Here is a 288,358-nt window from a genome sequence, read left to right as displayed (position 1 = left end):
GAATAGTAGTTTGAGTGCAACGCTAGCGGACGTCACGTGTTACAATGTCTGTTAAGCATTGCGTGAATTTACGCGTTGCTTGCAATTCATGTCAGACGCTATATGCGCTCTTGAATCACAATTCTGCGCTTATCCCACGTACAAATCTGAGATCAGGATACAATTGTAGTTTGAGTGGAACGCTAGCGCACGTCACGTTTTACAATCTCTGTTAGGCGTTGTGTGAATACACCTGTTGCGATTTGTGTTATGCGCTATGTGCGCGCTTGAATCACAAATCTGCGCTTCTCCACGTGCTAATCAGAGATCGGAACAGAATAGTAGTTTGAGTGCAACGCTAGCGGACGTCACGTGTTACAATGTCTGTTAAGCATTGCGTGAATTTACGCGTTGCTTGCAATTCATGTCAGACGCTATATGCGCTCTTGAATCACAATTCTGCGCTTATCCCACGTACAAATCTGAGATCAGGATACAATTGTAGTTTGAGTGGAACGCTAGCGCACGTCACGTTTTACAATCTCTGTTAGGCGTTGTGTGAATACACCTGTTGCGATTTGTGTTATGCGCTATGTGCGCGCTTGAATCACAAATCTGCGCTTCTCCACGTGCTAATCAGAGATCGGAACAGAATAGTTTTTTGAGTGCAACGCTAGCGGACGTCACGTGTTACAATGTCTGTTAAGCATTGCGTGAATTTACGCGTTGCTTGCTATTCATGTCAGACGCTATATGCGCTTTTGAATCACAATTCTGCGCTTATCCCACGTACAAATCTGAGATCAGGATACAATTGTAGTTTGAGTGGAACGCTAGCGCACGTCACGTTTTACAATCTCTGTTAGGCGTTGTGTGAATACACCTGTTGCGATTTGTGTTATGCGCTATGTGCGCGCTTGAATCACAAATCTGCGCTTCTCCACGTGCTAATCAGAGATCGGAACAGAATAGTTTTTTGAGTGCAACGCTAGCGGACGTCACGTGTTACAATGTCTGTTAAGCATTGCGTGAATTTACGCGTTGCTTGCAATTCATGTCAGACGCTATATGCGCTCTTGAATCACAATTCTGCGCTTATCCCACGTACAAATCTGAGATCAGGATACAATTGTAGTTTGAGTGGAACGCTAGCGCACGTCACGTTTTACAATCTCTGTTAGGCGTTGTGTGAATACACCTGTTGCGATTTGTGTTATGCGCTATGTGCGCGCTTGAATCACAAATCTGCGCTTCTCCACGTGCTAATCAGAGATCGGAACAGAATAGTAGTTTGAGTGCAACGCTTGCGGACGTCACGTGTTACAATGTCTGTTAAGCATTGCGTGAATTTACGCGTTGCTTGCAATTCATGTCAGACGCTATATGCGCTCTTGAATCACAATTCTGCGCTTATCCCACGTACAAATCTGAGATCAGGATACAATTGTAGTTTGAGTGGAATGCTAGCGCACGTCACGTTTTACAATCTCTGTTAGGCGTTGTGTGAATACACCTGTTGCGATTTGTGTTATGCGCTATGTGCGCGCTTGAATCACAAATCTGCGCTTCTCCACGTGCTAATCAGAGATCGGAACAGAATAGTAGTTTGAGTGCAACGCTTGCGGACGTCACGTGTTACAATGTCTGTTAAGCATTGCGTGAATTTACGCGTTGCTTGCAATTCATGTCAGACGCTATATGCGCTCTTGAATCACAATTCTGCGCTTATCCCACGTACAAATCTGAGATCAGGATACAATTGTAGTTTGAGTGGAATGCTAGCGCACGTCACGTTTTACAATCTCTGTTAGGCGTTGTGTGAATACACCTGTTGCGATTTGTGTTATGCGCTATGTGCGCGCTTGAATCACAAATCTGCGCTTCTCCACGTGCTAATCAGAGATCGGAACAGAATAGTAGTTTGAGTGCAACGCTTGCGGACGTCACGTGTTACAATGTCTGTTAAGCATTGCGTGAATTTACGCGTTGCTTGCAATTCATGTCAGACGCTATATGCGCTCTTGAATCACAATTCTGCGCTTATCCCACGTACAAATCTGAGATCAGGATACAATTGTAGTTTGAGTGGAATGCTAGCGCACGTCACGTTTTACAATCTCTGTTAGGCGTTGTGTGAATACACCTGTTGCGATTTGTGTTATGCGCTATGTGCGCGCTTGAATCACAAATCTGCGCTTCTCCACGTGCTAATCAGAGATCGGAACAGAATAGTAGTTTGAGTGCAACGCTAGCGGACGTCACGTGTTACAATGTCTGTTAAGCATTGTGTGAATTTACGCGTTGCTTGCAATTCATGTCAGACGCTATATGCGCTCTTGAATCACAATTCTGCGCTTATCCCACGTACAAATCTGAGATCAGGATACAATTGTAGTTTGAGTGGAATGCTAGCGCACGTCACGTTTCACAATCTCTGTTAGGCGTTGTGTGAATACACCTGTTGCGATTTGTGTTATGCGCTATGTGCGCGCTTGAATCACAAATCTGCGCTTCTCCACGTGCTAATCAGAGATCGGAACAGAATAGTAGTTTGAGTGCAACGCTTGCGGACGTCACGTGTTACAATGTCTGTTAAGCATTGCGTGAATTTACGCGTTGCTTGCAATTCATGTCAGACGCTATATGCGCTCTTGAATCACAATTCTGCGCTTATCCCACGTACAAATCTGAGATCAGGATACAATTGTAGTTTGAGTGGAACGCTAGCGCACGTCACGTTTTACAATCTCTGTTAGGCGTTGTGTGAATACACCTGTTGCGATTTGTGTTATGCGCTATGTGCGCGCTTGAATCACAAATCTGCGCTTCTCCACGTGCTAATCAGAGATCGGAACAGAATAGTAGTTTGAGTGCAACGCTAGCGGACGTCACGTGTTACAATGTCTGTTAAGCATTGCGCGAATTTACGCGTTGCTTGCAATTCATGTCAGACGCTATATGCGCTCTTGAATCACAATTCTGCGCTTATCCCACGTACAAATCTGAGATCAGGATACAATTGTAGTTTGAGTGGAACGCTAGCGCACGTCACGTTTTACAATCTCTGTTAGGCGTTGTGTGAATACACCTGTTGCGATTTGTGTTATGCGCTATGTGCGCGCTTGAATCACAAATCTGCGCTTCTCCACGTGCTAATCAGAGATCGGAACAGAATAGTTTTTTGAGTGCAACGCTAGCGGACGTCACCTGTTACAATGTCTGTTAAGCATTGCGTGAATTTACGCGTTGCTTGCAATTCATGTCAGACGCTATATGCGCTCTTGAATCACAATTCTGCGCTTATCCCACGTACAAATCTGAGATCAGGATACAATTGTAGTTTGAGTGGAATGCTAGCGCACGTCACGTTTTACAATCTCTGTTAGGCGTTGTGTGAATACACCTGTTGCGATTTGTGTTATGCGCTATGTGCGCGCTTGAATCACAAATCTGCGCTTCTCCACGTGCTAATCAGAGATCGGAACAGAATAGTAGTTTGAGTGCAACGCTTGCGGACGTCACGTGTTACAATGTCTGTTAAGCATTGCGTGAATTTACGCGTTGCTTGCAATTCATGTCAGACGCTATATGCGCTCTTGAATCACAATTCTGCGCTTATCCCACGTACAAATCTGAGATCAGGATACAATTGTAGTTTGAGTGGAATGCTAGCGCACGTCACGTTTTACAATCTCTGTTAGGCGTTGTGTGAATACACCTGTTGCGATTTGTGTTATGCGCTATGTGCGCGCTTGAATCACAAATCTGCGCTTCTCCACGTGCTAATCAGAGATCGGAACAGAATAGTAGTTTGAGTGCAACGCTAGCGGACGTCACGTGTTACAATGTCTGTTAAGCATTGTGTGAATTTACGCGTTGCTTGCAATTCATGTCAGACGCTATATGCGCTCTTGAATCACAATTCTGCGCTTATCCCACGTACAAATCTGAGATCAGGATACAATTGTAGTTTGAGTGGAATGCTAGCGCACGTCACGTTTCACAATCTCTGTTAGGCGTTGTGTGAATACACCTGTTGCGATTTGTGTTATGCGCTATGTGCGCGCTTGAATCACAAATCTGCGCTTCTCCACGTGCTAATCAGAGATCGGAACAGAATAGTAGTTTGAGTGCAACGCTTGCGGACGTCACGTGTTACAATGTCTGTTAAGCATTGCGTGAATTTACGCGTTGCTTGCAATTCATGTCAGACGCTATATGCGCTCTTGAATCACAATTCTGCGCTTATCCCACGTACAAATCTGAGATCAGGATACAATTGTAGTTTGAGTGGAACGCTAGCGCACGTCACGTTTTACAATCTCTGTTAGGCGTTGTGTGAATACACCTGTTGCGATTTGTGTTATGCGCTATGTGCGCGCTTGAATCACAAATCTGCGCTTCTCCACGTGCTAATCAGAGATCGGAACAGAATAGTAGTTTGAGTGCAACGCTAGCGGACGTCACGTGTTACAATGTCTGTTAAGCATTGCGTGAATTTACGCGTTGCTTGCAATTCATGTCAGACGCTATATGCGCTCTTGAATCACAATTCTGCGCTTATCCCACGTACAAATCTGAGATCAGGATACAATTGTAGTTTGAGTGGAACGCTAGCGCACGTCACGTTTTACAATCTCTGTTAGGCGTTGTGTGAATACACCTGTTGCGATTTGTGTTATGCGCTATGTGCGCGCTTGAATCACAAAGCTGCGCTTCTCCACGTGCTAATCAGAGATCGGAACAGAATAGTAGTTTGAGTGCAACGCTAGCGGACGTCACGTGTTACAATGTCTGTTAAGCATTGCGTGAATTTACGCGTTGCTTGCAATTCATGTCAGACGCTATATGCGCTCTTGAATCACAATTCTGCGCTTATCCCACGTACAAATCTGAGATCAGGATACAATTGTAGTTTGAGTGGAACGCTAGCGCACGTCACGTTTTACAATCTCTGTTAGGCGTTGTGTGAATACACCTGTTGCGATTTGTGTTATGCGCTATGTGCGCGCTTGAATCACAAATCTGCGCTTCTCCACGTGCTAATCAGAGATCGGAACAGAATAGTAGTTTGAGTGCAACGCTAGCGGACGTCACGTGTTACAATGTCTGTTAAGCATTGCGTGAATTTACGCGTTGCTTGCAATTCATGTCAGACGCTATATGCGCTCTTGAATCACAATTCTGCGCTTATCCCACGTACAAATCTGAGATCAGGATACAATTGTAGTTTGAGTGGAACGCTAGCGCACGTCACGTTTTACAATCTCTGTTAGGCGTTGTGTGAATACACCTGTTGCGATTTGTGTTATGCGCTATGTGCGCGCTTGAATCACAAATCTGCGCTTCTCCACGTGCTAATCAGAGATCGGAACAGAATAGTAGTTTGAGTGCAACGCTAGCGGACGTCACGTGTTACAATGTCTGTTAAGCATTGCGTGAATTTACGCGTTGCTTGCAATTCATGTCAGACGCTATATGCGCTCTTGAATCACAATTCTGCGCTTATCCCACGTACAAATCTGAGATCAGGATACAATTGTAGTTTGAGTGGAACGCTAGCGCACGTCACGTTTTACAATCTCTGTTAGGCGTTGTGTGAATACACCTGTTGCGATTTGTGTTATGCGCTATGTGCGCGCTTGAATTACAAATCTGCGCTTCTCCACGTGCTAATCAGAGATCGGAACAGAATAGTAGTTTGAGTGCAACGCTAGCGGACGTCACGTGTTACAATGTCTGTTAAGCATTGTGTGAATTCACGCGTTGCTTGCAATTCATGTCAGACCCTATATGCGCTCTTGAATCACAATTCTGCGCTTATCCCACGTACAAATCTGAGATCAGGATACAATTGTAGTTTGAGTGGAACGCTAGCGCACGTCACGTTTTACAATCTCTGTTAGGCATTTTGTGAATACACCTGTTGCGATTTGTGTTATGCGCTATGTGCGCGCTTGAGTCACAAATCTGCGCTTCTCCACGTGCTAATCAGAGATCGAAACACAATTGTAGTTTGAGTGCAACGCTAGCGGACGTCACGTGTTACAATGTCTGTTAAGCATTGCGTGAATTTACGCGTTGCTTGCAATTCATGTCAGACGCTATATGCGCTTTTGAATCACAATTCTGCGCTTATCCCACGTACAAATCTGAGATCAGGATACAATTGTAGTTTGAGTGGAACGCTAGCGCACGTCACGTTTTACAATCTCTGTTAGGCGTTGTGTGAATACACCTGTTGCGATTTGTGTTATGCGCTATGTGCGCGCTTGAATCACAAATCTGCGCTTCTCCACGTGCTAATCAGAGATCGGAACAGAATAGTAGTTTGAGTGCAACGCTAGCGGACGTCACGTGTTACAATGTCTGTTAAGCATTGTGTGAATTCACGCGTTGCTTGCAATTCATGTCAGACGCTATATGCGCTCTTGAATCACAATTCTGCGCTTATCCCACGTACAAATCTGAGATCAGGATACAATTGTAGTTTGAGTGGAACGCTAGCGCACGTCACGTTTTACAATCTCTGTTAGGCGTTGTGTGAATACACCTGTTGCGATTTGTGTTATGCGCTATGTGCGCGCTTGAATCACAAATCTGCGCTTCTCCACGTGCTAATCAGAGATCGGAACAGAATAGTAGTTTGAGTGCAACGCTAGCGGACGTCACGTGTTACAATGTCTGTTAAGCATTGCGTGAATTTACGCCTTGCTTGCAATTCATGTCAGACGCTATATGCGCTCTTGAATCACAATTCTGCGCTTATCCCACGTACAAATCTGAGATCAGGATACAATTGTAGTTTGAGTGGAACGCTAGCGCACGTCACGTTTTACAATCTCTGTTAGGCGTTGTGTGAATACACCTGTTGCGATTTGTGTTATGCGCTATGTGCGCGCTTGAATCACAAATCTGCGCTTCTCCACGGGCTAATCAGAGATCGGAACAGAATAGTAGTTTGAGTGCAACGCTAGCGGACGTCACGTGTTACAATGTCTGTTAAGCATTGCGTGAATTTACGCGTTGCTTGCAATTCATGTCAGACGCTATATGCGATCTTGAATCACAATTCTGCGCTTATCCCACGTACAAATCTGAGATCAGGATACAATTGTAGTTTGAGTGGAACGCTAGCGCACGTCACGTTTTACAATCTCTGTTAGGCGTTGTGTGAATACACCTGTTGCGATTTGTGTTATGCGCTATGTGCGCGCTTGAATCACAAATCTGCGCTTCTCCACGTGCTAATCAGAGATCGGAACAGAATAGTTTTTTGAGTGCAACGCTAGCGGACGTCACGTGTTACAATGCCTGTTAAGCATTGCGTGAATTTACGCGTTGCTTGCTATTCATGTCAGACGCTATATGCGCTCTTGAATCACAATTCTGCGCTTATCCCACGTACAAATCTGAGATCAGGATACAATTGTAGTTTGAGTGGAACGCTAGCGCACGTCACGTTTTACAATCTCTGTTAGGCGTTGTGTGAATACACCTGTTGCGATTTGTGTTATGCGCTATGTGCGCGCTTGAATCACAAATCTGCGCTTCTCCACGTGCTAATCAGAGATCGGAACAGAATAGTTTTTTGAGTGCAACGCTAGCGGACGTCACGTGTTACAATGTCTGTTAAGCATTGCGTGAATTTACGCGTTGCTTGCAATTCATGTCAGACGCTATATGCGCTCTTGAATCACAATTCTGCGCTTATCCCACGTACAAATCTGAGATCAGGATACAATTGTAGTTTGAGTGGAACGCTAGCGCACGTCACGTTTTACAATCTCTGTTAGGCGTTGTGTGAATACACCTGTTGCGATTTGTGTTATGCGCTATGTGCGCGCTTGAATCACAAATCTGCGCTTCTCCACGTGCTAATCAGAGATCGGAACAGAATAGTTTTTTGAGTACAACGCTAGAGGACGTCACGTGTTACAATGTCTGTTAAGCATTGCGTGAATTTACGCGTTGCTTGCAATTCATGTCAGACGCTATATGCGCTCTTGAATCACAATTCTGCGCTTATCCCACGTACAAATCTGAGATCAGGATACAATTGTAGTTTGAGTGGAACGCTAGCGCACGTCACGTTTTACAATCCTGTTAGGCGTTGTGTGAATACACCTGTTGCGATTTGTGTTATGCGCTATGTGCGCGCTTGAATCACAAATCTGCGCTTCTCCACGTGCTAATCAGAGATCGGAACAGAATAGTTTTTTGAGTGCAACGCTAGCGGACGTCACGTGTTACAATGTCTGTTAAGCATTGCGTGAATTTACGCGTTGCTTGCAATTCATGTCAGACGCTATATGCGCTGTTGAATCACAATTTTGCGCTTATCCCACGTACAAATCTGAGATCAGGATACAATTGTAGTTTGAGTGGAACGCTAGCGCACGTCACGTTTTACAATCTCTGTTAGGCGTTGTGTGAATACACCTGTTGCGATTTGTGTTATGCGCTATGTGCGCGCTTGAATCACAAATCTGCGCTTCTCCACGTGCTAATCAGAGATCGGAACAGAATAGTAGTTTGAGTGCAACGCTAGCGGACGTCACGTGTTACAATGTCTGTTAAGCATTGTGTGAATTCACGCGTTGCTTGCAATTCATGTCAGACGCTATATGCGCTCTTGAATCACAATTCTGCGCTTATCCCACGTACAAATCTGAGATCAGGATACAATTGTAGTTTGAGTGGAACGCTAGCGCACGTCACGTTTTACAATCTCTGTTAGGCGTTGTGTGAATACACCTGTTGCGATTTGTGTTATGCGCTATGTGCGCGCTTGAATCACAAATCTGCGCTTCTCCACGTGCTAATCAGAGATCGGAACAGAATAGTTTTTTGAGTGCAAGGCTAGCGGACGTCACGTGTTACAATGTCTGTTAAGCATTGCGTGAATTTACGCGTTGCTTGCAATTCATGTCAGACGCTATATGCGCTCTTGAATCACAATTCTGCGCTTATCCCACGTACAAATCTGAGATCAGGATACAATTGTAGTTTGAGTGGAACGCTAGCGCACGTCACGTTTTACAATCTCTGTTAGGCGTTGTGTGAATACACCTGTTGCGATTTGTGTTATGCGCTATGTGCGCGCTTGAATCACAAATCTGCGCTTCTCCACGTGCTAATCAGAGATCGGAACAGAATAGTAGTTTGAGTGCAACGCTAGCGGACGTCACGTGTTACAATGTCTGTTAAGCATTGCGTGAATTTACGCCTTGCTTGCAATTCATGTCAGACGCTATATGCGCTCTTGAATCACAATTCTGCGCTTATCCCACGTACAAATCTGAGATCAGGATACAATTGTAGTTTGAGTGGAACGCTAGCGCACGTCACGTTTTACAATCTCTGTTAGGCGTTGTGTGAATACACCTGTTGCGATTTGTGTTATGCGCTATGTGCGCGCTTGAATCACAAATCTGCGCTTCTCCACGTGCTAATCAGAGATCGGAACAGAATAGTAGTTTGAGTGCAACGCTAGCGGACGTCACGTGTTACAATGTCTGTTAAGCATTGCGTGAATTTACGCGTTGCTTGCAATTCATGTCAGACGCTATATGCGATCTTGAATCACAATTCTGCGCTTATCCCACGTACAAATCTGAGATCAGGATACAATTGTAGTTTGAGTGGAACGCTAGCGCACGTCACGTTTTACAATCTCTGTTAGGCGTTGTGTGAATACACCTGTTGCGATTTGTGTTATGCGCTATGTGCGCGCTTGAATCACAAATCTGCGCTTCTCCACGTGCTAATCAGAGATCGGAACAGAATAGTTTTTTGAGTGCAACGCTAGCGGACGTCACGTGTTACAATGCCTGTTAAGCATTGCGTGAATTTACGCGTTGCTTGCTATTCATGTCAGACGCTATATGCGCTCTTGAATCACAATTCTGCGCTTATCCCACGTACAAATCTGAGATCAGGATACAATTGTAGTTTGAGTGGAACGCTAGCGCACGTCACGTTTTACAATCTCTGTTAGGCGTTGTGTGAATACACCTGTTGCGATTTGTGTTATGCGCTATGTGCGCGCTTGAATCACAAATCTGCGCTTCTCCACGTGCTAATCAGAGATCGGAACAGAATAGTTTTTTGAGTGCAACGCTAGCGGACGTCACGTGTTACAATGTCTGTTAAGCATTGCGTGAATTTACGCGTTGCTTGCAATTCATGTCAGACGCTATATGCGCTCTTGAATCACAATTCTGCGCTTATCCCACGTACAAATCTGAGATCAGGATACAATTGTAGTTTGAGTGGAACGCTAGCGCACGTCACGTTTTACAATCTCTGTTAGGCGTTGTGTGAATACACCTGTTGCGATTTGTGTTATGCGCTATGTGCGCGCTTGAATCACAAATCTGCGCTTCTCCACGTGCTAATCAGAGATCGGAACAGAATAGTTTTTTGAGTACAACGCTAGAGGACGTCACGTGTTACAATGTCTGTTAAGCATTGCGTGAATTTACGCGTTGCTTGCAATTCATGTCAGACGCTATATGCGCTCTTGAATCACAATTCTGCGCTTATCCCACGTACAAATCTGAGATCAGGATACAATTGTAGTTTGAGTGGAACGCTAGCGCACGTCACGTTTTACAATCCTGTTAGGCGTTGTGTGAATACACCTGTTGCGATTTGTGTTATGCGCTATGTGCGCGCTTGAATCACAAATCTGCGCTTCTCCACGTGCTAATCAGAGATCGGAACAGAATAGTTTTTTGAGTGCAACGCTAGCGGACGTCACGTGTTACAATGTCTGTTAAGCATTGCGTGAATTTACGCGTTGCTTGCAATTCATGTCAGACGCTATATGCGCTGTTGAATCACAATTTTGCGCTTATCCCACGTACAAATCTGAGATCAGGATACAATTGTAGTTTGAGTGGAACGCTAGCGCACGTCACGTTTTACAATCTCTGTTAGGCGTTGTGTGAATACACCTGTTGCGATTTGTGTTATGCGCTATGTGCGCGCTTGAATCACAAATCTGCGCTTCTCCACGTGCTAATCAGAGATCGGAACAGAATAGTAGTTTGAGTGCAACGCTAGCGGACGTCACGTGTTACAATGTCTGTTAAGCATTGTGTGAATTCACGCGTTGCTTGCAATTCATGTCAGACGCTATATGCGCTCTTGAATCACAATTCTGCGCTTATCCCACGTACAAATCTGAGATCAGGATACAATTGTAGTTTGAGTGGAACGCTAGCGCACGTCACGTTTTACAATCTCTGTTAGGCGTTGTGTGAATACACCTGTTGCGATTTGTGTTATGCGCTATGTGCGCGCTTGAATCACAAATCTGCGCTTCTCCACGTGCTAATCAGAGATCGGAACAGAATAGTTTTTTGAGTGCAAGGCTAGCGGACGTCACGTGTTACAATGTCTGTTAAGCATTGCGTGAATTTACGCGTTGCTTGCAATTCATGTCAGACGCTATATGCGCTCTTGAATCACAATTCTGCGCTTATCCCACGTACAAATCTGAGATCAGGATACAATTGTAGTTTGAGTGGAACGCTAGCGCACGTCACGTTTTACAATCTCTGTTAGGCGTTGTGTGAATACACCTGTTGCGATTTGTGTTATGCGCTATGTGCGCGCTTGAATCACAAATCTGTGCTAATCAGAGATCGGAACAGAATGGTAGTTTGAGTGCAACGCTACCGGACGTCACGTGTTACAATGTCTGTTAAGCATTGCGTGAATTTACGCGTTGCTTGCAATTCATGTCAGACGCTATATGCGCTCTTGAATCACAATTCTGCGCTTATCCCACGTACAAATCTGAGATCAGGATACAATTGTAGTTTGAGTGGAACGCTAGCGCACGTCACGTTTTACAATCTCTGTTAGGCGTTGTGTGAATACACCTGTTGCGATTTGTGTTATGCGCTATGTGCGCGCTTGAATCACAAATCTGCGCTTCTCCACGTGCTAATCAGAGATCGGAACAGAATAGTAGTTTGAGTGCAACGCTAGCGCACGTCACGTGTTACAATGTCTGTTAAGCATTGTGTGAATTCACGCGTTGCTTGCAATTCATGTCAGACGCTATATGCGCTCTTGAATCACAATTCTGCGCTTATCCCACGTACAAATCTGAGATCAGGATACAATTGTAGTTTGAGTGGAACGCTAGCGCACGTCACGTTTCACAATCTCTGTTAGGCGTTGTGTGAATACACCTGTTGCGATTTGTGTTATGCGCTATGTGCGCGCTTGAATCACAAATCTGCGCTTCTCCACGTGCTAATCAGAGATCGAAACACAATTGTAGTTTGAGTGCAACGCTAGCGGACGTCACGTGTTACAATGTCTGTTAAGCATTGTGTGAATTTACGCGTTCCTTGTAATTCATGTCAGGCGCTATATGCGCTCTTGAATCACAATTCTGCGCTTATCCCACGTACAAATCTGAGATCAGGATACAATTGTAGTTTGAGTGGAACGCTAGCGCACGTCACGTTTTACAATCTCTGTTAGGCGTTGTGTGAATACACCTGTTGCGATTTGTGTTATGCCCTATTGCGCGCTTGAATAACAAATCTGCGCTTCTCCACGTGCTAATCAGAGATCGAAACACAATTGTAGTTTGAGTGCAACGCTAGCGGACGTCACGTGTTACAATGTCTGTTAAGCATTGTGTGAATTTACGCGTTGCTTGCAATTCATGTCAGGCGCTATATGCGCTCTTGAATCACAATTCTGCGCTTATCCCACGTACAAATCTGAGATCAGGATACAATTGTAGTTTGAGTGGAATGCTAGCGCACGTCACGTTTTACAATCTCTGTTAGGCGTTGTGTGAATACACCTGTTGCGATTTCTGTTATGCGCTATGTGCGCGCTTGAATCACAAATCTGCGCTTCTCCACGTGCTAATCAGAGATCGGAACAGAATAGTAGTTTGAGTGCAACGCTAGCGGACGTCACGTGTTACAATGTCTGTAAAGCATTGTGTGAATTCTCGCGTTGCTTGCAATTCATGTCAGACGCTATATGCGCTCTTGAATCACAATTCTGCGCTTATCCCACGTACAAATCTGAGATCAGGATACAATTGTAGTTTGAGTGGAACGCTAGCGCACGTCACGTTTTACAATCTCTGTTAGGCGTTGTGTGAATACACCTGTTGCGATTTGTGTTATGCGCTATGTGCGCGCTTGAATCACAAATCTGCGCTTCTCCACGTGCTAATCAGAGATCGGAACAGAATAGTAGTTTGAGTGCAACGCTAGCGGACGTCACGTGTTACAATGTCTGTTAAGCATTGTGTGAATTCACGCGTTGCTTGCAATTCATGTCAGACGCTATATGCGCTCTTGAATCACAATTCTGCGCTTATCCCACGTACAAATCTGAGATCAGGATACAATTGTAGTTTGAGTGGAACGCTAGCGCACATCACGTTTTACAATCTCTGTTAGGCGTTGTGTGAATACACCTGTTGCGATTTGTGTTATGCGCTATGTGCGCGCTTGAATCACAAATCTGCGCTTCTCCACGTGCTAATCAGAGATGGGAACAGAATAGTTTTTTGAGTGCAACGCTAGCGGACGTCACGTGTTACAATGTCTGTTAAGCATTGCGTGAATTTACGCGTTGCTTGCAATTCATGTCAGACGCTATATGCGCTCTTGAATCACAATTCTGCGCTTATCCCACGTACAAATCTGAGATCAGGATACAATTGTAGTTTGAGTGGAACGCTAGCGCACGTCACGTTTTACAATCTCTGTTAGGCGTTGTGTGAATACACCTGTTGCGATTTGTGTTATGCCCTATGTGCGCGCTTGAATAACAAATCTGCGCTTCTCCACGTGCTAATCAGAGATCGAAACACAATTGTAGTTTGAGTGCAACGCTAGCGGACGTCACGTGTTACAATGTCTGTTAAGCATTGTGTGAATTTACGCGTTGCTTGCAATTCATGTCAGGCGCTATATGCGCTCTTGAATCACAATTCTGCGCTTACCCCACGTACAAATCTGAGATCAGGATACAATTGTAGTTTGAGTCGAATGCTAGCGCACGTCACGTTTTACAATCTCTGTTAGGCGTTGTGTGAATACACCTGTTGCGATTTGTGTTATGCGCTATGTGCGCGCTTGAATCACAAATCTGCGCTTCTCCACGTGCTAATCAGAGATCGGAACAGAATAGTAGTATGAGTGCAACGCTAGCGGACGTCACGTGTTACAATGTCTGTAAAGCATTGTGTGAATTCTCGCGTTGCTTGCAATTCATGTCAGACGCTATATGCGCTCTTGAATCACAATTCTGCGCTTATCCCACGTACAAATCTGAGATCAGGATACAATTGTAGTTTGAGTGGAACGCTAGCGCACGTCACGTTTTACAATCTCTGTTAGGCGTTGTGTGAATACACCTGTTGCGATTTGTGTTATGCGCTATGTGCGCGCTTGAATCACAAATCTGCGCTTCTCCACGTGCTAATCAGAGATCGGAACAGAATAGTAGTTTGAGTGCAACGCTAGCGCACGTCACGTGTTACAATGTCTGTTAAGCATTGTGTGAATTCACGCGTTGCTTGCAATTCATGTCAGGCGCTATATGCGCTCTTGAATCACAATTCTGCGCTTATCCCACGTACAAATCTGAGATCAGGATACAATTGTAGTTTGAGTGGAACGCTAGCGCACGTCACGTTTCACAATCTCTGTTAGGCGTTGTGTGAATACACCTGTTGCGATTTGTGTTATGCGCTATGTGCGCGCTTGAATCACAAATCTGCGCTTCTCCACGTGCTAATCAGAGATCGAAACACAATTGTAGTTTGAGTGCAACGCTAGCGGACGTCACGTGTTACAATGTCTGTTAAGCATTGTGTGAATTTACGCGTTCCTTGTAATTCATGTCAGGCGCTATATGCGCTCTTGAATCACAATTCTGCGCTTATCCCACGTACAAATCTGAGATCAGGATACAATTGTAGTTTGAGTGGAACGCTAGCGCACGTCACGTTTTACAATCTCTGTTAGGCGTTGTGTGAATACACCTGTTGCGATTTGTGTTATGCCCTATGTGCGCGCTTGAATAACAAATCTGCGCTTCTCCACGTGCTAATCAGAGATCGAAACACAATTGTAGTTTGAGTGCAACGCTAGCGGACGTCACGTGTTACAATGTCTGTTAAGCATTGTGTGAATTTACGCGTTGCTTGCAATTCATGTCAGGCGCTATATGCGCTCTTGAATCACAATTCTGCGCTTATCCCACGTACAAATCTGAGATCAGGATACAATTGTAGTTTGAGTGGAATGCTAGCGCACGTCACGTTTTACAATCTCTGTTAGGCGTTGTGTGAATACACCTGTTGCGATTTGTGTTATGCGCTATGTGCGCGCTTGAATCACAAATCTGCGCTTCTCCACGTGCTAATCAGAGATCGGAACAGAATAGTAGTTTGAGTGCAACGCTAGCGGACGTCACGTGTTACAATGTCTGTAAAACATTGTGTGAATTCTCGCGTTGCTTGCAATTCATGTCAGACGCTATATGCGCTCTTGAATCACAATTCTGCGCTTATCCCACGTACAAATCTGAGATCAGGATACAATTGTAGTTTGAGTGGAACGCTAGCGCACGTCACGTTTTACAATCTCTGTTAGGCGTTGTGTGAATACACCTGTTGCGATTTGTGTTATGCGCTATGTGCGCGCTTGAATCACAAATCTGCGCTTCTCCACGTGCTAATCAGAGATCGGAACAGAATAGTTTTTTGAGTGCAACGCTAGCGGACGTCACGTGTTACAATGTCTGTTAAGCATTGTGTGAATTTACGCGTTGCTTGCAATTCATGTCAGGCGCTATATGCGCTCTTGAATCACAATTCTGCGCTTATCCCACGTACAAATCTGAGATCAGGATACAATTGTAGTTTGAGTGGAATGCTAGCGCACGTCACGTTTTACAATCTCTGTTAGGCGTTGTGTGAATACACCTGTTGCGATTTGTGTTATGCGCTATGTGCGCGCTTGAATCACAAATCTGCGCTTCTCCACGTGCTAATCAGAGATCGGAACAGAATAGTAGTTTGAGTGCAACGCTAGCGGACGTCACGTGTTACAATGTCTGTAAAGCATTGTGTGAATTCTCGCGTTGCTTGCAATTCATGTCAGACGCTATATGCGCTCTTGAATCACAATTCTGCGCTTATCCCACGTACAAATCTGAGATCAGGATACAATTGTAGTTTGAGCGGAACGCTAGCGCACGTCACGTTTTACAATCTCTGTTAGGCGTTGTGTGAATACACCTGTTGCGATTTGTGTTATGCGCTATGTGCGCGCTTGAATCACAAATCTGCGCTTCTCCACGTGCTAATCAGAGATCGGAACAGAATAGTAGTTTGAGTGCAACGCTAGCGGACGTCACGTGTTACAATGTCTGTTAAGCATTGTGTGAATTCACGCGTTGCTTGCAATTCATGTCAGACGCTATATGCGCTCTTGAATCACAATTCTGCGCTTATCCCACGTACAAATCTGAGATCAGGATACAATTGTAGTTTGAGTGGAACGCTAGCGCACATCACGTTTTACAATCTCTGTTAGGCGTTGTGTGAATACACCTGTTGCGATTTGTGTTATGCGCTATGTGCGCGCTTGAATCACAAATCTGCGCTTCTCCACGTGCTAATCAGAGATCGAAACACAATTGTAGTTTGAGTGCAACGCTAGCGGACGTCACGTGTTACAATGTCTGTTAAGCATTGTGTGAATTTACGCGTTGCTTGCAATTCATGTCAGGCGCTATATGCGCTCTTGAATCACAATTCTGCGCTTATCCCACGTACAAATCTGAGATCAGGATACAATTGTAGTTTGAGTGGAATGCTAGCGCACGTCACGTTTTACAATCTCTGTTAGGCGTTGTGTGAATACACCTGTTGCGATTTGTGTTATGCGCTATGTGCGCGCTTGAATCACAAATCTGCGCTTCTCCACGTGCTAATCAGAGATCGGAACAGAATAGTAGTTTGAGTGCAACGCTAGCGGACGTCACGTGTTACAATGTCTGTAAAACATTGTGTGAATTCTCGCGTTGCTTGCAATTCATGTCAGACGCTATATGCGCTCTTGAATCACAATTCTGCGCTTATCCCACGTACAAATCTGAGATCAGGATACAATTGTAGTTTGAGTGGAACGCTAGCGCACGTCACGTTTTACAATCTCTGTTAGGCGTTGTGTGAATACACCTGTTGCGATTTGTGTTATGCGCTATGTGCGCGCTTGAATCACAAATCTGCGCTTCTCCACGTGCTAATCAGAGATCGGAACAGAATAGTTTTTTGAGTGCCACGCTAGCGGACGTCACGTGTTACAATGTCTGTTAAGCATTGTGTGAATTTACGCGTTGCTTGCAATTCATGTCAGGCGCTATATGCGCTCTTGAATCACAATTCTGCGCTTATCCCACGTACAAATCTGAGATCAGGATACAATTGTAGTTTGAGTGGAATGCTAGCGCACGTCACGTTTTACAATCTCTGTTAGGCGTTGTGTGAATACACCTGTTGCGATTTGTGTTATGCGCTATGTGCGCGCTTGAATCACAAATCTGCGCTTCTCCACGTGCTAATCAGAGATCGGAACAGAATAGTAGTTTGAGTGCAACGCTAGCGGACGTCACGTGTTACAATGTCTGTAAAGCATTGTGTGAATTCTCGCGTTGCTTGCAATTCATGTCAGACGCTATATGCGCTCTTGAATCACAATTCTGCGCTTATCCCACGTACAAATCTGAGATCAGGATACAATTGTAGTTTGAGTGGAACGCTAGCGCACGTCACGTTTTACAATCTCTGTTAGGCGTTGTGTGAATACACCTGTTGCGATTTGTGTTATGCGCTATGTGCGCGCTTGAATCACAAATCTGCGCTTCTCCACGTGCTAATCAGAGATCGGAACAGAATAGTAGTTTGAGTGCAACGCTAGCGGACGTCACGTGTTACAATGTCTGTTAAGCATTGTGTGAATTCACGCGTTGCTTGCAATTCATGTCAGACGCTATATGCGCTCTTGAATCACAATTCTGCGCTTATCCCACGTACAAATCTGAGATCAGGATACAATTGTACTTTGAGTGGAACGCTAGCGCACATCACGGTTTACAATCTCTGTTAGGCGTTGTGTGAATACACCTGTTGCGATTTGTGTTATGCGCTATGTGCGCGCTTGAATCACAAATCTGCGCTTCTCCACGTGCTAATCAGAGATGGGAACAGAATAGTTTTTTGAGTGCAACGCTAGCGGACGTCACGTGTTACAATGTCTGTTAAGCATTGCGTGAATTTACGCGTTGCTTGCAATTCATGTCAGACGCTATATGCGCTCTTGAATCACAATTCTGCGCTTATCCCACGTACAAATCTGAGATCAGGATACAATTGTAGTTTGAGTGGAACGCTAGCGCACGTCACGTTTTACAATCTCTGTTAGGCGTTGTGTGAATACACCTGTTGCGATTTGTGTTATGCCCTATGTGCGCGCTTGAATAACAAATCTGCGCTTCTCCACGTGCTAATCAGAGATCGAAACACAATTGTAGTTTGAGTGCAACGCTAGCGGACGTCACGTGTTACAATGTCTGTTAAGCATTGTGTGAATTTACGCGTTGCTTGCAATTCATGTCAGGCGCTATATTCGCTCTTGAATCACAATTCTGCGCTTATCCCACGTACAAATCTGAGATCAGGATACAATTGTAGTTTGAGTCGAATGCTAGCGCACGTCACGTTTTACAATCTCTGTTAGGCGTTGTGTGAATACACCTGTTGCGATTTGTGTTATGCGCTATGTGCGCGCTTGAATCACAAATCTGCGCTTCTCCACGTGCTAATCAGAGATCGGAACAGAATAGTAGTTTGAGTGCAACGCTAGCGGACGTCACATGTTACAATGTCTGTAAAGCATTGTGTGAATTCTCGCGTTGCTTGCAATTCATGTCAGACGCTATATGCGCTCTTGAATCACAATTCTGCGCTTATCCCACGTACAAATCTGAGATCAGGATACAATTGTAGTTTGAGTGGAACGCTAGCGCACGTCACGTTTTACAATCTCTGTTAGGCGTTGTGTGAATACACCTGTTGCGATTTGTGTTATGCGCTATGTGCGCGCTTGAATCACAAATCTGCGCTTCTCCACGTGCTAATCAGAGATCGGAACAGAATAGTTTTTTGAGTGCGACGCTAGCGGACGTCACGTGTTACAATGTCTGTTAAGCATTGCGTGAATTTACGCGTTGCTTGCAATTCATGTCAGACGCTATATGCGCTCTTGAATCACAATTCTGCGCTTATCCTACGTACAAATCTGAGATCAGGATACAATTGTAGTTTGAGTGGAACGCTAGCGCACGTCACGTTTTACAATCTCTGTTAGGCGTTGTGTGAATACACCTGTTGCGATTTGTGTTATGCCCTATGTGCGCGCTTGAATCACAAATCTGCGCTTCTCCACGTGCTAATCAGAGATCGAAACACAATTGTAGTTTGAGTGCAACGCTAGCAGACGTCACGTGTTACAATGTCTGTTAAGCATTGTGTGAATTTACGCGTTGCTTGCAATTCATGTCAGGCGCTATATGCGCTCTTGAATCACAATTCTGCGCTTATCCCACGTACAAATCTGAGATCAGGATACAATTGTAGTTTGAGTGGAATGCTAGCGCACGTCACGTTTTACAATCTCTGTTAGGCGTTGTGTGAATACACCTGTTGCGATTTGTGTTATGCGCTATGTGCGCGCTTGAATCACAAATCTGCGCTTCTCCACGTGCTAATCAGATATCGGAACAGAATAGTAGTTTGAGTGCAACGCTAGCGGACGTCACGTGTTACAATGTCTGTAAAGCATTGTGTGAATTCTCGCGTTGCTTGCAATTCATGTCAGACGCTATATGCGCTCTTGAATCACAATTCTGCGCTTATCCCACGTACAAATCTGAGATCAGGATACAATTGTAGTTTGAGTGGAACGCTAGCGCACGTCACGTTTTACAATCTCTGTTAGGCGTTGTGTGAATACACCTGTTGCGATTTGTGTTATGCGCTATGTGCGCGCTTGAATCACAAATCTGCGCTTCTCCACGTGCTAATCAGAGATCGGAACAGAATAGTAGTTTGAGTGCAACGCTAGCGGACGTCACGTGTTACAATGTCTGTTAAGCATTGTGTGAATTCACGCGTTGCTTGCAATTCATGTCAGACGCTATATGCGCTCTTGAATCACAATTCTGCGCTTATCCCACGTACAAATCTGAGATCAGGATACAATTGTAGTTTGAGTGGAACGCTAGCGCACATCACGTTTTACAATCTCTGTTAGGCGTTGTGTGAATACACCTGTTGCGATTTGTGTTATGCGCTATGTGCGCGCTTGAATCACAAATCTGCGCTTCTCCACGTGCTAATCAGAGATGGGAACAGAATAGTTTTTTTAGTGCAACGCTAGCGGACGTCACGTGTTACAATGTCTGTTAAGCATTGCGTGAATTTACGCGTTGCTTGCAATTCATGTCAGACGCTATATGCGCTCTTGAATCACAATTCTGCGCTTATCCCACGTACAAATCTGAGATCAGGATACAATTGTAGTTTGAGTGGAACGCTAGTGCACGTCACGTTTTACAATCTCTGTTAGGCGTTGTGTGAATACACCTGTTGCGATTTGTGTTATGCGCTATGTGCGCGCTTGAATCACAAATCTGCGCTTCTCCACGTGCTAATCAGAGATCGGAACAGAATAGTTTTTTGAGTGCAACGCTAGCGGACGTCACGTGTTACAATGTCTGTTAAGCATTGCGTGAATTTACGCGTTGCTTGCAATTCATGTCAGACGCTATATGCGCTCTTGAATCACAATTCTGCGCTTATCCCACGTACAAATCTGAGATCAGGATACAATTGTAGTTTGAGTGGAACGCTAGCGCACGTCGCGTTTTACAATCTCTGTTAGGCGTTGTGTGAATACACCTGTTGCGATTTGTGTTATGCGCTATGTGCGCGCTTGAATCACAAATCTGCGCTTCTCCACGTGCTAATCAGAGATCGGAACAGAATAGTAGTTTGAGTGCAACGCTAGCGGACGTCACATGTTACAATGTCTGTTAAGCATTGCGTGAATTTACGCGTTGCTTGCAATTCATGTCAGACGCTATATGCGCTCTTGAATCACAATTCTGCGCTTATCCCACGTACAAATCTGAGATCAGGATACAATTGTAGTTTGAGTGGAACGCTAGCGCACGTCACGTTTTACAATCTCTGTTAGGCGTTGTGTGAATACACCTGTTGCGATTTGTGTTATGCGCTAAGTGCGCGCTTGAATCACAAATCTGCGCTTCTCCACGTGCTAATCAGAGATCGGAACAGAATAGTAGTCTGAGTGCAACGCTAGCGGACGTCACGTGTTACAATGTCTGTTAAGCATTGCGTGAATTTACGCGTTGCTTGCAATTCATGTCAGACGCTATATGCGCTCTTGAATCACAATTCTGCGCTTATCCCACGTACAAATCTGAGATCAGGATACAATTGTAGTTTGAGATGGAACGCTAGCGCACGTCACGTTTTACAATCTCTGTTAGGCGTTGTGTGAATACACCTGTTGCGATTTGTGTTATGCGCTATGTGCGCGCTTGAATCACAAATCTGCGCTTCTCCACGTGCTAATCAGAGATCGGAACAGAATAGTTTTTTGAGTGCAACGCTAGCGGACGTCACGTGTTACAATGTCTGTTAAGCATTGCGTGAATTTACGCGTTGCTTGCAATTCATGTCAGACGCTATATGCGCTCTTGAATCACAATTCTGCGCTTATCCCACGTACAAATCTGAGATCAGGATACAATTGTAGTTGGAGTGGAACGCTAGCGCACGTCACGTTTTACAATCTCTGTTAGGCGTTGTGTGAATACACCTGTTGCGATTTGTGTTATGCGCTATGTGCGCGCTTGAATCACAAATCTGCGCTTCTCCACGTGCTAATCAGAGATCGGAACAGAATAGTTTTTTGAGTGCAACGCTAGCGGACGTCACGTGTTACAATGTCTGTTAAGCATTGCGTGAATTTACGCGTTGCTTGCAATTCATGTCAGACGCTATATGCGCTCTTGAATCACAATTCTGCGCTTATCCCACGTACAAATCTGAGATCAGGATACAATTGTAGTTTGAGATGGAACGCTAGCGCACGTCACGTTTTACAATCTCTGTTAGGCGTTGTGTGAATACACCTGTTGCGATTTGTGTTATGCGCTATGTGCGCGCTTGAATCACAAATCTGCGCTTCTCCACGTGCTAATCAGAGATCGGAACAGAATAGTAGTTCGAGTGCAACGCTAGCGGACGTCACGTGTTACAATGTCTGTAAAGCATTGTGTGAATTCTCGCGTTGCTTGCAATTCATGTCAGACGCTATAAGCGCTCTTGAATCACAATTCTGCGCTTATCCCACGTACAAATCTGAGATCAGGATACAATTGTAGTTTGAGTGGAACGCTAGCGCACGTCACGTTTTACAATCTCTGTTAGGCGTTGTGTGAATGCACCTGTTGCGATTTGTGTTATGCGCTATGTGCGCGCTTGAATCACAAATCTGCGCTTCTCCACGTGCTAATCAGAGATCGGAACAGAATAGTAGTTTGAGTGCAACGCTAGCGGACGTCACGTGTTACAATGTCTGTTAAGCATTGCGTGAATTTACGCGTTGCTTGCAATTCATGTCAGACGCTATATGCGCTCTTGAATCACAATTCTGCGCTTATCCCACGTACAAATCTGAGATCAGGATACAATTGTAGTTTGAGTGGAACGCTAGCGTACGTCACGTTTTACAATCTCTGTTAGGCGTTGTGTGAATACACCTGTTGCGATTTGTGTTATGCGCTATGTGCGCGCTTGAATCACAAATCTGCGCTTCTCCACGTGCTAATCAGATATCGGAACAGAATAGTAGTTTGAGTGCAACGCTAGCGGACGTCACGTGTTACAATGTCTGTTAAGCATTGCGTGAATTTACGCGTTGCTTGCAATTCATGTCAGACGCTATATGCGCTCTTGAATCACAATTCTGCGCTTATCCCACGTACAAATCTGAGATCAGGATATAATTGTAGTTTGAGTGGAACGCTAGCGCACGTCACGTTTTACAATCTCTGTTAGGCGTTGTGTGAATACACCTGTTGCGATTTGTGTTATGCGCTATGTGCGCGCTTGAATCACAAATCTGCGCTTCTCCACGTGCTAATCAGAGATCGGAACAGAATAGTAGTCTGAGTGCAACGCTAGCGGACGTCACGTGTTACAATGTCTGTTAAGCATTGCGTGAATTTACGCGTTGCTTGCAATTCATGTCAGACGCTATATGCGCTCTTGAATCACAATTCTGCGCTTATCCCACGTACAAATCTGAGATCAGGATACAATTGTAGCTTGAGATGGAACGCTAGCGCACGTCACGTTTTACAATCTCTGTTAGGCGTTGTGTGAATACACCTGTTGCGATTTGTGTTATGCGCTATGTGCGCGCTTGAATCACAAATCTGCGCTTCTCCACGTGCTAATCAGAGATCGGAACAGAATAGTTTTTTGAGTGCAACGCTAGCGGACGTCACGTGTTACAATGTCTGTTAAGCATTGCGTGAATTTACGCGTTGCTTGCAATTCATGTCAGACGCTATATGCGCTCTTGAATCACAATTCTGCGCTTATCCCACGTACAAATCTGAGATCAGGATACAATTGTAGTTGGAGTGGAACGCTAGCGCACGTCACGTTTTACAATCTCTGTTAGGCGTTGTGTGAATACACCTGTTGCGATTTGTGTTATGCGCTATGTGCGCGCTTGAATCACAAATCTGCGCTTCTCCACGTGCTAATCAGAGATCGGAACAGAATAGTTTTTTGAGTGCAACGCTAGCGGACGTCACGTGTTACAATGTCTGTTAAGCATTGCGTGAATTTACGCGTTGCTTGCAATTCATGTCAGACGCTATATGCGCTCTTGAATCACAATTCTGCGCTTATCCCACGTACAAATCTGAGATCAGGATACAATTGTAGTTGGAGTGGAACGCTAGCGCACGTCACGTTTTACAATCTCTGTTAGGCGTTGTGTGAATACACCTGTTGCGATTTGTGTTATGCGCTATGTGCGCGCTTGAATCACAAATCTGCGCTTCTCCACGTGCTAATCAGAGATCGGAACAGAATAGTTTTTTGAGTGCAACGCTAGCGGACGTCACGTGTTACAATGTCTGTTAAGCATTGTGTGAATTCACGCGTTGCTTGCAATTCATGTCAGACGCTATATGCGCTCTTGAATCACAATTCTGCGCTTATCCCACGTACAAATCTGAGATCAGGATACAATTGTAGTTGGAGTGGAACGCTAGCGCACGTCACGTTTTACAATCTCTGTTAGGCGTTGTGTGAATACACCTGTTGCGATTTGTGTTATGCGCTATGTGCGCGCTTGAATCACAAATCTGCGCTTCTCCACGTGCTAATCAGAGATCGGAACAGAATAGTAGTTTGAGTGCAACGCTAGCGGACGTCACGTGTTACAATGTCTGTTAAGCATTGCGTGAATTTACGCGTTGCTTGCAATTCATGTCAGACGCTATATGCGCTCTTGAATCACAATTCTGCGCTTATCCCACGTACAAATCTGAGATCAGGATACAATTGTAGTTTGAATGGAACGCTAGCGCACGTCACGTTTTACAATCTCTGTTAGGCGTTGTGTGAATACACGTGTTGCGATTTGTGTTATGCGCTATGTGCGCGCTTGAATCACAAATCTGCGCTTCTCCACGTGCTAATCAGAGATCGGAACAGAATAGTTTTTTGAGTGCAACGCTAGCGGACGTCACGCGTTACAATGTCTGTTAAGCATTGCGTGAATTTACGCGTTGCTTGCAATTCATGTCAGACGCTATATGCGCTCTTGAATCACAATTCTGCGCTTATCCCACGTACAAATCTGAGATCAGGATACAATTGTAGTTTGAGTGGAACGCTAGCGCACGTCACGTTTTACAATCTCTGTTAGGCGTTGTGTGAATACACCTGTTGCGATTTGTGTTATGCGCTATGTGCGCGCTTGAATCACAAATCTGCGCTTCTCCACGTGCTAATCAGAGATCGGAACAGAATAGTTTTTTGAGTACAACGCTAGCGGACGTCACGTGTTACAATGTCTGTTAAGCATTGCGTGAATTTACGCGTTGCTTGCAATTCATGTCAGACGCTATATGCGCTCTTGAATCACAATTCTGCGCTTATCCCACGTACAAATCTGAGATCAGGATACAATTGTAGTTTGAGTGGAACGCTAGCGCACGTCACGTTTTACAATCTCTGTTAGGCGTTGTGTGAATACACCTGTTGCGATTTGTGTTATGCGCTATGTGCGCGCTTGAATCACAAATCTGCGCTTCTCCACGTGCTAATCAGAGATCGAAACACAATTGTAGTTTGAGTGCAACGCTAGCGGACGTCACGTGTTACAATGTCTGTTAAGCATTGTGTGAATTTACGCGTTGCTTGCAATTCATGTCAGGCGCTATATGCGCTCTTGAATCACAATTCTGCGCTTATCCCACGTACAAATCTGAGATCAGGATACAATTGTAGTTTGAGTGGAACGCTAGCGCACGTCACGTTTTACAATCTCTGTTAGGCGTTGTGTGAATACACCTGTTGCGATTTGTGTTATGCGCTATGTGCGCGCTTGAATCACAAATCTGCGCTTCTCCACGTGCTAATCAGAGATCGGAACAGAATACTAGTTTGAGTGCAACGCTAGCGGACGTCACGTGTTACAATGTCTGTTAAGCATTGTGTGAATTCACGCGTTGCTTGCAATTCATGTCAGACGCTATATGCGCTCTTGAATCACAATTCTGCGCTTATCCCACGTACAAATCTGAGATCAGGATACAATTGTAGTTTGAGTGGAACGCTAGCGCACGTCACGTTTTACAATCTCTGTTAGGCGTTGTGTGAATACACCTGTTGCGATTTGTGTTATGCGCTATGTGCGCGCTTGAATCACAAATCTGCGCTTCTCCACGTGCTAATCAGAGATCGGAACAGAATAGTTTTTTGAGTGCAACGCTAGCGGACGTCACGTGTTACAATGTCTGTTAAGCATTGCGTGAATTTACGCGTTGCTTGCAATTCATGTCAGACGCTATATGCGCTCTTGAATCACAATTCTGCGCTTATCCCACGTACAAATCTGAGATCAGGATACAATTGTAGTTTGAGTGGAACGCTAGCGCACGTCACGTTTTACAATCTCTGTTAGGCGTTGTGTGAATACACCTGTTGCGATTTGTGTTATGCGCTATGTGCGCGCTTGAATCACAAATCTGCGCTTCTCCACGTGCTAATCAGAGATCGGAACAGAATAGTTTTTTGAGTACAACGCTAGCGGACGTCACGTGTTACAATGTCTGTTAAGCATTGCGTGAATTTACGCGTTGCTTGCAATTCATGTCAGACGCTATATGCGCTCTTGAATCACAATTATGCGCTTATCCCACGTACAAATCTGAGATCAGGATACAATTGTAGTTTGAGTGGAACGCTAGCGCACGTCTCGTTTTACAATCTCTGTTAGGCGTTGTGTGAATACACCTGTGGCGATTTGTGTTATGCGCTATGTGCGCGCTTGAATCACAAATCTGCGCTTCTCCACGTGCTAATCAGAGATCGGAACAGAATAGTAGTTTGAGTGCAACGCTAGCGGACGTCACGTGTTACAATGTCTGTTAAGCATTGCGTGAATTTACGCGTTGCTTGCAATTCATGTCAGACGCTATATGCGCTCTTGAATCACAATTCTGCGCTTATCCCACGTACAAATCTGAGATCAGGATACAATTGTAGTTTGAGTGGAACACTAGCGCACGTCACGTTTTACAATCTCTGTTAGGCGTTGTGTGAATACACCTGTTGCGATTTGTGTTATCCGCTATGTGCGCGCTTGAATCACAAATCTGCGCTTCTCCACGTGCTAATCAGAGATCGGAACAGAATAGTTTTTTGAGTGCAACGCTAGCGGACGTCACGTGTTACAATGTCTGTTAAGCATTGCGTGAATTTATGCGTTGCTTGCAATTCATGTCAGACGCTATATGCGCTCTTGAATCACAATTCTGCGCTTATCCCACGTACAAATCTGAGACCAGGATACAATTGTAGTTTGAGTGGAACGCTAGCGCACGTCACGTTTTACAATCTCTGTTAGGCGTTGTGTGAATACACCTGTTGCGATTTGTGTTACGCGCTATGTGCGCGCTTGAATCACAAATCTGCGCTTCTCCACGTGCTAATCAGAGATCGGAACAGAATAGTAGTTTGAGTGCAACGCTAGCGGACGTCACGTGTTACAATGTCTGTTAAGCATTGTGTGAATTCACGCGTTGCTTGCAATTCATGTCAGACGCTATATGCGCTCTTGAATCACAATTCTGCGCTTATCCCACGTACAAATCTGAGATCAGGATACAATTGTAGTTTGAGTGGAACGCTAGCGCACGTCACGTTTTACAATCTCTGTTAGGCGTTGTGTGAATACACCTGTTGCGATTTGTGTTATGCGCTATGTGCGCGCTTGAATCACAAATCTGCGCTTCTCCACGTGCTAATCAGAGATCGGAACAGAATAGTAGTTTGAGTGCAACGCTAGCGGACGTCACGTGTTACAATGTCTGTTAAGCATTGCGTGAATTTATGCGTTGCTTGCAATTCATGTCAGACGCTATATGCGCTCTTGAATCACAATTCTGCGCTTATCCCACGTACAAATCTGAGATCAGGATACAATTGTAGTTTGAGTGGAACGCTAGCGCACGTCACGTTTTACAATCTCTGTTAGGCGTTGTGTGAATACACCTGTTGCGATTTGTGTTATGCGCTATGTGCGCGCTTGAATCACAAATCTGCGCTTCTCCACGTGCTAATCAGAGATCGGAACAGAATAGTAGTTTGAGTGCAACGCTAGCGGACGTCACGTGTTACAATGTCTGTTAAGCATTGTGTGAATTCACGCGTTGCTTGCAATTCATGTCAGACGCTATATGCGCTCTTGAATCACAATTCTGCGGTTATCCCACGTACAAATCTGAGATCAGGATACAATTGTAGTTTGAGTGCAACGCTAGCGCACGTCACGTTTTACAATCTCTGTTAGGGGTTGTGTGAATACACCTGTTGCGATTTGTGTTATGCGCTATGTGCGCGCTTGAATCACAAATCTGCGCTTCTCCACGTGCTAATCAGAGATCGGAACAGAATAGTTTTTTGAGTACAACGCTAGCGGACGTCACGTGTTACAATGTCTGTTAAGCATTGCGTGAATTTACGCGTTGCTTGCAATTCATGTCAGACGCTATATGCGCTCTTGAATCACAATTATGCGCTTATCCCACGTACAAATCTGAGATCAGGATACAATTGTAGTTTGAGTGGAACGCTAGCGCACGTCACGTTTTACAATCTCTGTTAGGCGTTGTGTGAATACACCTGTTGCGATTTGTGTTACGCGCTATGTGCGCGCTTGAATCACAAATCTGCGCTTCTCCACGTGCTAATCAGAGATCGGAACAGAATAGTTTTTTGAGTACAACGCTAGCGGACGTCACGTGTTACAATGTCTGTTAAGCATTGCGTGAATTTACGCGTTGCTTGCAATTCATGTCAGACGCTATATGCGCTCTTGAATCACAATTATGCGCTTATCCCACGTACAAATCTGAGATCAGGATACAATTGTAGTTTGAGTGGAACGCTAGCGCACGTCACGTTTTACAATCTCTGTTAGGCGTTGTGTGAATACACCTGTTGCGATTTGTGTTATGCGCTATGTGCGCGCTTGAATCACAAATCTGCGCTTCTCCACGTGCTAATCAGAGATCGGAACAGAATAGTAGTTTGAGTGCAACGCTAGCGGACGTCACGTGTTACAATGTCTGTTAAGCATTGCGTGAATTTATGCGTTGCTTGCAATTCATGTCAGACGCTATATGCGCTCTTGAATCACAATTCTGCGCTTATCCCACGTACAAATCTGAGATCAGGATACAATTGTAGTTTGAGTGGAACGCTAGCGCACGTCACGTTTTACAATCTCTGTTAGGCGTTGTGTGAATACACCTGTTGCGATTTGTGTTATGCGCTATGTGCGCGCTTGAATCACAAATCTGCGCTTCTCCACGTGCTAATCAGAGATCGGAACAGAATAGTAGTTTGAGTGCAACGCTAGCGGACGTCACGTGTTACAATGTCTGTTAAGCATTGTGTGAATTCACGCGTTGCTTGCAATTCATGTCAGACGCTATATGCGCTCTTGAATCACAATTCTGCGGCTATCCCACGTACAAATCTGAGATCAGGATACAATTGTAGTTTGAGTGCAACGCTAGCGCACGTCACGTTTTACAATCTCTGTTAGGGGTTGTGTGAATACACCTGTTGCGATTTGTGTTATGCGCTATGTGCGCGCTTGAATCACAAATCTGCGCTTCTCCACGTGCTAATCAGAGATCGGAACAGAATAGTTTTTTGAGTACAACGCTAGCGGACGTCACGTGTTACAATGTCTGTTAAGCATTGCGTGAATTTACGCGTTGCTTGCAATTCATGTCAGACGCTATATGCGCTCTTGAATCACAATTATGCGCTTATCCCACGTACAAATCTGAGATCAGGATACAATTGTAGTTTGAGTGGAACGCTAGCGCACGTCACGTTTTACAATCTCTGTTAGGCGTTGTGTGAATACACCTGTTGCGATTTGTGTTACGCGCTATGTGCGCGCTTGAATCACAAATCTGCGCTTCTCCACGTGCTAATCAGAGATCGGAACAGAATAGTAGTTTGAGTGCAACGCTAGCGGACGTCACGTGTTACAATGTCTGTTAAGCATTGCGTGAATTCACGCGTTGCTTGCAATTCATGTCAGACGCTATATGCGCTCTTGAATCACAATTCTGCGCTTATCCCACGTACAAATCTGAGATCAGGATACAATTGTAGTTTGAGTGGAACGCTAGCGCACGTCACGTTTTACAATCTCTGTTAGGCGTTGTGTGAATACACCTGTTGCGATTTGTGTTATGCGCTATGTGCGCGCTTGAATCACAAATCTGCGCTTCTCCACGTGCTAATCAGAGATCGGAACAGAATAATAGTTTGAGTGCAACGCTAGCGGACGTCACGTGTTACAATGTCTGTTAAGCATTGTGTGAATTCACGCGTTGCTTGCAATTCATGTCAGACGCTATATGCGCTCTTGAATCACAATTCTGCGGTTATCCCACGTACAAATCTGAGATCAGGATACAATTGTAGTTTGAGTGGAACGCTAGCGCACGTCACGTTTTACAATCTCTGTTAGGGGTTGTGTGAATACACCTGTTGCGATTTGTGTTATGCGCTATGTGCGCGCTTGAATCACAAATCTGCGCTTCTCCACGTGCTAATCAGAGATCGGAACAGAATAGTTTTTTGAGTACAACGCTAGCGGACGTCACGTGTTACAATGTCTGTTAAGCATTGCGTGAATTTACGCGTTGCTTGCAATTCATGTCAGACGCTATATGCGCTCTTGAATCACAATTATGCGCTTATCCCACGTACAAATCTGAGATCAGGATACAATTGTAGTTTGAGTGGAACGCTAGCGCACGTCACGTTTTACAATCTCTGTTAGGCGTTGTGTGAATACACCTGTTTCGATTTGTGTTATGCGCTATGTGCGCGCTTGAATCACAAATCTGCGCTTCTCCACGTGCTAATCAGAGATCGGAACAGAATAGTTTTTTGACTGCAACGCTAGCGGACGTCACGTGTTACAATGTCTGTTAAGCATTGCGTGAATTTACGCGTTGCTTGCAATTCATGTCAGACGCTATATGCGCTCTTGAATCACAATTCTGCGCTTATCCCACGTACAAATCTGAGATCAGGATACAATTGTAGTTTGAGTGGAACGCTAGCGCACGTCTCGTTTTACAATCTCTGTTAGGCGTTGTGTGAATACACCTGTGGCGATTTGTGTTATGCGCTATGTGCGCGCTTGAATCAGAAATCTGCGCTTCGCCACGTGCTAATCAGAGATCGGAACAGAATAGTAGTTTGAGTGCAACGCTAGCGGACGTCACGTGTTACAATGTCTGTTAAGCATTGCGTGAATTTACGCGTTGCTTGCAATTCATGTCAGACGCTATATGCGCTCTTGAATCACAATTCTGCGCTTATCCCACGTACAAATCTGAGATCAGGATACAATTGTAGTTTGAGTGGAACGCTAGCGCACGTCACGTTTTACAATCTCTGTTAGGGGTTGTGTGAATACACCTGTTGCGATTTGTGTTATGCGCTATGTGCGCGCTTGAATCACAAATCTGCGCTTCTCCACGTGCTAATCAGAGATCGGAACAGAATAGTTTTTTGAGTACAACGCTAGCGGACGTCACGTGTTACAATGTCTGTTAAGCATTGCGTGAATTTACGCGTTGCTTGCAATTCATGTCAGACGCTATATGCGCTCTTGAATCACAATTATGCGCTTATCCCACGTACAAATCTGAGATCAGGATACAATTGTAGTTTGAGTGGAACGCTAGCGCACGTCACGTTTTACAATCTCTGTTAGGGGTTGTGTGAATACACCTGTTGCGATTTGTGTTATGCGCTATGTGCGCGCTTGAATCACAAATCTGCGCTTCTCCACGTGCTAATCAGAGATCGGAACAGAATAGTTTTTTTGAGTACAACGCTAGCGGACGTCACGTGTTACAATGTCTGTTAAGCATTGCGTGAATTTACGCGTTGCTTGCAATTCATGTCAGACGCTATATGCGCTCTTGAATCACAATTATGCGCTTATCCCACGTACAAATCTGAGATCAGGATACAATTGTAGTTTGAGTGGAACGCTAGCGCACGTCACGTTTTACAATCTCTGTTAGGCGTTGTGTGAATACACCTGTTTCGATTTGTGTTATGCGCTATGTGCGCGCTTGAATCACAAATCTGCGCTTCTCCACGTGCTAATCAGAGATCGGAACAGAATAGTTTTTTGAGTACAACGCTAGCGGACGTCACGTGTTACAATGTCTGTTAAGCATTGCGTGAATTTACGCGTTGCTTGCAATTCATGTCAGACGCTATATGCGCTCTTGAATCACAATTCTGCGCTTATCCCACGTACAAATCTGAGATCAGGATACAATTGTAGTTTGAGTGGAACGCTAGCGCACGTCTCGTTTTACAATCTCTGTTAGGCGTTGTGTGAATACACCTGTGGCGATTTGTGTTATGCGCTATGTGCGCGCTTGAATCACAAATCTGCGCTTCTCCACGTGCTAATCAGAGATCGGAACAGAATAGTAGTTTGAGTGCAACGCTAGCGGACGTCACGTGTTACAATGTCTGTTAAGCATTGCGTGAATTTACGCGTTGCTTGCAATTCATGTCAGACGCTATATGCGCTCTTGAATCACAATTCTGCGCTTATCCCACGTACAAATCTGAGATCAGGATACAATTGTAGTTTGAGTGGAACGCTAGCGCACGTCACGTTTTACAATCTCTGTTAGGCGTTGTGTGAATACACCTGTTGCGATTTGTGTTATGCGCTATGTGCGCGCTTGAATCACAAATCTGCGCTTCTCCACGTGCTAATCAGAGATCGAAACACAATTGTAGTTTGAGTGCAACGCTAGCGGACGTCACGTGTTACAATGTCTGTAAAGCATTGTGTGAATTCTCGCGTTGCTTGCAATTCATGTCAGACGCTATATGCGCTCTTGAATCACAATTCTGCGCTTATCCCACGTACAAATCTGAGATCAGGATACAATTGTAGTTTGAGTGGAACGCTAGCGCACGTCACGTTTTACAATCTCTGTTAGGCGTTGTGTGAATACACCTGTTGCGATTTGTGTTATGCGCTATGTGCGCGCTTGAATCACAAATCTGCGCTTCTCCACGTGCTAATCAGAGATCGAAACACAATTGTAGTTTGAGTGCAACGCTAGCGGACGTCACGTGTTACAAAGTCTGTAAAGCGTTGTGTGAATTCTCGCGTTGCTTGCAATTCATGTCAGACGCTATATGCGCTCTTGAATCACAATTCTGCGCTTATCCCACGTACAAATCTGAGATCAGGATACAATTGTAGTTTGAGTGGAACGCTAGCGCACGTCACGTTTTACAATCTCTGTTAGGCGTTGTGTGAATACACCTGTTGCGATTTGTGTTATGCGCTATGTGCGCGCTTGAATCACAAATCTGCGCTTCTCCACGTGCTAATCAGAGATCGGAACAGAATAGTAGTTTGAGTGCAACGCTAGCGGACGTCACGTGTTACAATGTCTGTTAACATTGTGTGAATTCACGCGTTGCTTGCAATTCATGTCAGACGCTATATGCGCTCTTGAATCACAATTCTGCGCTTATCCCACGTACAAATCTGAGATCAGGATACAATTGTAGTTTGAGTGGAACGCTAGCGCACGTCACGTTTTACAATCTCTGTTAGGCGTTGTGTGAATACACCTGTTGCGATTTGTGTTATGCGCTATGTGCGCGCTTGAATCACAAATCTGCGCTTCTCCACGTGCTAATCAGAGATCGGAACAGAATAGTTTTTTGAGTACAACGCTAGCGGACGTCACGTGTTACAATGTCTGTTAAGCATTGCGTGAATTTACGCGTTGCTTGCAATTCATGTCAGACGCTATATGCGCTCTTGAATCACAATTATGCGCTTATCCCACGTACAAATCTGAGATCAGGATACAATTGTAGTTTGAGTGGAACGCTAGCGCACGTCACGTTTTACAATCTCTGTTAGGCGTTGTGTGAATACACCTGTTTCGATTTGTGTTATGCGCTATGTGCGCGCTTGAATCACAAATCTGCGCTTCTCCACGTGCTAATCAGAGATCGGAACAGAATAGTTTTTTGAGTGCAACGCTAGCGGACGTCACGTGTTACAATGTCTGTTAAGCATTGCGTGAATTTACGCGTTGCTTGCAATTCATGTCAGACGCTATATGCGCTCTTGAATCACAATTCTGCGCTTATCCCACGTACAAATCTGAGATCAGGATACAATTGTAGTTTGAGTGGAACGCTAGCGCACGTCTCGTTTTACAATCTCTGTTAGGCGTTGTGTGAATACACCTGTTGCGATTTGTGTTATGCGCTATGTGCGCGCTTGAATCACAAATCTGCGCTTCTCCACGTGCTAATCAGAGATCGGAACAGAATAGTTTTTTGAGTGCAACGCTAGCGGACGTCACGTGTTACAATGTCTGTTAAGCATTGCGTGAATTTACGCGTTGCTTGCAATTCATGTCAGACGCTATATGCGCTCTTGAATCACAATTCTGCGCTTATCCCACGTACAAATCTGAGATCAGGATACAATTGTAGTTTGAGTGGAACGCTAGCGCACGTCACGTTTTACAATCTCTGTTAGGCGTTGTGTGAATACACCTGTTGCGATTTGTGTTATGCGCTATGTGCGCGCTTGAATCACAAATCTGCGCTTCTCCACGTGCTAATCAGAGATCGGAACAGAATAGTTTTTTGAGTACAACGCTAGCGGACGTCACGTGTTACAATGTCTGTTAAGCATTGCGTGAATTTACGCGTTGCTTGCAATTCATGTCAGACGCTATATGCGCTCTTGAATCACAATTATGCGCTTATCCCACGTACAAATCTGAGATCAGGATACAATTGTAGTTTGAGTGGAACGCTAGCGCACGTCTCGTTTTACAATCTCTGTTAGGCGTTGTGTGAATACACCTGTGGCGATTTGTGTTATGCGCTATGTGCGCGCTTGAATCACAAATCTGCGCTTCTCCACGTGCTAATCAGAGATCGGAACAGAATAGTAGTTTGAGTGCAACGCTAGCGGACGTCACGTGTTACAATGTCTGTTAAGCATTGCGTGAATTTACGCGTTGCTTGCAATTCATGTCAGACGCTATATGCGCTCTTGAATCACAATTCTGCGCTTATCCCACGTACAAATCTGAGATCAGGATACAATTGTAGTTTGAGTGGAACACTAGCGCACGTCACGTTTTACAATCTCTGTTAGGCGTTGTGTGAATACACCTGTTGCGATTTGTGTTATCCGCTATGTGCGCGCTTGAATCACAAATCTGCGCTTCTCCACGTGCTAATCAGAGATCGGAACAGAATAGTTTTTTGAGTGCAACGCTAGCGGACGTCACGTGTTACAATGTCTGTTAAGCATTGCGTGAATTTATGCGTTGCTTGCAATTCATGTCAGACGCTATATGCGCTCTTGAATCACAATTCTGCGCTTATCCCACGTACAAATCTGAGACCAGGATACAATTGTAGTTTGAGTGGAACGCTAGCGCACGTCACGTTTTACAATCTCTGTTAGGCGTTGTGTGAATACACCTGTTGCGATTTGTGTTACGCGCTATGTGCGCGCTTGAATCACAAATCTGCGCTTCTCCACGTGCTAATCAGAGATCGGAACAGAATAGTAGTTTGAGTGCAACGCTAGCGGACGTCACGTGTTACAATGTCTGTTAAGCATTGTGTGAATTCACGCGTTGCTTGCAATTCATGTCAGACGCTATATGCGCTCTTGAATCACAATTCTGCGCTTATCCCACGTACAAATCTGAGATCAGGATACAATTGTAGTTTGAGTGGAACGCTAGCGCACGTCACGTTTTACAATCTCTGTTAGGCGTTGTGTGAATACACCTGTTGCGATTTGTGTTATGCGCTATGTGCGCGCTTGAATCACAAATCTGCGCTTCTCCACGTGCTAATCAGAGATCGGAACAGAATAGTAGTTTGAGTGCAACGCTAGCGGACGTCACGTGTTACAATGTCTGTTAAGCATTGCGTGAATTTATGCGTTGCTTGCAATTCATGTCAGACGCTATATGCGCTCTTGAATCACAATTCTGCGCTTATCCCACGTACAAATCTGAGATCAGGATACAATTGTAGTTTGAGTGGAACGCTAGCGCACGTCACGTTTTACAATCTCTGTTAGGCGTTGTGTGAATACACCTGTTGCGATTTGTGTTATGCGCTATGTGCGCGCTTGAATCACAAATCTGCGCTTCTCCACGTGCTAATCAGAGATCGGAACAGAATAGTAGTTTGAGTGCAACGCTAGCGGACGTCACGTGTTACAATGTCTGTTAAGCATTGTGTGAATTCACGCGTTGCTTGCAATTCATGTCAGACGCTATATGCGCTCTTGAATCACAATTCTGCGGTTATCCCACGTACAAATCTGAGATCAGGATACAATTGTAGTTTGAGTGCAACGCTAGCGCACGTCACGTTTTACAATCTCTGTTAGGGGTTGTGTGAATACACCTGTTGCGATTTGTGTTATGCGCTATGTGCGCGCTTGAATCACAAATCTGCGCTTCTCCACGTGCTAATCAGAGATCGGAACAGAATAGTTTTTTGAGTACAACGCTAGCGGACGTCACGTGTTACAATGTCTGTTAAGCATTGCGTGAATTTACGCGTTGCTTGCAATTCATGTCAGACGCTATATGCGCTCTTGAATCACAATTATGCGCTTATCCCACGTACAAATCTGAGATCAGGATACAATTGTAGTTTGAGTGGAACGCTAGCGCACGTCACGTTTTACAATCTCTGTTAGGCGTTGTGTGAATACACCTGTTGCGATTTGTGTTACGCGCTATGTGCGCGCTTGAATCACAAATCTGCGCTTCTCCACGTGCTAATCAGAGATCGGAACAGAATAGTTTTTTGAGTACAACGCTAGCGGACGTCACGTGTTACAATGTCTGTTAAGCATTGCGTGAATTTACGCGTTGCTTGCAATTCATGTCAGACGCTATATGCGCTCTTGAATCACAATTATGCGCTTATCCCACGTACAAATCTGAGATCAGGATACAATTGTAGTTTGAGTGGAACGCTAGCGCACGTCACGTTTTACAATCTCTGTTAGGCGTTGTGTGAATACACCTGTTGCGATTTGTGTTATGCGCTATGTGCGCGCTTGAATCACAAATCTGCGCTTCTCCACGTGCTAATCAGAGATCGGAACAGAATAGTAGTTTGAGTGCAACGCTAGCGGACGTCACGTGTTACAATGTCTGTTAAGCATTGCGTGAATTTATGCGTTGCTTGCAATTCATGTCAGACGCTATATGCGCTCTTGAATCACAATTCTGCGCTTATCCCACGTACAAATCTGAGATCAGGATACAATTGTAGTTTGAGTGGAACGCTAGCGCACGTCACGTTTTACAATCTCTGTTAGGCGTTGTGTGAATACACCTGTTGCGATTTGTGTTATGCGCTATGTGCGCGCTTGAATCACAAATCTGCGCTTCTCCACGTGCTAATCAGAGATCGGAACAGAATAGTAGTTTGAGTGCAACGCTAGCGGACGTCACGTGTTACAATGTCTGTTAAGCATTGTGTGAATTCACGCGTTGCTTGCAATTCATGTCAGACGCTATATGCGCTCTTGAATCACAATTCTGCGGCTATCCCACGTACAAATCTGAGATCAGGATACAATTGTAGTTTGAGTGCAACGCTAGCGCACGTCACGTTTTACAATCTCTGTTAGGGGTTGTGTGAATACACCTGTTGCGATTTGTGTTATGCGCTATGTGCGCGCTTGAATCACAAATCTGCGCTTCTCCACGTGCTAATCAGAGATCGGAACAGAATAGTTTTTTGAGTACAACGCTAGCGGACGTCACGTGTTACAATGTCTGTTAAGCATTGCGTGAATTTACGCGTTGCTTGCAATTCATGTCAGACGCTATATGCGCTCTTGAATCACAATTATGCGCTTATCCCACGTACAAATCTGAGATCAGGATACAATTGTAGTTTGAGTGGAACGCTAGCGCACGTCACGTTTTACAATCTCTGTTAGGCGTTGTGTGAATACACCTGTTGCGATTTGTGTTACGCGCTATGTGCGCGCTTGAATCACAAATCTGCGCTTCTCCACGTGCTAATCAGAGATCGGAACAGAATAGTAGTTTGAGTGCAACGCTAGCGGACGTCACGTGTTACAATGTCTGTTAAGCATTGCGTGAATTCACGCGTTGCTTGCAATTCATGTCAGACGCTATATGCGCTCTTGAATCACAATTCTGCGCTTATCCCACGTACAAATCTGAGATCAGGATACAATTGTAGTTTGAGTGGAACGCTAGCGCACGTCACGTTTTACAATCTCTGTTAGGCGTTGTGTGAATACACCTGTTGCGATTTGTGTTATGCGCTATGTGCGCGCTTGAATCACAAATCTGCGCTTCTCCACGTGCTAATCAGAGATCGGAACAGAATAATAGTTTGAGTGCAACGCTAGCGGACGTCACGTGTTACAATGTCTGTTAAGCATTGTGTGAATTCACGCGTTGCTTGCAATTCATGTCAGACGCTATATGCGCTCTTGAATCACAATTCTGCGGTTATCCCACGTACAAATCTGAGATCAGGATACAATTGTAGTTTGAGTGGAACGCTAGCGCACGTCACGTTTTACAATCTCTGTTAGGGGTTGTGTGAATACACCTGTTGCGATTTGTGTTATGCGCTATGTGCGCGCTTGAATCACAAATCTGCGCTTCTCCACGTGCTAATCAGAGATCGGAACAGAATAGTTTTTTGAGTACAACGCTAGCGGACGTCACGTGTTACAATGTCTGTTAAGCATTGCGTGAATTTACGCGTTGCTTGCAATTCATGTCAGACGCTATATGCGCTCTTGAATCACAATTATGCGCTTATCCCACGTACAAATCTGAGATCAGGATACAATTGTAGTTTGAGTGGAACGCTAGCGCACGTCACGTTTTACAATCTCTGTTAGGCGTTGTGTGAATACACCTGTTTCGATTTGTGTTATGCGCTATGTGCGCGCTTGAATCACAAATCTGCGCTTCTCCACGTGCTAATCAGAGATCGGAACAGAATAGTTTTTTGACTGCAACGCTAGCGGACGTCACGTGTTACAATGTCTGTTAAGCATTGCGTGAATTTACGCGTTGCTTGCAATTCATGTCAGACGCTATATGCGCTCTTGAATCACAATTCTGCGCTTATCCCACGTACAAATCTGAGATCAGGATACAATTGTAGTTTGAGTGGAACGCTAGCGCACGTCTCGTTTTACAATCTCTGTTAGGCGTTGTGTGAATACACCTGTGGCGATTTGTGTTATGCGCTATGTGCGCGCTTGAATCAGAAATCTGCGCTTCGCCACGTGCTAATCAGAGATCGGAACAGAATAGTAGTTTGAGTGCAACGCTAGCGGACGTCACGTGTTACAATGTCTGTTAAGCATTGCGTGAATTTACGCGTTGCTTGCAATTCATGTCAGACGCTATATGCGCTCTTGAATCACAATTCTGCGCTTATCCCACGTACAAATCTGAGATCAGGATACAATTGTAGTTTGAGTGGAACGCTAGCGCACGTCACGTTTTACAATCTCTGTTAGGGGTTGTGTGAATACACCTGTTGCGATTTGTGTTATGCGCTATGTGCGCGCTTGAATCACAAATCTGCGCTTCTCCACGTGCTAATCAGAGATCGGAACAGAATAGTTTTTTGAGTACAACGCTAGCGGACGTCACGTGTTACAATGTCTGTTAAGCATTGCGTGAATTTACGCGTTGCTTGCAATTCATGTCAGACGCTATATGCGCTCTTGAATCACAATTATGCGCTTATCCCACGTACAAATCTGAGATCAGGATACAATTGTAGTTTGAGTGGAACGCTAGCGCACGTCACGTTTTACAATCTCTGTTAGGGGTTGTGTGAATACACCTGTTGCGATTTGTGTTATGCGCTATGTGCGCGCTTGAATCACAAATCTGCGCTTCTCCACGTGCTAATCAGAGATCGGAACAGAATAGTTTTTTTGAGTACAACGCTAGCGGACGTCACGTGTTACAATGTCTGTTAAGCATTGCGTGAATTTACGCGTTGCTTGCAATTCATGTCAGACGCTATATGCGCTCTTGAATCACAATTATGCGCTTATCCCACGTACAAATCTGAGATCAGGATACAATTGTAGTTTGAGTGGAACGCTAGCGCACGTCACGTTTTACAATCTCTGTTAGGCGTTGTGTGAATACACCTGTTTCGATTTGTGTTATGCGCTATGTGCGCGCTTGAATCACAAATCTGCGCTTCTCCACGTGCTAATCAGAGATCGGAACAGAATAGTTTTTTGAGTACAACGCTAGCGGACGTCACGTGTTACAATGTCTGTTAAGCATTGCGTGAATTTACGCGTTGCTTGCAATTCATGTCAGACGCTATATGCGCTCTTGAATCACAATTCTGCGCTTATCCCACGTACAAATCTGAGATCAGGATACAATTGTAGTTTGAGTGGAACGCTAGCGCACGTCTCGTTTTACAATCTCTGTTAGGCGTTGTGTGAATACACCTGTGGCGATTTGTGTTATGCGCTATGTGCGCGCTTGAATCACAAATCTGCGCTTCTCCACGTGCTAATCAGAGATCGGAACAGAATAGTAGTTTGAGTGCAACGCTAGCGGACGTCACGTGTTACAATGTCTGTTAAGCATTGCGTGAATTTACGCGTTGCTTGCAATTCATGTCAGACGCTATATGCGCTCTTGAATCACAATTCTGCGCTTATCCCACGTACAAATCTGAGATCAGGATACAATTGTAGTTTGAGTGGAACGCTAGCGCACGTCACGTTTTACAATCTCTGTTAGGCGTTGTGTGAATACACCTGTTGCGATTTGTGTTATGCGCTATGTGCGCGCTTGAATCACAAATCTGCGCTTCTCCACGTGCTAATCAGAGATCGAAACACAATTGTAGTTTGAGTGCAACGCTAGCGGACGTCACGTGTTACAATGTCTGTAAAGCATTGTGTGAATTCTCGCGTTGCTTGCAATTCATGTCAGACGCTATATGCGCTCTTGAATCACAATTCTGCGCTTATCCCACGTACAAATCTGAGATCAGGATACAATTGTAGTTTGAGTGGAACGCTAGCGCACGTCACGTTTTACAATCTCTGTTAGGCGTTGTGTGAATACACCTGTTGCGATTTGTGTTATGCGCTATGTGCGCGCTTGAATCACAAATCTGCGCTTCTCCACGTGCTAATCAGAGATCGAAACACAATTGTACTTTGAGTGCAACGCTAGCGGACGTCACGTGTTACAAAGTCTGTAAAGCGTTGTGTGAATTCTCGCGTTGCTTGCAATTCATGTCAGACGCTATATGCGCTCTTGAATCACAATTCTGCGCTTATCCCACGTACAAATCTGAGATCAGGATACAATTGTAGTTTGAGTGGAACGCTAGCGCACGTCACGTTTTACAATCTCTGTTAGGCGTTGTGTGAATACACCTGTTGCGATTTGTGTTATGCGCTATGTGCGCGCTTGAATCACAAATCTGCGCTTCTCCACGTGCTAATCAGAGATCGGAACAGAATAGTAGTTTGAGTGCAACGCTAGCGGACGTCACGTGTTACAATGTCTGTTAACATTGTGTGAATTCACGCGTTGCTTGCAATTCATGTCAGACGCTATATGCGCTCTTGAATCACAATTCTGCGCTTATCCCACGTACAAATCTGAGATCAGGATACAATTGTAGTTTGAGTGGAACGCTAGCGCACGTCACGTTTTACAATCTCTGTTAGGCGTTGTGTGAATACACCTGTTGCGATTTGTGTTATGCGCTATGTGCGCGCTTGAATCACAAATCTGCGCTTCTCCACGTGCTAATCAGAGATCGGAACAGAATAGTTTTTTGAGTACAACGCTAGCGGACGTCACGTGTTACAATGTCTGTTAAGCATTGCGTGAATTTACGCGTTGCTTGCAATTCATGTCAGACGCTATATGCGCTCTTGAATCACAATTATGCGCTTATCCCACGTACAAATCTGAGATCAGGATACAATTGTAGTTTGAGTGGAACGCTAGCGCACGTCACGTTTTACAATCTCTGTTAGGCGTTGTGTGAATACACCTGTTTCGATTTGTGTTATGCGCTATGTGCGCGCTTGAATCACAAATCTGCGCTTCTCCACGTGCTAATCAGAGATCGGAACAGAATAGTTTTTTGAGTGCAACGCTAGCGGACGTCACGTGTTACAATGTCTGTTAAGCATTGCGTGAATTTACGCGTTGCTTGCAATTCATGTCAGACGCTATATGCGCTCTTGAATCACAATTCTGCGCTTATCCCACGTACAAATCTGAGATCAGGATACAATTGTAGTTTGAGTGGAACGCTAGCGCACGTCTCGTTTTACAATCTCTGTTAGGCGTTGTGTGAATACACCTGTGGCGATTTGTGTTATGCGCTATGTGCGCGCTTGAATCACAAATCTGCGCTTCTCCACGTGCTAATCAGAGATCGGAACAGAATAGTAGTTTGAGTGCAACGCTAGCGGACGTCACGTGTTACAATGTCTGTTAAGCATTGTGTGAATTCACGCGTTGCTTGCAATTCATGTCAGACGCTATATGCGCTCTTGAATCACAATTCTGCGCTTATCCCACGTACAAATCTGAGATCAGGATACAATTGTAGTTTGAGTGGAACGCTAGCGCACGTCACGTTTTACAATCTCTGTTAGGCGTTGTGTGAATACACCTGTTGCGATTTGTGTTATGCGCTATGTGCGCGCTTGAATCACAAATCTGCGCTTCTCCACGTGCTAATCAGAGATCGAAACACAATTGTAGTTTGAGTGCAACGCTAGCGGACGTCACGTGTTACAAAGTCTGTAAAGCATTGTGTGAATTCTCGCGTTGCTTGCAATTCATGTCAGACGCTATATGCGCTCTTGAATCACAATTATGCGCTTATCCCACGTACAAATCTGAGATCAGGATACAATTGTAGTTTGAGTGGAACGCTAGCGCACGTCACGTTTTACAATCTCTGTTAGGCGTTGTGTGAATACACCTGTTTCGATTTGTGTTATGCGCTATGTGCGCGCTTGAATCACAAATCTGCGCTTCTCCACGTGCTAATCAGAGATCGGAACAGAATAGTTTTTTGAGTACAACGCTAGCGGACGTCACGTGTTACAATGTCTGTTAAGCATTGCGTGAATTTACGCGTTGCTTGCAATTCATGTCAGACGCTATATGCGCTCTTGAATCACAATTCTGCGCTTATCCCACGTACAAATCTGAGATCAGGATACAATTGTAGTTTGAGTGGAACGCTAGCGCACGTCTCGTTTTACAATCTCTGTTAGGCGTTGTGTGAATACACCTGTGGCGATTTGTGTTATGCGCTATGTGCGCGCTTGAATCACAAATCTGCGCTTCTCCACGTGCTAATCAGAGATCGGAACAGAATAGTAGTTTGAGTGCAACGCTAGCGGACGTCACGTGTTACAATGTCTGTTAAGCATTGCGTGAATTTACGCGTTGCTTGCAATTCATGTCAGACGCTATATGCGCTCTTGAATCACAATTCTGCGCTTATCCCACGTACAAATCTGAGATCAGGATACAATTGTAGTTTGAGTGGAACGCTAGCGCACGTCACGTTTTACAATCTCTGTTAGGCGTTGTGTGAATACACCTGTTGCGATTTGTGTTATGCGCTATGTGCGCGCTTGAATCACAAATCTGCGCTTCTCCACGTGCTAATCAGAGATCGAAACACAATTGTAGTTTGAGTGCAACGCTAGCGGACGTCACGTGTTACAATGTCTGTAAAGCATTGTGTGAATTCTCGCGTTGCTTGCAATTCATGTCAGACGCTATATGCGCTCTTGAATCACAATTCTGCGCTTATCCCACGTACAAATCTGAGATCAGGATACAATTGTAGTTTGAGTGGAACGCTAGCGCACGTCACGTTTTACAATCTCTGTTAGGCGTTGTGTGAATACACCTGTTGCGATTTGTGTTATGCGCTATGTGCGCGCTTGAATCACAAATCTGCGCTTCTCCACGTGCTAATCAGAGATCGGAACAGAATAGTAGTTTGAGTGCAACGCTAGCGGACGTCACGTGTTACAATGTCTGTTAAGCATTGTGTGAATTCACGCGTTGCTTGCAATTCATGTCAGACGCTATATGCGCTCTTGAATCACAATTCTGCGCTTATCCCACGTACAAATCTGAGATCAGGATACAATTGTAGTTTGAGTGGAACGCTAGCGCACGTCACGTTTTACAATCTCTGTTAGGCGTTGTGTGAATACACCTGTTTCGATTTGTGTTATGCGCTATGTGCGCGCTTGAATCACAAATCTGCGCTTCTCCACGTGCTAATCAGAGATCGGAACAGAATAGTTTTTTGAGTGCAACGCTAGCGGACGTCACGTGTTACAATGTCTGTTAAGCATTGCGTGAATTTACGCGTTGCTTGCAATTCATGTCAGACGCTATATGCGCTCTTGAATCACAATTCTGCGCTTATCCCACGTACAAATCTGAGATCAGGATACAATTGTAGTTTGAGTGGAACGCTAGCGCACGTCTCGTTTTACAATCTCTGTTAGGCGTTGTGTGAATACACCTGTGGCGATTTGTGTTATGCGCTATGTGCGCGCTTGAATCACAAATCTGCGCTTCTCCACGTGCTAATCAGAGATCGGAACAGAATAGTAGTTTGAGTGCAACGCTAGCGGACGTCACGTGTTACAATGTCTGTTAAGCATTGTGTGAATTCACGCGTTGCTTGCAATTCATGTCAGACGCTATATGCGCTCTTGAATCACAATTCTGCGCTTATCCCACGTACAAATCTGAGATCAGGATACAATTGTAGTTTGAGTGGAACGCTAACGCACGTCACGTTTTACAATCTCTGTTAGGCGTTGTGTGAATACACCTGTTGCGATTTGTGTTATGCGCTATGTGCGCGCTTGAATCACAAATCTGCGCTTCTCCACGTGCTAATCAGAGATCGAAACACAATTGTAGTTTGAGTGCAACGCTAGCGGACGTCACGTGTTACAAAGTCTGTAAAGCATTGTGTGAATTCTCGCGTTGCTTGCAATTCATGTCAGACGCTATATGCGCTCTTGAATCACAATTCTGCGCTTATCCCACGTACAAATCTGAGATCAGGATACAATTGTAGTTTGAGTGGAACGCTAGCGCACGTCACGTTTTACAATCTCTGTTAGGCGTTGTGTGAATACACCTGTTGCGATTTGTGTTATGCGCTATGTGCGCGCTTGAATCACAAATCTGCGCTTCTCCACGTGCTAATCAGAGATCGGAACAGAATAGTTTTTTTAGTACAACGCTAGCGGACGTCACGTGTTACAATGTCTGTTAAGCATTGCGTGAATTTACGCGTTGCTTGCAATTCATGTCAGACGCTATATGCGCTCTTGAATCACAATTATGCGCTTATCCCACGTACAAATCTGAGATCAGGATACAATTGTAGTTTGAGTGGAACGCTAGCGCACGTCACGTTTTACAATCTCTGTTAGGCGTTGTGTGAATACACCTGTTGCGATTTGTGTTATGCGCTATGTGCGCGCTTGAATCACAAATCTGCGCTTCTCCACGTGCTAATCAGAGATCGGAACAGAATAGTTTTTTGAGTACAACGCTAGCGGACGTCACGTGTTACAATGTCTGTTAAGCATTGCGTGAATTTACGCGTTGCTTGCAATTCATGTCAGACGCTATATGCGCTCTTGAATCACAATTATGCGCTTATCCCACGTACAAATCTGAGATCAGGATACAATTGTAGTTTGAGTGGAACGCTAGCGCACGTCACGTTTTACAATCTCTGTTAGGCGTTGTGTGAATACACCTGTTGCGATTTGTGTTATGCGCTATGTGCGCGCTTGAATCACAAATCTGCGCTTCTCCACGTGCTAATCAGAGATCGGAACAGAATAGTAGTTTGAGTGCAACGCTAGCGGACGTCACGTGTTACAATGTCTGTTAAGCATTGTGTGAATTCACGCGTTGCTTGCAATTCATGTCAGACTCTATATGCGCTCTTGAATCACAATTCTGCGCTTATCCCACGTACAAATCTGAAATCAGGATACAATTGTAGTTTGAGTGGAACGCTAGCGCACGTCACGTTTTACAATCTCTGTTAGGCGTTGTGTGAATACACCTGTTGCGATTTGTGTTATGCGCTATGTGCGCGCTTGAATCACAAATCTGCGCTTCTCCACGTGCTAATCAGAGATCGGAACAGAATAGTTTTTTTAGTACAACGCTAGCGGACGTCACGTGTTACAATGTCTGTTAAGCATTGCGTGAATTTACGCGTTGCTTGCAATTCATGTCAGACGCTATATGCGCTCTTGAATCACAATTATGCGCTTATCCCACGTACAAATCTGAGATCAGGATACAATTGTAGTTTGAGTGGAACGCTAGCGCACGTCACGTTTTACAATCTCTGTTAGGCGTTGTGTGAATACACCTGTTTCGATTTGTGTTATGCGCTATGTGCGCGCTTGAATCACAAATCTGCGCTTCTCCACGTGCTAATCAGAGATCGGAACAGAATAGTTTTTTGAGTGCAACGCTAGCGGACGTCACGTGTTACAATGTCTGTTAAGCATTGCGTGAATTTAAGCGTTGCTTGCAATTCATGTCAGACGCTATATGCGCTCTTGAATCACAATTCTGCGCTTATCCCACGTACAAATCTGAGATCAGGATACAATTGTAGTTTGAGTGGAACGCTAGCGCACGTCTCGTTTTACAATCTCTGTTAGGCGTTGTGTGAATACACCTGTGGCGATTTGTGTTATGCGCTATGTGCGCGCTTGAATCACAAATCTGCGCTTCTCCACGTGCTAATCAGAGATCGGAACAGAATAGTAGTTTGAGTGCAACGCTAGCGGACGTCACGTGTTACAATGTCTGTTAAGCATTGCGTGAATTTACGCGTTGCTTGCAATTCATGTCAGACCCTATATGCGCTCTTGAATCAATATTCTGCGCTTATCCCACGTACAAATCTGAGATCAGGATACAATTGTAGTTTGAGTGGAACACTAGCGCACGTCACGTTTTACAATCTCTGTTAGGCGTTGTGTGAATACACCTGTTGCGATTTGTGTTATCCGCTATGTGCGCGCTTGAATCACAAATCTGCGCTTCTCCACGTGCTAATCAGAGATCGGAACAGAATAGTTTTTTGAGTGCAACGCTAGCGGACGTCACGTGTTACAATGTCTGTTAAGCATTGCGTGAATTTACGCGTTGCTTGCAATTCATGTCAGACGCTATATGCGCTCTTGAATCACAATTATGCGCTTATCCCACGTACAAATCTGAGATCAGGATACAATTGTAGTTTGAGTGGAACGCTAGCGCACGTCACGTTTTACAATCTCTGTTAGGCGTTGTGTGAATACACCTGTGGCGATTTGTGTTATGCGCTATGTGCGCGCTTGAATCACAAATCTGCGCTTCTCCACGTGCTAATCAGAGATCGGAACAGAATAGTAGTTTGAGTGCAACGCTAGCGGACGTCACGTGTTACAATGTCTGTTAAGCATTGCGTGAATTTACGCGTTGCTTGCAATTCATGTCAGACCCTATATGCGCTCTTGAATCAATATTCTGCGCTTATCCCACGTACAAATCTGAGATCAGGATACAATTGTAGTTTGAGTGGAACGCTAGCGCACGTCACGTTTTACAATCTCTGTTAGGCGTTGTGTGAATACACCTGTTGCGATTTGTGTTATGCGCTATGTGCGCGCTTGAATCACAAATCTGCGCTTCTCCACGTGCTAATCAGAGATCGGAACAGAATAGTAGTTTGAGTGCAACGCTAGCGGACGTCACGTGTTACAATGTCTGTTAAGCATTGTGTGAATTCACGCGTTGCTTGCAATTCATGTCAGACGCTATATGCGCTCTTGAATCACAATTCTGCGCTTATCCCACGTACAAATCTGAGATCAGGATACAATTGTAGATTGAGTGGAACGCTAGCGCACGTCACGTTTTACAATCTCTGTTAGGCGTTGTGTGAATACACCTGTTGCGATTTGTGTTATGCGCTATGTGCGCGCTTGAATCACAAATCTGCGCTTCTCCACGTGCTAATCAGAGATCGGAACAGAATAGTTTTTTGAGTGCAACGCTAGCGGACGTCACGTGTTACAATGTCTGTTAAGCATTGCGTGAATTTATGCGTTGCTTGCAATTCATGTCAGACGCTATATGCGCTCTTGAATCACAATTATGCGCTTATCCCACGTACAAATCTGAGATCAGGATACAATTGTAGTTTGAGTGGAACGCTAGCGCACGTCTCGTTTTACAATCTCTGTTAGGCGTTGTGTGAATACACCTGTGGCGATTTGTGTTATGCGCTATGTGCGCGCTTGAATCACAAATCTGCGCTTCTCCACGTGCTAATCAGAGATCGGAACAGAATAGTAGTTTGAGTGCAACGCTAGCGGACGTCACGTGTTACAATGTCTGTTAAGCATTGCGTGAATTTACGCGTTGCTTGCAATTCATGTCAGACCCTATATGCGCTCTTGAATCAATATTCTGCGCTTATCCCACGTACAAATCTGAGATCAGGATACAATTGTAGTTTGAGTGGAACGCTAGCGCACGTCACGTTTTACAATCTCTGTTAGGCGTTGTGTGAATACACCTGTTGCGATTTGTGTTATGCGCTATGTGCGCGCTTGAATCACAAATCTGCGCTTCTCCACGTGCTAATCAGAGATCGGAACAGAATAGTAGTTTGAGTGCAACGCTAGCGGACGTCACGTGTTACAATGTCTGTTAAGCATTGTGTGAATTCACGCGTTGCTTGCAATTCATGTCAGACGCTATATGCGCTCTTGAATCACAATTCTGCGCTTATCCCACGTACAAATCTGAGATCAGGATACAATTGTAGATTGAGTGGAACGCTAGCGCACGTCACGTTTTACAATCTCTGTTAGGCGTTGTGTGAATACACCTGTTGCGATTTGTGTTATGCGCTATGTGCGCGCTTGAATCACAAATCTGCGCTTCTCCACGTGCTAATCAGAGATCGAAACACAATTGTAGTTTGAGTGCAACGCTAGCGGACGTCACGTGTTACAATGTCTGTAAAGCATTGTGTGAATTCTCGCGTTGCTTGCAATTCATGTCCGACGCTATATGCGCTCTTGAATCACAATTCTGCGCTTATCCCACGTACAAATCTGAGATCAGGATACAATTGTAGTTTGAGTGGAACGCTAGCGCACGTCACGTTTTACAATCTCTGTTAGGCGTTGTGTGAATACACCTGTTGCGATTTGTGTTATGCGCTATGTGCGCGCTTGAATCACAAATCTGCGCTTCTCCACGTGCTAATCAGAGATCGAAACACAATTGTAGTTTGAGTGCAACGCTAGCGGACGTCACGTGTTACAATGTCTGTTAAGCATTGTGTGAATTTACGCGTTGCTTGCAATTCATGTCAGACGCTATATGCGCTCTTGAATCACAATTCTGCGCTTATCCCACGTACAAATCTGAGATCAGGATACAATTGTAGTTTGAGTGGAACGCTAGCGCACGTCACGTTTTACAATCTCTGTTAGGCGTTGTGTGAATACACCTGTTGCGATTTGTGTTATGCGCTATGTGCGCGCTTGAATCACAAATCTGCGCTTCTCCACGTGCTAAACAGAGATCGGAACAGAATAGTAGTTTGAGTGCAACGCTAGCGGACGTCACGTGTTACAATGTCTGTAAAGCATTGTGTGAATTCTCGCGTAGATTGCAATTCATGTCAGACGCTATATGCGCTCTTGAATCACAATTCTGCGCTTATCCCACGTACAAATCTGAGATCAGGATACAATTGTAGTTTGAGTGGAACGCTAGCGCACGTCACGTTTTACAATCTCTGTTAGGCGTTGTGTGAATACACCTGTTGCGATTTGTGTTATGCGCTATGTGCGCGCTTGAATCACAAATCTGCGCTTCTCCACGTGCTAATCAGAGATCGGAACAGAATAGTAGTTTGAGTGCAACGCTAGCGGACGTCACGTGTTACAATGTCTGTTAAGCATTGTGTGAATTCACGCGTTGCTTGCAATTCATGTCAGATGCTATATGCGCTCTTGAATCACAATTCTGCGCTTATCCCACGTACAAATCTGAGATCAGGATACAATTGTAGTTTGAGTGGAACGCTAGCGCACGTCACGTTTTACAATCTCTGTTAGGCGTTGTGTGAATACACCTGTTGCGATTTGTGTTATGCGCTATGTGCGCGCTTGAATCACAAATCTGCGCTTCTCCACGTGCTAATCAGAGATCGAAACACAATTGTAGTTTTAGTGCAACGCTAGCGGACGTCACGTGTTACAATGTCTGTTAAGCATTGCGTGAATTTACGCGTTGCTTGCAATTCATGTCAGACGCTATATGCGCTCTTGAATCACAATTCTGCGCTTATCCCACGTACAAATCTGAGATCAGGATACAATTGTAGTTTGAGTGGAACGCTAGCGCACGTCACGTTTTACAATCTCTGTTAGGCGTTGTGTGAATACACCTGTTGCGATTTGTGTTATGCGCTATGTGCGCGCTTGAATCACAAATCTGCGCTTCTCCACGTGCTAATCAGAGATCGGAACAGAATAGTAGTTTGAGTGCAACGCTAGCGGACGTCACGTGTTACAATGTCTGTTAAGCATTGCGTGAATTTACGCGTTGCTTGCAATTCATGTCAGACGCTATATGCGCTCTTGAATCACAATTCTGCGCTTATCCCACGTACAAATCTGAGATCAGGATACAATTGTAGTTTGAGTGGAACGCTAGCGCACGTCACGTTTTACAATCTCTGTTAGGCGTTGTGTGAATACACCTGTGGCGATTTGTGTTATGCGCTATGTGCGCGCTTGAATCACAAATCTGCGCTTCTCCACGTGCTAATCAGAGATCGGAACAGAATAGTAGTTTGAGTGCAACGCTAGCGGACGTCACGTGTTACAATGTCTGTTAAGCATTGTGTGAATTCACGCGTTGCTTGCAATTCATGTCAGACGCTATATGCGCTCTTGAATCACAATTCTGCGCTTATCCCACGTACAAATCTGAGATCAGGATACAATTGTAGTTTGAGTGGAACGCTAACGCACGTCACGTTTTACAATCTCTGTTAGGCGTTGTGTGAATACACCTGTTGCGATTTGTGTTATGCGCTATGTGCGCGCTTGAATCACAAATCTGCGCTTCTCCACGTGCTAATCAGAGATCGAAACACAATTGTAGTTTGAGTGCAACGCTAGCGGACGTCACGTGTTACAAAGTCTGTAAAGCATTGTGTGAATTCTCGCGTTGCTTGCAATTCATGTCAGACGCTATATGCGCTCTTGAATCACAATTCTGCGCTTATCCCACGTACAAATCTGAGATCAGGATACAATTGTAGTTTGAGTGGAACGCTAGCGCACGTCACGTTTTACAATCTCTGTTAGGCGTTGTGTGAATACACCTGTTGCGATTTGTGTTATGCGCTATGTGCGCGCTTGAATCACAAATCTGCGCTTCTCCACGTGCTAATCAGAGATCGGAACAGAATAGTAGTTTGAGTGCAACGCTAGCGGACGTCACGTGTTACAATGTCTGTTAACATTGTGTGAATTCACGCGTTGCTTGCAATTCATGTCAGACGCTATATGCGCTCTTGAATCACAATTCTGCGCTTATCCCACGTACAAATCTGAGATCAGGATACAATTGTAGTTTGAGTGGAACGCTAGCGCACGTCACGTTTTACAATCTCTGTTAGGCGTTGTGTGAATACACCTGTTGCGATTTGTGTTATGCGCTATGTGCGCGCTTGAATCACAAATCTGCGCTTCTCCACGTGCTAATCAGAGATCGGAACAGAATAGTTTTTTGAGTACAACGCTAGCGGACGTCACGTGTTACAATGTCTGTTAAGCATTGCGTGAATTTACGCGTTGCTTGCTATTCATGTCAGACGCTATATGCGCTCTTGAATCACAATTATGCGCTTATCCCACGTACAAATCTGAGATCAGGATACAATTGTAGTTTGAGTGGAACGCTAGCGCACGTCACGTTTTACAATCTCTGTTAGGCGTTGTGTGAATACACCTGTTGCGATTTGTGTTATGCGCTATGTGCGCGCTTGAATCACAAATCTGCGCTTCTCCACGTGCTAATCAGAGATCGGAACAGAATAGTAGTTTGAGTGCAACGCTAGCGGACGTCACGTGTTACAATGTCTGTTAAGCATTGTGTGAATTCACGCGTTGCTTGCAATTCATGTCAGACGCTATATGCGCTCTTGAATCACAATTCTGCGCTTATCCCACGTACAAATCTGAGATCAGGATACAATTGTAGTTTGAGTGGAACGCTAGCGCACGTCACGTTTTACAATCTCTGTTAGGCGTTGTGTGAATACACCTGTTGCGATTTGTGTTATGCGCTATGTGCGCGCTTGAATCACAAATCTGCGCTTCTCCACGTGCTAATCAGAGATCGGAACAGAATAGTTTTTTTAGTACAACGCTAGCGGACGTCACGTGTTACAATGTCTGTTAAGCATTGCGTGAATTTACGCGTTGCTTGCAATTCATGTCAGACCCTATATGCGCTCTTGAATCACAATTATGCGCTTATCCCACGTACAAATCTGAGATCAGGATACAATTGTAGTTTGAGTGGAACGCTAGCGCACGTCACGTTTTACAATCTCTGTTAGGCGTTGTGTGAATACACCTGTTTCGATTTGTGTTATGCGCTATGTGCGCGCTTGAATCACAAATCTGCGCTTCTCCACGTGCTAATCAGAGATCGGAACAGAATAGTTTTTTGAGTGCAACGCTAGCGGACGTCACGTGTTACAATGTCTGTTAAGCATTGCGTGAATTTAAGCGTTGCTTGCAATTCATGTCAGACGCTATATGCGCTCTTGAATCACAATTCTGCGCTTATCCCACGTACAAATCTGAGATCAGGATACAATTGTAGTTTGAGTGGAACGCTAGCGCACGTCTCGTTTTACAATCTCTGTTAGGCGTTGTGTGAATACACCTGTGGCGATTTGTGTTATGCGCTATGTGCGCGCTTGAATCACAAATCTGCGCTTCTCCACGTGCTAATCAGAGATCGGAACAGAATAGTAGTTTGAGTGCAACGCTAGCGGACGTCACGTGTTACAATGTCTGTTAAGCATTGCGTGAATTTACGCGTTGCTTGCAATTCATGTCAGACCCTATATGCGCTCTTGAATCAATATTCTGCGCTTATCCCACGTACAAATCTGAGATCAGGATACAATTGTAGTTTGAGTGGAACACTAGCGCACGTCACGTTTTACAATCTCTGTTAGGCGTTGTGTGAATACACCTGTTGCGATTTGTGTTATCCGCTATGTGCGCGCTTGAATCACAAATCTGCGCTTCTCCACGTGCTAATCAGAGATCGGAACAGAATAGTTTTTTGAGTGCAACGCTAGCGGACGTCACGTGTTACAATGTCTGTTAAGCATTGCGTGAATTTATGCGTTGCTTGCAATTCATGTCAGACGCTATATGCGCTCTTGAATCACAATTCTGCGCTTATCCCACGTACAAATCTGAGATCAGGATACAATTGTAGTTTGAGTGGAACGCTAGCGCACGTCACGTTTTACAATCTCTGTTAGGCGTTGTGTGAATACACCTGTTGCGATTTGTGTTATGCGCTATGTGCGCGCTTGAATCACAAATCTGCGCTTCTCCACGTGCTAATCAGAGATCGGAACAGAATAGTAGTTTGAGTGCAACGCTAGCGGACGTCACGTGTTACAATGTCTGTTAAGCATTGTGTGAATTCACGCGTTGCTTGCAATTCATGTCAGACGCTATATGCGCTCTTGAATCACAATTCTGCGCTTATCCCACGTACAAATCTGAGATCAGGATACAATTGTAGTTTGAGTGGAACGCTAGCGCACGTCACGTTTTACAATCTCTGTTAGGCGTTGTGTGAATACACCTGTTGCGATTTGTGTTATGCGCTATGTGCGCGCTTGAATCACAAATCTGCGCTTCTCCACGTGCTAATCAGAGATCGAAACACAATTGTAGTTTGAGTGCAACGCTAGCGGACGTCACGTGTTACAATGTCTGTAAAGCATTGTGTGAATTCTCGCGTTGCTTGCAATTCATGTCCGACGCTATATGCGCTCTTGAATCACAATTCTGCGCTTATCCCACGTACAAATCTGAGATCAGGATACAATTGTAGTTTGAGTGGAACGCTAGCGCACGTCACGTTTTACAATCTCTGTTAGGCGTTGTGTGAATACACCTGTTGCGATTTGTGTTATGCGCTATGTGCGCGCTTGAATCACAAATCTGCGCTTCTCCACGTGCTAATCAGAGATCGAAACACAATTGTAGTTTGAGTGCAACGCTAGCGGACGTCACGTGTTACAATGTCTGTTAAGCATTGTGTGAATTTACGCGTTGCTTGCAATTCATGTCAGACGCTATATGCGCTCTTGAATCACAATTCTGCGCTTATCCCACGTACAAATCTGAGATCAGGATACAATTGTAGTTTGAGTGGAACGCTAGCGCACGTCACGTTTTACAATCTCTGTTAGGCGTTGTGTGAATACACCTGTTGCGATTTGTGTTATGCGCTATGTGCGCGCTTGAATCACAAATCTGCGCTTCTCCACGTGCTAAACAGAGATCGGAACAGAATAGTAGTTTGAGTGCAACGCTAGCGGACGTCACGTGTTACAATGTCTGTAAAGCATTGTGTGAATTCTCGCGTAGATTGCAATTCATGTCAGACGCTATATGCGCTCTTGAATCACAATTCTGCGCTCATCCCACGTACAAATCTGAGATCAGGATACAATTGTAGTTTGAGTGGAACGCTAGCGCACGTCACGTTTTACAATCTCTGTTAGGCGTTGTGTGAATACACCTGTTGCGATTTGTGTTATGCGCTATGTGCGCGCTTGAATCACAAATCTGCGCTTCTCCACGTGCTAATCAGAGATCGGAACAGAATAGTAGTTTGAGTGCAACGCTAGCGGACGTCACGTGTTACAATGCCTGTTAAGCATTGTGTGAATTCACGCGTTGCTTGCAATTCATGTCAGATGCTATATGCGCTCTTGAATCACAATTCTGCGCTTATCCCACGTACAAATCTGAGATCAGGATACAATTGTAGTTTGAGTGGAACGCTAGCGCACGTCACGTTTTACAATCTCTGTTAGGCGTTGTGTGAATACACCTGTTGCGATTTGTGTTATGCGCTATGTGCGCGCTTGAATCACAAATCTGCGCTTCTCCACGTGCTAATCAGAGATCGAAACACAATTGTAGTTTTAGTGCAACGCTAGCGGACGTCACGTGTTACAATGTCTGTTAAGCATTGCGTGAATTTACGCGTTGCTTGCAATTCATGTCAGACGCTATATGCGCTCTTGAATCACAATTCTGCGCTTATCCCACGTACAAATCTGAGATCAGGATACAATTGTAGTTTGAGTGGAACGCTAGCGCACGTCACGTTTTACAATCTCTGTTAGGCGTTGTGTGAATACACCTGTTGCGATTTGTGTTATGCGCTATGTGCGCGCTTGAATCACAAATCTGCGCTTCTCCACGTGCTAATCAGAGATCGGAACAGAATAGTAGTTTGAGTGCAACGCTAGCGGACGTCACGTGTTACAATGTGTGTTAAGCATTGCGTGAATTTACGCGTTGCTTGCAATTCATGTCAGACGCTATATGCGCTCTTGAATCACAATTCTGCGCTTATCCCACGTACAAATCTGAGATCAGGATACAATTGTAGTTTGAGTGGAACGCTAGCGCACGTCACGTTTTACAATCTCTGTTAGGCGTTGTGTGAATACACCTGTTGCGATTTGTGTTATGCGCTATGCGCGCGCTTGAATCACAAATCTGCGCTTCTCCACGTGCTAATCAGAGATCGGAACAGAATAGTAGTTTGAGTGCAACGCTAGCGGACGTCACGTGTTACAATGTCTGTTAAGCATTGTGTGAATTCACGCGTTGCTTGCAATTCATGTCAGACGCTATATGCGCTCTTGAATCACAATTCTGCGCTTATCCCACGTACAAATCTGAGATCAGGATACAATTGTAGTTTGAGTGGAACGCTAGCGCACGTCACGTTTTACAATCTCTGTTAGGCGTTGTGTGAATACACCTGTTGCGATTTGTGTTATGCGCTATGTGCGCGCTTGAATCACAAATCTGCGCTTCTCCACGTGCTAATCAGAGATCGGAACAGAATAGTAGTTTGAGTGCAACGCTAGCGGACGTCACGTGTTACAATGTCTGTTAAGCATTGTGTGAATTCACGCGTTGCTTGCAATTCATGTCAGACGCTATATGCGCTCTTGAATCACAATTCTGCGCTTATCCCACGTACAAATCTGAGATCAGGATACAATTGTAGTTTGAGTGGAACGCTAGCGCACGTCACGTTTTACAATCTCTGTTAGGCGTTTTGTGAATACACCTGTTGCGATTTGTGTTATGCGCTATGTGCGCGCTTGAATCACAAATCTGCGCTTCTCCACGTGCTAATCAGAGATCGGAACAGAATAGTAGTTTGAGTGCAACGCTAGCGGACGTCACGTGTTACAATGTCTGTTAAGCATTGTGTGAATTCACGCGTTGCTTGCAAATCATGTCAGACGCTATATGCGCTCTTGAATCACAATTCTGCGCTTATCCCACGTACAAATCTGAGATCAGGATACAATTGTAGTTTGAGTGGAACGCTAGCGCACGTCACGTTTTACAATCTCTGTTAGGCGTTGTGTGAATACACCTGTTGCGATTTGTGTTATGCGCTATGTGCGCGCTTGAATCACAAATCTGCGCTTCTCCACGTGCTAATCAGAGATCGGAACAGAATAGTAGTTTGAGTGCAACGCTAGCGGACGTCACGTGTTACAATGTCTGTTAAGCATTGTGTGAATTCACGCGTTGCTTGCAATTCATGTCAGACGCTATATGCGCTCTTGAATCACAATTCTGCGCTTATCCCACGTACAAATCTGAGATCAGGATACAATTGTAGTTTGAGTGGAACGCTAGCGCACGTCACGTTTTACAATCTCTGTTAGGCGTTGTGTGAATACACCTGTTGCGATTTGTGTTATGCGCTATGTGCGCGCTTGAATCACAAATCTGCGCTTCTCCACGTGCTAATCAGAGATCGGAACAGAATAGTAGTTTGAGTGCAACGCTAGCGGACGTCACGTGTTACAATGTCTGTTAAGCATTGTGTGAATTTACGCGTTGCTTGCAATTCATGTCAGACGCTATATGCGCTCTGGAATCACAATTCTGCGCTTCTCCCACGTACAAATCTGAGATCAGGATACAATTGTAGTTTGAGTGGAACGCTAGCGCACGTCACGTTTTACAATCTCTGTTAGGCGTTGTGTGAATACACCTGTTGCGATTTGTGTTATGCGCTATGTGCGCGCTTGAATCACAAATCTGCGCTTCTCCACGTGCTAATCAGAGATCGGAACACAATTGTAGTTTGAGTGCAACGCTAGCGGACGTCACGTGTTACAATGTCTGTTAAGCATTGTGTGAATTTACGCGTTGCTCGCAATTCATGTCAGACGCTATATGCGCTCTTGAATCACAATTCTGCGCTTATCCCACGTACAAATCTGAGATCAGGATACAATTGTAGTTTGAGTGGAACGCTAGCGCACGTCCCGTTTTACAATCTCTGTTAGGCGTTGTGTGAATACACCTGTTGCGATTTGTGTTATGCGCTATGTGCGCGCTTGAATCACAAATCTGCGCTTCTCCACGTGCTAATCAGAGATCGAAACACAATTGTAGTTTGAGTGCAACGCTAGCGCACGTCACATGTTACAATGTCTGTTAAGCATTGTGTGAATTTACGCGTTGCTTGCAATTCATGTCAGACGCTATATGCGCTCTTGAATCACAATTCTGTGCTTATCCCCCGTACAAATCTGAGATCAGGATACAATTGTAGTTTGAGTGGAAAGCTAGCGCACGTCACGTTTTACAATCTCTGTTAGGCGTTGTGTGAATACACCTGTTGCGATTTGTGTTATGCGCTATGTGCGCGCTTGAATCACAAATCTGCGCTTCTCCACGTGCTAATCAGAGATCGAAACAATTGTAGTTTGAGTGCAACGCTAGCGGACGTCACCTGTTACAATGTCTGTTAAGCATTGCGTGAATTTACGCGTTGCTTGCAATTCATGTCAGACGCTATATGCGCTCTTGAATCACAATTCTGCGCTTATCCCACGTACAAATCTGAGATCAGGATACAATTGTAGTTTGAGTGGAACGCTAGCGCACGTCACGTTTTACAATCTCTGTTAGGCGTTGTGTGAATACACCTGTTGCGATTTGTGTTATGCGCTATGTGCGCGCTTGAATCACAAATCTGCGCTTCTCCACGTGCTAATCAGAGATCGAAACACAATTGTAGTTTGAGTGCAACGCTAGCGGACGTCACGTGTTACAATGTCTGTTAAGCATTGTGTGAATTTACGCGTTGCTTGCAATTCATGTCAGACGCTATATGCGCTCTTGAATCACAATTCTGCGCTTATCCCACGTACAAATCTGAGATCAGGATACAATTGTAGTTTGAGTGGAACGCTAGCGCACGTGACGTTTTACAATCTCTGTTAGGCGTTGTGTGAATACACCTGTTGCGATTTGTGTTATGCGCTATGTGCGCGCTTGAATCACAAATCTGCGCTTCTCCACGTGCTAATCAGAGATCGAAACACAATTGTAGTTTGAGTGCAACGCTAGCGGACGTCACGTGTTACAATGTCTGTTAAGCATTGTGTGAATTTACGCGTTGCTTGCAATTCATGTCAGACGCTATATGCGCTCTTGAATCACAATTCTGCGCTTATCCCACGTACAAATCTGAGATCAGGATACAATTGTAGTTTGAGTGGAACGCTAGCGCACGTCACGTTTTACAATCTCTGTTAGGCGTTGTGTGAATACACCTGTTGCGATTTGTGTTATGAGCTATGTGCGCGTTTGAATCACAAATCTGCGCTTCTCCACGTGCTAATCAGAGATCGAAACACAATTGTAGTTTGAGTGCAACGCTAGCGGACGTCACCTGTTACAATGTCTGTTAAGCATTGTGTGAATTTACGCGTTGCTTGCAATTCATGTCAGACGCTATATGCGCTCTTGAATCACAATTCTGTGCTTATCCCACGTACAAATCTGAGATCAGGATTCAATTGTAGTTTCAGTGGAAAGCTAGCGCATGTCACGTTTTACAATCTCTGTTAGGCGTTGTGTGAATACACCTGTTGCGATTTGGGTTATGCGCTATGTGCGCGCTTGAATCACAAATCTGCGCTTCTCCACGTGCTAATCAGAGATCGGAACAGAATAGTAGTTTGAGTGCAATGCTAGCGGACGTCACGTGTTACAATGTCTGTTAAGCATTGCGTGAATTTACGCGTTGCTTGCAATTCATGTCAGACGCTATATGCGCTCTTGAATCACAATTCTGCGCTTATCCCACGTACAAATCTGAGATCAGGATACAATTGTAGTTTGAGTGGAACGCTAGCGCACGTCACGTTTTACAATCTCTGTTAGGCGTTGTGTGATTACACCTGTTGCGATTTGTGTTATGCGCTATGTGCGCGCTTGAATCACAAATCTGCGCTTCTCCACGTGCTAATCAGAGATCGGAACAGAATAGTAGTTTGAGTGCAACGCTAGCGGACGTCACGTGTTACAATGTCTGTTAAGCATTGCGTGAATTTACGCGTTGCTTGCAATTCATGTCAGACGCTATATGCGCTCTTGAATCACAATTCTGCGCTTATCCCACGTACAAATCTGAGATCAGGATACAATTGTAGTTTGAGTGGAACGCTAGCGCACGTCACGTTTTACAATCTCTGTTAGGCGTTGTGTGAATACACCTGTTGCGATTTGTGTTATGCGCTATGTGCGCGCTTGAATCACAAATCTGCGCTTCTCCACGTGCTAATCAGAGATCGGAACAGAATAGTAGTTTGAGTGCAACGCTAGCGGACGTCACGTGTTACAATGTCTGTTAAGCATTGCGTGAATTTACGCGTTGCTTGCAATTCATGTCAGACGCTATATGCGCTCTTGAATCACAATTCTGCGCTTATCCCACGTACAAATCTGAGATCAGGATACAATTGTAGTTTGAGTGGAACGCTAGCGCACGTGACGTTTTACAATCTCTGTTAGGCGTTGTGTGATTACACCTGTTGCGATTTGTGTTATGCGCTATGTGCGCGCTTGAATCACAAATCTGCGCTTCTCCACGTGCTAATCAGAGATCGGAACAGAATAGTAGTTTGAGTGCAACGCTAGCGGACGTCACGTGTTACAATGTCTGTTAAGCATTGCGTGAATTTACGCGTTGCTTGCAATTCATGTCAGACGCTATATGCGCTCTTGAATCACAATTCTGCGCTCATCCCACGTACAAATCTGAGATCAGGATACAATTGTAGTTTGAGTGGAACGCTAGCGCACGTCACGTTTTACAATCTCTGTTAGGCGTTGTGTGATTACACCTGTTGCGATTTGTGTTATGCGCTATGTGCGCGCTTGAATCACAAATCTGCGCTTCTCCACGTGCTAATCAGAGATCGGAACAGAATAGTAGTTTGAGTGCAACGCTAGCGGACGTCACGTGTTACAATGTCTGTTAAGCATTGCGTGAATTTACGCGTTGCTTGCAATTCATGTCAGACGCTATATGCGCTCTTGAATCACAATTCTGCGCTTATCCCACGTACAAATCTGAGATCAGGATACAATTGTAGTTTGAGTGGAACGCTAGCGCACGTCACGTTTTACAATCTCTGTTAGGCGTTGTGTGAATACACCTGTTGCGATTTGTGTTATGCGCTATGTGCGCGCTTGAATCACAAATCTGCGCTTCTCCACGTGCTAATCAGAGATCGGAACAGAATAGTAGTTTGAGTGCAACGCTAGCGGACGTCACGTGTTACAATGTCTGTTAAGCATTGCGTGAATTTACGCGTTGCTTGCAATTCATGTCAGACGCTATATGCGCTCTTGAATCACAATTCTGCGCTTATCCCACGTACAAATCTGAGATCAGGATACAATTGTAGTTTGAGTGGAACGCTAGCGCACGTGACGTTTTACAATCTCTGTTAGGCGTTGTGTGATTACACCTGTTGCGATTTGTGTTATGCGCTATGTGCGCGCTTGAATCACAAATCTGCGCTTCTCCACGTGCTAATCAGAGATCGGAACAGAATAGTAGTTTGAGTGCAACGCTAGCGGACGTCACGTGTTACAATGTCTGTTAAGCATTGCGTGAATTCACGCGTTGCTTGCAATTCATGTCAGACACTATATGCGCTCTTGAATCACAATTCTGCGCTTATCCCACGTACAAATCTGAGATCAGGATACAATTGTAGTTTGAGTGGAACGCTAGCGCACGTCACGTTTTACAATCTCTGTTAGGCGTTGTGTGATTACACCTGTTGCGATTTGTGTTATGCGCTATGTGCGCGCTTGAATCACAAATCTGCGCTTCTCCACGTGCTAATCAGAGATCGGAACAGAATAGTAGTTTGAGTGCAACGCTAGCGGACGTCACGTGTTACAATGTCTGTTAAGCATTGCGTGAATTTACGCGTTGCTTGCAATTCATGTCAGACGCTATATGCGCTCTTGAATCACAATTCTGCGCTCATCCCACGTACAAATCTGAGATCAGGATACAATTGTAGTTTGAGTGGAACGCTAGCGCACGTCACGTTTTACAATCTCTGTTAGGCGTTGTGTGATTACACCTGTTGCGATTTGTGTTATGCGCTATGTGCGCGCTTGAATCACAAATCTGCGCTTCTCCACGTGCTAATCAGAGATCGGAACAGAATAGTAGTTTGAGTGCAACGCTAGCGGACGTCACGTGTTACAATGTCTGTTAAGCATTGCGTGAATTTACGCGTTGCTTGCAATTCATGTCAGACGCTATATGCGCTCTTGAATCACAATTCTGCGCTTATCCCACGTACAAATCTGAGATCAGGATACAATTGTAGTTTGAGTGGAACGCTAGCGCACGTCACGTTTTACAATCTCTGTTAGGCGTTGTGTGAATACACCTGTTGCGATTTGTGTTATGCGCTATGTGCGCGCTTGAATCACAAATCTGCGCTTCTCCACGTGCTAATCAGAGATCGGAACAGAATAGTAGTTTGAGTGCAACGCTAGCGGACGTCACGTGTTACAATGTCTGTTAAGCATTGCGTGAATTTACGCGTTGCTTGCAATTCATGTCAGACGCTATATGCGCTCTTGAATCACAATTCTGCGCTTATCCCACGTACAAATCTGAGATCAGGATACAATTGTAGTTTGAGTGGAACGCTAGCGCACGTCACGTTTTACAATCTCTGTTAGGCGTTGTGTGAATACACCTGTTGCGATTTGTGTTATGCGCTATGTGCGCGCTTGAATCACAAATCTGCGTTTCTCCACGTGCTAATCAGAGATCGGAACAGAATAGTAGTTTGAGTGCAACGCTAGCGTACGTCACGTGTTACAATGTCTGTTAAGCATTGCGTGAATTCACGCGTTGCTTGCAATTCATGTCAGACGCTATATGCGCTCTTGAATCACAATTCTGCGCTTATCCCACGTACAAATCTGAGATCAGGATACAATTGTAGTTTGAATGGAACGCTAGCGCACGTCACGTTTTACAATCTCTGTTAGGCGTTGTGTGATTACACCTGTTGCGATTTGTGTTATGCGCTATGTGCGCGCTTGAATCACAAATCTGCGCTTCTCCACGTGCTAATCAGAGATCGGAACAGAATAGTAGTTTGAGTGCAACGCTAGCGGACGTCACGTGTTACAATGTCTGTTAAGCATTGCGTGAATTTACGCGTTGCTTGCAATTCATGTCAGACGCTATATGCGCTCTTGAATCACAATTCTGCGCTCATCCCACGTACAAATCTGAGATCAGGATACAATTGTAGTTTGAGTGGAACGCTAGCGCACGTCACGTTTTACAATCTCTGTTAGGCGTTGTGTGATTACACCTGTTGCGATTTGTGTTATGCGCTATGTGCGCGCTTGAATCACAAATCTGCGCTTCTCCACGTGCTAATCAGAGATCGGAACAGAATAGTAGTTTGAGTGCAACGCTAGCGGACGTCACGTGTTACAATGTCTGTTAAGCATTGCGTGAATTTACGCGTTGCTTGCAATTCATGTCAGACGCTATATGCGCTCTTGAATCACAATTCTGCGCTTATCCCACGTACAAATCTGAGATCAGGATACAATTGTAGTTTGAGTGGAACGCTAGCGCACGTCACGTTTTACAATCTCTGTTAGGCGTTGTGTGAATACACCTGTTGCGATTTGTGTTATGCGCTATGTGCGCGCTTGAATCACAAATCTGCGCTTCTCCACGTGCTAATCAGAGATCGGAACAGAATAGTAGTTTGAGTGCAACGCTAGCGGACGTCACGTGTTACAATGTCTGTTAAGCATTGCGTGAATTTACGCGTTGCTTGCAATTCATGTCAGACGCTATATGCGCTCTTGAATCACAATTCTGCGCTTATCCCACGTACAAATCTGAGATCAGGATACAATTGTAGTTTGAGTGGAACGCTAGCGCACGTCACGTTTTACAATCTCTGTTAGGCGTTGTGTGAATACACCTGTTGCGATTTGTGTTATGCGCTATGTGCGCGCTTGAATCACAAATCTGCGTTTCTCCACGTGCTAATCAGAGATCGGAACAGAATAGTAGTTTGAGTGCAACGCTAGCGTACGTCACCATTTACAATGTCTGTTAAGCATTGTGTGAATTCACGCGTTGCTTGCAATTCATGTCAGACGCTATATGCGCTCTTGAATCACAATTCTGCGCTTATCCCACGTACAAATCTGAGATCAGGACACAATAGTAGTTTGAGTGGAACGCTAGCGCACGTCACGTTTTACAATCTCTGTTAGGCGTTGTGTGAATACACCTGTTGCGATTTGTTTTATGCGCTATGTACGCGCTTGAATCACAAATCTGCGCTTCTCCACGTGCTAATCAGAGATCGGAACAGAATAGTAGTTTGAGTGCAACGCTAGCGGACGTACTCACGTGTTACAATGTCTGTTAAGCATTGTGTGAATTCACACGTTGCTTGCAATTCATGTCAGACGCTATATGCGCTCTTGAATCACAATTCTGCGCTTATCCCACGTACAAATCTGAGATCAGGATACAATTGTAGTTTGAGTGGAACGCTAGCGCACGTCACGTTTTACAATCTCTCTTAGGCGTTGTGTGAATACACCTGTTGCGATTTGTGTTATGCGCTATGTGCGCGCTTGAATCACAAATCTGCGCTTCTCCACGTGCTAATCAGAGATCGAAACACAATTGTAGTTTGAGTGCAACGCTAGCGGACGTCACGTGTTACAATGTCTGTTAAGCATTGTGTGAATTTACGCGTTGCTTGCAATTCATGTCAGACGCTATATGCGCTCTTGAATCACAATTCTGCGCTTATCCCACGTACAAATCTGAGATCAGTATACAATTGTAGTTTGAGTGGAACGCTAGCGCACGTCACGTTTTACAATCTCTGTTAGGCGTTGTGTGAATACACCTGTTGCGATTTGTGTTATGCGCTATGTGCGCGCTTGAATCACAAATCTGCGCTTCTCCACGTGCTAATCAGAGATCGAAACACAATTGTAGTTTGAGTGCAACGCTAGCGGACGTCACGTGTTACAATGTCTGTTAAGCATTGCGTGAATTTACGCGTTGCTTGCAATTCATGTCAGACGCTATATGCGCTCTTGAATCACAATTCTGCGCTTATCCCACGTACAAATCTGAGATCAGGATACAATTGTAGTTTGAGTGGAACGCTAGCGCACGTCACGTTTTACAATCTCTGTTAGGCGTTGTGTGAATACACCTGTCGCGATTTGTGTTATGCGCTATGTGCGCGCTTGAATCACAAATCTGCGCTTCTCCACGTGCTAATCAGAGATCGAAACACAATTGTAGTTTGAGTGCAACGCTAGCGGACGTCACCTGTTACAATGTCTGTTAAGCATTGTGTGAATTTACGCGTTGCTTGCAATTCATGTCAGACGCTATATGCGCTCTTGAATCACAATTCTGCGCTTATCCCACGTACAAACCTGAGATCAGGATACAATTGTAGTTTGAGTGGAACGCTAGCGCACGTCACGTTTTACAATCTCTGTTAGGCGTTGTGTGAATACACCTGTTGCGATTTGTGTTATGCGCTATGTGCGCGCTTGAATCACAAATCTGCGCTTCTCCACGTGCTAATCAGAGATCGAAACACAATTGTAGTTTGAGTGCAACGCTAGCGGACGTCACGTGTTACAATGTCTGTTAAGCATTGCGTGAATTTACGCGTTGCTTGCAATTCATGTCAGACGCTATATGCGCTCTTGAATCACAATTCTGCGCTTATCCCACGTACAAATCTGAGATCAGGATACAATTGTAGTTTGAGTGGAACGCTAGCGCACGTCACGTTTTACAATCTCTGTTAGGCGTTGTGTGAATACACCTGTTGCGATTTGTGTTATGCGCTATGTGCGCGCTTGAATCACAAATCTGCGCTTTTCCACGTGCTAATCAGAGATCGAAACACAATTGTAGTTTGAGTGCAACGCTAGCGGACGTCACGTGTTACAATGTCTGTTAAGCATTGCGTGAATTTACGCGTTGCTTGCAATTCATGTCAGACGCTATATGCGCTCTTGAATCACAATTCAGCGCTTATCCCACGTACAAATCTGAGATCAGGATACAATTGTAGTTTGAGTGGAACGCTAGCGCACGTCACGTTTTACAATCTCTGTTAGGCGTTGTGTGAATACACCTGTTGCGATTTGTGTTATGCGCTATGTGCGCGCTTGAATCACAAATCTGCGCTTCTCCACGTGCTAATCAGAGATCGGAACAGAATAGTAGTTTGAGTGCAACGCTAGCGGACGTCACGTGTTACAATGTCTGTTAAGCATTGTGTGAATTCACACGTTGCTTGCAATTCATGTCAGACGCTATATGCGCTCTTGAATCACAATTTGCGCTTATCCCACGTACAAATCTGAGATCAGGATACAATTGTAGTTTGAGTGGAACGCTAGCGCACGTCACGTTTTACAATCTCTGTTAGGCGTTGTGTGAATACACCTGTTGCGATTTGTGTTATGCGCTATGTGCGCGCTTGAATCACAAATCTGCGCTTCTCCAGGTGCTAATCAGAGATCGGAACAGAATGGTAGTTTGAGTGCAACGCTAGCGGACGTCACGTGTTACAATGTCTGTTAAGCATTGTGTGAATTCACGCGTTGCTTGCAATTCATGTCAGACGCTATATGCGCTCTTGAATCACAATTCTGCGCTTATCCCACGTACAAATCTGAGATCAGGATACAATTGTAGTTTGAGTGGAACGCTAGCGCACGTCACGTTTTACAATCTCTGTTAGGCGTTGTGTGAATACACCTGTTGCGATTTGTGTTATGCGCTATGTGCGCGCTTGAATCACAAATCTGCGCTTCTCCACGTGCTAATCAGAGATCGGAACAGAATAGTAGTTTGAGTGCAACGCTAGCGGACGTCACGTGTTACAATGTCTGTTAAGCATTGCGTGAATTTACGCGTTGCTTGCAATTCATGTCAGACGCTATATGCGCTCTTGAATCACAATTCTGCGCTTATCCCACGTACAAATCTGAGATCAGGATACAATTGTAGTTTGAGTGGAACGCTAGCGCACGTGACGTTTTACAATCTCTGTTAGGCGTTGTGTGATTACACCTGTTGCGATTTGTGTTATGCGCTATGTGCGCGCTTGAATCACAAATCTGCGCTTCTCCACGTGCTAATCAGAGATCGGAACAGAATAGTAGTTTGAGTGCAACGCTAGCGGACGTCACGTGTTACAATGTCTGTTAAGCATTGCGTGAATTCACGCGTTGCTTGCAATTCATGTCAGACACTATATGCGCTCTTGAATCACAATTCTGCGCTTATCCCACGTTCAAATCTGAGATCAGGATACAATTGTAGTTTGAGTGGAACGCTAGCGCACGTCACGTTTTACAATCTCTGTTAGGCGTTGTGTGATTACACCTGTTGCGATTTGTGTTATGCGCTATGTGCGCGCTTGAATCACAAATCTGCGCTTCTCCACGTGCTAATCAGAGATCGGAACAGAATAGTAGTTTGAGTGCAACGCTAGCGGACGTCACGTGTTACAATGTCTGTTAAGCATTGCGTGAATTTACGCGTTGCTTGCAATTCATGTCAGACGCTATATGCGCTCTTGAATCACAATTCTGCGCTCATCCCACGTACAAATCTGAGATCAGGATACAATTGTAGTTTGAGTGGAACGCTAGCGCACGTCACGTTTTACAATCTCTGTTAGGCGTTGTGTGATTACACCTGTTGCGATTTGTGTTATGCGCTATGTGCGCGCTTGAATCACAAATCTGCGCTTCTCCACGTGCTAATCAGAGATCGGAACAGAATAGTAGTTTGAGTGCAACGCTAGCGGACGTCACGTGTTACAATGTCTGTTAAGCATTGCGTGAATTTACGCGTTGCTTGCAATTCATGTCAGACGCTATATGCGCTCTTGAATCACAATTCTGCGCTTATCCCACGTACAAATCTGAGATCAGGATACAATTGTAGTTTGAGTGGAACGCTAGCGCACGTCACGTTTTACAATCTCTGTTAGGCGTTGTGTGAATACACCTGTTGCGATTTGTGTTATGCGCTATGTGCGCGCTTGAATCACAAATCTGCGCTTCTCCACGTGCTAATCAGAGATCGGAACAGAATAGTGTTTGAGTGCAACGCTAGCGGACGTCACGTGTTACAATGTCTGTTAAGCATTGCGTGAATTTACGCGTTGCTTGCAATTCATGTCAGACGCTATATGCGCTCTTGAATCACAATTCTGCGCTTATCCCACGTACAAATCTGAGATCAGGATACAATTGTAGTTTGAGTGGAACGCTAGCGCACGTGACGTTTTACAATCTCTGTTAGGCGTTGTGTGATTACACCTGTTGCGATTTGTGTTATGCGCTATGTGCGCGCTTGAATCACAAATCTGCGCTTCTCCACGTGCTAATCAGAGATCGGAACAGAATAGTAGTTTGAGTGCAACGCTAGCGGACGTCGCGTGTTACAATGTCTGTTAAGCATTGCGTGAATTCACGCGTTGCTTGCAATTCATGTCAGACACTATATGCGCTCTTGAATCACAATTCTGCGCTTATCCCACGTACAAATCTGAGATCAGGATACAATTGTAGTTTGAGTGGAACGCTAGCGCACGTCACGTTTTACAATCTCTGTTAGGCGTTGTGTGATTACACCTGTTGCGATTTGTGTTATGCGCTATGTGCGCGCTTGAATCACAAATCTGCGCTTCTCCACGTGCTAATCAGAGATCGGAACAGAATAGTAGTTTGAGTGCAACGCTAGCGGACGTCACGTGTTACAATGTCTGTTAAGCATTGCGTGAATTTACGCGTTGCTTGCAATTCATGTCAGACGCTATATGCGCTCTTGAATCACAATTCTGCGCTCATCCCACGTACAAATCTGAGATCAGGATACAATTGTAGTTTGAGTGGAACGCTAGCGCACGTCACGTTTTACAATCTCTGTTAGGCGTTGTGTGATTACACCTGTGGCGATTTGTGTTATGCGCTATGTGCGCGCTTGAATCACAAATCTGCGCTTCTCCACGTGCTAATCAGAGATCGGAACAGAATAGTAGTTTGAGTGCAACGCTAGCGGACGTCACGTGTTACAATGTCTGTTAAGCATTGCGTGAATTTACGCGTTGCTTGCAATTCATGTCAGACGCTATATGCGCTCTTGAATCACAATTCTGCGCTTATCCCACGTACAAATCTGAGATCAGGATACAATTGTAGTTTGAGTGGAACGCTAGCGCACGTCACGTTTTACAATCTATGTTAGGCGTTGTGTGAATACACCTGTTGCGATTTGTGTTATGCGCTATGTGCGCGCTTGAATCACAAATCTGCGCTTCTCCACGTGCTAATCAGAGATCGGAACAGAATAGTAGTTTGAGTGCAACGCTAGCGGACGTCACGTGTTACAATGTCTGTTAAGCATTGCGTGAATTTACGCGTTGCTTGCAATTCATGTCAGACGCTATATGCGCTCTTGAATCACAATTCTGCGCTTATCCCACGTACAAATCTGAGATCAGGATACAATTGTAGTTTGAGTGGAACGCTAGCGCACGTCACGTTTTACAATCTCTGTTAGGCGTTGTGTGAATACACCTGTTGCGATTTGTGTTATGCGCTATGTGCGCGCTTGAATCACAAATCTGCGTTTCTCCACGTGCTAATCAGAGATCGGAACAGAATAGTAGTTTGAGTGCAACGCTAGCGTACGTCACGTGTTACAATGTCTGTTAAGCATTGCGTGAATTCACGCGTTGCTTGCAATTCATGTCAGACGCTATATGCGCTCTTGAATCACAATTCTGCGCTTATCCCACGTACAAATCTGAGATCAGGATACAATTGTAGTTTGAGTGGAACGCTAGCGCACGTCACGTTTTACAATCTCTGTTAGGCGTTGTGTGATTACACCTGTTGCGATTTGTGTTATGCGCTATGTGCGCGCTTGAATCACAAATCTGCGCTTCTCCACGTGCTAATCAGAGATCGGAACAGAATAGTAGTTTGAGTGCAACGCTAGCGGACGTCACGTGTTACAATGTCTGTTAAGCATTGCGTGAATTTACGCGTTGCTTGCAATTCATGTCAGACGCTATATGCGCTCTTGAATCACAATTCTGCGCTCATCCCACGTACAAATCTGAGATCAGGATACAATTGTAGTTTGAGTGGAACGCTAGCGCACGTCACGTTTTACAATCTCTGTTAGGCGTTGTGTGATTACACCTGTTGCGATTTGTGTTATGCGCTATGTGCGCGCTTGAATCACAAATCTGCGCTTCTCCACGTGCTAATCAGAGATCGGAACAGAATAGTAGTTTGAGTGCAACGCTAGCGGACGTCACGTGTTACAATGTCTGTTAAGCATTGCGTGAATTTACGCGTTGCTTGCAATTCATGTCAGACGCTATATGCGCTCTTGAATCACAATTCTGCGCTTATCCCACGTACAAATCTGAGATCAGGATACAATTGTAGTTTGAGTGGAACGCTAGCGCACGTCACGTTTTACAATCTCTGTTAGGCGTTGTGTGAATACACCTGTTGCGATTTGTGTTATGCGCTATGTGCGCGCTTGAATCACAAATCTGCGCTTCTCCACGTGCTAATCAGAGATCGGAACAGAATAGTAGTTTGAGTGCAACGCTAGCGGACGTCACGTGTTACAATGTCTGTTAAGCATTGCGTGAATTTACGCGTTGCTTGCAATTCATGTCAGACGCTATATGCGCTCTTGAATCACAATTCTGCGCTTATCCCACGTACAAATCTGAGATCAGGATACAATTGTAGTTTGAGTGGAACGCTAGCGCACGTCACGTTTTACAATCTCTGTTAGGCGTTGTGTGAATACACCTGTTGCGATTTGTGTTATGCGCTATGTGCGCGCTTGAATCACAAATCTGCGTTTCTCCACGTGCTAATCAGAGATCGGAACAGAATAGTAGTTTGAGTGCAACGCTAGCGTACGTCACCATTTACAATGTCTGTTAAGCATTGTGTGAATTCACGCGTTGCTTGCAATTCATGTCAGACGCTATATGCGCTCTTGAATCACAATTCTGCGCTTATCCCACGTACAAATCTGAGATCAGGACACAATAGTAGTTTGAGTGGAACGCTAGCGCACGTCACGTTTTACAATCTCTGTTAGGCGTTGTGTGAATACACCTGTTGCGATTTGTTTTATGCGCTATGTACGCGCTTGAATCACAAATCTGCGCTTCTCCACGTGCTAATCAGAGATCGGAACAGAATAGTAGTTTGAGTGCAACGCTAGCGGACGTACTCACGTGTTACAATGTCTGTTAAGCATTGTGTGAATTCACACGTTGCTTGCAATTCATGTCAGACGCTATATGCGCTCTTGAATCACAATTCTGCGCTTATCCCACGTACAAATCTGAGATCAGGATACAATTGTAGTTTGAGTGGAACGCTAGCGCACGTCACGTTTTACAATCTCTCTTAGGCGTTGTGTGAATACACCTGTTGCGATTTGTGTTATGCGCTATGTGCGCGCTTGAATCACAAATCTGCGCTTCTCCACGTGCTAATCAGAGATCGAAACACAATTGTAGTTTGAGTGCAACGCTAGCGGACGTCACGTGTTACAATGTCTGTTAAGCATTGTGTGAATTTACGCGTTGCTTGCAATTCATGTCAGACGCTATATGCGCTCTTGAATCACAATTCTGCGCTTATCCCACGTACAAATCTGAGATCAGTATACAATTGTAGTTTGAGTGGAACGCTAGCGCACGTCACGTTTTACAATCTCTGTTAGGCGTTGTGTGAATACACCTGTTGCGATTTGTGTTATGCGCTATGTGCGCGCTTGAATCACAAATCTGCGCTTCTCCACGTGCTAATCAGAGATCGAAACACAATTGTAGTTTGAGTGCAACGCTAGCGGACGTCACGTGTTACAATGTCTGTTAAGCATTGCGTGAATTTACGCGTTGCTTGCAATTCATGTCAGACGCTATATGCGCTCTTGAATCACAATTCTGCGCTTATCCCACGTACAAATCTGAGATCAGGATACAATTGTAGTTTGAGTGGAACGCTAGCGCACGTCACGTTTTACAATCTCTGTTAGGCGTTGTGTGAATACACCTGTTGCGATTTGTGTTATGCGCTATGTGCGCGCTTGAATCACAAATCTGCGCTTCTCCACGTGCTAATCAGAGATCGAAACACAATTGTAGTTTGAGTGCAACGCTAGCGGACGTCACCTGTTACAATGTCTGTTAAGCATTGTGTGAATTTACGCGTTGCTTGCAATTCATGTCAGACGCTATATGCGCTCTTGAATCACAATTCTGCGCTTATCCCACGTACAAACCTGAGATCAGGATACAATTGTAGTTTGAGTGGAACGCTAGCGCACGTCACGTTTTACAATCTCTGTTAGGCGTTGTGTGAATACACCTGTTGCGATTTGTGTTATGCGCTATGTGCGCGCTTGAATCACAAATCTGCGCTTCTCCACGTGCTAATCAGAGATCGAAACACAATTGTAGTTTGAGTGCAACGCTAGCGGACGTCACGTGTTACAATGTCTGTTAAGCATTGCGTGAATTTACGCGTTGCTTGCAATTCATGTCAGACGCTATATGCGCTCTTGAATCACAATTCTGCGCTTATCCCACGTACAAATCTGAGATCAGGATACAATTGTAGTTTGAGTGGAACGCTAGCGCACGTCACGTTTTACAATCTCTGTTAGGCGTTGTGTGAATACACCTGTTGCGATTAGTGTTATGCGCTATGTGCGCGCTTGAATCACAAATCTGCGCTTCTCCACGTGCTAATCAGAGATCGGAGCAGAATAGTAGTTTGAGTGCAACGCTAGCGGACGTCACGTGTTACAATGTCTGTTAAGCATTGTGTGAATTCACGCGTTGCTTGCAATTCATGTCAGACGCTATATGCGCTCTTGAATCACAATTCTGCGCTTATCCCACGTACAAATCTGAGATCAGGATACAATTGTAGTTTGAGTGGAACGCTAGCGCACGTCACGTTTTACAATCTCTGTTAGGCGTTGTGTGAATACACCTGTTGCGATTTGTGTTATGCGCTATGTGCGCGCTTGAATCACAAATCTGCGCTTCTCCACGTGCTAATCAGAGATCGGAACAGAATAGTAGTTTGAGTGCAACGCTAGCGGACGTCACGTGTTACAATGTCTGTTAAGCATTGTGTGAATTCACACGTTGCTTGCAATTCATGTCAGACGCTATATGCGCTCTTGAATCACAATTCTGCGCTTATCCCACGTACAAATCTGAGATCAGGATACAATTGTAGTTTGAGTGGAACGCTAGCGCACGTCACGTTTTACAATCTCTGTTAGGCGTTGTGTGAATAAATAAATTGGTTCACAGGAAGGGAAAGGCGCAGTAACTGTCACACTTGCTCTGTGGACACCCGAACCGCGCCGTAAGGGAAGGGAGGGAGGTGGGAATGAAAGTGGACAGAGAGAAAGAGGAGCCGTAGTGGAGGGCTACGGAGTAATTTCGACCACCTGGGGATCTTTAACGTGCGCTGACATCGCACAGCACACGACGCCTCTTCGTTTCGCCTCCATCGAAACGCAGCCGCCGTGGTCGGGTTCGAACCCGGGAACTCCGGCACAGTAGTCGGGCGTCTTACCACTGCACCACCCCGGCGGGGCCGTTGTGTGAATACACCTGTTGCGATTTGTGTTATGCGCTATGTGCGCGCTTGAATCACAAATCTGCGCTTCTCCACGTGCTAATCAGAGATCGGAACAGAATAGTAGTTTGAGTGCAACGCTAGCGGACGTCACGTGTTACAATGTCTGTTAAGCATTGTGTGAATTCACACGTTGCTTGCAATTCATGTCAGACGCTATATGCGCTCTTGAATCACAATTCTGCGCTTATCCCACGTACAAATCTGAGATCAGGATACAATTGTAGTTTGAGTGGAACGCTAGCGCACGTCACGTTTTACAATCTCTGTTAGGCGTTGTGTGAATACACCTGTTGCGATTTGTGTTATGCGCTATGTGCGCGCTTGAATCACAAATCTGCGCTTCTCCACGTGCTAATCAGAGATCGAAACACAATTGTAGTTTGAGTGCAACGCTAGCGGACGTCACCTGTTACAATGTCTGTTAAGCATTGTGTGAATTTACGCGTTGCTTGCAATTCATGTCAGACGCTATATGCGCTCTTGAATCAAAATTCTGCGCTTATCCCACGTACAAATCTGAGATCAGGATACAATTGTAGTTTGAGTGGAAAGCTAGCGCACGTCACGTTTTACAATCTCTGTTAGGCGTCGTGTGAATACACCTGTTGCTATTTGTGTTATGCGCTATGTGCGCGCTTGAATCACAAATCTGCGCTTCTCCACGTGCTAATCAGAGATCGGAACAGAATAGTAGTTTGAGTGCAACGCTAGCGGACGCCACGTGTTACAATGTCTGTTAAGCATTGTGTGAATTCACACGTTGCTTGCAATTCATGTCAGACGCTGTATGCGCTCTTGAATCACAATTCTGCGCTTATCCCACGTACAAATCTGAGATCAGGATACAATTGTAGTTTGAGTGGAACGCTAGCGCACGTCACGTTTTGCAATCTCTGTTAGGCGTTGTGTGAATACACCTGTTGCGATTTGTGTTATGCGCTATGTGCGCGCTTGAATCACAAATCTGCGCTTCTCCACGTGCTAATCAGAGATCGAAACACAATTGTAGTTTTAGTGCAACGCTAGCGGACGTCACGTGTTACAATGTCTGTTAAGCATTGCGTGAATTTACGCGTTGCTTGCAATTCATGTCAGACGCTATATGCGCTCTTGAATCACAATTCTGCGCTTATCCCACGTACAAATCTGAGATCAGGATACAATTGTAGTTTGAGTGGAACGCTAGCGCACGTCACGTTTTACAATCTTTGTTAGGCGTTGTGTGAATACACCTGTTGCGATTTGTGTTATGCGCTATGTGCGCGCTTGAATCACAAATCTGCGCTTCTCCACGTGCTAATCAGAGATCGAAACACAATTGTAGTTTGAGTGCAACGCTAGCGGACGTCACGTGTTACAATGTCTGTTAAGCATTGCGTGAATTTACGCGTTGCTTGCAATTCATGTCAGACGCTATATGCGCTCTTGAATCACAATTCTGCGCTTATCCCACGTACAAATCTGAGATCAGGATACAATTGTAGTTTGAGTGGAACGCTAGCGCACGTCACGTTTTACAATCTCTGTTAGGCGTTGTGTGAATACACCTGTTGCGATTTGTGTTATGCGCTATGTGCGCGCTTGAATCACAAATCTGCGCTTCTCCACGTGCTAATCAGAGATCGAAACACAACTGTAGTTTGAGTGGTACGCTAGCGGACGTCACGTGTTACAATGTCTGTTAAGCATTGCGTGAATTTACGCGTTGCTTGCAATTCATGTGAGACGCTATATGCGCTCTTGAATCACAATTCTGCGCTTATCCCACGTACAAATCTGAGATCAGGATACAATTGTAGTTTGAGTGGAACGCTAGCGCACGTCACGTTTTACAATCTCTGTTAGGCGTTGTGTGAATACACCTGTTGCGATTTGTGTTATGCGCTATGTGCGCGCTTGAATCACAAATCTGCGCTTCTCCACGTGCTAATCAGAGATCGAAACACAATTGTAGTTTGAGTGCAACGCTAGCGGACGTCACGTGTTACAATGTCTGTTAAGCATTGCGTGAATTTACGCGTTGCTTGCAATTCATGTCAGACGCTATATGCGCTCTTGAATCACAATTCTGCGCTTATCCCACGTACAAATCTGAGATCAGGATACAATTGTAGTTTGAGTGGAACGCTAGCGCACGTCACGTTTTACAATCTCTGTTAGGCGTTGTGTGAATACACCTGTTGCGATTTGTGTTATGCGCTATGTGCGCGCTTGAATCACAAATCTGCGCTTTTCCACGTGCTAATCAGAGATCGAAACACAATTGTAGTTTGAGTGCAACGCTAGCGGACGTCACGTGTTACAATGTCTGTTAAGCATTGCGTGAATTTACGCGTTGCTTGCAATTCATGTCAGACGCTATATGCGCTCTTGAATCACAATTCTGCGCTTATCCCACGTACAAATCTGAGATCAGGATACAATTGTAGTTTGAGTGGAACGCTAGCGCACGTCACGTTTTACAATCTCTGTTAGGCGTTGTGTGAATACACCTGTTGCGATTTGTGTTATGCGCTATGTGCGCGCTTGAATCACAAATCTGCGCTTCTCCACGTGCTAATCAGAGATCGGAACAGAATAGTAGTTTGAGTGCAACGCTAGCGGACGTCACGTGTTACAATGTCTGTTAAGCATTGTGTGAATTCACACGTTGCTTGCAATTCATGTCAGACGCTATATGCGCTCTTGAATCACAATTTGCGCTTATCCCACGTACAAATCTGAGATCAGGATACAATTGTAGTTTGAGTGCAACGCTAGCGGACGTCACGTGTTACAATGTCTGTTAAGCATTGCGTGAATTTACGCGTTGCTTGCAATTCATGTGAGACGCTATATGCGCTCTTGAATCACAATTCTGCGCTTATCCCACGTACAAATCTGAGATCAGGATACAATTGTAGTTTGAGTGGAACGCTAGCGCACGTCACGTTTTACAATCTCTGTTAGGCGTTGTGTGAATACACCTGTTGCGATTTGTGTTATGCGCTATGTGCGCGCTTGAATCACAAATCTGCGCTTCTCCACGTGCTAATCAGAGATCGAAACACAATTGTAGTTTGAGTGCAACGCTAGCGGACGTCACGTGTTACAATGTCTGTTAAGCATTGCGTGAATTTACGCGTTGCTTGCAATTCATGTCAGACGCTATATGCGCTCTTGAATCACAATTCTGCGCTTATCCCACGTACAAATCTGAGATCAGGATACAATTGTAGTTTGAGTGGAACGCTAGCGCACGTCACGTTTTACAATCTCTGTTAGGCGTTGTGTGAATACACCTGTTGCGATTTGTGTTATGCGCTATGTGCGCGCTTGAATCACAAATCTGCGCTTTTCCACGTGCTAATCAGAGATCGAAACACAATTGTAGTTTGAGTGCAACGCTAGCGGACGTCACGTGTTACAATGTCTGTTAAGCATTGCGTGAATTTACGCGTTGCTTGCAATTCATGTCAGACGCTATATGCGCTCTTGAATCACAATTCTGCGCTTATCCCACGTACAAATCTGAGATCAGGATACAATTGTAGTTTGAGTGGAACGCTAGCGCACGTCACGTTTTACAATCTCTGTTAGGCGTTGTGTGAATACACCTGTTGCGATTTGTGTTATGCGCTATGTGCGCGCTTGAATCACAAATCTGCGCTTCTCCACGTGCTAATCAGAGATCGGAACAGAATAGTAGTTTGAGTGCAACGCTAGCGGACGTCACGTGTTACAATGTCTGTTAAGCATTGTGTGAATTCACACGTTGCTTGCAATTCATGTCAGACGCTATATGCGCTCTTGAATCACAATTTGCGCTTATCCCACGTACAAATCTGAGATCAGGATACAATTGTAGTTTGAGTGGAACGCTAGCGCACGTCACGTTTTACAATCTCTGTTAGGCGTTGTGTGAATACACCTGTTGCGATTTGTGTTATGCGCTATGTGCGCGCTTGAATCACAAATCTGCGCTTCTCCAGGTGCTAATCAGAGATCGGAACAGAATGGTAGTTTGAGTGCAACGCTAGCGGACGTCACGTGTTACAATGTCTGTTAAGCATTGTGTGAATTCACGCGTTGCTTGCAATTCATGTCAGACGCTATATGCGCTCTTGAATCACAATTCTGCGCTTATCCCACGTACAAATCTGAGATCAGGATACAATTGTAGTTTGAGTGGAACGCTAGCGCACGTCACGTTTTACAATCTCTGTTAGGCGTTGTGTGAATACACCTGTTGCGATTTGTGTTATGCGCTATGTGCGCGCTTGAATCACAAATCTGCGCTTCTCCACGTGCTAATCAGAGATCGGAGCAGAATAGTAGTTTGAGTGCAACGCTAGCGGACGTCACGTGTTACAATGTCTGTTAAGCATTGTGTGAATTCACGCGTTGCTTGCAATTCATGTCAGACGCTATATGCGCTCTTGAATCACAATTCTGCGCTTATCCCACGTACAAATCTGAGATCAGGATACAATTGTAGTTTGAGTGGAACGCTAGCGCACGTCACGTTTTACAATCTCTGTTAGGCGTTGTGTGAATACACCTGTTGCGATTTGTGTTATGCGCTATGTGCGCGCTTGAATCACAAATCTGCGCTTCTCCACGTGCTAATCAGAGATCGGAACAGAATAGTAGTTTGAGTGCAACGCTAGCGGACGTCACGTGTTACAATGTCTGTTAAGCATTGTGTGAATTCACACGTTGCTTGCAATTCATGTCAGACGCTATATGCGCTCTTGAATCACAATTCTGCGCTTATCCCACGTACAAATCTGAGATCAGGATACAATTGTAGTTTGAGTGGAACGCTAGCGCACGTCACGTTTTACAATCTCTGTTAGGCGTTGTGTGAATAAATAAATTGGTTCACAGGAAGGGAAAGGCGCAGTAACTGTCACACTTGCTCTGTGGACACCCGAACCGCGCCGTAAGGGAAGGGAGGGAGGTGGGAATGAAAGTGGACAGAGAGAAAGAGGAGCCGTAGTGGAGGGCTACGGAGTAATTTCGACCACCTGGGGATCTTTAACGTGCGCTGACATCGCACAGCACACGACGCCTCTTCGTTTCGCCTCCATCGAAACGCAGCCGCCGTGGTCGGGTTCGAACCCGGGAACTCCGGCACAGTAGTCGGGCGTCTTACCACTGCACCACCCCGGCGGGGCCGTTGTGTGAATACACCTGTTGCGATTTGTGTTATGCGCTATGTGCGCGCTTGAATCCCAAATCTGCGCTTCTCCACGTGCTAATCAGAGATCGGAACAGAATAGTAGTTTGAGTGCAACGCTAGCGGACGTCACGTGTTACAATGTCTGTTAAGCATTGTGTGAATTCACACGTTGCTTGCAATTCATGTCAGACGCTATATGCGCTCTTGAATCACAATTCTGCGCTTATCCCACGTACAAATCTGAGATCAGGATACAATTGTAGTTTGAGTGGAACGCTAGCGCACGTCACGTTTTACAATCTCTGTTAGGCGTTGTGTGAATACACCTGTTGCGATTTGTGTTATGCGCTATGTGCGCGCTTGAATCACAAATCTGCGCTTCTCCACGTGCTAATCAGAGATCGGAACAGAATAGTAGTTTGAGTGCAACGCTAGCGGACGTCACGTGTTACAATGTCTGTTAAGCATTGTGTGAATTCACGCGTTGCTTGCAATTCATGTCAGACGCTATATGCGCTCTTGAATCACAATTCTGCGCTTATCCTATTATAATCATTATAATCCCTTTTCGTCCAAGTGCTGTCTTCCGACAAAACTCGTCATTTCTGACAAAGGGAGTAAAACAGCTTCATGCGGGCTTAAATATCAGTGTTTAGTTCGGAAATAAATACATTTTTATAGTCGCATGATAAAATGACCTCCATTTCTTTCGGAATAGCTTTGTATCCGGCATTTGTTTTGGAAGCAACCCTAATATGTTACTTCACATAAGATTTAGTTACTGCTAAATAATTAGTGATAAAGTAATTTTCAGCCTGTAAAATTGCTTCCCAGAACATGACAGTGCCCATGCGCGGTTTATAACGATGTCTTCGCAGCGAGTAATTCGTAGCTTGCACTTTAACGTTACTGAAAATTAATAGCTGATTATTGTAAATTTTGTCAAGTGTGTAAACGTTCTCTCACATGGTGAAATTTATTGGCATTGCAAAACAAAATAATTAAACTACTAATTTACCATTATATATTAACATCACAGACATCAGAAATCCTTTATACTTTCCTCGGTTTCAGGAAATCATTTAAAGTTAGTGGCGCATGCATTAATACACTATCACATGCTATGACATTGGCCGCAAAAAGCATCTCGGCAAATTCAATCCACTCGGCGCTGTACACGTGAACAATCATCTTTCCTGTGCGGCGAGGTTTCCTGTATAGTGTCGGCGTGATCTCATTTTTGGGGAATACTTGTGCGTGGTTGTCTGGGCCAGAGTTGATGTGCACTCAGTCTAAAGCAACTCGCCATGCAGTGCGCTGCCAATGCTACATTTAACCTGCTTAATCCTCGAGTCAAGTACGATATAATGAACCAGGCTTTCTCGATTCAATCTAAAGTACTGCAGGTATCTGCGTGGGCTTGACACTAAATTCGCCGGTCTCACTCGCATGAGACACGAGCAAACTGTTTAAAAGTCGATACGAAAAACAAAGCTGTCATTAGGCAGGCCCAAGCATTAGGCGCGTGAGCGCGGTACAGGGCAAGAAACGTGCAAAGTAAATCTAGAAGACTGGTGGTTGCGTGCTTTGTTTTCCTAAAATCCGCTCTTCTTCTGCTACATTGGCGAAATCCTTGGATTTGTTTCTGCAATATTGCAGAAATACTGCAGAAGACACGTTTTCATCGCCAGCAAACCCGCCGTAAACTCGGAAGCATACCTTCGCAGCGTGCGTTTCTACGAGCGCAGCCGGCTGCCGATCCACACTACCGTAGTGACGGGGGCGCCACCTCTAGGTCGATCTCGCGGCGAATAGGTTCCACTAAAAATGTGAGCGACAAGTTAAACAAACAATAGCATTAATTAATGTAAAAAAACGTTTACACTAAATAGCATGTATCATTTTGTTCCATACTTAGCGCAAATTACATAACATCGCGAAAAACCAAAGCCATGTAACAGGCAAATTTAAAAAAAAAGTAGCAGTCGTGCTCTTCATAACTTTTTTTCAATGTACCGCTTCAACAGTCGGGCCCACGCATTGCCGTACTCTTTCCATTAACCTGGCGCCGCTCCCGGCATTTAGTCCGCCCAAAAAGTCGGGCCAAAGCCCGCTGCGAACTACTTGCCGAAATAGCTGGGGGCCACCTCCGGGCCGACCGCTTGCCGTGATTTACTAGCCAACTAAGTAGGCTGCCGACCATTTTCCAAACGTCGGCCACACGTAAATGGCCGGCCAAGGATGCTTGGAGGGATACAACAGGTATGAGGTTTTGAGGGGTATGTGGAAAGGAATTATGGTGCTCGGACTTACTTTCGGAAATTTGGTTTTGTGACTAAAGTCAGAGGTACAGTCGACATTAGAAATAAATCAGAGATCCGTTGGACGATTAGCACTAGGTGCCCACGGCAAAACTACAAATGAGGCTGTACAGAGATGTGGGTTGGGCATCTTTCGAAGTACGGGAAGCACAGAGTAAAATATTATATGCGGAACGCCTGAGGAAACTGGACACTAACAGATGGGCAGCTAAAGTATTTAAATACCTGTACTTAAAAGCGTTGACTCACAATAGAGGAAAATAACTAGGAAACTAACTAGTAAGTATGCTAGTCACAAGGACGGAGAAATAAAGAACATATAAGCAACAGGTGAAAAACACAGAAGGTAAAAATTGGATAAATTCGATGGAAAAGAAACAGAGTGTGGAATTATACCTAAAGTGGAAAATGCAGATCAGGAAGGAAGCTTTCTTTGATAACTCAAGAAGCAGTGCCCTACTTTTTGAAGCTAGATCAGGGTGCCTTAGAACACGCAGCTACAAAAAGAAATTTAACAGTGAAGATGACGCATGTCCTGTATGTGGTAACTCCAGTGAAACAATTGACCATATTATACTCGAATGTAATGGTATCCATCCGGAAGTTGATGCAGGCGCAGTCACATTCGTGAAGCTCTGGGGTTTAGAGATACCAGTGGCCGGGTGAATGTTGGTGGCTTAAAAGTAGAGAAGTGACATAATGTTGGTAATGTAGAAACAAAAATTTCATAAATTGAATGATGGTTTAGTTAACCAATCTAAATCAACAATTAAGATATAGGTAGAAAAATGAGCATGATAGCTACTGCTACCACCCCGTTTCAAAGGGGACGCTCCTATATTCCATCCATCCATCCGTCTATTTCAAGACCAATTTCATCAACACAAATTCACTTTCTTCTACTTCAGAACAAAATGGTGAACATAAAAGCTAGAAATGGGTGGCTGAAAGGAAAAATCTAAGACAATAACCTCGGAAGGTGCCATTTTATGCAAACACAAGTTTCATAACCTGTAAAGCCCCAACGAAAAAGAGATTCGTGCAAGGAGACGACGCCGCTTTCGGAGGTTGTCCCACCCAAAGACCATCTGGACTGCGGCTGAAATGAGGTAGATTGCTATGCAACGTTCCCGAAACGACATCACTTGTGTTCACATCGGCTTCCTTTGGCGTCCACTCCACAGCGCGTTCTTCCGGCTTTTTTGACTCGCGAAATGTGAACGGGACTACAGTGTTACTGCTTGAAAAATACATCATCGTTAAAAGGATCATACAAGTCATATGGGATGATTTAGTGGTCGAGCACGTTGCAGAAGCTGGCTTTGTTCATGCTATCACCTTCATAATCGATGAGAAGACGGCAGGACGCCTTTTGCAAGACACGCCCACACCACATGTATATCAACGAAAGCTGTTAAAATTGTCATTCGACAAAAATGCCACACTGCGTTCCACGGGATCTTAGACGCGAAAGATCCTATGGGCGCAAAGTTTGCCGCAACGAGAAATATGCCGCTGGACCGGTGAGTCGATGACTGCTGTGAATAGGATTATACAAGCTTACATTGGCGATGCTCGCGAGTGGTGCACTTCGGCTGACCAACTGATTGTCGCTGCCGCCATTGTGGATCCTTTTCAGAGTGCAAAAGAAATTCGAGATGCCTTCAGTCTAGACAGCACCATTCTGAACCGTCTCCAGGAAGCCGGATTAAGTGGATGTGTGGCGCCGTATTTGACGGCAATACAGAAGGCACAGCGCCTAGCATTTGCTCGCGCTCACGAGCAGCGGACTGTGGACAACTCATCTTTACAGATGAATGAACTTTCTCTTCAAGATGGGACCAGCAGCGGCGTGTTTAGCGTCCGCACAATTGCAGGTATGTCCGAATAAGATTGATTTGTGTGAAGTAAAGAACACAGCGTTCTAAAGCACAGTGAGCCATGAACAAGTAAATGTAGAGTAATGAAACTGTTTTTCTTCGCTAGTCCTCTTGCAGCAGTTAGTTCAGTTCTGTAAGCCGAAAAGTTGTTTTCTCTTTCTCTGTGGCCTGACAATCATGGTTTTCATTTGAATGCGTTTTTTCAATCGCGCATTACGTAGCTGCTGATGAACGCATGTTTCTTTCGCACATAGTTACCTGCCCGACTTCACGACGCAAGTAGTCGGCAGTAGTCGTTGTGCCGTGAACGTCTGGGGAGCTGTCAGTCCAGAAGGCATCGGCCCTCTTATAAGACTGCTATCAAAGTTTAACGCAGCCAGCTACTGAGACGACCACTATCTCATCCCGTACGCGCTGGACGGGCCATTTAATGATGGAGTATTCCACTTGCAACAAGACTATAGCCCCGTTCATACTGCGCGAGTTGTGAAAGCGTTACTTGAAGAGCGGCTGTGCAGCTATAAGAATGGACTCCAAAAGGCGCCGATATGAACATCATTGGGAACGTTTGGGGAACTTTGAAAATATGTCTCGTATCAATCACAGCACGGGTCCAGATGAATTTGGGAGGCTGTCAAGGCGGAGTGGGACAATCTCCGAGAGCAACCCGGATACATCGACCCTTTATACGAGTCCCTTCCTTTCCGTATGACCGATGTCATTAACGTGAATGGGAGCTTCACCCGTTATTAATCTTTGAATTTGCATAAAAGTGCCTTTGGAAGATTGTTTTTCTTAGTCATCTCCACCCTGTTATCCTTTTCTCTTTGTACGTTTGAAACATATAGCCGATCCAAGAAGAATAAATGGGAGTCAACCTCATTTTCTGTTGGTCGTTTTTTCCTCCAGTTTGAGGAAACAAATTTGTGCCGAGGGAAGCGATCCTAAATTAGCTCGCTCCCTACACTGCTGAGCCCCTATCTTTATAATGAAGACAACGAAGGCAAGAGATGCATGCTATTCTTTTTCCTTCGCTCTTGAGGCAAGAAAACGTTGACCACACTTGCCAAAGTGATGGACGAGTGTTTGTATTCTATAGCTCTCGCTCAAAATTGCAGAACACATCATGAGCTAGTTGGTTGTGGATCATAATAAAAAATAGCGCAATCTTCACGACAGACGCAGAACTGGAATGCGACCAGGGGAAGACGATCAGTTTTTGGACCAGCGCCTGTTTTTTTTTTTTTTTTTTTTTTCTTATCTGCGCTCGTGCACCGCCGTTTGATTGAGCACGGCCGGTCCCGAGGGAGAGCGCGCTGCAGGGCTGGTGCAAATAAAACCCCTCTTTAGGTGCAAACTGGAACCAACGTTACTAGAACCACGGCCGGTCACGAGGGAGAGCGCGCTACACCTAAAACCCCTTGATACTTTGAAAGTTACGCCAACGATTGAACTTTGCCGCCGACGCGCTACCTCATCGCCTCCTCCTCGCCCCTTGCGCGCCCCTTCGCTGAAGGCCGGCTCTCCGCCCGATTTCCTGAGCGACGATTGGTCTCCCTGCCGTTGCCCTTGGAAACCGACGCGCGTCTGGCGTTTTCCTTGTGTTTTCTTTTTCCTTCGCGCCATTTTTCTCCTAGTCTCGGCGAGCGAATATTGCGCGCTGTGCTTTTATTGCAGCGTGCAAGCTCTATGCCGTTCTGTTGCGCGTACAACTGCAGCAAGCGGCCTGAAGATGGTTATGCGGTATTCATGATACCTCAAGGCAAGCTTGACGGCTTGCGCAAGAGTCAATGGATTCACAAGATTAGTCGAAAGAAGTTTATACCTAGAAAGAACGAAGTTGTTTGCGATTTAAGGCGGCTTTCTCACTCCCCGTAATAACGCGTCACCTGACGCTGCGTTTTCTATTCCTGCTTGCTCCTCAATATCTTTGCGGCGGCAACATGTTCATTGTATAAAAATAAGGTTGTCCTCTGCAGCATGCTGAATATTCTGCGAGGCTCCAAGACTCCATCATTTCACACGCTGTCGACTTCTGTACAGTCAGAAATACGGCACTATAATCTATAATCTGCTTTTTGCTGTCAGTGATAACTGGAAAAGTACAGTCTCTCGATTGCATTTGTCGCGATTATGCTAGGATCCCTGACCTTCTTCACTAAAAGTCAAAATTGGGGCTTGTAGAGGAGCTAGTCTTTCCAGTTTGTACTTATAGTGTGCGTCGGTGACTCAGGAGCAATGAATGCTGGCCCTGAAAAACTCTTTGGCAAGTAAACCCGAGGTATTGCGGGTAATCTGTACTAGTTAGGTCGTACGGCATTTTCTTTTTTCAATTCTTGAAAGTGTCTTGCCATATGCTTCAAAGCACGCGTGGGTTAAAAAGTATGCGTTTGTTTTATCAGGGATACGGCCAATGTGCAGGGGGTGTTCACATGATCACACACGCTTCACTTTGACCATGACTACTAGGCGTTGGCAGGTTACCTCCGCTTTGAAAGCTGGAGCTCTAAAACCGCCATTTTGCGTATTCATTTACTGCGAGAAAAGTTTTCCCATCAATGTCAAATCAGCCGGAATCATTGCATCAATTTTCTATATCCACGAAACTTAAACATATAATAATGATTATAGTTATGATGTAAAATGAGGAAGCATTTTGCGAGCAACAATTCTTAGCACTGTAACATATTACTCATTTCAATTCTATGCAATATTTTTTTTTCACCTAGCCTGAGTGATTAACTCATCGCTCTATGTTCTAGCTACATTTCACTGAAGACCGGTTTGAGCCGCCAATATTACACGAACTCGAAAAAGAAAACTGAGGCCCAATGCAGTTCCATCAATTTTCTCTCACCGACCTGTCCTGAAGCAAAGGAAGCCTCCTCGACAGAGACATGAACCTCGCGCTGATAGTAATCAGTTATTTCTGTGGCTTGCTCTTTTCCCACCTCCATTTATGAGAAAACAAGAAAGTATAAAAATTAAAAGTCAATGTATAGTTGTCTCGTCAGATATTATGAGATAATAGAGATATGACTGACAACGTAAGTCAATGAAAATTGAAGTATATCAATGGGTCATGGGACGGCATCAGATTAAATAGTGATGGTTATGAATAATGATAGCTAATAATGGTGACTGTTAAGGACATTAATAGTAAATGATAATAATAGGCCCGGATAGTGAGGTGATAGTGTTCGTTCCGGTAGTGACAGTTATGATAGGTCACTTGACGGCATTAGTAGATAAAGTGATAGATAGGGTAGCGATAGTTAATGAATTGGCAGTTATATGCTTTCTCATTTCCGCAGGTTGAAGATTTATGGGCACCCTGTAATTTTTTTATTTGATTGTTGCGTTCAATGAAATTACGCTCTTTTACATAGCGCATGAGGCCACAGCATGCTTGCCCCAGAAGTTCAGTGTGTCGGCAATAGGGTCCACCACTTCTCCCAGTGTACCCTGCTGTCTTTTAACCACACGCGAAGTCAGTGAGCGGCCGCGTACTCATAAAATTATTTAATTCCTCCATCAGCATATCAAGACTGCCGTGGCAAACCTGTATCCTTGCCTCGAAGCGGCAAGGAACAGCTCGAAGTTTGGGTTTATACAAAATTAACTAATTAACGCAGATTATTGTGGATCGCTAACTAGCACAATGTCATTGCACTTGGCCTAAGCTTTCCAACGGTATACGGTTCGATGTTGCAGCTAAAATTTAGATTTTAATTGAAATTTACTAAATATCAAATGATTTGTCCAGTAATTGATCAAAATACATGTACAATTAACCAATAATCTAATCTCATGGTTGATCACGTGACATATACTATGCTTAGACAGATAACTTGACAGTAGCGAAATAGAAGTCCTGCTTCGACCTTCTCTGATCTTGAAGTTCAAAGCACCAGCCTGGATCGTTTTCCGAAGTTTTACCGCGGTGACAGATTTCACGCTCTAAAACAACAAACACAAAGTCAGAGGCAGTACTAGATTAGGTGCACAATGTAAAACACCTTATCATGTGACAAAAAGTGTCTGCTGCACAGAACTCGCCTTAAAGCTTTGTTTATCAGTATTTCCCATTCAAACAGTTCTAAGTAGAAACCAATCAATTCATGAACGTTACTTTCGGCATTCTCAATGCTTTTCTCGCATTTTTTCAAAAATTTTGTGCACTCCTGGAGCGCAGACCTGGCCCAAAATCTCGCGCTTCACTCACTGCTGCGGCCGGCAGGCGGGCGCCAAGGAGAAAAAGCGTGTCGTGCAGAGCGCTCGCCGCCGCCGCGCGAGGAGAATCGAGGAGGAGCCTTAGCTACACCTGCAATATCACGCGTGGAATCAATGCTGCCAAAATGCTCAGAATGAAAAGCCAATGCTTGATTATGCTTATTACAAAAATTTAGTCCGTACAGTTGATCAGTTAAATGACCTAAATAAAAAATGAAACATTGGAAAAAGAGGAGGGTGCGAATGTGTCAAAGGGATTGAAATGGAAAGTCAAAATTTGCCTATGCTAAATATCGTTGTATAAAATTAAAAAATAAAAACTAAACTTTGTACCACAAAACATGAAAAAACAACCATGTGCGTGAAACGCTATTCAGCCATTGTTTTAACGGAGGAGTCTCGCAGCGTAGCATCGAATGCAAACAAGTTCCGCTGAACGCGCACAGGGACTCGTCAAGTTTCAAGAGGCGGCATCCAAGTTTACTGGTGATATTATTGCCCGGCAGGCTATAAGGAAACCAATATAAAGCAAATAAAGAATAGAAAAGTCAGAAAGCATTAACCGTGAACTTTGTATCACATCCTAGTTTTTTTTCTTTTTGTATTTGTTGGAAGATATACCTGCGTTGGTAATGCACAGCTGCAAAGAAACCGACTTTTTCTCAAAATAAAGCTATTGGAATACTGTGTAAACGAAATAAACTCAAGCCAAAAGAAAAGTGTGTACAACGGAGTATACCCGAACAGTTACAAACGCAATGACACCCTTATTTCATCAGAGCTCTGTGCGCAACGACGTTCCCAAAAGTTGCAGAAAACTCGCACTCTACTTACTTTTTAGTAAAGAAACGAGCCCAATAAGTTTACTGAAATATCGTTTCTACTTCATGTTCGCTAATGATTTTAAAGCATAATTAATGAACAGTTTCCTAGCCGCTGTACTGAGTCGAGGATGGTTCAGAAGAATGAGCTGGCTCGTTTAACGCACGCGTCTTTTTTTTTTTTGACATTTGTGCTGCACACGCATGTTTAAACTATTATTCCTGTCTTTTTAAGTTTCCTGAGTAGCAGAGGACACAAATCTGTTGAATTCACTGGTGTATGTGTGCACCGAGCGCCACTTCATGAGTACGCGGTATACGCTCGAGTGCCACGCGTCGTCTGCTAGCGCTGCCCCTGGACCCCTAGAGAGGGCGCTCGTGTAGTTGTCGCTACACGAGCGCCAAAGAAAGCACGATCTGATTCAAGATAACGAGGGAAATTGTGTAAAGGGAGACAACGCAGTGAACTACATTACATCAGTTATAGCCGAGTCATTTAAGAGCGACGATAGGGCAATCTCCGCAAATCAGGAAGCAACACAAGGTAGCAGAATACAAAGCAGCTTAGAACTGACCAATCTAAACTGGAAAAAGGCAGAAAAAAATATTCCTAAAAACGCATCTACAGGCATAGATGGAATTCCGATCAAGCTGATTAATGAACTCGGTCCAAAAAGTAAGGAAACGTTGTTAAAAGCTCTGGAAACAGTCATAACGAATAAGCAAATTCCGGACAGCTGGCGGCAGAGTAAAATGAATTTGATTTATAAAGGGAAAGGAGACAAAATCCTACAGGCCGATTACCATAACATCTGTTATGTACAGGTTAGCCATGCAGGCGGTGAAATTAAAGGTGCAAGCATGGGTAGAAAGTAACAAGATACTTGGAGAACTTCAGAACGGCTTTAGAAATGGTAGGCGCTTAGATGATAGCCTGTTCGTGCTTACCCAATGCATCGAAATATCTAGAGTGGAAAATAGACCTTTGTATTTGGCCTTCCTGGACATGCGTACGACATGAATGGGGCGTACGACAACGTAAGCAGGGAACTCCTGTGGAACATATTAAAAGAAGAAGGTATCGGTTATGAGATAATAGAGTTCCTACAGGAAATATACCGGGATAACAAAGTAGAAATTACGTGGGAAGGGATAAGAAGTAAGGAGGATGTCAAAGTATGCAAAGGATTAAGACAAGGCTGTCCTCTATCACCGGTGCTGTTCATGCTTTATATGATAAACCTGGAACGGAGGATACAAGATAGTAACCTAGGTTTTAACCTGTCATATAGATTAGGTGGAAAGGCGGTAGAGCAGTGCCTCCCCGGTTTGATGTATGCAGACGATATTGTGCTGCTAGCTGAGAGTCTGGAAGAATTGCAAACTCTAGTTAAATATTGCGGAGACGAAGGGGACGCTCTAGGCTTCAGTTTCAGCGCAGTTAAGTCGGGTCTGATGATTTTTAACGGCTCAACTGATCAGGGTCTTAAAATACAAGGCCATAAAATACCTAGAGTAGCTGAATATAAATATCTGGGGGTATGGGTAAACGAAGATTTGGCATACATTGGAAAGCATGAGCAATCACTTCAGGCCAAAGGGCGAAGGAATGCCGGGATAATGAAGCATAAGGCATTGTGGGGATACAATAGGTATGAGGTTTTGAGGGGTATTTGGAAAGGAATTATGGTGCCCGGACTTACTTTTGGAAACGCGGTTTTGTGCCTAAAATCAGAGGTACATTCGACATTAGCAATAAATCAGAGATCTGTTGGACGATTAGCACTAGGTGCCCACGGCAAAACTACAAATGAGGCGGTACAGGGAGATATGGGCTGGGCATCTTTCGAAGTGCGGGAAGCTCAGAGTAAAATATTATATGAGGAACGCCTGAGGAAATTGGACAGTAACAGATGGGCAGCTGAAGTATTTAAATACCTGTACCTAAAAAGCGTTGCCTCAAAATGGAGGAAAAGAACTAGGAAACTAACCAGTAAGTATGCTAGTAACAAGGACGGAGAAATAAAGAGCATTAAGCAACAGGTGAAAAACACAGAAGGTAAAAATTGGATAAATTCGATGGAAAAGAAACAGAGTGTGGAATTATACCGAAAGTGGAAAATGCAGATCAAGAAGGAAGATTTCTTTGATAACTCAAGAGGCAGTGCCCTACTTTTTGAAGCTAGATCAGGGTGCCTTAGAACACGCAGCTAAAAAAAGAAATTTAACAATGGAGATGACGCATGTGCTGTATGTGGAAACTCCAGTGAAACAATTGCCCATATTATACTCGAATGTAATGGTATCCATCCGGAAGTTGGTGCAGGCGCAATCACTGTTCCTGAAGCTCTGGGGTTTAGAGATTACAGTGGCCGGGTGAATAAACCGGCGGTGGAAACTAGCAAAAAACGACTGGAAGATTGGTGGCTTAAAAGCAGAGAAGTGACAATGTTAGTAATGTAGGAACAAAATTTAATAAATAGAATGATGGTTTAGTTAACCATTTTAAATCAATAATTAAGATATAGGGAGAAAAATGAGCATGATAGCTACTGCTACCACCCCGTTTCAAAGGGGACGCTCCTATATTCCATCCATCCATCCATCCATCCATCCTACCTTTAAAAAAAATAGAGGAGCCTTAGCTAAACTATAGTGCCTAGAATATACTGGCTAGTGTGACGAGCGCCCGCGCTTCCCTATGGGCGAGGATGGCGCTATTTGCAATGAAAGCCAATCGTTAGCGGCAGAGGGCGCTGCTTGTCAAGAGGGTGCCACCTGAGCAGACGACGCAGTTTTCTCTCTTCAGAATACGGCAATCTGTTGGTGTTGTGCGTGCGTGTTAAACCTGCTTCTGCGCCTCTTTTGCTTTCACGAAGGTGCAGTAGTTTATTTACGGAGTAGGTGTTTGCTCATGCGAGTCGTTCCGCACTTCTACCTGTTCGGCGACGATTGCATCGGGTTTTTTTTTTCCTCGTTTTGTGCGCGCGTTCTGTGCTCGCCTGTATCCCTTCTTTTTTTTACTGTGTCGCCAGTGGTGAAGCGCGGTTCCCGATTGTTGTTTCCCCAGTGCCTCTAACTAAACTGCAGAGAAAAATGCCAAAGAGAAAGCGGTGGTGCACAGAGAAGACTTTCTTTTTTGGCAAACGGGGCTACCGCTAGAACAAGGAGCGTACGTATTACTGCGCTATCTGATGCTACGTAAGTACGCATTCTGTACAATGGGAACGAAGCATCGATAGAAATGACTGAAGGTAAACGGCAACTGCTTTTGTTGGCGAGAAACATTTTTAGAGCATGCACTTATATTCACAAGGATGCAAACCTGGGCGAGTCGGTAACGGTGCTCCATGGCAGTGTGTAGCGCAAAGAGTGTACACAGGCGCTACAGACAGCACCTGTGTTGTGTACCTTTTCTGTGTCCCTCGATTGTCATTTTGCGCTACACATATGTCATATGGATGCAGTTATATATTAGGCGCATGTTTCACCGTAAGCGCGGCATTACCAACGAGCTTCATCGCGATTAACCGGCCGCGTCTCGTGCATATTGCGTATCTGAGAAAAAAAAAAAAAAAAAAAAAAAAAACTTCGTCAGCTTCTTCATTCAAAAGATGGTGACTTCGGCAAAACCTTGTGCAATCGCAGGCCGCGATGTACCTTAATTAGCCGCTGTAAGTAAAGGTTCCTCGTTTGTGTTCTGCTGTTTTTTTTTCTTTTTATTCAAATACCTCACGGGCTCCGATTGGAGTAATATGTGAGGGGGGTTACATAACTGGGGTGCGAAACAGAAGCATGTAGAAGATGGTTATTTTAACATCGTTATTTTCAAACCGTTAACATTATACCCTCCACACCTTGTGCCCGAGACGGCACCAAAAAGGAAGGAAAGAAACATATGCGAGCAGCAACCACCTCGTAAACGCCATAAGCGGGGCGCAGGGACTGGACCCGGCGATTCGGGCTCGGAAATCAACGAGGGCTCCTGTTCTCTCGAAGCTGGCTTTCAAGACTGCAACGACTCCTCCGGCTCCAGTGAAGCGGGCATTGTGGGTGAACAGAGTGGCAGCCAGGCTACACTGCAGACACCTAACCACCACGGAGGCCGTCATTCGTTTGAGGACATTCTCATTCCGGTTACATGGATGCGGATACCTTCCGTGGATAACAGCCTAGCTTATGCTTAAGACCCAATAACTTTGAAAAGATGAAGGTTGACCTTGCATTCCAACTTTTTGGAGATGAGGTTATTAAAGGACTTTTTTTGCAATGGCGGCATGTGGAGACTATATACACTCGGGTGCAACCAACAGAAGACTTCGTCACGCTAATCAATCGCCTGATACGAGTAATGACCTCCAGGATAACCAAGCGTGCACTTAAGCCGGGTAGCCCAGACATGCGTTTCTTGGAAGACTTTTTAGGATATCTGGACAAGTGGGAAGAACATGCCAGCATTGCCTTCCACTCGCATTGTCACCTTTGATTAAACATGCTGCCTTCGTTCTATTAAACCGAATCTGTGTTTCGTGACTTGTATTCTTTGAGTTTGAATTCCTCCAAACGCGAAAGCTCTCATGTGCGTTTACCGGGTTAGCGTGTGGCTCCCGTACCGATTGAGCTTTCAAGTTCGAGCAATCTGCACAAAGCAATTCGATATTAACATTAGCATGTTAAAACGTTATATCAATCCTAAGCTCCTGAAAAAGCTCTAAAACAAAGTATTAAACGTGAGCCAAAGCAACGCGCAGCTCCCTTTCCAACTCTCAGCAGCGCGGCGCAATGTGCGCGAGAAACCGGCTCGCACCCTCTCGCACCACAGCGCCGCTATGCGGCCGCCGGCGGCTTTCATTGCTCTCCGAGCCATCTCAGCCGGCGCGCTCGACACACTAGCCAGTATATTCTAGGCACTATAGCTAAACCACGGCCGGTCTCGAGACCAGCCGCGGCTACACCTAAGGATCCTCCCTTTTTTTTAAAGGTAGCGACGACTACTCGAGCGCCCTCTTGAGGGGTCCAGGGGAAGGCGCTAGCAGACGACGCGCTGAACTCTTTCGTGCATACTTCGTACTCATGAAGCCGCGCTCGGTGCACACATAAACCGGTTAATTCAACAGATTTGTGTCCTATACTGTTTAAGAAGCTTCAAAAGACAGGAATAATAACTTAAATATGCGTGTGCAGCATAAACGCAAAAAAAAAAAAAAAAAAAAACGCGGTCGTTAAACGAGCCAGCCTATTCTACTGAACCATTCCCATCAGTACAGCGGTTAGAAAACTTCATTATTATGCTTTGAAATTAGTAGCGAACTTGAACTAGAAACGATATTTCAGTAAACGTATTGGGCTCGTTTCCTTACTAAAAAATAAGTAGACTGCGAGTTTTATGCAACTTTTGGGAACGTCGTTGCGCACAGAGCTCTAATGTAATATGGGTGTCATTGCGTTTGTAACCTTTGGGTATACACAGTTTTAAACATTTTTTTGGCTCGAGTTTATTTCGTTTACACAGTATTCCAATAGATTTATTTTGGAGAAAAAGTCAGTTTCTCTGCAGCTGTACATTACCAACGCATGTATATCTTCCAACAAGTAAAAAAAAAAAAAATCGGGTATGATGCGATACAAAGCTCACGGATAATGTTTTCTCACTTTTATATTCTTAATTTGCTTCATATTGTTTTCCTTAGCCTGCCGGGCAATATTGTCACAAGCTTGGATGCCGCCTCTTGAAACTAGACGAACCCCTGTGCGCGTTCAGCGAAACTTCGATGCAATGCCACGAAACTCCTGCGTTAAAACAATGGCTCAATAGCATTTCACACACACACGGTTGATTTTACACTTTTTATGGTACAAATCTTTGTTTTTATTTTGTTTTTTTTTTTTTACTTTTATACACCGATATTTAGCGTAGGCAAATACTGACTTTTTATTTCGATCATTTTGACACATTTGCACCCTCCTGCTTTTCCAATGTTTTATTTTTGATTTATATCAATCAACTGATCAATGCGCGGTCTAAATTTTCATAACAAGCATTATCAAGCATTGCATTTTCATTCTGAGCATTTTGACACCATTGATTCCACGCGTTGTATTGCAGTCCTGATCTGTTCGGGGAAAGTAAGTGGGCGCGACACGGCAGTGACTTTTCACTAGGCATCCACAGTACAAGTAATAGCGACATAGTCATAGCGTTCTTGATATTTTGCTCATGCAATAGCATATGCCCAAACAAAGGCCATCCCGGGCAAGCGAACTTCTTTTTAAGCAGACAGAAATCATTTCTCATAGTCGGGTGTTTTCCGTGGCCATAAAAATCTTACGCCCGATCTCATGAGGCCATAGCTTCCTTCTGTTGCTATTATCGTCACCGCGAGGAATGGAAAATGACTTTTTCGCGTCTTCCGCATGGTTCCGGCAGACGAAAGCACGGCAGCTCGGTGCTGTCGCATGTCACGCGTGTGCTTCAAAATTTAAGTTCAGAGATTAACTCTTGCGTCCGCTTAAGCACTAAGTACTGCACATACATTCCTAAAAATGTAATAGAGGCATGTGAAGTACTTTTTGCTTAACTAATCGGCCAATATCTCGCTGGCAAGCGCAGATCGCCGTGCATTTCAGCGGTGCAGCGAGCACCGCTGGACCCTTTGGGCGGAGCTTGGCGGCGAAGAGGTCACGTGCAGCCAACCGGCCTATCGGAGGGAGCGGCGGCTGGATCAAGACCTGTCGCTACCTTTAAAAAATTCAGGTGACACCAGCCCTGCAGCGCCCTCGTTGTTTGATGAGATGGCGGCTGCAGGGTCATCGACATGAGCGCGCCTGGTGCTTGCCTCACTTGCCTGGTGCAGCAACGGTCGCGTTCCGTGGTTGTGGTCGTGCGTGTGTCGCGTGACTGCTGGCGCGGTGATGAAGTTGACGGTGACGACGCTGTCGGGTGAGCTATACATGCTCGACGTGGGCGCCGAGATGGAGCTCGAGGGGCTCAAGGCGCTGTGCGAGTTCGAGTCCGGCGTGCCGGCGCGGGAGATGGTGCTCATGCACGAAGGTCGGCCCCTGCTGGACGATAAGCGCACGTTGCGAGCGCACTCCATCAAGGAAGGCGACGTCCTACTCATCCAGCACCTGGTGCCGCCGACAGCCTCGACCAGCTCGGGTGAGCCAGCTTCCCGAGTGGTCTGGCCGCCTTACAACATTAGCGTGCCGGGCACCCGAGAAGCGTGAAAGCCCCTAAAAACTACGAGCACTGTGAGAAATGTAAAAACAGCAGCGTTTATATGGTGTAGGGCTGGGGCTTGCGTCATTATTGCTGATTCATGTTTGTTTACGTCTGTCGTTGTCTCGGCGTAACTCCGTGTCAAAACAATTCTCCCGTGTACTGTAAATCGTATGACTGCAGGGACTCTCCAATAGGCCCGAAAGTGTTGAATCTGTGTCCACTTGAAAATTGTGACTCGCCGGTGTTGTTGCCACACAGGCAGTAGGGAGAGCACAACGAATGTGTCGTACGCAGACCCCTAGTCGTGAATGATGCGTTCTGTTATTCCACAGTGCCCCCACAGTCTCTGCAGTCTCAGGGCTGACAAAATATATGCTGAAAAGGAGACATGTGCAGTACATATCAACATAAAGACAAATCAAAACAAGGAAATTACAAAACACGATCAAGAAAACTGATCTCTGCCTTCCAGAGCCACACCGACGTATCGCCGGCACACCTATCCTCGCACTGTGCTGCCAAATTCGTCTCCCCACCCCTTAAAGCCCACAAATGATCCCCTGCCTTTTCACTAGAAGTGCATAGTTGTGAATGCATATGACAAAGATTTAGCCAAACTATAACACTGTGCAGCCCTTCGTAGTGGATTTGAGGAGGAAGAGCAACAGTATACATGATGTACGGCATGCCACATCCAACTCTGCACAATAAGAGTGGTCAGTAGGGTTGTTGACCACTCTTATTGTGCAGAGTTGGATGTGGCATGCCGTACATCATGTATACTGTTGCTCTTCCTCCTCAAATCCACTACGAAGGGCTGCACAGTGTTATAGTTTGGCTAAATCTTTGTCATATGCATTCACAACTATGCACTTCTAGTGAAAAGGGAAATGCTCGATTCAAGATAGGAATGTTATAAAGAGGCTTGTGGGACAGTTGTAGACTTTTTCATGTCGTTACCTTGAGTTGTGCTTTCCCTGTTCTTGCCAACAGTAATGAACCAACTTGCTTGGCAGCATACTTTTCTCAATTGGGGCAGGCAACAAGATAATGGGAGACTTGTCCATTTACTTCCATTTACTCTCTCAGAATGCGGCAGAAAGGGAGCATTGGAACTATTTGAGAGGTGCAGGTCGACTACGCTGGGGGTGGGGAAGGAAGATTTTCTTCTGCATTTCACATTGACTAAAGATAAAGCACACAGGAAGACACACTCAAGAGAAGAAGACACAGGACACGCGCTCTCATCTGATTTATTTGCAGCAATAGCAGCAAATATATGCTGAAAAGGAGACATGTGCAGTACATATCAACATAAAGACAAATCAAAACAAGGAAATTACAAAACACGATCAAGAAAACTGATCTCTGCCTTCCAGAGCCACACCGACGTATCGCCGGCACACCTATCCTCGCACTGTGCTGCCAAATTCGTCTCCCCACCCCTTAAAGCCCACAAATGATCCCCTGCCCGATCATTAATACAACGCCCGCCTATGTAGGCCTTCCCACAGGTCAACGGTGTCTCATATACGACCCCCATGCAGCAGTTGACAAACCGCTTACCATGTTTCTTCTCACAACCGCTTGGTTTTCCAACACGCGAAATGTGTGAGCACAGCTCCGCCATCTTCTTCAGAGCGGAGAACGCCACCGGCACGCCATATCTGTTCACCACTTTCTTCACGTGGTGGGCAACCTTATGCATATACGGTACCACAACAGGTTTAGCCGTATTTCTCTCCAGAGCAATCATTTTCCCAAACATGGCTCGCTTGGTTTTCTGAAGCAGGGCTTCCGTCATTGACATAATGACCGAAGAACTTGCAATGCACCATCTAGCCCATCTTCAAGTTTTGTTAAACTACATTTCACATTGTGCCAAGTGCATTTTTAGGATGTTGCCTTCCCTCCCCAGATGCCACTGAACACAAGGATTGACTGCAGACCACAAAACCTCTGTCCCGGTCTGTAAGCAAACACAGGTCGTGTTGTAAAGAAGGGGCCACTTTGGGGGGCTGGGAATTTGTTTCTTCAGGACCGGTTCTCCACAACTGATCAGGCTGAACAATGGATGGATGGATGGAATATAGGAGCGTCCCCTTTGAAACGGGGTGGTAGCAGTAGCTATCATGCTCATTTTTCTCCATATATCTTAATTATTGATTTAGAATGGTTAACTAAACCATCATTCTATTTATTAATTTTGCTCCTACATTACTAACATTATGGCACTTCTCTGCTTTTAAGCCACCAATCTTCCAGCCGTTTTTTGCTAGTTTCCACCGCCGGTTTATTCACCCGGCCACTGTTATCTCTAAACCCCAGAGCTTCAGAAACAGTGATTGCGCCTGCATCAACTTCCGGATGGATACCATTGCATTCGAGTATAATATGGTCAATTGTTTCACTGGAGTTTCCACATACAGCACATGCGTCATCTCCATTGTTAAACTTCTTTTTGTTATACTAGGCAGAGCCCTCTGTTCTGGTTTTCTTACTTCATCATACGTTGTGCTCAATGTTTTAATATTTGTGGTTTTTCTCGGGAAGGAACAGCAGTTTACGTTAGGTAGTGAAGCACTGGAAGTAGTAGGCGAATATGTCTACTTGGGACAGGTAGTAACCGCAGATCCGGACCATGAACAGGAAATAACCAGAAGAATAAGATTGGGATGGAGCGCATTTGGCAAGCACTCTCAGATTATGACTAGCAGTTTACCGGTATCGCTCAAGAGGAAAGTATGCAACAGTTGCATCTTACCTGTACTCCCCTATGGTGCTGAAACGTGGAGGCTAACCAAGAGGGTTCTACTTAAGTTGAGGACAACGCAGAGGGCTATGGAATGAAGAATGGTAGGGGTAACATTAAGAGGTAGGAAGTGTGCATAGTGGATCAGAGAAATAACTCGTTACTGACATTCTAGTGGAAATCAAGAAGAAGAAATGGGCAGGACTTGTAGTACGAAGAGAGGATAACAGATGGTCGCTTAGGGTAACAAACTGGATTCCAAGGGAAGGAAAGCGTAGCAGGAGGTGACAGAAAGTTGGGTGGGCGGATGAGGTGAGTTAGGAGGGCGGATGAGTTTGCAGGGGTCAAGTGGATGCAGCTAGCACAGAACCGGGTTAATTGGAAAAATATGGGAGAGGCTTTCACCCTGCAGTGGGTATAGTCAGGCTGCTGATGATGATATTAAGCGTGTTAGAATGAATGGGCCACTTTTCACCGCTGTTGAAAACGAGGCCCTTGGCTGCAGTCCACAGGCCCACCTTAATCTAGCGCTGTGCCACCTGCTGTGTGGTCAAATTGTGGGTGCCTATTTATCACCATCTCAGCTGTTGCCATTGGGGAATGCCTCATTGCGAACCGCATTGATCAGGATTTGCTCTCAGGTGCAACTGTGTGGTTTCACCCCTTGGATGGCATCTGCTCAACCCAATTCATACTGGGGAACAGCGCAACAAAGGCGGGACGAAACAAGCGCTGTTTTCGTCCCGCCTTTGTTGCGCTGTTCCCCAGTATGAATGTATATCATCATCATCATCAGTCGGACTATACCCACTGCAGGACGAAGGCCTCTCCCATATTCTCCAATTAACCCAGTCTTGTGCAAGCTGCATCCACTTCTGCGAACTTCTTAACCTCATCCGCCCACCTAACTTTCTGCCGTCCTCTGCTACGCTTTCCTTCCCTTGGAATTCAGTTTGTTACCCTAAGCGACCATCGGTTATCCTCTCTTCGCACTACATGTCCTGCCCATGCCCATTTCTTCTTCTTGATTTCCACTAGAATGTCAGTGACTTGAGTTATTTCTCTGATCCACTCTGCACGCTTCCTCTCTCTTAACGTTACCCCTACCACTTTTGTTCAATAGCCCTCTGCATTTTCCTCAGCTTAAGTAGAACCCTCTTGGTTAGCCTCTACGTTTCAGCCCCATAGGTGAGTACAGGTAAAATGCAACTGTTGTATACTTTCCTCTTCACCAATACCGGTAAGCTGCTGGTCATTGAATGCATACCAACTCGCCCAGATTTCAGCTTTGCTCAACCCAACATTGTGATGGCTGAATTTTTGTGTGGTGCGAAACCTAACTTGCCACAATGGCGTCAACTGAAGGTTAGCTTCACGTGTTGTCTTGAACTCTCAAACCAATGACACTAAGTGTCCAGGATGGTAAGATGTGTTTACTATGTCATCACAGGACTGACATAGTGGAGGCTTAGTATACAACATGCTGGCAATGCTGAGCATGAAATCCTAATATATCTCAAACAAAAGATAAGATAAGCCAGCGTTGCCGTGCCAACAAAGGTGCTTGTTAAGACCTAGCACTGATTCATTTTTTAATATTTGAAATACTTAGGAGCTTCCAAATTGACTTCAAAGATTGAGGTATAATAGTTATTTTCGCCAAACTGTTGCATATTACCTCAGTGAAATCCTAGTACTTAGCTTTGGCATTCTGGGTGCAATGTAGCTCTGCCACACGCTGCTTGCAACAGTCAGATTCTCCTGGTGGTCGTACGTGCTGTGCTGCAGTGAGAGTCATTTCCGCTGGCTGTTAACGCAGGCTGCATTTCAAAGACCGTCCACTATCGTCTTTCGTGTCTGGTATGTGCAGATACTTTGACCTTCACTAGAAGGTTCAGTTGAGGTCAGGCTTGTGGTCTTGCATTCTAGACTCGAAACAGGAACCCATGGGCTACTTGAGTGATATTTCGGTGGGTATGCAAAAGTCCCTTTCTTCCTCGTAGAACAATTGAGGTGCATGCCTTGAGGAAAAGTGTGTTGCTGCTACCCAGGGACAGAGGTGAGCCATGGTGGGGCGGAGGAGGAGGAGCCCGCCTTCATCCGCGACATGATTCTTAAGAGCCCTGACCAGCTGGCCCTGCTCAAGCACAACAACCCCCAGCTGGCTGACGCCCTGCTCTCGGGTGACCTTGGTGAGGAGGAGGTGCCTTTCCCTTCATGATGCTCAAATACGATCTCATTAGGTCGCCATGATCCGTGCTGTTTAGGCCCCTTTAATGCCTTGGAGCCTGAATTTTTGTGTGGTAGCACTCGTAAATGTGACAGACATGTAAGCAAGCCTGACAGGAGCTCAAGAGGAGGATTGTTGGGCAGTGTTGGTAGAGCACTACATCTGCTCTGTTCCTTTCAAGAGTAGGCTCACCTGTCTAGTTGCATTTGTCTTGGCGACGCATGAGGAAGAATGGGTTGGAATGTGTTTTGCAAGCATTTCCAGGCCCTATTCTGGAGCCTAGCAAAAATTGCTCAAGAGAAAATTAATTCTACAGCTGTACAGAGTCGGTTGCACACTGCATAAGAGAGTTGCCAGTCCAGACTGTGACTAAGACGCCTAGCGATAGTGTCAGTGGGTCCGAAGTTGGTTGGAAGCATTTGTGGCCCACCAAAATCATAGCTGTGTGATTTCCAGGTTGCAAGAATTGAATCGCTGCAAGAGCACTGCTAACTGAGCTGTGGACGCTGCTTCTGCACCACTCATGGTGCACAATGCAATGATGTCGAGGACATACTTAGTACAGCCCCGTCCACTTCTAGCTGTACCAAGGTCCCTGCTTTCAAATCGTCATTGCGCCTGACCCGGCCGCGCAATAAAGTTAAGTGGCAGGCCATGTGAAGCAGCACGTCCGGCTCCCTCTGTGCTTGCATCGTTTTGCATCAATATGCGTCTGCGTGCGACGCAATATTGCTTTGAAAGCAGCGTCCATGTTATAGCCAAAAGTGGATGACCCTGTACATGCTTTGTCGTGTGCATTACCACTGAAACCTAGTGTGCTGGTTCAGTGGTACACACGGTGCAGGTTTGTCACACGTGATCAATCGATCTAGTAACCCAGTGGCTGTCACCGGGTCTCACACACCCAGAGTTTGTACTCTGCCGGTTTTCCTGCCTACATTTTGAGGCCATCTTAAGATTGAGAGCTGGAGTAAGGTCGCGGACTTTTGTAAATTTCCACAAGAGGTGCCTTTAGCCTGTATAAGTGTTTTAACTGATCCTGAAATGTGGGTGTTTGGGGACGTAATGATGAGCTGTGATGAACGTGATATCCTAACACAGATGAGAAAGGAAATGGATCTGAAATGGGGCAGGTTGGTGCAGTTCATCCCTTGAGTTACTTAGTATTGTCGTCATGTCCTTTACCTTGTTGGTTAATCATGGGTCTAATATTGCAGTGTAGGATTTTCTCTCCCGTGGCCAAGGGAGGTGGTCAGTGAATTTTTTTTTTTTTTGTGAGGAATGTGTATCTTCCAGTTTGAGAAATAAAGTGACAGCCAAGTAACCAACCTGATTATGACAAGGTTTTATTTTTAGAATCCAGGAATAACCCGCTGTTGTAAACCTGCTTGATGTTCAACAATGCTTAGCAGCAGCAATCGAAGGAATACCTAGGGCTAGGTCTTGTGCGGATAAATTTTGGCTGTGAGGTGACTGCCACCTCAGAGCGCAGAGCAGACTTGCTTTCTTTTAGCAAAGAGAATTGTCAGACCTCTGCTGTAATGGGGTGCGTCCTTGAAGTTCAGCTCTATTTGCAGCTCAACAGCAAAGGGCTGGAGAAAATTCCATGCTGGCTGTAGAATCTTGAACCCAGGTTTCAAAAATCTTTGCAAGATTGCTGAGGCAGTCGACAAAAACATTGCAAGGACAATGCAGTGGGCCCTAGTGCCTTGAGTTAGAAAGCTGGCTAGCTGATTTACTGTTATTTGGCACTGCCAAAGTTGTAACTTGACCTGAAATGCTCTCATTTTCATTATTTTCTTTCCCCCCCCAATTTTTTGCACTCAAGGTTCCTTGTGTTAGTAGTGAGGAGAACGAGGGATCGAAGCCACTTCTCATCCGACAGCTCAGCAAGTTGCTTATTTGTCTCCTTTTGTTGATTTACTCTCTTATTTCAAGGAGCACTTTGCTGGGCTACACAGTGGGCACAAGGGGCCTAATCCTTGGCACTCTGCTGCGCTGTGAGCACAGTCCAGTGGTTTATTGGGCAGAAATGCGGAACAGGTCAACTTAAGCCACGTAAATAGCCCTATGAGGTCTATGCGGAGGTAAGAACTAAGCAAGGACCACCGACGTGAAACAGAGCCGCCAGGCCTACTCACATTGTGCCCTGAGCATCATCTTTAGTGGCCCATCTCACCTTTGGAATGTGGTTGGTACAAAATGAACAAAATGGCATTGTTACCTCGAGATGTGCAAAACAGTTATACATACCCTCTTGCATCTTGCATGGCTTTTATTTCCACATCAGTGCCTTTAAGGCGAAAGCCTTTAATAAAGGCTCGTACTCGGGACCATTACTGTCCATCCAGCCACCATCATGTCGCATCTTAACTAGTAATAGTTATGACTAATGACTAACTAGCCACTTATCAGTACTTGCTAGTGACTGACTAGTCACTAACTAGTACTGACTAATGACTAACTAGTCACTAACTAGTACGAATTAGTCACGACTAACCAGTAATTGGTAATGACAGAGATGACTGTGACATCCCAACTGATCATGACGCCACCAGACAATTCACGAAGCTGATCCCGCCGGGTGTTCGATCCAGGGGTCCGTGTGGCGCCTTTCATTTGGCGCTTCTTCGAACGCCTCACAACGCAGAATATAGAAGCAGACACAGTACAGCAGGCATCAGCGGCGTTTCAAATTGTTTTAGAGAAAAGAAAAGGCGCAGTATCTGTCAGAATTCTCCGGTGGAAAGAGGGAGTGAAAGAAGAAACAGAGAGAGAAAGGTGCCGTAGTGGAGGGCTACGGACCGCCACGATATAAAGGCTTTCGCCTCATTGCACTTGAATGGTTCGAAATGCCCCCTAGCATTTTCATACAAGATGAAAGTTATTGGCTCAAACTCACTGAGGAATATCAAATTACCATTCTAAAATTTCGCACCAAAGTATGGCTAGCTGCTAACTGCAAGCGAAAAGCTGTTGGGAGGTTGTCAGCTTTTGGAACAAGGTGAAATGTGAACGAAAAAAGCAAATTCTTCCGCTTAACGGACACCTTGTGTAAATCGCATGGCAGCAGCGAGGCTCCGCCCGAAATGGCTTGCCGGCGTGTGGCGCCTCTTTCTTCCTGAGCATTGCGCCGCTCCAACCGTTGCTCAGTTTTTGCTGACTTTGCCGGAGAGGTCCGAGACTGGCTATGAGAATGAGGAGATTGACCAGTTTTTCGAGCCGCTTGTTAAATGAAGTGACATTTTTATTGTGAATTTGTTTTTTTTCCAACCATCTGGTTCTCGACACTTTTTCAACTACTTGAGGGTCCGAAAAATTGGGCGGCGGCTGTAGAAATCAGTCAAAAGGTCTTGTTTCCAAACTGCACTCTTTTCGTACGAAAAATGATGCGCTCGCCACTCCAGTGTGGTTTGGAGACAATCGGCAGAAGAAAAAAAAAATGTAGACTCATGGATGAGGCTGTCTGGCTGACTCTGAAGACAACTGACACCCATCCCAAGATCCCGCTGGTTATTCTTTCCAGCAGTTTCATTCGGAATAATCAACTATGAAGGATAATATGTGTAATACGGGGAATAGACCCTAAAGGTGTCTATGCCAAATTCATAATTTAGCTGTTTTCCTTTGTACAGCAGTACCTCTTTGATGTTTTACAGAAAAATGGGTATATTCTGGACTAGGTGGTTTTGAAGAGTGTAACTACAAAATTAGGAACAAAGTTAATCCTGTTTCTTTAGTCGTGCACTGTTTTTTCTTTTTGGTTCAGTCTGAGAATGCGAGTTCCCAGGCTCACTCCGTTGGCCAAAAAAAGATATGTCTTGGCTTAAGTGGGTTCCTGCAAAACGAATACCTCATTAGGACTTGCCTGGGACTGCGGAGTCGGTAAAGTGTTTTCTCCAGTGAACTAGTAGATGCTACAAGTCCTGTGTGTGACACCTTACCTTGCACATCCTGCATGTGCTATTTAAATGTATGTCATTCGATGCCCCAGTGTGTTTCCCTTCCCTTGGCTGACAGTCGGGCGACCCTGGCACTTCACAGGAATCCTTTTAACATGCAAAGGGACAGAAACACAACCTGTGGCTACTACTCTTTTCATTCTTATACACAAATTGGCGCTGATATGTGTGGAGTTCCCTTGGTCTGACCATGCAGTGGGTGCCTTTTTTATTGTGGAAAACTGAACATGCTGCAACAAACTAAGCAAGCGGTGTTTTAGTTGTTGCCATAGTGGCATTAGGTGCTGCCTACCAGTCTTGGATAGTAGCTGTTCTCATTGGTGCTGTGCGTTGCAGAGCTGTTCACGCGGGTTCTCCGGGAGCAGCAGAAAGAGAAGTCTGACCGGGACCGTCAGCGCATCCGCATGATGAACGCTGACCCCTTTGATCCCGAGACACAGCGGCTCATTGCCGAAGAGATCAGGTGGGTGGTGGTGGCGGTGTAGAGAGTGCGGTGTGGACCACTGCTGTCGTGGTGGTGCAGGCAGCAGAACATTGACTCCAACATGGAGGCGGCCATGGAGTACCACCCGGAGAGCTTCGGCCAGGTGGTGATGCTGTACATCAATTGCCGCGTTAACGGCCACCCCGTCAAGGCGTTCATTGACTCGGGGGCGCAGACGACCATCATGAGCCAGGCGTGTGCCGAGCGCTGTGCCATCATGCGTCTGGTAGACCCCCGCTGGGCAGGGGTGGCCAAGGGGGTGGGCACCCAGCGCATCATCGGTCGCATTCACCTGGTGCAGATTGAGATCGAGGGCGTCTTTCTCACCTCCTCTTTCTCGGTGCTGGAGGAGCAGCCCATGGACATGCTGCTGGGACTGGACATGCTCAAGAGGCACCAGGTAATATTTTTTGGTGGGTTTCATAGTTAGCCGATTAGATTACTTAAGTTGAGGACAACGCAGAGGGCTATGGAACGAAAAATGGTAGGGATAACGTTAAGAGATAGGAAGCATGCAGAGTGGGTCAGAGAAATAACTCAAGTCACTGACATTCTAGCGGAAATCAAGAAGAAGAAATGGGCATGGGCAGGACATGTAGTGCAAAGAGAGGATAACTGATGGTCGCTTAGGGTAACAAACTGGATTCCAAGGGAAGGAAAGCGTAGCAGGGGGCGCCAGAAAGTTAGGTGGGCGGATGAGGTTAAGAAGTTCGCACTGCTAAAGTGGATGCAGCTCGCACAGAACCAGGTTATTTGGAGGAATATGGGAGAGGCCTTCACCCTGCAGTGGGTATAGACAGGCTGATGATGATGATGAGTTAGGTGATTTGTTGAATTCAATTCTCTGGCTTCCCCACCAGAGGTAGCAGATCTCACGAGTCAGCTTGACAGAGTTGCATGGTGTCCACTGAGACTGGCAACAAGTTTTCTTTCAGCATTACCTTCACAGACCAGCTGCATGAAGGTTGCAGTGCATTTGGTCATGAGTCACTTGTCACAAGTACTGCATTCTTTTCATGCATGTTTTTTTTTTTTCATAGACACATGCAGAAACAAAGAAGACAGGATAAATGCTACATCATCACCATCATCATCAGCAGCAGCAGCAGCCGCACTATACCCACTGCAGGGCAAAGGCCTCTCCCATATTCCTCCAATTAACCCGGTCCTGTGTTAGCTGCATCCACATGACCCCTGCGAACTTCTTAACTCATCCACCCACCTAACTTTCTGCCGCCTCCCGCTACGCTTACCTTCCCTTGGAATCCAACTTGTTTGAGAAAGGATAACAGCAGCTGTAAGTAACAGGTCTGTGAATGTCGCTACTCAGACGAAAAGGTAAATGAAAAACAAATTAGGCATTTCTGAGTGGAGTTGAACCTAGTTGAATAGCAAACAGCAGTTTGTCCTTGCCAGAGGTGAACCACTTCTGTTTTTATGTCATTTGCTTTGGTCTTGGCTTGGCTTTGTCTCGCTTTCTGGGCACAATGGCCTGTTTATGTCAGCAGCACTAGCTGAGCCATAGAGTTTCTTACTCTTACCTAGAGGGAAAGCTGTGTCGCCATCTATGGGAGTTTACATGGAGTTTCCTGACGACCAGTTCAGCCCACATGGGCACTTAAAGCATCATGGGCCGGAGAACTACCGAGTGCAGAACTACAACTTTTGGCCAAAACTAATGAAAATATAAACATAGTTCTACCGTAAACAATGTCCTAACATTCATATTGTGACTATAAATTGCCCTAACATTCATATTGTGACTATAAATTGCAAACACAGAGCGGAACAGGATGTCAGTGTAAAATTTATCCGATATAAGTGATGGCTTTTTCTCCAATATTTCGCACTTAATAGGCACACTTTGAGAAGAAAAAACGTTTTGGAAATATTAATGGTTTCCCAATCAATTTAGGAAGTTTGTTAGTGGCATTTCGGAAAACAGAAACCTTTTATTGGTGACGTCTGCTTTTGTGGCTTCGCTACTATGGCTTTTGCGGTCTATGTACTCACCTTGAGATGATGATGATAATGAAAAAGAGGCATCATAGTAACGCTACTCCTTGCAGCCGAGAAAAGCAAACTGCCCCGCGCCAAGTAGGACAACAGCCCATGATTCTTAGTGCGCCCATGGTGGCTGAAGTGCAGCGCCCTCAGCTTTCCCTTCAGTTAAGAGAGTAAGCAACTCTATGCGCTGAGCGTTTTCTTTGCCTTTACCAGATAGATTTGTTGCTCACACTGAAATGCAGCGTAATATTTTTCAGACTAGTTTGACATAACACCTGCAGTGATTCTTGATAGGAAGCTCCACTAGTTGGAGAGCCCAACGCGCATTCCGAGTGTGCTCGCGTGTGCAGTTGCGTTCTTTGCATTCTCACTGCAGATGTTTCTTTTAGTCATTTCATAGCTGACTGATCTGCTCTTTGTTTGCTGAAGTTATAATTAACAATTTTGGCACAGGTGTGTCTTTTGTTTTCATTGTAGCCACAGCTGAACCTGGCGATGGATGGTGCCGCATCTAATGAGTGCCAAACTTCGTCCTGTATTGCCAATTGTCTTCTACATTCAATGTCTGTTAAGGGGAACATGGCTCTTTTCCCATTTTTGACCAAATTTGATAAAATCTGGTATTCTGATTCAGTTTATTGCACTGATTTCAAATATGTAGCTATTTTTTCAACCGGCCAAATAGTTTAAGAGATAATGAGTTCATAATTTGCAGAAACAATTAAAAAATAACCGCATTATAAAAAGTTAACACGGACGCATTGCTAGATACTAGTAAGCATAACGAATACAATGTTAGGAGCACTTTTTTGATATAACAAATTTTAGCGACGTTACAGCATTTCAAAGTTTTCAATTTTGCTCTAAATCAGAAAGGAGGGCACCCACATTTGGAACAGTGAACTTTGAACTGCTATAACTTTGCTAATATTTGTTTTATCAGAAAAGTGCTCCTAACATTGTATTCGTTATGCTTTCTAGTACCTAGCAAAGTGCCCATGTGAATTTTTTATAATACGGTTATTTTTTCATTGTTTCTGCCAATTATGAACAATTAATTTCATTCATATTTTGAACTAATTGATCAATTGGAAAAATAGTTATATACTTGAAATCAGCGCAACAAACTGAATTAGAATACCAGATTTTATCAAATTTGGACAAAATTTGGGAAAAATAGTTTTAAGCCCCCCCCCCCCCCCTCCCCCCCCTTAGCACTCTAGACACCAAATTTTTTTGGCGTTTTTCTTTTTGTTAATGATGCGTAAGACATTATCGTATATAGATAACTACGCGGTTTTTGCCTTCGACCACTACGTAATTTTTAATTGAATTTTCTTTTCTCGCCAGTTTCGGTTTCAGCAGCCTCAAGTCTAGGTCAAGCGCGGCATGAATAAACAGCGATATAATTGCTTACTCTTCACCTTTTGTGATTCGTGTCCTTGAGGCAGGCTGGTTTTAGTGTTCTGGTGAATTAAAAAAACACAGTAACGATTATACCACTGTTTTATTCACCCCTCTTGTGACCTAGACTTGACTTTGACGTTACAGCCATCACTCAACTGTTCCAACTGAAACTGGTCAGAGAAGAAATTCGATTCTAATTATTCAGCGGCCGTAGGTAAATATTGCTACGGGGATGTACTTAATGTGATGGCACTGCGATGGGCTGAACTCGACGCTAAGACTTCGGTAGCCGTACAGAATCCACTCTCTCAGCGTCGTCCTCTTCCTCAACGCTTCGTCGTGCCCGCATTCCTCGATCGTCGTCTTTGTCAGTGAGCACATCACTTTGGTCCCGCGTTTCCCGGTAACACTACCCCCCTCGGCAAAAGGCAACGTCCTGGTGCGTATTAGGCGTGCGGTGTGGAAGGGGAGTAATATGGCTTGAGGCGGGCGACATATACGATTTCGGAAGTGGGTGTAGCAGTCGGTGACTTTGGGTGGAGCGGTGCAATCTCATAGGTCACGTCGGTCACTGGGCATAGTACGCGGTAAGCACCCGTGTAGTGGGGCAGAAGTTTTTGACACAACCTTGCACGACGGCACGGAAGCCAGAGCAAAACCAGAGATCCGGGAGGATAGTGCACATCGCGGTGGTGAGCGTCGTAGCGGCGTTTTTGAGCTTCTTGAGAGACGGTGAGATTGTGACGAGCAATCTGGCAAGCAGCGTCGGCTCGGGCGATGGTATCGCGGGCATATGTTGTGAGTGGGCCAGCGGCGGGAAGCAAAGTGTCGAAGGGCAGTAAGGGGTCTCTTCCAAAGAGAAGATAGAATGGAGAGTACCCAGCAGTGTCATGACGCGAAGAGTTATATGCAAAGGTGACAAATGGCAGACTAATATCCCAGTCGCGATGACTGTCGGATACGTACATTGCGAGCATGTCGGTGAGTGTGCGGTTAATACGCTCCGTAAGGCCGTTCGTCTGAGGGTGGTACGCAGTGGTGAACTTGTGCCGAACGGAGCAAGAACGAAGTATTTCCTCAACAACTCGGGAAAGGAAGCAGCGGCCACGGTCGGTAAGTAGTTGACGGGGAGCACCATGGTGAAATATGACTTCGTACAAAAGGAAGTCAGCAACGTCTGTGGCGCAGCTGGTTGGAATGGCGCGAGTGATCACATACCGCGTGGCATAATCGGTGGCCACCGCGATTCATTTGTTTCCTGACAAGGACTCGGGGAAGGGCCCTAGGAGGTCAAGGCCAACACGAGAAAATGGCTCAGTCGGGATAGCAATCGGCTGCAGGTGTCCAGGTGGTAGCACAGGGGGCTTCTTCCGGCGTTGACAGAGGTCGTAAGCGGCTACATAATGTTGGACAGAGCAGTAGAGTCCAGGCCAGAAGAAACGCCGGCGCACGCGGTCGTATGTGCGTGAGAGGCCAAGATGACCAGCTGTAGGGGCGCCATGCATTTGTTCTAGAACGGCAGAGCGTAGGTGTTGGTCGCATGTTGCGGCGGTATAGCGTATTCCCATGAAGGAAGAACAGGGCGAGGGAAGAGTCACGGCTGTGTGTGCGGAGGCGGTCGATAAGAGAACTGAGGGTTGGGTCCAAGCGCTGTTCGTCGGCTATGTGGGAAAAGTCCGATATAGAGAAGACACAGGGGTCCGACTCGTGGTCAATAGAGGAAGGGGGATCGACGGGATAACGGGACAGACAGTCTGCATCCTGGTGGAGCCGACTGGATTTGTATACAACGGAAAAGGTATACTCCTGCAAGCGCAGTGCCCAGCGGCTGAGGCGGCCAGCAGGATCCTTGAGGGAAGAGAGCCAACATAAGGCGTGGTGATCGGTAATTACGGTGAATGGTCGGCCAAACAAGTAGGGTCTGAATTTTCCAACGACCCAGACGAGAGCCAGGCACTCCCGTTCCGTAATAGAATAGTTCTGTTCCGCTGATGACAGGAGACGACTGGCGTAGGCAATCACGCAGTGTTGGCCGCGTTGTCGCTGTGCAAGAATGGCACCAATCCCATGGCCACTGGCGTCGGTGCGAAGTTCCGTCGGGGCAGACGGGTTTAAATGAGCCAACACAGGAGGATTGGTGTGAACAGCGATGAGGGTGGAGAATGCGTTAGCCTGCTCTGATCCCCATGAGAAAGGAACGCCTTTCTTCAGGAGATTGGTGAGAGGACGAGCAACAGCGGCAAAGTTTGGGATGAACCGGCGAAAATAAGAGCACAGTCCTATAAAGCTGCGGACATCACGGGGTGAACGGGGAGATGGAAAAGCACTGATAGCGCGAACTTTGTCGGGATCGGGTTGTACGCCGGTGGCATTCACCAAATGGCCAAGCACTTTAAGTTCGCGGCGACCAAAACTGCACTTCTTTGAGTTCAGTTGAAGTCCGGCACGGCGGAAAAGTGCGAAGATGGAAGAAAGGCGACGAAGATGGCTTTCGAACGAGGGCGGGAAGACAATCACGTCATCCAAGTAACATAGACAAGTCGTCCATTTGAAGCCGCAGAGTAAGGAGTCCATCATTCGTTCAAACGTAGCAGGAGCGTTGCAAAGTCCAAAAGGCATAACCTTAAATTGGTAAAGACCATCGGGTGTGACAAAAGCTGTCTTCTCGCGGTCTTGTTCGTCAACAGAAATCTGCCAGTAGCCGCTACGAAGGTCGATAGAGGAAAAGTAGCGGGCTCCATGTAAACAGTCCAAGGCATCGTCTATTCGCGGCAGCGGGTAAACATCTTTCCTTGTAATCTTGTTCAGATGTCGATAGTCGACGCAAAAGCGCCAACTGTTGTCTTTTTTTCTAACGAGCACGACAGGAGATGCGCAGGGGCTGTTCGAAGGTTCGATGATATCGTTGGCCAACATCTTGTCGACCTCCTGCTGAATGACTTGGCGCTCAGAAATAGACACACGATAAGGCCTCCGATGTACAGGTTTTGCATCGCCGGTGTCAATGCGGTGAGTCACAACTGATGTTTGGCCCAGAGAACCGGCAGCAAAGTCAAAAATGTCGGAGAAGGATAACAAAAGGTTGTGCAGGTCCTGAGCGTGTTCGGGGCTGAGGTCAGAGGCACTCATTGCGGAAATAGGGTCGGTAATTGTGGTGGAGAGTACGGGTGTTGGAAGGACGCTTGAATGTGGGCCAGGAGTGAGTGCACAAATGGTGCAGTCTGTGAGAGGGGACAAGATAGCAAGGGATATTCCTTCGGGGAGAACTTGGGGTGACAGACTGAAGGTCAGGATAGGAAGGTAGGTGCTCTTCTGTGTAACGCGTACGATGAGATGAGGAAGAACAACGTTGCGGTCAAGAAAGACCTCGGTGATGGGGCAAGCAACATAGTCACCGTCAGGCACAATATCATGAGGTGATTCATGTACAGCAATGTTTTACCCGTCATTACAGAAGATAAAACACACTCAAAAATGAAGTGTCTGTACTCCTTTAAAAAAAGAGGTCCAGTTAATCAAAGTCATAGGGCGGACAGCCATTTAGGTGAATGGTCTCTTATACCTGATTATCCGTTACATCCATGTCTCTTACAACGGGGTTCAGCTGTAGTAAAAACTCGGATAAACTGGAACTGAAGTCTCAGTCCACCTTCCATTCACCCCTTTATAATAAAGACATTTTTGATAAAAATCTGTTTAAGTAAAGTGCGTCTGTCCCTGCCGCGCCGTTCACTTCAACTATGTCTGATCAACTCGCCCAAGCGTTCACGCTTCTTGACCATATTTCTATCACCTGGTTGATCGATAGTAGAGTATCCCTTTCAAAAAACCTGCCATATCTTTTGCTTGGCTGAAGTCTAGGGTTGTCATGGTTCTGTTAGCGATTACCTTAGTTAATAGCTTATATGTAACAGATAGTAAGCTGATTGGTCTGTAATTTTTCAAGTCCTTAGCGTCCCCTTTCTTATGAATGAGGATAATATTTGCGTTTTTTCATGGTCCCGGTATCGTCGATGACTCCAGGCATTGCGTATACAGTCGAACCCGGTTATATCGAACCCGGATATATCAAATTTTGGTTATATCGAACTCACGAAATATCCCCTTGAAAATCCCATGTAAAAGTATAGGAAAGCTGCGTCATATATCGAACTCAATTTCACCGGTCTTTCGATATATCGAACTCCGCGCCACGCACTGGAAAGTGTGCCTTCCCCAAAGATGATCGCATCACCCTTGGCCGTTTGCTGCGTGACGTTTTCAAGCCACGCGCGGAAAGAATGAGAGGGGACAGTTCGGCGACAGCAGGTCTGGGCAGCGCCGCACCCATTCCCCAAAGGCGCGCGCATCTACAGTTGTCGTTTCCCACGCGCCAACACATGACGTTTGCAAGCCATGTGCGTGGGTGTGCCCATTCTTTTGCTGAGCTATCTCTCTCCTTCAGTACGCGCAATGCATGCGCCAAGCCAGCTCAGCCCGTTTTCAGACAGACGATTTCTCCAACGTGTGTTGCGAACCCTCTACGTGCGGCAGCGCGGCGGCGGACGTGGCTATGGCGCCTGCGGATGTTAAGAAGCGCCAGCTCTGTTGTTTTCTTTTTTTTTTTTTTTTTTTTTTTTGCGAGAGTCATTTTTTTCCTATCGTTGGGCTGTACGCGCGGCGTAGCGTAAGATATGGCGGCTGCGGACGTTAAAAAGCGGCAGGGACTTTTTGTTTTTTTTTTTTTTTGCGGGGATGTTTATTTTATATTTTTTTATCGTTTATCCTTGCATGATGAATCAGCGAAAGCACGCGGTCAGCTGCTGCGATCATGACGCCTGCCCCAAGCGCGGCATGATAAATCGAACCAGGCTTGTGCAATCAAGCCATCACGGGCACTCTGCCAAGTTCGCTCCCCGCCACCGCAGGAGCTATAAAAAGATAAACGCGCCCTTGACGTTATCGCTGCGCAGCATCTTGGCACGCTGCCAATGAGCTGTGGATGAGACGATTGAAACGGACTGACGCGCGCCATCGACATGCAAGCGAAAATGCTCGCGATTTCCTGCCGCCGCGGTGACACAGAAACCTTGTTTTGAGCTGCCGCGGTGGCTCGAGCGGCGAGAGGGACGCAGTTCCAACAAGTTTGAGAATTTTCGCTCTGTCGCTGCCGCTCGTCGCTTGCATGTGAGCGAGCTAGCCCTAACTCTTTTTTTTTTTTAAATTCTCGGGTGCAAAAGTGGAGGGTGGGTTCATTATGCGAGTGGGTTGATTACGCGACAAATACGGTATCGTTTTTTCGCATCCTAAGTGGCGTCGCAAGCCGATTTCGGTATATCGAACTATTTCGCGATCACCTTCGAGTTCGATATATCCGGGTTCGACTGTACAGGGTGGTCAGTTTTCCTAGCGTGATATCCCCCCTGTCCTTCAACAAATCTGCAGTTACCTGATCCTCTCCAGCTGCTTTCCCCCTTTTCATAGTTTCTAAAGCTTTCTTGACCTCGTCCTTCGTCACTGGTGGAACGCCTGACTGTTTTTCCCTACCCCCAGTCTCATTACGGTCCTGACTGCTTTGGCTACGGTAGAGATCGGTATAGAACTCCTCGGCTACTTTGACTATCTTGTCCATATTCATGATGACATTGTCTGCCTTGTCCCTTAGCGCATACATCTGATTTTTGCCTATGTCCAATTTCTTCTTCATCGCTTAAGGCATCCCCCATTCTTTACAGTGCTCAAATTTCTCCATGTTATATCGTATACACGCGTGTAATGGCCGCACTTTTTTTTTCTGAGATTGGGGTGAAAATCAGGGGGTGCAGCGATTACATGAGAAAAAAGACAGTGAAAAAAATTATTTGCGGTGTTACCTGCCTTTATTATTGTCAAAAAACTCCTCGTCCTCCTCCGCTAAACTCGTCGGGATTTCAGGCTCGTCCTGTGTCCAAAACATCACTCCTCGTTGTCGTCCTCCTCCTCCTCCGAACTCATCGGGACTTCAGGCTCGTCCTTGTCCCAGATGAGGTCATCCTTCGTACCGTCCAGCCTGTTTGATATCCCTGTCGCCTTGAAACTTTTTTCCACAGTCTCGAACGAAACCGTGGCCCACGCTTCGAGTATCCAGTGGCAAACGGCCAGAATCGATGCCCTTTTCAGTCGGCCGGTTGGAGTCTTCTGGTGGAGGGCCGTTGCCATCCACTCACTGTACGCACGGCGAAATCCACACTTAAAAGGGCGGTTTACGGAGACGTCCAGCGGCTGAAGCATGCCGGTCATGCCTCCAGGCATGACGGCCAAGTCCGTGTTAGATGCGCGGAGCTGTTGCCGCACGCTCTCTGTCAGGTGCCCCCTGAAGCTGTCTAGGACGAGTAGAGAACGCCTCGCAAGATTCGCCCCTGGTCGCTTCTCCCAAACACACTTAACCAGTCTGTCACCAGCTCATCCGTCATCTATCCTTTGTCCTGCGCACGAACAAAGATGCCGTCAGGGAATTTCTCCGCAGGTAGACGTTTCCGCTTAAAAACTACGTAAGGCGGTAGTTTTCGTCCATCCGCTGTGATGCAAAGCATGACCGTGCATCGCTGCCTTTCGCTCCCCGATGTAAGCACATGCACGCTCTTCTTCCCCTTCGCCTCGACTGTCACATTCTGGGGTGCGTCAAACCAAACCGGGGTTTGATCGACGTTACTAATCTGAGAGAGAAGGTGCTCATGTTCTCTGCGCTTGTTGATAACAAACTTGTGAACTGCAGAATCTTTTCACCATACTCCTCGGGTAGACCTTGACACATCGTTGTGCGACGGCGAATGGACAGGTTTTTTTTCGCTTCATGAAGCGCGAAATCAACCCATTGCTGGCTTTAAACACGGTAGCCGCAATCCCCTTGCTGCGTGCAATGTCTAGCGCTTTCATGCGCAACATCTCAGTCGAAACAGCAAAGCTGTTGCGCCGCATCTCCGTCACGTACTCGAGAAGTGAGTCTTCAACTTCCGGAAACATGCTCTGCTCCCCTCGGAAAGCGCGGCTCTGAACATTTGTTTTCCTGAGGGCATCTTCTTGGGAGCACCATTGCCGTACACATTTTTCGTCAACGCCGAACTTTCGTCCAGCCGCTCTTTTTCCTTCTTCTTTCGCGTAGTGAATCACTTTCAGCTTAAAGTGAGCGGTATAACTAACATACATATTTTCCCATCGAGGAAAAATAAAATCTTCAGCTCACGAGCGCAGAACAAATCAGGGCAGCAATGCGTTCCGATTGCGAGATCACACGTGATATGCTTCGGGGGATCGAGGAAATCGCTGTAAAACGGTGGAGCGAACAGACTTGGATTGGATTGGATTGGATTTGCTGGCCTCACCCTTTGTAACGGGCAGGCATCGCTGCGGCTAGGAGCGCCCCCTTTGGAACAGAGGTGGTGGCCCCTGCCCCCATGCTCGACTTTTTTTTTCCTCAAATATTTTGTTCTTAATTCTTATTGGCAATTCTACTTCTAACCTTACGCTTCATTTTGGCTTTCACTTGATTTTTGGGCCCCACCTGGCGGCAGTAACCACAAAACGTTCTGTATTTCTTGCACCGCACAGTAGACGGCACTGCCCAACTTCCTGAAACTCATGGTGCGGCTTTTACTCGGGAAATGTTTTAAAAGTTATTTCCCAATTTTCTTTCTAAAGTTCAGGGTGCGGCCATTACATGCGTGCGGCCATTACATGCGTGTATACGGTACTTCCTTATATCGGCCACTTTGCGCCTTTTGATTAGCTTTGATAGCTCTACCAGTTTATCTGGTCTGTTGGGTTGGAAGCTTTCATACTTTGGCGTTTTGTTAATCCAATCTTCATCTCCTTACACAGCTTATCGGGGTCCTCCTCTAACTATCCTACCGCCTACTTCTACAGAGCACTCAGTAGTGATATCTCTGAAATTGTTGTTCATTGCTTCTAGGCTAATGTCGACATCCTGGGTTAGAGCTAAATATCTATTCTGTAGCGGGACCCTGAACTCTTCTGCCCTCCCCCTCACTGCTAATTCGTTGATGGACTTTTTTTGTTACTAATCTGTTTCGTTCCCTCTTCAGATTTAGACTAATTCGAGACCTCACCATCCCGTGGTCACTACATCGCACCTTCCCAATTACCTCTACGTCCTGCCTAATGCTGTGGTTAGAACACATTGGAACACATTATGAAGTCAATTTCATTTTTAGTCTCCCCGTTAGGGCTTTTCCTTGTCCACTTCCAGTTCTTCCGTTTGCTGAAGAAGGTATTCATAATTCGTAATAAGTTATCGCGCTTTACAAACTCGACTAGTAACTCCCCCCTGCTGTTCCTAGCATTAGTGCCATAGTCACCCACTGCCTGATCTCCTGCCTGCTTTTTCCCTATCCTGGCATTGAAGTCACCCATTAGTACAATATACTGCGTCTTTCCTTTCTGCATTGCCGATTCTACTTCATAAAGGCTTTCAACTGCCTGGTCATCACGACTACATGTAGGTAATCATGATGGCCAAGCCTGTACAACCTTCAGTTTATATTGCTTGTTGTACTCTCTAGTTCCTCTAACAGCACTGCTAAACTAGCTTCACTTGCTAGGGTTCTAGCGTTAAACGTTGCCAGGGTCAGTTTCCAATGGCGGCCTGTCCAGCGGAGCGAGGAATTCTTAGCACCCCCTGCTGCGTCCCAGGTCTGAGCGCTGCCGTGGTCAGTTGTTTCACAGCCGCTGGTGACCGAGGGCCGGGGTTTTATAGGACTAATCATGGGTGGTTGCGGCCAATTACTGCACCAGGGTCGTCAACTCCTGTTCTGGTGAGGGAGTGCGTTGCCGGAGGTGTTCACCGGCATCAGGTCGCACCCCAAACTTGCTTATGCAATTCCATCGACATGCGGATCTTTTTTTCTTTAATCTGGTGGAGAAGTGTGTGGCACCAGGATTCGAATTATGGTCCTCTTGCATGCGGGGCAGATGTTTTACCTCTACGCCACTGCTGCTACACTTCCAACTGAGTTTTTTTTGATGAAGTTAGGCTCTTAGAACAGTTGTTTGGGAATTCAATTGGAAGTGCAGCACCTGTCCTGTCTCCTTTGTACCTGCGCCTGTGTATACACTTCTTATCTGTTGCAAATTTGTTTATACTGTCGAACATCGCTATAACAAACACAGATCCAGCCAAACCTCGATATAATGAACATGCATATAACAAATTATTCAATACATCGAGCTCTTTCGAAATATCCTAGAGCGAATGTGGCTCGGCATAAAACCGATATAACGAACTTCACGACGCCAAGCACTACCTCACTTCAATAGCAGGAGGCAGGCTTCATTGCACTACAAATGTGTTGTGCGGTGCAGCAAATGTTCAGGACTACCTCGTAGGTGCTGACAGCGCCAGAGATGCCACGTAGGCATTCAGAGTTCACAGCCAGAGAAATCGTTCGCACCTCATAATCGCTGACAGCGCCACTTCAACAGGCGGCAGCGGCGCAATCGAATGTTGCTTTCGCCCTTTTACGTTTTTGTGTTTTAGTGTTAGCAGCGGCGTGGCCGTCGTAGCGTTCTGTGGAGGCTGCGTCGGTGGTCGTGTCGAGTGTGGTGTGTGGGTGCGTAGTGCTGTGATGGCAGTGAACGTAACTAAAAGAGTAGCACTGACGTTAAAGACCAATCTCGAGATAATTCAACGTGTGGAGAACAGCTTAAAGAAGTCCATTCTTGCGGACTTATATTTGGGATCCCAAGGAGCACTTTGAGTACCATTCTGGAGAACAAGGCTGTCATCAAGGCATAAGCACAAGAGACCACAGAGACCACATCAAGAAACGTAATTTTTCAATCAATCGAATCGCCCGTCGCAGAAATGTATTAAATCGCCTGCGTGTTCGCTTGCTGCATCATCTAGCGGTGGCAACAAAAATTAGCACCAATGGCCTACGGCCTCTGACATCACCTCCGCGCAGGGATGTTGGAGGTCATGAATGGCCAAGTTCGTTGGCTCTGTCGTGCAAATTTGTCCGCAGAGTTAACATCCCTTCTTAGTATTCATTTTTGCTCTTCAACGTGGAATGAAAAGTGAAATTTCATGCTTATACCAAGCTTTTAGTTTGTAAAAATCGTGCGTTTTCGCATCTTTGTGTTGTCCATATTAGTGCACATTGTGTTTTGTTTTATTAGTAAACTTATTTACTGGAATTTGGGCTCCGTCTTTTGTAACAAATATCGAATATAATGAACAAATTTTTGTGCCCCATACTACTTCATTATAATGAGGTTCGACTGTACCACGGATCACTACCGACTGGCCTAGATCAGTGTTTTTACTGCCCTAAAGAGTGAACCACTTGTCTGATTTGTAGGTATAATAGTGAGAGACGGGCTAGATCGTGAACCGCGCAAAAAGACAAGGGACAGGGAAGAAAGTGACGGGACAAAGCGTGGAAATCACAATATAACGTAACAAACGATCATCACGTCACACTGGTGCGCAGGTGTGTACGAGACATCACACTATCTGGATACGCAAACTCTTTTACTGATAAGTTAACCGAGGTTTTACTGACACATAAGCCGGATTCTTTCTTAATACAATAGGTTAATGCAATACAAAACAGTTTTACAAGAAAAGAGCACCAGCGGGACCGCCCTTCAAGCAAATGCTGCTGTTGACCGTAATTGGCCGGGCCCATCATGACGTCAAGCTCGGGTATGCCAGGTCGGGGACGGCGGTGTTGCTGCATGTGCGTTGGTTCAGGGGACTTGAGAGCTAGATTCAAAATGTTATTGATTATTCGACCTCAAACACTTACCATAACAGTTCGAGCAACCAGCAGTTAAAAAAAAAAAGAAATGGCGCTACCATAAAAAAAAAACGCTGCCAAGTACGTCGACAGCGAAAGCAAAGTCAGCACATATGCGCGAGTCGAAAAGTACAAAAGCTGGCCCGCTTTAGCAACTGCCCTTTACACACTAAAGCTCGTCTCAGTAACAACAAAAGGAATAGGCATTGTATATGATGAAATCTTAGTCAACAGCACGTTTATACAACCTTCGAGTGTCGCCCAACGGCACAATGACAAACGCACGCTTACTGCAGCTGCTGCCCGGCCTATCTTTGCAGCCGGTTTGCGCTGTGTGCTGTTCAACACAACACCGAAAATGGTCTGGCTTTAGCCGCATCATGAAATCAGACATGTTTGCAGCGCCGGATAAAGCAAGCTTACCGGAACGGTGCTGGCAGCGAGCGTGGCGGATGGGCACTCTGGACAAGCGCACTGCCTGGTCGTCGCTAGGCCTGTATTCTTTCGCATCGGCGCCACAGCAGACAACGCTTGGAAGTTGAGCAGCGGTGTAGTAAACAGGCTACTCGTAGAACTCCCCTACTGTAAATTATTTTTTCTCGCAATGAAATGAAGATATCATTTATTATGGCGCCACCTTAGAAGATGAGCTATCGTATGCATACAAGAAGATCGGATGAGCCGCGACGACAGAGCTCTTCAATAGTACCAGTTGCGAAACTTCTCATAAGGCCCATGTATCAAAAAACGGCGGTTTTGATTGGTCAAAATTCGGGTGTTTGCAAATGGTGGCGGCACCTGCGGCCATTAAAGAAAACTGCGTCTAAATTCCAAAGTTTCTGATGACGACGGTTGCAAAAAGCTTGTATTTACCGCTCCTAGATGGCCGGACAATTCATAGACACCCGAAAAATGCGTACACGAGTCGGTCATTTTTTGAAGCGGAGTTTGGCAACTGGTATGATCCAAACGTTCTGCCGCGACGGCACCGGCGACTGCCGCTACGCAGCTGTGAAGAGAAACTTGCTGGTATCGCAATTATCCTATCAACATCTCGATACGGGTTTATTTGACGTTTATTTTACAACAGAGCAAAAGAGGCTGTTGGAGGGTGTCGAACCGCGCAGAGCGCCACTCCGCAACAGCTGCGTATCTGCTGGTTGACCTCGTGGGATCTTTAAACACACGGATCCTTCAGCACAGAACGATAGAACTAGAGAAAACAAATGGCACCAGCAGCACATTGTATCATTATCATCATCATCAGCCTGGCTATAACCACTGCAGGGCGAAGGCCTCTCCCATATTTCTCCAATTAAGGGGAGACGCGGGTCTTAAAACGGTCGAAAATGGTCAAAAAGTCGATTTTGGGAAAAACTCATTTTCGGAAGGTTTATCCTTTCGAGCATCTACAGTAAAATTATTAACGCTGAATTCGGTCGGGAAATGCGATAAAATCGGCTTTCAAAACACCACGGCAGCGACGAAATGGCCCCGAAAAGAGAGACTTTGTTCGAACTTCCCGCGCGCGCCGCCGGCGTTGCAGCCGGCCGATCGCCGCCATCTTGGGCTTGTTTTGAAGCTGGTTTCTTTGTGCGCAATTTGAGCCATCTCAAAATGGCGTCGCTCAAGCCGAGCGGCGGTTCGGGCCGGTTTCCCGAAGGCCGTTTTCGGGTCGCTGATTGGCTCGCACGCGGCGCGCGAAGCGCGCGCGCCGTTCTGCGCCTCCCATTGGCTGGTGTGACCGTCTACGTCATTTTTTTTTCTTTCTCTTGCGTTCGCCGCTGTGGCTGTCGCTTCGTGCGCGTCTGTTTTTGCGCTCGTGTTTCTCTACACGCCGTGTTTCCGCCTTGTGCCGGGAGTTTCTCTTTGCGATCGAGATGCCGGGAGACAGTCGATTGAAACCGAGCACGCAACGAGCTTTTGGAAGCCGGAAGAAACGTCCGTGGAACAAAAAACAGCAGGCAGCGGCCACCAGTGCGTCGCCGGGGCCTGCAGTGCCGGACTCGTTGGATCCGCCGGGTACATCAAGCACACTGCCCGATGACGACACCGCGGGACCAAGTTGCAGCACGAATCGTATCTCGGATCGTGGTACACTTTGTGTTGATGCTGTGTACTATTCGTCGACCGAGCAGGCGCAGCGTGTTGAGCGATCGGCGCAAGCAAAGTCCGTTCTGTCGGAAAAGTCAGCAACCCAGCGCAAGTTTGACCTTCTTGGCGTCAGTGCGGATTACCAGACAGCTGATGCCGGTACCCAGTTCGTGATTGTGGACTTGAAGGTTTTGAACAATTTTTTCGCGCAAGCGAAGTGCGGAACCTGCGGCGCAGGAAGTCTGCGTTTGAGCAAGGCAACAGATAAGAAGTACGGCCTTGCTGTAAAGCTTCTGCTTGTCTGCGAAAACTGCGATTTCGAACAGAAGCAGTTCTCTTCCCCAAGAATAAGCGAAGCAGTTCTCTTCCCCAACTGTTTGCCCGGTGGAGCTCTCGTCTCCTTGGCTCCGGTCCTCACTTTCACCTCAAAAAAAAAAACAAAACAAAACAAAAAAAACAAAAAAAAAAAAAGTCAACCCCTAACTTCTCGAAAGTAACCTCTATAATTTCATCACACTTACACATTCGACATTTTTTTTTTAAATGTTTCCTTGGATGGAATAAGACACTTTTTGTTTTGTTTTGTAGGGAAACTGATAGGGAACATCTGAGTAACATCCGTTGTCGAAGATTCTTCCCAATATTTTCTGCACTCAGTGTCAAAACTTCAAACGAGTTTTTCTCAGCTTCATGTTTTTTGGTGACATGACTAGCCTTACGGAACTTTTCATTGGGTTTTTGTGGTGCAATTTTAATAAATCTTATACCGTTGAATTCAGAAAGGTTTGAACTGTGGAGCTATGCTATTTTTATATTGCTAAGTTGAACATATCAAATTTATTGAACAATAATGTCAGCTAATTATATTTTCGAATTGTGGGGCATCTACATAATTGAATATTTTTATACTGTGATGTACATCAATGATAATATAAATAGCATAGCTCCACATGGCAGGTCTTTGGCTACAACTACATTTTAATCGGAACGAAAAAATATTGAGGGAAACTGTCCTAACGACCCGTAAGAAATTACCAAATTAGGCTTTGGTTATTTCCCAATAACATTAGAACTAATTGAGATAGAGTAAAACTAATTACATTTTTGAAAACAGGAGGAAGAAATACATATACACACCCAATTTCGTTATTATATCTCTAAAAATAAAAATTTTCATTTTAAGACCAGTGTCTCCCCTTAACCCAGTTCTGTGCAAGCTGCATCCACTTGACCCCTGCGAATCTCTTAACCTCATCCGCCCACCTAATTTTCTGCCACCCCCTGCTATGCTTTCCTTCCCTTGGAATCCAGTTTGTTACCCTAAGCGACCATCGGTTATCCTCTCTTCGCACTACATTCCCTGCCCATGCCCATTTCTTCTTCTTGATTTCCATTAGAATGTCAGTGACTTGAGTTATTTCTCTGACCAACTCTGCACGCTTCCTATCTCTTAATGTTACCCCTACCATTTTTCATTCCATAGCCCACTGCGTTGTCCTCAACTTAAGTAGAACCCTCTTGGTTAGCCTCCACGTTTCAGCCCCCATAGGTGAGTACAGGTAAGGTGCAACTGTTGTATACTTTCCGCTTGAGCAATAAGCTGCTAGTCATAATCTGCGAGTGCTTGCCAAATGCGCTCCATCCCAATCTTATTCTTCTTGTTATTTCTTTTTCATGGTCCGGTTCTGCGGTTACTACCTGTCCTAAGTAGACATTCGCCTACTACTTCCATTGCTTTGCTAACTAACATAAACTGCTGTTCCTTCACGAGGCTGTTGAACATTACCTTAGTTTTCTGCTTATTGACTTTCAAGCCTACCTTTCTACTTTTCCTATCATTCTTTGCAATTCATCCCCTGATCCTTAGATCCCCAAAGTGCGCAACGGAGTGAAGCAAGCGTGTAAAACGCGCGACCGGCATTCCGAAATTGACTTCACATCCGCCTGCATCTCAGTTTCGGCACCCCGTCCCTGCGAATCCCAGCAGCGACGAGAGTGTGACCGTGGTGCGTTTTGGACAAGCAATTTCTCTTTTTCTTATCGACAGAATTAAAAAAAAATTGACACACATGATTAACAGAACCCCTTTTTCCAACCACCGAATTTCATGCAATTTGAAAAACCATTTCATCTTCCCTTTAAATATGTCTGGAGCTCGGGACTGTGGAATTATCTTGCTTAGTTGTGGCATTTTTACAATTCCACTGTATAAGGAATGGCATTGCTTTTATATTTCTTCCATTCTTGTTTTTGCAGTCATGTCCTTTTCAAAATGTCGCTCCAGAGATGGCGCTCTTAAGGTGACATTATCGAGCAATATTGCAACAGCAGGTTCCCCAAGGTTTACTGAAAGTAAGAGCAAGTGAGAGAAATGAAGGTTACCGCTGTTTACTTTCAGAGAACCAGTGTTCCCCCAGCAGTGTAATGAAATTTGCCAGAAGTGGTAGTGATGTGCCCCGCAATCTTTGGCGATGTCGAGCAAGCAGTTGAAAAGTCCTTCAGGTAGTGTCCCCGCTTGGATTGGAACAAACTTTGAAGAGAACAATGGCTCGGCTGTGTTTACAAAATGGCAGAACTTAGTGGAGATTTTCTGCGTCCCGTGCCTATGAGCAGCAGGAAAATGTCCAGAGTTATGTAGCCCTAAATGGCTCAGTGTTTTAGTTTCTGAGAATTCCGAGGTTTGTGCAGCCCACACAAACTAGCCTGTAATGCTTAGCCACAGTTTCAAGGTTCTCTCGTCTCCAAAGTAGTCGGAATGTGCGACATGGTGTCTGCTTCAGTGCACTTCTTCGGTTTCGCTTCAGTGCACTTCTTCGGTTTCTGGCTGGGAGGAGAAAGTTGGTTTCTCCAGGAACACTTACTGGTATGTCATATTCATTTGCATAACAGTTCTGTACCAGCCATCGGCTGTAATAAGATTGCATACCGATGACGTGTGCTGGCCCGGCTTGCAGTGTTATCTATAAAAGAGCACTGCTTTCTCGAAATAAAGGCTTTTTGCGTTGCTGCAGTGGTTCATCTGTCTGCTGCTGAAAACAGAACAAATTTCCTTTGTTCTAAAATTTTATATTTATTGGCAGGGAACTTTCTTTAAGGGGGGACACGGGTCTTTGGGACCAAAAAATGACCAAAAAACCGATTTTCTGAAAATGGCATTTTTGGAATCTGTGGCTATTAATCTACAAGTTCACCAATTTTCTTCTTCCAGAAGTCAGTATTTTCAGCATAATAACGAATTGAAATCATCGCGCGGGCTGAATTTGCGCAGCAGCAGACGGTAAAACGGCACATTTTTCGTTGCGCGCAACTGCCGTTCCGCCGGACCGATCTCGGCCATGTTAGGCTCGTTTGAAAGAGCGCTTTCTGGGTTTCAATTTCCCGCCGCTAGCGCTTGTCTGCCCTCAATGGCCACTGAGAAAAATAACCACAAAGAAAAACGAAAACGCGGCATCTGATTCGCTGCTGAGCGCACGTGACTGCAACTGAGCCATCCGATTGGCTGATTCTATCGCACGTCGTCTGCTTGCGGCGGGCCAGCAGCCGTTGAAAGCGTCCGAGACGCCATTTTGTTCTGAGTCGAGACCGAGGCGAGACGATGCCCCTCAGTAAATTCCGCTCGCGCCACAAATTCGGCAAAAAGAAGAAGAGTGCGCGCGGCGACAACTTTCGGAACCGTCCTGCGGCACCCGAAAGCTCCGAGGATGTGCAGGAGCCAGCGGCAAGTCAAGAAGTCCCCGCGGCCGAAATAGGCCTAGCGAGCTCGGCGGCGCCTACGCCCAGCGGACGCGTCCGCCACGACACGACGATGCTGCAGCCTTCGGACTTGATTGAAAAGAAAAGAAAAGCCGAAGGAATGCTGCAGGAGCTGGGTTCAACCGCAGCGACGAAGAGGAAAGCGGATTTCATCGCCACTTCTGACGCCCGTCTTCTTGACGCGACCGGCGGTTGCCGTGCGGACGATACGACGTTCACTGTTGTGAGTTTGGAGTCGCTGAACGAACTGTTGTCTGCTGTGAAATGTAAAGTGTGTGGCGGGGATGTCCATATTTCAAAAGGAAATCGTGAATATGGTCTAGCCGTTAAACTCTCTCTCGCGTGCGTGATTTGCGGGGACATTTCATCGGCATGGAGTTCGCCGCGCGTGCAAGGCAGCCAGAAGATAAATCCGTTTGCCGTGAATATCCTTGCTGCACGCGCGATGCAAAGTACCGGACATAGGCAAACGGCGCTGAATGATGTGTTTGCGGCGATGAACATATCTCATCGTGGCCTGCACACGAAAACGTGGCAGGACTACGTAAAGAGTAAGCTGACGCCCGCAGCAACACGCGCAGCCGAAGGAGTGTTGAAAGACAGCGCCCGTTCTGTTCGGCAACTCTATAACGAGTTGAACCTTGACAACCCCGGGAACATTTCTGTCTCTTTCGATGGTTCATGGATGACCCGGGGTCATTCATCCCACATCGGTGTCGGCGCCGTAGTAGAACTTTTTACTGGACTGGTACTTGACTATGTAGTTTTCAGTAACTTTTGTGCTGGGTGTGAGCGTGGGCCCAAAGAAGGTGACCCGTCCTATGAGGCGTGGAAAGAAAGCCACTTGTGCCAAAAGAACACGGACAAAAAGTCCGGTGAAATGGAAGTTCAGGCCGGACTTGCTTTGTTCGAAAGGTCACTGCAGAAACATGGCCTTAGGTACACGACCATGCTCTCAGACGGCGATAGCCGCACATTTCTTGCATTGCAAGAATCAGCTGTGTACGGCTACATCGAAATCAGCAAAGAAGATTGCACAAACCATGTGCAGAAGCGGATGGGAACGGCCCTACGCAATGCAATTGCCAAGCATAAAGGTGATGCAAAAGAGAGCTTGAGTGGCAAAGGAAAGCTGACAGGCGACCTTGTCACCAAGTTGACATCGTATTACAGCTGGGCCCTGAAGTCCCATGCTGGAGATGTTGGGGCAATGCATAAGGCAGTGATGGCTACCTATCATCACGTAACCTCCAATGATACCATGTCAAATCACACCCTCTGCCCGACAGGCGCAAACTCGTGGTGCCGCCAGAATGCTGCTGCAGCCAAGGGAGAGCCTGCTCCCAAGCACAGATACAGTTTGCCACCACATGTGTGCAAAGCACTTTTGCCTATTTATGAGCGTTTGGCAGACCCAAAGCTGCTAGAGCGGTGCCAGCAGGGAAAAACCCAGAACAGTAATGAAAGCTTGCACTCCCTAATATGGTCACTCGCACCAAAGGAGCGCCATGCGTCACTGTTCTCCGTTCAAGCAGCTGTTGCGGAGGCTGTTGTCCGCTTCAATGCAGGAAACCTACAAGCATGCTCAAAAATACTGAGTGAGCTAAATATGAACCCTGGCGTCCAGAATATCAGGAGGATGGCTGAGAAGGACAGGCGCCGAACAGCCGAATCAGTACGCAAGCGTGCCTCTGCGGAAAACATGCATCGGGCACTGAAAAAGCGGCATTCTAGTCAGCCCAAGCAGTCAGATTACATGCCTGGTGCATATTAGCTGTCTGCAAGTGTAAATATGTATATATCTTTTCGAAATTTTGAATAAATTGTGCCTAGTTTGTTTTTTCCCATTTTCTCAAAACTCAAATTTTGGACACTTGGCTGGTTTAGTTCGTCGATATCTCTGCATCTAGGACAGATAGAGATGTAATTCCTTTTTCTACATAAAGCTGAAGGTGCAGTGAATGCAATGATCGAAGCAGAATTCTTTATTCAAGCTTCAAAAATTTTTTATTTTGCCAAGTTAATTGAAGCATGATAGGCACGTCTTGAAGGACAACTTTCAAAGTGCAGCAAAATTGCTAATAAGGGTAAAATGGAAAAACTGCTTTGATCATTGCACTCTCTGGTCATTGTACTGTACCGCCATGCATTAAAAATGATGTTTTATAGAGGCGTTTTTTTTTGCGCGGAAGTACTAATTAAATGAATAATTAATATTATTATCTCGGGAATTAACTGACATAGAGAAAAACAAGTTACATTTTTGAAATCAGCATAAAAATCTGAACAAGAGGGTATGATTTTATCAGGATTGGCTTTAAAATAATGAAAATAGCTCTAAGACCAGTGTCCCCCCTTAAACCGGAAAAAAGATGTATCATACATTTTTTGTGAGAATCAAAATTTCGTGTTACTTTAGTTGAAAAAGTAGCATAAACCGACTGTCATGACACCGTAAGTAATCCGATGAAGGCGCATGAACCTCCTCTCATCGGTCATACCCCGTATTTTCCGACAAGGGAATCGTTATGCACAGCAATCGGTCGATGCCATTGGATGAAGGGGGTTTCTTTAATGGGCAAAAGCTGCACTTTTCTTGAGTTATATCTGACTGAATAACATAAAAATTGCAATACAGCCTTCGGACTTCAATAATTGACAGCTGTTGAATATTTTAGACTTCATTGCAGAGCACACTCGAAGATGGATTCCTTTTCTTGCCATTCTCTGAGAGTCTGCTTTTTCTCCTTTCAAGTACTGTACTTACCCGCTGCAGTTCTGCTCTTCCCTGTAGAGCTCTTTTTTTCCGTTATCTTTCTAGTCCTTTTTCCTTCATTCTGAGTCAAAGTTCTTTCCGTATAAATGTTTTAATACCTTAGCTGCCTACCCATTATTGTCAGTTGCTTCAGGCATTCTTCATGTAAGGCCTCATTCTCACAGCCTGTTTTTCCCTCCTCCGTCAGATGGCAGCGCGACGGAGGTGAAGAGTTAATGGCGCTGGTACTCCCCGAAATCGGGCGGCCACCTCTTGCTCTATGGTTCCATCGACCGGTGGCGACAGAGGTCCGCCCCACAAAGGACGGACCAGTAATCGCGAGCTTGCTTCTCTCACATCACTCTACGTCACGGCTTGCATGTGCGAGCGAAAGCTTGCAGAGACAACAGATGCCAGTTTTGCTTCGTTTTCTAATACACCGGGTGCCGCAGCTAAACACAACCTCCGGCAAAGCTTTGCGATGTTTCAGTTTGTGTGTTAGCTTTCACTTTTGAATGGCTGTATCAAAAGCAATTTCGCAGACGAATGATTCCTTTATTGAGTTCATTATGTCCCTATAGAGTTCTTCAATTGTGTTGATTGCCCAAAATAATATATATTTGTATCCATTTGTTTTAGCGCAGTATGTGCGTTGTTTGTACTCTTACTGATGCTGAGATTAAAATGCGTTCCAATTGCCGTGAGAGGTCGCGAGACTAAATGCAGAATATAAGCTACGTCGATTTTCTTTTATCTGGGACGCTCGAGTAACACCACTCTCAAGTCGTAAACTTGGAATTTCACTCTTTTATTTAGGAGCTACACAAACTGTACCTCGTTGCAAACACTTCAGCTAGCAGTTTTCTCGCAAGCGTAAGCTGATCCAAACAAAGAACACGACAAAGTGAAACCATGTAGAGCATGGGCTCACAAGTTGAGCCCATAATATAAACACAACCAAAATAAAAAACAAGTACAGTGGTGCAAACGACGTTAGGGACAGTAAAGGTTGGGAGGGATGGAAAACCTGTTGGCTAGGGGGACGAAAAAGTCTAATTGACTGCCGTGCATGTGAAAAAAGGAAGAGCTATTGGGGAGGGAGTAAGGAAAAAAAGCAAGCACCGGTTGACCAGCGCGGCAAAAAAAAACATTTAGGGAAGGAGGTCTAAGAAAGGAAATAAAAAACAAGTACAGTGGTGCAAACGAGGTTAGGGACAGTAAAGGTTGGGAGGGATGGAGAACCTGTTGGCTAGGGGGACGAAAAAGTCTAATTGACTGCCGTGCATGTGAAAAAAGGAAGAGGTATTGGGGAGGGAGTAAGGAAAAAAAAGCAAGCACCGGTTGACCAGCGCGGCAGAAAAAAACATTTAGGGAAGGAGGTCTAAGAAAGGAAATAAAAAACAAGTACAGTGGTGCAAACGAGGTTAGGGACAGTAAAGGTTGGGAGGGATGGAGAACCTGTTGGCTAGGGGGACGAAAAAGTCTAATTGACTGCCGTGCATGTGAAAAAAGGAAGAGGTATTGGGGAGGGAGTAAGGAAAAAAAGCAAGCACCGGTTGACCAGCGCGGCAAAAAAAAACATTTAGGGAAGGAGGTCTAAGAAAGGAAATAAAAAACAAGTACAGTGGTGCAAACGAGGTTAGGGACAGTAAAGGTTGGGAGGGATGGAAAACCTGTTGGCTAGGGGGACGAAAAAGTCTAATTGACTGCCGTGCATGTGAAAAAAGGAAGAGGTATTGGGGAGGGAGTAAGGAAAAAAAGCAAGCACCGGTTGACCAGCGCGGCAAAAAAAAACATTTAGGGAAGGAGGTCTAAGAAAGGAAATAAAAAACAAGTACAGTGGTGCAAACGAGGTTAGGGACAGTAAAGGTTGGGAGGGATGGAAAACCTGTTGGCTAGGGGGACGAAAAAGTCTAATTGACTGCCGTGCATGTGAAAAAAGGAAGAGGTATTGGGGAGGGAGTAAGGAAAAAAAGCAAGCACCGGTTGACCAGCGCGGCAAAAAAAAACATTTAGGGAAGGAGGTCTAAGAAAGGAAATAAAAAACAAGTACAGTGGTGCAAACGAGGTTAGGGACAGTAAAGGTTGGGAGGGATGGAAAACCTGTTGGCTAGGGGGACGAAAAAGTCTAATTGACTGCCGTGCATGTGAAAAAAGGAAGAGGTATTGGGGAGGGAGTAAGGAAAAAAAGCAAGCACCGGTTGACCAGCGCGGCAGAAAAAAACATTTAGGGAAGGAGGTCTAAGAAAGGAAATAAAAAACAAGTACAGTGGTGCAAACGAGGTTAGGGACAGTAAAGGTTGGGAGGGATGGAAAACCTGTTGGCTAGGGGGACGAAAAAGTCTAATTGACTGCCGTGCATGTGAAAAAAGGAAGAGGTATTGGGGAGGGAGTAAGGAAAAAAAGCAAGCACCGGTTGACCAGCGCGGCAAAAAAAAACATTTAGGGAAGGAGGTCTAAGAAAGGAAATAAAAAACAAGTACAGTGGTGCAAACGAGGTTAGGGACAGTAAAGGTTGGGAGGGATGGAGAACCTGTTGGCTAGGGGGACGAAAAAGTCTAATTGACTGCCGTGCATGTGAAAAAAGGAAGAGGTATTGGGGAGGGAGTAAGGAAAAAAAAGCAAGCACCGGTTGACCAGCGCGGCAGAAAAAAACATTTAGGGAAGGAGGTCTAAGAAAGGAAATAAAAAAAAAAGCATATCAGTGGGGAAAAAAAGTGCAAGAAAAGGCTGCAACTATCCCAGCAAACAGAGAATATTTGGCCCATCCTTTTTATGAAAGCTGTGATGAAACTGCTTTTGAAGAGGAAGCGACACGTTTTGAAGCCGCATTGTTTGCACTATTCGGTGCTAGTGAAGTTCATTAGCTACCCTAATATTATGAATGGTGGTATCGACAACAACCTTTCATTTCTGGTAAACAGTGCTTCATTTCGTAAAAAAAAAATGTTCAGCGCTACATAAAAGACAGACACTGGAAGAAAACACAGAACAGGAGCTATTTATAGCACTGTTATTTGACAACAGAGTCATTTTAGGCACCCAAAAGGAGGTTATCAATGAGCAATTTTTTGCACATTCTTTAGGTGACTATTCAAGAGTGAACTACGGTTTTCTAATCGAAATTTTTCTCCCAAAACAAATATTTTGATAGCTGGCTAGTGTGTCTCGAGAACTCAACCAAGTGTCAAAGAATAAAACAGGTACTGCGTAATGACCCACGCGACTCTCAACAGCAATGAGTTAGTTTGATGTCATTTGTATGCGGCATCCGTGATAAAGGAAAAGGAGCACTAAATGCAAAACATTCAGTCACTTGCACAACAAGAGGCTAAATTGCAACTGATGCTAGTACAATATTCGTAACACACATTGGTCGCTTTCTGGCTTTTAATTGCCTGCATTCTGGAAGTGCAGGCGATACATTTTTTACAACATATTTATCAGTGTTCACTTATTTCACATATTTGCTGATGACATTGCCTTGCTAAGTAAATCAGGAGATGAACTTCAAAGAATGATTGATGACCTAGACAGGAAAAGTAGAAAGGTAGGATTGAAAATCAATATGAAAAAGACTAAGATAATGTTCAACAGCCTCAGGAAGGAACAGCAGTTTACGTTAGGTAGCGAAGCACTGGAAGTAGTAGGCGAATATGTCTACTTAGGACAGGTAGTAACCGCAGATCCGGACCATGAAAGGGAAATAACAAGAAGAATAAGATTGAGATGGAGTGCATGGCAAGCACTCGCAGATTATGACTAGCAGTTTACCGGTATAGCTCAAGAGGAAAGTATACAACAGTTGCATCTTACCTGTACTCACCTATGGGGCTGAAATGTGCAGGCTAACCAAGAGGGATCTACTTAAGTTGAGGACGATGCAGAGGGCTATGGAACGAAAATGGTAGGGGTAACGTTAAGAAATAGGAAGCGTGCAGAGTGGGTCAGAGGGATAACTCAAGTTACTGACATTCTAGTGGAAATCAAGAAGAAATGGGCATGGGCAGGACATGTAGCGCGAAGAGAGGATAACCGATGGTCGCTTAGGGTAACAAACTGGATTCCAAGGGTAGGAAAGCATAGCAGGGTTCGGCAGAAAGTTAGGTGGGTGGATGAGGTTAAGAAGTTCGCAGGGATCAAGTGGATGCAGCTAGCACAGAACTGGGTTAATTGGAGAAATATGGGAGAGACCTCCGCCCTGCTGGTCAGGCTGATGATGATGATGATGACATAATTCTTAAATTTCGCTGATGTGCGAGAAGAGTGCGAAGGTGTTGTGCCTGTTGCCTGACAGCAAGGAAAATGGACACGAAGGTCAACAACTCGGCGCCATCGCTGGCAAAGATGCAATCATTGAATGGGTGTCTCACTGCGGGAGCATCCTAATGAAAATAAACGAAGACCTACACGAAGTCGGCAGGCCAAAGAACCTGAGATTGGAGAGCAAAAGGGGACGCGTGTTGGTAACACAAAAGAGAGGGAACAGGGAAGGTAAAGAAAAGCCAAAAGAAACAGAGTTCATTATGTTCGTGGGCTTCAATTTTAGCTGGATTGAGCATTTATACTGCAGTTTAACACAGGCTTGTTATAACTATATCCATTTCTTTTGCCGCAGTATGCACGGTCTTTGTACTGCTACCAAAGCTGGGATGAAAAGGCGCGCTAGCTCCAAACCACTGCTAGAGCATATGAGACAGCATCGCTTTTTTATATATACAGTAGGACCCGGATATATCATTTGGTTATATCGAACACACGGAAGATCCCCTTGAAAATCCTATGTAAAAGTATAGGAAAACCGCGTCATATATTGAACCAATTTTACCGGTCGTTTGATATATCGAACTCCGCACCACGCACTGGAAAGTGTGCCTCCCCCAAAGACGGTCCCATCACCCTCGACCGTTTGCCGCATGTCGTTTTCAAGCCACGCGCGAAAGGAATGAGAGGGGACAATTCGGTGATGGTTGGGCGCGCATCTGCGGTTATCGTTACCCGCGCACCAGTACGTGACGTTTGCAAGCCATGTGCTTGAATGAACCGGTGGGAACGAGAGGGGGAAAATGCGATATAGCGAAGCGCAAGGGTGTGCCCATTCTTTTGCCGAGCTATCTCTCTCCTTCCTCTTTCCCGGCCTTCGTTCGCAGTAGCACGCGCTACGCATGCGCCAAGCCAGTTCAGCCCGTTTTCAGACAGAACGTCGGATGCTTTCTCCAGCGTGTCATGCGAACCCTCTGCGCGCGGCGCGGCGGCTGACATGGCTATGGCGCCTGTGGGCGTTAAGAAGCGGCAGATCTCTGTCTCTCTCTCTCTTTTTTTTTTTTTGCGAGAGTTCATTGTTATCGTTGTGCTGTACGTGCGCGGCGTAGCGTAAGGTATGGCGGCTGCGGGCATTAAAAAGCGGCAGTTTTTTTTTTTTTTTTTTGCTGGAGTGGTTTATTCTTGCATGTATGAATCAACGAAAGCAAGAGGTCAGCTGCGATCATGACACTGGCTTTTAGCATTTTTCGCTTCAAACAGCATTTAGCCATCACGCTTTCCAGTGATTTTGTGGCAGTGGACTATGCCTGCCCCAAGCGCGGCATGATAAATCGAACCAGGCTTGTGCAATCAAGCCATCACGGGCATGCAAACCCCTAGGGACCTATCAAAAGATAAACATGCTGTGGCGTTATCGCTGCGCAGCATCTTGGCGCGCTGCCAAGAAATGAGCTATGGATGAGATGACCAAAATGGAGTGGCGCTCTATAGACATGCAAGCGAAAACGCTCGCGATTTCTGCCGCGGCGACACAGAAACCTTGTTTTGAGCTGCCGCGGTGGCTCGAGCGGCGAGAGGGACACAGTTCCAACAAGTTGAAAATTTTTCGCTCTGTCGCTGAGATCGATCGCTCAATCGCTTGCATGTGAGCGAGCTGGCCTTAACGTTTTTTTTTTTTTTTTTTTTTCAAATTCTCGGGTAGTGGGCTGATTACGCGACAAATATGGTATCGTTTTTTTGCATCGTAAGTGCCGTCACAAGCCGATTTTCGTATATCGAATTATCGATATATTTATTTATTTATTATTTATTTATTGAATCCTCAAAGGCCCCATTTAAGGGGTATTACATGAGGGGTTTTATGGAGCTTATCATGAGAGGTTGTGGCCAATTACTTCACCAGGGTGGCCAATTCCTGTTCTGGTGAGGGAGTGTGTTGCCGGAGGTGTTCACCGGCATCGGGTCGCACCCCAAACCTGTTTGTGCAATTCTATCGACACGCGGATTTTTTTTTTTTTAATCCGGTGGAGAATTGCGCGGCACCGGGATTTGAACCCCGGTCTTCTTGCATGCGAGGTGGATGTTCTACCGCTACGCCACCGCTGCACTGCACCGCTGCAGGACAGGTAGTAACCGCAGATCCGTACCATGAAAAGGAAATAACAAGAATAAGATTGGGATGGAGCGCATTTGGCAAGCACTCGCAGATTATGACTAGCAGCTTACCGGTATCGCTCAAGAGGAAAGTACACAACAGTTGCATCTTACCTGTACTCACCTATGGGGCTGAAAGGCTAACCAAGAGAATTCTACTTAAGTTGAGGACAATCCAGAAGGCTATAGAACGAAAAATGGTAGGGGTAACATTAAGAGATAGGAAGCGGGCAGAGTGGGTGAGAGAAATAACTCAAGTTACCGACATTCTAGTGGAAACTAAGAAGAAATGGGCATGGGCTGGACATGTAGTGCGAAGAGAAGATAACCGATGGTCGCTTAGGGTAACAAACTGGATTCCAAGGGAAGGAAAGCGTAGCAGGGGGCGGCAGAAAGTTAGGTGGGTGGATGAGGTTAAGAAGTTCGCGGGGGTCAAGTGGATGCAGCTAGCACAGAACCGGGTTAAGTGGAAAAATATGGGAGAGGCCTTCGCCTTGCAGTGGGTATAGTCCGGCTGATGATGATGATGACATGAGGGGTGGGCTTCGAGTACGGCGGTTACAATAAAAAATGTCTTTCAATGGCAGCCTTGAAATTATGAATGTCGGTTAGTGAGGCGATGTAGTCGGGAAGGTCGTTCTAATCCAGGGCAGTGCGGAGAAAATTGACTTTTGGAATGTTGTCGTATGGGGGTAGACGGCATTGGAGTGGAGATGGCGAGATGACCAATGGGCTGGATGGATGAATATGTTGTTAGGTGGCAAGCTGTGATAAAACTTATGATAAAGAGAAAGGCGAGCTAGTTTCCGGCGTAAAGCTAGATTGTAAAGTTCAAGTTTGGGTTTTAGTACGGTAACACTGGTGCTATAGGAGTAATCTGAAAGAATGAAACGTGAAGCTCGATTTTGAGTATATATCGAACTATTTCGCGATCCCCTTCGAGTTCGATATATCGTGGTTCGACTGTATATACAGATGCAGAGCACATTACTTCCACCGCTGACCACTGCGTATCTTTTTTTTTTCTTGCAGGAAAAAAAAAAGTGTTGATATAAAGCCATGTGGGAGCAGTGAGGCTGCGCCCGAACAGGTTCGCCGGTGTCCGGCGCCTCTTTCTGTTAGAACGTTGCACCACTCCATCCGTCGTGCGGTTTCCTCTGCTGGAGCCGCCGTGACTCTGAGACCGGCTGACCTGTTATTTGGATGCCTGGTCTTCGGGACCTGCCCGATTATTCGAGTCCTGCCATAGCACCATCATGCTTCCCATAAAGTCAGTGTATAACACCTGTGCAGTGCCTGATTGACCTGAAACTTTTCTCATTTGATTTTTCATGCTTTTCCTCCCGATCACAGGTCAGAAAGCTGTAAAACATTTTTCACAACATTGCTGCTATTTTGTTTTTCTGCAGTCATCATGCTTGTGACCGGATGCCAACAGCACAGTGATGGCATTGTTTGTGCAGTGCCTGATTGACCTGAAGCGCAATGTGCTGGTGATGGGGACGACAGGCACGGAGACCCCCTTCCTGGGCGAGGGGGAGCTGCCCGAGTGTGCCCGCCTGCAGATGCTGGGGGCTTCGCAGAGTGGATCTACCCTGGGCAGTGAGCTGTCACCACACCCGTCCTCGCGGGCCGGTAATGCTGCCACCCGCCCATCCTCCCCTTCTCCCTGCTCCAAGTGTAGGCCTTCTCTCTCTTTCTCCTCCTGCTCTGCTGCATCAACAATCGGGTCGTCACAAAAGGGGCTGCATGACTTTCACTTTCAACTTGTGGGTCACAAAAGTGGGAAGCGTCAGAAAATTGCGCTTCATTGCCAAGCTCACAATGCTCGTGGCAGGTATCAGCAGGCCGTACAAACCTCCGGACTCAACATGAATCACATGCTGTTTGTACCAGAGCTTTTGGATCATACCAGTTGCGAAACTCTGCTTAAAAAAAATGACCGACTTGTGTACGCATTTTTAGGGTGTCTATGAATTGTCGTGCCATCTAGGAGCGGTAAATACAAGCTTTTTGCAACCGCCGTCACTGCAATAAAAAACTTCGAAATTTAGACGCAGGTTTCTTTAATGGCCGCAGGTGCCACCATCATTCGTAAACATCCGAATTTTGACCAATCAAAACCGCCGTTTTTTGATACATGGGCCCTATGAGAAGTTTCGCAACTAGTAGTATTGAAAAGCTCTGGTTGTTAGTACCATGATTATTAAATCCAGTGTGGACTCTCGGTAACACTCATGCAGTATCATTGTTCCGACAGTATAACAGATGGCGCCACCTGCACCAAGGTGTTAAAAGTCACTGGAACTGGGAAAGTACCGCATCCGTTTTCTCTCGGCCGGCGCGCCATGCCACGCCTCCGGCTGCTCCCTGTGGTGACGCGCCGCCATAAATGTTCCGTCAACTTCCTGGGTGCCTGTGCTGCAGTAGGGAGATGGTTTGCGCGGCATGCTCCAGAATGTGTCCTCTTGTTCTTGGCATTTTGCAAAACCAAGAAAAGGTACTGCAAATGCGTAAGTATGGTTTTGCAGCGCGTAGCCAGATAAGGACAAAGCACGGAGGAACAAGTAGAACACACAGGCCATAGAGTTGCTTACACCCTTAACTAGAGGGAAAGCTGAGGGCGCTGCACTTCAACCACCATGAGCGAGCTAAGAATCATGGGCCGGTGCCCTACTTGATGCGGGACATTTCTCAGGTTCGGGTTTTTCTCAGGTGCACGGAGTAACGTTACTATGATGTCTCTTTTTCATTATCATCATCTCAAGGTAAGTACATAGACCACAAAAGCCATAGTAGCAAAGGCGCAAAAGCAGACGTCGCCAATAAAAGGTTTCCGTTTCCCGAAATGCCACTAAAACTTCCTCAAGTAATTGCGCAACCATAAATATTTTCAAAACGTCTTTTTCCTTTTAAAGTGTGCCTATTAAGTGCGAAATATTGGTACGTATCTGTGTTGCTCAAAGCTAAGCCAGTAGGAGAAAGAGCCATCGTTTATATTGGATAAATTTCACACTGACATGCTGTTTCTCTCTCTTATTGGAATTTATAGTCACAAAAGTGAATGTTAAGACATTGTTTGCGGTAGAACAATGTTTATCTTTGCATTAGTTTTGACCAAAAGTTGTAGTTCTGCACTCTGTAGGTAACCGGCCCATGACGCTTTGGGCGCCCATGGGGGCTGAACAGTAGTCAGGAAACTCCATGTAAACTCCAATAGATGGCAGCACAGCTTTCCCTCAAGGTAAGAGTAAGAAACTCTATGACACAGGCCCCTCTGTGTCCTACTTGTTCCTCCGCGCTTTGTCCTTGTCCGGCTGTGCGCTGTAAAAATGATGGAAAACCAACTAGCCCAACAGCTTGTCCTCTTTATGCATAAGTATGCCAGGCTGCTGCGCTTTTTAGAGTTCACCAATCCCCAGGCCGGGAAGGCTCTTAATTGTTACCATTCCGAGAGGTGTGAATGACAGCGAACGACCGCTGTGGCGATTGCGGTACTTTTCCAGTCCAGGGACTTTACAAGGTGTTGGCATGCATAAACAGCCTGAAGCACTCGTAATATTGATGTTTTACGTGCACTTGAGCATGCTCACTTGTCTTTTAACTGCTGCAGGATATCATTTTTCTGAAGGTGCAAAAACAGACATTTCTCACCTGACATTTAGTTTGTAAACCACTGGAAAAATAAATGGGGACAGCCTGTTGCTTGAGAAGGACACAAGATGGGCCAGTCTTTTTGTCGTGCCACCATTCTGTGTTGGCCCATCATGGCACTGATCAGTTCCTAGTGCCGGGTTATTAAGGCGAAAGCCTTTAATGGCTCATGCTGTCGTGGACAAAGTGTATTCCTCTTTTGCGGCAGCTCTGATTGGCTGAGGCGGGATGACGTCATAGAGGTCTTGACCAATCACAGAGCACCACCAAAGTATGCGCGAATGCATGCCCTATATGGCCATATGCCAATCAATGAACAATGCTAATTAAATAATTATTAATTCATGATGAATTATTTAGTCAATTGCCTGCTTAATGACTAATTAATTAATTACTAATTCATGCCAGTTGCATAGCAGAATGCGGCACTCAGGTTTTCGCCTTTCACTGCTTTAGCCGCTAAAGTCCCTCGTAATTTTTTGTACAGTCACTTGCACAGTTCTGCCAGAGAGCTGCTTTTGGCGGCCACTAACTTTGCGCAAAGGAGGGCTGTGCACACAAGAGTTTTGCTGCAAATATTGTTGGCTATTAAAATTTCCATTTATGGATTCTTCAAAATGGGGTTATGCACTCTGATGACAGAGCTTGCACAATATGAATGGACAGCTGAGCCAAGAAATTGGCCTTCAAAATTTGGTTTCATTAGCGGCATGGCCAGTTATCGCAGCCACATGCAATGGATGGATGGATGGAATATAGGAGCGTTCCCTCTGAAACGGGGTGGTAGCAGTTGCTATCCTGCTCATTTTTCTCCCTAATCTTAATTATTGTTTAAAATTGGTTAGCTATGCCATTATTCTATTTATTGAATTTTTGTCTTTACCTTAATAACATTATGTCACTTTTCTGCTTTTAAGCCACCAATCTTCCAGTCGTTTTTTTGCTAGCTTCCACCGCAGGCTTATTCACCCGGCCACTGGTATCTCTAAACCCCAGAGCTTCAGGAAGGGTGACTGCACCTGCATCGACTTCCGGATGGATACCATTACATTCAAGTATAATATGGTCAATTGTTTCACTGGAGTTACCACATACAGCACATGCGTCTTCATTGTTAAATTTCTTTTCGTAGCTGCACATTCTAAGGCACCCTGATCTAGCTTCAAAAAGTTGGGCACTGCCTCTTGTGTTATCAAGGAAAGCTTCCTTCCTTATCTGCCTTTTCAACTTTTTCAATTTAGTTCCACACTCTGTTTCTTTTCCATCGAATTTATCCAATTTATCCAATGCAAGTTGCGATTGGAAAGGTCCACCTGTGGTGAGGATGGTACCAGAGAAGCCAGACTGGACGTGTGCCTTGAGCTGGAGAGACTGCATAAATCGGAAAAAGAAAAGTGGTTGCTGTGAAAGAGGAAACCTAGACCATTGCTGTTGTCATATTTGATAATGTGAGGTGGCTTTTATGCCCTCATGCACTTCATATAGTCCCTGCTCTGAAAACCATTTTCCTTTTATCGGCAAATATTAGAAATTTCAAATACGAATCAAATTTATCAAATGGGTTACATTTGATTTCTGAATATCTGGCAGTGATAAAATATTTCGTGGATATTCGTTAATCAAACCACGGCAGAGCAACTAACACTACCCGAGCAAGTTGTCCGAAGATCTAGTGTGAAGTGTAAGGGAAACAGTACGAAGGCATCTTTCTGCATAGTTTAGTGCATGTCGCACTTGGAGGCTGCAGGTGGGGTTTCCCTGTGTGATAACAAGATGACCGACTTCAAGCACTGTTTTTTGATTCAGTATAATATGTAGACTGTGTACTCTCCTGTATGATCATGCTAGCCTAGCGCCAGTTCTTGATGGAAAACTTCGCATCAGAGTACAGAAACAGGTCGGCATGCAGTCCTGAGGGGGGTGCCTACTGTCTAGGCTCTGCCATGCTGGCCGCCTAGCTCTTTCGCTACCGCGCCTATTCAAATCGATCAATCTGATCGACGGTTCAAATTCGCGTGCGCGATCGGTTTGTGGGCACCTAGTGCCATCTAGGTTAGAAAGTGGGAAACAAACAACGTGATCCAACATGTTTTGTTGGTTTTTTGCTTTTCGGCGCTTCATCCGGCGCCGTTTCGGATTGCCGAGCGAGTGCTTCGAGCATGGCATCGTCATCGCGCACGAGCGCTTCTAGAAGCGATTGCGTTTCTCGTCAATCGAGCGCTTCAGGAGCTGATTTTGCGGATGCAGACAGCAGTGGCGAGCCAGAAGAAGACGTGGACACATCAGAATTAAGCACCCATGAGGAGGATGCGTCAATGTCGAGCCGGAACATCGAGCGGGTGCGTCTGCTCTATGTTCGGCACATATTTCAACTACTAATAAATAGTATGAGCAGCAGAGCATGTGCTCACAGCTATATTACGGTATTTGTTTTCAAGGTCACAACGTCATACGGACATTCAATTCAATTCAGTTTATTTCCGTCAAAGCGGCAGGGGCTCGAACAAAAGTGAAAAACACTTCACTTGACGAGGTTCAAGCCCCTGTGTACAAGGCATACAGCGGTCGTACAATACAGCATACAGCGGTCGCAAATGTTAAGATAAGCAATGCATAATCTGCAGGACAACCTTTATAGGAAAAAATAAATGTGCAAGGACATTGCATAAACTGAAGCAAACATAATAAAATAAAAAAGCTTCATTTGTATGTTCAAAAATTGCTCAATCAGTGTAATGGACACAATACATATATACAGTATGGACAAAAAATAAAAAAAAAAAGATAAAGAAATAGTCATCATTATACAATTCTTTACGAAGGAACCATCTCTATTATGATGCAAAAAAAGTCTTCAACGTTGACATACTAACATTTTCTACCATGATATTGTGAGTGTGGAGATAATTAAGTAACGATGGAAGTGAAAATTCCAACATTTGGCGGCTAAAGGTTGTGCGTAAAAAAGGAACTTTCCAAATTTCTGGTGACCGGGATGTAGACCAACCCTCCCTTAAAGGGACACTAAAGAGAGAAAGGAAGTGGGTTTGCATCGATAGAATGCCAGTTCCTGATTACAAAAAGACCACTCTTACTGAAAACAGAGCTGTTATAAGGTAGTAAAGAAGAATAACAGAAATACAGGTATCGCCACCACAGCCAAACGGCCGAGGCTCGCAACTACAAATCACGTGACGCGCTGGGATCCCGGAGGCTGACGAATGCGAATTACGTTGTATGTTTGAATGCGGTAGTACGTTTTTTTCTCGAACATGATAACACGCTTTTATCATACGTAAACGACAACGAAAATACAACGTAAACGTTGCAAGGCAAATACAAAAATATACTTGGAGGCGCCACAGGCGCCCACTTCAGTTTTGGTTATGTTTCGACTCAGGCATTTCGTGCGCACTCGGATAGTTTGTTTGAACCTGCAGCGCCTGAATTACGAGCTTGGAGCAGCAGATGCGCCTTGATGGTTTCCATTTGAGCATTCGGAGGCACGAGCGAGCGAAATCCGCTACCGCCGACACACTCCTTCGTTCACACTTCTGCGCCAACATATCGCCGCCGTTGCCGCTTCGACTGCGACCTGACCGCTTGACTGCAGCTACGTACGCCACGAAAAGCATACATATGCTAAGTACCGAAGGAAAAACGCATTATCATTCAATTGTTCACTAAATCATGGCACATCTGACCAACATATACTGCGTCAACAAGACCTTCAGCGTGCTATTTGCAGGCGTCGTAAACAAAAGGGGCATACGTGCCGCTCATACCAAGAAGAGTGTCGATATATTGCGCTCGGGTAAAAAGTAAAAACTAAAAATAACGAAGCACCAGAAATACATTACCAAAGGTTAAAAAAAAAATCGATTTGTAAAAAAAAAAAAAAAAAAAATTGCCAGAAGCGGTAAGACTCGAACTCGCTACTGCTTGCTCTGTAAAGTACGGCGCTAACCACTCGGCTATGCCGCGCCACCGGAACCATGGAAACAAGTTCTAGTTTTCATGTCATGGCCCCATTTACAATAAAGTGTTTCTGCTGCCGGTCTAAAAATTACAACTTCTTGATCATCGGCGCATGCTGCCTGCTCTCACGTCTTGCAACTAATGTTCTGGATGCCTATGCGCACTATATTGTGCACTGGATCCATTTTAACATGCGGAATTTCACAGCGCTGGCAAATGTAGTGGCGCCGGCACTTCGGTCATGTTCTGCTACCGTGGACGTAATTTTCGCTGAACACGGAGCTGTAGCACAAACCTTGAAGGAAAAAAGTGCTATGAAGCTTCAAAACTGACAAGCGCAGCAGCGAGGACACTATTTTGCTGGTAACTAAATCTTATTTGTATGTAAACATGTCAGGAAGCGTTGCGATGACCGAGGGCTCGGTTTGTTGCAAGAAGGAGCGCAAAAGCTTGAGAAACATGTAAAGTATTGTTCATTACAAGCGCTCTATGTTTTTTTTTCTTCCTTTGTGGGCCCATCGCTCGGTAAATTACTCTCTTCATCGTTTTATTTATTTCGGCTGAGGCCGTCATTGCGAGTACGCTGTTGTCAAGTTGGCCCTTGAGGGATGCGACGCCGCGGGCCGCGCCGGCTCGCTAGCTATCACGGAGTCTCCGCTTACGCCATAGTGTGCGTCACTCAACTCCAACTACGTAGTTGGAGGCCACAGTTTGAATTCGACCGGCGGGAACAAGAAAAAACCTCAACTTCTTATCGCAATATCTCAGCAATTATTCGATTTTTTGCTGCCGGATATTGCAATGGATGTGATAAAGGCATCATTGTTATGTAGACCTTGCTTGTACGTGCCAGCAGTTGTGAAGCGCATGCAGGTTTTTCCTAAATGAAACCAGGGAGTCGAAAATGGTGGCACTAACATTTTTTTTTTTTTCTTTTTTCTTTTTTTTTTTTTTTTTTTGCTGAAAGGAGTTTTTGGCAATACCCTCTGAAAATTGTGTCATCTTTTTGACAAAATTAGCTACAGAATGTATATCTTCAAATTTTTCCACGCTTGGTATTTTTAAAGTTTTGCTCTTTTTTCAATCGGAATGATGTCCTCACTGTACAAATTCTTAAATTATAAACATTTTTTACTCATTTGTGTAATTAATATATATTTAACATTTATGTTATCGAATAGAACATTTTTTTAGCTACATTTTGATACCAAACAATGTAAATAAGTCATTTACATTGTCTAGTCGCCAAAAAGTATTTCCTTCCACCTAGAAAACTGCCCTTTTTCCCGTGGTAGCGAAAGAGCTAGGCATACCCGTAACTACACCAGCATCTCCGTTGCTGCAGCAACGGAAATCCATTTGCGGAGCTTCTCCTGATGGCTTGTTTTCCAACCAAAAGCACTCGTTTCCAGATGACATCTCTGCATTCTTTGTGGAAGTTGTAGTAGGAGACCTGGCTTTTGCCCTGTGGAGTCTGGATTGTTCATCGTTTGGCTTAGGGGTACAGTTCGTATTGTTCAACGAAAACTTCAAAGTTATGCGTGGTGTAGGGCCACACATCTCATTCCACTTGCTGCCCAGAGTCTGCTGTGAACCATCTTGAAGTCAACTGGCAAGATTCCAGAGTTCGCTCAGAAGGGGAACTTAGCTGTTTGCCTTTTGGTGACTTTTTGTTTCTACAATCTAGTTCACTTTGACAATTTTTTAGTTTGCACCAAGCAGCTAGCCGATTTGCATAGCTAATCAAATGCGAAGTAGGTGCATAGCACTGCTTATCCCTGCTGTACCTTTCCATCGCTTACAGTCGCACAGCCCGTTGTCCTGGAGTTTGTACTGCACGTTTGCTCCTCTTTGCTTCGGCATCCGTTTCACGACGACGCTCAGTGTTTCGCGCAGTTTCCCGAGCAGGCTCGGCAAGTTTCCCATATTATTTTTATTTATTTTATTTATTTAGTAATACTGCGGAGTCGTTTGACTCCAAGCAGGGGTGAGCAAAGATACAATCAAAAAAGGTACAACAAAGTTGCATTTCTACATTCGGGCTGTTCACTACACACATCGGCAGATTATTCCGTTCTGCAATTGTTTTGACAAAAAAAGATTGCTTAACTGTATTAGAGTATGCTCGCAATTCTTCTAGCATTTTTCCATGATTAAAACGCGTACTTGCGCGCAAAACAGGAGGAGTAATGTAATCTTGGGAGTTAATCCCAATGTTGTATATTAGGTACAAAAATTTCAACCTTGCTTCAGTGCGCCTTGACTGAAGGGATTCTGAACCTAGGGAGTTGATCATGTCTGAAACACTATCTATGCGTTTGAATCTTCTACAGATGAAACGGGCTGCGATCCTTTACACTCTTTCTAATTTTGAAATATTTTTGGCTGTGTAAGGGTCCCATAGACAACATGCATATTCGAGACGAGGACGCACCAAAGCCTTGTACGCTGCCAATTTCACGTTTGCTGGGGCCTTTGACAGTTTATGCCGCAAACACCCGAGAGTCTTCAGAGCTTTCCCACAAATATCATCGATGTAAGCGTTCCAACTTAGGTTATTGCTTATCTGGACGCCAAGGTATTTTACTGATATTTTACAACATGGATGTGTCAGGACAGTTTTCTTTTTACAAACTCTGAGGACCAAAAGCATTTATTAATGTTAAGAAACATGCCCCATTGGGTGCACCAATTAGATATCTTCTGCAGATTACTGTTGAGCTTAATCTGGTCCACTGTGGAGTTAATTGTAGAGTATAGAATGCAGTCATCAGCTCATAATTTTAACTCTAACTTCTGGGTCAACTATATTCGTCAAGTCGTTTACATAGATCAGAAATAGAATAGGACCTAGAACAGATCCTTGTGAGACACCAGATGAAACCGGTAGTGGATCAGAGTACTTATTGTTAACATTAACATATTGAAATCTGTCTTCTAGGTAGGCTTTAATAAGGTCAATAATATTAGGATTGATTCCGGCAATGCAAAGTTTTTCTACGAGTTTAGTGTGCGGAACCTTATCAAAGGCTTTGGCGAAATCTAGGAAAACAGCGTCCATTTGTAGTTTGTTATTAACTGCGATAAAAAAATCGAAACCCATGTTGTTCATTAGAAAGAAAATTGCTGGAGTTCAAAAATTCTGTCAAGGCACGGCAAATCACATGTTCAAACATTTTGCAACTGATCGAGAGCAAAGAAATCGGGTGATAATTAGATACACAAGTTGGCTCATTTCCTTTAAAGATTGGTACGACACGTGCAGTTTTGCATTCTGACGGTACTGCGCACTGAGCCAAACAGCATTGAAGATAACAAGGAGATAATGGGACGACCATTCTGCATAGCGGCGAAGAAAAGCTGGTGGAATGTTATCAGGCCCACTGGACTTTTTGGCGTCAAGTTTCAAAAGCAGGTTAAAAATACCTTCGCGGGAGACATCTGGCCTTAAAGAGGAATAGTCGTCTGGCTTAGAAGGAAAACTCGAGTTTTTATCAGCGTACACCGATTTAAAATACTCATTGAATACGTTAGCAATGTTTTTGGCCCTGTGACAGGTGAACCATTGACTATTAGTGACATATTACATTGTTTTGTGCCATTTATGTAACGCCAGAACTCTTCTGGAGCTTCTCTGAGAAAATGATCAAGCGTATTAGTAAAAAATGAGTCCCGGGCTTGCTTGATATTACTTCCTAATATGTTGCCCAACATGCTCACATTTGCCTCATTCCGTCTACTAGAATGCCGCATTCGCTTTAATTTACATTTAGTATGGATTATGTCCCGCGTAATCCATGGGTTATGTTTCTTTTTCTTCACAATATTAGGAACATACATTGTCAAGCAATCAAGGCACAGTTTTTTAAACATGCACCATAATACATTTACATTCTTCTCAGCCTTAAAACTGTCAAAATGAGTCTAGAAAATCCAGGATTCCCACATCATCAGCTCTATTAAAATTTTTCACGATAATGGGTCTTTTTTCACATTCAACATAAGCTGACAGTGAAAAAGCACACGAAATGAGATTATGGTCAGATACACTTTTCAAAACATCAACAGAAATACACTTAAGGGCATGGCTAATGAACACTAAATCAAGAATGTGGGATACAGAGGTACATATTCTGGTTGGCCTCTCAACAATCTGCGTCAAATTACATGTAAAGGCAATATGCAAAAGGAGCTCAGCATGACCAGAATTGGCACCCATAGCGTCCTTGCGAGACCAGTCGATATCAGGAAAGTTAGTCACCAGCTAAAATAAACTTCACTCAGTCGCCACGAAAGCGTTGAACGTAATCATACAGGTCTTCGAGAAAAGGACATCTGCATTAGGAGGTCGATATACTACACCCAATACAATAGTGTTGCCACAGAAATCAATCTTACAAAACAGACTTTCATGATTGGGAATCCCAGGCAGAAGTACAACAGGTAAACGTTCCTTAAGCACTATCGCGGCTCCTCCGCGCGTCGGCCTATCACGTCGCAAAATTCTGTAGGCGAGGGGAACAATTACATTTTCAGGGATGTCAGAATGCAGCCAGGTTTTTGTCACAAACGTAGCGGGAGGGTCCAGTTCGTAAAGGAGCGCTTCGAATTCAGCTGTTTTATTTGCGATGCTTTGTGCGTTGAGAGAAATGATTCGCAACGGTTTGCTCTTATCTGCCTGTCATTTATAATTCTTTCGTTTCTGACGTCGAGTGATTGCACGTCTCAACGGTGAGGCAGCACTGTCACTATCACCAGTTTGGCCACCAGAATCATCTTTATGTTCATTTGATGTAGCAAGCATTTGTCTTCCTTTTCTTTCTTCGTCCCACACATACATGTTCCCCATTGATAACTAGCTTGTCAAGCTTTAGGTATACCTTGTCCTCCGGATTGCAACTATCTTTAACGGTAGACCAGAGCAGCTTTCATACTTTTTGAATTCGAAGAGGGTAGTCCTCAGATAATGACATTCCTGAAGCTTTTAGTTTTTTCGCATTCCTAAGGAAGTTCATTTTTTCATCAAAGTCGGAGAGCCGTATTATCACTGGTCGGCTCTTATCCTCAGATTGCCTGCCGATACGGTGTATGCGTTCAGCACTTCCAACTTTAATTCCTAGTTTTCCTTCAAACACTTCTGTTAACACAGCATCCTTTAGGCTCTTCGAAGTTTCTGTGCTGTCTTCCTTGACCCCGAAGATAATCAAGGTATTACACCGAGAACGATACTCTAGGTCTTCAACTTTGCTACACAGTGATGAAATCTGCTCCTAGAGCTCCAGAATTTAGCTTTCGAATTCCTCTACCCTCTTTATAATTGGTGCAAATGATTCTATTTTTCCTTCAATGGCAGTCAGCCTGCGGTTTGACTGATATATGGCCCTCTAACTTCTCCCTGATACATTTTAGCTCTCTAGATGGCATTTTTTGATTTTCGATTATGGTTTCCAGCTGTTCAGACAGTCAAGGGGCCTGGATAGGTCTCTACGTCTCCACTTAGCAAAAGCACGAGAAGGCAGAATGAGTCAAAAGAACCCGCCAGACACTCACATAGCACCTCTGAGCAAGGGAGCACAACCAAACAATGAGTCACTCTTAAATTCAAGACATTGCTTATTACTGACCTGCACAAAAAGAGGAGACGGTTTAGATGTGGCTGCATCTTGGAGCTGCTCCCTTGCTCACTGGCGAAAAACACTTGGGGGTTGTGTTTCGATGCGTCAAACGATGTCGATGCCGCTCTGGCATGACCATGACGCGCACGGAAAAGTTGCAAAAAGTTCACATCACTGGTATTTGACGCTGAGCTTTGACAATCAACGATGGGCAATACAGGCACACACAGTTCACAATGGTAGGTGTACGGTGACTCTGGCCCAGCTGTGCCTTCATGGAAAAGACCGCCGCACGCAACAAAAGCCTGCACGAAAAAGAGGAGACAGTTTAGATGCATCTGCATCTTGGAGCTGCTCCCTTGCTCACTATTCTTTGTACTTCTAGAGCCTTGCAACGTTTAGCTGCAATATCAGAATCAGTGGACTCATGATCCCGCTGCCTTCGTAACCGTTGCACTTCAGCACGCCGAACACGGCGAACCTGCGCCGCAGTGCCAGATGGCTCGGCTTTATCCATTGAGACTCGAAGCAAACACACGGCCTCAACTTTCCTTATACCATCTTCAGAAATGAACGAAAACATGCACAATGTACCCCTTTATAATGCACTGCTCTGCGGCCGAAAGGTATGGTGTAGGATCATAGGGAGAGAGAAGAGAAAGAGAGAGGGAAACGCACTTGAAGTCGAGCGTCAGTTAAGGCGCGGAGGTGAGCACAAGCTGCTTCACAACGCGGCGAGCGGCTCAGAGCGGAGATCCAGGGAACACCACGCGTGAACGTCTGCTATCCGTAAAGGCTGAGGAGTGTTTGTAAATATAACAGCGCGCAACACAAAGACAAAAGAACAGAATAACCTACCACACTCCTCAGCCCTTGTGATGTGTTATTCTCTTCTTTAGTCTTGTGTTTCACGCTGCTATATTTACAAATATGTATCACCAACTCGCCTGCTTAGCTATCTGCTGAGGTGTGACTGATGCGAGGGGAGAGATGCCGAAATCAAGGATGGGTGAGCAGCACCCGACTGCTTACTCCGGAGCAGCACATGCATGTGCAACGCTGCCCAGTGACTGCGGCCACACCCATGACATGCCCCTCTCTCACTGGGTGCATGTAAGCGGCCACTCCGCCCCCTCAGTATTATCAAGTCGCCTGAAGCGGGCGTCGCCACTTTCCCTTCCTCCTCTTCAAGTTCACAGAGAGACGGATGGACTGAGAGAGATAGAGAGAGGCTTCTGCTGCAGATGCACAGCCGCTCTGCCTTCTCAATGCTGAGTTGCGTGAAGCGCGGCGCCACCTTCTCTTTCTTCACTTCAATTTCACGAAAAGAGTGTGAGCGGCTTCGGACAGACATCTGCGAAATCCATGATTGCGGATAGTAGTGCTACGCACTAAAAACAGATTTTAAAAAAATGTATATAAGCGCTGAAAAACATCTGCTGAATTTTCGAAAAGTAAAAGTAAACACCAGAAAGTACACGGCCTAATTATATGTTACATGCTTAAAGGAACAGTTTTCTTTCCCTTTAAGAGGAGAATGAAAGTATTGGCATAATCTGGGAGATATCATTTAGTGGCAGTAACGAAGGCAGAACTCGTGGTTTAGGCAAACTTTTTTTTTTAATTAACCAAGAAAGTAGTGCGATGCTGGTCCTCTCATTGCAGTGAACATGGTAGCTGCCTAGAGCATCAAGAGTGAACATAGTACAGTCAAAAACCCACTTAAACTGAAGTGCCATGGAAATATTGTTGTTATAACCAGGTTAGGCCGAAAAAAGGAAGAAAGCATTGTAAAGTACACATTTAATGAGGACGCGGTAGCTTACACTTTTTATTTCGTAGCGGGAAGAAACCCGTAAGCGTTGTCTGTTTCATGGCAATTTGGCTGACATCTTTCTGCGGGCCATCCAAATGCTGAACATATTGTAGTGGAAGGTTCTTAGCAAAAACGAAGTCCCACAGGGAGTCGATCGTTCTGCACAGGTTTCGTTTCATCGTTGTCACTCCTCTAATAGTCTTCCGCGCCAGTGACTGCTGCAACGATAGCCTCGTCTGTCAGCTCTTCACCTGTCACAACTGTATTGCCGGCATGTAAAAATCCTCAAGTCCCGATGCGTCACCGTCACTACTGCTCACTGTGAACCAAAGTTCGATCATCGCTGTGTCGGAAGGAGCTTCGCGACCTTCCATGTCGCTGGCATCACCAGGGAAGCCCTCTTTCCTGAAGCAGTTCATGATGGTGGAGGAGCTTACTTCTGCCCATGCTCCAAAAATGCACTGCACTGCCATCAGGAGCGAGATCTTCAAGTCTGGCACCGGTCGGCACTCTTGGACAATCCTCCATTGCTGTTCACGGAAAATCCAGGGCCAGCAAGATTGTGTGATGATGGCACAGGAACCACGCTAGAAGGACACGTGCACAAATGCTGCTCCACGCCTGCCACAAAACGTGCAAACGCGAAGCGGGGGCCTGGACAAAGCAAATAGGGGAGGATAGTGCAGCACACCACAGTCAGGGCACCCTTAGAATGAACTGCTCCACCATGCAGAAGCAGAGAGGACGCAAGTTACCTACGCCACGGACGGTCTCTACGGGGAGCGCTCAAAGCTCTCCCTCAGAACGGCTGTGCCTAGCAGCACCTTACGCCTTCCTCCCTCCTCCACGTAAGGAGGTGCTCCGTTCTCCCCCGCGTCTCTGTGACATGCAAGCTTCCCCGGAGCACCCGACCAACGCATTGGCTCAACATGCTGTGTTTCGATTTTTCTTTTCATTTTTTTTATTGTCGCTGCATCGGCATTGTCAGCGTCTCCACGTATGCGCGCTTTTTTGTTGTCGCTACATTTCCGTGTTTTTGTCGACTTTCAGTGACCATATTTGATTGTTATAACTAATAATATAACATGACACCATTGTAATAAGCAGTTTATTTTATATAGAACACATGGCAAACCTGTTGGTGCAGCGGCTGCCTGCTGTTATGTCCGATGTAGTATTAAAACCGGTATTGTTATAAGTGGGCTTGACTGTAGTACATTTTTCGAGTATGACAAAGCATATTTATTTTTTTTATTTTATTCATATCAACTTGAGGCAGCTTAATGAAGTACCTGTATCTTTTTTCTTGTTCAATAAATTACAGGTACTGCTTCCAAAAGAGAAATCACACAATTGAAGATGCTGCTATATAATGGTAGCGACATTTGGCAGCGGTGCTACAGGCAGAAATGGTTGTTAGCATCCTGTCATGCTCAGTACTATTCCCAATGCATGCAGTGACAGTTGTGTCCATAGAGTACTAACTGCATACTGCATGCAGTGACAGTTGTGTCCACAGAGTACTAACTGCATACTGGGTTCCCCATGGAGGAAATTCCTCGCATTAATTACTACGAGGGAGGAGCTCTTGGTACAAGAAACAAATGAAAGCTCTGCCTTGACCATGCCTTCAGCCAAGCGAGCAGTCATACAAAATCTGCGCCTTTTGCATATTGTAGTCTGTGTGCACTGCTGGTGTGGCGAAGGTAGCACAGTCCTAATAGTCCTCGATTACCACTGTAATTGATCACATTTAATGATTCTCTATGGTGATGCAGATGCCAACTAACTGTATATCATCGCACATGTGCGCGCACGCTTTGACGCAAGATCAGTCGTGCTTTCTTGTTAAACATCTTCACTCATCACTCATCGCTCAGTTTTATTCGTTTCCAGTCAGTGCGGTCATTTAAGTCTTTTGACATATTGGTCCTTCCATAGTCATACCTAGTCATTGCCACTCATAGTTAAACATTTTTACTAATTTCCAATCAGTTGCGGTCATTATAAGTCATCTTTTTGTCATATTGGTGGTTTCGTAGTCATTAGCAGTCATTATGAGACATGCCTAGGCATTTTACTCATTTCCGATCATTTCAAGTCGTCGTTTGACATTTGTTGTTTCGTAGCCACGATGAGTCATACCTACTCATTGTTTGGTTTTTGACGACCACTTTCAAACACATTGACTTGGATGTGGGTCTTACTATTTTGACAGCAGAGATCTCTCCCTGCACTCCAATGGAGATGGTTGATTGATGTGTGTGCAAACAACAAGGAGAGCACACCAGTTGAGGACTGGCCCATTGGCAGCCTCTCAATTATTAATAGCTAGCTCATTGATTTTTGGCAACCTTCCCCTGGTCATGGATCAAAGTGGAAGGTGGCACCCTTTACACTGGAAAGATGTCCTCGGCCATTCTCAAGGCCTACACTAAGGCAGCATCCTGTGTGCCTGGAATGGCTGTTGACCAAGAGAGGGCTGTCACAATTGCGAGCTGAAGTGCGGGCAGAATAAAAAGGCGGGTCATTAGGGGCTGAGATGGCAAGGCTTTTCCTGTGAGCACCTGCACTCATGTCGGGCCGCTCTCCAGTGAATGGCCATAAAGAGAAGCCCTTTGCATTTGTTCAACCATAGCCTAATGTTTTTAGCGCCTGCTCTTTGACGACGAGGGCATTGTCGGGCGCTAGTATGCAAGGCTGCTGACATGTGGCGCATGCAGCCCTGGATTGAGCAGACGACGTGGAAGGGGCAGCGCACTGCATAAAATGCGGCGCATTGTACTACTGTGCATCAACTTTTTTTTTAGTACAGCATGCATAATAGGCGGGCTCAATTGAGTGCACATGGCAAGTTCTCATCATGAACCTGTGCGCACACATGCTCGAATAAAAAGCATGTAGCCATATTGGTGGTTTCGAACTCATTAGCAGTCATTATGAGACATGCCTGGGCATTCTACTAATTTCCGATCATTTCAAATCATTTGATATATTTGTTGTTTCATAGTTATGATGAGTCATACCTACTTATTGCAGTCGTTACTACTCATAACTAAGCTTCTTATTCATTTCCAATCAGCTCTGCACATTACAAGTCATTGTTTAATATATTGGTCATTTTGTAAGTCATTAACAGTCATGATGAGTCTTGCCTAGTCATAGCAGTATAGCGAGATGACCAAATCTGTTTTCAGATACATTGCTTAACATACTAATTATTAATGGGCTGTTTTATACGGAACACGCATTCTGAACAGAGCCCAAATGTAAAGATTTTGTGTATTCAGATATGCGCATGATATAACAGCTCTGACAGCGCAAAGCATAAGCTAAAACAGGCTTTTTCTTCCACGCTGCTTTGCAGGCCAACAAATGAATTTATCTGCTTGTTAACCCTTTAACCACCAATTTGTTTTCCGCAAAACGTACCAAAATTGCCAAGTTTTTTTTAGTGACCATACTTTTCTCCATGTAATTATAGTTCTGAAAATATGTTACTTCGATGGTTTGTAGTTAAAATTAACACTAAAAGTAAAAAAAAAAGCTGTTCACGAGGGTGGCTTTACCACAGTGCATGTGCATTGTGAAATGACTCTTTTGAGCCTTCAGTTAGGTGCAAAAGCGCAGAATGCGTTTTATGGTTGACTAACTCCCTCTGTTGTTCAAAATCGCAACCAATGCAATTGACTGTACCTCGTCTTTCGAGGTGGCAGCACCGCAATATCGGGCCGGACGAGTGTAACTCGTCATTGGCGATTTTGGTACGATCTGCCATGACAAGTACTGTTCGGGGTTGGCGGTTAAAGGGTTAATTGTGGTGAAGTTTTTGCTGAATTCTTATGTCGCCAACAATTGGCGAGCATACCTTGGCCTGCTCCGCTTTTAGTCACGTACCTTGCACCTTACGCATTGTTTGATGAGGGATGTGGATGCGAAACCTATACTTCGCCTGAAATGACTCCAAGGAAAGCGGCAGTTTCAGGGGCATTCTTGCGGAGGTGCTCACAGGAATTTGTTGGCAGGTTATTTAGAATCACAGTGGCACACAAAAACCTCTGACCAACTAGGTATATACTACGTCTGGTTTTGGAAAAGTTCTTAATAATACAGTTAAACCTGGTTATAACGAAAGGACATGTAGTGCGAAGAGAGGATAACGGTCGCTTAGGGCAGTGGTGGAACTGCTGCGCCAAATCAGAAATCTTGCCACATGCTGCTACAAAATCGATTTTTTGCCTACTTCTGCGCCACGCCTTCGCCAAGTCGCTGAATAACTCTGCCGACAGCGAAAGTAAACTGTCGCGAAACAAAAACTGACATCTGCTGGCAACACTGTGCAAGGCGGAAGAATATTTTTGCAGGTCCTGGGCGGAAAATCGCGTGACACAAAATTGACGTTTGTCTACGTGACTTCTGCGTCTCCGGCTGGTGTTTGTTAATCTTTTTTTTCTATCTGCCTGGAGGGAGTGTGAGGGGGCTGCAAGATCTCTCAAGTCCAGTGTGTGAGAAGGGTGAAAGGAGGGGCTGGCAGGCTGGCCGTCGAAGGGTCGAACCACGTTCAAACACGTGGCGGCTTCGAGCTGCCCTAGGCGTTCGCTTAATTTGCGTGTATGCGTGTACGCGTAAAGGGTATGCAAGCAGGCTGGACAACGCAGACAGCGCGGTATCAAACGAGTGACAGTTTAGAACTGCCCTCGGCAAAGCACAGCTGGAGCAGTATGCACGCTTGCTTCCTTTTTTTTTTTTTTCGTTCCAGTGAACGCAAATTATGGGCTGCAATGGCCTGAGATAGCAGCGGAGGGAGCGCTAAGGATCTTACTGCTCCTGTGCGCGTGCATAGGAGACCGCTTTGTACCTTAAGTTTAACCCCTTATGTGGAACATCTTGCATAATTTCACACAATTCCAAACGTCAACGTTTACACGCCCTTTAGTAGGTTAGCTCAGTCTTGACAGTGCGCCAGCAGCATGCCTCTCTTGAGGGAAAAAAAATTTCCACCCAGGACCTGCAAAAATATTCCCACTTTATAGTAGACTCTCGTTAATTCAAGCTCGAAGGGATTCCAGGATTTTGTTTGAATCCGCCTTTTTCACAAAATGTGGCACCCTCTGGAAGTGGTTGAAAACGGTCTTGGTGCCAGCGAAATGACGGTGTGTGTTCTGGACAGCTACCGCCATCTGTCGCATACGCCTGTCAAGAATATTAACTACACATGGCCTCCGAGATCAGTTACGGCTGTGTCGATCACGGAGGCCACGAACTGCGCATGTGCAGCTTGGGCTGGTGGTTTGTTTTCAACCAGGGGAGAGGCGCACATGCGCCGAGCGGCCTTGTGAAAAAGGCGGATTATCATTTCTCATATATGTGACTTTTGAAAACCGCAACCTTTGAAAACCAAAAAATTGCGAAACAGTCGATTTTCTTAACATTATATATTCCGGTAGTATGTCTTATGAACTACCTTTTCTGTAATTATCAATGCCGAACTCATCGTAAAAATACTGGAAATTATATAACAAGCGGCAGCAGCCACGGAGCAGCGAATAAGCAGCAAAAATTCCCAAACTCCCAAACTTCGTGCGCGCGCCATTTCTCTCTCGCCGAACTGAGCGCCGCGCCGCGCCGCCATCTTGGTCTTGTTTTGTTTGTGAATTCTTGCGCTTTCTTTTGCCACCTCGGCAGCGGTGACGGCGGCGTGGTCGAGGCGTGGCTTGCTTCCAATTGGCAGCCTTGTGGCGGTTTTCGAGTTTCCCGCGCTCGAATTCAAGGCTGCGATTGGGCAAAGTGGCCACTGACGCGTTTGTCTCCGCCGGCTACCTCCCCCGCGTCGTCTGCTCCGGCTCCTTGCTCTCGTTGTTGGCTGTCTTTATACTTCGTGCGTTTTGTCGGCCTTTCGCCATTTTTGCGATCACCGTATTTATGATTTTTCGTCGTGCCCTCTGAAAGGCTTCATGCAACGTGTTAAACATTGCGTGGTCGCTTACGATGCCTAGAGATTCGACACGTATTCGGTGCACGGAAAGCGAAGGCTGCCCTCACAGCGAGACACGCTGCCGACGACTGCATCGATGCCTGCAGCGTCCTAGTATCTGTTACAGTGGATATAAGAGCGCAAATTTTCAGCTGTAGCAGTGAAGCAGCAAAACATTTTCCAGTATGCACACGCAAATAGTACGAATTAACCGAATGAGGAAGTTTGAATTAAACGGCTTTTAAATATCCAATCAGCATGGGTCATGAAGGAAAAAGGCGCCTCGACGCTATTCTAATGTACATGACAAAGACTACCAGAAAAGAGGTCAGAATCGGGAAAAGGTACAGGAAGAGATCATGCTCGCCAGGAATATGAGCACCAATGCTGAGCTGCTTTTCTCAAAAGGCATCGTCTAAAAATTTTGCAGACGTTGAGAGTGGACAAGCCCTTCTGAAAAATGGACAGGAAAGGCTTGCAGCGGCACTGTCCAAGCCGGAGTCATCAAGGGAAGAGAAGAAATAGTGCCTTAAAGTTGCAGTTTTAAGCGGCAGTTCTGAATTTCTACTGGGATTTTTTTTTATCAAGACAGACCTTCTTTCCAAGGCTAGTGTTTATAGTGTAGTTGAATACCTCCGTTATGCCTTCCCTCTGAATAAAAACGGCTTTGTTTTTAGCAGACCCTCCTGTTTACTTAATTTGGAGCTTTTTAAGGAAAGGACAGAACTTTAGACTGCGTTTGAGCTTGACGCTTGTCGTTATAAAGATCTGAGTATTGTTTATTCAACTGTCTCGAGATTTGAAATTTTGCTACAAAACATTTTTTTTTTTTTTTTTCCTGTTACAAAAGCTCAAATATTTGCTACAAAATGCCATTTTTCCTGCTACAAAACATGAAATTTTTGCTACAAACTGCAATTTCTTCTGCTACAAAAGCTGCTACAAGAAGCCAGTTGCCAGTTCCAGCACTGCTTAGGGTAACAAACTGGATTACAAGGGAAGGAAAGCGTAGCAGGGGGTAGCGGAGGAAGTATTCAGAGACTTGGAATGGGAGCAGTTGGGAATAAGGGTAGATGGAGAATACCTCAGTAATCTGCGATTGCTGATGACATTGCCTTGCTAAGTAACTTGGGGGATGAACTGCAAAGAATGATTGGTGACCTAGACAGGAGAAACAGAAAAGTAGGCTTGAAAATCCATATGCAGAAGACTAAGGTAATGTTCAACAGCCTCGGGAAGGAACAGCAGTTTACATTAGGTAGCGAAGTACTGGAAGTAGTAGGCGAATATGTCTACTTTGGACAGGTAGTAACCGCAGATCCGGACCATGAAAAGGAAATAAGAAGAATAAGACTGGGATGGAGCGCATTTGGCAAGCACTCGCAGATTATGACTAGCAGCTTACCGGTATTGCTCAAGAGGAAAGTATACAACAGTTGCATCTTACCTGTACTCACCTATGGGGCTGAAATGTGGAGGCTAACCAAGAGAGTTCTGCTTAAGTTGAGGACAACCCAGAGGGCTATGGAACGAAAAATGGTAGGGGTAACATTAAGAGATAGGAAGCGTGCAGAGTGGGTCAGAGAAATAACTCAAGTTACCGATATTCTAGTGGAAATTAAGAAGAAAGGGCATAGGCAGGACATGTAGTGCGAACAGAGGATAACCGATGGTCGCTTAGGGTAACAAACTGGATTCCAAGGGAAGGAAACCGTAGCAGGGGGCGGCAGAGGTTAAGAAGTTCGCAGGAATTAAGTGGATGCAGCTAGCACAGAACCGGGTCAAGTGGAGAAATATGGGAGAGGCCTGCGCCCTGCAGTGGGTATAGTCAGGCTGATGATGATGATGTAATCACCCGCACTTGCCTTCCTCGATTACCACCGTAAATGATCACATTGAATGATTATGGTGATGCAGGTGCCAACTAACTGTACGTCATCGCACATGTGTGTGCACACTTTAATGCAAGATCAGTCGTGCTTCCTTGTTAAACATCTTTATTGACGCAATCAAATAAATCATTATCACTCATCGCTAAGCATTGTTACTTGTTTCCAGTCAGTTGCAGTCATTCAAGTCGTCGTTTGAAATATTGATCCTTTTGTAGTCATGATTTATACCTAGTCATTGTAATAACATTATCACTCATCACTAAGTTTTATTCGTTTCCAGTCAGTTGCGGTCATTTAAGTCGTTTGGCATATTTGTCCTTTCGTAGTCATGCCTAGTCATTGCCACTCATTTCCAATCAGTTGCGGTCATCTTTTTGTCATATTGGTGGTTTCGTAGTCATCAGCAGTCATTATGAGACATGCCTAGGCATTTTACTCATTTCAGATCATTTCATGTCATCGTTTAACATCTTTGTTGTTTCGTAGTCATGATGAGTCATACCACTCATAACTAAGCATTTTTTTATTCGTTTCCAATCAGCTCTACTCATTACAAGTCATCGTTTAATATATTGGTCATTTTGTAGTCATTAGCTGTCATGATGAGTCTTGCCTAGTCATTACCACTCATCACTAATTGCTTTTACTAATTTCCAATCAGTTGCAGTCACTACAAGTCGTTTGACATACTGGTCATTACAAGTCATTATTGATCATTATTATTCATTAGCATTAGTCATTAAATATATCTATGTCTATAACTTTTATTCATTACCTATTACCATCACATTTTCATTCTTAATCTCCCTCCTCACACGTCCGCTATTTGAGAGACAGCGCACAGATGCGACGCACAGATTTTTGCTAAACGAGCTAGCCTAGGTGTCCACGGCATGACCGTTTGGAAGCTTGATGGCGAAAGCGGGCCGCGGCACACTATGTGACCGATGCTGACCAATTGGTGGCGCAGTAACGTGGAGAAAAGAATTGCAGTACTCTGAAAATTATCGACTGACTAGGCGCGACTGCAGTGTCAGCCTCCACCTCCTCTGCGGTATGCGCGACGAGTCTACGAGGGAGCAGGGTAAGGAGGTGGAGTAGGAATCAGTCTGGGGGAGAGCACGCACGTTGGTGCCAGTGCCGTGCGCAGGCTACCGTTGCCCCTGGCAATAGACTCTGCATCGTGCTGCCGGCGCGCTCCGTTGTCCCCGCAACAGACGCGCGGGTCTGCGAACCGAGTGGCAGCGATGGAGGCGCGCTGCTTGCCTTGCGTCATATTTCTGTTATTTTTGGCCATTTTTAACCATAACCTATTCTAGTGCCATGTTCTGACAGCAACGGAGACTGCCGCGTCTGCCAAGGAGATGCGGCGTCGGCGCTGAAGTGCTGTATCAACTGCGGTCGCTCGTTGCTATAGCAGGTGTTCCTCTCACTTTAGTTTTGTGTTTTATCATCCTGAAACTTGCGGGGTTGTGCCAAATTTCCAGTGGCTCGGCACTAGCTAATAGACAGTCGGTGCTGCGAGTTCGTTATATCAAGGTCAACCGCCGCAACATGTTCGTTACAGTTTTCAAATACATGCACTTCAATGGGGGCGGCGTTGGAGAATGGAAAAACTATTATCGAGGAATTCGCTATATGGAGGTTCGTTACATAGAGGTTTAACTGTAATACTTTATTCTGATTTGGTCGACCAGAATGCTTGCACCCAAGCACTTTTCACTTGCGGCTTTGGCGACGCCGGCAGAAGTGTCGGTGCTTTTTCATTTGCCTTAGTTCCTTATGTTTATCCACTGTTTGCTTCGATCGTACTATTCTGGTTTCTAAATCCCACTTGGCATTTATTAAGAGAAATCGAACTTTGCATGTCGGCCTGTGTCACCCTCCGCGCTTTTCGACGTTTAGGCTTCCGGCTTGATATACTATGGTGTTCATTGCCACTTAATTGATTCGCCCACAGAGCGTTCAAGTGCATTCAACTGCTTTAGCTTGAAAGGAGACTTTTATCTGCAGATGACTGAATACAGTGATGTGGTGTTTGGCACCCAGTCCTTTTTGCAGAGGTAACTTTCAAGCTCTGTGGTACGCTGACACTGGGAATCCAGTCTAGAGAGTCAAAACATGTCCGTTTAACTTGCAGCGCTTCACTCATGGACGTTAACACCATAAATGCGAGAAATCAGCCCTTAAGTCTGAAGCATGAAAAAAGCTTTCAAGTTAATTTTTTTATGTGCCCAATAGTGCCCATTTTCTTCTGTTACTTGGTGTTGAGATCTCTGCAAAAAAAAAAAGAGAGAGACGTGAAACAGAGAGCTGCGCGTAAACAAACTTCTTGGGAGGCCTTTCCCGCTACTGTTTGCACTCATTTGCTTCTTTTTCCCCTTTTACTACTTTTTTTGCTCTTTTACTGTTCACCGACTGTTTTCACTGTTGTTGAGCCAGGCATTGAAGTTGTAACATCATTGCACAATTTCTACGCACGTGGCTGTTTTGATGTCTGCACACTAATCGACGTCTCGGTGCACACCCATGAGCTGACATATAAAGGTTAAAACTGTCTTGCTGCAGAGGACACACATTCACATGAGACCTACACTGATTGCTGCTTCGGTGTGTTAGTTTGTTGCAACAATTGCAGAACAACTTTTTGTTATGTTTCATATGATGAAGTAAGAATGAGACCAAATTTGCTGTACATAAGCCTCACTGCACTGAAGCTGCATGTGTCAACGTACTTATCAGTTTCACCAACGAATTTCCTTGTTCACCTTCAGGCTATGTGTTGAATCATAATCTGAACTGCAGGGAAGTTGTATGATCTTATTGGCGTTGAGGGGTAATGTGGTGTGTTGCACCATAATCTGAAACTACAGGGAAGTTGTATGATCTTATTGGCATTGAGGGGTAATGTGTAATGTGGTGTGTTGCACCATAATCTGAAACTACAGAGAAGTTGTATGATCTTATTGGCATTGAGGGGTAATGTGTAATATGGTGTGTTGCACCATAATCTGGAACTACAGGAAAGTTGTATGATCTGATTGGCATTGAGGGGTAATGTGGTGTGTTGCACCATAATCTGGAACTACAGGAAAAATGTATGATCTTATTGGTGTTGAGGGGTAATGTGGAAGCAGCTACGAATACAATTATGGGCCGATTGGAGAGACGAAAGGCACAGAAAAGGCTGTTGTGGTGTGCAGGAGGTGCTGATGATGGGGAGTTCCAGGCAGCTGCAGTGGACCGGCTGGCAGCCATGGGTTTTGCCAGGGACCAGGTGATATCTGCTCTGCGGCAGGCCGGGGGGGACGCCGACCAAGCCCTAGCCGCTCTCCTGGCACAGAGCCTGCAGGGACCTTAAAGCCACCCTGCTGCTATCACTGGCATTCCACAGTCTTTTTTTATTCCTGACAAACAAACTGTGCCATCCCCCTGCAACTGAAGAGAAAAACCACCGTGTGGCATTCAGAGATGGTCCCTGTTTTCTTGCAGAAACACACACAAGCGGGTTTGATGAGTACAAGTGAACAAAGGTGCCTATTTTCTTGTGCAAACAATGTACAGCGGAATTAAATGTGCCCAATGTCCTGATGGTTTGTGTGCGCTGTACCACATTCGGGAAGCTCCTCCATGCTGGCATCCTCCTCCTGTTCTCCCGGCCTCTCCCTGCAAGAAGAAATCCATTGCGGGATGTTGATGCCCAGAGAAGCTCCAGCGAGGATTGGTGCAACTCACTGTGGCTCGGCGGCCTCTTCCTGGCTGGCCGGAACAAGGGGGGGCTGCCACAGCACTACTGCCATGGTCGTCCGTTTGCGGCTGCACAAACCATGCAACAGGGTGACAAAAATTAGAACCCCGCTATAGTACAGTGAAACTGAAGTTCATCTTCTATAGACAACTGTAAGTTTCCCCTTTATGCAGGGTCTTGAATATTTGAGGCCCGGGTTTTAAAAAACTTGTATGCGAAACCTACTGCACTATTCGAGCTGAAATAACATTCGCAAAGTAGGAAAATATGGTCTACGTTATTTGATAACTCATACAACATCGGTACTTGCCTAGATTTTCCGGAATTGACGAAAAACTGCTTTTGGCGGCGTGCGCAATTTTCGCAGAAGAGAGTCGAAAAGCTCTTTGACTTGGTGTGCCATCTGTCGATCAGCGAGGCAAGCGCCATCCCCGCTGTTGGTGCGCTTGCCTCCTGGCTCGACAAATGGCGCACCATGTCAAAGCAGCTTCTCGACTCTCTTCTGCGAAAATTGTGCACGCCGCCAAGAGCTGTTTTTCGTCGATTCCAGAAAATCTAGGCAAGTACCGATGTTGAATCAGTTATCAAATAACGTAGACCATACTTTCCTACTTTGTGAACGTTATTTCAGCTCGAATAGTGCAGTAGATTTCGCATATGAGTTTTTCAAAACCCGGGCCTCAAATATGTAAGACCCTGAAGTAAAGACATTTTTAGTAAAAATCGGTTATAGTAAAGTGCACCTGGCCGCAGCGACGACTCCCATGATACGACATCGCCGCCCACGCACTACCTAGAATCGTGACGCAAAGCTTTTTGTATTTTAAAATAAAAATAACACCGAGTGTTCCTTTGGGTGGCTTTACCACCAGGCTTGGCAGCAGTTAGGAGAAGCCTACTTTACGGAGGCCTCGAAGCCGTGAGGGAAAGCATGCAGCGTGTAAGAAAAAAAAAAAAAAGTAAAGCTGTGTACAAACATATAAAGAAGGTGGCGTGGTTCGTAGTAAAGTGCAGCAAAAAATAGGGAAGGGGAAGAAACGGACAAACATTCACAGTAGTGTGCAGCACGGAGCATGAGGTAGTGGAGGCAAGAAGCGGAGGTGCAGCGTGTGTGGTCTTGCAGCAAGCACTTGACTGCCACGTGTGTTTATCATTTATTGCCCTTAAAAAACAGAAGAAACAGCAAAAAGTGACAGTGTTCATGCAAGGGTTTGGTTTTTTCATGAAGTCAAACTTGGTTGTATTCGTAGCCACGGTGTCCTCATGCTTAAAAGGCACTTCCACTAGATGTAAAAAATCTTTATAACTGAAAAAAAAAAGAATTGCATGTAGACATGACAACAGAAAGGTTTCGAAGCATTTCTTTTTTTTTTTATTAAGCAACAAGACTTGTTCAGTAAGTGCCTAGACAGCATCTTAGGACCATGTCATCACCAACAACTGATATAGTAAAGACCCTGATATAGTATAGGCTTTTGCTGGTCCCGGTGACACACAAAGCACTGTTTAAATGTAAATAATGTTGCACTGAGACAGGCAACTGTGTTCCGCTTTTAAGACCACTAGGGGTTTCAAGGGGAGCACGCACTTCTTGGAGCCTATACCAGAGTATGCACCCTTGTCCCGTATTTATTATTTGCAGCTGACACTTCTGAAGCTTAAATAAGACCATGAAATCGCAGCCGTTTTCATTTACTTCAAAAGCAACCTTAACAAAAACTCCTTGCACTCCACAGACTCGGAGGAAAGAATTGCTCAAAGTTACAATTGCAGCTCTGCAATGCGGTGAACTTGTATAGAATTGCATACATTTAGAACATATCGATAGGCTGAAAGACTATGCAGTCTTGCGACTGATTCACATCTTTGACACATGTAGTCAGTACATGGATAACCATTGGTCAAGAACGTGGACACAAATTACTCTGCAGAAGTGAGACGAGGAAATAATTTTGGAAGAAGGCAGCAGAGCAGGGAACAAAACAGAAGAAGCACACACAGGCACAAGGACAACTATATTGATCTGAACCCGCTCATCATCATCTCCCTAACCTCTGCAGCTAACTTCTTCCGTCCTGCTGGTAAGCGTAAAAAATATACGAATTCCTTTTTCAACAGTACCACTGAAGGCGTGCTAACACATTGGTCTCCCGAGTTCCTGATTGCACAAGCTTCGAAAATTTTCCTTGCTAACCTGTCCTTATTCCTTCTCAAAACCTTCACATTGTGAAGGTCAGCTGGACATTTTTTGTCTTTGCAAATAAAGCAGTCTTTGCAGTGCACTGCAAGGCTAGTGCCCAACTTCTCCGATGCTGCCGCAGTGTGCTCTCTAATTCTGTCATTAATACATCTTCCTGTCTGCCCAGTGTATTGCTTCCCACAAAGCAAGCGAATCTGATAAGCAATCTCCTGGATACAATCGAGTACCTTGTCCGGTGCGCAGTTTGGCATCTAGACATAAACTCCTGGTTATTCATCCGCGCACACACGCCTTTTGCTCTGTTTGGTGCCGTAGGAACAACCTGGATGCCGTGTCTGTGCTCAATCTTCATCAAATTATGGATCAATTGGGTTAATCCATGAATATATGGTATTACTGACCGCTTATTTCTTTGTGTAAAGCCTTCTTTTCAAATCCTCCGCTTGGTCGGCAGCACATGGCTTTCTATTATGTTACACAGCAAATACTCAGGATACCCTGCCTCCAGAAGCCTCTCAGTCTGGTGTCGAAAGCTTTCTCTGACACGGTGGTGGCAGGACTTGTTAAGAGCTGACGTCAACGCAGCACTCGCACCTCTTTTTACTGTCTTGTAATGCTGGGATGAATATGCAACGAACTGCTTACTCGCTTTAGTCTGGTAAGTCCAACACAAGTGCTCTGATAAGAACTCGAGACTCAAATCTAGGAAGTGCAAGATACCATCCTTTGGAAGCTCCCAAGTGAATCTTAGATCAGGGCAACTTTCTTCAAACACACCCATTGCTACGTCTCTTCATTCTCCTTCATTCTATTAAAACCTATGCCTACTATTTCACAGAAGTGCAATCTGCAGCAGGAAAGTTCACGTCCGGAGCTGCTTTCTGGTGTGCCATTGAATAGAGAACACACTTCAAAGGCAGCTCGCCTGTGACAATCAGTCCCAAACTGCCACGGAGTGGGTCAATAGAGCCGTGGAAGGTTTATTTCTACAGGGTCTTGAATATTTGAGACCCGGGTTCTAAAAAAATCCTATGCGAAATCTACTGCACTATTCGAGCTGAAATAATGTTCACAACGTAGCAAAATATTGTCTACGTTATTTGATAAGTGATTCAAAATCGGTACTTGCATAAATTTTCCAGAATCGAAGAAAAACTGCTCTCGGTGGCGTGCACAATTTTTGCAGAAGACAGTCGAAAAGCTGCTTTGACATGATGCGCCATCTGGCGAGCAGCAAGGCAAGTGCCATCCCGGCCGTTAGCGCGCTTGCCTCGCTGCTCGCCAGATGGTACATCATGTCAAAGTAGCTTTTCAAATCTCTTCTTCGAAAATTGATGCACGCCATCGAGAGCAGTTTTGCCTCCAGGGTTGCGTCGCGCACACTGTTTGGGGAATTTAGTTCAAATCACCTTTGCCAACGTGAGGCACACTGGCGTCATATCCACACGTTGTGCCAAATGTCCCTTTTTTCTTGGTGTCGTGAAGCATTCATAAGTGCAAGATTGCAAAAACATCAGCAAATATCTCTTTGATAGCACTGCAACCTCAGGCAGATGACTTTACATTGTATACTTAACAAGATACCTGTTTTTTTTTCCCCACCTGCACACGTTATCATGCACTTTTTTTTTTGCTCTTAACTCGCCCGCTGCAATGCCAGATAATGGCACTATGGATGCGATGATGAACAAGCAAATAAATAAGTGATAAAATTCCTACAGGGGAAATGTTCACTCACAGGTCCTCGAGCAGGGGCCGGGGCAGCAGTGGCTCGGGTGAAGGCGGCTCCAGATTGGGGCAGAGCACGTGCAGCAGCGGCTCCTGCTGCTCCTCACAGGAGGAACCACACCTTAAAAAAAAGAGGCACCACACTTGTCAGCTGAAAGGCCTTTTTCTACATGGGAAATTTTAATGGTAGTAGTTCAGCTTTCTAACTGATGTCAAAGTGAACAGCAAGTTCTGCAAAACTCATTTGAATGACATGCTCATGCCACAAGTTTCATTAGAAATGCTGCCTTTGCCTACTTCTAACGCTTAGCACTGAGTCCATTAATTTGATCATCATCAGCCTGACTATAACCACTGCAGGGTGAAACCTGCCTCTCCCATATACCTCCAATTAACCCGGTCCTGTGCTAGCTGCATTCACCTGACCCCTGCGAACTTCTTAACCTCATCTGCCCACATAACATTCTGCCACCCCCTGCTACGCTTTCCTTCCCTGAAATTGGTGCTTTAAAAGGATACTGAACAAAAAAATTGCCGCCAAGATTTCTAGCGCAGATGGCAGCTATCGCATTAAGGGTGACCAAAGCAACACTCTTAATGAATAGAAATGAGTGGAAAATAGGTATTTAATTTAATATTTCTCAAATCGCCGCACCTAGCGGCCTCCTGTGAAAGCTCTGACAAAACCGAATAATCACGTCACTTTTACCTGCCTCCCTCAAGCCTACCTAGCCACCCCGATCGCGAGCGATTACATCTGCTCGTTTTTCCCTTCCTCCGCGGCACTCACGAAGTGTGCGGACATACACACACATATATATATATAGGGAGGGAGCTGAAGCTCGAATGGGTTCGGTAGGGCATAAACGTAAAGGAGGTGACACACGGTGGAAAAAACAAAACTTAAATTAAAGTTTTGTTTTTTCCACCGTGCGTGTATATATTGTAGCGATCGCAGAGAACCGCGCATCCCTCCGAAACACCGCGCGCAGAAGACGAAGGGGACAAAAGTATTCCTTCTCCTCCGAGGATGAGTAATCCAAACGGGTTCTTCGATAGCGCCGCATTTCCCTCTTCCCTCGCCGGGCGCAGGAGCGCACCGCTAGACGTCGCAGACGCGACGCTCATTGGTCGAAAAAGGACAAAGGGCGAGATGCGCTGAGATCGGCGGGAACCGAGGAGAGACGGCAGCGAGCCGCGACAACGGAAGGACTGCAAATACCTCCCAGCTCTACTTCTTTGTTGTCGCCATCTTGCCCTTCTAACTGTCAGGCCCCATCCAAAAGGATAGGGTCGCCAGCAAGATCTTACCAACGTTCTTTTGGGAAAATCCAATAAACATCTGGTTCCGGGCAAAGTCCTGTTCTGTGTTGTGTCGTACTTCGCATGACCACTTTGCGGCCGTGAGAACGCCTGCCCGTGGTGTGCGATCGCGTGAGCTCGGTGTTTGCGGCCTAGGCCTCAGAAGAGGCTCGACGGCTTAGTAAGAACCCCCACAATATATATTTTTTAATAAAGTGCAACGTGCCCTAGAACTGCTGCTCGTGTTCCTACGGGACAGGGGGCTCAGTGCGCAGCTTTTACCATGCTGCCCACAACTCATCCTTCCCTCCACAAATAATTGCCCGCAATAGGCGCCCTCCGTACACATCCCCCTCGACCTCCCTCATCTGCAGCATTGTGCACGGTGTGACGCCTCTGACCTGGTGGCCGCTCAGAAAATGTCAAAAATATAGCGTGTTGCACAATTAGAGGTGCGATGCAGAATGCTTCTCCCAGCTAAACCGCAAAATCTTCGCAGTCCAAATTTTGCACAGAAATGGCATTTTGTCGCTAGTATTTTTAATACCAAATTTGTTTAGGGTACTTGCCTGATTAGATCAAAAGAAGTCAGATGTTCCCATCGTATGCGGCGGCGACGACACCAGACGAGCCGCTGCCCCAGCGGTGGTACTGGTGGCGCCACATCATGCTGATTTTGTTTCGTTCCCCCGACCTATAAGCCACTCTACTTCACTCTGTTGTGCATGAACGGTTGAGCCGCTGCTCTCTACGGCTACCGAAGGTGCACATACCTGGTATGCTCATGCGCCCCATGACTACAGTCGGTCCCCACTTCACAGTCTATCCAGCTACCTCCATCGTGTACTCTTCCCTCTTGTCAGTCTTGGCTCAACACAAGTACGCAACAAGGGCAATTTCAGGGCACGAGTGCTAACCTCAGTATGGAATCTGCCGTGCCCCTGAGACGTTTGCATTCCCCTAAGACGACTGCTTGACGATTGCTTTTGTCTCATTCGTAAAGCAGACTTAGCCTCACCCCATTCAAATTTCATAGAAGACCTCACTACTGAAGGGAATGAAATAGGGAATGAAGTGCTGCCCTTTCTGGACGTTTTGATAAGATGGGACAGCAGAAGCTCAGGTTCATCGTCATCATCATCATCAGCCTGACTATACCCACTGCAGGGCGAAGGCCTCTCCCAAATTTCTTAAATTAACCCGGTTTTGTACTAGCTGCATCCACTTTACCCCTGCGAACTTCTTAACCTCATCTGCCCATATAACTTTCTGCCACCTCCTGCTACGCTTTCCTTCCCTTCGAATCTAGTTTGTTGCCCTAAGCGACCATCGGTTATCCTCTCTTCGCACAACTTGTCCTGCCCATGCCCATTTCGTCTTCTTGATTTCCACTAGAATGTACTGACTTGAGTTATTTCTCTGACCCACTCTGTACGCTTCCTATCTCTTAATGTTACCCCTACCATTTTTCGTTCCATAGCCCTCTGGGTTGTCCTCAAATTAAGTAGAACTCTCTTGGTTAGCCTCCACGTTTCAGCCCCATAGGTGAGTACAGGTAAGATGCAACTGTTGCATACTTTCCTCTTGAGCGATACCGGTAAGCTGCTAGTCATAATCAGCGAGTGCTTGCCAAATGCGCTCCATATGCGCTCCATCCCAATCTTATTCTTCTTGTTATTTCCTTTTCATGGTCCGGATCTGCGGTTACTACCTGTCCTAAGTAGACATATTCACCTACTACTTCCAGTGCTTCGCTACCTAATGTAAACTGCTGTTCCTTCCCGAGGCTCAAATTCAGTGTGTACAGAAAACCGACCCACACCGGGAGATACCTCCTCAATAGTTCAGTTCACCCGGCCCCACAAAAGAAATCGGTCACTATGTCTTTGTTCAAACGATCGGAACACATCTGCAGCTCCCGTGAAGACCAGGCAACTGACTTGCAAACTACACGAAAAGAACTCTCAAGCATCAATTGACCTCATTAGTGCAATTTGTGAAAAAAAAAACTGTTATCTCGGCCAGCATGGGAAACTTCCTTGTTGCCCTTGAAACGTGCCACTGTGGCCCCTGGAATAAACGCGCCTACAAAGTCCACGTCGCCCCCGTTCTGACAAGAAAATTGCGACATACGTTGGTAAACATCAATTACCGAGGAAAAATGCCCTGGCATAGGGTGCAGATTTCCTTGTTCCGTCTGTGACTACATATACTTGAAATCGGTAACTTCGAGTGGTACCTAAAAGAACACAATGGAAAAATTAAAAATGTGGATTCAAATGCTATCGCCAAGCACGCCTTATCTACAGGGACTTGAATGAAAAACTGCTCTCGGCAATGTGCACAATTTTCCCAGAAGAGAGTCGAAGAGTTACTTTGACATCGTGCGCCATCTGTCAAGCAGCGAGGCAAGCGCCATCCCGGCCGTTGGTATGCTTGCCTCGCTGCTTGACAAATGGCGCACCATGTAACTCTTCGACTCTCTTCTGGGAAAATTGTGCACACTGCCGAGAGCAGTTTTTCATTGATTCCGGAAATTCTAGGGAAGTACCGATGTTGAATCACTTATCAAATAACGTAGACCATATTCTTCAACTTTGTGAACGTCATTTCAGCTCAAATAGTGCAGTAGATTTCGCATAGAAATTTTTTAAAACCCGGGCCTCAAATATTCAAGACCCTGTACAGGACACGATATCGAATGGGGCTGGGTACATGTGCTGACAGCCGAAAAAAAGCTACGTCCTCGCCAGCACTAGGAATCGTTAGCTATTCAAACTGCTAGTCACACCCTCAAATGCAACAACGGAAGTCGCAACCCAGTCTCTGCACGTTCCCTGTCCCTTCTTTTCAAGCATATTTCATTCTGCTCAACTGCTTGCTAGTGGGAACGAGGATAATGCTTGTTGTTGTCTTTTCTCTGCGGATCGTTTATTGTTTGCGCTCATCAGTTACCTTAGGAAATCATGAACCAACTAGGCCCAACTGAAATTTTATTGATGCTTACTTCATTTCAGTGTGAACAAGGCTCCCGTACGATAGCTGGAACATCTTGTTTTTGTTGTTCTTTTTCATTTGGTCAGCGTTCCTTCCTCACTGTCAATATCTAGGTAGTCGACACAGGCCTCAAGAAAGTCAGGCAGATTTATAACAAAACTGCAAACAGTTACTTTCTGCAAGTGTGTGCAAAATTTCGTATAGAGTGCTATACAATGGTTGTGAACTGGACCACTAGGACTGTCAAATAAGTACTCAAGGAATAGGGGAATTTTTTTTTTTTCCTTAAATGCATATGAGGCTAGAAACATGTAAAAAATAAATGTACTATTATGGGTGACAAAATCTTTCTACGTGAGGGTTTTAAAGGGTGTGGCAGAGACCGAACTGTTTTGAGAGCTACTATTCGAGTACTATTGAAGAAGCATAGTTACAGGAAAGAACAAGAAGTGGAAAAAAAACATGTTCAGACAGAAAAGTAGGAGACAGGGCGACGCTAGAGGCACAACTGAATTTTACTCAAACATGGCTGATCTCTGTCTCTGCTGTGTATTGTGCTGCAACATTTAAATATTGCAAGAAGCAAGCCCAAGTGTTCACCCTAGTGAGTTTTACTCGGCAGACTGCCAAGAACAGAGCCGAGCACACAGATGCCCAAGCAACCATTCATGAAATGATACACTCTTGTTGCAACCAGAGCTCCTTAATACTACCAGTTGCAAAACTTGCCATCGCGCCCATGTATCAAAAAACGGCGGTTTTGACTGGTCAAAATTCAGGTGCTTACGAATGACGGCAGCACCCGCGGCCATTAAAGAAAACTGCGTCTAAATTCCAAACTTTCTGATTGTTGACATATGCACAATCATTATGGAAAATAAAATTAGTTGAAGACTTGCAGCGGCAAATATTATTAGGATAACAGCCATATAGTTAGTTAAGCTGCAAAAGAGGAGAGAAAAATTTGATTTTCAAAAGGCAATGGCGGCAATAGCAAAAAAGCTTGTATTGAGTGCTTCCAGATGGTGCGACAATTCACAGACACCTGAAAAATGCGTACAAAATCTGGTCACTTTTTGAAGCGGAGTTTCGCAACTGGTATGATCCAAAAGCTCTGGTTGCAACCTGACAGAGCTGTCACCAATGCATTTAAAGCCCAGCTTCTTGACTTTACAAGAGAAAAACCTCAATGCGACCAAGTTCGCAAAACAATTAAGTTTTTTTCTGGAAAGTACGACTGTTACATTGAGGTTCAATAATAAATGACAGCGCACATATAGAATCTCTCCTTCTGGCAGGGACTTAGACATAACTGAGGTAGCACACAAGTGGCTTACTCACAAGCTTACTTAAGCATGAAAATCCTTGTGCGCAGAACAATTAACATTCACAGTATCTCACTGTATGGCACTGCACATCACCTGAACTCTTGTTAAAAACCCCGGCCACTCAGAATACTCGTCAACCTCGCTCACATGACCACATCAGCGCCCCCTGGTGACATCATCTGCCTCATGCCAGTTCCAGCCAACTGCACGGAAATGTTTGATCACAGTAATAGCATGGACTTGCACACTGCCCAATTTGACTGTCAGACAGGTCTTGTCGGGAGCTTGAGCTATCAAAAAGGTTTGTGTTTTTCAACCTATCTATGCTCACTCCATCATCATCATCATCATCATCAGCCTGACTATACCCGCCGAAGAGCGAAGGCCCCTCCCATATTCCTCCAATTAACCCGGTTCTGTGCTAGCTACATCCACTTGACTCCTGTGAACTTCTTAACCTCATCGGCCCGCCTAACATTCTGTCGCCTCCTGCTACGCTTTCCTTCTCTTGGAATCCAGTTTGTTATCCTAAGTGACCATCGGTTATCCTCTCTTCGCACTACATGTCCTGCCCATTTCTTCTTCATGATTTCCATTAGAATGTCAGTGACTTGAGCTATTTCTCTGACCCACTCTGCACGCTTCCTATCTCTTAATGTTGCCCCTACCATTTTTCTTTCTGTAGCCCTCTGCGTTGTCCTAAACTTAAGTAGAACCCTCTTGGTTAGCCTCCACGTTTCAGCCCCATAGGTGAGGAAATGCCAATAGGTCTTATGCCGCTCCCTCACTTCGAGTAGTGCATCCCTAGAAAAATTGAAGGACGCTTCGCCTTTAAGAGTTCAATGCAATAGCTCAACTGTTCCCCCAATGCTCTGAAGACAATGGATAATGTATAAGACTTTGCATTAGGCGGCATGTCGCGCCATCTGCTGCGGCAGCACTGTACGATTGGAGGAATTTTCCAGTAATCGACGATGAAGGTTCGCACTCATAATGGAGATATGCGCTTCGGTGTCTACAAGTGCACGCACGGAAACACCATCAACACAAATGCCTAGTTGGTTCAAGTGCGAGGTCTGTAGAGGATTCCGTATTCCGAGTTTGCGCCGTTATCGAAGTGTTGCTATCTCACGTGACCTCGAGTCATCTGATTGATCGAAATGCCGGAACCGGGTGTTGCCACTACGGAACCAGATGAAGTGGCAACATCATGTTTCAGCGTTTCCACCAATCACATGACCCAAGGTTGGGGAGATAGCGACACTTTTGATAACGACGCAAACTCGGAATACGGGCCCTGGTCGTGGATGCAGCTTCACCTCCGGGAGCTGCATCAGCTAGTTTTCCAAGTCAGGTCGGCCATATGAGGCTGCAGCTGAGGATCGAGGGGGCTGCGGGGATCAAAAACGACGGCCTCGTGGAGATGGAGAGAGGGAGGAGCGACGTGGTCGGGAGGTGGCGAAATCGTTGTCCGAATCTGTGGTTGGGGTAAAAAACAACGGGGTATATCTGTGTGGCAGTCATAGAAAAACTCGGTGCGAGGAATCGGAGACTATCGACTGCGGAATGCCGGGATATGTGACTGACGCAGTTACACCTGAAACAAGGTGCGATCATCAGGCATCCACCATTCTGCTGGACTGCAGTATCGATGAAAGTACGGGGTCCGAGGACGGAAAACAGTCGTGCTTGGTGGTCAGACTTTTGCATGCAACAGGCAGCAGGTGTGAGGTTCAAGTTTGCAAGTTCCTCTCGCACAACGACCTGAATAAGGGAGACTTCGGGCAAGGAGTGGCCGAGGACGGTGGTTTGGGGTGGTGTAGGTGCACAGGCCTCCATTTCGCGGCGAACGATTCAGGTGACGGTATTGATGATGTTAAGAGGCGAAGCGGAAGATGGGCTAGTTGGGCGGCTGCGGCACAACACACGAAGATGCGGCCACGGTATAAGAAGCCATTGAAACTGTGGAAATATGTGCTGGCTCTTCACTTGCTCGAAGAGACGGCATTCCTTGATAAGGGCATCCACGGTATCAGAGCCGACGGAACTGAACGCTGGCGCAACACGGAAACGGACAGAGACAAGAAATGGACACCACAAAATGTGGTGTGGAAAGAAAATGTGGAAAGAAATATGGTGTCAATTTCTTATCTGTGTCCGTTTCCGTGTTGCGCCGCCGTTCAATTCCATCATGCACCAACTCGCCCCCTAGGCCGTTATTCCGAGGTATCAGAGCCCTTGCACAGGAGAAAATGGAAGGCGTCATCCGCAATGTCTTTCAAAACGTGGCCCACTTTTGCAGATTCCGTCATAGTGGTGTCAACCTGGTGACATAGCTTGCAGTGGGAGACTGCACACGCGACTCAAGGTGTTTTATGGCTGCGAGCTTCAAAGCGTCTGGTGGTCCGAAGAGAGCGCAAAGCTTTTCTTTGAAGATCTCCCAACTCGGTAATTCGCCCTCATGTGTTTAAAACCATTGTCTCGCTGTGCCAGGCAAATGGAAAATTACATCTGCCAGCATAACAGTGTGGTCCCGCCTGTTATGGGTGCTGACATGTATGTTCTCTCCCAGGTGGCACGAGGAGAGACGAGAGAAGCAGGGCGCAAGGTCGCCATCCAAAGACAGTCTGGACCCAATCAGCCATTAGGTCGGCCGATATTATTCCTTTCTCATGGGCTCGTACATGTATGCCGGCTAAGAAGTTGGCCTTCGGCACAGTTTTCCTTTTAAAGGTAACGTACGGTGGCAACTTCCTGCCGTCTGCCGTAATAGCCAGCATTACCGTGAAAGGCTGCTTCTCAGCACCTGTCCTTTTGATGAGCATGCTGCGGGCTCCTCTTTCATCGACCGCTTGGCTCATCGGCGTGTTGAAGTTGATGGGTGAATGATCGGTGTTGCCGATTTGTGAGACGAGAAATTCTCCCTTTGAAAGCGGTGGTCGTGATGCCATGCTTCTGGCTGTGGCTCACACGTGCATCCTGATCACTTTGTGCGAAATGACACGGCCTACTACCCTTGTTACACGGGCAGGGTTAACCGCGGTTACGCAAAACTGTGGTTAGCCCATGTTACACGGCAGACCAAACCATGGTTACACCCCTAACCGCGGTTATCGCAAACCGAGCTTGGTGACCTCGGTTTGCGTCGTTAACCGAGGTTATGGCGGCGTCTGTGCACGGAGGCTGCTCGTAGGTGCCCGATTGCACGAAGCGTTCGAGCGGGTCTGCTTCAACAATGTACTCATTTGCCTACTATATCACGTTTAAAGACCGGCGTACAGAATGGCCGTTGCCTACTGTGCCACCCGAAGTCATCAGTTACGGCCGACAGCACAGCGACTGCGTACTGAAGCTCCGTCTTGTCTCTGCAGAATCATTTGCGGGGCTTGTCGCTGGGCGGAACATAAAAAAAATATATATATATATATGCGCGGCCTTAGCTGTATCTTGCAAGTGCACAGGTTCGCAACGCTTGAAGCATTGGATGCTGCGAGCAGGCCGAGCTTAGCTTTACCCCGGCAAACGACAGTGCCGTGCGTAACCCCCTAGTCGTTGCTAGGCCTAATTTGTTTCACTTCGAAGCCGCGGCGGTCGGCGCTTTGGAACTGATCGACGCTTTCGTAAATGGTCTACTCATGAAACTACCTTTTTGTGAATTCTATTCTGCCGTAGTAAAAGAACGATATCATTAACTTTGGTGAAGCATTAATTGCAAAGCTAGCACGAGCATAGCGGTTGAGCGCAATGCACCGGCGGCAGCTATAGCTTGAGCAGAAACTTGCTTGTGTCGTGGTTATAGTTCTTACCAGCAATTTTCCGCTGGTCAGCCATTATCAAGAGCGATTCATTCTTGATATTCTGTGCAGTATTACAGACATCAACAAATTTTAGCTTGCTTTATTTCTGACATCGGTGCTAGCGATACGCCGTGTCGTTCGCGTACGGTTTGCGGGAGGAGGGGCCACCGCCACGGCGGTGTTTACGGCGGTCGAGGAGGTGCTGCCATCGTGCCGTGCTTGACCGCGCTGTTGACGCCTCGTCGGACGGCACTCCAGTTAACTCCGGGAACCATATATATATAGGATGTTTGTAAATGCAGCTTCGTTCTGCCGATCACCGTAATGGGCAATGGCCGCCATAACCGAGAATGGCGGTGAGCTGTGTAACAGCAGCAAACCGCAATTGGCGGTTAACCGTGGTTAAGTTCGGTAACCGCGGTTAAGCGTAACCGTGGTTAAGACGGCCGTATAACTAGGGTACTCCTTTCGCAGGTCCAGGACATATTCCAGGACCTATTCTTCCACACCAGGAAACCTTCCTGTCTTCAGCCCCCTAAAGATTCGTAGCGTACAGCTTGTCACGCTGCTATTAACAGTCATCACACTGACTTTGTCTATTCCGAAATGCCTACAGACTGCACAATTTCCATGCTCAATTGCATACTCCAGCACAGCGTATAACGTGAAGCCGGCCGTGTAACTGACATTGCAGCCCACTGCCCTAGGCAGAACGCAATACACAAAACGCACAATGCAAAAGGCAAAAAAAAAACAAAAAAAACAAGAAAGTCGGAACAACTGACGACATCGTCACAGAGCGGTAATGGCTGCTGGAATAAAGTAGGACTACGCCACTATAGTGCCTAGAATATACTGGCTAGTATGCCAAGGGCGCACGCTCGCGTGGCCGCCGCGGTGATGCCTTCCCGCCGCCGCCGCGGGGAGGCGCTACCAATAGCTAAGGTGCTATCACTCCGCGTTCGCGGCCTTCACAGCATAGGCGGCATATAGGTCCGGATAGCGCGCTGCGCTTTTCACTGCGAAACCTGTCTCTTGACGATTTGAGCGCACTTTTCGTCTAAAAACAGTCTTGGTGGAAGACAATCGTACCGTCCTAAAACTGTGCGGAGAAAATCATACGCTGAAATAGCGCTCTAGGAAGCGTTACTGTCTGGTCCATGTCTGCTATATATCTGTTTTATTTATTCAGCTGAACCGGATAAGGTCTTAAGCAGAACACATATTGACTTCCTGATATCCAGCGAGAGAAGAAATTTGAGCCAACCACCTGAAGTTGACACGTACGTTACAATTGTTTGTTTTGATTAAACGATGGAGTCCGGGCCGGGTTCAATATATTGCTATGAAATATTCCGATGACGATTTGATTTGATATGGAGCCACTCGATTGCGATCCACGCATCGCGATCACGGATGTAGGGTATCGTATGCATCTTCCTTCTGAGTGAGCGTTCAGTCAGCTCATATCCCAGGTGGTAGTCCCGAATTATGGCAACTATATTTTCAATCGCGATCTAACCCGGAACGGATCGACGATGACTGTTATTGTCCGTGTCACACAGGTATCAGAAAATGCCTTTAATATTTTACACTGTTCATTAATCCAACTTTGAATTTTATTTACTCTTCGGTCTTTTCTTATGGTCCATGGTATATCGCGATGCCGCGCAGTCAAGTGCTACGAACGTCAATACGGGCCTCGTGCTTTCGGATAGGTTACATCGACGTTTCTGCAATTCAGTCACGCTTATTGCTAAGGCGATATATATCACGTTAGTGACGTTTCATAGCGTCCCATATATGCTACAGAAAAGAAGGGCGGTCTTGCTTTCTCGTACCATATGGTACGCGCGCATGTTTTCAAAGATCACATGCGACAATAAGCACAAGCAGTCTGAATCTGACTTCAGATTTTGTTCTTACTCTTTATTCATTTGTTTTATTAGGAAGTCACTTATTTGTTGCTTCATCATAAAGGATTATTATGCTGTGTGCTTTCTTTTGTAACTGAAGGAAAGGCAAGAAACAAAAATGGTAATTGTATCATTGATTCTTTTTTTTTTACAAAGTCTACAATACAGTAAAATTTGAGCAAAAAGGCAGCAGCAACAATAAACAAGTAGAAATATAGAAATGCACCGCTGAAGGTTTTGGAGAAAGGCCGCACATATGACACCGCAATAATTTTAAAGTAGTATGATACCAATTTTTGGTGGTATTTTTTTTTCACTTGCTAATGATGCGCTAGATATTCCTGTATAATTCTCCACGTGGTTTTTCGCTTACCACCGCTAAGTAATTTATAATTAATTTCACTTCACCAGTTTCGGCTTCGCGGTTTCAGCAGCCGAGCTTTTGTTGTACGGTCACAATTGTCTAGGTCACGCGTGGGGTTAAAAAAAAAAAAGCTTCAACAGCAGACTCACTTATTAGCGCCTCATTTTGCGCTTTCAATAGAGCCACTTGCTTCTGCGCTCCATGCTAGTTTTCTCTTAGCTCTTCTCAAAGCGCGAGAAATGTTGCAGCATTCCTTCTTTCTGCGCATCTTGTGTAAGCCTCCGCTGGTATTTGCATTAAGCTGCAGCTAACCACTTCAGAGTTGACGGTCAAGCGACACTTTTTCTGCAAAATACATTCCCATGAAAGATATGTGCTTCCTGAATCAGCTGGTTGCAGGCCACATCCGGAACAAAGACGTACCCTCCAGTGCACTCTGCCTATATAGCTCTTCAGCTTTAGATATTGTTGTATTGTACGTGCTTGTTTTTTTTTTTTTTTCCCCGAGAATATACACTTCGGGGGGTAGCGTCCACAGAACTGCGTTCAGGCTTCAAGCTTCCAAAAGTTATTATTTTTTCTATGTACAAAATGGCAAAGTTCTTTTTTTTTTTTCTGCTCGATAACGCACGTAGGCTACAGAGCCAGCAGATGCTTCGGTTAATTTGGTCCAAGTTTCAGGGATGTAAATTAAGTCAAACGGATCCTGAGGTTCAAAGCTGCACGTCTGCTGCTGCGGGCATGAGTTCTCACTCGGCTCTTCTGCTGCCGGCTCCTTGGAAGCATTGTCAAACATCCTTGACGGTCCGTGGCTGTCGTCTGCACCACTGGCATTACTGGCACTGCGCTTTTGTCGTTTAGCGGCCGGTTGGTCACAGAGGTTCCTCAACTTCCTTTTCGATGTCTTCTTAGACAGAAGATGGTTCGGATAATGGTCGAATAGCGTTGGCACGGTTTCGGGCTTAAGGCGTGGTCTATCTCTAGCGAGCTCGTTGACGATGCCGTTCACTGTCACTTTGAACGTTCTCTCGATGTAGCTCTCCTCAAAATATTTTTCACAGACAACACATGTTGAAGTCAACTTGCGGTCCTGTCTTTTAATCAGCCGCTTCCACTACGCAAGCTGCGCAGGGTCCGATGGCACACAGAACATAGAAACCTAGTCCTGATTCGAGCGGTAGCCACTCCGACAGAGCGACACGAAACATATGTCTTTTCCCTGCCCTGATGCTTTATTTTAAACATCATTAGTCGTTGAAAATTTAATTCTCTCACATGAATGCAAGGAACAGAACGACTAAAACAAAAGAACAGCGTAGACGTGTCCAAAGCGCTCGAACCACTGATGGCTCGGCCAGCGCAACTGCGGCAAATCAAGGGCGCGCCGGCGGCCGACGGCGTCGACGGCACCTTTACGATGAGCAGCGCCCCTGGCGGCCAAAGTTGGAAGGCATCGCCGGCACGGCCACCTCCTCCCATTGAGAGACCCCTCCGCACGGCACACTAGCAAGTATATTCTAGGCACTATAACGCCACTCTCTAGGGTCATTTTGATTGGCTGCTTCCGCGCGTCCTGCTGCCGTGCTGGTGTCACCAGTTACCGCTGGCTCCCGATAGTTTCGTATTCGTTTGGAAGCAGCCAGGAGGGGGAGGGGGGGGGAGGTGGAGAATTATAAGAAAACAGCGCTAGAGCGAGGAGGCGCCATGCGGCTGCTGCTTTTGCTGCCATGACAACAGGCAGATTGAATGATGTAAGAGCGCTGAACTGAAGCAGGAAAGCAAGGGACTGCAAGCGGGACAGCAAGAAACAACAGTTGGGGGTGCATTTATTACGCGGAAGAAAAAAAAATGCAAATTTTGACGACTGAAGTAAAGGATGCGTTCATTATGCGAGTGCGTTCGTTACGTAAGTAAATACAGTAATTGCACAACCTGCAATGTCCGTCATGAAAACCAACTTCCTTTTCTTTGACGTTATTACAATGTTCGTGGTGAAGATCATTCAGCCACTTTGCATTTTGACCAACACGCCTTTCCACATGTCAAGAATACGCTGTAGACTACAGTCGAACCTCGCTATAACGAACATGGATATAGCGAATTATCGGATAAAACGAACTAAAATCAAAGTTTGGTTAGTCTACGGTTTATTTCTATGGAAGTTCTTTCCGTATAGTGAAAAAAGATTGCAAAATTTGACACTAGATCAGTTAAAACGAAGCAGGTTTTTGCATTAAAACGGCAAAAAATGCGTAAAGGAGCTGGAAAAAACATTAAGAAACGCAATATTCAATCGATTGAATCGCCCGCTGCAGAAGTGTCTTAAATTGCCCGTGCTTACGTGTGCCGTGTCATCTAGCTGCAGCGACAAAAGCTAGCACCAACGACCTATGGCCTCCAAGATCATACCTCCGCACGGGGTGATCTCAGAGGTCATGAATGGCCAAGGCCAGGCTCGAGCGTCGTCGTCGCTGCTGCTCGAGTCCGGCCATGCAACAGCTGACAGGCATGTGGCTGGCATGTCATCACCATTGCCTCGTCACGGCGTGAGCCCCTGCCGTGCCTCTGCCACTGCGACCAACCGGTGCGCACGCGCTACACTCCACGAGTCTGTTGGCTGCGTCACGCAAATTGTGCATGGAGTTAACATCTCTTCTTATCATTTTTGCTCTCCAACGCAAAATGAAAAGCTAGATTTCGTGCCTATAGGAGAGAAAACCTGGGCCAGGGGGCGCTGCGCAGCTCTGAGCGTCAGCGCCCTCCATGGAGACGAAGGGGACGCTGTAGGCTTCAGTTTCAGCGCAGTTAAGTCGGGTCTGATGATTTTCAACGGCTCAACTGATCAGGGTATTAAAATTCAGGGCAAAACTACAAATGAGGCGGTACAGGGAGATATGGGCTGGGCATCTTTCGAAGTGCGGGAAGCTCAGAGTAAAATATTATATGAGGAACGCCTGAGGAAATTGGACAGTAACAGATGGGCAGCTGAAGTATTTAAATACCTGTACCTAAAAAGCGTTGACTCACAATGGAGGAAAAGAACTAGGAAACTAACCAGTAAGTATGCTAGTGACAAGGACGGAGAAATAAAGAGCATTAAGCAACAGGTGAAAAACACAGAAGGTAAAAATTGGATAAATTCGATGGAAAAGAAACAGAGTGTGGAATTATACCGTAAGTGGAAAATGCAGATCAGGAAGGAAGATTTCTTTGATAACTCAAGAGGCAGTGCCCTACTTTTTGAAGCTAGATCGGGGTGCCTTAGAACACGCAGCTACAAAAAGAAATTTAACAATGGAGATGACGCATGTGTTGTATGTGGAAACTCCAGTGAAACAATTGACCATATTATTCTCAAATGTAATGGTATCCATCCAGAAGTTGATGCAGGCGCAATCACTGTTCCTGAAGCTCTGGGGTTTTAGAGATACCAGTGGCCGGGTGAATAAACCGGCGGTGGAAACTAGCAAAAAACGACTGGAAGATTGGTGGCTTAAAAGCAGAGAAGTGACATAATGTAAGTAATGTAGGAACAAAAATTTAATGAACAGAATGATGGTTTAGTTAACCATTCTAAATCAATAATTAAGATTTATGGAGAAAAATGAGCATGATAGCTACTGCTACCACTCCGTTTCAAAGGGGACGCTCCTATATTCCATCCATCCATCCATCGTCAGCGCCCTCCATGGAGACCCTGTCAAAACCTCCGCGCACCGCGGTCGCGTCGTCTGCTCCCCGCCGCATCGAAAAGCATGCTGTCGTCTGTTCCGCAATGCTTTCCAGCACGTGTTTGCACGCGCGCTCAGTTGTTTCTCTCCTCCTACAGCCGTGTTCTGGCTGCCGTCGCGCTCCAACAAACGGGGCAAAAAAAAAAAGAGCGAGAACTGGTATGAAAAAATGACAGCGCGCTTTTTCGTAAAACTCGTATGGAAACAGTAACGAAATGGCTGTCGGCTTTTTTTTTCTTTTTTTTTTAGGTTCCTCGTACCGCTCGTATCTCGCACCTCTGTTTGTAACTGGCGATGCCGCAGCAGCCATCGCGGAACCAAGTCGGCCTCAAGAAACAGATATACGTCATTAATGCAATCACTCGGCGCTTATAAAGAAAAAACACATAAGTCAATCGTTCGATCTATCCTCATACGCGATCCTGCTTTGGAAGCTCAAAACTGCGCATTCGCTAGAGGAGATAACTGAACTAGGAATTGCAAAGCGTAGCTGTGGAATTAAGAAGACAAAGGTTTACTTGGAGAGATGTCCCCGCCTGCATGGAAAGTCGTCAGGCATTTCCTCGCTTTTCGTCTCATGGAGAGAGGAAACTGCCGCAAAAATGGCATGTCTCGGCTTCTCGTCAGTGACCCAGGTTGTTAAGAAACCCCTTATCGTTAAAGGTAGATAGGTCATTGATTTCAGATGGCAGCGCCGCAGCAGCGAACTCCCCTTGACCGTTGTCAGCAGGAACCAAAGGGTAAGGCGGCATGTTTTGTGCCTGGAATGCGTCCTAAAGGCGCCGAAAATAGGCCCCATGCACTGGTAGCATCGCCTAAAACATCTTTCCCCAGAGAGTTGAATAGGCTCCTTTTAAGTGGGCAGTCACAAATAGAAAGGAAGCTCCCCAACCAGTGCCCGGAGCACTCGTCGCTGCGTACACGCGTATCAATTCTCAACGAGAAGGCTGGACCCTTCATTCTCTGCACAACATGGACAGAGACATCAAGAGGTGCCGCCTCAAGTCCTTCAAAATACCTGTCGCCTGCCTCTGCCTTCGAGTAGCGAATTCGCGTTCATGTTTTTTTTTTTTTTTTTTTAATGTCTGAGCCTGCCACCAAGCACTCTTTGAAAACAATGTCCGCAGCGATCAATTAATCATAATTTCTCTCTTTCGAAAGTACCAATAAAAAGCATGCCTCCTGCCAGCCTCTGTCAGCCGGAGCACAGAAAAAAGCAAAAATAAGAAACCCCACTGGCAAAGAGCGCCAGCTTTGAGCGCGCAGACGCGCGACCATCTCCCCTTGTCCTCACTCTCCTTCTCCCGCTCCGCATGCATGTGCGGCTGCCTGTAGCATGCGCTCCCAAGCGAGCGGGCTGCGCAGACTCCGGAGACGACCATGCGCAGCGCAGGCGCGGGTGCACGTAAGTTTTGTAGTTCCTCTCCGCTCCGCTAGAAACCGAGCGCTGGCATCACGGAGCAAACTCCAGCTTTGGTTCTCTATAGACCCTTTACAGCGCGAGCGCATGGGCGCTGCCATATTTGATCATGTGACCCTTCCGCCATCGCTGGCCTTCGGGCCTTCTGGTTTGACAGCTTTCAGCTTGCTAGTACTCGGCTGCACAGTGCGGCGTACTCGCTTATCGCTGGGGACAACGAGCTTGTAGACAGCCGAAAAACTTCCTGTGAATGCTCATAGTGTGTGTGTAGGTGCTAAAAAATGTTTAATTTAACCACGTATTTCATTTATTGCATCCTCGTAACTATCTGCATTGGCTAGAACGTTTCGACAAACCGTCAGCCGTCGACTCATTTTCTTAAAATTTTTTTTTTACCGATTCCCTCTCTTGCGCTCTCAGTGGAAAACATTTTCTGTAAAACTGAATAGATTACAAACTGATCGTCGGCTCAAACTTTTTTCTTATTCTCTTGCGCAGAGGGCGAATGCATGTTCAGACCGTGCTGGCTGAGACGCATTATTAATGTTCACCATTTAACACTGTGCACAATATTTACTGCTCAATATGGACGCGCGTGTAATCCCCGACAATTGATAAGGTATAAGTTTACCTCCTGTAAACGTCCTGGCTTCAAAAGACTATTATGCTGCTTGATGGCCGCATCAGGCGCTCAGCGGCGATCACCTGCGCTCGGGCGAAAGTGACTGGAAACTGCACCGGAATTCAAAACCCACTGTATAGGCAGCCCAAGCAAGTAGGGATATAAAAACTCTTATTATGGTAAATTTTATCATTGGTCCGTCTATTAGTTTCATAAAAACAGCAGTTATTACAAATGCAGCAGTGCTTGTCTAAGTTTAACATCCCAAAGCGACTGAAGCTTTGAGTGGAGGATGCGGAAATTCCCACCCCCTGAGGTTCTTTAACGTGTACTGATATCGCACAGCACACGTGCACCTGAGTTGTCGGTTCCATCGAAAAGCAGCCGCCGAGGCCGGGATTCGATACCGCATATATCTTAACAGTACCTAATTAAAGTAAGCAAATTCACTAACATGCCCACACTGACTTTCCTTCTCTGCACAATCAATTCTTATAAATGCATATACATTAATAGTCACGTCAAGGTACTCCTTAACGCCATGCGAAAATAACGCGGCATCAATGGCACAATATACAACTCAGAAAACGTCAGGGTCGTTCTCACATTCCCATGGCTACTGCCGGTACTAAAGTGAGCTGGTGCGTGAGGTATAGTCTTTCTTCACAATGCACAAGCGCTTTATTTTTCCAGAACGAAACATGAACTCGTGATACACCTCCGAGAAAAACGGCGGCCTAGCTAGGCCATGATGTACAGCTTATGTAGAAAGCATCGTCTGTTCTTCTGCCAATAAAAAACAGGTTCATTAGCTCTACTTCCTTGCAGAATACTTCGACAATACAGATGACACCTGCATCCAAGCAGCGGTGTTTAAAAGTCAGCCGGCATTCTTACACAAGATGCACAGCAGCAGTCCGCAGTGCGCGCCGATGCGTTCCGAAGGCCAGCAATGACGGCCATACTAGTGGCGCCATCTGTTGGGGAGAGTGGAATTACTCTTTGTAAACGGTCTATACCTAGATTTTACACTGCACTCCCTTTAAACGAAACTGAACAGGGATAAAGAAAAATGTTTTGTTTGTTGACAGTGTCGTTGAAGGGTTGTGATCCCCAAAGTAGCTACGTAAAGTGGTTTGCTTCAGGCTGGTGTACCGCTTCTTCGCCAAATATACATTCATCTTGCTAAAGCTGCATGTGTATTCTAGCAGCCCTCTTGTTGGAAGTACCGCTGAAGCACCTCCACTGCCTGGCTTGCCTCGTTCACTGGCACTGGGTTGTCGTCATGGCTTATCTCCTCTTCACTTTCTTCATCAGACATTTCTTCAACTTCTTTTACAATGTCTGATGGCGTCCTTACGGCAGGTAATATCATCATCTCATAAATATTGCGCTGCTTAGTTGGACACGGACAAAGGAATTGGACAAATGCTAAGGTTAAGCTGAGGTGTCCAATTAAGCAGCGCAGTATTTATGAGATGTTTCAACTAGCCCAGTCCCAAGCACTTCTTAACATCATCAACATCAATAAATTAATAATCTTGCATAGTTAGCATGCCAGTGTTGAGCCAGATCACTGAAAAGATCTTGCGCTTCTGCAACATCAGCAGTTTCTTTGTGGCCACTGCTTGAACGGTGAAGCCCGCATGATGAAAGCATCGCTGGATGGTAGTTGTGGCAACTTCATCCCAAGAATGAGCCAGAATGTGAATGGCAGACAGAAGATCTATGCTGTATTCTTTGTCTCTGTCCATACTGTGGGGATATGAGGGGAGACGGTATTCCACCCCGCTCCTACTCCGCAGGTGCAACGTCCTCGCTGGCGACCCGCAGAGGGAACAAAGGGGACAAAGGACGGGGGCGACACATCGGTAATACTCTAATGCTATTTATTGCACTTGCAAATAATACAGAGCATGCCGGCTAGCTATACATCAACAAGGTTTTCCTTGGAAGGGCAAGGCTATGTAAGAAGGACTTTTGACTCACCGGCTGGGAAATGGGGGTGCGACTCCGGCGGCGGACATTTGCACGCGCCGTGAATATGGCGGCAGGGATCTCCCGTGCGCCGCCACATTCTTCGGACAAAGCCATACCACGGCGTTTGCCGCGGGAGGCGGCGAGAGCGTGCGGTATTTACCGGTCGCTTCGCCGTTGGGAACCAGAAGATGGGCGGTCGTGCACGACGGGTCCTCCCGTGTGCGCAGCGTACTCCGTGCCCGCTATCCCCCGGCATTTGCCGGGAGAGGCGGCGGGAGACGACCGCTCTCGTTGCCGGCTGGATCCAGAAGCTCTCCCTCGTCTTCTCGCGGGTACCCGCGTAGACGTCTCAGTGGCTCATCCATCGTTGATTCTCCTTCCCCCAAGGGGAGGCATTTACCTCCTCTCCCAGCCGGCGCTGCCACGACGCTCATCGGAGTGGTGGTGACCGGTCGCGGCGAAGGGGGAGGAAACTGGTTTTCCACATCCCTCCCTCCTTAAATGTTCACCTATGGTTGTTAAGAGCTGCTCCTTGGATGCCATCCGCGGGGTCCACACGAGGCTTGCAATGACGACCGCAGGGCAGCTCGCACAGGCAAGACACTAGTACAATCCAAACGTTGGTGTCATCCGACGAGCAGCAAGGTGAAGGGGCCCCCGCTGTCCATCGGCAGGTTCCAGAAGTCAGCGTGACGGGAGGGTGTTGTTCCCGCTGGCGCGCCTTTGTTGGCAGGTAGGGGTTGGCCTCCTCTCCTGTCAAGCCGGACTGGTTCTGTGAGACTCCGAGCAGGTCCAGGCGGCTTCACTTGATATCTGCACAACCCTCCGGATCTCCAAAAAGGTTGAATAAATTGAGCAAAATGATCATTTGGTAAAATGCGGGCCAATGCGAGTGCCAGACAATTTTATCTGGCACCGCACTGCGTTCCGTTAATCCGAACGAAGCACGGGCATCCGCATTTCGTTTGCCGGCATAATAATCTGGTTCCACGAAATTTCCGATTCGCCTTCTCAGCCCAAAAATACCAAGTTCATTTGAACGAAGTTAGCTTTCTCTAATTCAGCGAGATGTTCGGCTACAGCGAGGTTAATATATAACAAGCAAAACGCATTTGCGCATGCTGTATGCCACGATTAGACTGTCCTCCGACGTGCGACAGGCAGCTCCCCAAAAGAGCCTTAAGCCTACTCGCTCTAGCTCTAAGGACAATAGAACGCAGCGCCGTGAGGATGTGCATCTCCGCCAAGGATCCCAGGGTGGCCCTACTCGCTCGCTGCCATCCAAAGGCAACTTCTGAGCGAACGGCGCCCACCGCGTCCAGCTTACGTCCAGCGGTGTCTGAGCGCTCCAGTGCTTTCCGGCAATCACGGCTGCAATACCAGTCAGCCGATTGCGGCACCTGGCTCCCAGAGCCAAAGAGACGGAAGAGGAAATATTTACAATTACAACTATATACAAGAAAAGTAGGGCCACCGTCCCGGCTGAGGCACTCACTCGCTTCCGGCGTGCTGTCCTCCGTGGACGGCTCGGTCTCGCGCTCCATGTACAGACCTCGTGGCTGCACCTCTCAAAGGCCTCGGCACGCACATAAACACACACCCACACACAAATACATGCACGACCATTTGTTCTCGGTGCAACTCCTCCCACCTCGACGTCAGGAAAGCATATTAGCCTTGCTAGCATAGCGATGTCGGGTCAGGCCTAATATTAAAACTCCGGGCAGGCACTCCACGCCGCGAACTGACTATCGCCCTTTGTCCCTAGGGAGGGGTAACTAACTCAAGTGCTTCTGCACGAGAGAACCACGTCGAGGCGCCATAGGGGAGAAAACCTGGGCCAGGGGGCGCTGCGCCGCTCTGTGCGTCAGCGCCCTCCATGGAGACCCCGTCAAAATCTACGCGCAGCCCGGCCGCGTCGTCTGCTAGCCGCCGCATAGAAAAGCATGTTGTCGTCTGCTCCACACTGCTTTCTAGAACGTGTTTGCGCGCGCGCGCTCGGTTGTTTCTCTCCTCCTCCGGCCGCATTGTGGCCACCGTCGCGCTCTAACAATGAGGGGGGAAGAAGAAAGAAAGAAAAGAACTAGAAGGAAAATAATGACGGCGCACTTTTTTCGCGAAGCTTGTGTGGAAACGGTAACGGAATGGTTGTGGGCCTTTCTTTTTTTCTTTTTTTTTTTTTGGGGGGGGGGGGTGGATATCTCGTACCGTTCGTGTGTCGTACTTCTCTAACTGGCGGTGCTGAAACAGCCATCGTGGAACTGGGTCGGCCTCAAGAAACAGATATTCGTCATTAATGCGATCACTTTACGTCAATCATCCTATCCTCATACGCGATCCTGCTTCGGGAGCTCAAAACTGCGCGTTCGCTATAGGAGATAACTGAACTAGGAATTGCGCAGCGTAACAGTGGAATTAAGAAGACAAAGATTTCCGTGGAGAGATGTCCCCGTCTGCATGGAAAGTCGTCAGACATTTCCTCGCTGTTCGTCTCGTGGAGAGGAAACTGCCGCAAAAATGGCATGCCTCGGCTTCTGGGGAATGGGGAAGAAACCCCTCATCATTAACGGTAGCTAGGTCATTGATTTCGGATGGCAGCGCCGCAGCAGTGAACTTCCCCTGGCCAGTGTTGGCAGGAACCAAAAGGTAAGGCGGCATGCTTTGTGCCTTTGTAGGGAACGCATCCTAAACGCGCCGAAAACAGGCCCCACGGCGCCGGCAGCACTGCCTAAAACGTTTGTCCCCAAAGAGCTGAATAGGCCCCTTTCAAGTGACCAGTCACAAAGGGAAAGGAAGGAGCACTCGAAGGCTGGACCCTTCATTCTGTGAAAATAGACAGAGGCATCAAGAGGTGCCGCCTCAAGTCCTTCAAGATACCTGTCGTTTGCCTCCCGCCTTCAAGCAGCGAATTCGCGTTCATTTTTTTTTTTTATGTATGTCTGAGCCTGCCAACAAGCGCTCTTTGAAAACAATGTCCGGCGATCAATTAAGCATAATTTCTTGCTTTCAAAAGCACCGATAAAAAACATGCCTCCAGCCAGCCTCTATGTTAGCCGGGGCACAGAAAAAAGCAAAATTAAGAAATCCCACTGGCAAAGAGCGCCGGCTTTGTGCGCGAGAACGCGCCACCAACCCCCCTCGTCCTCACTCTCCTTCTCCCGCTCCGCGTGCACGCACGGCTGAATGTAGCACGCGCTCCCAAGCGAGCGGGCTGCGCAGACTCCCCAGACAGCCACGCGTAGCGCGGGCGCGGATGCGCGTAGGTTTTGTAGTTCCTCTCCGCTCCGCTGGAAACCGAGCGCTGGCGTCGCGGAGCAAACTCCAGCTATGGTTCCCTATTGTGGCGATATGAGGGGGACGGTCTTCCGCCCCGCTCCTACTCCGAAGGTGCAACGTCCTCGCTGGCGACCCGCGGAGGGAACAAAGGGGACAAAGGACGGGGAAATAGTTAATACTCCAATGCTATTTATTGCACTTGCAAATAATACAGAGCATGCCGGCTAGCTATACATCAACAAGGTTTTCCTTGGAAGGGGCAAGGCTACATAAGAAGGACTTTTGCCTCACCGGCTAGGGAATGGGGGTGCGACTTCGGCAGCGGACATTTGCACTCGCCGTGAATATGGCGGCCGGGATCACCCGTGCGCGCCGCATTCTTCGGACAAAGCCATACCACGGCGTTTGCCGCGGGAGGCGGCGAGAGCGTGCGGTATTTACCGGTCGCTTTGCCGTTGGGAGCCAGAAGATGGGCGGTCGTGCACGACGGGTCCTACCGTGTGTGCAGCGTATTCCGTGCCCACTATCCCTCGGCATTTGCCGAGAGAGGCGGCGGGAGACGACCGCTCTCGTTGCCGGCTTGATCCAGAATCTCTCCCTCGTCTTTTCGCGGGAACCCGCGTAGACGTCTCAGTGACGCATCCATCGTTGATTCTCCTTCCCCCAAGGGGAGGCATTTACCTCCTCTCCCAGCCGGCGCTGCCACGACGCTCGTCGGAGTGGTGGTGACCGGTCGCGGCGAAGGGGGAGGAAACTGATTTTCCACAATACAGAGCACCATCCTTTTCAGGACATGGCGACAAAAAAACCCCTTTAGATTGTGAATGACGCCCTGTGTCCATGGGTTCAAGTATAGCTGTTGTGTTCACAGGGCGGAACTCCAGCTGAATGGAATTAAGATCTTCACAGAGCGCTGGGCAATTGCCCACAATAAAAACAATCTTCCTGCAGTCCAGCGGGTGTCCCTTGTGTTTCGTGTTCTTTGTGCTTGTGTTTTTACCGCTACAAAATGATTCCAACAAGAAATCACCAACTAGCCCAACTTGAAGTTTTATTAACGAAGTTTGTCTAGCAGGTGTCCCTTGCGTTTCGTGTTCTTTGTGTCCGTGTTTTTACCGCTACAAAATGATTCCAACCTTCCTGCCTTTCCTTGTGAACTCGGCTTCCCTCTTCCTCAGCCAGGTGTCAAATATGGCCTGTGTCATCCATGCCTTGGTATTTGCATGGTGAAGCACAGGCAGTTCTTTGACACCTTTAAAAGCTTGGGGTTGCTTTGCTTTCCCGATAACCACGAGTTTCAGTTTTTCGGACCCCTCCATCCTGGCTCCAACCAACACAGTGATACGATCCTTGCTGTGTTTTCCTCCTGTGCACATTCATTCATTCATTCACATATACTGCAGCCCCCGTCAGGGGCTATTGCAGGAGTGGGGAAAAGTACAGCATTTCACATCTCACCTTTGAAGCTTAGAGATTTGTTAGGAAGGAGCTTATAAAAAGGTGCCCTTTAATCCACGTTGAAAATGTCTCTTGGTTTATATTTGCGAGGACGTTTTTGAGCTTCTGTTCTCGCCAGGTCATGCAAACATCCTTGTCTACCGTGGCGCTCTCAACTGCTATGGTGTGAAAAACAAGGCCGTGGCACTTCTTGTAACAGCTTTACCATCTGTCACTGAATTTAAAATTTTCGATGCCCACTTGGAGTGCGATCTCTCGCCTTTTCTTCCAGAATAGGCCCGCTTACCGGAATGTTTGAGCTTCGGGCACAGTTAAACCACAGGAAATGTGCCTTCTCGAGCTGCCCGTGGTCAGCCTGACGCATTCTTTTTCTGTCGGGGGCAAATGCACCACTGTTAAATGCTGTCTCGACCTTCTCCTGATCCTTGAGGATCCTCGAAACTGTGCATTTTGGAATGCCGTGCCGCTATGCAATAGCAGTCTTCGATTTTTTTCCAGGCTTCAAGTCTTGAAGGAATTTCATTTTAGCGCTTAAAGATAACGCATTATGGGGACGCTTCTTCGCAGCTTGTTGCCCGCATGAAAAAAGCAACGAACGATTTTGAGCATCGACACACTGCAAAATAACGTCAATGCAAAAAAAATAAATAAATAATACGGAAGGAATTGGATTGGATTTTGGATATCAACATTAACAAAGACGGTGACAATGTCGATTCGCCGTATGTTCAGTTTCGCTTCGTTTCATTTATCCATGTAGCATGCAAAATAGAATTTCGATTGTCGAGCATTACTTACCACAGATATTATAGGAAACCAATTATTTGTTTTGAAATTGTTTCATTTAAGAGGCATTTTCATTTATGAGAGTTTTGTTTAGCGTGCATCCTGTAATTTTAAAAAATTGTGCGTTTTCACACCTTTGTGTTGTCCATATTAGCACGCATTTTGTTTTGCTTTTGTAGCAAACTTACAGGAATTTGGGCACACACTTTTATAATGAATATCAGATGTAACGAAAAAATTTTTCCGCCACGTATTACTTCGTTATAACGAGGTTCAACTGTACTGCTTTTGTATATTCAGTGACCTTAGTGTCGTGCTTTTTTGTAAACAGTTTTATGCAGGGCCTGGTCTTGCCAATGTGCATGGTTTCTGTAATTTATACGGATGTGAAGAAACAACTTTGACAATCGGCCGTCCTCTGGTCCTTAAGTGATGGGTTATTTAACCCTTTAACCACCAATTTATTTTCTGAAAAATGTACCAAAATTGCCAATTTTTTTTTTAAGTGACCATAATTTTCTCCAGGTAATTATGGTTCTGAAAATATATAACTTGAATGGTTTGTGGTTAAAATTAACACTAAAAGTAAAAAAAAAAAAAAACTTCACGAGGGTGGCTCTCCCACAGTACATGCGCATTGTGAAATCTCTTTTGAGCCTTCAATTAGGCGCCAAAGGCGCAAAATGCGTTTTTTATGGTCGACTAACTCCCTCTAGTGTTCAAAATCGCAACCAATGCAATTGACGACCGTAACTCGTCTTTCGAGATGGCAGCACCGCAATATCGGGCCGGACGAGTGTAACTCGTCATTTGCGATTCTGGTACGATCTGCCATGATGAGTACTGCTTGGAGTTGGTGGTTAAAGGGTTAAACCAGACATACAAGCCTCCACAAGTAATCTTATGTGGGCTGAACGCCCACCTGACTTCCTGCTCTTGTTTGCATTTTTTCGCCTTAACTTTGGACCTTGCATTTCAATAAACATAGTAGGCAATTTCATGTTGATTACACCCACAAAACACAAAAAAAGGCAGATATTAGAGAGATGCTAGATGTCATTTTGGTTTTCTAAAATGGCAATTTTAACAATGAGCAGAGGTTGGCCCTCATACCATGCTGCTTTCATTCTGCACAGAAATGCGAGAAAGGGCGCTCAAATATGTAAACAATAATAAAAATCTCCCTTTGAAATTACACTTCCAGTGTCACTGCCTTGAATTTACAAAATTATGATGGCTACCCCCTGCTTTTTTTGGAGAGAATTATCCATGATAAACGGCTGAAAGTTACTGCTCATGTGTGTTCTGTCTCGTCCTGGTGTGGCGTTGTGCTATTTTTGGAGTTGGCATTCAAGCCCCCCTTATATACACAGTCTCTAGCTGCAGCTAATGTTTAAAAGACATGACCAGATATCATCATCATCATCAGCCTGACTATACCCACTGCAGGGCGAAGGTCTCTCCCATATTCCTCCAATTAACCTGGTTCTGTGCTAGCTGCATCCACATGACCCCTGTGAACTTCTTAACCTCATACGCCCACCTAATTTTCTGCCGCCCCCTGCTACGCTTTCCTTCCCTTGGAATCCAGTTTGTTACCCTAAGCGACCATCGGTTATCCTCTCTTCGCGCTACATGTCCTGCCCATGCCCATTTCTTCTTCTTGATTTCCACTAGAATGTCAGTGACTTGAGTTATTTCTCTGACCCACTCTGCATGTTTCCTATCTCTTAATGTTATCCCTACCATTTTTCGTTCCATAGCCCACAGAGGGCTATGGGACCAGATAAACAGGCATTAAATAAAAAAAAAATGTTGTCACTCACCCGTCCAAGCTGAGGTCGCTGAGCTGTGCTGTAATCTTCTCCTCTGTGATGGTCAGCTTCCTGGGCGGGATCCTGCTGAACAGGGCATTCATAAACAAACGTGAGCGCTGATGATGAGCATCCCAATGCCTCCACTATCAATGGCATGGCATTTGAAAAGGTACTGGTGAGGCAGGTGCAGACGACGCGTCTGACAGAGCACCAGTGCAGGCAATGCCTCAGCTTTCGATGTTCCCACTCGGCGTTTTCGAAGGACCTGTCTGCCAAAAGTTCTTCAAACTGGAAATGGTTTGGAGCTGAATCCATAGTTTCTTACTCTTACCTAGACAGAAAGCTGTGTTGCCATCTATGGGAATTTACATGGAGTTTCCTGACGACCGGTTCAACCCCCATGGGCGCCCTAAGCATCATGAGCCGGATACCTACCGAGTGCAGAACTACAACTTTTGGCCAAAACTAATGCAAAGATAAACATTGTTCTACCGTAAACAATATCCTAACATTCACTTTTGTGACTATAAATTGCAATAAGAGAGAGAAACAGCATGTCAGTGTAAAATTTATACAATATAAGCGATGGCTCTTTCTGCTATTTGCTTAGCTCTGAGCAGCACAGATACCAACATTTCGCACTTAATAGACACACTTTGATAGGAAAAAATTGTTTTGAAAATATCTATGGTTGCACAATCACTTAAGAAAATTTTTAGTGGCATTTCAGGAAACAGAACCCTTTTATTGACGACGTCTACTTTTGCGCCTTCGCTACTATGGCTTTTGCGGTCTATGTACTCACCTTGAGATGATGATGATGATGAAAAAGAGAAATCATAGTAACGCCACTCCATGCACCCGAGAAAAACCAACTGCCCCACATCAAGTAGGGAACCGGCCCATGATTCTTAGCACGCCCATGGTGGCTGAAGTGCAGCGCCCTCAGCTTTCCCTCTAGTTAAGAGTGTAAGAAACTCTATGGCTGAATCATACTGTTGCCAGAATAGAAAGCGTTTGCCAAGGACACAAACTGAGCCACAGGACTTGCAGCGCTACACCATGACATCTTTGTATGAACCCTTTTGAAAAGTCCCAGTGATAGAACTTTTATTTTCTGATACAAATAATTGAAATGCTTGTTATCACCTCTCAAGTCTGTGGCAGAGCCAAATATTTACTTGCTTGCTATCGAGGTATCGAGGTTATATTGTTTGCACCAATTTCAGTTGCAAGCACTGAGGCCAGCGCTACTGCAGTCTTAAGCATCACCAGTTTTGGTCACACCACAGAATACAGGCTTATTATTCAGCAGCAGTAAGCATAACAAGGCTGACGTAACAGTACTGAGACCTGGTCTACAAAACCATCGGAGGCATATCCTGGCAGAGAAGCTTCCAAGGAAAACCATTTGCTAGTCACCAGTGCTGAGCAAAGAGAACGTTTTCTGAATAAACCGAAATGTTAATGATATGCACCTTTTGGTGGTACTGAACTGATGGAAATGAGTGTGGAAGACTCAACATTTACCGCAGTTATCACATAGCAGAGCACATATGTGTTCTGCTTCATATTTGCAAGCAACCACTATAGGCTTTAATGCGCAGGTTGGAGTGCAGTGTTGGCGGGAAAAGAATGCTTTGAGGTATTTACAAACAGCACTGGCAGCCATTTTGTCCTAAAAACCACTTTTGCCGCCCGACATTTGTGCCATAGTTTTCTTTTTCTTCTGATTGGCTTTCTCTAAATTTTCTCTTGGGAGTTTCCCTTTTTCTTTTATTTTCAATTGGTTTTTGCCTGCGATAACCTCTGGTTTGGTGCGAGCTTCCTCTCACATTTATTTAATATTTTTTGTCATTTTGAGAATTTACAATACAGGGGAAAATGAGCTGGTATTCAAAGAAATGAGAATGGCGGTTGGCACACTTTCTGGTTTGGTTTCTTGGGCTCTCGAAGCGACTGAGGCTACGAGAGATGCCGCAGTGGAGGGCTCTAGAAATTTTGACCACCTGGGGTGCACTGACATTGCCCAGCACACCTCGCTTTTTGCTTCCATTAAAAAGCGGCCGCTGCAGCCCGGATTCAATCTCGCATCCTTGGGCACAGTAGTAAAGCACCACAACCACTGAACCATAGCGGCAGGCATTTGCACACTTTTTGTAATCCAAGCACTTTTTTTTAAGGTCCCTCTGATGCTGACGCCATGGCCTTCACAAAAGCCTGGCAAGAAATAGGGTTCAACACCCAAACAAACTATTAGCTGGAATTGTGTCCTAATTCCAGCTAATAGTTTGTGTGTTTCAGCATCAGAGGGACCCTAAAAAAATGCTGACGATGCTTAGAGGTGGTTTTTGGAGTATTCGGGTCAGATTTAAAAACTCTGCATGGAGCCTATAATTTCCAAATAATATTTCAAGGGTTACTCCTCACAACCACTTGTTAGGGTGACACTTCATCGCACATACTTATGGCGATTTCCACTTGTCGCTCCGGAACATGTTTTCTTGCTCCAGGACGATGATTTCGAATTCCACTGGTCGACCAAGATAGGTTGCGCATATTCTGCTGGTCGTTTGGGGCAGCTCGGGACGCTGCAGCTCGATCCGCCGACTGAAGTCGGATCTCGCCGGAAGTCCTAGTCGCTGATGCGGTCACTTTTGTAGGCTGCTGGATTCTTTTGGCTGTTTGAGCAACATCGGCAAGTCATCGGCAGAGGACACTGGCCATCACCGTTTTTTGCATGAATATGCTAAAGTGCGTCTATCGAAAAACGTCTGCAGTGTCCAAATAATGCAAAAGCAAGTTGTTGAGGGCCGCACTCCTGCCTATTTATCAGCTGCAAACGTTTTCGGCACTGAGATGCGGCTACAACTTTCGAAACCGGCTCAGCATTACTTCCGCCGCGCGCTCTACACGTTCCGCTAGTCAACCAAGGCTGATTTGCTCCGTAGCGCTTTAGGTGGGTTCGGGCGCCCAGCTCCGATCGACCAGTGGAAACCGCCATTAGTCGTCCCTGCCCGTTGACGTGAACCAGTCACTGGTGGCGACATGTAACCCAGCTGATGCGAGTGGGGCAGTGTGCAGTTGGGCACCATTGTGGCCTCCTGTCTTATTTTTTTTTTCTTGTGCTTTGCCACGTGTTGAGCGAGGAGAGGAGGAGCACCATTCCTGAATGGGGACATGTTAGATGCTAGTGAAGCTACCTTGAAATTTTTGCATTCCACAGAGATGGCCGATGAAATACTGATCGACTGCATGCGGTTTACAATTTTAGTAAATATCCTTCCATGGTCCTTTGAAGTATATGTCATGATGAATGACTTATTCGAGAGACAGTCATAAAAATCAATCTCTGGAAAGGAAAACATCTACAGGGAAACCATGAGCAAATGCAAGGCAACATATTTTATGCTCACACACTGTTCAGCAAAGCCCAATTCGAATATTTTTAAAACTGTAAAAGAAAGAAATAAACTGATCATATATACAAAATCATTATCAGCAACGCCTTATCCCGGTTTGGGGTCGGCAGCCTCGATCAGCTTCCTCCATCTTGGGCGATTCTGATAATCCAGCGCAGTGGCCGCTAGTCCGATGGCGGCCAGGCTGTGTTTCACAGCGTCCAGCCAGCGCATCTTTGGGCGGCCAATTAGGCGTTTGCCTAGTTGCTGCCCTGGTTCCATCGCTCGCGTGGCGGATGTGTCCGTACCAGCGTAGGCGACCTTCCCGAATTTCATCAACGATCGACGCAACACCCCTTCCATATACAAAATGCAAAAGGCAAATCAGGAATTAATTCTCTGAAAATTGAAGAGACGATGCACGGCTTTTGGAGTGAGATCAGGCACCTTTGAGTGCAAGGCTCTGAAACAATGGCACACGTGTGGTCAAGCAATTCAGTACAGTTCACTGGAATGCAGCACGTTAGTTGAGAGGCTAAATATCCCTCGAGCCCTAGGGTTCATAGGTCACACCAACAGGACTAGTGGCAGGGCAGTGACGTAAAAATACAAGTTAAGGATTGAAAATCCCTTCACCAGCTCTCACTAAGCACTAACCATGAACCAAAGGAAAGAGGGTACTCACTCGGCAGGGGTGGGAGGCAGGTGGCGTTTCCGGAAGCGCCGCTCGTTGACGGCCCAATGCAGAGTGCCCCCACCAGCCGAGAAGCGCATCACCTGCACCAGAGTGGCCCTGAGGCTGCGTCTCTTTGGTGACTCGGTTTACACAGCGCAACCAGCTTGTCAACTCTGTCCATGTTCACATAGTGTTGGCCACGCTGTCAAACCGCTTCAACACAAACTATCCGGATATACGTCTATTTCACATGGCTACACAATAGAGTTTCTTACTCTTACCTAGAGGGAAAGCTGTGCCGCCATCTATGGGAGTTTACATGGAGTTTCCTGACGACCGGTTCAGCCACCATGGGCGCTCAAAGCATCATGGGCCGGAGAGCTACCAAGTGCAGAACTACAACTTTTGGCCAAAAATAATGCAAAGATAAACATTGTTCTACCGTAAACAATGTTCTAACATTGAATTTTGTGGCTATAAACTGGAAAAAGAGAAAGAAACAGGCTCTTTCTTCTATTGGCTTAGTTTTGAGCAGCACAAATACCAATATTTCGCACTTAATAGGCACACATTGAAAGGAAAAAAACATTTGGGAAATATTTATGGTTGCGCAATCCCTTAAAGTTTTTTAGTGACATTTCGGGAAACACAAACCGTTTATTGGCAATGTCTGCTTTTGCGCCTTCATTACTATGGCTTTTACGGTCTATGTAAGCACCTCGAGATGATGATGATGATGAAAAAGAAACATCATAGTAACGCCGCCAAGGTCAATGTACAACTGGTCGCGCAACTCGGAAGAAAACGCGTGCAGCTGCCTACTGGAAGCGGCATCAACTCGATGATGAGGGCTCCTGCGAACTGTGAGGCAAATTACTAACGCACAGAAAATAAGATCTGCCAGAACTCCAAAGAACTAGAAAGTAAACATAATATTCGCGCTCAGGAATGAATGCAGTTTTTGTTTCTTGCGTAAAAAAAAACATGTCACATTTTTACTAATATTTTAACTTGTTTCTAACGGCCTCTCTCGGCCGTAGTTGCCCAAAGCTCACACGCTCAGATATGGTTCAGACTGTTCAGACATCCGCGGAATGGGTGCGTCGTCGGCCCCGGTTCAACGTTCATCGTTGCGTGCTGCGTACAGAGTGGGTTATCTGTAACAAACAGTCAGTATTTCATTCTGCTGGTTTTGGTAGAGCTTTACTGCAAGGCGAAGACTGTCTGTGCTCGATGAGAGACTGATTGCCGCTGCATGTGCGCATTTCCGGACGATGGGACAATGCTGCGTCACAGCTCGGCGGCTCGGCTCGGCCTCCCAGGCACGTAGCAAAAGTGGTGGCTAGTTTCACGGATACACGTCTGCATGAGCGGCGTATCGCTGCATGTTTTAATTGAGCGGTGAAGGTGAGATTTTATTGCCCCCAAGAAGCGTGTCGCATTGCTAAAAGCCTTCCGTTCCGCTCCCCTTGCTGCGTGTTTTGCTTACTGCGTCGTATTACCGCACCAACGTTCGCTGAACGTGCTTTAGCTGTTATTACAGTGATGTTCCTATTGTCAATGGGGTCTTTCTCATGAACATGTTAAATGCTTAAGTTGTAAATTTGTAACCTCACATTGACTCCTTTCAGTGGCAAATGAAGCACGAGTAAAATATGGGAATCATGAACAGGGCAAGATTTATTGGAGCGAAGCTATATCGTAGATATTTTCACTTCTCAGACGCATTAACTTCTAAATACTAGCAATCCCAATTTGAATTGCTTACCTAAGCTCTTACAGGTTGGCGTTCTAGCGCTAGCGTTATTCCGTTCGTTTGTTTTTGTTGTTCTTTGACGCTGATATGTATACTTTGTTTGTTAGCAAGATCTTTTACCCTTTTATAATCTCACCGCGTCTCGTTTGGAGACCTACGCTCAGGTCATTTTGTTATCACGAGGATTTCATGAAGACCGTGACGAATGAGCGGTGGTCGCTCTCCTACACTTAGATTTCATTGTCGTGAAGCGTCTATGTAAGTAATCGTGAATTAATAAAGCCTGGCTTTCTGTGCAGCGCAGCTTCACTCATTTATGCCCTTAGTGAAATGCCTCAAGCCATGTGGTTCTATCCATGTGCTTGCCTAATTCACTTGAAGGCCCTTGTTCACAAACGTGCCCGAAGAAATAAGCCCCAGAATGCGTTTACATGACGCGCGACGAAAGACTGGGCTAACGACGACGGAGGCAGAACGATGCTATGATAAGGTGGTTAAAGATGCCGTAACATTTCAGTTAACGTAAAACTTGACAGTAGAAATCCATGTCAAGTAAAGTTGGCTGAACAGTTACGGTGTCCATTTTTCTGCCTTATCCGAGCATCGTTCTGCCTCCGTCGTTGTTGGCCTTGTTTTTCGTTCATAAGTAAAAAGACAATCAAATTCCCCGCCAAAAGTATGTTGCTGTGACGTCACAAGCAACGTCACGTGTTTGTTGTGCCTCACAGTTCGCAGGGGGCGCTGGGAAACTAAAGCCTCGCTCAGAGTCGACACGCAGGCTTCTATGGGAGTTACGCTACCATTTGTTCTTCTACCATGACGCCGCTCCGTACACCCGAGAAAAACCAACTGTCCCGCATCAAGTAGGGCACCGGCCCATAATTCTTAACGAGCCCATGGTGGCTGAAGTGCAGCACCCTCAGCTTTCCCTCTAGTTAGTGTAAGAAACTCTTTGGGCTACACGAAACTTCTGCGGGAACAGTTGGCAAACTTCTTGTCATACTGACAAACAACATTGGCAATGCCACTCTCTGTAAAGTAGCTGCTCGCATGCTCTTCCGTGGGTGACTCCTGCGCATAAAGAAGAAGGGCGGCTCCACCACAGCTGATGTCAATTAACAGCACCCAGCCAGATTGCTTGCATGTGTTGTGTTGTGTTGTGTTGGGTTTAATGGCGCATAAGCAGCTCAGGCTATCATGCGCCAAGCACAAGGTTGTAAATGGCGTACACTATTTATTCTACAGTTTCCGTAAAACATTTGCTTCCTTTAAAAAGCTAACAACACATGATAGATCGACAAGTCCGCTTTCACCTAAAATCAAAGCTGGATGGAAAGGAATGTGTTCATCATAAAATCGAGTAAAATACTTTTTCCTTAGCATTTCAAATCTTGTGCATGAAAGTAAAACGTGGTTTATGGTGAGTTGCTGTCCGCATTCTTCACACAAAGGTTTGTTTTCTTTTCTCAACAAAAAATTGTGCGTCATATGCGTGTGGCCAATGCGGAGACGGCATAAAATCACTTCTATAAAACGTTCTTGATTGCGACATGATTTCCATTCCCCTAAAGTGGGCTTCACCAACTGCAGTTTATTATTTACCTCCTTACTCCATGATGACTGCCATTCGTCCTTTAGCTTGTTGTGCACCAGCATCATACAGTCTCTGTATGGCATGTCTATGTTCTTTATTCGTTTTTCGTGGGCCTGGGCAGCGCAAAAGTCTGCTCTCTCATTGCCTCCAATGCCGACATGACTCGGGACCCAACAAAACGTTATTTTATGTCCTCGAGCAGAAGCTGTTGATATGTTGTGTATGATTTCTCCGAGTAGTGGTACAACTGCATTTTTGTGGTGAAGGGCTGTGAGAACACTTAAGGAGTCTGTGTATATAATACTGTTTGTAATGTTCTCGTTCACTATTTTGCTTACAGCCACTGCCAGAGCATAACATTCAGCTGTAAAAATACTTGCACACTGAGGTAATCTCACAGTTTTTTCCCATTTTCCATGCACTATTGCACTTCCTACGTGTTTTGTTGTCTTGGATCCATCCGTGTAAAATTGTGTGCAATTGTCATACTTTCCTTTAAGAGCTAGAAATTCTTGCAGGATGTGTTCAGGTGGTGTTTTATGTTTAGAAAACTGAGTTAGTGTGAAATCGCACACAACAGGAAGGCTGTACCATGGTGGCAGTGAATTTTGCCTTGATGCAATATTGGGGAGGGCGTTTAGTATTCCTAATTCTTTGCATTTATCCTCAAATCGAAGTAACAAGGGTTTGATTGACTGAGGCCTATTTTTGGACAATATTCTGGAGGCACATTTAGTGACAATGGGGTAGCATATATGTTTTGGTAGGGAGCGTATTTTCAGGATATATGAAAATGTGAGCATGGTCCTTCTAAGTTCTAGGGATGGTTCGTTGGTGTCTACATAAAGGCTTGCGATAGGTGATGTCCTATAAGCACCAGTAGAAAGACGCAAGCCTGAATTTTGTACAGGGTCCAAGCGCTTCAAATATGAAGGTCTTGCTGATCCGTATACAATGCAGCCATAGTCTAGGCAAGAGCGAATGACTGTGCGGTAGATGTGTAAAAGGCACGTCCGGTCAGACCCCCAGTGTTTGCGTGAGAGGACTTTGAGTATATTCAGAGATTTGGAAGCTTTCTTTTTCAGGACGTTTATGTGAGGAAGAAAAGAGAGCTTCCTATCAAATGTTAAACCTAGAAATTTGTGTTCGTGTTTTACTGGTAGTGTGATTTCATTTAGGTAGATGGTGGGGTCAGTGTGCAGTCCTCGTCTAAGAGAAAAGAGAACAGCCACAGACTTTTGCGTGAAAAACTTGAAACCATTTTTATCTGCCCATGATGCCAGCTTATTTACAGTTAGCTGAATCTGCCTCTCACATGTAGTTACGTTTGATGATGTGCACGCAATTTGCAAATCGTCTACGTAAACTGAATACATAATGGATTTCGGTATTACTTTAGCTATAGAGTTCATTTTTACTATGAAAAGCGTGGTACTTAAAATGCACCCTTGGGGCACTCCAGTTTCTTGTGTGAAGTTTTTAGAAAGTATGGAACCGAGACGTACTTGGAAGGATCGATTATGTAGAAAGTCAGCTAGACATTTTAGCATCCTGCCGCGAATTCCAAGCTCTCCCAAATCTCGCAGGATCCCAAACCTCCATGTGGTGTCGTAGGCTTTTTCAAGGTCAAAAAAGACGGCAAGGCAGTGTTGCTTATGTAGAAACGCTTCTCGAACTGTATTTTCGAGGCGGACAAGGTGGTCAGTAGTGGAACATGTTTTCCTGAAGCCACACTGGTGAGTGTCAAGCAGTTTTTGGGATTCGAGGACAAACATCAATCTTATATTTAGAATACTTTCAAAGCACTTTGCAAGACAGCTCGTCAGGGCTATTGGCCTGTAACTACCTGGAGAATTTGGAGACTTTCCAGGCTTCAAAAGTGGCACTACAATGGCCTTCTTCCAGGACTCAGGAATTTTTCCGGATATCCAGATTTTGTTAAACAGTTTTAACAATGCTTCTACAGAGGTTTCTGATAAATGGGCTAACATTTCGTAGTGCACATCATCAGGTCCTGGTGCAATGTGTTTGCCAGCTGACAGTACTCTATGTATTTCTTCTAGTGTAATTAAAGCATTAAAAGGTTCATTCATGCTACCAGTCATTGGGAGTTTTTGTTTTTCAACTGTTGATTTATACTTTAAAAAAGATTGTGTATAGTGCGTAGAGCTTGAAACTGCAGCAAAATATTCTCCCAATATGTCTGCTTGTTCTTCTATACTGGTTTGTGCACCAGAGGTTGTGAAAAATGGAACTGTGAAGGGGGAGTACTTTCCATCTAGTTTATGTACTTTTTCCCACATGTCCTTGGATGTAACTGAGCTGTTGATAGAAGATACATACCTCTGCCATGATTGCTTTTCAGCTGTGCGGCGGATATACCGAGCTTTAGATTTTGCCTTCTTGAAATTTATCAGGTTTTCATGTGTTGGGTAGCGGCGTAAAATTCCCCATGCTTTATTTTGTTCCTTTTTTGCTTTTCTACATTCTTGCGTATACCATGCTTTACGATTTTGTCGCACCACACCGGAAGTCCGTGGAATGGCTAGGTAAGCGGCGGCAATAATACGTGCTGTGAAAGTTTCATTTAATTTATCCACATCAGAACTGTCCGAAAAGATTTCTTCTAGGGCAGCTTCCTCACGGAAGAGCGCCCAGTCGGCCAAATTTAGCTTCCAGCGCCGTGGTTTTGTTAGGGTGATTGATGGTGATGATGCTAGGCTGATAATGACTGGAAGATGATCGCTTCCATAGGGGTTGTCAAGGACGTCCCATTTAAAATCGGTAAAAACACTTGGTGAACAAAAAGACAAATCTAGGCAGCTGAATTTGCCAGTGCTTGGAGAGCAGTATGTGTGTTTCCCCGTATTTAACAAACAGACATTGTTGCACAGAATAAAACTTTCTAAAACCTGACCTCTGACGTCAGTTTGTCTGCTTCCCCAAAAATAGGAGTGAGCATTAAAATCCCCAACTAAAAGATATGGCTCTGGTAGTTGTATTAAAAGAGTTTCTAAGTCATGAAGTGTAACGGTTAGATGAGGGTCAATGTAAATGGAGCATATTGTTATGGCTTTAAAATGGAGCACTGTGACTGCAACTGCTTCGTATGTGGTTTTAAGGTCGATTTTTCGGGTTGGAAAACCACCTTGGACCACAATAGCAGTGCCGCCTGAGAGTCTGCTTGGGTTCTGTCGATCGCAACGAAAGACTTGATGCTTTTTAAGGATGTTTTTATTCTGTGGTCCAAGGTTTGTCTCCTGGAGACACAATGCGACTGGGGAAAAAGAACCTAATATATCTGTTATGTCAGTGTAATTGTTTAAAAGTCCACGACAGTTCCAGTGAACTAAAAATGCCATAATAAAATATTAGTTGAGGATGGTTTAAAAACCTAGGCAGTTGGGTCCTTTGGACCTGTTATTGGGACTTTGTCCCTTCGTTTTCGCTCGAGAGAGCTTTGCCGCCGCTGACGCGGCGGCGAGGAGGGAGATGTGTCCATCACATCCTCAGATGTGTTGGACGTTCGTGCAGAAGGCACGGGTGCACTTGTTTTAGGCCTTGCCCCTTGGGACAAGGCCTTCGGGCCTGCTGACCTGGGGGTCAGCGCAGCCTGTTTTGGGGGTAGTGGAGCAGCACCAGCTACTTCCACCAGGGGCGCGGATGGCACCACCCCAGACTCATTTTTCGTTGCCTGGGTAGGTGCTGAAGACTCCTGTGGTGCCGCGCCCTGCTGCGCCACAGAGGAATAGGAAGGGTGTTGGATTGAATATCGTTTGCGTGCTTCGGTGAACGTGATGTTTTCTGTTACCTTTAGAGTGATTATGTCCTTTTCAGTCTTCCACACCGGACAGTTACGCGAATAAGCAGGATGGTTGCCCTGACAGTTTGCACAGAGATGGGGTTGAGCTTGACAGTCATCGGTTTGGTGCTCATGTGCAGCACACTTTGCACAAGTGAGTCGGCCTCGGCAGCTCTGAGCACCGTGACCGTACTTCTGGCAGTTAAAGCAACGTCGTGGGTTCGGAATGTATGGTCTCAGGTTGAGTTTTGTGTACCCCACCTCCACAGACTCGGGGAGTACGCTCAGTGCAAAGGTAAGGACAAAGTGTTTAGTCTCGATTTCTTTGTTGTCACGTCTTATTTTTATTCGGTATACATTTGTCACGTGTTGCTCTTTCAGCCCTTCCAGCAACTCCTCCTCTGTCATGTACTTTAAATCTTGGTCAGAAAGAACACCGCGAACAGTATTCAAAGAACGATGTGGGCTAATCACAACAGGAATGTCACCAAAAGCGCTGACTCCTGAGAGTTTCTCATACTGATGATGATATAAAAGTTCCAACAGCAGGTCTCCATTTGCAAGCTTCTTGATCTTGTAACCCTTGCCTATAGCTTCAGTCAGTGTCTTTGCAACAATGAACGGTGAGGCTTGTCTTGCTGTCTTTTCTGAGTGCTCACTATGAACTACATGAAAGTGTGGGAAGGTGCTCTTCGTTTTCAAAAAGAACTGGGCAGTTTGGTCGGTGCGCCCTCGTTTCGAAGGAGGGCGATCAGTTGAAGAAGAAGAGGAAGCCATAAAAAAAGTATATTGTTCGGCTGCGGTGCCAGCCACCCACCATGGAGCCCAACGAGGGGACGGGACAGGAGTTGGCAATCAAGTCCTGCCCACGCCAGCTGTACACCGTAACTATAACCCAATATGGCGTAACTCAGGGTGGTTAGCCACACAAGGTTAACCCTCGCCACCTGGAAGTAGGAAGAAACGAAGAAAGGTAAGAGAAGACAGGAAAGTTGTAAGAGAGGGGATAGGAAAGTGAAAGATGGAGGGGAGGACAGGAAAAGGCGACTGCCGATTTCCCCCGGGTGGGTCAGCCCGGAGGAGCCGTCTGTGGGAAGCGTGGGCCAAAGTGGTGTGTTGCCTCCGCCGAGGGGCCTTAAAGGTCCAAAACACTCGGCATCGGCTCAACCACCAGGATCCCCTTTTCCCCAGACACGGCGATGCCACGCACGGCTAAGCGTGGGTGCTCGGGGTCCGTGGTGTCGCACAGCACACGCAAACATCTGCTTTAACAGATGCCCCCTGCGGGGAGATTGCTTGCAGGATGCTGTCATACAACAAAGTGATAAGGGAAACTTTTTTCAAGTACTATTTGCAAGCACGAAGGGCATTAAAAAACAATCGCTGCCAAGTTCTTGCTTTGTTATTGGCTGTCAAACAAGCCAAACACTGTCGTCAAACGCTGTTTGCGTCTACAGGGTCTTGAATATTTGAGGCCCGGGTTTTAAAAAAATCATATACGAAATTTACTGCACTTTCGAGCTGAAATAACGTTCATAAAGTAGCAAAATATGGTCTACATTATTTAATAAGTGATTCAACATCAGTACGGCGCGCTTGCCTCGCTGCTCGACAGATGGCGCACCATTTTAAAGCAGCTTTTCGACTCTCTTCAGCAAAAATTGTGCACGCCGCCGAGAACAGTTTTTTGTCGATTGCGGAAACTCTAGGCAAGTACCGATGTTGAATCACTTATCAAATAATGTAGACCATATTTTGCTACTTTGCGAACGTTATTTCAGTTCGAATAATCCAGTAGATTTCACATAGGATTTTCTTAAAACCCGGGCCTCAAATATTCAAGAACCTATAGTTTTCGTTGCCCAAGTCTGTGATATCGAGGCAGCACCTCAGCAACCTGCCTTGTTTCTTAGCTCTTTGTGCTGTGTGACAAGCTGCTTGGAAACAAATTTGTTGGCAAACAATTTTCCACTCTGTCTGCAAACGCATTTTGTTCATGTCGTTCTTGTGATTCGACCTGAACAGTTCCCAGAAAGGCTGCAGCTCTAAGATATTCCCTACCTTTGAAAACTTGCACAACAAGTACTGTGAAAGCTTGTTAATTCAAACTTTGGCAATTTCAATCTTTGGAATACAGTCAATACTCTATTTAACGAAAGTCCCGATTTAACGAAGATATTGTAATTCCCCCTCAGACACAGTCAATACTCATTTAACGAAAGTCCCGATTTAACGAAGATATTCTAATTCCCCCTCAGACGCCCGTAAGATCCAATGCGTTGACTAACTCGAAACAACGAAATCAATTCCGTGATCTATCCCGATTTAACAAACCTTTTTTCGAAAAATGAAGGTGGGAAGGGGCTATTTCTGGTGTATTCACGAGCCCAAGGTAACAGCGCGGGGCACCTTCGTCCCACTTTTTTTTTATTTTTTTCAAATTGCCCGGCGCAAAGCATGAATTGTAGTATTCATTTGAATTCACCAGATGGTGCAAACAGTAAAAAAAAAAGTCTCGTGTTGCATTCCAAGGGGCAGTGTTCGGTGCTTTTTTTTGTGGCGTGCTTCGTGTGGTTCGTTCGCCATTGTGTTTCTGCGGTTATTTCCCCGTGCCTTTGAGTGTATGCTTCTCTCAAGCCCAGCTTGTTAGGCCTACAGTACTATACGTAGCACTTCAGACCTACAAGAAATTGGTGTGGCCATTACTCACAAAGCGTGCACAGGCAAAGATCACTGACTTGATTGCTGGAAAATAAATTTGTAGTCCTCTCGGACTGTTTCTCGTGCGCTAATGGCGCCGGCCATTTTTGCTGGCCGAATTACATTTTGTGAGCATTAAGGTTTTGCAGGTATGATGCCACGGTAGTTTTTTGGGTGCCGCCACACTTTATAATCGAATGTACCAAATTATAGGATCGAGAAATGTCTCACTTGATTTAATAAAATTCACGGTTTAATGAAATAATTCGCAGCTCCCTTCAACTTCGTTCATTCGAGTTTCAACTGTACAGTCGAACCCGGATATATCGAACTCGAAGGGGATCGCAAAATAGTTCGGTACATCGATAATTCAATATACAGGAATCGCATTGAGACGCCTCTTCGTGAAAAATGATCCCGTATTTGTTGCGTAATCAACCCACTCACATAATGAACCCACCCTCCACTTTTGCCCCCGAGAATTTGAAAAAAAAAAAAAAAAAAGCGTTAGTTGGTGGCGCGTCCCTCTGATTCAGCCGTCACATCTATAGCTCATTTGTTGGCAGCGTGCCAAGATGCTGTGCAGCGATAACGTTACAACGTGTTTATCTTTTGACGGCTCCTGTGGTGGTGGGGAGCAAACTTGGCAAAGTGGCCGTGATGGCTTGATTGCACAAGCCTGGTTTGACTTATCACGCCATGCTTGGCGTGGGCGTAGTCCACTGCTACAATATCATTGGAAAGTGTGATAGCTGCAAATGCCATTTGAAGTGAACAATGCTGAAAACTGGTGTAATGATCGCAGCTGACTGTGTGTTTTCGTTGATTCATAGATGCAAAAATGGACGACTCGCAAAAAAGAAAAATATGTCTGCTGAAGAGGGGTTTATTAGGGGTTATTCGGAGGACTGGAGACAGCGACCGGTGACACAAGGCGATCGTAGAGCGAGGTACAATATAGTCCGAACAAGACGGTCCGAGCTCTTAGTGCGCGTGCCAGCTGATCGGCGTCTTCATCGTCGTTCGTTTCGGCGCTGTATCATCTTCTTCCTTACAATTGCCCCGGCGGAAAGACGGAGCCTGGCGACTTTGGGCGAGGATATGACAAGGGGGTCGTAGTATGGCTTAAGTCGACTGAGTTGAACAACTTCTCGCCTGCGGCGACGGTGGTCTGATGAAGGCATTGCTGGCTCCACGACGTAGTTAACTGGTTATGTACGCTCTAATACACGATAAGGGCCATTATACTTTGCAGAGAATTTTGAATCAGCCGGAACACACAGCCAAGGGTGTTGGTAGGAAAGTCAGCAGCAGGCTTGCCGTGATCGCTCTCATGTCGGCGAAGATCTTGAATGTCCGACGTGAATGAACGAGCCAGCTGACGGCACTGCTCAGCATTACGGGCAACAGCAGAAAGAGAAGTGTACTCTGAACTGTCGGGGTGGTAAGGAAGTATGGTGTCCAGTAGACAGGAAGGCTCACGACCATATAGGAGAAAGAATGGGGAAAATCCAGTCGTTGCCTGAGACGCTGTGTTATAGGCATAGGTGATGTACGGAAGCACCTAATCCCAATTAGACGCGTCAGAAGAAACGTACATGGCGAGCATGTCACCAAGCATTCGGGTAAAACTTTCTGTGAGGCCGTTGGTTTGAGGATGGTAAGCTGTGGTGGTTCGATGTATTGTTTGGCAAGCTTCCAACAGCTCGTTGACCACTTGAGATAGGAAGACGCAGCCACGATCACTGAGAAGTTCACGAGGAGCCCCGTGACATAGAACGAAGTGACGCAGGATGAAGGAGGCGACGTCACGAGCACTAGCCGTAGGTAGGGCTGCAGTCTCCGCGCAGCGAGTGAGGTGATCCATGGCGACTATTATCCAGCGGTTGCCTGATGTCGAAGATGGAAGGGGGCCATAGAGGTCGATGCCGACACGATCAAAGGGTCGCGCTGGACAAGGCAATGGCTGTAATCGGCCGGCGGGGGGGGCGCGGAGACGACTTCCGCTGCTGACAAGCAGTACAGGACTGAATATAGCGGCGGACAAAGTTGTACATCCCCCGCCAATAGTACCGCTGGCAAAGATGCTCGTATGTCTTCAACAGGCCAGCATGTGCGCTTTGCAGGTCGGCATGGTGATGGGCACAAATTTCTGTGCGAAGATGGCAGGGAATGACCAAGAGCCATTTGCGACCATCCGGGCAATAGCTTTTGCGATACAACAGACCACCCCGGATCGTAAAATGGGAAGCTTGGCGACGAAGGGCTCGTCGGAATGAAGACGTTGAGGACACGGTGAGGACATCTAGGAGCGAAGATATCCAGGGATCCCGGCGTTGTTCAAAAGGCAAGTCGTCGGAGTGAGGGCTGCAACGGAGGGTTCGGATATCGAGTGCGAGGGTGCAGGAGAAGGCAGCGGCGAGCGCGACAAGGCGTCAGCGTCGGAGTATTTGCGTCCCGATCGATATATCACGTCAAAGTCAAAGTCTTGAAGGCGAAGAGCCCAGCAGCCGAGGCGCCCAGAAGGGTGATTCAGGGAAGCCAACCAGCAGAGGGCATGGTGGTCGGTGATGATGTTGAAGCGGCGGCCATATAAGTAAGGGCGAAAGTTTGTTAAGGCCCACACAATTGCAAGACACTCCATTTCTGTGACGGTGCAGTTAGATTCAGCTTTCGTTAGCGTTCGGCTAGTGTAAGCAACCACATATTCGGAAAAGCCTTGCTTGCGTTGAGCGAGGACAGCACCGAGGCCGATGCCGCTGGCGTCAGTGTGCACCTCTGTAGGAGCAGATGGGTCGTAATGGCGGAGAATGGGCGGTGAAGTTAGTAGACGTCGGAGCGTAGTGAAAGCATCGTCGCAGAGTGGGGTCCATGTAGACAAGTCGGCGGGACCATTCAGCAATTTTGTAAGCGGTGCAATGATGGTAGCGAAATTGCGGACAAAACGGCGAAAATATAAGCATAGGCCGACGAAGCTGCGCAGCTCTTTAACAGACGTCAGTTTTGCGAATTCAGTGACCGCACGTAGTTTGTCCGGATCGGGCAGGACGCCATCTTTGGACACGACATGACCCAGTATTGTCAGCTTGCGAGCGCCAAAACGACATTTCTTCAGGTTAAGTCGGAGACCGGCGCCAGTGAGACAGCTCAGGATTTGGTGCAAGTGCACGAGGTGCGTCGGAAAATGGGGAGAGAAAACGACGATGTCATCCAAATAACAAAGACAAATGTTCCACTTGAGGCCGCGTAATATGTTATCCATCATTCGCTCAAACGTAGCAGGAGCGTTGCAAAGACCAAACGGCATCACAGTGAACTCATATAGTCCATCAGGGGTAACAAAGGCTGTCTTGGGTCGGTCAGACTCAGCCATAGGGACTTGCCAATAGCCAGAACGCAGGTCCAGGGACGAAAAGAATTCGGCTCCTTGTAAACAATCGATGGCGTCGTCAATGCGGGGTAGTGGGTATGCGTGTTTACGAATAATTTTATTAAGACGGCGGTAGTCAACGCAAAATCTTCTGGAGCCATCGTTTTTTTTCACAAGTACCACGGGAGACGACCACGGACTAGATGAAGGCTGAATCACACCACGTTGTAGCATGTCGTCTACCTGGTCAGCAATAACACAGCGCTCCGTAGGCGAAACACGGTAAGGGCGCTGGCGAAGAGGGGCATGACTGCCGGTGTCGATGTGGTGAACAACCTCGGTCGCACGGCCCAAGGAAGTCTTCTGAATGTCAAACGAAGAACGGAACTGGTTGAGGAGAGCAAACAGTTGTTCACCGTGAGTCGGGTCAAGGTCACTGGCCACAGACAATTGAAAAAGGTCCCAACTTGGTATATCGGAAGACTCAGTAATCGGCGTTACGGAGGCTGCGTGGGCACTCTGTGGTAGATACCCATCAACCTCAAATGGCGAGATGAGGTCAGCAACTTCAATATGACCAAGGCATTCTCCACGAAGTAGCGGGACCACAGCGGTGGAGTCATTCGCAACAACTATGTCAGCGGCACCGCAGTTAATATCAATGATAGCAAAGGGAAGAAGGAGGTGACGGCGAGAGGCGAACATGAGAGAGGCGCAAAAAGAATAGTCGCATCGAAAGAAAAGGGTACACACACGGGAACAATTATAGCACAGTTGGGCGGAATGTCAGTGTCGTCAGCGACAACAAGTTTGGCGCAAGAAAAAGACGGCGAACGGTCAAGAACCGCATCACAGAGCGCAGAGAAGGCGACGTGGGCGCGGGCGCAGTCAATAACAGCATTGTGGCGGGAAAGAAAATCCCAGCCAAGAATTAAGTCATGCGAGCATGACGCAAGCACTAAAAACTCGACGACATATAAGACGTCCGCGAGAACTACACGCGCTGTGCAAGCAGCAGACGGACGAACGGAATCGGCACTGGCGGTGCGAAGAGAAAGTCCAGAAGGCAGGGTGGTGACTTTATGAAGCGAGCAGCAAAAACTTTCGCTAATAACTAACAGAGTGGCCCCGGTATCGACGAGTGCAAGGGCACGAATACCGTCGACAAAAACTTCAAGAACGTTCGGCGGAGACAGACGAGAACTTGTGGTAGGCGAAATGTGCACAATTCTTGCCCCAGGAACTGCGGCTGCTAGTTTTCAGAGTCTTGTGTCACATAATACAACATTTTGGGCGAGTTGGTTACATACATTCATTATTACAGCGCAAAGACGGACGGGACAAGAGGAGGACACAACAGCGCTGTTGTGTCCTCCTCTTGTCCCGTCCGTCTTTGCGCTGTAATAATAAATCTTGTGTCATGCTGCGACGCCGCATTGGTGACAAGGACCGACGGCGAGGGGACAGCGAGCGGTGCAATGGAATGTTCTGGCGGCCCGATGAGCTGGGCGGCAGCCCTGGAGATGTCCCCGAAGGGGGGCGCGCAAAGTGACATACTTATAATTGCTGTCAGCGATAGTGCGTGCAGGGGCAGAACGCAGAGTACGACAGCAGAGGCGGGCGACGTGGCCTGAAATGCTGCAAGCATAGCAGATAGGCCGGTTGTCATTCGTGCGCCAAGGATTGTAGGGAGGCGTCGTTGATAGGTACCGTAGAGCGACAGTCGGTGGTGCCATAGTCGGCACGTACGCAAAAGACTGCGGCGGCGGAGGGCGGGCGGTCACTTCTGCATATGTGGGAGGCATTTGTACTGGTACAGGTAGAGGTGGCACAACCACAGGGGGGTTGTAACTCAATGGTGCAGCAAGAGGTGTGGGCTGCAGTGGAACAGGGTCGACATGAGGTGTGACAAGCGCTGGCTGGCCAAAACTGGGAAATGCATCGGCAACCTCCTGCGTATGGTGTGTCGGATCACAGGGGTAAGTAGCTGGGCTGTAGACGACGGGCGTGGACCAGACAAAAGCCCAAGCTGTCGGGAGACCTCATCTCTAACAAAATTTTTGATGTGAGCCAAACGGTCACTGCTCACAGCCAGGCCAGAGATGGACGCAGCAGGTGCGGGAGAGCGACGAGTACAGAGGCGTTGCTTGAGCATTTCATCAAAACTCTGGCAAAGGTTGTATACTGATGCCACTGTGGTTGGGCTCTTTGCCCACAGCATGTGAAATGCATCTACATCAATGCCCTTCATCATGTACTTTATCTTGGCAGCCTCATCCATAGACGGGTCGACACGCTTACATAAATCCACGACGTCTTCAATGTAGCTCATGAACGTTTTCCCTTCATGCTGAACTCGTACCCGCAAGGCTTCTTCAGAGCGTAGTTTCCGCACTGTGGGTCGTCTGAAAACGTCCGTGAACTTTGCCTTGAAGTTGGCCCAAGTTGGCATGTCTGCCTCATGGTTTCAATACTAGAGGTTAGCAACGTCACTCAGGTAGAAGATGACGTTGAACTTCATGCGGTCGTCCCAGTTGTTATGACGACTCACCCGCTCGTATGAGGCCAACCAATCTTCAATGTCCTGGTCGCCCTGCCCGCTGAAAACTGCGGGATCTCGCTGCCGAATGGTACCGGAGCATGAGATGGACTGCGAAGGGGCTGCCACTGGCTGTTGGCCTACCTCGTTTGTCGCCATAGGTATCGTACGGCTGCGGAGCTCCACGGTGATCGTTTAAGGGTCGTACCTCGGCACATTCCACCAAATGAAGAAGGGTTTATTGAAGGTTATTCGGAGGACTGGAGACGGCGACCGGTGACACAAAGCGATCGTAGAGCGAGGTACAACATCGTCCGAACAAAACGGTCCGAGCTCTCAGTGTGCGTGCCAGCTGATCGGCGTCTTCATCATTGTTAGCTTCAGCGCTGTATCTTCTTCCTTACACTGCCGCTTCTTAACGTCCGCAGTTGCCAAGCTTACGCACGTTCAGCACGACGACATGTGCACGTCAGCCGCCGCGCGCCAAAGGGTTTACAACACACACTGGAGAAATCGTCCGATGTTCGTCTGCCACGGGTTGAGATGACTTCGTGCAGGCGCAGCGTGTGCTGCAAACAAAGACTGAGAAAGAGGAAGGAGAGAGAAAGCTCAGCAGAAGAATGGGGACACCCTTGTGTTTCATTCTATCACGTTTTTCCCCTTTCCAGAACTGGCTGCGTCCGCTCCGTACTGGCCGTTGCCAAACCGGTTCCCTCTGGTTCCTTCACGCACATGGTTTGCTAACGTCACACGCTGGTGCGCAGCAAATGACCACCGCAGATGTGTACGCCATTGGGGAAAGGGCGTGGCGCTGCCCCAGACTAGCAGTCACCGAACTGTTCCCTCTCATTCCTCCCGCGCATGGCTTGAAAACGTCACAAGGCAAACGGCCGAGGGTGATGCGATCATCTTTGGGGAAGGCACACTTTCCAGTGCTTGGTGCAGAGTTCGATATATTGAACGACCGCTGAAACTGAGTTCTATGACGCAGCATTCCTATACTTTTACATGGGATTTTCAAGGGGATAATTTAGTTCAATATAACTAAACTTCCCAGGTTTCAATATATGTAGGTTCAAGTGTATTCAGACTATGACATGGTCTTGCCAACAGTGTAAATTGCTTAGCTACATGGTTGATAATGCTTACAAAAGTAGAACCAGCAAACCCAGATGCAGGACAGAGGTGTGTGCGGATCTCCTCTGCCTTGTCCTCAGTGTTCGCTGGTTCTACTTTTGCAAGGTGCTCCTTAGAAGTCCGTGTATAAGAAAGCCCATTATTCGAATTCAAGTTGGTTCCACCATGGTCAACATGAATTACATGCTGCCGTGCCTGTGTGGCCTTGCACGCCTGCCACATGGCTGGCACCCCCCTTCTCGCAAGATGTGGCTTAGCGACGAGGCTGCGTGCCTCATGTAGGACTATGCACAAAACCTATGCACAAAACCAAACCAGTGGAATGGCTGGCACGGTAGCCACGGCTGCTTTTTCCCTGTTCCACATGAGACACAGCAAAAGCTAACTAAATCAGCTCCTATCCGAAGCATTCAATCTATTGGTGTGGTTTCACAGTCTTGTAAGGCTATAGCTGAGATGCTTGCTAATTTCGACCCTGCAAGTCTTGCACCCATTAATAACTACTACCAGGCTCCCAAGGATATCCAGGTATGCTTGACAGTAAAGACCTGAACTGCATGCTTCAAAATCGGCTGTACAACCGGACACGTGCCAAAGCTCATCTAGTACAAGGATATGCCCATCACTTTGTTCCACATTTATGAGCTTCTTCACACCAGCTGTTTTCATCTCTGGTCCACATCATGCCCCTTCATTTGACACTGCTCATCAGGGATGCCTTCAAGAGTGTGCAAGGAATCAGAGTGCGAGACACTGCTCTGCAACGTTCTTATTCCAAAATCAAGCTACTACTGCCCTGTCTTTGACAAAATAATTGTGCAAGTAGTTCATAACAGTTTTTTTTTCTTGTTTGGTGGAGGGGATGATAGCTGTAACTTCGGATAATTGAAGTTTTTCTTGTTGAAGTTTAAATTAATGACCTTTCATTGCATAAGATATCCATTCCTCACCAGAGCACCTGGGTGTAACGAAATAGAGCAACATAATTTTTCTCGACATCTAACCACAAAAATAAAAGGTGACTTGGTGTGTTTATATGCTAGTACACAAACAAGATTCCCCTCTTCTCCAAGAGTGAAGTTGTAAGGTGTGTGGGAGGCGCACGTTTTTCAATGCAAAGACAGCATAATACCGTATTTACTCCCATAATGCTCGCACTCGCGTAATGCTTGCACCCCCAACATTGGGCATCAAAAATCGGGATTTTTTTTTTCCTCGCATAATCATCGCACCACCAATATTACCACTGCGAGAGTCGTCTGCTAGCAGTAACAAGCGCAATCTCTGGAGCGCTAGTGAACCTGGCTGGCCTCGTTGTGTGCACGCGCTACCAGGTGGCGATAGCGTGCTCGGGTAGATAATCATCATCGGTTATGCTCGTCCTTTTTTTGTTTTGTTTTTTCATGATGCCCGTAGTCGTCGCCATTTTGCGAGGTGTCTCCGCATCTCGTTGTCATTGTTCCTTCGTTCCGTCCATGTTACTTGCTTTGTTCCACCATCTACCGTGTCCTTGGTGCCGCATCTCAGTGGGGCAGTACGCAGGTTACACAGCTGCTTTTAAGCTGAAAGCTTTCGAGTACGGGCTACAGCATAACAACCGCGCTGCCAGCAGGCACTTTGGCGTCAACACGTTCTGCGTGTTGCGCTACTGGAGACAGCGATTGCAGTGTTGACACGGACTCGGATCAAGTCTCTGATCAAGAGTAGAACTGTATGGTCTGCTGTGAGCATTATACCACAAAACGCGGGGAGTGATGATAAGGCTGCGTGCGGTAAATAAAGTGCTTTAGCAACTTGTGCTTTTGGCGACCCTGTACTTTTATAACAAAAGTAAGTTCTGCTTGAAAGTAATATTTTGGTTATATATACAATAACTGACCTACGAATCCCGATTTGCACCTATTTAAATTTGCTTTTAGCGCTCCAAAACATTTGCTCGAAAATTTTCCCCGCATAATTAATCGCACCCCCAACTTAGCATCAATTTTCCATGAAAAAAAGTGCGAGCATTATGCGAGTAAATATGGTATACCATTCAGTGGTTATTAGCTAGCTTCGTGAAGTGCCTGAGGGGAAATGAATGAGTCCCTGGTGCAGCATGAAATTGGGCAAGTGGTCAGTTGCCAAGTGACTAGAAAGGCAAGGCCCACCTCAGTGGCACTGCTGTTGGCCGGGTAGGTGCCCCAGGGCATGGCATCAGGCACCGTCTGCACCCAGGGGCTGGACTCCCCTCCGCTGCACACAGGAAGGGTAGCAACAACTTCCATAAGGACAACCACACATGTTGCCATCAGCATATCATATACTATCAACTATCAGCGTACTGCCAGTGTCTCCATAATGAAGTCAAACCTTAATATACCTGATCTGTCTCTTCGCCGAAAAATATCACGCCTCTGCTTATTTCATAAAATTTTTCACTTTAATTCCACTCTTAGATCCTCTCTGTTTCAGCCTCCATCATATATTTCATCCCGCACCGACCACAAGTTCAAGGTTGCCATACCCAACTGCCGGACAAATCTACATTTTAATTCTTGCATACCAAAGACTTGTTCTGATTGGAACCACCTTCCCGCCTCTTTCGATGCCATTATTGACACCAGTCTCTTCAAAACAGCCATTGCCAATACCGTTTAATGTACTATTAAGGATTACTCATTAAGGATTACACTGCGAGAATGCGCGATGAAAATACAAATTTGCGGCGGCTGCCGCATATGCACATATCCTGTGACAGAAAATGCCCACACAGGTGCATGTAGCATCCAAAATTGGAGCAGTACTTTTCAAAAATTTTGATAACCACAGATGGTATACCCCTACACATGGCATTTAGGCAAAACCTTCGGGGAAAAAATGAGGGGGGAAGGAAAGGAAGGAGGAGGAGCAGCGAGGGGAAATATGCAACATCAAATAGCCAATTACCTGCCATTCTTGGTGAGTTCATTGTCCGGTGCACACTGGCGGCTTTGAACAAGTGCCGGATAATTTTATTGCTAAACTCAAACTGCCTTCCTGCAAGCCTGGTACCCTTGCTCCTCGGCAAATTCAATTGCACGCAGCTTGAATTTAAATCGTAAATTTTCCGGCTCACAGCCATGCTTAGTGAGAGATAAGACATTACGCGACAGATGTCAAGCACACTACTATGTCACCATAACACTACAGCAATCAGTGCAATGAAGAGGCCATGGAGGACGGAAATGATAAGAATGGAAGCGGCTCAAAAATTAAAACTTGTTATTGGCAAGCTATGGGGCTAACCTATGGGGCTGAAACGTGGAGGCTAACCAAGAGGGTACTACTTAAGTTGAGGACAACGCAGAGGGCTACGGAACGAAAACTGGTAGGGATAATGTTAAGAGATTGCAAGCGTGCAGAGTGGGTCAGAGAAATAACTCAAGTTACTGACATTCTGGTGGAAATCAAGAAGAATAAATGGGCAGGACATACACTGCAAATGGAGGATAACCAATGGTCGCTTAGGGTAACAAACTGGATTCCAAGGGAAGGAAAGCGTAGCAGGGGGTGGCAGAAAGTTAGGTGGGCAGATGAGGTTAAGAAGTTCGCAGGGGTCAAGTGGATGCTGCTAGCACAGAACCCGGTTAGAGAAATATGGGAGAGGCCTTCACACTGCAGTGAATATAGTAAGGCTGACAATGATGATGATTGGCAAGCTACCATTTTAAAATGAACAACTTATTTTCCTTCTTCAGAATTAAACTGTCTACAAAAATGTATGAGTTGCATTTCGTTTTTGAAAGACAATTTGATGTTACTGTTGAGTTCTTTCGGAATGCAGTTACTGAACATGGCAAACAGCTGTGGCGCATCATTCCCCAGCTTGGGAGCATGACTGCACCACCCAAAGTATATTCATCATCATCATCATAATCCTGACTATACCCATTGCAGGGCGAAGGCCTCTCCCATATTTCTCCAATTAACCTAGTCCTGTGCTAGCTGCATCCACATGACCCCTGCAAACTTCTTATCCTCATCCGCCCACTTAATTTTCTGCCGCCCCCTGCTATGCTTTCCTTCCCTTTGAATCCAGTTTGTTACCCTAAGAGACCATCGGTTGTCCTCTCTTTGCACTACATCCTTATAGTATGAAGTACATTCAGCCATGCAAAAATAGTAAATTGTTGGATTTGACACCCCGAAGTGGCATATGGGCTATGAGTGACATCGGAGTTGTGGGGCGTTGGATTAATTTAGACCACCTGGGTTTCTTAACATGCGCTGACATCGTGCATTAGGCTGTGGCCCTGATTTATCGATATATAAGTCGCACCAGTGAATAAGACACACTGACGAAATTTTCAGAAAAAAAAAACTGCGACTTACACACCGGAAAATACGGTAACCACACAAGAAGTCGCAGCAAGCTTGTGGTCAGTGCTCACACACATACAACTCACTGGCAAATCAAAACTCACCAGGTAGAGAAAAAATGTGCAGCAATACAGGCTGTGTACCAGAGTAGAGGATCATCATTTTGCTCACAAAGAGTAAGGTTTGTTGTAGAAACAAAACAAATATATGTAGGCGCAGAAAGAAATTGTCAGTAGATGAAAGTTATCAAAACGACACAGGAGAAGAAAGATAGCTCAGTTCCCTCCCAGTTAATGCGACATAAGGTCTGCTGATACATGTGGTGCCATGGGTATAAAGGTGGAAGGTCCCCATACATGCGGTGCCATGGGTATAAATGATACATGCGGTGCCAATGGGTATAAAGGTGGAAGGTTACCTTATCCTGGTGGCAGAAAAGAATGGCCGTATTTTTGTAGTAAGGGTGCATTCACAATTCCTGTATCGAAAGATGGACTGAGCAAGAGGGTCACCCTTTTGCTCTCCGTTCTTCATATTTCTCCTTATGGTTGCATTTGCAATTCGTGCATTGTGTTTATCCTTTTGCCTTGTGCTTTCCTGTTCCATCTGACACTCATTCACACCTACCGGCCTGTCCGACATACGTGGTGCCGAATGAGAAGGGGATCTGATAAACAACCCCACAGGAAATGAAAGATGAGATGCAGTTGACAAGTCTGCCTCCTACCAAGGCCATTTTTTTAACCTACACCACCTACACCAGTGCAGCAAAAATCCATTGTAGGTATAGAAAATTTGCTACACTGGTGTAGCTGGTGTAGGTTAAACAAATGGCCCTACCACCTCACCTCTGCATGACTTGTTTGCACATTGAGCACAGTGTCCCAGGGGCTGAGAAAAACATAAATGTCGCATCTGCTTGCAACATTGTGCAGCCCATGTGACCTAGAGTGTGCGTCGGAAAGTACTGCAAGCCTTTTCTTCTTTTTGCCAAATCGCTCTCTTATGCTGTCTACAAAGTTTCTCAGCTCCCCACGGAATGACGAGAACAGGGTAGCCAGTAGCGCAAAACTGCTCCGCTTGGACTAAAACGCTGTCCCCTGTCCTTTCATGGCAAGATTTCCCAAGAACGGATAGTAGGCACGAGACAACAGTGCCCTCCTTTATGAGTGGCCAGACTGGAAGTTTAGCAAGGGTTTAGCACAGGGCTGAAATTCACAACCAAGCTACCCAATGAACTGCAGTTTTGGATTTGACCTTATCTATACTCCGTTTCATACATCAGGTGCAACGCAAGAAGTCCGCAAGAAAAACAAAAGGAGGCGTATCACTACGCGCTCGTTTTGTGGCCGAGTGGTTCCTGTGGAAATGGGCTCTGTTCTGAGCATACACATTTGCAATAGCTTGCTTGGCGTGTTTAGATATCTTCGCAGTGTGGATCTTATAAAAAAAATACGCACCGAAGAACCATTTTCTCAAAAAGAGATGCGCAGCGTGGAGGGCACAGCCAGCACCATCTAGTGGCACAGCTGCCAAAATTGCAGGGCAGCGAAAACGCGTCACGAACGAAAACGCCATAAAAAACATACAAATTCACCGAATCCGATCCTTTCTCCCTAAAAAAGGTGCTCTTTATGAAGTTGGCAAATGTAAGATGTATTAAGCTTGCAGACAAAATAACTATTATTTCCTCTCGTCAACAGCAGGCACTATTTTTCATTGCAGATGCGGAGAGCGCAAACAAGAGCTGTAGCTTTGGCAGAGTTGCACTTTATATATGAAACTGAGTATAGTGAACACAAACACGTGTGCTGGCAGTGTCGTCTACGGTCTCCCTTTGTAATATGCATAACAAGAGTGATGGTCCAAAGAACGCTTCGTAAATGACCTTAGCCATAAAAATGCACACACTGTGTTCAGCAAGGAGGAAGCAACTACGCCACCTGAGGCACAGAGGGACTTGCCCAATTGGTGCAGTGGCAAAGGTGGTGGTGGTGGTGGTGGCAGGTGGCTGCTGTGTGGGAAGGCCTGCAGAAGAGAAAGAGGGCAGTTCTCAACCAACGAGGCCACCCATAAGACAACATGCCATAGTATGGAAGCGGTTCCTACAACAGTGCAGTGTTCAGAATAAACTGACGCAGTAGATGAGGAAATATGTCAGCAAGCAGGCTGTATCCAAGGAGACACAGCCCTCTGCGCAAGTGAAGCAACTACAGTGCTCTCTCGGTCAGCAATGAAATGCATTTTACTACTTACACATTCGTAGAACGAGAGGAAGAAGATAGTTTACACGGTATGAAGGAGCACTGAACAAAGGTAGAGGGGGTATGCCTCACTTCGCAGGTCTAGCCATTGTTTCGACAAGTGGACTTCTCTTCGCCTGGCAAAGCGATCATCACTGGCAGGGGTTTAAATACGGTCAAAGCAGAAAGCTGGGCTAGTTGGTGTGTCATCATAAATAAAAAGACTAGCACGAATAACACAGACATAGGAGAAGACAGGACGAGCCCTAACTGGGCTAGTTGGTGTGTCATCATAAAAAGACTAGCGCAAATAACACAGACACAGACATAGAAGAAGACAGGACGAGCGCTGCAGATACACCTTACAAAGGGACTGGCTTTGCAAAGGGCCCAGGACAATTCCTAAAACTTTCTGAAAAGATGTGGGGGGGGGGGGGGGGGGGAGTGCAAATGTTGTGAGGAAGAGATGCACGACTCTTATATGTCTCCACCCGAAGGTGCTTTGATTAGGCAAGGTTTTATTCCTAACAGAGGAAGAATCGTGAGGTGTTGTCCGCGGCTCTTTTGTCATTATCTCTCACACATACACTCAGGTGAGAGTCAGTGCTCAACAGAACATCTCTCTGCCACTCGGTCCTCGCAGCCGTGGTCTGGCTTTAGTGTTTGACGCAGGGGTGAAAACAGGCTCGATCATTTTGGAGCAGCTTTGGAACAATGAAATTAGAATTCTGGAGCATCTTATACCCCAGTCACACGGGCAAGTTTAGTGACACTTTCACGAAGTGCACTTACATAGGAAGAGTGACACTTTCGGTGCTCGCTGTCACACGGCAAAATCAAGTGTCATTTTTAAATGACGGCAGTGCCGATGCGGATGCTGCAGCCCTATGTGGAAATTAATTAGTTTTCACAAAAATACCTTAAAAGTCAATTTTATTGCAAGCACAATTACCTTAAGCTAATATTCAGTTTATTTGTGCATTTCAGTACATGGTTTTCACAAAAAAAAAAAAAAAAAAAAAAAAGCATCGCGATGTCGCACGCGCTTTTCGCCAACATGCATGGTTACTGCTGTTTATAAGCAAAACCGACCTCGTTTATTATATATAGTTGCGCTACTAACTGCGGTTATCGTGAACGTAGTTTTGCGACTTTGATTTGCATCGTTAACCGGTAGCGCCTACGTATGGAACGGACACCGGTGTTCGAGCGCGAAAAGTGCACGAGTTGTATGATTCAGAGTAGCGTGCATTTTTCACACGAAATCATGTCCGACGGCGCTCCTATGCAGCTTAATATGTCCAGCGGCGCAGCACCACGCATGACAGCATCGTCACGTCTTCACAGCGTTTGCTTGGCGTGTAATTGTACACAGCGTTGAAAAATGTCCAGTTTCCGCAGCATCACGAAAGTAGGCGAGAAGTTCGCAGCGTTCACAGCACCGGATGCTACGAGCTTTCCGCTGTAATGCCGCCCGTGAGCGCCCGTGAACGGCAGAGCGCGCGGGGCAAGTAGCGCTTGGCCGTGCGCTCCTCCGTGGTCGTCGCTAGGCCTATAGTTTGGCATCGCAGTATCAGTGGGCGGCGCTTTCGTATGGCCAGCTTAATATGATATATGGCTCACTTGTGGCACTGCCTTGAGAGAAATGAGAATAATGAGAGAAATGTGCAATTGAAATCGACGACTCCTTAGGAGCGTAGCTAGCGTGTACGTGTACTACAAGGGTGAGCTGCGCCGCTCCGCCGGGGACGATGGCTATGACAGCGGGGCCGGATGCGCCGTAAAGGTGCTGGCTTGGAGCTGGCGGCTTGTGGGAGCAAAAGCGGTGCTGTCTTCGACCGGCGCTTGAGCGAAATGCTGCCGTGTCAAGTGACGACGTTCTAGAGATTGGGTTACAAATAACTCCAACTTGTTTGATGCAGCTTGAGATACCGCATACCATCGAGGTGCAGCAGCAGACGAACGCCTTCGCCTTAGAGCAAGCACTTAGAGCGAGGATAGCTATTCAAGTGTACGCATTGTTTTTAGTTGGTGACAGCTTAAATCCCTTGCCTATTAATAGAAACGCTCATAAAATTACGATAAACATTTCAAAACATTGTAATTCTAAAAAAATGTATGAGTAATATGAAGTGCCCTGTTGTCGAGACTACACACTCGCCTGCCGGACAAAGTGTAGTGAGTTCCCCAAACTCACTTTGCGCTGAGTGTGTTCGGCAGCGAGTGTCATTAAAGTTCATCGTGTGACACGATGCGAATGACACTAAACGCGAGTGCACTCGTTGAAAGTGACACTAAACTTGCTCGTCTGACCGGGGTATTATTTATGTTTTGGAGCAAGTTTCTTAAGTCAAACGCCTTTGGAAATTGCAGTTTTCTCTTTCCGACATACAAAACTCACAATCCGATTCCTTTTTACGCAAGTTCAATGCCTTTGCAGTCATCTTTGACAGGACAGACAGCCAAAGCATGCAAAGATATATAACGCAGGTTGACTTTAGCAACAAGTTGGAACAGACTAGCAGCAAACGGAACGCTTGCTGGTGCATTTCATAACAGAATACCTCCTCTGACCTGAAGCATTTGCCTATCTTGTCTTGATAGATTAAAATGCACTCAATGCACTTCACTTCAATGCACTCAAGTAGTGCCACTAATTTAGAGTTCAGGTTAATGGGCACCACATTTGCACTCTGCATCTTGTGCATATCCCTTTCGATCATATGCCGGTGCTGATAAATTCCTGAGCGCTGCTCAGTTGTGCCTTCAGGAAAGATAGATGGCACAGAGGCCTTTTCATCCAACAGCTATTTTTATTTATTTATTTTTATATTTATTCAAATAACTCACAGGCTCCTTGTTAGCAGTATTGTGTAAGTGAGGCATACAAAAGAAATAACAAAATGTAAGAGCAAATACAACAAATAAAAGAACACGTCACACAATGGTTACCCGAAAGTATTGAACACAAGACATTAAACGAAAAGAAAGAGTTATACAAAGTTTAAAATAAGGCTACACAGCACAAAACGCAATTATTAGTTGAAGCTAACAAGAGGGTAATAATGTGGATTTTATACAATGTCAAAATATTATTGTTTCTAAATGCTCATAGACCAAATAATTAAGCAAATATGTCAGCTATTATTTCTCTGTACGCTGCAGTATCACTGATATTAGTAACATCATCATACTTCTGATGCCTGCCAAGGGTTCATCATTCTTTGCTTTAGCAATGCTGGGGCTCATTTTTAAACCCCCATAATGCTTCAAATATGATTTTGTCTGCCGTAGGCCTGACAAGCTTGTGACTGAAAAAAAGAGGCTCGATGGTAAAGTCTTGTTTTCGCAGCAAAACGATTAGAATAACTCATGCAGTTTTTGCAGTCGGACAAGTTTCCTGGCGGCTCACAGTAATTTGCACTATCTGCTTTGCTTGCTGCTCTTGCTTCTCTCTCCACCAGAGATTCAAAAGGCTGGGAGGAGGTGCTATATCACATGCACAGTGCATTTCGTTTTCGCAATTAATTCCGTCCAATCACCTGTGGCTCATGTTAAATTAACTTGCAAACAAGTACTTATTACACTCCATGCTTCCCTCCCTTACAAAAATTTTATTTGTATTAAACCTAGTGCAAGAGGCATTATATATCTTGGCCCCCGGTGCTGTGACACTGCTCCCGTGTTCTGCTAGATTTCATGGCAGACCATCGAGGAAGCCAGTTTAGAGCAGTTTTGGAGCAGAGAGGAACGGCACTTCCACCCCATGTCATGCCCTTGAACAGTCTTCCTCTACTGTGAAGAAACCACTGGAATTGCTGACCAGCTCTTTAAAATTCATTGCATGTAGTTTCGTATCTCATCCAATACCTCTGTACGACTTGGGTCAATCGTGCAACCATTTGTTTGTTTGTTTGTTTGTTTGTTTGTTTGTTTATTTATTTATTTATTTATTTATTTATTTATTTGTTTGTTTGTTTGTTTGTTTGTTTGTTTGTTTGTTTATTTATTTATTTATTTATTTATTTATTTATTTATTTATTTATTTATTTATTTATTTATTCATTCATGCATTCATTCATGCATTCATTCATTTATTTATTTATTTATTTATTTATTTATTTATTTATTTATTTATTTATTTACCCTCAGAAACCCAAGGGCATTACAGAGGGGAGTGGGGGCGAACTAAAGAAAGTAAAACACAATACAGCAAAACAAAACCCACAAAACTGAATAGTCATTATACAGTAAATGTTAACGCCTGCGCAACAAGATATAAAAATACAAAATCAGCAGCAACACAACCAAGCAGTAGATGTTGAACAAGCAAAAGCACCGAAAAACGACAGCAAAAGTATGTTAAACATTAGAGCAAAAAAGGCTAGTAACAGCTGTATGAAAAGCAATGGCATCTGTGATTTCAGCGATGGCACGAGGAAGGCGATTCCAACTGTTAGAAGTGCTTGGAATGAAGGAGTCATGGCAGTATTTAGTGAGACATTATGGAATTCCTACTTTGTGACGGTGATCAATGCGTGATGAAGCGTAGGACGGTTGGATTAGAAGTTTCTGTCTAAAATATGTATTATAGTGAAAAATCTTATGAAACAAACATAGCCGAAATATTTGTCTGCCTTTCGTTAGAAGAGGAAATGACAGGGCAATGACATTGCGTATGCTTATGCATCTTTTTTCGTCCACTCATGTAGCGCACCGTGTCCCTCTTTCGTCTCACCTTTGCAACTTTGTACTGATCCCTTGGTATACGTTGTTACTTAATGGCTTGCGTTTTCTTTTTCTTCTGCAACTCTAGTCGAAGTAAGTTTTGTTGCCCAATGTGCTGTGTATGCCCCTTGCCAAAAATGTGCCACCCCTTTCACTGGTCAGCAGTTCAAATCTCGTTCTTTTACTGTGTTCCCTCCAGACTTACAGAGTGTTCATTTATGAAGAGAGGCTTAGCACCACAGAACCAAGGACAACAGAGGGTCACAGAGGGTCACAGTCACAGAGGGTCACAGACACAGAGGATCACAGTCACAACAGAGGGTCAGTCACAATACAAGGACAACAGAGGGTCACAGTCAACAGAGGGTCACAGTCACAACAGAGGGTCACAGTCACAGAGGATCACAGTCAACAGAGGATCACAGTCAACAGAGGGTCACAAGGACAACAGAGGGTCATAGGGTCACAGAGGGAACACTACTGCACTAATGTTGATAGGCAGCTCAACCCATCAACTGAAAAGGCAGCAAGATAAGAAAAAAGAACACAGTGCACTGAACCAAGTACTACAGCATGCAGCAATGGCCAGGCTGATTCAATCGATCATGTCAGTGTCTACCGTATTTACGCAATTGTAAGTCGTCATCCTTTTTAAAATTTGAAAATATGAAAAAATTTAAAGGGCGACTTACAATCGAAACCAAACCAAGGCACTGCTAATAGGGACATGATAAGCGATGTATCGGGCAGACTATGATGAATTTGAAGTGTGCATAGTAACACTCAGTTACTGTGCATGCTTCTAGGGAAGCATTTTTCACTCTACACCTACGGGAGTGTCGGTAGTTTACGAAAGGGCTGCTATTCCAATCGCAGACATACTCGCTCTTTGCACATCAGTCATGCTGGGTCCCGTGACACGGCAACACTTCCAGTGTCGATAGTTGATGGAAGGGCCGGCAGCTTGTTTCACTTGACGGCTGACCACACGCATAGTCATGAGTCCAAAAAACATTCAGCGCTCGTTCACTGCAGCGTTCAAGAGGGCAGCTATCATTTACGTCAAAGAAACAGCTGCACAGTAGGCCGCAAGTTCGAAGCTTCTTTTTTTGTTTTTTTTTCGAAAAGTTTGCCACGAGGCATAAGTTGAAAAAGGGGGAATGGGATGCAGGAGATAGAAAAGTTAAAAGAAGGAGTGAAGTCCAGTTGCGCTTAGGTGTTCGCAGAGGTTGGCGGTGTAGCGATTGTGCATTGTCCACTTTTCGTAATCACAATCGGGGTTCCACCGCAGGCCCACCTTCATGAGTAGCCGTTGTCTAATTGGAGTCGTTGCTGGACATGTCCACAACAAGTGATGCACATCATAGATCTCAGGTGCAGTGTCACAGTGAGGGCATCTGTCAGTCACTGGCAGATCTTTATCACTTCTTCTTCTAAACGGGTTAAGCGGGTGTGGGAGTGTGGTAAAATTTTCAACTGTGATGCCAGGCGAAGAGGCTGGAGGGAAAGAGTCATGACGCTTTCCAGAGCTGGAGACCAAGCTTACAGCGTATGTCACAGAAATATGTTATCTGAAGTAGGGACGAGTAGTCCAGGCACGCAATAAATTTTGTTGTGGAAAGCATCCATTGGTATGTTGCTTTTTTTTTTTTTTCATTTCTGGACATGCGACTTGGTGAGGGGGGTCGACTTACAATCATGCAAATATGGCACTCTACTCACGTCAGAGAGAACCCACCAGCACAGTCATTTTAGATGCTGCCGGGAGAAGTGCCAGGCCCATACCAGTGATTGAATGCAATGTGAGCTTACTTCCAAGTACTAGGCTTAAAAGGTGCACATGGTACAGCCAAAGGCAGATGCAGCTTGCTCAAGGCAGTAACATCTGCACACAGCATCAATAAAGAAAAATATGTGCTGTTCTTGAGAGAAGGCCAACAAAGTGAAGAATGTGAGCCAAGAACTAGGGCCCACCATCATCATCATCAGCATGACTATACCCGCTGCAGGGGAAGCTCCTCACCCATATTACTCCAACTAACACGGTCCTGTGCTAGCTGCATCCACTTGACCTCTACAAACTTTTTACCCTCATCCACCCACATAACTTTCTGCCGCCTCCTGCTATGCTTTCCTTCCCTTGGAATCCAGTTTGTTACCCTGAGCGACCATCGATTATCCTCTCTTCGCACTACATGTCCTGCCCATGCCCACTTCTTCTTCCTGATTTCCACTAGAATGTCAGTAACTTGAGTTATTTCTCTGAGCCACTCTGCACGCTTCCTACCTCTTAATGTTACCCCTAACATTTTTCGCTCCATAGACCTCTGCGTTGTCCTCAACTTAAGTAGAACCCTCTTGATTAGCCTCCACGTTTCAGCCCCATAGGTGAGTACAGGTAAGATGCAACTGTTGGTTAAATCTCGTTACAAGACACACTGTTACAAGAGACAATCTGTTATAAGAGACATTTAAAAATGATTTGGTTGGTTTTTTTATGACTGCCATGTTAACAACATTGCATACAAAAGACATGGTTACAAGAGACACTCGGTTACTAAGGACAACTTTTTCAGGTCCCTGGAGTAAAATCTTCACTATTTAGAAGAGACACAACCCAGGTGTGCTCATGCAATGCAGCAGAAGCATATCAACTCGTACATGATGCACTTCAGATTCCCTCCCCCCCCCAGTGCTTCCCCACCATTGGAAGCATTGGAAGATCAAAACTATCCCGTTGTTTCAGCTGCTGGCATCACATTACTGTCACCTACGAAACTAATCAAAATGCATGAATGAGATGCATGAATGACGAAGTACTATGCAGTAGTGACCCTGCACAGATGTCTACAGAAGGGCACTCTCCCTGCTGCATTCCTCAGTGATGCTGAACACAGGGCTTCTTCAAAGCCTCCCACCTTTAAGCACTGCCAAGAATAGCCACCACCAACGTTTGAAAGGCACCACTTGGGGGGTTGGGATGGAGCGCATTTGGAAGGTGCTCAAACATTGACTAACAGTTTACCGGTATCACTCAAGAGGAAAGTGTATAACAGATGCATCCTGCCGGTACTCGCCTATGGGGCTGAAACGTGGAGGCTAACCTAACCTAACCTAACGGTTCTACTTAAGTTGAGGACAACGTAGAGCGCTATGGAACGAAAAATGGTAGGATAAGGAGAGTGGGTCAGAGAAGTAAAGCAAGTTAGTCACATTCTAGTGGAAATCAAGAAGAAGAAATGGGCATGGGCAGGGAATGTAGTGCGAAGTGAGGATAACTGATGGCCTTTAAGAGTAACCAATTAGATTCCAAGGGAAGGTAAGCGTAGCAGGGTGTGGCAGAAAATAAGGTGGGTGGATGAGATTAAGAAATTTGCAGGGGTCAAATGGATGCAGCTACCACAGGACCGGGTTAATTGGAGGAAAATGGGAGAGGCCTTCGCCCTGCAGTGAGTATAGTCAGGCTGATGATGATGATGACTTGGGGCATGCAGCACCTGGCAAACAGCCCTCAGCTGTATACTGCTGAATGCAGGGACTGCATTACTGCGCACTACTCATTGGGCAACATTTTCTCATTCATTTAATTATCTCCTTTACTTTTGTCCACCATTTTTATCACATATCCTCTTGTAAGGCAGTAAACATCAGTAAAAAAAAACGACTGATATTGATGTTTATTAATCATATTACTGTTTTCACCATGCCATTTGTGTGCATCAACCTATTTATAATGAGCTCCCTAATTTGCCTTGCAGCAAGTGCTAAGCAAGTCGTCACGTGAGCATTTTGCAAGGAAGGTGGCACTATGTAACAGCTGCACAAATAATAATAATAATAATAATAATAATAATAATAATAACATCCTTTATTCAACTCTGTGCACGAAATACACGTTCCAGCGCGCTTAAAAGCCCACTGTCCACCCTCCGGTCGAAAATATTTTCTTCCCCAGTGACTGTGAGACTTCGCCCCCAGAATGCAAGGCCGCAACATGTTTTTGAAAAGAGTAGCTAATAACGCAGTTACAGCCACCCCAATCACCCGATTCTGTCGTGTTTCTCTCCTTCCGTTCCCTCGCAAAGGTTTTTCACTCTCCTGCCCGGTCGTCTAGCCTCCGCAAGACAAATTGCCCTTTCTCCTCCGCGTTTGGCAGGAGGTGGGGCGTGGCACTCCGCCTGCGCGGAAAAAGAAAAAAGAAAACGGGCGAGGGAGCGCGCGCCACTGGATTCAGTCGGGCCATGGCGAGGGAAAAGCGCGCAGCGAGCGGTAGACACCCATCCTTCACCCTCAGACAGCGAGACGGACCAATGGACATCGTTCGCGGGAACTACGTCATTACTGTGGCTCGACAGGCCAGCGCAGGAAATGGGGAAGCTGGCTTCCCGAAGGAGAACATGAGAGAGCTTTGATTTGTATTTTCATTGCTTTGCGGCGCGCGTGTCACTGTAGCATTTTGCACAGACTATCTCCGGTACCTGATCAAAACACTGGGCTCTTTTGCCTAAAAGGTCCTTCCCTGGACAGTGGCCCTTTAAGCACTGTCGCTTGTGTGCGGGGCTGGGCAGCCGGAGTATGAAGTACGAGTTAACACCAAAAAAATAAAATGGAAAGAACAAATTCAAACAATATTCAGGCCTAAAACTTGCTTGTTTTACACGAACAAATGACAAAACAAAACATAAATACAAGAAAAAAAATCTTCAGCCTTGCGCACATTCAAGAGAGATAAAAACATCAAAAACATGGCAAAGAATATTGAATCAGTCGATATTATCATTCAACCATCATCGAAGAAACATAATCAATTGTTTTATTCTGTTAATGGTGGGGCTGTTCGCATTTTATTAAAGTAGTAAGGAACATAATAAATATAATAAATACGAGTTTTTTTCCCATAATTAGTGAAGATGCGGGGTATGTCATACTTTTCCGACTGATGGAGAGGCCGGGTTTTAACATTCTCGATTTTAAAAGAGCTGTGAAAAAAAATCTTGTGTAATATATCAAAGATAAATTGCTTATGGACAGGTAAGATGTCAAAATGTTCCATACAATCTATTGCCGGTTTACTGTGATAGTGGGTTCCGTAGGCGAGATTACTTGCAATCCTGTGCAGAATGCAGCTAAGCGTATTTAGTCTATATATAGATGCGGTGCCATAAATTGATATTCCATATCGTAATATGGACTCTCCTAACCCCTTATACACCATCTTTCTAACCGACACATCGCAAATGGATCGTAGAGTGTACACATAAATGCATACCAGGCGCAAACGTTTGGCTATTTCTTGAATATGGGTATTCCACGACAGTGTTTCGTCAAATGTAATGCCAAGGTACTTGTAATTCGATTTCAGCTCCAAAGGCGGACATAAACAGCTCCTGTGGACATCCTGCTCACGAAACATCCAAGGGAGTTTCAGTGCCTAATGGGGAGCTTCAACCATGCTCAGCGACCCCCAATTCAAGTCCACTGACCAGCGCTCCCACTCTCTACCCTCTCAGGGGTGTGGTGCGATAGGCTTGAGCCAAGAAGACAGACAGAGCTGCTTAGCAAAAGAGCCGGAACTCACCAGTGGTCAGGAAAGGCTGGCCACCTCTGAGCTCTGGGGGGAACTGCATGATGCATGACTCGCAGCAAACACCTGCAGCAGCAAGGGGTGGCCAAGGACAGAAGAGGTCACACACCAACCACAGAGATAGAACATGCCCTCCGCCACATTCTTACCAACTATGATTACAAATGCTGTAATGGTTGACAGCATTAAATGACAACCGCTGATAGTGAACAATTATTCTGAGGTCACCACAGGTAGCACTTCTACAAAGCGTTTTTAGCAAGCAATGTTCATGTGGCTTCCGACTCCAACTATCAACTGTCCCACCTTTCTCTGTTACACATGCGATCATTAAGTAGTGTCATTCATTTCTGTGGTGCAGCCGGTGCAATTGACCACTAAGAATCCAACACAAAGTTGAGTTTGGCCCAGTACATCCTCAGCAATAGCATTCGCAAGCAAAAATTCGTCTATCCATTGCAGCTGGCCCAGTGGCCAAATGTGTTCTGAGAATTCCAGCGCCTGTTGCCAGTTGTGTATGAAGTGCCTTTCACGTGCGGGAAGACGTACGTAGATCCAAAGGGAAGGTGCCTAAATACCCACTCACATGACCACAACACTTCATTGAAGGGCGCTCCATCCTCAAATCTTGCTCTCATTACAGGAACTGCCTGCTTAACAACCAATTGAATTGTTCTGAAAAGTCATGTGTGCCCCTTTTTAATGAAATCAAAATTCTGTATAAACACAAAGGTAAACTAACAAGACAAATCAGTGAAGCGTTTCATATTCATCAAAATCATGACTCGTGTGTAAGCACCCCTTCTGTATCTGTTCATAACTGTGAATGAATATATCTTGATTCAAAAGACTGAGTTATCTGTTTAGCGGTTGGTGTTGCACATGCTCTTTTGGTTGTGAAAAGAGTATATTTTGCGTATTTCTTTCTAATAAACTGCAGCTGACAGTCAGCGCAGGTGTTGTCTTCTTCCTTGTCCTTCGTCTCCCCGCTGTTATTCCTTAAAAATGTAGCAACTAGCTCAACTCTCCGTTTTATTGAAAAGCAACACAAAAAAGCACATGTGCATTTTTAAAGTGTTTGCTACCAGAGTCACAAAGCAGCAGAATACTTCCTTCAGATCCTATGCATAACAGACATGGAACAAGCACACAGCGGTGTGTCGAAAGGAGAGTGAATTGTCCCCTATGGACGAGCTCTTTTATTTTGCACGTGGGGCACACTATGCCCCAGTGGCATGACATTCAAAAGCCTACTTTCAATGTTACGTCACACTGGCTGGTGACGCTGTGCCAGCTCTTCCTCAAGACACTTGCTTGACCTGAATGAATACTTCAGTATCAAAGGGACAAAAGCTGGCATTCCCTCGAGGCAGCAGTTAATGCAGACTTGTCTGGCCAATGCAACAGGGGCACGATCTGAAAATTTCTTTCCTACCCTCATAATCATAGGTCATATTGAGGCCAATTTCTACAACACAGTGACGCTGCTGGCAAAATGCATCATCATCATCATCATCATCATCATAATCAGCCTGACTATACCCACTGCAGGACGAAGGCCTCTCCCATATTTCTCCAATTAACCCGGTCCTGTGCTAGCTGCATCCACTTGACCCCTGCGAACTTCATAACCTCATCTGCCCACCTAACTTTCTGCCGACCCCTGCTACACTTGACCTTATCAAGTGTGGGTCTCCACGATTTCATGGTGTTCGTCCAAATGCATACTCGCCTTCCTTTCCCCAAAATTATAACTTAAACTGAGAGGCAGCCCTGGTTTGTGCGATGTCACCTTGAACAACCTTGAAGGTACGCCAGAGAGCTCTTTCACCTATACCATGTGCAGCCTGCATCCAAGGTCAAGGGTAGCATGGCGCGAGGCTAAGGCCTCTCTTAGCCAACAATGCAAAGGCCTCCATTTTTTGGCTACATTATAGTCCCTAAAATGCTTCATCTATACCCTCTATAGTCCCCATGTGCCTCTATATGCCTGCACCTCCCCCCCCCCCCTCAAGCAGCAAAATCTAAATCTTTATTTGAAAACTGGCACTTTAATTTACATGGCCCACTATAACATGCCATGGATCTCCAAATCTAAATCCTCTATTATTTACACAGAACAAATAAAACTGATATGAGTGCACAAGAATCTTGATTCTCGTTGTTCAACTAATATTTATTGATGGTGCTCATCGTAACTAAAAAAATTTATGTAGCAAATAATGGTCCCGAATTTACCTATTGCAACAGAAACGGGCTTGCAGGTAATCACCTTTCCTCCTTTCATAATTCAAAGCTGTGCATTTATCATGAGCTTTACATTCTTCCACATCTATGCACAACTATAAACTTGCACTTCAGGTATGCATCCTACCTGCACACCAGGATGCAGACTGCCTGTCATGTTATCCTGTCGATCCCCCTTCCCCCAACAGACTACGAGTCGGACACCTGCGTCATCTCTACATCAGACTTCTCCCACGTCGCTGGCAAACAGTGCTTGGACCCAAATCTCAGCTCTCTCATTGACTGCCTTCGCACAGAAAGCCATGACTCTTCCCTCACCATGTTCTTGCTGCATGGGAACACGCCGTACCGCCGCAACATGCGACCTGATGGCACTCTGCACTTGCTGGTCGTTCCACAATACCTACGCTGTGCTGTTCTCTGGCTATCTTGGCCTCTAACACACATACGACTGCGTGCGCCAAAGCTTCTTCTGGCCTGGCCTCTATCGCTCCGTCCAACATAGTGTAGCCGCTTACGACCTCTGTCAACGCTGCAAGAAACCTTCTGCTCTGCCCCCTGGACACCTGCAGCCGATTGCCATCCTGACTGAGACGCTTTCTCGTGATGGCCTTGACCTCCTAGGGTCCCTCCCGATTATGCCACGCGGTACGTGAACACTCGCGCCATTCCAACCAGCTGCGCCACTCACGTTACTGACTTCATGCAGAGCAGGAGCGCAAGAAACAAGGGCACAAGGAACACACTGAAAAACATGACTAGCGCAGACGACCAACTGAATTTTTATTGAAAAACAGGCCATATTTTATACTCCTAATCACACCAGATCAGTAATCTGGAAACACGAAGCAGAAGCATAATCATTGCCAGCACAACAGTCACCTTATCAACCGATGAAGTTCAGAGGCAATCAACAGGCATATCATTGTAACACAAATAATTTTTTTCAGTCATTTGTGCCCCGTACCTCACGTGACTGGAATCACCTTCCAGCAGATATTGCCATCATTAATAATTATGAGATATTTCGTGAAGCTATAGCTAGCATTGTATACTCAGGTGTTATTTAAATTTGACTCTTTGCTGTATTTCCCAATTTATGCATTTTTGTGTTTTTTTTCCACTCCCCCTCTGTAATGCCTCTGGCCCTGAAGGGTACCATAAATAAATAAAATAAATATATGCCTAAGGGGAAATTAAAAAGATCATACTCGCGGACAAGTTTTTGTGGCTATCGAGCCAAGGAAAGAGGGCAGAGCTTTCTTCATGGTGTTACTACACCATGTAGTTCTGGCATATCTGGCCTCAGGTACGGTTTAGGATCCGTCTTTGCTTGAAATAATGACTTCCGAGCCTCCAACACAGAAACATACTTCTTTATATACCACTTAAGGTATAAGTGAACGTATATTTGCGGTTAATGAACATCAAATGCTACATATGTTGCTGAAGCAAGCGCATTGCGAAAGCGCACAGGAACAGACAGGTAGATGCAGCAGCCGACATACACTTTGGGAGGCTGCTGACAGATGGCGTAGCCACCCCGTTTGCACAGTGCCGTGTACTGATTTTAAAAAGCACTACACTAAAGTTGTACCGCCCTATATTGCAGTACAATCCTGATGTAATAACAACGTAGGCACTTCTGTAACTATGTAATATTCCAGAGCACAATCCAGGTAATTTATCAAGGGACTACCATCTGCTGCGTAGTGAGCTGGGCCCGTATTCAGAGTTTGCGTCGTTATCGAAGTGTCGCTATGTCACGTGATCTTGAGTCATCTGATTCGTCGAACTGCCGGAACCGGGTGTTGCCACTACGGAACCGGATGAGGTGGCAACATCATGTTCCGGTGTTTCCACGAATCAGATGACTCGTGGTCAGGAAGATAGCGACACTTTCAATAACGACGCAAGCTCGGAATACAGACCCTGATGCGTTCTGGCTCTGTAGCCACAAAAACTTGTTCAGGAGTATAGACAACCAGCAGTTCCAAGTTAGCAAAAGCCGAGTCAAAACTACAAAACCAAAAAACAATGAACAGAAAACAAAAACAAGTGTAAATGCTAAAAAAAAAAAACACCCTCATAGCAAAAGTAGAGTCAGAACACTAAGACCATAAAAACAACAGAAACAAAATCAATTGGAAACTTTAGGCAAAACTTGACATAACTGCGCAAAGGCAAGGTCAGGAGAAGAAAGGAGTTTAAAAGCACCACAAGAAAACCGTAGGCACACCCCAGCCTTAAAACGAAAACTAAGCATTTAACTGAACCATCCAATAAGGCAATTTCTGACACACCAGTCTCCACCCCTAGACATGAGCCAAGCTTCAACTACCTCCCATAAATGCTGGTCTTTTGCACATACCCTTATCTCTGGTTCACCGTACAGTGGTTCACATTTTAAATAGCACTCTGGCCCACAATCATAATCACAGCCACATTTCTTGCAGTGGTCGGCAAGATGACCGCCTGCATTGTTGTCCACACACCGCCTATGCTCTCTTACTCTGTCATTACCACATTGCCCAGTTTGGCCGATATAGGAACTCGTACACCACACCACTTGCACAAGCTGTGGCTTTCAACGCATGTTTTTTCGCACATTCTTCCAGGTTTTTTCTTTTCTAGAATGCTGCATATGCCAGACATTTTGCATGGCACCGAAAAAAGCAGGTTCACCTTGTAGCGCTTTGCTACAATTGTGCGAAAGCTTGTGGAAGTATGGGATCACGTGCACAGGTTGCCTTCCTTCGTCGCATTGGCGTGTATTTTTGGCCTTCACTTTTTGGAAAAGGCTCTCACAAATAGAAATTATATTGGCCAGATAACCTGCTCCCTCTAGTCGTTCAACCTGCGCATTAAATCTTTCTGACAATGCTTGCAGCTTTTTGTTAAAGCTGCACGAAGGCTGTTGGCAATTATGCCTCGCTTCACAAGCTTAGAATGGGCACTGTTAAATGGAAGTGGTGCTTTCTGTGAACGCGGGTTGTAAAACCATATAGGTGACTCTAAGAAGCACATAAGCATAAATCTAGGTCTGCTGCTTCCCATGTGAAAGTGAGGCTACCTGACAATGTTCTGAAAAGATGTAAGATTGACGGAATGTCCGGTGACCCTTCTACAACTACAAGAAAGTAATCCACATACCGGAATACCCTCCACACATTTGTCCAGTGAAGTTCTGCCGCTCTGCGTTTGTCCATTGCCTCCAGGTATGTGTTGCACAGGACTGGTGCAAGGGATGACCCAATACATATCCCGGCCCCGTGCACATAGTACTGGCCGTTGTGCTTGATAACCGTTGAATCCAGGTAGAACTCTAGGAGGGCGAGGAAGTTGTCGCAGCTCAGGCCTGTCGCATTTTGAAAACTAACTGCTTCCGCAGAATCCACCTTGTCCCTGACGGCCTTAAACAAACCTGAATGCGGCACTGAATAGAAAAGATCTTCTACATCAATGGAGAACAAGGAGGTCATGATGTGAATGTTACCAACTCTTCAATAACTTTTGAGGAGCTCCTCACCAAGAGAGGGTCGTCATTTTCTAGGCTGTTCAAATGACACCCACTTGCACTTGCCATATACCTTTCTCAGTGACGATTGTTCGTAACGGACACTCGGGTTTGTGGGTTTTTCTCATGAAGAAGAACTCAAGGACATCAAGGCGCGCACTGTTGACTTTCCGCCCGAGCGCGTCCAACAGAAGATCATTGAACACCTTCACAGCAATGCCCTTCAGACATTTCGACGCAACTGTGACAGCCCTGAAGTTCTTTTCAATGGCGGCCTTTGCCTTCTGGTAGAACAGTTTGTTTTTCATGACAACAAATCCTCCCTCTTTGCTACTCTGAAGTGTGATAAGGTTGTTTTTCCAGTAGTCTTGCAGTCTTTTCAATTGGTGGTTTCTTTCTTTCCTGTTGCTGTTGCAGTGCGGAGTATGCAGTCGGGACCCTCGCCAATTATTCTGGCCCTATGTTGTTCTTCAGCCTGGTCAGCTATGCCTCCGACTATGGTGAGCAGCCAGGGCCTGCCAGTCGACTGCTCGTAGCTGAACTTCGGCCCTCTTCGCAATTCTTTTTCCACATCAGCTGGAAGTGCTGCATCTCTTAGGACCGTGACTGTGCACGCTGCTTGAGACCGGCGCTCTGTTCTTGCTGGAATGTAGAAGAATGGCTGATTGGGCGAGTTGGTGAACCTTGCCGGAACGTTCATTCGTACGTGTTGCCACTTTGGCCAGTCAGCTTAATGTACTCCTGCAGACAGCGTTCTGCTGAAAACAGGTGAGAGCTCTCAGCCGGTCTTTTAACAAATCAACTTGCAAGAATTCAGATTTAAGGATCTTCATGATCCTTCTGGCATGACCCCAGAACGATTCAACATGCGAGAACATGGCCTTGATTTCCGCTGGCACAAGCCTCCTTTTAAGGTGATATGACAGGACTCTTGATTTACAGGTCATGATGGCAATGAAGTTTGCACATAAAATGGCTGCATTTTGTGAGGCTACTGTGAAAGGAAGGAGCCCAGGGTAGGAGAAATAGCATCGATTAATACCTTCCATGCATATCTATGCCTGTTGATTGCCTCTGAACTTCGTCGGTTGATAAGATGAGTGTTGTGCTGGCACTGATCATGCTTCTGCTTCGTGTTTCCAGATTACTGGTCTTGTGTGATTAGGAGCATAAAATACAGCCTGTTTTTCAATAAAAATTCGGTTGGTAGTGTGCGCTAGTCCTGTTTTTCAGTACTCTGCACGATGCCTCACCAAATCGCCCACACAAAGGTATTAAACGTTGCCGACTTTCTTCTGCACTCCCCGTCAACTACTTACCGACCGTGGCCACTGCTTCCTTTCCCGAGTTGTTGGCGAAATACTTCGTGCTCCGTCACACATTCACCACAGCCTATCACCCTCAGATGAATGAGTTACAGAAGGTCTTGACCTCACACTCACTGACACGTTCGCCATGTATGTCTCCGATGGTCACCACGAATGGGACATTAACTTGCTATTTGTCACCTTGGCATAAAACTCTTCATGCCATGATACTGCTAGGTACAGTCCATTCTATCTTCCCTTGGGAAGAGACCTCTTACTGCCCTTCGACACTCTGCTTCCCGCAACTGGCCCCATAACTACTTATGCCCGCGATACCATTGCCTGAGCCGATGCCGCCCGGCAGATTGCTCGTCAAAAGCTCTCTGCCTCCCAAGAAGCTCAAAAATGCCACTACGATGCTCACCACCGAGATGTTCATTTTCCTCCCGGATCTCTGGTATTCCTCTGGCTCCCGTCCTGCCGTGCAGGGCTGTGCGAAAAACTTCTGCCGCACTACACGAGTCCTTATCGTGTATTACGCCCAGTGACTGACGTAACCTTTAATATTACACTGCTCCGCTCAAAGCCACCGTCCACTACACCCACTTCCGAAATAGTGCATGTGGCCCGCCTCATCATCATCATCAGCCTGACTATACCCACTGCAGGGCAGAGGCCTCTCCCATGTTTCTCCAATTAACCCGGTTCTGTGCTAGCTGCATCCACTTGACCCCTGCGAACTTCATAACCTCATCCGCCCACCTAACTTCCTGTCGCCACCTGCTACGCTTTCCTTCCCTTGGAATCCAGTTTGTTACCCTACACGACCATCGGTTATCCTCTCTTCGCACTACATGTCCTGCCCATGCCCATTTCGTCTTCTTGATCTCCACTAGAATATCAGTGACTTGGGTTATTTCTCTGACCCACTCTGCACGCTTCCTATCTCTTAATGTTAACCCTAACATTTTTCGCTCCGTAGCCATCTGCGTTGTCCTCAAGTTAAGTAGAACCCTCTTGGTTAGCCTCCATGTTTCAGCCCCATAGCTGAGTACAGGTAAGATGCAACTGTTGTATACTTTCCGCTTGAGCGATACCGGTAAGCTGCTACCCATAATCTGCGAGTGCTTTCCAAATGTGCTCCATCCCAATCTTATTCTCCTTGTTATTTCCTTTTCATGGTTCGGATCTGCGGTTACTACCTGTTCTAAGTAGACATATTCGCCTACTACTTCCATTCCTCAAGCCACATTATTCCTACTCCGTTGCCTTTTACTGAGGGGGAGTGGTACAGTAACGCGTGACCGACGAAGTGGTGTGTTCACAATGACGACGACCAAGAAACGCGTGAAAGATGAAGGGCTGTTCTAGAAGACGACGCAGACAGTGTGGATGCTCGACGACCTTTGAAGTCTATGCGCTGAGTTTTGCCCATCGCAGCGCAAGTCTTAACAAATACTTTCCCATAACTATACTTTACCCTATAGCTGACAGTACTAATTAATTTCCTCCTAGTAATTTATGTCTCCCATGAGTAATTACTGTATACAGTGAAGAAATGGTAGGAACTTAAAGCATGAAGGATGCAGTCAACTTGCCAGTGCAGTAACGGCTGCTAGAAACTTAAACTTAGCGTCAAACCGTTCTAATTGGTTTCGTTTTTTTTATGGGGTCTATTGTCCTGAAGAGACTCGGGCCATGAGGATGCCGCAGTGGAGGGCTCATATTTTGACTACCTGGGGTTCATTATGGTGTCCTGACGTCACACAGTACATGGGTGCCTGAAGTTTTCTTCCATCAAAACATGGCTGCTGCGGCCGGGACAGAACCGGTGTCTTACGGCACAGTAGTCAACTGCCTTAACCCTTTCACTGTCATGAACATACTGGTACATTTTCGCGTTTCCCCACCCCTCAGTGTCACTGACGTACCGGTATGTTCTCTATCATGCGTTCAAACTTGGACTGGCTGCGCCATCTGTCGAATCTTTTTAGAAGTTCGTATTTTCACCCCACGCTTGTTGGTACATATATTGAAGAGTACAGAGCACCCACACTATCCCCTTTGCTGGGGGCGTGGTCACTCCGCACGTGCTCACGCTGAGCAATCTTGCGGCGCGCGCGTACGATTATCGGTTCAAAGGTTGTGCTGTCATCTACCGCAGGCTTTTAGGCTTTTATTTTTATTCTGCTCGCGCATCTGCTACGGTGCAACAGTTCAAAGACGTGCGTCGCTGCCTCCAATAAAACGACACATGATTCGATCGCTGCTTTTGCCTCCAATAAACCGACACGATTCGATCGCTGCTTTTGCCTCCAATAAACAGACACATGATTTGATCACTGCTTTTGCCTCCAATAAACCGACACATGACTCGATTGCTGCTTTTGTTCTCACCGCGCCCTCGCTTGCGGCAAGCAGCAGTAAGCTAGGTTGTCTTAGCATCTTCATTTCCCAATGTGCCATTTCTCTCCGTGGTGCGGGCCAGTGAAAGTGTGCCCTCCGTGCATGTTGTTACTTTCAGATGGCTGACCAAGCGGGACCTTCGACTGCGGACTGGAGCGATGGGTCTTCTGATTGTGAATACAAGCCGAGCTCGGATTCGGACTCTGACAGCTACTCATCCGAGGAATAGGTGAATTCCACATCGTCAGATTCTGATGCTGAAACGGTGGGGCCGTCATCCCGGAAGCGTGCGCGGCAAACAGAACCTATATGGAAGAAAAGCGATTTCTCACCGATGTTGTCTCCTTTCGACGCGTCAGATTCTGGAACATCCGCGAGTGCAACTCTTCCACCAGATGTGCAAGAAGCTGATTATTTGAAGCTGTCTTTTGATCAGACAATCGTTTCGCGGATCGTGAGCGAAACTAACCAATTTGCGCGAGTGGAGACAGACGAACGAGTTGCACGCGCGTCGTGGCTGAAAGCTTGGGTGGAGACAGATGTGGCAGAAATGTAGTTTTCTTGCAGTTGTTCTCCTGATGGGCCTGGCCAGAAAGAATGCCTTGCAAGACTATTGGAGCACGAACCCTACATTGCGTACACCATTTTTTCCTGCCATTTTTTTCGTTGAACCACTTCCTGCTCCTCCTATGGCCCCTGCATCCGAGCGACTCCACAGACATCGCAGAACGGCTGAGAACAGTGCGGCCATTTATGGAAGCAATTCACGGCAAGCTTAGTAGCTTACTGATTCCCCACCAAGACCTCTGTATAGACGAGTTTATGATGCCATGGAAAGAAATAGGCAATACATTCCTTTGAAGAGGCACCGCTTTGGAGTCAAGTTGTTTGCTCCTTGCGACGTCAAAATCAGCTAGATTCTGAAATTTGTGCGTATACTGGAGCGACGTCAAAACCAGCTAGATTCTGAAATTTGTTGCGTATACTGGAGCCATAACGATGGTTAGATGGCATCCTCGAGGCGCTGCAGATGAAGTTATGTGATGTTAGGAAGATAGTGAGAGACCGGAAAGCGTGACGTGACATGGTCCATAGGGTCACGAAGAGTCGGACACGACTAAACGACTGAACTGAACTGAACTGGAGCCACAACAAACTTGACCATGGTCAAAGATTTGGGATTTTCTGGCTCTGTCGTTTTGGAGCTCCTTGAAGACTAACTTGGAAAAGGACACTTGCTCTTTGTAGATAACTGGTACAGTAGTCCAGCATTGTTCATTTGCCTTTAAGATAAAAAAATTACAAGGGTTCAACGCTGCTGAACCAAATATTGAGCGAAAGCATTAGCTGCGGGTGACCGAGCGTTCTTCTTTTTCTTTTTCCTCAGTTCACATATAAAGCCTTGCTTTAACCAAGCCGCGTGAACGTGCCTTAGTGGCCTATAGGGGTAATGAGAATGCCAGGGTCCTAGCAGGCTGATTCTGACATAACCTCTGACATAACCGTCCCGTGTGAAACGACAGACCCAAGTTGGCAGCTCCTGCCAGCCCGTGTGTCACGTGGGGTCACGTAGGTGGGGTCACGTAGGTGTCACAGCGTCACGTAGGTAAGACGTAACTGCGGCCAGGTCACGCGAAGGCTTGAAAGTGCGAGTAGTACTGCTTTCGCAATAAAAACCAATGCACACAGAACTTTTTGGACCAACAGGAAAGGGCTTCCAAATTCCTAAAAAAAATCAAAAAAGGGGAAGTGGAGTGCTATCACCCAGACGCTTCTTGCGCTCAAATGGCATGACAAGAGGGATGTGTATACCCCAACGTCGATGCACAATGCATGTCTAGAAGACACAGGAGATGTGAATAGGACAACAGGCGAAACCAAATGAAAACCCACGTGTGTACTAGGATACAATATGAAGATGACATCAGTTGACAAGACAGACATGATGATGAGTTTCGCTGACAACATTACGAAGAGCCTCAAATGTAAAAAAAAAATTTTTTTATATGATGGACATGTGCTTTCTCAATGCCTCCATCCTGTGGCGCAAAAATGGCGGCCGAAAAATTTTCGGTGAATTTCGTTTGAATGTCGTGTATCAATTGATAGAAGAGTTTCATACTGCTATGAGGAAAGGAAGAAAATGGAGCGGTGATGACCTAACGAGACTGATGGCACGGTACTTTCCCCAGATAGTTCTTCAGAGCGAGGCGAAAGGGAGCCGCACCCAACAGAGGTGTCACATGCGTGCGAACACTGTTCGAGGGCAGAAGAAAATGAAAGAAACCCGTGTTACGTGCGCTGAGTGTGACAAAAGCTTGTGCCTGGATCCACGCTTCAAGATCTACCACTCTCTCAAGAAATATTGAGCTGTGTTTTTTCATGTTATCCTCATTGGTAGTCAGGGCAATGATGATGATGATGTTAATTATTAAAACCCATAAACACTGAAATGTGCATATTCCATTGACTGTGTTATTTTCATAGCAATCTTAATAAAAAATAAACTGCTATGTGCGGCCCCTGATAGGCTCGTTCCCTGAAACCAAGCCAACACTGGGGGTGCAGCATGGCCAGAAACGCCCGACAGTGAAAGGGTTAACAACTGAGCCGCTGTGACGGGGCAACTGCCCTATTCATCCTATTAGATTACGCAATGTGAGATAAAGAAATTTGTACAGTTCGTTTTCCCTACACAAGCAGGCAAGAAATGACAGTAAATGTTTAATGGCATTATTAGTGGACTTGGTGCTGCACATCCTGGTTTAACTCTTTTGGGACAAACTGATGATTTTCAATGTACTACGAAATGCAAATTTCTGCGTGATGATTTCTGCGTGATGAGCTACACTTAGGAAGATCTTACGACAACTGTAGTTTTCGTTTCCACTTTTTTTTTCAGCACGCAGTGACATAACAGAAATAATATCTGGAACAGAGTAGTCTAAAATATAAATAAAAACGGCATTGAGGTCATTCCAGCAAACACTGCTAATTCAGTACCTTTCACATCACTGCGCTGCTCCTACCACAGATTATTTTGACGAGAGCAGTAGAAAGGAATTTGAAGATGACTTTGCAAGCTAAGACTTGAGCTCGGATGATAAGGCAAATACCAGCCTGAAACTAGCGAAGAATACTTTCGAACTCGGGTCACTCTTGAGCAGTTGCACACCCTTACTCTGCATACCAGCTGCTTTATTAGTATTCGCTCAGCAACAAAGAAGGGTCAAGCACACCCGGTGACTCCTCCAGAATTTCAACAAGTGCAACGTTCTCCTAGCTCTCCTGCTATGTTCTCCTAGCACCTAGCTCTTAGAGAACAGCACATTTTCAAATCTGATGGCAAACTAGATTACACTCTGCCACCTTCTACAAAACGTGCCAGCCAAAAACACTAAAGTTGAGAAATGCTGTGAAGAAAACGAGTGCAACCTATTTAGCGCTGTTGTTATGAGACCAGCCTATCTTAAACCATAACATATTAGTTCCTTGGTAACTTTATTAACGCAGTCAGAAGAATGGATATGCGAGACTCAATTACTGCTGCAGGTGACCATTGCTTCTGAACTGCATTAAAAACTAAAAAAGAATATGCAAATAGGAACACCACATTTTTGCAGCTAATAAGTGACAGAATGTAGTATTTCTTATACCCTGAAATATTCTCATTGCAGTGTTCTATGTTGATAGTAAAGTTGTTTTTTCAGTAAGCTCTCAAGCGATCTTTCTTTATATCATTTACAAAGGTAAACAAAAGCCTTGTAAGTATTTTAAAGATCACCTAAGAGATTTTTTTTGGCATATCTTTTTATTTTAAAGATCACCTAAGTGATCTTTTTTGGCATATCTTTTTAACACTTTAGCATATCTTACAGCAGATGGTGCAACTATTTCCTATAAAGGGCCCATGAAAAGATGTGAAAACGCTCACAGAAATTGCAGCACAAAAATTTTTAAGTTAGGTTTATTAGCACACTGAACACATGGGCGATCAAACATGACGTGCCTCTTCTCCCCCCTCAACTCAACCCATGCACACAGAGATGGGTCACCCAATGTCACCAGGAGCACTTTTAAATTTAAAAGTTATTTGGTAATTTTTGGCTCCACATAAAGTTTTCAAATTTGGCTCGAATACACACAAAGACCCCTTCTATCGATTTCTTGTATTAGAATTTTACTGCAAGTATCATTTTAGGAGCCCTTTAATAAAAATTCTGCTTTCAAGACTGGTTTTACTGCATGGTCCTATATAAAAAAGGAAAATTGCACGTATATAAAAGATATGTTCCAACATACAGAAAGAGGTTACCACCTTTTGCATTATATGAAAGTTTTTTATTACAGTTTCTTATTTTATAGAATTGCTTTTTCAACATTTTATAAATTTTTGGACTGAAAGATTTTTTTTTCATGTCATGTGAAAAGCTGAAGTAAATATTAATATGTTCGCAGGATCATTCACATAGCTACATTTTGATAAATGGTACGCCATGTTTAATTAAAGTTGGCACATAGAAAAAAAAATGTTTTTCCAAGATCTCTTCACACGGGCAAGTCCCAACTCCTTCGAACTTCTTTTCCATAAAGAACCACGGATGGAGTTCAGCCCTAAAGGAGTTGTCGCCGTGTCACACGGCTGAGAACCAGCTTCTCCGAGACGCCGTCGGGGTCCCATTAGGCGCTGTTCGTTTTGTGTATGCATATAAAATAATCAAGTTAAAAACATGTGAAATAATTTTTAGCTGCTTTCTTTTCAACAGTTTGAATTGACTTTAAAATATAAATGTATCTTTATTCATGTGAAAGGAATGCGCTGTTACTTTTACTAGCATATCGTGTTTGTCTGTTCTGCTGGCCACAATGTGCTTGCGAAATTCTTGCATGCATGCTTGGATATTTGCACATTTACTTTTTTCCATGCTTTGCGTTATGCTACAGTATTAAAATTAGTTATAAACTCAAAATTAATGCATATGCATTTTTTTAACACCTGCACTGATGCCCACAGGGAACCAGAGTACTCCCTTTACCTGCTCGAGGGAAATGATCTGTACTCCTTATGCTAGGAACTTCTTAAACTTCCTTTCCTAAAGGACTGCCGTGTGACACGGCGTGTATCTCCATTGAGATAAAGACTACCTTGGTTGAAGGGAGTTAAAAGGAGTTCAGCTGTGCCCATGTAACAGCAGTATTATATCCCTGTCACACGGCCGACTCGGAACTACCTTGAACTTCCTTGGTCTAAAGGAGCGCAAGGGAGTCGCAGGGAGTTTCGCCTCAAAGGAGTTGTCCCCGTGTCACACGGCTTGCAACGAGCTTCTCAGAGCAGCCAACAGGGGGCCATTAGGCGCTGTTTATTTTGCACAAAGATATAAAAAATAATGTCCAAAACAAACTGAAATATTTTTTATACTACTATTTTCCTCGCAAAATGCAATTAGCTTTAGTCATATCAATATAAAAGAACACACATTTGCTGAAAACAACGGCCATGCTCTAAACATAGCCATTTTTTCCGCTCTGCTGGACACCATGCGCGGCGTTGTGCAATACGTGGTGCAGTAGCGACAATTAAACGCAACTAACCGAGTTAGAATACAATTTTATGCAATAAAAACTAATATATTTAGGAGTAAAAATTACATTATTGAAGAAATATGTTATTTAATGACTCGGAAGCAAAGCACATTGGAAACGAGAGTACTCCCTTCGCCCATCAATGGAGATCGTCGATCTCCTTTGCTTCAAAACTCCATTTAACTTCCTTCCATAATGGACTGCCGTGTGACACGGCACGTATCTCCCTCGAGGTAATGGCTACCTTGGTTGAAGGGAGTTGAAAGGAGTTCAGCCGTGTCCGTGTGACAGAGGTATTAGGATCACCTGCTCTCTTCATGGTCTCAGAGAGTCCCCGTGATTATATGATGGCACAAGGGCAATAATGCTTCCAAGACAATGAAAAATTGTGACCAATTATAAGCACTGCTGAGCACATCTCTTCAATGTTGCCCAAATGACCTCACTGAAAACACTGCTCTACTGTGTTGACATGTTAAAAGAGGCATTAAGCACAAAGTCAAAACCATCAGTCATAAATGGTGGTTAAAATGGCGCCAATCACAATAAAAACGTAGGAGAGTGCTTCATCAACTGTATGTTTGGAGAACAATTTTGTCTGTGCGTGAGGTGGTGGTTTGTAGCAATGTTCCATGTTTTCCTGTGTGAGCAATGGAGACAAGAGTACACATTTCTTGGGCCAATAAGCTGTGGCAAATTCAGCAGGTTGCAAATGGCAATGAAGCTGATGTCATTAAAGTTTTGCACGTCACACTGCACAAATGCCATTAACCATTATAAATCAAGGCACTAAGCACTTAATGAATTAAATTTGTCCGTGTGGCACAGGCACTAGTTTAGTTGACAATTTGTCAACATTCATGGCATCTGCTGCTGTGGCTGACCAATTCCCTAATTCTGGTCCAGCGAACAGCCTAACTGGACACTGGTCTAAATAAAAGGCTGCTTACTTTTGCGAACTGCAACAAGGCAGTGAAGAAGTGAAGTGCGTCCGCATGGCTGGAAAAAAAAAAAAAAAAAAAGATAAAAAAAAAACAATGGAAAAACCAGCGTTACACTCGACGCCGAAAAAAAAAAAAAAATCTGAGCCTGTCACGAACGAACATTGACAGGCGCACATCGAAGGTTCCTCGCTCTCCCAGCGCTCAGTGGGACATGATACGTTGCCGCGGGCCCATTAGTTTCGAGAGTAAAAGCAAGGCTACGAGTGAAAAGCTGTTTTCTGAGCCAGTATACAATCCCTTGGACCTGTAGGCTTTGTCACAGTCAACGAAAAACTACGATGGGTTCACAAGCGCGAGTGCTGTCACCGCAGCCCAAGACAACGCTTGTCGGCGACACGTCCGCACGAGCCAGTGTGCGAGAAGCACACACACACACACACCCACGCGCGCAGTAACCATGGCATATTCCGGAGGTTCCGCTGGTCACGCGTGACCCACAGAAATTATCCATGCAGCTGCATATCTCGCGACTCATATGCCGTCGAGCTCACTCACCGGCTCCAGGGAGAAACACTTTCCTCCGTGCTAAAATAAACAACACTACTTCACACAGCCAAACTAATGCGCTTTGTTTGGGAACTTGTTGAACGTTCCAACGTTAGCTACAGCTTGGTCTTGGCCTGGATTGACTCGATATTGTTCTGGGCGCCGTCTGCAGACCCGGGGCGCGACATTCCGTTTCCAGCCCATATGAGAGCAGACACTATCATCATCGTCGCCATCTCCAAGACGTCACATTACGTCAGTTCCTTCGTTCTCGGTTGCCGCTAGTTGCCGTGGCAACAGATACGCTCCAAAATGCATATGGCGTCACGCATGTTCGCCGTCGCGCTCAGGGCATTGCTCGCGGTCGCGTCAGTTGCCTCGGCTAGAGGATGGGGCCCATTTGGCGTCGGCGTGCCAGCAACGATGTGCGCATCACAAACAGCATGCTAGCAATCCTCAGGGAGCCTCGTAAGGTGAGAAGCAGTCACAAAAACGTTGCTAGAGATTTGAGAAATGCGAGTTTTTACTTTGACAACATAAATTTTGTGCGGGAATGACCACTATAGCTATAGTGTACGTCAGAAGCTTCCGATTATTCCTGCAACAAACATTGCTTTCGATGCGCCTACAGCTCGTTATTCCGCTACGTACTTCGATTTTAATTAAGAGCATCATAAGAAACAGTTTGCTTCCCTTATGCCGCCATCGAGAGGGCAAACTCCCGTGAGTTAGTCGGAATTGTGCATATTTAAATAAACTGTTTTGTGCGGCATCGTAAACAAACTTCCTGATGTCCTAGCCATGCTTCAGAGGATATACTGGGCGTTGCCGAGGACGTGCATACAATATTGAGAAAGGCACTAAAATGAGCACAGTGGTATGTGTGCCGCGCAGTACTGCTGCAATAGTTCAGCATTGCTTTACCTTCGTATTTTATGTATTATCAATAGCTGCTGGCCAGGGGCAGCGCAACAATTCTGCTCGCGCTGGTTGGGGTATAAAGGCACATTAATGGACAGCTTCGGTGCTGCAGAAACAGTGGTCAGTGTCGACTCTCATTCGGTCGCTTTGTGTATTCTCACAGTTAAGGACGGGTAGATAGAGTTCAAGGTCGCGACACTTGTATCGATTGCCGGTTTTTCTAATACGCATGAGAACGTTGTCGGTTTCAAACGTTAATTACTTGCTTCTGCAACACTGCCAATGTTTTGCTACAGATAGTAAGAATAAGCAGGGGCCGCGGCTCTCAATGCACGCAATTTATGTAGCCATTAATTATTGCATGCCATGGCAGTAGTGTGTGATGTGGTTTGCTGCTGTTCATGCTATGAAACCACCATGAATGACACATGCTTTCTCATTGCAGGAGACTGAGGGCACTTTGGTGGCAGTACTTTACCATCCATTCCATTGCATTTGACTGCACCATGGGGTGTGTGGAGCGAATTGTAGAAAAGAAAGGGTGCTGCATTTGTCTGATAGTGCAGTGCTACCTGAAGCTTATCATCTTGAGCTTTCATATAAGCATGAACAGCCTTGCACTTCGTCAAATCTGTGGAATGCACAGAAATACCTTTTGTGCTGGCATATACCCTGCAGTGCAACTCTGCAGATACCACCAGGGTGCAGCTCTGCTGGTCAATCATACTGATGTAGGTGTATGGGTCGTTAGATAAAAAAGAAATGCTGTTCAGTTTACAGCAGAAGCACACCTGCAGTGTGCCGCACTGACTTGCGCATTACTCGAAAGCGCTCCTGGTACCAACATAATGCAAACATAAATACTCAGGCTTCCAACATTTGGAGGCAACACAGTTGTGAAATGTACTCAGGAAAATAAGTAATGTAGTACACAGTGAATGACGTCACCACTCGTGCTCAGTTTCGCTCCATGTTGCACTGCAAAGTAGTTATCACAAAAAACTAGATACAAGAAATCTTACTAGAAATTGTTGGCATGAGGATTGTTCTGTGCCCTAATCCTTGCATATTGGAAACTTGGCATTACAAGTTTCTGTGATGTCATGTCCAAATGTTTCATTGACACTAGTATCTTCCTTTTTTCACTACTGTGCAAGTTGTACAAGATTTTGTCTTATTTTGACTTCTAAAACAATTTGCAGATGGTCCAAAATCCTTGTTGAAAATCTAAGGTTTGGTTTGGTTAGGTTTGTGGGGTGTAACGTCCCAAAGCAGCTCAGGCTATGAGAAACGCTGTAGTGGAGGACTTCGCAAATTGTGATTGCGTGGGGTTCTTCAAGGTTCACTGATATTGCACAGCACTCGGGCGCCTAGCTTTTCGCCTCGATTGAAAAGCGGTCGCCTAGGCCGGGATGTGGTCCCACATCCTTGGGCACAGTAGTCGAGTGCCCTAACCATTTCACCACCCCAACGGGGTAAAAATCTAAAGGTGTAGTCATTTCCTTCATACTGTTTCTATTGCAACATGTCACACAGCCTATTTTTTAAAGAGCACTCTTTCCCACATGGATGCCACTTCACAATGCCAAAGTAGGGCTAGGTTTCCGTGCTGAACTATTGACGATTTCAACTGTGGAGGTATGTTTTGAAGTGCCCTTGTAATAATGTAAGCTTCACAGATCAATTCTAGAGGCTGCCACTTTGCAGCCTCTGCTGAGCCAGAGAAACACTGAAGTTTGGCAACTCAAATTATACTGGTTGCATTGCTCTTGGAAGAAGGCAGCAGAGCAGGTAACAACACAAAACATAAGAAGCACACACAAACACAAGGACAACACTGCACTGACAACTATATTGACCAGAACCCGCACATCTTCTCCCTTCACTTCACGTCTGCATCCTTGTGTTTAACGTCCTGCCGATTTGCGCAGAAATTCTAATTCCTTCTTCAACAATACCACTGAAGGCATACTGACACATTGGTCTCCCGAGTCACTGATTGCATATGCTCCATAAATTTCTCTTGCTAACTTATCCACTGAAGGCATACTGACACATTGGTCTCCCGAGTCACTGATTGCATATGCTCCATAAATTTCTCTTGCTAACTTATCCTTCATCCTTTTCATAACCTTAAGGTCAGCCGGACATTTTTGGCCTCTACAAACAACGCAGTCTTTGCAGTGCACCGCGAGATTAGTGCCAGACTTGTCCGATATTGCCATAGCGTGTTCTCTAATCCTGTCATTGATACATCTTCCTGTCTGTCCAATATATTTCTTTCCATATTGCAAGGGAATCTGATAAATAATCCCCTGAATACAGTTGGAGTACCTAGTCCGGTGCGAAGTTTTTCATCCAGAGTTGAAGTCCTGGTTGTTAACCCGCACACACATCCCTTTAGCTCTGTTTGGTGCCGTTGAAGTGAAGGGAGAAGATATGCGGGTTCTAGTCAATGTCAGTGCAGTGTTGTCCTTGTGTTTGTTTGTGCTTCTTATGTTTTGTGTTGTTACCTGCTCTGCTGCCTTCTTCCAAGAGATGCGTGACCAACTAGCTCAACGTTCAACTCTATTATGGTTGCATTGCTTCTGTCCATATAAAAACTGTACTTACAGGATCGAAAAAGCACAGGTTCAGTATGCTTGATACAGCGTGCAAAGCCTGGTATGTAGCGTAGTAAACGGCTGCCACGTATTTGATATACAAGCACAAGTTTTGAAACACAAGTCACTAACATGGTAGGTATTGGCTGTGGCTTGTCATTATAATTAAACTCGCTGTATCCATCCTTAATGTTGCCAACTAAAGATTGGTTTGGTTTGGTAAAACTTTATTTCCCACAGTAGGGGTCCTGGAGGACACTCAGCTAGGCGCCAGGTGTAGAGGGCAGCTCCCACGTCGGCACAGAGAGCCCGAAGCTCTCCGCCACCGCGCGGGCCTCCTGGACAGCCCGAAGCTGATCATGTAGTGAAGCACTTTTTAACACTTTGTCCCAACATTCCTTGTTCTTGGCATAGGCGTCGCTCGATGCACAACCACACTAAACCTACTACCTCCTACTAAAGATGGATTAGCTGTAGTTGCCCAACCTACATACCCAGCTAGGTGAAATAGGATACTTTAAGAAACTTGGAATATTTCATGGGATGCTGCACACCTAATAGCAGTCTGCATTTTTGTCTTTTCGACTGTGGCAGTTTCAAACTTAGGTACGACTTCAATAATGGAATTAGTATTGATGTGATCATCACTTACTAGCCAACAAAAATGGCAACTGTAACGAGAACGCCCGCTGTTCTGCAGAATACACAATTTGATGCATGGTGTGATCAAGGTCCTGAAGTAATGAGATCTCATTCTGGACTATACAACACAATGGTCTTTTTATGGACCATTCAGAATTCTGATCCTTAGCACTGTTTAGTAGTTTAATCAACAGCATAGATAAGCAGTTCTTTGTTTCAGAGCCCCACATTGATGGGTGCATATTCTCCTAGACAAGGGTTTTATAAGCTATAAAAATGTCTACATATGAAAAACAGTTGTCACCATTGCTGGCCATTCCTGTAAGCAAACTGAGGTGCACAGTGATGACCTAGTGGCTCAAGCATCTGCCTCACGTGCAGAGTTCCTCACGATAGTGGACAACTTTTTTTCTTTTTTTTTTTTTTTGGGGGGGGGGGGGGAGGGATGAAATGACTGTGGAAAGGGCCTCATACTGTCCCACTTTCAAATTTAAATCTATCATGCTATAAAGCCCATTTGCAGCCCTTTATTAGCAAAGCAGTGGCCTAGGTGGACCACAAGAAGAAAAAGTTATTTGCACACCTTTGAGGCTAGGCTACATCACCTTTCACTTTCATATGGTAATTGTGGAATCATCAGTTTGGTGGCATAGTCTTGAATTGAGTGTCAAGGAAATTTTCAAATCCAATTTATGAGTTTTATTGCGAAAGCAACACTACTCTAGGTTTCGAGCCTTCAACGTAGCGTGGCTGGTAGCCACGTCTTACCCACGTGACACTAGGGCGAGAGCTGGGCTACCAACTCAAGCGGTCGGCAAGCGCTGCCAACTTGGGTCTCTCGTTTCACATGGGATGGTTATGTCAGAATCAGCCTGCTAGGACCCTGGCATTCACGTTACCCCTATAGGCCACTAAGGCATGTTCATACGGCTTGGCTAAAGCGGTTCTTTATATGTGGGCTGAGGAAGAAGAAAAAGAGAAGAAGAAGGACGCTCGGTCACCCGCAGCTAATGCTTTCGCTGAATATTTGGTTCAGCAGCGTTGAACCCTTGTAATTTTTGTTTTGTTTTGTTTTTTTCTGCTGCTGGCAAAACATCATCATAGCCAGAAAGAGCCACACATTCATTTCCAACTAAAAGCAAAATTTAGATGGAATTGTCTCTTGGCGCATTTTTCTAGAACAAATTTATCTCTGATACTGTGTAGAAGATAGCAAATTCTGGGGACACTTAAGCTCTTTCTTTAAGCATATGACTATATAGCGTCTGCAGCTCCCCTTACTGTTAATTTGCATACATGTAGTCCTCGCTTATTTACCAGTCTCTTGGTCTGTGCTTCTACTATATTACATTCTTATTAGCCTACAGTACTAAACTATCACCTCATCCATCTACCGGATGTAACCATTCAACATGTAAACCCCCGCTTTAACCAAGCCGTATGAGCGTGCCTGACTTGGCATCCAAGAACAGTGGAAGGTTGATTCTTATTCCACCTTCCCACCCCAAATGAGAAACCAGAGTTGGCAGCTCCTCCCACCTCTCTGATAAGTGATCTTGTTAAGTTGCACTAACCATAGAAGTATCGGTGCTCGGCCATGTCAGCTACCAGCTAGTACAACCTGCTAGCACCATGACCGCAATTTTTTGTTCACAATGCTACCGCAGGATTTTCTGGGTAACGAGGCCTTTAAAGCTATCGCATAAAATGGTAAATGTTAGCATCTGCGGCATCACATGCACTATATGAAGGTAGCCTGTTGAACATCTGCATTTTTCATATTCCCATCTGCAAGCTAGCAAACTGCCACACCAAAAATTGGCATAGATCAACTGCTAGAACTTCTCAAAAAACGTCCTAGAGCCAGTTCCACAAATTTAGGCTTCTGAGCAAAGGAGAGCTACTGCTTTAAGCCTGAGGGCTTCACCTGTCACCAGCTGGACAAGAATGAAGCCAAGGAATGTGTGACGCCAGTTACCCGGAGCAGCTGATTTACAAGTGGCCTGAAAGGGCGCAAGCTGTCAGCGTGTGAAGGGGCAAGGCTTCGTGCATACAATCTGAAATCTTGAAATGTTCCCCACAAGGAATGGAGGACTTCCGTAGTCAACGCACAGCATACAAAGCATGTACTCTGTCCTACATAAAAGCTCTTCATTTTCTGCCATTACGAAAAATTATGGGGATTCTTAAGTCACCTTAAGAATAGAATGCGACAGCATTCGAGCAACGTTGCTTGCTGTAGGTTTCTGTCATTTCAGCTTGACATGCTCATTGCTGTACTATCAAAAATTTTTACCACTTATAGTAGGTTCTGGACTTTGAGTTGTTTTTCTGCTACAGTAGACTGAAGGTGACTATGAACCAGCCACTGTTCTTGGCCGTACGACTCGACCAGCACACCTGTAAATTTGGCCAGAGGGCTCCATTAGGTTGCGCTTTCTACACCAGTTGAGAGCATACTCAAGTACAATTTGTCAGTGTGGTTTTGTGCAATCTGCACCAGCCTCCCCGCAAGTCTCCTCGTGTAAATATCTGCTTGACTTGTTCCATTGCAGACTACTCTGTAATCATGCTTTTTTCAGTAAAAGTGTTTCCTGCCACACTTTCCATGTGCTAGATGACTATGGTGGTCATATGTAGCCAGTCAGTGTGGATGTGTAGCAGACGGGAGGGGCTTTATTATTTTTTTGTGTGTGATACAACATGCGGAGACCCATTTCTTTTGACAAGGTGTCCTCTGCATCAGCATCAGTGGTACCTCTACTTTGAGTAGCGATTGGTTTTAAGAATGCTAGTCAGCCTATACCTTCGCTTGTTAGTCTGCCCATGCCTGCCAGTAAATGTTTGACAATCACTCTTCCACGACTGCCTGCCAACACAAAGCCCAAGTTGTGGAGTTTAAAAGTTAACTCTTTTTAATTGACAGGCAACTGGTGACACATTTTGGATGGGAACAGCAACAGCCTTAATGCACACAAACTGCCTTGGATTCTGCTGTTATCTCTTCGAAGTACCCACTGACTCGGTGACAGTTTGCCTTCACCATTTTGCACAATGCATAAAAAAGGGCAGAGTCAAATACATAACTTTTAGAACCGGCATGGAACTTTTGTGAATTAATGCAGATTGCACCCAATCTGGGGAGATCAAGACGCACAGTCTTGTGAAATCACACTCCTCGCTAACCATTCAGTGCTTGGTCATATACATGACCTGACCTCTCCACCAAGCAAGAAATTTCCTGCCAACACCACGTTTTCCCGTTCATATGGACTGTAAGCTATTGCATTAATAAATGAGTTTTCTTATCTTCGGCCTGTCTCTGCATCGGCAACCAGTGGCCCACCCAGTCAATGTTACTCCTTGTGTAGACTCCAGCAGTGGGCCTAGCGACACAATTACGATTAGGTGCCATCTGTAGGATCCCTAGAATATTGCTTAAAGCTAGTTGTTCTATGCTAATTAGTGTATTGTGAATGGAGGAATACACAGCACAAAGAAGACTTGCCTGTTCTAAATCCTTTTTTTTTTTGTGTGTCTTGTAATTCTTCATCCACATATGATACGCTTTCAATGCATCCAGCATAGCTGCCATGGCAAGAATATTGCATGCCATTCTATGTATTCATTCTTACAGTAGAACAGTGGTAGGGCTATGCCAACTCACCTGCAGCATTGGCATTGGCTGTAATATATAGTGTACAAACCAATATGGCCAGCACATAAACCTGACCTTTATAAAACCTAAATCACTCCTAGGAAATTTTATACACAGCATCTTTTTGCGTAAGGCAACAAAAGCAACACATTAACTGAAAGCTGATCTGGCAATGGAGGCACTATTCTGCTGTCACTCCCTTTCACTTCAAGAAAACACCACAGTAAAAAACGGAGGACAAAGTAGGAGAATTTTGCTATGAATGCTAACTTTCAAATTAAATTTATTCAAGCTTTCATCAAGATAAAAAATGTGCATACACTGCCCTCTCCATTTAGACCAAGCCAGTTACCCACGTAGCAACACAAGTCATGGCTTGTCTCGAGGGAAAGCGCGCTTCTTACGGCCTCCCCAATGGGGTCTGCTTCCACATCTCGGTAGGGTCTCCACTACCTCACCGCTCCGCTTCAGCTAGCGCAGTTCATGAGCAAGGAAAGCACGCACCCCCCCTCCATGCCCCACCCGCATCACTTGCAACCTGCAAGTCCTTACATTTCAATCTTTATAGTTCATACAAACACTGCACAGCCAGCGTTGTGAGATTTGTGATCTATGAGATATAAAATGCAGATAAATCCTGTGCACAGGCACTCCTCTCAGTGCGACTGCATGGTCACATGAACCTCCTGATCTACTGTCATCACAGCTTTCTGCCTCTAAATTTAGTGCAAACGCAAAATTTATGTCATGTGCAGTGTGTTAAATTACATCCTCAAAGCATTTGCTTGGCTTCTGAAGTTCAAATAATATCCTGGAATCTCAATTGATGCCGTTTTATTTAGCTGGCTAAAAAGCGGCATTAACAATCATTCCTGGCGCTTCACAGATTGAGGTTAAAGAGCAAAAATTTGTTCAGAGTTGAAATTGCGGCTGCGCAATGCAGTGAACTTTTCACTAAGTTCTGAATATGTTACATTCCGAACAATATCAATCGGCTGAAAGATTATGTAGTCTCGCGACTGACACAACAACTTTTGATCGCGACATCGGGCATGAATATTTGTTCTGCAGAAGTAAGGAGAGTGGTGGTCAAGAGAAGATCATTCTCCTTTAAAGCTGACCCTTATTTAAGGAAATTTAAGGAAGGAGAAAATTATATTCCCTTTCAAGAAACTGAACATTCCTTTATAGCTCTGTCCGTTATTTCACTTAAGTATGATCTGTGGCAGGACGGCACGTGTGCACGTGTGTGCGCATTTTGGGGAGGGGATTGCTTCTAGCGTTGCAGCAATTATAATTAATTACACAGTGCTTCGAAAGCAGCTCGCCTGCGGGGCGAGTCTCCTCACCGAGCACCTGACCGCGCTGGAGAGCTTTTAATGCACCAATAACGTTTCCATATGGGCATAAGTGATTTACTGAACATAAAATATCTAAATAAACACACCCACCACGGGAGAAACCGCATTTCAAGTTCTAAACAGAAGACGCATCTCAGAGGCACTTTATTTTCTAAATTATTATTTGCTATTTCTACAGGTTATTCGAAAGAGCTATTTTTGAATGAGCTATGCGCAACTTGCAAAAAATGTGGTGTCCACGAAAATTAGGTCAATTTTGACAGCAATTGCCAGCATGCATATCATAGAATATAAAGTTACGACTGTGTCAATTAAACTGAAATTTCGTGGCCGTAGTCGTCCTAGATGTTTTTACAGGGCGATATCTAGGAGTGCGAGCTTGAAAAGCTTCGGTTTTCATTTCTCTCGGGTTCGATCCCAGCAGCGGCGGCCACATCTCAATGGACGCAATATCGTCAAGGCATCCATCTTCTACACAACACAGTGCAAATTAAAGGACCCGAAGTGATTGAAATTTCCAAGACCTCCACTGCGGCGCCTCTCATAGCCAGAGTTTCTTTGCAGCGTTAAACCACATAGACATGCCACCAAGCTAACTTTGCATTAACAAGCTTACTTATAGTACTTGTCAGCCCAGTATGAATATTTGAAAAGAATGGATCAATACACCATCTTCTGCATGGTGTATTGGTAGAGCAGTATCCATCATATATGCACATCATATTTTTGAAAAAGAATGATTCGTCTTTTTGATGATTCTAACTGGCAGATTTTGTTATAAGGACTTCATTCACATGTGGAATACACTGGAGACGTGCAGCTAACGCAACTACAGTGTTGCGCATTCTACGAAACCAGTGGATGACAGCGTGAAAACAGGGAAAAACCACCCGCTGCTGCTGCAACAGGTGCAAAGCGAACGGTGAGCTGGTGGCACAACTTACAGCGGCGGAGAGTGTAATTAAAAGAGAACCGCTCCCATTGCTTTTACAGCGATTGAGAAGACCACAGGAAAGAGTGTCCGCTCTCCCTCGAGACCAGCTGTGCACCAGTTAATTACCAAAAATAGCAAATGCACGGATTGCCATGAATTTATTCAAGGAAATGGCCCAAGTCATTAAGGAATGATATGCATCAAGTGCACAACATAACAAAAAGGGGTCTGCACTACAGTAAAAAAAGAAATGCAATTCATATTGTTCCAAGCCATTTGAAATTAGTGAACATGAGACTGGCAGATGTACCAAGACCATACTAATGCGTAAATCTGAATGCTCAACAAATGGTAGAAAGGTGCAGACTCCGTGCAGGCTCCCATAAATGGAGATGCCAGCTGGACTGAAGCCACTTTTTCTAAGAATCATGAATGCTCTGCACAACATGTTAGAAAGTCGACTGCAGTGATGCGAGTGCTATGCTAAACTGAGTCACAAAGCTTGCCTTGCCCCGTGCTGCCACATTATGAAATTTGAGCAATTTGGGCCAAGCCGGCACCAAAATTTTCTTAAAAAGAGAAATAAAAAAAAAACACCTTGGGTGCCATGTGTTGTATGATATACGCTACTGTACAAAACACCATCATCATGGCTCACACATGCGCCAGCAGTCGCAGCATAGTTAGCAACTGCTGTTAAGTTGCATCCTACTATGGCACGCTCTAATCTGCATACGCAGTTGCAAAGTATACAGGCATGAGAGAGTGCCAAGTGAACGCTCACTACAATCACCCTTTCAAATAGCATGTCCCAGCTACACAGATTGAAAGGGCAGTTTTAGATCGACAAACACTGCAAGTAGCTGCTCAAGTCTGGACTGAATGGTTTCACCGTTTTTAAAGATGCATAGCATTCATAGTAAGATTCACAAGCAGGATGAGTATCACTTTATTGGTTAGTCTCAATTATGGGATTTAATGTCGACTCTGGCTGTGAGAGACTCCACAGTTGAGGGGTCTGGAAATATCAGCCACCTAGGGTTCTTTTCCGTACACTGAAATCGCACAGCACACTGGTGCCTTGCTTATTGCCACCACCGAAAAGCGGCTTCAGCGGCCAGAATTCGATTTTGGGTCCTCTGATTCAGCAGTCAAGTGTTTTAACCACGGAGCAAACGCACCAGGATGTCACTTTATTGAAATCTTGCTGAAAACTTTATGAAAGTGCAGAGATAAACTTATTTATATGTGATGTTACTAAAAGCAGCGAGAACTGAAAATGTCTGTAGTCATGCATTCGGGTAAATGCAATGCTAATGCAATCAAGTGCCTTTGTAATGAAGTGGTTTCGACCTCGAAAATCATTCATAATACAGGTCACTTCATTGTAAAAGTCATGCACAGAGCACTGTATCATATGAAATAGAGCATGGTAAGCATGTCTTACAAAAGAAAACCTTTATTTACTATCAACTGAAGAACTATTTTATGAAACAATTTGTTAATTTTCTTCTAGCTGGGCACTTCTTCCAACAGAATGTGCATCTGTAGGTGATCCTTATCATATCCAGGTTCATGGCATACTCCATGATGAAATCCAAGGGCAACACAAAAGTAGAGCAAAAAAAAAAAAAAAAGCAGGGGGAAGAGAAATGCCGGCAAGTGCTCATTAAAGTGTCGTTTTGTCACCTTCGGACTGGATCGATGCAAAATGGCCGGTTAAATCCACCGGCTCCATCGGCATGTTCGCACTTGCTGTTCACAGTTTTCCAGTGCCTACCAGCAAGCGGGAGCATGAAGATTGCTTTGCCTAGTTTTACTTTTTCTGGCTTCAGGTAGTGCTAGTGTCATTCGTCAAGATTTTAGTTTTAAGGCAAAGGTCAATGACTACAACCAACCAACGAACCAAGAACTTGGTTGGAGCCATTGACCTTCACCTTAAATTTAAAATTTAATTCCCCAACCAAGCTCCTATATGCAGCACAGCTCAGTGGGCGGCAATCACAGCCACATTATGTGAGTTCATTGTAAAGCAGTAACAGTTGCCGACATTCCTTCATTTTGTAGCTCCATAGATATGAAAGAGGTTCAGCTGGGGCATTAGAAAGCCTTAATTATACAGGTTGTTTTATTGCATAGGCGTTCATGTTATTAATTTTAATTTAAGCAAGTGTTGACACCAAATTTCGAGCTATCATTCTTTCTTGTTTCAATGATTCATGACACTACAAACTAAGCATGGAATTGAGAACTTTCTGCCCAATAACACATAATTAAATTTCTACTAGCAAGCCACACGTTTCAGTAGTCGATCGATGGCTATCATGAAAATGAACACGCAGCTATTACATCACTGCTTATGTATGCTTCATGTGACCCCAAATCTCAACTCTCGTCTGACAAAAAAAAGGCGGGGGGGGGGGGGAGGGGGGGGGGGGGAGCTCCAGCTCGGCCTTTGAAGGTATGACGCGACAGCATAATGATTAATGGCTCCCATTTGCCAGCTCCTCTTATTTGTTCGAGTCCATTCAATCTGCTACTTGCCTAATCAGTAGTCTTATTTGTGCACCTATTGTCCCACGCACACTCATTACCACAGAGTCGCAAAATATCCCATGCATATCTGCCAACTTGGCGAGATCAAAAATCGGAAGATTTTTTTATTTGCGCTAAGATGGGGTGGGAGGCGGCACGTTCAGGACAAAGTGTCCAATGAGTGCTAATCAAAACACAAGCAGCAACAGCATGCATGAAAGGTGAGTCCTAGAGTCCTCTGCACGCCGTCACCGACTGATCTCGCTACACCTCCGCAGCTGGTCGACGCAAACTGATCAGCGAGGCACCATTGCCGTTTTCTTTCGGTGTCATCGGCGCACCGTCTTAGTTTAATGTGAAACCATTATTAGCCTCTTCATACGCGATTCTGCCCGCAAACTGTTGTTGGTCGTGATGGTTCCGAAAGAAGAGCTATCATGCCATCGACGGGCATAGCGCAGCTCAGTAACATGAGACACATGGCCGAGCGCAATATAGAAGAATCAGATGGCATCATGTTTGGGCAAAGCTGCAGAAATAACCCTTCCCCACCAACTGCGCTAAGAGGCCACCCTTTAGCTGCGCACCGCTGCTAGCTGCCGCCGAAACTGCTGCCTACAAGGACGTAGCCATGAGTCCAAACCGACACAGCCTTTTTAAACAGGCAGAAACCACTTGTTGGAAGATTTAAAGCAATGATCGTGTCATCGAAAGTCTACTGTGCAAACCGGAAGGGTTGGAAGGTATGCCATCATTTGACAGATCACCCGATGTAGACATAAGTCCCCATTTTAAATAAGCCATACGAGCATGCCGGTGTGGTCTAAGGGGTGTGCGTGCCTAACTTGGGATCAAAGGAACTTGGAAAACTAGTTCCTCCGACCTCAAAGGCAAAAGCGAGAGTTGGCAGCACCTGCTAATTCAGCCGTGTCATGTCGCCTCATAACATCACACAAACCCAACAACCAATCAGTGCACGACCATGTCACCGGCCAACTACCACTAGCCAGAGCCATGCCCGTGATTTTTAACTAACAATGCCAATACCATATTTTCTGTATAACAGGGCCTTTGATGCTACTGCATTAAGATATGTTATTTACTGCACTTGTGCTCGCTACAGTTACCCGTGGAAAGAGACTCCACAGTCACAGAACCCAACCGGTACTCTCAAACAAGCACGGGAAACCAAGATGACCATCTACTGACACATATCTGAGGGAATGACCTGCAGGAAGATAAAAAAAAAAAAAACAGCATGAAGCCACACAATCAAAACATTAATACTGGAACAGTGTAAATGATGAGTGCTTCGTTAGGTCATTTCACATGACACTGAATTCAAAAGAAATAAAATACAAGATACAGCACATAACTTAAAGGAAAAATTACTTGTCATAACCTGCTGTGCGAAAGCTGAATGCAGCAAAGTAGAAGCCATTTCAAGTAACGAGCACAAAAAAACAAAGCAGCTGCATTTTTATTCCAGTAATTATTTCTCACAAATAAACTTCCTTTTTATTTCCCTCGATAAATTAAATGACCACGGTAATGCACTGCCCTCTGAAGCATCGTCCTTCTAGGCATTTACAGTTTTCATAGTTTGCCATGGATAGTTCTTTTTCTGGCTAGGATATCTGTAGTTTCATGAAACAACCTGACCAATGAATGGTCTTTGCAATTAAGAAGCTTTTTCTTCTTAAATGTAATTTCTGCACATTCAGTATTTGTCTATACAGCAGATCCAGTAGAATGGTTATCTTCTAGTCAAGAATATGTTTCGGCAAAGTAATGCAGGAACCCTGTGAATGTGCATCAGAAAATGAGTATTCAGCCTGGCTTGCACATGAAGTCGCAACAAAAATTTTAGGTGATGCCCACTTTGATGTGATGCACTTAATTATTGAATCAACATGACCTTGAAAAGCGAGACTACAATCCACCCATAGGACCAATAAACTCTTTCAAGCAGTTGGTATGACTTTGCGGGAATTAATCTCTAGCCTACATTCGTCACACGGCTCCAAGACATAAGTCGGCATTTCGTGTAGCTATATGCACTAGCAAAGAGTAGGTAGCAATTAGGATATCTAACTATTCTGCTCAGGAAGCATGCAATTTATTCATTTAAGGCAGTTAGGCCTGTCATGAAAGCAGGGCAACACTGAGCCTAGCACCACACATCTTAAAGAGATCAAATACTGAACTTTAAGTGCCCAATTTTTTTAGCAATGAAAAGCTTGCTTTCTAAGGTGGTCGATTGATTCAATAGTTTTATAAGGTGTTTTGCAATTTTTTGCAGATTTGCGAGCAGTTGGCAATTTAAGCAGCATTTACACTTCGCCTTCAGAGTCCGGCTGGAATAATTAAGATGAGAATCGTCGTCTCTATTCACCCTGTTTACATTTCATAATCTTTAGGTACTGAACATATGTCATGACCACATATGACCAGAGCAGCATCAGCATGGAGAAAGCAAATTTGGCCTGCTCGAAGAAGGGATTTTGGTTGGAAGCATCCCTGTACTAGTTCACTTCACCTAAAAAAAATTGGCTGTGGTTTAGCTCTGGTTAAACCGGGTTGAATTGCGTTAGCAATACCTTCATGGCTGCGCTTATGGTTCAGCGTGTAGTGTACCTCCTTCTCTAGTCTTTTTTTTTTTTTTAGTCGGTGTCCATGGTCCTGGCAGGAGCTGCCAGCTTGGGTGTCTCATTTCACATCGGACGGTTATGTCAGAATCAGCCTGCTAGGACCTTGGCATTCACATTACCCCTATAGGCCACTAAGGCACATTCATACGGCTTGGTTAAAGCGGGGCTTTATATGGGGGCTGGCAGGAGCTGCCAACTTGGGTCTCTCAAGGTCAAACGTGGCCCTTCCCGTGACGACGTGATGGGCTGAAACCTGGCACAGTATTGCTAAAGCAATAATAAAGCTCAGCTTCCATGGCTGTTCCAGCTAATGAAAGTATCTATTGCAGTTGGACAGGCAATTTTTTCACATGTACCTAATTCCATTACGGGCACTGGTGACTCTGTAACTACACAAATTTGAATTTGAAACTTCCAGTACCTAGTCTTGATCGTCCTTCAGCCATCCTTTCCTAAACTTCTGCACAAACTTCACAGGTTCTAGTAATGTCAGACAAAAAGCTTGAAAGCAGATTAGACTATTGCATTAGAAATGCCGCAAAAACCAATCAAGGCGTAATGGACAACTAATATTCGCCACCTTGACATCGCAGTGACCATGCTCTTGCAGCGAACTTTTCCTCCAAAAATGAATATCATTTTAAGAAACAGCAACTGTTCTAAACATTAATTATAGGACCACCAAACACCACCCATAAAGACGCCAACAGGACTTACAAATCACTAAAACCCCACCTCCTGCAATGGAACATTTTTGCCTGATAAACAGGATTGCAACAAATTAAAGTTAGTGGGAAAAGCACTAACTAGGTAACATTGGTCAATACTAACAGCCCTTTAAGTGGTATCCTTAGGATCACCTCCCAAGCCATGCATGCTTGTTCTCTAACTTGTCTTGGAAGGCGTTCAATTTTGGACATCTGTCCGAGGACAAGTGGGATCGTTATACGGCCACGGCTATGCTCTAACTAAACTGCCATTACATTGATAGCTGAACTGAATGATTTGCAGATTAAATAATTTCATGACTGCCCAGCCACAAATTTCAAAGATCGTGCCTATTGTACTCTCTAATGATGCCGGTGGCTGCGGCCAAATCAATTTCGTTGAGCGCACTATTGGCACTTCTACCTTGCATAGAAAAGACTGCTCCTTCACATTTCACAGTTACATGAAAAGCTTGTTAGGGCTAGGGCTAGCCGTTTTCTTTGGTAGATAATTTGATTACGCAAATTTAGAGCAAAGAATGTGAACATCTGGCAAGAAATGTAATGCTTATGAATTATATAAATTTAATTATCAAATCTCAAAATGCTGCAAATGCACTGGTATCATCATAAGGCACAAAAAAAAATAAAAAACAGTCTGCTATTTCCGTAATAAGAGAGCATGATTACAAAGAACACACGAGAAAATGTGCTTGTTTTAATATGAGGCATTCGTTTGCTGAATGCTGATCATGTATTTCATTTCATATTGGAAGTAACTGTACATGCATTAAGACTGCAGACGGCTGCTGAAATCAGGTGGTGCTTCTCTTCACTTGAACAGTGATGCTTGTTTGACACAATGTCCCTACAGTGACTGAAAGGCCTCTGATAGATGCAAAATCGCGCTCCTTGGTCGCCCCCACATATGCTAGGCATTGCTTTCTAAGAGAATTTTCCGTTTCTACTACTAATACTGCTATTGAAAGGCACCAGTAATCGCACCCTTGCGACCTTGTGCGTAGAAGGGTGGGAACGGCTGTCGCCAAAGTAGCCGCGTGAGCTTGCTTCAGTGTACTTGGGAACAGGCATTACAAAACATCACCAAAGTTCTATCCGGTACCGTATTTTATCATTTACAGTAGCTACAATATTCAAGTAAACTCTGGTCAACGCTGAACCGCAGCGATCTCTACGAGGCTGAAACGCTTGGAACTGAGTGCTTCCTTGAAGGCGCAACATACCGTTACCACTTTACTTATGCCAATCCTTAGTTTTCAATTAATGATGCGCAAAACATTCCGAAGCAACTTTACCTTACATTAAACCTGTGGCGAAGATGTGTACGCGGTCGAACCGCTTAAAGTGGGCACGAGCTACGAACCACGGGTACCACGGGTCTACACACACAGGACAGCGCCATGACACACAAAGTTGAGCTGATGATGATAATCACTATGGACAAGACGCATGCAAGACGTTTGCTTGTTTTGAACACAACCTTTTTGAAACTTTTCAAGCATAAAATGAGCACAAAAAAGTTCAATTAATTATATTTACAGTAAAAAGCAACTAAAAATATGAATACCAGCAGCGAAAACTGTGAAGGCATTGGCGCTCAAGCCCACCGCAGAAGGCGCGCCCTACAGTAGGTCGTCTGCCGAGCCTCCGTGCGCTCGTGACGAAAATTCTTGCCACGAGCTACGGGTTATCTTTTTGCACTTCCAGCTATAATACACCACATGGAAGAGCCTCGCGTCCATGAAGCCCATAATACAGCCTCATCCAGATTCACCGCGTAGATTCACGGCCAGAAACTGCCACAGCGAACAGTGAAATTTGCAGTTCACAAAATGTCAAAGAAAATGGTATGCTCTCAAATTTACTAAAACAATACTCGGCATCTGTGCGCCGAAATCATAACTTATATGCAAGACTTATTCCACTCTTTCTGGTTGAATGATGAGCAAGCCGTGATACTGCAATACATGTGCGAGATGTGTGACACCTGTGAAAGACGCTTAGCAAAAATAGTGTATTTTTAACCAGTGGTTTGTGATTCTAAGGATTTAAATTCATTGCAAAAAAAAAAGTCCATTATCAGGTGTGGATAGTCAGACAAGTTGTCTAATTATACATGATTATCATAACGCCCTCAAAAATATGCCATTCATGTTATATGCATATACTGTATGCAAAGGAAACAGCAATTAGAACAAGCAAAGGAGTTACTGTGCTCTAGCTCTTCCTAGAGCTAGAAATACGACAAGAGATTCCTAGAGATACACCAATTCAGGCTATTATCGCAAGGTTGAGGTGCAGTCATTCAAAACATTATTAGTACAGATACGCACTAATTAATGTAATAATTGATGATGACTCCATGGTACGTACCATACAGGATTCATCATCAATTAATTATTCTGAGGCAACATTCAGAACATTGAAAGATATAAGCCTAATGTTTCACAAGCGTACAACTGGTCGAATTTGTGACACATAACTGGTAGCAGTATTTTCAAAATCAACTGCTGATCGAGACATATGTACACCATAGAGAATTATCCCATAAAGTAAGGTCTCGAGCACCTGCTTCTTTGCGTGCCTGAAATCTCTAAATAAAGCATGCCTCAGAATGAAGTTACAGCATACCATATGCCCAAATCCACCAGTACTGCTACCTGGTATCAGCTGACCTCTAAGCATGCAGCTACTGGGCAGGCTACCGAGGCGAGTTCTGCAAGTATCAAGAACCTTTGGCAGCTCCTTAACAGCTCCGTGTTAGCACCTGCCATCAGCTGGCACTGGAGGACAAGTGCCCTATGACTAGATTTCTTCAGCCGACAGGAACAAGTCAGGAATAGCCCCTTAATGTTCCATCTTCTTCTTCACCACTATCTCAGCACGAGGGTTGGCCACGTAGGCGTCAGCTGCAGTGACCCAGACAAAGTTCCAGTGCCAGTCCTTGAACCAAGTCTGGAATCGTGGTAGAGGTAGTGCAAAAGGCTAGGATGAAAGAGAGAAGAAAGGCAACACACAGAGATTTCCACCTTATAACAAATCTGGAAGTCTAGATATATTTGAGTGCTATCTCCATCTAGTTTATACTATAAGCAAATAGCAAAAGCCAAGAAAACTAAGGAAAGTAAGGTTCCAGACATGCTCCTCACCAACATTGTGCAATATCTGTATGCAGACTGGAACGGCATTCCAGACAATGCTGCTATAATGACTTGTTCACATCACTTCGTTGCAGACGTAAAAGCTTTCCTGTAACTGTGGATATGTATTTTTTAATTTTACTATCTCTTTTAGGGCCTTTAATGAACTGAAATCTAGTACTGCACACCAACAGAAGATGTGCAAAACTGGATATGCCAGGGTATCCCATCATACGGGCCAGAGAGCCTTTTTTTACATTTAAGCCTTTAATAATTTCACACCACTTTACAATAATATTGCAGCTCTCAAGACTTCGATGAAACTTTTTTGCAAGCCCTTGATGAAGAGTATCAGATTGTCGATAAGGACATGAGATGCATCCACTCAACTGCCGATGGACAACTTTCTTCCTTCACTTTCCTGTGTGCTTTAAATTCTGGCTAAGCACTGCGAACATCAGCAATGTTGCATCGCAAGTCCTGCTCATGCTAAAGGCTACCATTGCAATGGGCACACAACACAGAAGGAAATAAAACAAGTCGAGAGAATAACACGCAGCCAATCCTGACATGTTAACGGTTCTGCACACATTCCTGCCTGTCAGCCGGTCAATGTTAGGCAAAGGCTAAACGAAGTCACTTGCTTAGCCATAGCATCTCAGACAATGCACCTGGTGCCAAATGATACTAACCAAAGCCATTTACCGTGTGAGCACATTAAATGCATATCAAAGAGGAAATTCAGAAAAAAAAACTGATGACTACCGAGAGTAAGACACCAGACACTTGCCAATCATGAATAAAGATAATCAGTCTCATGGCACGACAAAGAAACCAAAGATTTGTTAATGCATGATACCACCTCAGCCTTCATATGTAATAATGCATACCTAGGAAATTTTCTATGTCCATGGATTGAAGTAGTACCTCAGCGTACATCACACTGTTGAAACAGGTCGCCGTTGAGGACAATGCAAAGGGCATCTTGCATTACCAAACCTTCAATTCCTTTCTTTCATCAGAACATTGCCCAGCTTGATACATAAAAGACAGGTTTCTGTTTTGCTCTTGGTCTTGATTTTGTTTTATTTGTGTTTTTGCTCGTTTCACATGCATTTAATCATGCTCAAGAAACATATGCACTTGGTTGATAGCAGTCTTCCTACCTTTGTGATTTGTCCTGCACTCTTGGTTCAGTATGCTTCATCACTAACTTGAACAGCCACACACATTCATAGTGTGGCAGAGCAGGGCCCACAAATTCTCTAACTTGCACCCTTTTCGAAAATGCCCCCTTCGGTGAAACCAGACTGAATAAAACACTCGATCAGTGTGCTTCCACTTGCTCTGGCCTGCACAGCTGGAGCTGTACACCATATAACAAAAAAAAGCACCTGGTATACAAATGTGATGAGGCACAATGTATAGCTGCACTTGCCTTCCTGCCTGATCAAATTTTATGGCAACAATACCAACATTATATAATATTCGACAACTTGTAACTACCAGCTGCACATTCTTGTCCCATAAGTGCCAACATGCTAGTAAAATGATGATGTATAGTAGGATTTCCACAGTACATAAGCTTTACTGACTCGTTTTCTGATAGGGGCCTCTCAAGAATATTTTCTTCAAATATTTTTAAGTTAGGCTCTGCTGTTTGGGTGTAGTACTCTGGATGCAAAATGTCCCTACTGAAGGTGTCCACAGTAGACCTTCCGGTGAGGTACCCATAAAGCTGGCAACGAGTTGGCCTTGTTATGGGATTTAATTATTGCCCTATAGCGACTCAAGCTATGAGGGACATGCCGCAGTGAAGGGCTTCGAATAATTTCAACCAACTGAGGTTCTTTCATGTGTACTGATATCATACATACAGGTTCGCACTGCATTCGGCCAGGATCAAACCCAGATCCCCTGCCCTATAGTAGCTGAGCGCCCTATGCAACAAGCTTACCAGCATGCCTTGGGGTTCAGAACAATGGGGGATGTACAATGCCTGAAAGCACTAAAATAGAATGAGTCACTGTTGTCATCGGTACGTGTCACACCGTTTTCTTGAGCAGGCTGATCAAATTGTCACCGACATCATTACCATCCCATGGACTGTACAGCTGTTCTGATCAAGGCACACTGTAATTTAGGATGAATTAATGCATTCATTGGAGGGCTTCCGTACAAGAAACCGTTTCGGAAACTTCTAACCAGCATGAGTCCCCCAGTGAACAGCGATCATTTAGCCCAATTAACATGCACACAACACATGCAGTCATTATCTAGAACGCACCATTTTGATTTCTATACAATATTTTTACTCAGGAGTTCCTATCATATATATGGTGAAATAAATTCATTGCTATAGTAGTAATGTTTTTGCGCTATACTATAGTTACTTCAGTGCTACTACCAAGCAGCGGTACAATTAATACAGGGCACAGTGTCATTTCCAGTCGCTGTCTTTAAATGACATTACTTGCGGTAAACGGCTCCGCGTTCTCCATAGAACACACTGCAACAATGCACTGCAGCTGATCCACAATTTGGACCGCACATATGAATTAAATGAGGCGCTAGTGTCGCAGCAGTATTCCGTTGCACACATAGTCGCGTCACGAAAGGCTGAAACAACTGCGCCTCCAAGTTTCGTGCATTTCTCGAAATTGTATGTTCATCCCGCATTATAATACCAGCAGCCTTGATTACAACGCCGCGAAAAACGGTTTAACTATAATACAACACTTTAAGACTGTCTAGTGAATCGCTCGATCGAGCGATGACCCCTTGACGGCGGCTTGCCCAGAAACGGGACAATGTTTGCCACCAGAGTTATTGATTTAGAAATGTCCTAACGCACACTAGTTGGTTATTCCCGCATGTATTTATGTTGTCAGCGTAAGAGACTGGCATTTCTCAAATCTCGCTTACACAAAAACTCGGTTCGAGCCGAAAAGCACACGCTTTAATAACATACTCACTTTGTGAGACCCATCAACAGCTGCATGCACGCTGTTTGCGTCGTGTGCGTGTCGTTCATCGTTGCTAGCAGGCCGACGCCAAATGAACCCCATTCCTCCAGTCCGAGGCAGACGACGAACATGCGTGACGCCATATGCATTTTGGAACGCGTAGCTGTTGCCACGGCAACCTAAAACGAAGAAACTGACGTCGCGTGACTGCGACGATGACGTCAGCGTCTGCTCTCATCTGGGCTGGGCACTCCCAAATTATGTGGTCGAGGGTCCCTCTCGCCCCACAGTGTTTGCAGAGATCATTGTCCCTAAAGTCTGGTAGCACGTGAAACGCCCAGACCGGGTTCATGAACGTATTAGTTTGTAGCCGCCTCCACGCGACAGCTTCTCTATTATTTAGCCTAACATCTGGCGGGGGTACCAGTCTACGTCCCAATTTATAATGGTCGATGATTTCCCCATAATTTTGCAGACGCTCGTCGTATGCCCAGTGTTCGGGGGGCTCGACGGCTACAAGTATAAAAAGAACAAGTATAAAAATTTTCTAGGCGAGAAGTTTTTAAGACTTCTACTGGCGTAGCGTTAGCAGAGCTAAATCGGAGCTACAGGAAGGCTTGTAGCTCTTGGGTCTACAGACCGTCTCAAATGAGTCTTCTTTTAGAAGTGCCCATTTCTTGGCCTAGACATATTCTAGATGTCAATTAGCTCTTTTTGTGTTTCGTGGGTACTCAAGCAAAAATTGTTAGCGAGGTGGCTTTTGGACCAAATGAGCTGTAACGCTTCGCATATATACATATATGCTGCACTCTCGATAGACGAAACTCGGGTATATTGCCGACATGAGGGTAAATGGAACAGCTTGGAACAAATATTTGCACGCCTCAGTTAAAACACGGGGATTAGGAAAGCTTTATTCCTGATATATCAATATGCCGAGGCCGACTGTCTTTATCCAGAACACAAATGTGGTCCTGATAGTTTTCAAATAAAAATGAAAGGCACGCAAAGAGCCGATCGCCCGGACGATTCGCCTGTCGAACGTATACTTCCTGCGAACACAAGCATTGTGCAAGAAGTAACCTTTGGTTCTTTTGAGAAAATTCAAAGGGATTGCGTTTTGAGAATCCCGCGCAACATGAGGAGGATCGATCGGCTCCTGCACCAGTGGCGGTCTACATTGTTAAATTCTTCAACGTCAGCCTCACACGCAGAAATATGGTATGAAATGCCAGAATATATATAAAGTTCCTCGAATCCCCTTTTCCCCAGCCGCGTATTCACTACTGCTATAATATATCATTAAATAACATTGTGCATATCAAAGTAAAGTCTCCTGCAATACAGCAGGTTTCCCCTCTACGTTCCATGAGGCAGTCGGCTTAGCAGGAGAAAAGTGGAAAATTCGTATCATTGAAAGAGCTATTTTTATGCAACATTGAGTTATACCGCGTGCAAATGATATATTGATCAAATGATATATTGACACTATATCATTTGAGCCTGCTGATAGAATTATACATTGCGCAACAGAAGGTGAAATTAACTGTTATTTATACATATTTTGAAATAAAGCTTTAACCGCGCGCTAATTGAGCCGCGGCGGGTATGGTACACTCTGTAGTTGATCGCGAGTTGTCATGAACTTATGCTTGAATTTGTAAACTGGTAGGCGCTGATTATCTGTTTGAAGCATACTTAATACTAAGTGCCTAAGATTTGCGCGGTAACTGCTATGAACCTACGAATGTAATTGTCCATTTCTTTTTTATGGTTAAATGGTAACCTTTAACCTATAACGTAACCCTAAGCAAACCCACGGTAACCGAAGAGATCACGTGCCTTTAAGGTTTATATGTTAACCGTCAATTACTTTTGCCAGTGCCCTCGAAACCTATCAATCCTAAACGCCCTTAAATTCGTTTCGCAGCCTCCGTGAGTTTACATTTCGTACGGGGTCAAGAAAAGAGGCGGTGGGCTTTTATGAGCTTTCATCCGGATCCGGTGCACTTTGCCCTGCGACCTTCTACTGATTTTCATGCATCCCTAAAACAAATGGACAAAATATATTTTTGTCAGAAACTTGCAGCAGTTACTATGTGGTTCAGTCGGTATTTACCAGCTTGAGCTCGAGGTCACGGGCTTTAGTCGAGCTGCAGAAGCCGCATTATGATGGAAACCAAACGCGAAAACGGAAATGTGGTTTGCGATTAATATGACAGCCCGAGGGGTTCTAAATAACCCACGTACTGCTTTGGGAAGTATAAATCCGCATGGACTATGTAATCTCTGCAAAAGCACTCATAATATACAGTGTTCTGCAACTTAACCGTCTTGGAAAAGTTTCCAAGACGGTTCCGATAAAGTTGCTGAACACTATATACGTAGCCAGGTCTTGCTATTTTGGCTAAATGAAGCTGCAGGTGTTCTACTGCCCCACACTTGGTTTATGTGGAAGATATTCGGTTAAAAGAACATTACATACATTCACTCCAAGCCATATTTTTTTCATGCAAAGAACTACAGCCGCTGGTATCAAGACGGGGGCTCTACAGAAGCCGTAGAAAAAGGAAAAGAAAAGAAAAGAAACTACCTCGACGCTTCTTGAACGACGAGGGAGGGGGGGGGGGGGGCGTGAAAAAGAAAGAAAAGTGCTTCTCGCTGCGCGGGACCCGCTGCCCCCCATCGGTCCATCTCTTCTCCCTGCGGCAAAGCGGAAAGAACCACGGGGAGGCGAAAGGCATCGAGGCACCCTACCGCGGGGGGCGACAGGAATGCCGAAGCAGAGAAATAGCGGCGAAAAAAAAAAAAGAAAGAATTGCATGCACCGCACACAGGAGATTCTCCCTGCTTTTGTAGCTTCTCCCCCCCCCCCCCCTCCTCCCTTCTTGAGGTCACGTGGCCAAAAGGCGGGAAAACACATCCCGCGCGAGCTAAGATGCGCGGCACCACTCAGTCGACGGCCAGCCTCCGTGAGCCCGTGCGGGCGCGCGCGATGCCTACTGCCTAATTTTATCGTCCGCTTTTATTTCGCGCAAATTCAATCTGTCTCAACCTCCTGCAGCAGTCAGCGTTTGAAAAGAACAGCCCATATATGCAGCTGATGATTGCAGCCGCTCTGTACAGATTCTTCGTGCCGAAGTTCACCAAAACATGCGTAAGTACATGATCTTTCGGTCTTGATCAGAGGAGCTTTTTGCTAGATTCGATATTATACTGAACATAATAATGTATTGTTTTGGAGCATATGTTCGTCTTGTTATATACTCCTTGCATCTTTCTTCATATATATATACATATATATATATAGGAGGTATTCACGTGACGTCATCCGCTAGGGGCGCTAGCGGCCAGCGCAGAATTCGCCATACGCGTGGTCGTGCATGGGTCGTGTGTGTGGGCGCCGCACCCAGCCGCAGTATTCAACTCGTTCTGATCCGTGGGGTAAGCCTTTCGCGCCTTTACAGAATTTCTGCGTGCGCCAGCGAAAACCATGCGAGTGAGTGGATACACCCGTGGACTTCGTGGAACAAGAAAAACGACTGTCTGGACAAAATGTTTCACTTTGTGAAAACACCGGCTCGTACGACCGCGGTAACTTCGTCGAGGTGTGTCGTGTACTACAAGACCACTGCTTCGAGTTGAATTCCCTGACATCGGTGCCTGCCACGTGAAGTGCGGTCTAAAGTTTTGCGACAGGTGAAGTAATTAAAACGTACTAAGCCACGAATGTGTTTTAATTTTTGGCAAGAAAGCGAGTCCAACAGCCACACGTGCGTGAGGGTGTCGATGACCGGCGCGTCGTTTTTAGAGGTGAGCACATTGCGACGTGTCTGTTCGCTCAGCTAACGCTGTCACGTACCTCCGACTTGCAAGTAACAAGTTACAACTTTATCAAGCGTTATCGCTGTACATCGCGTTGTTGCGAACCTAGGTTCCATGGGTTATGTGCATTTCGAGCAGAGCTACGTAGCCAATACTAAATTTGTAAAACATGCTCTCTGGGTGGGCCGTTTATCCTGCGAGGACATGACAGTACTTTTTTTTCTCGACCTTCTGTCACCCAAATTAAGCAACTGCATTGATTCGCTTTACTGCTGGAACAGCGCCTGTGGAAGCTTCGCCAGTTTGCCGACTACCGCCACTAAAAGTGTATGTTTCGCTGCCATGCCAGCTTTGGAATTGGAGAATTTAATGCGCTCGCTGTCTTTTCACGATGTGTTCTGCCTCAGTGGCAGCCAACAACGGGTTTAACGAGCTGCAAGTCGTTTTTCGCTAAATGGGTAACCGCGCCACTTTTGCTGTCGAGCTGTTGCACGGGTGATGCCTGGTGCAACGCTGAACAGCGTGTTATGTCCCGGAGCATCAAAATATCGCTGCAAACTCCGTGCCCATAAAGGGCTCAACAAAGAAAAGTGTATGTGGACGTATTTACCAGCTTGATAAAACTTTGCGGATCACTTCCAATATACGGCGGGCACCTGACAGCGAACCTGAAACAGCGCTAGCCGACGCGCGCCGATGCCACCGGCGACCTCCGACATGGCGGACGAGGAGGGACGATGCTCGCGCCATCTAGTAGTACGACCTCAGTGAATACCTCCTATATATATATATATATATATATATATATATATATATATATATATATATATATATATATATATATATATATATATAATTGGTGTGGGCGCTGAACGCGCAGGAAGTCTTGCTGAGCCGTTTGGAAACAAGGCTGCGGCTGGCTGCGGTGGCAGAATTGGCTAATTTTGCTGCAGTCTGGGTCCTTGGGTATCTCCTGTCCCAAAATGCTCGCCTTTTAATATGGAGGGACACTCACTATACCGATCAGGTAAGTCCAATTAGCACATATTTTGTTCGATACGACAATATACTGCAACTGTTTCTGGAGCGCGTATGTATATGCGCATCTTATTACTACGTACATTTTTTTTTTTTTTTTTATAATCGATGTGTGCGCATTTCGCTCTGATTGCGCAGGAAGACGTGCTGAGCCGACTTGGAAACGATGCTGCGGCGGTGGAATTAGCTCTTTTCGCTGCAGTCCGAGGTCCGATCTCCTCTGCCCCAAAACGCCCGTCTTTCACTTCTTCACATCGAAGTGCATGCACTGACATGTATACCGACCAGGTAAGTCAAATTATCGCTGATTTTCTTCTATACGATAATGTACTGCAACTAATTATGTATTGTTTTGAGACTTATGCGCATCTTGTTACTGTAAATGCATATTTTGTAATTGGTGTGCGCGCCTTGCGCTGATCGTGCAGGGAGGCGATATCAGCTGATCTAGAAACTGGCTTCAACAGTGGAAGCTCGTTTCGCCGAAGCCTGAAGTCCTTGGTCTCCTCTACACTAAAACGCTGGTCTTTCGCTTCTTCATGGCGGTGCACTTGCCGGACAGGTATTAGCGCTGATTTTGTTCTATCCGACTCACATCGATGGGACGCATGCAACCCAGTTAAATGTCAAATGCTATCACTGATATAAATATTGCAGCACCCTTCGCCATAGGAGCGATCAGAAGCTGTACTAGCATCATCGTTACTGCCAAGCAAGCTCGTGCCAGGACTGAGTACAAGATTTATGCCGTGTTTATTATTATTATTTTTTTCTGCTGTAATGATGTATATACGTGAAAATTGATGATTGAGTGATGCGGTATGCTGGCAAGGTAAGTGAGCCAGTGCGTTCATTTTGTGGATTTTGGAATTATATATGTGATGCACACAGATCTGAGCCGTTTCACATTGATTTTGCTCTGTGCGCTTGCTTTCTGGGCAAGCAGTTGTATTTTCATCGTGCGGATTATTTCCTGGTGCTTACATGCTCATGAGGTGTTCAGCTAACTTGTTTCAAGCTTTAAAAATTTAGAACGGGTTCTATACGCTTCTAAGAGTTGGGCTGTCTAAATAGCCGTCTTGGCTGATGAGACAATTTTTAAAATAATGCTCGGTTGTTAAATAACGAAAATAAATCAGATGACTTATCGTTAAATATCATGTCGCTTTTGCTGTAAAAGTTCCATCTAGTTTGAGAAAATTAAGCTGTATTCTACGGAATAAACTTATTGTAGGTTTCATGTAAATATCGCGGAAACTGTTTGTTCTGCCGCGCATACGCGCTCTATGACAAGCGCGGACACTTGGTTTTGCTAGAATTATTAAATTGCAGCATTAGCATGAAAGAACGCGCTTCGGGAGGATAAGGTTTGAGTGCGCTACAGTTGCAAATTGCAACATCATGACTCCAGCAAAACAAAGTGATCGCGCCTTTCTCGCGGATTCACGGATCCTGATTACCTATTGCGGCTTTGCGCTAATGCGTTTTCAGTAGGGTCGCATGAAGTCAAGCGCATAAAATATATTGATGTGATAGTGCAGTTGGTGGCAGTGAGCAGACATTATTTTTTCTACCTTTTCACCCTATATTTGCCTGCAATGTAAAAGTGTAGGCGAAAAGGAAATTTTTAATTAAAACACTTTTCTTCATACAGCTGACCAAGATGGAACCTGCCGCAGATCCGACCAGTCGCAGACATCAAGTGATCGACAGGCTGCCAAAAGAAGGAGACCAAGCCTCAAGCCCATCTTCCATATGTGGCACACGCGCAGTCATATATCCACGCTTATTAAAAAGCAAATCGCGAGATTTTTCTGAACGCTGTTGACAAATAAATTTTTCACCAAATACTGCAGCTTTTGTTTCTTCATGGCATCAGAAAAGCTATTGCTTTTCTTGATGCATTTGTATGTGCTACCCCGTTATATATGCATGGGCCACGATATATTAAATGCATGGCATGATACCTGCACGAGGGGCGATGCCGGCCACTAACCGGCGTCGGGAAGCAACCGGCCGACGTACGGTCTTTCGTCAGCAAAATGCTAGGGCAGACGAGCGGCCGACCATTCAGTAACGCTGGCAGACGGCAGGCCCACGTGCGGCAGGTGGTCGATCACGTCGGGCCAAAAGGTCGGGCCGTAGTCGATTGCCGAAAATCGGCCGACGTTAGGTCAGTGTCAATCCCCGACGCCGGCCCTCATTCGGGTGCTGAAGGTCGGCCGGCCACTTTTCGGTCGGCGAGAAAGGTCGGCCCTACCTTTTGCCACACACTTTTTTTTGCTTGGGTAGTCTTCTCTACATCGTTACGCACTTTTTCAATAATAACTGTAAAACAACATAATAAAAATATACTTGAAGCAGTGGGTTGCAGAATTTTCTCCCTGTCTCTTACCGCGAAGACATTTTTAACTAACAGTACTTTGCAACTAAATCTCTTAAATTCTGCCTGCAACAGAGCACATGCACAGATATAGTATTTTGTTAGAAAGGTTTGCTTACTACCCATTCATCACTACCCCGTGGGGCACCTTTTTTTTTCTATTTACATAAACAATAAAGCAGAGGGCTCTGGCTACTTATTTTCACCCACTCATATGAATCACCTGGTCTGACATTAAGCATTACGTTAACATATCTACATAATATCACACAAACACAGTCAGTACACTAGCATATAAAACCAAGTACTATATAGCACCTCTTAATTATGGCCTAGTTATTATATGCTTGGCTCCATGCATGGTATCGACGCGAGTGCACCGAGTTGTATATGTTGTTTAGTGTTGTGCAGGATCATATATATGCCACTATATGACTTGTTGGAGCCACTCTAGCTAAAAATTGTTTAGCTGTTTGACTGGAGATGTAAATTTTCTATCTGGAAACAAAAATACTTTTCAGATGGATAGGCAGTTCAATAATCCAGCCTGAAAACTATGTCATTCTGGCAGGAATATATATGGTTTCCAGCTGGAAAGAAGTGATTTCCCGTTCAAAAGCCCAGCTGTAATTCAAATTATTTTAATTCAATTCATCTAATTTATGCTGAACATTTCGTTTATGAACTCTCGGACAAAAAACTGCAGAGACAGTTAAGGACGAGGTAAGGGAGGCTGCAGTGACAGAATTATCAAAAGTTCAAACAAGAAGTTTCTAATGAAGAAATTCAGCCTTTTCTGAGTGCATGCAATTAATGAAAGATGAACCAAAGTACCGACAATATGCAACATTACTATTCCTAAAATAACATAGCAAAATGCACACGAAATTCACATTTATAGGTTCAGTGAACAAGGTACCATGCAATGCACAGTAAAATAGAAAACACAGCCCCTCTAAAAATATTAAACACAAAGCTTTGTCACTCACAAGGTTGATATTGGAAAAATACAGTTTATTTAGTAGAACCAGCACTGTACAAGTTAAAAGACTAAAGGAGGTAATTAGTTTGGCAATGTCAAATCATCCCTTTTTCACAGGTACAAAATATTAAAACAATGTTGCCCCTGATTGGGTTATTAAATTGCTGACATTTTTCATCATCAAAGTGCAAATGATAAAAAGATGGTAATAATAAATTATAAAGAAATAATATAGATAGACAATTTGATGCTGAATGGTTAGCTCTGTTGAAGCTTGACAGTAATTGTTTATGAAACAAACGGCTTTTTTTTTTCTAGAGGCAGAAGTGCACTGATGTCTTTTTTTTTTAGTAGTTGCCTTCCATACCAGCGTGCAATAGTTAAGGTGGGAACAGAATATGACATGGTAAACTTGATTCTGGGTCTGAAAGAGGGCATACCTACAACAGGAGTTTTTTGGATACCTGCTCAATATGACTATCCCATGTCAGCTGACTTGAGAATATACACCTAGGATTTTATGCTGTATCACAACGTTTATTTCATGACTTCTTAATTTTAAATTGAGGCTTGGGGAAACATGTCTGTTTTTAGGAGCAAATAAAATTCCTTCGATTTTAGTTTCATCAATTTTTAGGCTGTTTATTTGGTAGTTCAAGTAGTTTTTACAGTGCACTAGCCGTTAGCCATTTCAAACATATCAAGTTTATTAGTTGAGCTAAAAAACAAACTTAACTTGATGCATGAGATCATTTATGTATAAATTAGATTTAAGAACAGCCCAAGAATGCTGACTTGTGGAACATATATGTGCAAATCCCTCTAACTGGCTTAAGGAACAAATGTCTAGTTCGTCCCAGTTGGATAACAATGGATCCCCAACTGTAATTCAACTGCGATTAACTGGAAATTTGTTCCTTAAACCAGTTAGACCAGTTAAGGTTTTCACCTGGCATAGCAAATTAGAATGATAGCCATTGATGTGAATGTACCGAGTTCAGCCGGTTAGATATGATTGCAAAAGAGCATGGACACTATAACAATCTAATTTATTAAGAGTCACACGGCATAATAAATAAAACAAAAATGCCAAAAATGAATATGTCAGCCTTAATGTTTTAACCATAGAAGGGCGGATCGGCCTGCCCTTTCGAAAGCCATGCCAAGATTTTGATAAAATATTGTGCTTGACTATGTCGAGGTGGCTTAGAATAATCTTTTCAAGGCCCTTGGAAAATATTCTTTCATCTTTTATATATGACCAAAACTTTTCTTTATTTCATGTCATTTAGAAAACTTCCAGATGAAATATAAGCAACTAGAGGTTGAAAATTCTGTAAACATGTAGTGCTAACAAATGTCAACGTCGAAGATAGTGTACCACAAGAAAGTATGAAGTATGATACACTTACGATTCATCTGTGCGATGGCAAAGAGGGAGTTAAAGTGGCCCCAGTAAAAAAAAAAAAAAAAAAAAGAACATTGGAACCCCCTGGAATGTCAATCGTACTGATGCACTCAATTTTTTTCCAATTGGAATTTTCCTTTCAAGTAGGCAGCCCAATTGGGCTCAATGGGTTCCAGTTGGAATTCATAGGAACCCACTGGAAAGTCTATTTGGAACACTTGATTCCATTTGAAAATCTCATTCCAGTAGGTTCCAATTTGATAGGTCACTTGGATCCTGCAACTACTTGTGCAAAGTAGTCTATAGAGTGCCATCTGTGCATAACTATAGTATTAATCAGTTCATATATGTTCCAAATGATTACTCGGTTAAATGAATCTTTACCAACTGGTTAGCCCACTTTATCAAACCCATATGCACACAGTGAGACAATTACCATCTGAGTCCAATTGGTCTGGCCAACTGCACTGGGTGTATCCATGGGAACATTTCCATATTTCACAAAGAAAACAAACACAATATTCAAAATAACAACAATCAGCAGTTAACTTCTGGAAGACAGAAAACTGGACGAGTTGGTTTGGATATATGACTATCAGTAGCTTAACCTGTAAAACACAATTCTTCCTCTTACTATCGCTGCGCCTACAAAACTAAATGAAATAGCTACACTCGAATGGCAAGACTGACCCCAGCATGAGAGTAGGAATTAAGAAGTATGTTTGCTGGGTGTGTTATATAATGCATCTGTGAAACTGTACAGTATTGCATTTCTTATGCGAGACGTATGCTTGCCTGTACTCCTTGATATCCATCAAGCATGTTTCCATCCAAATTGTAAGTCAGTCTACCATTTGTCCCATACGGTATGTTCCGTTGGACCCATTGTACGCAATGAGTATGACCCATTGTATATACGTACCATTGGCACATCCCATTGGACCCACTGAGTGCAATTGGTCTCACCTATTGGCTGCAATGGGTTAAGTGTTAAAAAACACCATTGGTTCCAGTTGGAAAATTAAATGGTTACAGTTGAAAATATCCAATTGGTCTTTTTTGACTGAGCTCGTATAATGCAGGCCCTGAAAGCATTAATTCAGGTTGAATAAGTACTAGTAAAACCCCTTTATAGTAAAGTCACTCAGACCAGCAAATTTCTTTACTATATCTGCTTATCAGAGCTGCTGAGCCTAGTGGTAAAGAGTTTAAAAAACTTTGCTTTTTGCTTTTGCGTTTCTATAGGTATATTTTAATTCATGGGAAGTACGTCGGCGCGGCCAGACGCACTTCAAATTTTTGTCAAATATGTATTTACTATAAAAGTGAAAAAATTACAGTCGTCTGCAGAAGACGAACTGGGACTTGAGTTTTCATTAAATGTAACCATGAGCTGTTTGCTGTAGCAAGTTCTATGCTCAATTCAGTTCAGTTGGCTAGCCATTTGGTCTGTACATCAGATGTCAGTTTATTTTCAAGGTGAAGTTAGCAAGCAGCTGGAGATATATATGGCTTGTTTCTCTTCATTGGTATTTGAAGCAACCACAGTCCCAACAGTCTTATATTTTAAATAATATTTTCCAAGTGCTGTACTGGAAGCTTCACTTTCAGAAGACTGCAAATATAAATAAAGGAATTGCAGTACTCAAAAGCAGTAGATTACTGCTTCATGTCTCCTTATCCATAAAATGAATGAATGAATGAATGAATGAATGACTGAATGAATGAATGAATGAATGAATGAATGAATGAATGAATGAATGAATGAATGAATGAACGAACATTATATATTTTACACTTGACCACAGCAGCTTGCAGTTGGTAATGTTCACGCCATAAACATTTCCACCTGTCTCTCCTCCCCCTCCCCCCCCTTTCGCCCGTGACGGCAAGTGTAGGCACCACTGTGCCTATAGCTGACACAACAGTGAGTGCTGCTGAGCACTTTCAACTAGTTTTGAATTTCAACCACCTTGCACCATCTGTCCCTTCGACGGACCCTCGACACCACACGTACCTTAAATTCTGCTCGGAGAATGGTTGTGACTCAGCGACCGCAGACGAAAAAGCTACCACTCTGTAGCTTGAAAGTGAGTGACCCAGTGCAAAAGCAACATAAACAATAAAATGGCATACAAGGGAGCTTGCAAACAAAGCTAACGAATTACACGGCAATATGTATATATATATATAATGGAATAATAATGTTGGTGTACATCAACCATACTCACGACAAAATGCAACTTCAGTGCCCTCAGAGATGGGGAAAAGAAATCATTTACCTTTGAAGTATATTTATTTACCAATTAAATGAGGCAATGAGAACTACTTTAGTGCCTGCAGTGTCTTGCATAATTTATTCTGAAGGGTGGCAGAACCAATTTATCACTGCATCGGGTGACGATATATTTCTCTTTTGGTTTTAATTTAGCGAGGGACACAAGAAAAGCAGCTGCTGTGGGAGAAGAGAACCTCAGATAATATACTAGTTGGTATTTAGAGAGGACATTAATGCAAATAATCTTATATTTAAGAAAACAAATCTGCTGTTATGAGCTGTATAACTGTCCCCGACAATTAATCTAATTACTTTCTTTTGAAGCATTAGTAACTTATTAATGTTAGTGCTTGATGTAGTGGCCCAGACCAAATGGCAATAGTTAAGATAAGATTCAAATATTGTGTTGTAGATTATCAACTTTAGATTTGGAGAAAATTCTGAGACATCTGCAAAGGACACCAACAGACTGTGGCACTCTTTTTGCAATATATGTAATCTGTTCTGTTCCTTCTGTATGTGCATCAAAAATGACGCCCAGCGATTTAAAGCTGTAGATAGTTTCTACTCTGTTATTAATTTTTAAGGTAAATAAAATGGGCATTGATAAAGTTGCTTTAAAGTTTAAAAGTCAAAAGAGATGTCTTACTATTGACAATTTTAACAAGTCCATTTGATCTTAACCGTGACTGAAGAACAATGTTTCCTCCTTTTAATAGGTTACTTATATATGTACTAATCAGTAAGAAAAAGCTTTTATCATCAGCATACAGAACATATAAAACGCTGCAAAACTACACACGCTGCACCTTCACTTCTTGCCACCGCTGCCTCATGCTTTCTGCTGCACAGTGCTGGGAATGTTCGCCCGTTTCTTCCCCTTAACTATTTCTTGGTACACTTTTACTCTCCTTTACTCTCTGAACGGACCGCGCCGCTTCCTTTCCATGTTTGTAGACAGCTTTTTCCTTTTTTATCCTACGCGCTGCGTGCTTTCCCTCACGGCTCCGAGGCCTTTGTAAAGTAGGCTTCTTCTGAATACTGCTAAGTCTGGTGGTAAAGCCACTTCAAAGGACACTCGGTGTTATTTTTGTATTGAAATACAAATATATATATATATTGTTGGCTGTCCTCTCTTAAAGACCCGTCCGGCCGCCTTGCACGATGGGCTCTCCGCCTACAGGAATTTGACATCCGCGTTATATATCGCTCTGGCCGTAAACACATGGACGCCGACGCACTATCTCGTTCTCCCGTCTCCAACGAACCTGCTTGCTCTACGGCGGCTGATCCCGTCCTCTCCTCTCTAACCATCGCTGACATGCCTGCGGAGCAGCGAAAAGACCCGTGGCTCGCATCTCTTATCGAGATCGTGTCCACTTCTAACGCTGCTGCGCCTTAATTCTCGGGCTTTACGCCGTCAAGCACCACACTTTGCCCTACGAGACGGTCTTCTCTACCACCGCAATTATATGACTGATGGTCGACGGTGGCTTCTCGTCATTCCCCGCCATTTACGACATGAAATTTGCACCTCTTTCCATGCCGACCCTCAGTGTGCCCATCCTGGTGTAGTGAAGACGTTTCAAAGGATCTCTCAACGCTACTATTGGCGCGGCATGTACGGCTATATTCGCAAATACGTCCGCTCCTGCATCGCCTGTCAGCGCCGCAAGTCACCCACACCTCGTGCTTCTGGCCCCTTACAACCACTTCCATGCCCGGCCCGCTTTCTTTTGCCATTCTTTCTTTCTTTTGCCGGCCGTTGGCAGTGTGCTTGACGAAGCCATTGGTTCCGTTCTTCTCCCCGTTGAGCTTGCCATTGGCGGCCTTGGTGAATGACGTGCCGTTGGAAGTGAACCGTCCTTTTGACCGCATTGGCGTTGACCTTTACGGGCCACTTCCCTGCACGGTTTCTGGGAACCGGTGGATTATCGTCGGCATCGACCACCTCACCCAGCACCTCCACCAAGTGAAAGGGGGTTTTTACTGTGCTTTAACAGGGATAATAGCCCTGTCGAAGTTTCACGGCGAACCACACAAGAACACAGCCAGTCTCAGTCTCCACAAGCGAGCACGAGCAGCGCAGCGGCACTTCGTCGTCCTTATCCTCGTCTTCGTGATATTCTCGCCTACTTAATCCTCGTCTTCGTATATCCTCGTGTAGTTCACTCCAATATATATATATATATATATATATATAGGGAGGGGGTTGAAGCTCGAATGGGTCCGGTAGGGCATAGACTTAAAGTAGTTGACACACGGTAGAAAAAACAACACTTTATTCCGACGTTTCGGCCGGGGTCCGGCCTTTGTCAAGGAATGTGATATATATATATATATATATATATATATATATATATATATATATATATATATATATATATATATATATATATATATATATATATATATATATATATATATATATATATATATATATATATATATATATATATACGAAGTGTCTAAAGGTACGTCCGACGTATCCATTCGATTCTGGTAAAGATACGGCGGACGTCGATATATAGGCTCATGGCTATATGCACGTCGAACGCCGCTTGCTACGCGTGAATGAATCTTATCCTCTATGATATCAGCTAGCTGCGACTCTCGATGGGTGCTACGAAGAGTGCATCCGTTCTAACATAAATCACGGTCTTCACTTAGGGTTGTGTACGGCAAGCATCGCTGTCACGCATATAGCTGCAGGCGATGCTACGTAAGCTCACGCACATTCACGAGCAGCTTTCGCTTCGCACTAAACTATCACCTCGATCTGCCCGTAATGCGAGCGAGCTATTCCTAGCATTTACGCTGTCTTAGGTCCTGCATCGACCTCCGAAGATCTAGCGTCGGCACAACACACACACACCTCGCCGTGCAGAACATTCGGCAGTCCAAAGTATGTATGTGAAATGGCATTATGCTCGTTCCTCACATCCAGACCGAGGAAACAGGATGTTTCTAACTAAATTCTTCGTTTAAATTCTACCTCAGAGCCGTGGCAGAAGACATGCCGAATCTACTAGAGGCCTGCGCTGCTACTGCGGCGAGCTGCACATCGACTCGTCGAGGCGAAGACCTACTGCACCGCACCGCAAGAGTGCACAACCGGAAAGCCGGAAGCGCGAATGATCCGAATTCCCTGTGAACGGCAATGTTCTTTGGTGTTTAGGGGAAGACTAGACTAAAGTGCTTAGCCTGCATCTTTTTCTTGTCGTTGAATTTTGCGTACATGTAGTTTAAACCCCCGCATGCTCGAGGTTAGCGTGACCCGACAGAACGGCCGCGCAGCTTTGAAACGATCGGGGGCGATATGCATATGCATCGCCGGACTTAGGTACGCGGTAGAAAATGTGCGCTGCACATTTCGTTGCAGAAGCTGACTCTTGGAATTTTGCAGAGTGTGCCATGCAAGTGATCGTTGCTACAACCACGCATCTATGTTCCCACGGCTGGCCTACCCCGAGGCGCATAAATGTTCAACCGTGGATGTATCAATAATCGAAGAGAGGACGGATTTTCACAATATTGGGCGCGAAATCGATAGCTACCAGTGCTCAGTGTTAGAGAAATTCTGCCTTTATCATGCACAATTCAGTGTTTCAGGTGTGGTCACTAGCTATAAGTTTGAACAGTTCGCCTTTCAAGTCAGCGGCGCCAACGATGGACCGGCGGAGCGATTTTCCACGCTACACCGCTGTCTTGCTAGAAAGCCCACCTAGGCGGCGTTTGACATTCAGCTGCTTTTTGTGGGCCCCGTAATTGAAAGCAACACCTTCAGAAACGCATTAAATGTTCAGAAATGTATTCACTTCAACAGTTTCACTCCAGGCTGTCAAAGCAGGCGGACGTTGATAAAACATTTGAGCACTCCAGTCTTTAGAAGTCTGTAGAATCGCCTTCAGTTTGTAAAATTATTGGAATAGGTCACTTTCCGATCGCTGGGACATAGACCCTCATGACAGCGCTGTCACGTGAATAAGGACCACACCAGACCGAAAGCTTGTCTCATATAACATAGCTAACCAAGGTATACCTTACAACATTGTGTTGATTTTTATGGTGCATAAGCGACTAATGCTGCCATGCACCAAGAACAAGGTTTAATGTATTTATTTTGTGTGTAATGACTAAAATGTTCTTTAGGATTTAGCTTGTTTAGGAACATTTTAGGAAAACAAAAATGCAGGAAATTTGCACGTCTCTCCTAGGATCATGCTGGGATGGAAAGGGATCTGTTGCAAAATTGTACAAAATGTTTCCTCTTATTTTCTCGACTCTGGTGCACGTGTAAGATATGGTTTATTGTTAGTTCATCTCCACACTCCTTGCATATTGGTTTGTCCTCTTTCATAAGTATGAAGCTGTGTGTGAGGTGTGGGTATGTGTTTCGTGAAGATGACCTAAAATGGCCTCCATGCTGCGTTTTTGATTACTGCATGATTTCCATCCCTTAATGACAGGTTTGACAAGTATAGTTTGTAGTTTATTTCAATGTTTCAAAAATCCTGCCATTTCCCTCTCACTTTTCTTTGTACAAGCTTCTTGGTATCTTCATGCAGCATATTCACCCTCTGTAATTTAACATTGCGTCAAGGTAACCTGGTTATTTTTTTTCATCACCTTTCAAGACAACTGTCCCGATTTCATAAAGTGTAGGGTTTCTGACGACAGGAACTCCTTGGAAGTCATAGAAATAAATGAGATCCACAATCATGAGCTATCTAGGGTATGCATATACATGTCCATCGCTCAGTGGAATGGTGTCAGTACGCTGTTAGAACAGGTCTTGTGGTAACAACAACCATTGTCTGAGGTGGTCCTTTAATGGGCATTGAAATGCTATGTAACTACAGGTACTGATAGAACTCTTGATCATGTTATGTGATGATGCGATTCTTGCATGCATATAGGTATACATTTCAGAATCTGCAGTGCACCACTTGACCATTTGCCACCAGTTTGTGTGAAAATGTATTTTTCATGCATGTTAACCAGTATTTAACAGATGACCCCTGTGTACAAGCCAAAAGTGCCACGAGCCAAATGTCATGAGGCCATACGACATGGCAGGAGCTGTTAAGTCAAGTTTACAGTTATATTTGAAATATGTTCTGGGAGGTTTCAGCTCCAATTAAGAAAGGTTGAGGCTTACAGAGGTCTATGCCAGGTTGTCTATCACCTAACCGGGCAGCCTACGACCGTATGCTAATGAGTATATTTGAGATAACAGAGACATGAATTAAGGAATTAGTAATTATGTTTGTAGCAAAGGGCATGTAAATTAACAGGAATCCACAGTGGGATCTGCAGACAAGAACCATTAACACTGGCGCACCATCCCCTTACAGGTGGAGATTAGGAGTCTCCCTAATTTTTTTTCTGCTCAAAGCTTGTCATTTCCTCCGTTCTTCCAGATGAGGAAGATGTGAAAATGATAGCATCGAAAATTCCAGAGACCATCGTTAACAAGGATGCTGATCCCAACAGCGTAAAAAGGAACTTCAGAAAAGATGGGTGACTAGTAATGCTGGCAACAGTTGAAGCTAAGTGGAAAGGCATGAAATTGAAATGCAACATATGCAGAGATATGTTGTGAGACGACCAGTCTGTGGTGTGCGACATCTGTCTCCATTAGTTTTATCAAGTGATTGGCCAAAGCAGATGGGGCTTGTGGTTTTGTGATAAGTGCAGTGTAGTAGCATAGATGCAACCTTGCCCATTAATAATTGGAGTGGAGTAAGTGCATTGTTTTGTTTTTGTAAGATATTCATGGTTTCCATGCAAACATTATGAGAAATTTTTTTCCTAGAGAATGTTTGCTGAAATGTGAATATAATGTGCAATAAAACTAGTGTTTTCTTGCTATTTACTTTTCCTTGTAAACATTAGTTCTGTGAAGAAAACCACCGGCTAGAAGGAAATGTAATAGCATGCATTTTGATACTTGGCCCCGTTGTGTTGGCTCAGTAGTTAGAGTGCTTGGCTGCTGAACCGAAAGGTGCAGATTTGGTTCCAGCCACAGCAGGGGCATTTCAATAGAGGCGAAACAATAGGCCGTCATGCACCGTGCAGTGTCAGTGCATGTAAAAGAACCCCAGGTGGTCGAAATTATACCGGAGCCCTCAACTATTGTGTTCCTCATAGCCGTAGTTATTTTGGGATGCTAAACTAGATATATATCACATCATACTGACATAACTGACATAAGATGCTATGTCAGTTAATGATACACTAAATGATCAATTTTTTTCTGCATGGTACAGCAGCTGTTGTACAATTTTACTTTAGCCTTCATGAAGAATATCACACTGGCTCCACATGGCCTTCTGTTGACCCTTGATATGTGTCACAATCACACACCCGAGTATGTATTTGTCTAAGGGCACCTATGCATGCAAGGAGGGGACCGTTACTTTCCATTTGTCAGAACTGAAATGCACGATCCACATCATTTCTGTAATTCAACTGCCTGCTATTTGAACTGTCCAGCATTGATGCAAGTTTCAAGGAACTGCAATTAGCAAATTAATCCAAGCAGGAAACCATGCCAAGAACTGCTTCGGTTTCATCTTTGACAACTGTTTGAGAACTAAAATTAGCCAAATGTTGCAAAACATAGATGAGAGGTTACAAAATCTAAAGAACAATGCAGCCTACCTGTGGCATGTAGGGTTTCACATCCTAAAGTGACATATGTAGCTATGAAAAATACCGTAGTGGAGAGCTCCAGACTAATTTGACTGCCCGGGCTTTGTACTTTGCGTTGATATCTTGCAGGAAACAGAAGCATTTGCATTTCACCTGCACCAAAGTGCGACTGCCATCACTGACATTAAACATCACGACCTTGGGGCAAGTAGCCGAACGTGCCAGTAAGATGTCGCAGCGTGTACGTACATGCTATACACGTCGACCTTTCTAGCATTAAAGCTGCCACATGCATGGCAGATATTCATGTTCAGCTTTGGACTGACAGGTTTAAAAGTGTACTATTTGTGTTTGTCTAGCATGAAAAACAAAGGAAACTAAGGAAAAACGAAAAAAAAATGAACATATGTTGAAAAAGCACTAGTCATTGACACATAAAGCATATTCGTTCCTTTATTATGATAAAGTGGCCTTCAACAATAGTACAAAGCCTGAACATTTAGGAAGGTGCTGTGCCAGGCAGCTATCTTACAGAATCCTGAACCATTTCACCTGTAGTAATGCGCATCCCGGCGGTGTGGGCTGGGCACTTATTTTTCGGTCCACTCCAACATGCGAAAACTGCATCATGTGCATTCCCATTTTCCGAGTTTTGAGCTCTGTAGTGCAGGCTAACAAATTGTCGATGACTTATTTTCGTCTGATTGTTGCACAGCGCGTGTAAATAAATTACCACTGCACCTAATAAACACTGACATGCACGTGCAACATCTCCGATCATAAACGGACACACTGATGTCCGTCCGGACATCGGCGCACTCATCACAGCACTCTTCGTAGTCTCACACAGCACTCTTCGTAGTCTCACACAGCACTCTTCGTAGTCTCACACAGCACTCTAGTAGGACGTAATCCGTACATCACAGCATCTCACGGTAAGCACAAACCACACCTCCAACAAACACGAATGACGCGATGCTTGGGCTAGAGACACGCCGGCGGCACCCAGCTTTTTCAAACGTTGGCTTTTTCAGCGCCGCTTGTATATGTACTACATAGAACTTGCAGCAACAAACCTCAATGCGAGCAGAAAGCGATGCGTTACGTGACGCATCTCATCACAAATGGAAGTGAGGAAACTTTGAAGAATCAAAACTATATAACTACATAACGACCGTCGTAGACGTTAATCCACATGATAACGAGGACCAAATGGCCGCGGGCTGGCCGTCAACACCGCGATTACATGCGCTTGCGCTCTGGTCGTGCTTGCCACCCTGCCGCGGTCCAACTCACGTAAACCTATCATCATGCCATCACGTAGTATATCACCCATTTTAGGCACTATTCCTGCCACTGTACTATTCTGTGTAATTTCGCATTTCACGCATGCAGTATCATACATCTTGCACCTCGCACGTACACCTCATACCAACTTCGATTTGGCTACATATGGCTACCATGTTGTTGCTACAACCACATCTGGGGATCTCGGATCCGTCCGGCTTTCCTGACGGATCCCAAGGCCCATATCGGAGAAAAATGCGTTGGGTCCGTCGGAAGAACCCTACCGATCGGGTCCGTCCGCCGTACCTCTGAAAAATATTTCCCGGATCCGTCCGTCGTATCCCGAAGAAAAACGCACCGGGTCCGTCGGACGTACCTTTAAGACCATCGATCGGGTCCGTCGGACGTACCTTTAGCCACAGCCATATATATATATATATATATATATATATATATATATATATATATATATATATATATATATATATATATATATATATATATATATATATATATATCTTTTCCTCGTGATTTTAGAGGTAGTACGCGGGCGGCGATGTCATATCTTGGGAGTCGTCGCCGCGGCCAGGCCCACTTTACTATAACCGATTTTTA

General features: G+C 45.3%; 2 protein-coding genes and 3 long non-coding RNA genes across 11 annotated transcripts; 3 read left to right on the top strand and 2 right to left on the bottom strand.

Moving 5' to 3' along the window:
* Window positions 1-94,847: 94,847 nt before the first annotated feature.
* rngo (DNA damage inducible 1 homolog rngo) lies at window positions 94,848-160,446 on the top strand. 3 transcript variants are annotated; one of them, XM_084597330.1, is made up of 6 exons: window positions 94,848-95,227; window positions 100,094-100,234; window positions 104,571-104,697; window positions 104,758-105,118; window positions 135,390-135,606; window positions 160,059-160,196. In XM_084597330.1, coding segments are annotated over exons 1-6 (1,095 nt in total). In that variant the 5' UTR covers window positions 94,848-94,980; the 3' UTR covers window positions 160,061-160,196. The 3 variants fall into 3 exon arrangements, with proteins under 3 accessions (XP_084453456.1, XP_084453455.1, XP_084453454.1); XM_084597329.1 differs by having other exon boundaries at window positions 94,849-95,227; window positions 100,100-100,234; window positions 135,390-135,561; window positions 160,059-160,446; XM_084597328.1 differs by having other exon boundaries at window positions 94,850-95,227; window positions 135,390-135,561; window positions 160,059-160,446.
* On the bottom strand, window positions 160,365-245,896 carry LOC146194291 (uncharacterized). 5 transcript variants are annotated; one of them, XM_084597332.1, is made up of 10 exons: window positions 245,756-245,885; window positions 245,207-245,255; window positions 229,191-229,262; window positions 218,585-218,669; window positions 214,451-214,535; window positions 195,412-195,503; window positions 191,335-191,409; window positions 164,542-164,652; window positions 160,591-160,671; window positions 160,365-160,521 (listed from the first exon to the last, which is right to left on the bottom strand). In XM_084597332.1, the coding sequence occupies exons 3-10, from the start codon at window positions 229,237-229,239 to the stop codon at window positions 160,425-160,427; spliced, it is 675 nt and encodes a 224-aa protein (XP_084453458.1). In that variant the 5' UTR covers window positions 229,240-229,262; window positions 245,207-245,255; window positions 245,756-245,885; the 3' UTR covers window positions 160,365-160,424. The 5 variants fall into 5 exon arrangements, with proteins under 5 accessions (XP_084453458.1, XP_084453457.1, XP_084453459.1 ...); XM_084597331.1 differs by lacking the exon at window positions 245,207-245,255 and having other exon boundaries at window positions 245,756-245,896; XM_084597333.1 differs by lacking the exon at window positions 245,207-245,255 and having other exon boundaries at window positions 191,335-191,406; window positions 245,756-245,896.
* Window positions 245,897-246,074: 178 nt separating this feature from the next.
* On the top strand, window positions 246,075-247,455 carry LOC146194290 (uncharacterized). Its single transcript, XR_014705440.1, has 2 exons — window positions 246,075-246,219; window positions 247,113-247,455. It is a non-coding gene; the product is annotated as an uncharacterized LOC146194290 (long non-coding RNA).
* A 17,082-nt stretch (window positions 247,456-264,537) lies between these two features.
* LOC146194289 (uncharacterized) lies at window positions 264,538-268,021 on the bottom strand. The gene is made up of 2 exons (XR_014705439.1): window positions 267,895-268,021; window positions 264,538-264,764 (listed from the first exon to the last, which is right to left on the bottom strand). It is a non-coding gene; the product is annotated as an uncharacterized LOC146194289 (long non-coding RNA).
* Window positions 268,022-272,563: 4,542 nt separating this feature from the next.
* LOC146194288 (uncharacterized) lies at window positions 272,564-274,598 on the top strand. The gene is made up of 4 exons (XR_014705859.1): window positions 272,564-272,737; window positions 272,887-273,036; window positions 273,177-273,310; window positions 274,403-274,598. It is a non-coding gene; the product is annotated as an uncharacterized LOC146194288 (long non-coding RNA).
* Window positions 274,599-288,358: the final 13,760 nt, after the last annotated feature.

Source organism: Amblyomma maculatum, chromosome 3, assembly GCF_055883805.1.
Source record: "Amblyomma maculatum isolate TAMU_Amacu chromosome 3, ASM5588380v1, whole genome shotgun sequence".
In the NCBI taxonomy this organism is placed as follows: Eukaryota; Metazoa; Arthropoda; class Arachnida; order Ixodida; family Ixodidae; genus Amblyomma; species Amblyomma maculatum.
This window is presented reverse-complemented; position numbering and strand designations above follow the sequence as displayed.

What these genes read in the sequence shown, in the direction of transcription:
- rngo (XM_084597328.1), top strand. Translation starts at nt 94,981, where the DNA reads ATGAAGTTGACGGTGACGACGCTGTCGGGTGAGCTATACATGCTCGAC. An exon ending in CTCATTGCCGAAGAGATCAG is followed by an intron (nt 104,698 to 104,757) that starts GTGGGTGGTGGT and finishes GTGGTGGTGCAG; the next exon opens with GCAGCAGAACATTGACTCCA. An exon ending in ACATGCTCAAGAGGCACCAG is followed by an intron (nt 105,119 to 135,389) that starts GTAATATTTTTT and finishes TTGTTTGTGCAG; the next exon opens with TGCCTGATTGACCTGAAGCG.
- LOC146194291 (XM_084597331.1), bottom strand. Translation starts at nt 229,239, where the DNA reads ATGCAGTTCCCCCCAGAGCTCAGAGGTGGCCAGCCTTTCCTGACCACT. An exon ending in CTGCCTCCCACCCCTGCCGA is followed by an intron (nt 191,410 to 195,411) that starts GTGAGTACCCTC and finishes TGCCCTGTTCAG; the next exon opens with CAGGATCCCGCCCAGGAAGC. An exon ending in CGGCCCCTGCTCGAGGACCT is followed by an intron (nt 160,672 to 164,541) that starts GTGAGTGAACAT and finishes TGGTTTGTGCAG; the next exon opens with CCGCAAACGGACGACCATGG.